The sequence below is a fragment of the Hippocampus guttulatus genome, chromosome 19, assembly GCF_054856545.1.
Source record: "Hippocampus guttulatus isolate MCC_2025c chromosome 19, RoL_Hgut_1.0, whole genome shotgun sequence".
In the NCBI taxonomy this organism is placed as follows: domain Eukaryota; kingdom Metazoa; phylum Chordata; class Actinopteri; order Syngnathiformes; family Syngnathidae; genus Hippocampus; species Hippocampus guttulatus.
The window spans coordinates 12,839,661-13,120,640 of NC_141279.1; the positions used below are offsets into that span (position 1 = coordinate 12,839,661).

General features: G+C 44.9%; 4 protein-coding genes, 2 long non-coding RNA genes, 64 other non-coding genes and 4 pseudogenes across 81 annotated transcripts in view; 69 read left to right on the forward strand and 5 right to left on the reverse strand.

Moving 5' to 3' along the window:
- Positions 1–41,326: 41,326 nt before the first annotated feature.
- On the forward strand, positions 41,327–41,399 carry trnaf-gaa (transfer RNA phenylalanine (anticodon GAA)). Its single transcript has one exon. It is a non-coding gene; the product is annotated as a tRNA-Phe (tRNA).
- Positions 41,400–45,567: 4,168 nt separating this feature from the next.
- trnaf-gaa (transfer RNA phenylalanine (anticodon GAA)) lies at positions 45,568–45,640 on the forward strand. The gene has a single exon. It is a non-coding gene; the product is annotated as a tRNA-Phe (tRNA).
- Positions 45,641–48,394: 2,754 nt separating this feature from the next.
- Positions 48,395–48,467, forward strand: trnaf-gaa (transfer RNA phenylalanine (anticodon GAA)). The gene has a single exon. It is a non-coding gene; the product is annotated as a tRNA-Phe (tRNA).
- Positions 48,468–48,934: 467 nt separating this feature from the next.
- trnaf-gaa (transfer RNA phenylalanine (anticodon GAA)) lies at positions 48,935–49,007 on the forward strand. Its single transcript has one exon. It is a non-coding gene; the product is annotated as a tRNA-Phe (tRNA).
- A 944-nt stretch (positions 49,008–49,951) lies between these two features.
- trnaf-gaa (transfer RNA phenylalanine (anticodon GAA)) lies at positions 49,952–50,024 on the forward strand. The gene has a single exon. It is a non-coding gene; the product is annotated as a tRNA-Phe (tRNA).
- A 1,010-nt stretch (positions 50,025–51,034) lies between these two features.
- On the forward strand, positions 51,035–51,107 carry trnaf-gaa (transfer RNA phenylalanine (anticodon GAA)). Its single transcript has one exon. It is a non-coding gene; the product is annotated as a tRNA-Phe (tRNA).
- Positions 51,108–51,239: 132 nt separating this feature from the next.
- Positions 51,240–51,312, forward strand: trnaf-gaa (transfer RNA phenylalanine (anticodon GAA)). The gene has a single exon. It is a non-coding gene; the product is annotated as a tRNA-Phe (tRNA).
- Positions 51,313–52,796: 1,484 nt separating this feature from the next.
- trnaf-gaa (transfer RNA phenylalanine (anticodon GAA)) lies at positions 52,797–52,869 on the forward strand. The gene has a single exon. It is a non-coding gene; the product is annotated as a tRNA-Phe (tRNA).
- Positions 52,870–53,879: 1,010 nt separating this feature from the next.
- trnaf-gaa (transfer RNA phenylalanine (anticodon GAA)) lies at positions 53,880–53,952 on the forward strand. The gene has a single exon. It is a non-coding gene; the product is annotated as a tRNA-Phe (tRNA).
- A 609-nt stretch (positions 53,953–54,561) lies between these two features.
- Positions 54,562–54,634, forward strand: trnaf-gaa (transfer RNA phenylalanine (anticodon GAA)). Its single transcript has one exon. It is a non-coding gene; the product is annotated as a tRNA-Phe (tRNA).
- Positions 54,635–55,461: 827 nt separating this feature from the next.
- On the forward strand, positions 55,462–55,534 carry trnaf-gaa (transfer RNA phenylalanine (anticodon GAA)). Its single transcript has one exon. It is a non-coding gene; the product is annotated as a tRNA-Phe (tRNA).
- Positions 55,535–56,545: 1,011 nt separating this feature from the next.
- trnaf-gaa (transfer RNA phenylalanine (anticodon GAA)) lies at positions 56,546–56,618 on the forward strand. Its single transcript has one exon. It is a non-coding gene; the product is annotated as a tRNA-Phe (tRNA).
- A 944-nt stretch (positions 56,619–57,562) lies between these two features.
- On the forward strand, positions 57,563–57,635 carry trnaf-gaa (transfer RNA phenylalanine (anticodon GAA)). Its single transcript has one exon. It is a non-coding gene; the product is annotated as a tRNA-Phe (tRNA).
- Positions 57,636–58,787: 1,152 nt separating this feature from the next.
- On the forward strand, positions 58,788–58,860 carry trnaf-gaa (transfer RNA phenylalanine (anticodon GAA)). Its single transcript has one exon. It is a non-coding gene; the product is annotated as a tRNA-Phe (tRNA).
- Positions 58,861–59,469: 609 nt separating this feature from the next.
- Positions 59,470–59,542, forward strand: trnaf-gaa (transfer RNA phenylalanine (anticodon GAA)). The gene has a single exon. It is a non-coding gene; the product is annotated as a tRNA-Phe (tRNA).
- A 132-nt stretch (positions 59,543–59,674) lies between these two features.
- On the forward strand, positions 59,675–59,747 carry trnaf-gaa (transfer RNA phenylalanine (anticodon GAA)). The gene has a single exon. It is a non-coding gene; the product is annotated as a tRNA-Phe (tRNA).
- A 467-nt stretch (positions 59,748–60,214) lies between these two features.
- trnaf-gaa (transfer RNA phenylalanine (anticodon GAA)) lies at positions 60,215–60,287 on the forward strand. The gene has a single exon. It is a non-coding gene; the product is annotated as a tRNA-Phe (tRNA).
- A 467-nt stretch (positions 60,288–60,754) lies between these two features.
- On the forward strand, positions 60,755–60,827 carry trnaf-gaa (transfer RNA phenylalanine (anticodon GAA)). The gene has a single exon. It is a non-coding gene; the product is annotated as a tRNA-Phe (tRNA).
- Positions 60,828–61,294: 467 nt separating this feature from the next.
- On the forward strand, positions 61,295–61,367 carry trnaf-gaa (transfer RNA phenylalanine (anticodon GAA)). The gene has a single exon. It is a non-coding gene; the product is annotated as a tRNA-Phe (tRNA).
- A 1,006-nt stretch (positions 61,368–62,373) lies between these two features.
- Positions 62,374–62,446, forward strand: trnaf-gaa (transfer RNA phenylalanine (anticodon GAA)). The gene has a single exon. It is a non-coding gene; the product is annotated as a tRNA-Phe (tRNA).
- Positions 62,447–63,390: 944 nt separating this feature from the next.
- On the forward strand, positions 63,391–63,463 carry trnaf-gaa (transfer RNA phenylalanine (anticodon GAA)). Its single transcript has one exon. It is a non-coding gene; the product is annotated as a tRNA-Phe (tRNA).
- Positions 63,464–64,410: 947 nt separating this feature from the next.
- On the forward strand, positions 64,411–64,483 carry trnaf-gaa (transfer RNA phenylalanine (anticodon GAA)). The gene has a single exon. It is a non-coding gene; the product is annotated as a tRNA-Phe (tRNA).
- A 1,152-nt stretch (positions 64,484–65,635) lies between these two features.
- On the forward strand, positions 65,636–65,708 carry trnaf-gaa (transfer RNA phenylalanine (anticodon GAA)). The gene has a single exon. It is a non-coding gene; the product is annotated as a tRNA-Phe (tRNA).
- A 609-nt stretch (positions 65,709–66,317) lies between these two features.
- Positions 66,318–66,390, forward strand: trnaf-gaa (transfer RNA phenylalanine (anticodon GAA)). Its single transcript has one exon. It is a non-coding gene; the product is annotated as a tRNA-Phe (tRNA).
- Positions 66,391–66,522: 132 nt separating this feature from the next.
- trnaf-gaa (transfer RNA phenylalanine (anticodon GAA)) lies at positions 66,523–66,595 on the forward strand. The gene has a single exon. It is a non-coding gene; the product is annotated as a tRNA-Phe (tRNA).
- A 467-nt stretch (positions 66,596–67,062) lies between these two features.
- trnaf-gaa (transfer RNA phenylalanine (anticodon GAA)) lies at positions 67,063–67,135 on the forward strand. Its single transcript has one exon. It is a non-coding gene; the product is annotated as a tRNA-Phe (tRNA).
- Positions 67,136–68,824: 1,689 nt separating this feature from the next.
- On the forward strand, positions 68,825–68,897 carry trnaf-gaa (transfer RNA phenylalanine (anticodon GAA)). The gene has a single exon. It is a non-coding gene; the product is annotated as a tRNA-Phe (tRNA).
- A 606-nt stretch (positions 68,898–69,503) lies between these two features.
- Positions 69,504–69,576, forward strand: trnaf-gaa (transfer RNA phenylalanine (anticodon GAA)). Its single transcript has one exon. It is a non-coding gene; the product is annotated as a tRNA-Phe (tRNA).
- Positions 69,577–70,043: 467 nt separating this feature from the next.
- Positions 70,044–70,116, forward strand: trnaf-gaa (transfer RNA phenylalanine (anticodon GAA)). The gene has a single exon. It is a non-coding gene; the product is annotated as a tRNA-Phe (tRNA).
- A 467-nt stretch (positions 70,117–70,583) lies between these two features.
- trnaf-gaa (transfer RNA phenylalanine (anticodon GAA)) lies at positions 70,584–70,656 on the forward strand. The gene has a single exon. It is a non-coding gene; the product is annotated as a tRNA-Phe (tRNA).
- A 1,011-nt stretch (positions 70,657–71,667) lies between these two features.
- Positions 71,668–71,740, forward strand: trnaf-gaa (transfer RNA phenylalanine (anticodon GAA)). Its single transcript has one exon. It is a non-coding gene; the product is annotated as a tRNA-Phe (tRNA).
- A 944-nt stretch (positions 71,741–72,684) lies between these two features.
- Positions 72,685–72,757, forward strand: trnaf-gaa (transfer RNA phenylalanine (anticodon GAA)). Its single transcript has one exon. It is a non-coding gene; the product is annotated as a tRNA-Phe (tRNA).
- A 1,152-nt stretch (positions 72,758–73,909) lies between these two features.
- On the forward strand, positions 73,910–73,982 carry trnaf-gaa (transfer RNA phenylalanine (anticodon GAA)). The gene has a single exon. It is a non-coding gene; the product is annotated as a tRNA-Phe (tRNA).
- A 609-nt stretch (positions 73,983–74,591) lies between these two features.
- trnaf-gaa (transfer RNA phenylalanine (anticodon GAA)) lies at positions 74,592–74,664 on the forward strand. The gene has a single exon. It is a non-coding gene; the product is annotated as a tRNA-Phe (tRNA).
- A 132-nt stretch (positions 74,665–74,796) lies between these two features.
- trnaf-gaa (transfer RNA phenylalanine (anticodon GAA)) lies at positions 74,797–74,869 on the forward strand. Its single transcript has one exon. It is a non-coding gene; the product is annotated as a tRNA-Phe (tRNA).
- A 467-nt stretch (positions 74,870–75,336) lies between these two features.
- trnaf-gaa (transfer RNA phenylalanine (anticodon GAA)) lies at positions 75,337–75,409 on the forward strand. Its single transcript has one exon. It is a non-coding gene; the product is annotated as a tRNA-Phe (tRNA).
- A 1,011-nt stretch (positions 75,410–76,420) lies between these two features.
- Positions 76,421–76,493, forward strand: trnaf-gaa (transfer RNA phenylalanine (anticodon GAA)). The gene has a single exon. It is a non-coding gene; the product is annotated as a tRNA-Phe (tRNA).
- Positions 76,494–77,437: 944 nt separating this feature from the next.
- On the forward strand, positions 77,438–77,510 carry trnaf-gaa (transfer RNA phenylalanine (anticodon GAA)). Its single transcript has one exon. It is a non-coding gene; the product is annotated as a tRNA-Phe (tRNA).
- Positions 77,511–78,457: 947 nt separating this feature from the next.
- trnaf-gaa (transfer RNA phenylalanine (anticodon GAA)) lies at positions 78,458–78,530 on the forward strand. The gene has a single exon. It is a non-coding gene; the product is annotated as a tRNA-Phe (tRNA).
- A 1,152-nt stretch (positions 78,531–79,682) lies between these two features.
- Positions 79,683–79,755, forward strand: trnaf-gaa (transfer RNA phenylalanine (anticodon GAA)). The gene has a single exon. It is a non-coding gene; the product is annotated as a tRNA-Phe (tRNA).
- Positions 79,756–80,364: 609 nt separating this feature from the next.
- trnaf-gaa (transfer RNA phenylalanine (anticodon GAA)) lies at positions 80,365–80,437 on the forward strand. The gene has a single exon. It is a non-coding gene; the product is annotated as a tRNA-Phe (tRNA).
- Positions 80,438–80,569: 132 nt separating this feature from the next.
- On the forward strand, positions 80,570–80,642 carry trnaf-gaa (transfer RNA phenylalanine (anticodon GAA)). The gene has a single exon. It is a non-coding gene; the product is annotated as a tRNA-Phe (tRNA).
- Positions 80,643–81,109: 467 nt separating this feature from the next.
- On the forward strand, positions 81,110–81,182 carry trnaf-gaa (transfer RNA phenylalanine (anticodon GAA)). Its single transcript has one exon. It is a non-coding gene; the product is annotated as a tRNA-Phe (tRNA).
- A 1,689-nt stretch (positions 81,183–82,871) lies between these two features.
- Positions 82,872–82,944, forward strand: trnaf-gaa (transfer RNA phenylalanine (anticodon GAA)). Its single transcript has one exon. It is a non-coding gene; the product is annotated as a tRNA-Phe (tRNA).
- A 606-nt stretch (positions 82,945–83,550) lies between these two features.
- Positions 83,551–83,623, forward strand: trnaf-gaa (transfer RNA phenylalanine (anticodon GAA)). The gene has a single exon. It is a non-coding gene; the product is annotated as a tRNA-Phe (tRNA).
- Positions 83,624–84,090: 467 nt separating this feature from the next.
- trnaf-gaa (transfer RNA phenylalanine (anticodon GAA)) lies at positions 84,091–84,163 on the forward strand. Its single transcript has one exon. It is a non-coding gene; the product is annotated as a tRNA-Phe (tRNA).
- A 467-nt stretch (positions 84,164–84,630) lies between these two features.
- On the forward strand, positions 84,631–84,703 carry trnaf-gaa (transfer RNA phenylalanine (anticodon GAA)). The gene has a single exon. It is a non-coding gene; the product is annotated as a tRNA-Phe (tRNA).
- A 1,011-nt stretch (positions 84,704–85,714) lies between these two features.
- trnaf-gaa (transfer RNA phenylalanine (anticodon GAA)) lies at positions 85,715–85,787 on the forward strand. Its single transcript has one exon. It is a non-coding gene; the product is annotated as a tRNA-Phe (tRNA).
- An 802-nt stretch (positions 85,788–86,589) lies between these two features.
- trnaf-gaa (transfer RNA phenylalanine (anticodon GAA)) lies at positions 86,590–86,662 on the forward strand. Its single transcript has one exon. It is a non-coding gene; the product is annotated as a tRNA-Phe (tRNA).
- A 1,346-nt stretch (positions 86,663–88,008) lies between these two features.
- Positions 88,009–88,081, forward strand: trnaf-gaa (transfer RNA phenylalanine (anticodon GAA)). Its single transcript has one exon. It is a non-coding gene; the product is annotated as a tRNA-Phe (tRNA).
- A 1,011-nt stretch (positions 88,082–89,092) lies between these two features.
- Positions 89,093–89,165, forward strand: trnaf-gaa (transfer RNA phenylalanine (anticodon GAA)). Its single transcript has one exon. It is a non-coding gene; the product is annotated as a tRNA-Phe (tRNA).
- A 467-nt stretch (positions 89,166–89,632) lies between these two features.
- trnaf-gaa (transfer RNA phenylalanine (anticodon GAA)) lies at positions 89,633–89,705 on the forward strand. Its single transcript has one exon. It is a non-coding gene; the product is annotated as a tRNA-Phe (tRNA).
- Positions 89,706–91,528: 1,823 nt separating this feature from the next.
- trnaf-gaa (transfer RNA phenylalanine (anticodon GAA)) lies at positions 91,529–91,601 on the forward strand. Its single transcript has one exon. It is a non-coding gene; the product is annotated as a tRNA-Phe (tRNA).
- An 802-nt stretch (positions 91,602–92,403) lies between these two features.
- trnaf-gaa (transfer RNA phenylalanine (anticodon GAA)) lies at positions 92,404–92,476 on the forward strand. Its single transcript has one exon. It is a non-coding gene; the product is annotated as a tRNA-Phe (tRNA).
- A 467-nt stretch (positions 92,477–92,943) lies between these two features.
- trnaf-gaa (transfer RNA phenylalanine (anticodon GAA)) lies at positions 92,944–93,016 on the forward strand. The gene has a single exon. It is a non-coding gene; the product is annotated as a tRNA-Phe (tRNA).
- A 609-nt stretch (positions 93,017–93,625) lies between these two features.
- On the forward strand, positions 93,626–93,698 carry trnaf-gaa (transfer RNA phenylalanine (anticodon GAA)). The gene has a single exon. It is a non-coding gene; the product is annotated as a tRNA-Phe (tRNA).
- Positions 93,699–94,847: 1,149 nt separating this feature from the next.
- On the forward strand, positions 94,848–94,920 carry trnaf-gaa (transfer RNA phenylalanine (anticodon GAA)). Its single transcript has one exon. It is a non-coding gene; the product is annotated as a tRNA-Phe (tRNA).
- Positions 94,921–95,529: 609 nt separating this feature from the next.
- Positions 95,530–95,602, forward strand: trnaf-gaa (transfer RNA phenylalanine (anticodon GAA)). Its single transcript has one exon. It is a non-coding gene; the product is annotated as a tRNA-Phe (tRNA).
- A 672-nt stretch (positions 95,603–96,274) lies between these two features.
- On the forward strand, positions 96,275–96,347 carry trnaf-gaa (transfer RNA phenylalanine (anticodon GAA)). Its single transcript has one exon. It is a non-coding gene; the product is annotated as a tRNA-Phe (tRNA).
- Positions 96,348–96,956: 609 nt separating this feature from the next.
- Positions 96,957–97,029, forward strand: trnaf-gaa (transfer RNA phenylalanine (anticodon GAA)). The gene has a single exon. It is a non-coding gene; the product is annotated as a tRNA-Phe (tRNA).
- A 467-nt stretch (positions 97,030–97,496) lies between these two features.
- trnaf-gaa (transfer RNA phenylalanine (anticodon GAA)) lies at positions 97,497–97,569 on the forward strand. Its single transcript has one exon. It is a non-coding gene; the product is annotated as a tRNA-Phe (tRNA).
- A 1,011-nt stretch (positions 97,570–98,580) lies between these two features.
- On the forward strand, positions 98,581–98,653 carry trnaf-gaa (transfer RNA phenylalanine (anticodon GAA)). Its single transcript has one exon. It is a non-coding gene; the product is annotated as a tRNA-Phe (tRNA).
- A 944-nt stretch (positions 98,654–99,597) lies between these two features.
- On the forward strand, positions 99,598–99,670 carry trnaf-gaa (transfer RNA phenylalanine (anticodon GAA)). Its single transcript has one exon. It is a non-coding gene; the product is annotated as a tRNA-Phe (tRNA).
- Positions 99,671–100,680: 1,010 nt separating this feature from the next.
- On the forward strand, positions 100,681–100,753 carry trnaf-gaa (transfer RNA phenylalanine (anticodon GAA)). Its single transcript has one exon. It is a non-coding gene; the product is annotated as a tRNA-Phe (tRNA).
- A 7,590-nt stretch (positions 100,754–108,343) lies between these two features.
- On the forward strand, positions 108,344–123,798 carry LOC147190368 (stAR-related lipid transfer protein 13-like; annotated as a pseudogene).
- A 3,584-nt stretch (positions 123,799–127,382) lies between these two features.
- Positions 127,383–128,518, reverse strand: LOC147190369 (uncharacterized). Its single transcript, XR_015103891.1, has 3 exons — positions 128,420–128,518; positions 128,274–128,338; positions 127,383–128,190 (listed from the first exon to the last, which is right to left on the reverse strand). It is a non-coding gene; the product is annotated as an uncharacterized LOC147190369 (long non-coding RNA).
- A 537-nt stretch (positions 128,519–129,055) lies between these two features.
- Positions 129,056–131,179, reverse strand: LOC147190370 (uncharacterized). Its single transcript, XR_015103890.1, has 2 exons — positions 130,886–131,179; positions 129,056–129,311 (listed from the first exon to the last, which is right to left on the reverse strand). It is a non-coding gene; the product is annotated as an uncharacterized LOC147190370 (long non-coding RNA).
- A 2,524-nt stretch (positions 131,180–133,703) lies between these two features.
- Positions 133,704–142,537, forward strand: LOC147190371 (uncharacterized; annotated as a pseudogene). The gene is made up of 2 exons (XR_015103885.1): positions 133,704–134,105; positions 141,331–142,537. The product of XR_015103885.1 is annotated as an uncharacterized LOC147190371 (transcript).
- Positions 142,538–142,591: 54 nt separating this feature from the next.
- Positions 142,592–147,507, forward strand: LOC147190372 (uncharacterized; annotated as a pseudogene). The gene is made up of 2 exons (XR_015103884.1): positions 142,592–144,755; positions 145,528–147,507. The product of XR_015103884.1 is annotated as an uncharacterized LOC147190372 (transcript).
- Positions 147,508–150,986: 3,479 nt separating this feature from the next.
- Positions 150,987–168,026, forward strand: ttll12 (tubulin tyrosine ligase-like family, member 12). Of its 2 annotated transcripts, XM_086137769.1 has the most exons (15): positions 150,987–151,158; positions 151,579–151,739; positions 152,298–152,496; positions 153,705–153,864; positions 154,747–154,880; positions 155,008–155,084; positions 155,164–155,280; positions 156,337–156,525; positions 157,002–157,113; positions 157,231–157,382; positions 157,552–157,633; positions 157,718–157,786; positions 158,317–158,348; positions 162,408–162,546; positions 167,763–167,910. In XM_086137769.1, the coding sequence occupies exons 1-14, from the start codon at positions 151,015–151,017 to the stop codon at positions 162,511–162,513; spliced, it is 1,734 nt and encodes a 577-aa protein (XP_085993895.1). In that variant the 5' UTR covers positions 150,987–151,014; the 3' UTR covers positions 162,514–162,546; positions 167,763–167,910. The 2 variants fall into 2 exon arrangements, with proteins under 2 accessions (XP_085993895.1, XP_085993894.1); XM_086137768.1 differs by lacking the exon at positions 158,317–158,348 and having other exon boundaries at positions 167,763–168,026.
- A 5,013-nt stretch (positions 168,027–173,039) lies between these two features.
- Positions 173,040–184,804, forward strand: LOC147190374 (uncharacterized). Its single transcript, XM_086099283.1, has 5 exons — positions 173,040–173,057; positions 173,161–173,557; positions 173,662–174,992; positions 184,390–184,469; positions 184,747–184,804. The coding sequence occupies exons 1-3, from the start codon at positions 173,040–173,042 to the stop codon at positions 173,856–173,858; spliced, it is 612 nt and encodes a 203-aa protein (XP_085955409.1). The 3' UTR covers positions 173,859–174,992; positions 184,390–184,469; positions 184,747–184,804.
- Positions 180,941–192,515, reverse strand: LOC147190375 (uncharacterized). 4 transcript variants are annotated; one of them, XR_015103887.1, is made up of 7 exons: positions 192,385–192,494; positions 189,020–189,047; positions 187,943–188,206; positions 187,768–187,861; positions 187,587–187,662; positions 183,908–184,070; positions 180,941–182,511 (listed from the first exon to the last, which is right to left on the reverse strand). XR_015103887.1 is itself a non-coding variant. In XM_086137777.1 (5 exons), exons 3-5 carry the CDS (start codon positions 188,175–188,177, stop codon positions 187,641–187,643), a joined length of 348 nt encoding a protein of 115 aa, XP_085993903.1. In that variant the 5' UTR covers positions 188,178–188,206; positions 189,020–189,047; positions 192,385–192,494; the 3' UTR covers positions 186,966–187,640. The 4 variants fall into 4 exon arrangements, 3 of the variants coding, with proteins under 3 accessions (XP_085993903.1, XP_085993902.1, XP_085993901.1); XM_086137777.1 differs by lacking the exons at positions 180,941–182,511; positions 183,908–184,070 and having other exon boundaries at positions 186,966–187,662; positions 187,768–187,858; XM_086137775.1 differs by lacking the exons at positions 180,941–182,511; positions 183,908–184,070 and having other exon boundaries at positions 186,973–187,662.
- tmem94 (transmembrane protein 94) overlaps positions 191,293–280,980 on the reverse strand; it is a 112,346-nt gene continuing 22,658 nt past the window's right edge. For 3 of the 6 annotated variants that reach the window (XM_086137767.1, XM_086137763.1, XM_086137761.1), the window contains 26 exons: positions 270,968–271,119; positions 265,130–265,232; positions 264,957–265,043; positions 264,626–264,742; positions 259,213–259,269; positions 253,495–253,599; positions 232,698–232,871; positions 229,826–230,044; positions 229,375–229,687; positions 229,086–229,259; positions 226,338–226,440; positions 225,602–225,810; positions 218,617–218,798; positions 210,109–210,241; positions 209,885–210,003; positions 209,085–209,184; positions 205,288–205,396; positions 204,122–204,308; positions 203,945–204,022; positions 203,773–203,858; positions 203,584–203,665; positions 199,147–199,310; positions 198,670–198,764; positions 195,109–195,202; positions 193,004–193,174; positions 191,293–192,614 (listed from right to left, as the gene is read on the reverse strand). In XM_086137767.1, the coding sequence (XP_085993893.1) occupies positions 192,542–192,614; positions 193,004–193,174; positions 195,109–195,202; positions 198,670–198,764; positions 199,147–199,310; positions 203,584–203,665; positions 203,773–203,858; positions 203,945–204,022; positions 204,122–204,308; positions 205,288–205,396; positions 209,085–209,184; positions 209,885–210,003; positions 210,109–210,241; positions 218,617–218,798; positions 225,602–225,810; positions 226,338–226,440; positions 229,086–229,259; positions 229,375–229,687; positions 229,826–230,044; positions 232,698–232,871; positions 253,495–253,599; positions 259,213–259,269; positions 264,626–264,742; positions 264,957–265,043; positions 265,130–265,232; positions 270,968–271,119 (3,486 nt within the window). In that variant the 3' untranslated portion in view covers positions 191,293–192,541. The remainder of the gene's footprint in view (positions 192,615–193,003; positions 193,175–195,108; positions 195,203–198,669; positions 198,765–199,146; positions 199,311–203,583; positions 203,666–203,772; positions 203,859–203,944; positions 204,023–204,121; positions 204,309–205,287; positions 205,397–209,084; positions 209,185–209,884; positions 210,004–210,108; positions 210,242–218,616; positions 218,799–225,601; positions 225,811–226,337; positions 226,441–229,085; positions 229,260–229,374; positions 229,688–229,825; positions 230,045–232,697; positions 232,872–253,494; positions 253,600–259,212; positions 259,270–264,625; positions 264,743–264,956; positions 265,044–265,129; positions 265,233–270,967; positions 271,120–280,980) is intronic. The other 3 variants (XM_086137765.1, XM_086137762.1, XM_086137766.1) reach the window with 2 other exon arrangements.
- Positions 267,833–269,340, reverse strand: LOC147190377 (uncharacterized; annotated as a pseudogene).

Here is a 280,980-nt window from a genome sequence, read left to right on the forward strand (position 1 = left end):
AAGCCTCCGGTAATAACTGCAAGCTCAGAGTTCATTTGCTTGACTTGGTTTTTCACCGCTGCTGTGAGATGGGCACGCATGCCAAAAGCATAACCGATGGCTTGAAGTTTGAACTGAGCTTCGTAGGCGTGTCTCTTTGTAGAATTTATTTTCGGGGGTTCTTAGAAACCAAAACCGAAGTTGTTTTGCAACAATGCACATAGCCACACTCTATACAGGTGTTGGTACCTGCTTGTAGCGTCGCTTTAGCATCCACTTACACGCCCACCCTTCACTCACTGGCGGCCTGCTTCCCCGCATGCCTGTCACTCACGTCTGCCTTTTCTCTCTCATTCTCTCCATATATGTATATATACACGCCCACTCTTCACTGATTGGCCGACTTCTTTGCCGCATGCCTGTTCACAGTCACTTCCGCCTTTTCTCTATATAAACAGCGTGTCGGCTGTCAGTCAGGTTTTGGAACTCAGCGCATAGACAAGACGCTCCGCATCATAAGGCGTCCTGTCCATTTTGGAGAAAAGTTTAGACTTTTAATGGCGCCTTATAGTCGTGAAAATACGGTAAGTTGATTTTCCAAGACAGCAAGGAAACATCAGAGCACGGCTGGGCACTTACAAACTACGGTGCGTTTAAAAACGTTTGGGGACACTCACTATGTGCAGCTCAGTGAACCAATGTTAGATTCATTTACTAACATTGGTTAGTAAATGAATTTTATTTTACATTTCTTCTTGTCATTTTATTTCGTTAATATTAAATTAATGGTAACGAAATAAAATGACAAAGATACAAAAATGTGTTATTTGCTGTTGTATAGCCTATTCTCAAAATGCAAATGATCTGTTAACTTGATTTTCAAAGAATAGTTTGTTTTGTTATTGTTTGGTTGGTGTCTGATATGAAACTTCGACATTGTGCAATTTATTGGACAGACTTGTTTAAGATCACACAGCGTAATTTGGGTGGCATTTTATATCGTATTTTTAAATCATCTTTTTATTTGATGACAATATTTATTATTTGACAATATCTATAAATTTAGTTTCTTGCTCTTAATTGTGAATGCATACTTGATGGTTTTAAATGCTCCTGAAATGAAGTGCTGCTTGACGAGCCTATACTGTATTGTTGTCATGTATGTGACGTCACTGAAGGTCTAAGGTTGAAATGCACGGCCCGCCACTGAGTACCAGTAAACTAATTTACTGCACTGGATTTTTTTAAAAAGCCACTTTAGCATTATGCAGTTTTTAGATTTCATTCTCCATTTTCTTCACATACCACTAGAGGGAAAACACGCACCAGCAGTGAGACTCATACCACACATTTTGGCAGTCCCTGTTTGACATATCAATTGGGTCTTTGATAAGTTCCCACCTGTTCTAAAATTGAGTCTCTGTAACATGCTAATTTACATCACAAATGCTTCCTAAGCCAGCCAAAGCGGGGGGCGGACTCCTCATGCGTGTGGTGTGGGCCCGCGTGATCCTGGACGAGGGGCACAACATTAAGAACCACAAGGGGGAAGCGGTCCGTGGCCGCTTGCCAGTTGAGGACGGCCGCCCGCTGGGCTGTGACCGGCCTGCCCATCCAGAACAACCTGATGGACATGTACTCTCTGATCAAGTAAGAATCCCCTTCATTATTACCTTCTCCAAACACATTATCAAGACCCTCCAAAATGGTCACGTTTCATCCGGGTGCGAACAAGAATGTGCATTCAGCAGCAAACCTGGCAAGTCTCACTTACCATGTTTTATCCGGTATATATTGCAAGAAAAATGAAATGCAATATCTGAATCTAATCTGGATTGGATTGGCTCAGTAATTCATATTATATATTGTTTACATAGGACAGCAGGCTTTAATCCGGATCGAATCAAATTTTTTCAAGAATTTGAATTTTGAACAGATAATTCACATGAGAGAGCGAGCCAGAGAGAGTCAAAGCAAGAGACAATCAAACATCCTCGGTGGTACCAGGGTTGTTCAAATATCGGATCAGATCTTAAATGTACAATTTGGATCAAATCTGGATTCAACTTGGCTCAGTCTATTTTAGATTTTGTTCACATTGGACAAGATTTGACAATCTAATCTAATCTAATTTGAACAAAATTTGCTCTTTTTTTTTCTTGATCCAAAGCCAATGTCAAGAAATGTGATCCAGCTAGGGTCTGGTGTTATTTCTGGGCTGCCGGACTTACTTGTCGTCGGCAGACTCGGGACGCGTAATGTTTCCAAATAAAGTTTGCAAGCATCCATTTTGAATATCATTTTTTTTCTCGCAAAGCGTTAGTTTGTCGTTACTTCGAATATGGCAGTGGTGCCAAACTCATTTCACAAGTGGGCCGGGCCATTAAAGTTATACCATACTCTGCTATAAATGACCAAAATAATAGGTCTTTCCTTTGTTTTTGTCTCAAGAAGCACAAGAACATGAGGAAAATGTTGAAAGTTAATGAACATATCTTTTACAAAACATTTCACGAAGCACCGTGGATTTCATGAGACAAATGTGCAATTTACTTTCATCATTCACATCTCTGCATTGCAACTAATCGCAGTGATTGTACAAAGGCACAAAACTAACAATTGGGAGTGAAAAATAGAGTTACGCATTTTAAGATGAAACGAGATTTTTAAAGAAAGGATTTTTAAAAATATTTCCACATGTGCATATAAAATCTAAATGTCATCCCTGCCTACACCTTACAAACTAAGGAGAGTGCTATTAAATGTGAAAAGAAGTATTCACACGTCCTTGTCCTGCTGTGTTGGGTCCGTCTCAGCTCTTTGTCTTCTCTGCTGTTGTCTTCTTCTCTGAACAAAACAATATTGTCTTCTACTCTGATCAAAACAGTCTATCGCCTAGCGGATACCCCACAAATTGCACCTTATTAAAAATATCAATTCTGTGTCTTTTATGCAGTTTTTTTCACTTTTAAATGATCCCGCAGGCCTGATTGAACCTCCTTGGGGCCTGATTCTGGCCCGCGTGCCGTATTTTTGACACCCCTGGTATATGGGCTAAAACCAATGTCTTACTTGATGTGATCGGTCGCTATATCAGCAAATTCAGAATCACAATCAATCCGTGTTCGCCTTCCTAAATCCCTTTCTCGCGAATGCCGAATGTTATGGAGACTCGTGACGAAGCTAAAGTCTGTCAAATATATGCGGATCTGAGAAACAAGTTTCGATGGGACTGGTTGGATAGAAAGCTGATGGTGTCCCCAGGAAGAACCAGTAAAGAGGAACCACTGTCTGTGCTTGTGCTGTATTTGTGTTCGATAAAAAGAGAGTGAAAAAGACGGAGAGGACCAACAAGCTTTTAGCTCTTGCTAAAAAGCTTAAAAATGAAGAGAAAATAAACATTCTACATCATGAAACTGTACATAGTTGTATGGACTGTAAATAGACATCCACTTTATAGGATAAAATGCATTCATAAACCAGGGGTGGGCAATTATTTTCCCGGGGGGGGGGGGGGGGCCAAATGAGAAGCAGAAAATATTGTGGAGGGCCGGGCCAAAAGTTAGAAATAGGACTATTTGCTACAAAATGAGACGAGTAAGAGACCTTGTGGCTTTTCTTTCACTCACTGTCTCTAACTTTACCTTGTCTCGATCACCACACATGACAGCATTGCTCAGCTGATGTCGCGCAACGAACTTTTGAAGCCAGCCTCGGGACGCTTAGAAGTCTTCGATGCTCATGGTTAGCGCTATGGAACTCGCCTCCTCTCTTATTAGCGGTCCAGTTTGCGAAAAGTTTTTAACATGATAACAATTAAACCATTCTAGGAAATGTTCATTTACTCGAGCCACAAGCAATTCACTCTGAGCATGGAAATTGCCAGAATCTGTCACGTTCCGTATTTAAACCCAACCCAGGCCACATATTAAGCTTTGAACTACGACAACAGCTAAGCTAGCCTAGCCGAATGTAATGATGGTCAGCAGACAAGGTTTACGTTTTATGTGACTTTTAAGAACAACGTGGCAGAGTCATCAAACATGCGGTGTACTCACTCGCAGTCACTTTCTGGAACTCCCCCTTATAGGCGGGACCTCTCAATCAACTGGAGTATGACGTACAGTACAAATGTTCATAAAGCATTTCTCATATAATAATAGTCTGTGCAGTTCACGTGTCAATCACGTGATGTAATGAAGCAGCACATGCACCGACACGTGGATTGCTCTGTGAGCCTGACGCATGCGTCAACGCATCGGTGTCCTGGACCCATCACTAATTGCCACTTCCACGCTCATTGACCTGTTGTTTGCTATCGTTCTCGTTGTGTTTCTCGTTCTAGTTTCTCGGTACTATTTTCTCTGCTCGGCAGACCTTTATTTTACACATTGGATTTTTCTCGCCTGTTTTCCGATACATTGTTTTACTTTCGCATACTCGGTTCTTGCCTTTTGGATGCAAGCGTTTTTTTTGTTAGCCATTCTTATTGTAAATATTAAACTATTTTGTTTTTCACGGATATTTTGTTGACGTCTGCGATTATTGGGATCCAAAACCTGCTTCGGCTCGCACGCAAACGTGACAATATCTTCACATAAACAAAATCACAGGAGCTGACCAAGGGTGTGGTGACAGCAGTTTATTCCCTGTATGCTGACAGCAAAATGGGAAAAAGTAATGGATGATGTAAAACAAATACTCACTCAGAGATTCAAAATGAAGGACTTGGGGACATTGAAACATTTCCTAGGAATCGATTTTGAACAAATAGATGGACAAATTAAAATGTCACAGGAAAGATATGTGAAAAAGATTCTAGAAAGGTTTGAAATGCAAAACTGTAAACCAAGACAGACCCCTTGTGAACCAAAACTAGAATACACTGTGTCACGGTTTTGTTTTCGGTGTGGCCAGCAGGTGGCATGAGCGGACTTCTGTGCACACCTGCTGTCGATCTGTGATTAGTAGACTCAGTATTTAAGGACTCCTGTTGTTGGAGTATTGTTTATTGCATTGCTGTTTCTCTGCTCATTGACTAGTTGTTCTCTCCTTATCGGTGCGATTTGTACATTAAACTTTATTTTTTCCTACTGAGACCTTGTTTTCGTCTACGCTTTAGGATCCACCCTAAACTCGGTTTGTCCGAGACATAACAGAATACTCCGATTATGGATCCTGTAGACATGAACAAGATCATGACCGCCTTGACCAGCCAGGGGCAACTAGTGGGCCAGCAAAGACAAGAGCTCGCGGAGCTCCGGGAGGCAGTCACCGTCCTGGCTCAGCGGCTTGAAATTTTGAGTTCCCGGATGGAACAAACGAGCCACCGAGAAACGCCACCCTCAAGATCCCCTACGGTTACAACCGAGACACCATCTTCCCCGATCGTAGGGTGAGAGCCTAATTTCCCTCACCCCTCTCGTTATGGTGGGGAACCGGGACTCTGCAAAGAATTTTTGTTCCAATGCTCTCTAATATTCGACCAGCAACCTTCTGCTTACGAGAAGGATAGCACCAAGGTGGCTCATTATGAGCCTGTTGACTGGTCAGGCGGCGTCTTGGGCAGTGGAAATAAGCAATGCTCAACCCGGGCTTCGGTCTTCCTTCCCTGAGTTTGTCGCCGAGTTTCGTCGCGTGTTTCAACATCCGGTTATGGGAAGGGAGGCCGAAGGACGGCTATTAGCTATTCGGCAAGGAAGACAATCCGTTGCCGAATATTCCATCTCATTTCATATTCTGGCCGCCCGTAGCGGTTACGGGGACCGCGCCCTGTGTGGTTTGTTTTGCCGCGGGTTGAGTGTAGCTTTGAAGGACGAACTGGCTACCCGCGATGATAGCACCAACTTGGAGGAACTCATTAATCTGGCCCTTGTCATGGACAACCGCATGCGGGAGCGCGAGCGGGAACGCGGGCGGGGACGAACAGGGAAATACCCGTTTTCAGTCCCGACGTGCGGGTAGTCGGCCGACTGACCACGAGTCCTGACGACCGTCCGGACCCGAGCGTCATCCTTGTTCCGGCCCAGCCGACGCAGAGGGGGAGCCCATGCAGCTGGGAGGCGGACGCTTGGGACCAGAGGAGAGAGAGCATCGGATTCGGGACCGGGCCTGCTTCTACTGCGGTCAACCCGGACATCGTGTTGCCGACTGTTCCATGACACCGGCCCGCCCGTCCAGGCGCTCCGAGAACTGTGAGTTTGCACCCGGTATTGAGTCGCGGGAGTCGAGACGGGAGGGGTCCCGGCCGGGACATCCTAATAGACTGGAGCTGGACGGAACTCTCTATGGTCCCTCACGGGCCATTACGATTGGTGGACTCAGGGGCGGACAATTGTTTTTTAGACCCCAGGTTGGCTAAGGAACTGGGTTGCCCGGTGGAGGAATTAAAAGAAATAAAGCGGGTTCACGATCTGGCGGCTCTTGGCGGAAGTGAGAGAAATCACCGGGCCAGTAAGACTAAGATTATCGAACAATCACATTGAATACCGAAAGTTCTATCTAATGCGGTCTCGATCCGTACCCTTAGTTTTGGGGTTGCCGTGGCTGATTTCCTGGGAACGTCCCGCGATCGAGAATTGGAGCTCGTTCTGCTATACCCACTGTTTGCACTCGGCGGCGGAAAATAGAGGGCCGACCCGTAGCGAGCCACCAGAAGTCATTTGTTTGGATAATGTTCCGAGTATTTACCACGATATGCGTCAAGTATTTAGTAAAGACCGTGCTCAGTCCTTGCCGCCTCACCGGCCCTATGACTGCGCAATTGACTTGATTGATAACGCCCCCCCCCCTCCCGAATTCCCGACTCTATCAGGTTTCACAGCCGGAACAAGAGGCTCTGAGGGAATACATCGACAGCTCACTCTCGGCTGGCCTCATTCGGCCGTCTAAATCCCCATTGGGAGCCAGGTTCTTCTTTATCGAAAAGAAAGACAAGTCTTTGCGCCCTTGTGTCGATTATCGGGGCCTTAATGAAATCACCATCAAAAACAAATACCCACTCCCATTGTTAGATTCGGCGTTCGCCCCCCTCCAATCTGCCACCATATTTTCCAAACTCGATTTACAAAGTGCGTACCATCTGGTCCGTATTCGGGAGGGGGATGAATGGAAGACGGCATTCAAGACGCCGTTGGGGCAGTTTGAGTATTTGGTCATGCCATTTGGGTTAACCAACGCGCCCGCGGTGTTTCAGAGTCTCATCAATGACCTGTTAAGAGATTTTCTGAACATATTTTGTTTTGTCTATTTGGATGACATATTGATTTTTTCCCGGACTCTTAAAGAACACCGACACCATGTCAGGCTGGTTTTGCAGCGCCTGTTAGAGAACCGGTTATTCGTCAAGGCGGAGAAGTGTGAGTTTCACGTCGAGTCCATTCCGTTCCTAGGTTTTGTCATCGAGAAGGGTCGGCTGAGAGCTGACGTTGCCAAGGTTAAGGCAGTAGTAGACTGGCCCACCAATCCACTAGAAAACAGCTGCAACGTTTCTTGGGTTTCGCAAATTTTTATCGCCGTTTCATCCGTAACTGCAGCCAGAGAGCCCTGCCTTTGACCCGGTTTACCTCTTTCAAGGTCCCCTTTAGGTGGGACACCGACAACGCGTTTTTAGAATTGAAGAATGCCTTCATGAACCCTCCGGTTTTGCAACATCCTAACCCATCCTTTCCTTTCATTGTAGAGGTGGACGCTTCGGAATCAGGGGTCGGGGCGGTATTATCGCAGAGATCCCCAGTCGACCAAAAACTCCACCCTTGCGCCTTCTTCTCTCGTCGTCTCAGTCCAGCCGAAGCCAACTACGACGTAGCTAGCAGTCGTTTTGGCACTACAAGAATGGCGACATTGGCTTGAGGGGACTGAAGAGCCCTTCACTGTGTACACCGATCACAAGAACCGAGCACACATCCGCTCTGCCAAGAGACTAAACTCACGCCAAACAAGGTGGGCGCGCCTCCTTACTCGTTTCAACTTCACACTTACCTACTGCCCTGGCTCCAAGAACATTCGACCCGATGCTCTCTCCCGTATCCATGACCCCGCGGAAAGGAGCAGCGAACCACAGTGTATTCTTCCCGATCATTGTATTTTGGGGGCCCTGAGGTGGGCAATCGAATGTAGGGTCCAGGAGGCCCAGAACGGAATCCAAATCCCTGCTGGCTGTCCTGCAGGGAGGCTTTTTGTACCCCCACCTCTGCGCGCGGAGGTGTTACAGTGGGGGCACACATCTAAGGTGGCGTGCCATCCCGGGGTGAACCGGACCTTCTCGTCTCTCAGCGGTTTTGGTGGCCGGAGCTACGGAAAGATACGCTGGACTATATCAAGGCCTGCTCCACCTGCGCTTGCAGTAAGGCATCCCACCAACCACCGGCGGGGTTGCTGCAGCCGTTACCTGTTCCGTCTCGACCATGGTCCCACCTTTCCATGGATTTTGTCACAGGCCTGCCTCCTTCCCGGGGGAAGTCAGTCGTTCTCACCGTGGTCGATCGCTTCTCTAAATCTGTTCATTTTGTTGCCCTATCCAAGCTGCCCTCTGCCCTGGAGACCGCCGACCTTCTCGTCAAACACGTCTTCCGTCTTTATGGGATTCCGGTAGACACCGTGTCAGACCGGGGTCCTCAATTCGTTTCCAGAGTGTGGAAACGTTTCTGTCATGCCATGGGGGCCACTGCTAGTCTGTCCTCTGGTTACCACCCACAGTCCAACGGCCAAACTGAACGCACGAATCAAGACTTGGAGGCAGCCCTGCGCTGCGTTTGTCTCCTTCGCCCCTCCTCGTGGTCGACTCACCTGCCTTGGGTGGAGTACACCCACAACACCCTCGTCTCATCGGCAACCGGTCGGTCTCCGTTCATGTCTGCTTATGGTTATCAACCTCCTCTATTTCCTTCCCAGGAGGGTCAGGTGGAACTCCCGTCCATTCAGCTCCACCTGCGACGGGCCCATCGCGTATGGAGGGAGACCAGAGCTGCGCTATCACGAACTGCAACGAGGAACCGGCAGATCACTGACCGCCGCCGGCGCCCAGCACCGAGCTATCAGGTGGGGCAGAAGGTGTGGCTGTCGACTAAGGATCTGCGAATGGCTGGTACTTCTCACAAGTTGGGGCCTCGCTTCACGGGACCATTCATGGTGGAATCGGTCATCAGCCCCGTCTCCGTCAAGCTCCGACTGCCGCCCACCATGAAGGTTCACCCCGTCTTCCACGTTTCCCTGTTGAAGCCAGTGGCCACCAGTCCCCTGGCTCCTCCTCCCACGTCGCCTCCTCCTCCACGGATTGTCGACGGCGATGTACACAGTGCGAGAGATTTTGGACTCTCGGCGCAGGGGTAAGGGGTTCCAATATTTGGTCGACTGGGAGGGCTACGGCCCGGAGGATCGGCAGTGGATTCCCCGCTCCTGGATCTTGGACCCGTCCCTGCTCCGTGCTTTCCACGCTGCGCACCCATCGAAGCCGGGTGGTCCGCCGGGAGGCGTCCGTTGAGGGGGGGTACTGTCACGGTTTTGTTTTCGGTCTGGCCAGCAGGTGGCATGAGCAGACTTCTGTGCACACCTGCTGCCGATCTGTGATTAGTAGACGCAGTATTTAAGGACTCCTCCACTGTGCACCTGTTGTCGGAGTATTGTTTATTGCATTGCTGTTTCTCTGCTCATTGACTAGTTGGCTTTAGACCTCGTCGTGTTTCGCTTTGTATTCTCGGTACCCATGGTATAGTAAGTACTGGTTTTGTTTTGTGATTTGTCTTTTTTGCGTGTATTTGTGATACATTGTTTTTTGTTTGTATTTGCGGTCTTTATTTTTCTCCCTTGCCTTTTGTGCAAGCGCTTTTTGTTATTCGTTTTATTTGCCCTCTGGTCCTTATTGTTGAGCAGCCCTTTATGTTCTCTCCTTATCGGTGCGATGTGTACATTAAACTTTATTTTTTCCTACGGAGACCTTGTTTTCGTCTACGCTTTAGGATCCACCCTAAACTCGGTTTGTCCGAGACATAACACACTGAAAATGCAGAAAAGCTAAAACAGCCAAGACAGTACAGGGAAGCAGTGGGAAGTTTCATATACTTATCTACATGTACAAGACCTGAAATCAATTATGTTGTCAGCAAACTATCTCAGCATTTCAGTGAACCAACTGTGGAGCATTGGAATACAGTAAAACACGTATTCAGATATTTAAAAGAACAACAAAACCAGCGACAAAACAAGGGTTGAGGGAATTTGCGATGCGGATCTTTGGAGGATGTTGAAATGTGAATATGCTGTGTTATGCAATTTTGTTGTTTTGCCCAGTGAGCTAACAGCGTTGGGAGTGTTGGAGATTCATGTTATGTGTAGCGCTCTTGCTCACTGCATTTGTTGTGGAGAGGCATGCCGAATGTAGATATGAACAAAACTTCCGCTTTCAGTTAGCAGACGCTATGCTCATGGCCACGGTTCGTGTTAATAATAATCCATCCATCCATTTTCCGAACCGCTTGATCCTCATTAGGGTCGCGGGGGGTGCTGGAGCCTATCCCAGCCGTCTTCGGGCAGTAGGCGGGGGACACCCTGAATCAGTTGCCAGCCAATCGCAGGTGTTAATAATAATATACATTTTATTTATAAGCACCTTTCTGGACAACCAAGGACACTTTACAATAACAAAAAACACAAAACAATACGGGTTGAGCAGCGGCAGCCAAAACGCGCCAGCGTTCACTCAACCCAGAAGTCAGAAAGAAACCACAAGGGAGGGAGAGGGGGAGAAAAAAAACACGCTCGAACTATCCTCATTTTGAGGATAATTTGAGTTAGGCAAAAAACTCCTGCACAAGCATATGACAGTTACAACAGGTCACAAGACATAAACAATGAAGACGGTGAAACAAGGGAATGTATGAAGGAGGGGGTGATGGTCGGGGACTAGCTTCCGTGCATACTTTCATCAGGGGAAGGTCGAGATAGCAGATGTTGTTTTGGTCGCAGGCTGCCCAAGAATTTAAGACAGCCTTGAGTCCGTGGCTTATGTCTCTTGAGTGGCGTCGATCAGCCAAATCCGTGATTTCAGTCAATATTTGAGCACGGATTCCAGTTTCTCCAAATTCTTGACCATCTTGGAGAGACGCTCCAAAACCACAACAGTTTGTGGTTGAGCACAGTCTGAGTCTGAGTGTTGGACATCCGCACTATGCCATCCTTAGACCGGCAGCCTCTTCACTTCCAATAGAGCCGCTCCCATCGGTTGTGTTACACCGTACTGCCAAGTTGTTTTGGCAATAGAATAAATATGCCTGAACTGATCATCTAAACGTGTCTTATTATTACACGAGTTTACCGGCCATTCTTCGTGATTCGCACCTCCTTAACAGAACACATAGAAGCGCCCGACTCATGTCTGCACTCGCCGTCTGCATGAACGCTGACTTGTCGCTGAGGGGGGGGGGGGCGTTCTGAAGCAGTGACATCGCACACGCACAATGAAAGTCGTGCATTGCTCTGAGATTGACGCCCTGCGTCGCAGCACCGCACTGTGGTTTGTCATTATCTTGATTTGAATCCAACCAATTGACATAGAATAAAGTAAATACGTATTTAATCAGTACAACATTGTTAATCGCATTTTATTGACATTTGTGTGGAATAAATAAACTGAATTTAAAAGTAACATTTGAGTCCACACCGTTTAATTGAAGAACTCAAGCTGAAATAACTGCTTTGGAATACAATAAAACAAAATCACCGCACATTTAAGGTTAACTCAACAAACAAAACTGTTAATTTCACCCAAATAAAACAGCCGTCCATCCATCCATTTCCGATTCGCTTTTTCTCACAAGGGCCACATTTTTTATTACTTTTTTTGAAACAAGCGCAAAGGTAAAAATTCTGATTTTAGAGGCCTTTTATTTTGAAATACAATAGAAAACAATACATGCTGATTCATATAGCGCTTTCACAACAGTGGCAGCTGTAACAAAGCGCTTAACAAAACAGTTAACATCAAGTAAAATAATAAACACAACACACAACATAAAACACGGACAGTCGTGCAGTCCTAACCACTTTTCCGTCACACGCTTTGTTGTTTGAAGCAGCTTGAGATGAAAGAGGAGAGAATCAAAGTGTCCTTTAACCAGTGGATCAGAGACGTCATGCTCAAAATGTGCACACGTCGGCTACAAGCTAAGTTTCAAAGTCAACAAGAAGCTGTCGCATCCATTGACGAAAAAAGAGATTGGTTGACTTCTCCTGTCCCATGGAAATCCATTTCAATTCCAAGCGGCGACTCTCGGTTCCAAATACGCATCGGCGCTCTGCGCCGACGCTCCTCATCCTCAACTTCAGCAGCCATCCATCCATCCGCACCAACGCCGACTGTCTAACAGCGCCGACATCTCCACTAAACAAAACAGGGTTGTGAAAAATGCTGCCCATTACAGGAGCAAAAAACACACGCGCCCCAGGTCTGTTCAGCACCGACAGTCAATGGCGCCGACATTCCTCCCAATCAAAATCTGCGCTGGTACAGGCGTGCTGCCGAGAAGGTGCAACCACCAAGCACAGATACTTCACCTTTGACGAATGTCGTGGCCAAAAAACGCTGAAAACAGTCCATATCTGGTCCACACGATGAAACAACAAACAACATGTGACAAAACAAAATGACAAAAAACGAACAAAAAAGCAAGGCTCTTGAAGAGCACTTGCCAAAGGCTGCCTACTCGGGCGCCATCTTGGAAAAAAAAAGTAACATCAGATCATCATGAAAGTACTGTACTGGCTGACATAGTGTGCCCTAAATGTGGTCTGGCTGCGGGAAAACAAAATTAATTAATTCGTCAATTTGTTTATTTATTTTGAATGAGGTGACATTTGAGTGATTGATGGAGAGTTCACATTGACTTTATTTTCTGTTTCAACGTTAGAACACTTCTTGGTGCTATTCTGAGAGAGCTTTCATACTCTCAGGGTGAACTCATCGTTACCTTTTAAACATTTTTATTTTACAAGACTGTATATATTAAAACTTGCCAAATCGTGTAGCCACCCTAGGTGCAGCTACTAGTGGCACCCTTCTATTAAGTTGTCAAGGGAAAGTGTGTCAATTTATCAAATCTATTTGAATTAGGGTGCACTACTTCAGGTCACAGTGAGATTGGCAACAGCAGACACTAGTTAGAGTCAAGGGGAAACCCCCAACAGGAAGAAAACACACTGACTGAGTTTTTTACAAAAAATATATATTGAGTAAATATTTACAATAGGAGTAGATGGGAAACTGAACTAAATACTCCTCTGAACCAGAAGAAAAAAAGATGAACAAGGAAAAAAAAACATACCGTATTTTCACGACCATTTGGCGCACCGTATGGTTGGGCGCAGTCTCATTAATGGGTGCTATTTCTGTATTTTACACATAGACAAAACGCACTGTATTATTGGGCGCAATTTTAAAGTGGTAAAACATACACCAGCTTAAACATGCGCCCACGCTAAAACACGTTAGCTTGTAGCATACGGTAGCATGCCAAGACATACAGATACAAGCTAAAAACACGTTTTTAAAAAGGCAACGGAAGCAAAACTGAGTTCCGTTGTATTTTATTTAGCCATTGTACAATGCACTCACGTTTTTCGATCAATCATCACCCAGAAATCCATCAAAGTCCTCATCCTCTGTATCAGAATTGAACAATTGTGCAAGTACCGGTAATCCATCAAAAACGCCGTGTTCCCTCTCGTTGTCAGTCACTCTCATTGCCATGTGGCTCCACAGAAATGATGCCGGCTTTGCCAAAAACTCGAACAACAGTGCAAGCAGACACGTTCGTCCAAGCAGCCACAATCCATTCGCAAATGGTGGCGTAACTCGCCCGGCGCTGCCTCTCACTCTTTGTAAAGTTGTGTTTGCCATCGATCATTCATTGTTCCCATGCCGTTCGCAACTTTACTTTGAACGCCCGGTTGATGCCGATGTCCAGCGGTTGGAGTTCTTTAGTCAAGCCTCCGGGAATAACGGCAAGCTTAGAGTTCATTTGCTTGACTTGGTTTTTCACCGCTGCCGTGAGATGGGCACGCATGCCAAAAGCATAACCGATGGCTTGAAGTTTGAACTGAGCTTCGTAGGCGTGTCTCTTTGTAGAATTTATTTTCGGGGGTTCTTAGAAACCGAAACCGAAGTTGTTTTGCAACAATGCACATAGCCACACTCTATACAGGTGTTGGTACCTGCTTGTAGCGTCCCTTTAGCGTCCACTTACACGCCCACCCTTTTCCGACTGACGACCATTGTTTCGGATTTGGAGGTGCTGATTTTCATCCCAACCGCTTCACACTCGGCTGCGAAATGCTCCAGTGAGAGTTGGAGAGCCCTACTTGAAGGAGCCAACAGTACCACATCATCTGCAAAAAGCAGAGATGCAATACTGAGGCCACCAAAACAGCTGTGCCTAGAAATTCTGTCCATAAAGGTTATAAACAGAATCGGCGACAAAGGGCAGCCTTGGCGGAGTCCTCCCCTCACTGGAAACGATTCTGACTTACTGCCGGCAATGCGAACCAAACTCTGACATCGGTGGTATCGTGACCGAACAGCCCGTATCAGGGGGTTTGGTACCCCATACCCACGAAGCACCCCCCACAGAACTCCCTGAAGACACGGTCAAACGCCTTCTCCAAGTTTACAAAACACATGTAGACTGGTTGGGCGAATTCCCACATACCCTCGAGGACCCTGCTAAGAGTGTAGAGCTGGTCCACTGTTCCACGGCCAGGACGAAAACCTCACTGCTCCTCCTCAATCTGAGGCTCGACTTACCGACGGACCCTCCTCTCCAGCAACCCTTGAATAGACCTTACCAGGGAGGCTGAGGAGTGTGATCCCTCTGTAGTTGGAACACACCCTCCGGTCCCCCTTTTTAAAAAGAGGGACCACCACCCCGGTCTGCCAATCCAGAGGCACTCTCCCCGCTGTCCACGCGATGTTGCAGAGGCGTGTCAACCAGGACAGCCCCACAACATCCAGAGCCTTGAGGAACTCCGGACGCATCTCATCCACCCCTGGGGCCTTGCCACCGAGGAGCTTTTTAACCACTTCGGTGACTTCAACCACAGAGATAGGAGAGCCCACCTCAGGGTCCTCAGACTCTGCTTCCTCCAAGGAAGGCGTGTTGGTAGAGTTGAGGAGGTCTTCGAAGTACTCTGCCCACCGGTTCACAACGTCCTGAGTCGAAGTCAGCAGCGCTCCATCCCCACTGTACACAGTGTGAGTGGTGCACTGCTTCCCTCTCCTGAGACGTCGGATGGTGGACCAGAATTTCCTCGAAGCCGTCCGGAAGTCGGTTTCCATGCCCTCACCGAACTCTTCCCACGCCCGTGTTTTTGCCTCGGCGACCACCGAAGCTGCGTTCCGCTTAGCTAGTCGATACCCGTCAGCTGCCTCTGGGGTCCCACTGGCCATCAAGGCCCGATAGGACTCCTTCAGCTTGACGGCATCCCTTACTGCTGGTGTCCACCAGCGAGTACGGGGATTGCCGCCACGACAGGCACCAACCACCTTACGGCCACAACTCAGATTGGCCGCCTCAACAATAGAGGCACGGAACATGGTCCATTCGGACTCAATGTCCCCCGCATCCCCTGGGACATGGGAAAAGCTCTGCCGGAGGTGGGAGTTGAAACTCTTTCTGACAGGGGATTCCACCAGACGCTCCCAACAAACCCTCACAATACGTTTAGGTCTGCCAAGACTAACCGGCATCTTCCCCCACCATCGGAGCCTTCTCACCACCAGGTGTTGATCAGTTGACAGCAACGCCCCTCACTTCACCCGAGTGTCCAAAACATGCGGCCGCAAATCCGATGATACAACCACAAAGTCAATCATTGAACTGCGGCCAAGGGTGTCCTGGTGCCAAGTGCACATGTGGACACCCTTATGTTTGAACAAGGTGTTCGTTATGGACAATCCGTGACGAGCACAGAAGTCCAATAACAAAACACCACTCGAGTTCTGAACGGGGGGGCCGTTCCTCCCAATCACGTCCTTCCAGGTGTCACTGTCATTGCCCACGTGAGCATTGAAGTCCCCCAGCAGGAGTACTCTCCAGCACACCCTCCAAGGACTCCAAAAAGGGTGGGTACGCTGAGCTGCTGTTTGGTGCATATGCACAAACAACAGTCAGGACCCGTCCCCCCACCTGAAGGCGGAGGAAGGCAACCCTCTCGTCTACCGGTGTGAACCCCAATGTACAGGCACTGAGCCGGGGGGCAATGAGTATGCCCACACTTGCTCTGCGCCTCTCACCGTGAGCAACTCCAGAGTGGAAGAGAGTCCAACCCCTCTCGAGAGAACTGGTACCAGAACCCAGGCTGTGTGTGGAGGCAAGTCCGACTATATCTAGTCGGAACTTCTCTGCCTCACACACCAGCTCGGGCTCCTTCCCTACCAGAGAGGTGACATTCCATGTCCCAAGAGCTAGCTTCTGCACCCGAGGATCGGACCGCCAGTGTCCCCGCCTTTGGCTGCCGCCCAGCTCACACTGCACCCGACCCCTTTGGCCCCTCTCATGGGTGGTGAGACCATGAGAAGGGGGACCCACGTTGCCTCTTCGGGCTGAGCCCGGCCGGGCCCCATGGGTGTAGGCTTTTTGGGCTGAATTAAAAATGCAAAAACAGGTTGGGTGGACCTGAAACAATTGATCTCAAAATGGGCCACAAAAGGCAAGTCAGTCGCGAGCAGACGCTCTTGTACCCACCAGGTCCAACCATGCTTGTTGGACTGGAGTTCTTCTCCATCATGGCAGTGAGGCCTAGCAAGGAGAACTTGTGCAGCAGGCTGAGCTGAATGGCCGACTGGCTGCTAATGTGAAGTGACGAAATTTTCAATTATATTTATTGTAGATCTCCATAATACAATGTCTGGTTAATGTCTAATCATCATTCTACTTAGTGGCATTACTGTGTTCAGAGTTGTATTCCGGAAATGAAAGCATTCGAGTAGACGAGCACCGTTCTGGGCAAAAGCAAACGGAACTACCTGTCGGGGGCGGGGGGGGGGGGGGGGGAACAACAAACGGAAATTTTCAGAATCCGTATGATTTGTGCGATACGGCCATATACGTAAGATTCGCCACAAAATCCTTATAAACTATGGCTAAACCGTATGACCCAACAGGTATGTTATCTCCGCGAAATTACGCAACTCAAGCTTTCTCTTTCCTTTATTTCGCTTCGCACGTAACACAAAGTTTGACCCAATGGACTTGCTGTAGTGTACATTCGTCGCTCAAGCGCTTTTAATCGACCGAAGCACGCACTTCCACAGGCCACATTGTATTTTCCTATATTTGTCTCAAATTTTACTTTCACCTTCACATGAAACCGTACACAACAATATTGTGGACACATTTCGTCTGTTCTTCTATCGTTTTAAAATATACACGGGGACAGAATTGTCTTACCCCTCATGAATGAAAGAAAATACCACAGTGGTCACAGAAATACAGTAACTTAAATCTTACGATTTTAAGTCATACGAAACAAAAAACATAAAAGCAATGATGAAAATTAAGTTTTCAAAATCAGACAATATTTTCAAATGCTATTCAATCATGATATTTTACAAAATCATGAAACCGGCCTGGAAAAAAATGACGGTACCCTGAACTTAATATTTGTTTGCAGAGGCAATCGCATCAATCAACGGATTGTTTTCAACTTCCAGTGACACTTCTGCACCTCTCCGTAGCTATTTTGGCTAACACTGTGGGCTTTGCTTTCATTAACAGGGTGATACCAACAACTTTGTCCCGGTGTAAATCACACGGTGTTGTTGTGTTGTGGCACGTAAAGATCATTCAGTAATTTTTTAACTAAATGATATTATGGCATTCCCATTCTGTGCTGGAGAGTACTCCTGCTGGGGACTCCCTTGTTCTGCTGGGGGACTTCAATGCTCACGTGGGCAATGACAGTGAGACCTGGAGGGGCGTGATTGGGAGGAACGGCCCCCCCGATCAGAACTCGAGTGGTGTTTTGTTATTGGACTTCTGTGCTCGTCACGGACTGTCCATAACGAACACCTTGTTCAAACATAAGGGTGTCCATATGTGCACTTGGCACCAGGACACCCTGGGCCGTAGTTCGATGATCGACCTTGTGGTTGTATCATCGGATTTGCGGCCGCATGTTTTGGACACTCGGGTGAAGAGAGGGGCGGAGCTGTCAACTGATCACCACCTGGTGGTGAGTAGGCTCCGATGGTGGGGGAAAATGCCGGTCCGTCCTGGCAGACCCAAACGTATTGTGAGGGTTTGTTGGGAGCGTCTGGCGGAATCCCCTGTCAGAAGGAGTTTCAACTCCCACCTCCGACAGAGCTTTTCCCATGTTCCGGGGGAGACGGGGGACATTGAGTCCGAGTGGACCATGTTCCGTGCCTCTATTGTTGAGGCGGCCAATCTGAGTTGTGGCCGTAAGGTGGTTGGTGCCTGTCGTGGCGGCAACCCTCGTACTCGCTGGTGGACACCAGCAGTAAGGGATGCCGTCAAGCTGAAGAAGGAGTCCTATCGAGCCTTTATGGCCTGTGGGACCCCAGAGGCAGCTGACGGGTATCGACTGGCCAAGCGGAACGCAGCTTCGGTGGTCGCCGAGGCAAAAACCAGAGCGTGGGAAGAGTTCGGTGAGGCCATGGAAGCCGACTTCCGGACGGCTTCGAGGAAATTCTGGTCCACCATCCGACGTCTCAGGAGGGGGAAGCAGTGCACCACTAACACTGTGTACAGTGGGGATGGGGCACTGCTGACTTCGACTCGGGACGTTGTGAACCGGTGGGCAGAGTACTTCGAAGACCTCCTCAATTCCACCAACACGTCTTCCTTGGAGGAAGCAGAGTCTGAGGACCCTGAGGTGGGCTCTCCTATCTCTGTGGTTGAAGTCACCGATGTGGTTAAAAAGCTCCTCGGTGACAGGGCCCCAGGGGTGGATGAGATCCGCCCGGAGTTCCTCAAGGCTCTGGATGTTGTGGGGCTGTCCTGGTTGACACGCCTCTGCAACATCGCATGGTCAACGGGGAGAGTGCCTCTGGATTGGCAGACCGGGGTGGTAGTCCCTCTTTTTAAAAAGGGGGACCGGAGGGTGTGTTCCAACTACAGAGGGATCACACTCCTCAGCCTCCCTGGTAAGGTCTATTCAGGGGTGCTGGAGAGGAGGGTCCGTCAGGAAGTCGAGCCTCAGATTGAGGAGGAGCAGTGTGGTTTTCGTCCCGGCCGTGGAACAGTGGACCAGCTCTACACCCTTAGCAGGGTCCTCGAGGGTATGTGGGAATTCGCCCAACCAGTCTACATGTGTTTTGTGGACTTGGAGAAGGCGTTTGACCGTGTCCCTCGGGGAGTTCTGTGGGGGGTGCTTCGTGGGTATGGGGTACCGAACCCCCTGATACGGGCTATTCGGTCACTATACCACCGATGTCAGAGTTTGGTTCGCATTGCCGGCAGTAAGTCGGAATCGTTTCCAGTGAGGGTAGGACTCCGCCAAGGCTGCCCTTTGTCGCCGATTCTGTTCATAATCTTTATGGACAGAATTTCTAGGCGCAGCCGAAGCGTTGAGGGCGTCCGTTTTGGTGGCCTCAGTATTGCATCCCTGCTTTTTGCAGATGATGTGGTGCTGTTGGCTCCTTCAAACGGGTCTCTCCAACTCTCACTGGAGCGTTTCGCAGCCGAGTGTGAAGCGGTTGGGATGAAAATCAGCACCTCCAAATCTGAAACCATGGTCCTCAGTCGGAAAAGGGTGGAGTGCCCCCTCCGAGTCGGGGGAGAGATCTTGCCCCAAGTGGAGGAGTTTAAGTATCTTGGGGTCTTGTTCACGAGTGAGGGCAGGAGGGAGCGAGAGATCGACAGGCGGATCGGTGCAGCGTCTGCTGTGATGCGGACGTTGTATCGGTCTGTCGTGGTGAAGAAGGAGCTGAGCCAAAGGGCGAAGCTCTCAATTTACCGGTCGATCTACGTTCCAACCCTCATCTATGGTCACGAGCTATGGGTCGTGACCGAAAGAACGAGATCCCGGATACAAGCGGCCAAAATGAGTTTTCTCCGCAGGGTGTCCGGGCTCTCCCTTAGAGATAAGGTGAGAAGCTCGGTCATCCGGGAGGGGCTCAGAGTCGAGCCGCTTCTCCTCCACATCGAGAGGAGCCAGATGAGGTGGCTTGGGCATCTGATTCGGATGCCTCCTGAATGCCTCCCTGGTGAGGTGTTCCGGGCATGTCCCACCGGGAGGAGACCCAGAGGAAGACCCAGGACACGCTGGAGTGACTATGTCACCCAGCTGGCCTGGGAACGTCTCGGGATCCCCCGGGGAGAGCTGGAAGAAGTAGCTAGGGAGAGGGAAGTCTGGGCTTCCCTGCTAAAGCTGTTGCCCCCGCGACCCGGCCCTGGATAAGCGGTAGAAGATGGATGGATGGATGGATGGCATTCTGGAAAGCAATTGTACTACGATTCTGCATCATCTCCACAGGAAGAAAAAAAAAAGATTTTCAAGACGTGGAGTGGGAAATGATTCACCTTGAGAAGGCGTGATGCAATTACTTTTTTGTTACCGTTCACACACATTTGAATGAACATGTCAGGACTACAAATATGCCATTTCCTTCTAAAATAGCTCTACAGCAATACATGATTAAAACATATCGATTCTATTTGGGGCGGGCCGGTAGTCCAGTGGTTAGCACGTCGACTTCACAGTGAAGAGGTACCGGGTTCAATTCCAGCTCCGGTCTCCCTGTGTGGAGTTTGCATGTTCTCCCCGGGCCACGTTATTTCAAATTGGGAGTGCAGAAATGTGCAGAAGCAGGATGCTGCGTGATCACCTCAGACCTCTTTAATACATTTTGAGTTACCATTTTAAGCTAGATTTTCGTACCAAACTTTTACAAGACAAGGGCCATTCGAAATATGATATCAATATTGTGCTTTACTCTTTTAAGGCGGTTTTATTTTAGTTTTTTTTATTTTTCTCCAAGGCTGTAGAGTGTTGCCTTTAAGTTTGTCCCTAAGGCTTTGCCGTATATGATTGTTCGAAAGCTGAAGTTGGACCTCCGCACGCCACACCAAAAGACGGCTTCAGTTTAAAAAACGAAAAATAACCAACATTTCTTCTCGAATTACAGTTAAACGCACCTTAGCCTCGACGCAGGACACCCATCGTTGCTTTATTGGACTATAACATAATTGTCTCAATCTTCGGGGCCTAGTTTAGCTTATTAGCTTAGTTTACTTGGCCGAGCTAGCGAGCCGCTGCCTTGCAAAGCAGAGATCGAGTGTGAACAAAAAGTGTTTCCCCTAAATATGTACACAAGAGGAAGGGCGGAGAACGATGAGCAACGTTGTGGAGCAAAAGGGGACAGCGGGGCTATTTTTAACCAGTCTCATTCTCGATTTGGCTCACGCGGAGCAGGTTTGGTCATTACTCGTTCTTTCACCATAGGTCACGACCTACTTTTCTTCGTGTCAATATTAACAATTTTACGCAACTTTTCTGTCAAAAGCGGTCAAGAGAGACGAATTGACTTTTTTTCTTTTCTCCCAGTTCTTTCCTTCACTTAAGTGCTGCGTTCTTACTTTTTGGAAACTATTTTATTTTTTTCTGGGAAGGGGGTGGGCGGGCGTTAATTTGACGGACACGCCAACCGTTGGGTGCTCTTTTCCTCATGGTTCTCTGTGCCTTGCCATGTCTTTTTTTCATATAGTTCATCAGGGTGTGTGTGTGCGAGTGGGTGTGTGTGCGCACATAGGCATCTTGTGATGTGTCTGTGTTAGTTGGGGAGGGAGGAGATGGGTCCACTTTTTATGTTGTAATTTTTAATTTTGATGTTTTAATTGCTCTTTTGAGTTGCACTTTTATGTTTGAAAAGTGCTATCAAAATTCACTTTGATTGATTGATCTGGCTCTTCTAAGAACCTTCGTTCTAAATCTAAACCATAATTCCACACGTGCTTGTCTTCTTGTGTCTTTCAGACATCAGCAAAGATGTTTGTCCTGAGCGGCTGGATACAGAGCCTTATCACATGAAAGAAGACGTGGAGAAAAAAGAGGTCTCCCACTTGAAGGAGCAAGTGGAGCACCAGGCCCAACATATTAAAGAGGAGGAACTAGAGCACCCTTGCACAAAAGTGGAGGTGGATGAGTCTTTTGACATCAAAGAAGAAGAAGAAGAGGAGGAGGAGGAGGAGGAAGTTATGTGCAAGGTGCCATTTCCTGGTGTCCTTCTGAACAATATAAATGAGGCGGACAGAGAGGCTCCAAGCAGTAGCTCACATCAATACATGACAACAAAATGTGTTGGAGACCACCAGGAAGAATCAAAAGCAGATAGCCTCTTAGCTCCACTATCGGATAGTGACAACACGTCGTCAAATGCAGATGATGAAGAGGATGAAGATGAGTCTGAAGGTGATCTGATTTGTAACACTGACAACAAACCCTGGAAATGTTCTCACTGTGGGAAAATGTCTGCTTATAAAAATGCTTGGGAATTACACATCAGAACACACACTGGTGAGAAACCTTTTGAATGCACCGACTGTGGGAAAAGATTTTCTTGCAAGGGAAACTTAAAAAGTCACATAAAAACCCACACTGGTGAGAAACCTTTTTTCCTGCTTAGTTTGTGGCCAAAGATTGTGTTGGAGGGAAAGCTTAAAAAAAGCACATAAGAACCCACACTGGTGAGAAACTTTTGCCTGCTCAGATTGTGGCCAAATATTCTCTGAGCAGGCAAACTTAAAGAAGCACGGAAGGACCCAGACTGGTGAGATACCTTTTACCTACTTAGTTTGTGGCCGAACATTCTCTCTGAACGAAAGCTTAACAATTCACACAAGTGCCCACACTGGTGAGAAACCTTTCACCTGTTCAGACTGTGGCCGGAAATTCTCTTGTAAGGGAACCTTAAACAGGTCACATAAGAACCCACACTGGTGAGAAACCTTTTTCCTGCTTAGTTTGTGCCCAAAGATTCTGTTAAGAGGTGAAGCTTAAAAAAGCACATAAGAACCCACACTGGTGAGGTGGCTGTGCTATTTACAGTGGTTACAGGTTTCCACGTATGTTTATTCAGCAGCCTGACAGCAGTCGGTAGGAATCAGCGGCGGTATCTCTCCTTCTTGCAGCGCGGGTGTAACAGTCTCTGGCTGAAGGAGCTACCTAGTGCTGTCAGGGCGGGCTGGAGAGGGTGGGAGGGACTGTCCATCATAGCTTTTAGCTTAGCTAGCATCCTCCTGTTACCCACCTCCTCCAGAGTGTCAAGGGAGCAGCCCAGGAAAGAACTGGCTCTCCTGACCAGTTCAGTTTCCTGAGTAGGAAGAGTCGGCTCTGTCCCTTCCTAATCAGGGCGTCCGTGTTGGTTGACCAGTCCAGTTTATTGTTTAGAAGAACACCCAGGTACTTGTACGGGGTCCGTACCCTGGATGTTCATCAGTGCAGGTTCCTGCAGAAATCCACAACCAACTTTTCCCGGGGTTGATCTGGAGGTGATTCTGCTGGCACCAGTCCACAAAGTCCTCATGTGTTTGTCTTGTGTCTTTCAGACATCAGCGAAGATGTTTGTCCTGAGCGGCTGGGTGCTGAGCCTTCTCACATTAAAGAGGAAGAGGAGAAAAAAGAGGTATCCCACTTGAAAGAGGAAGAGGAGCAGCAGGACCATTATATTAAACAGGAGGAACGAGAGCACCCTTGCACAAAATCTAGAGATCTAAGATCTAAAGCCCGAGCCCGACCTGAATTTAGGGCCTAAAACGTCCATCATTGCTTCAGGTCGGGTCGGGCCGGGCTTCTCTCTCGCTGACTTTAAAAAAATATATACATCACTGTGATGTTGCTTCCCAAACATCACAGTGTGCTGAGGCGCTTCGAGGCCGTGAACAGTTTTGGCCATGAGAGACTGTTTTGCAAAAAAACAGAAGTCACCTCATCACGACACGTACTGTACTCTTTCTTACAGTGGCAAGTCAAAAAACTCCTTCCTGTCTCTGTCTATGATCCACCCATCATTATTCTTTTTTGTCTCTCTGCTTCTCTCTCCAAGTGCCGCGCTAGATTCTTAAGGACGTACTGCTGCTGTGGTTAACGGCCCAATTTTCAACCCGTCAAAATGACGGACGGCCTTAGATTTTTCCCGTCAACTTTAAAAAAAAAATCCGTCAATGATGGAAAATTGTCGGTTAATGTACCCTCTTCAGAAACAGAAATATAAAAGATGTAAATGTTTATACCGTCTTATTTAACTTCGATTTCGTTACAAAAGACAGGCTTTAATTTGTTCTCATGAATCACCCCTCCTCCTCACGAGTCCTCACAAATAAAACGAAAATGAAATTTCGGGTTTGCTTCGGGCTTGGGCCTGCAAATCAAGTTAATTGGTCGGGCTCGGGCCGGGTCGGGCTGGATTTTTTTGGGCCCGATCTTACGTCTAGATGAGCCCCCTGACATCATAGAAGAGGAGGAGGAGGAGGTTATCTGCAAGGTGGCCATTACTGGGATGCCTCCACGTGGCGCGAGGGGGAACGCCGGGGGTCTCGAGCCCCTGCTGCGGCTAAAGACCTACCAGCTGACGGGGAAGGAGAAGGGACCTCACCGGAAGGAGAGACACCCGATGCTCGCCCCGCCGGAACGGAGGGAAGTGGGAGTAGCCGCCCCACAACCCTCCTTAAACAAAAGTCAGGCGAGGGCCCTTTCAGGACCCGCACGTGGTGCGACGAGGGGGGATAAAGGTTCCCCAGGGGGTGAGATGGGGATGGTGAGAAGGAAGCGTAAGCAGGGCGGGATGGACGAAAGACATGTGGGAGGATGGGTGAAAGACAGACTGGTGGGGATTCACCCCCATCCAGGCCCTGGCAGGAAGAGGGGAGCGAGGAGCAGGGACGATAAAAGAAGGGAGAGGAATGAAAGGAGGGGAGACAGGAGGAAGGGAAGGGTGGGACGGGAAAGGGGCAACAGACTGGAAGTTCGGGGTAAGAATGAAGAACGAGTGATAGTCACATGGAATGTGAGGCGACTGAGTGTGAGAGAGACATTTAGAAAGAGGTTGAGGAGAGTGGCAGAAAGAGTCAACAAGGAAAAATGGGAAGTGGTACTGATGACGGAACTAAAGGCAGAAGAAGCCGGGGTGGTGTGGTTGGGTGAGGAGGAGGAACAGGTAGCGCTTGTTCATGGGAGGAAAGCCGGAGTGATGTTGAGGGGAACGGCATTGAGGATGTGGATAGAGGAAGGACAACAGAAGTGGCTGGGGGAGAGAGTGGTGGCGGTGGTGCTGGGAGGGCTCAGGCTGGTATCAGTCTACCAACCGAGCTGGGGAACGGATGAACGAGAAATGGAGAGATGCCGACGAGATATGGGGAGTCAGGTGGCGATGGGAGGGAGTGAAAGACTGGTGATTGGAGGAGACTTCAATGCAAGTGTGGGAACGAATGTGAAGATAGGAGGAGTGTGTGGGGGGCATGGGTTGGGGAGGATGAATGAAGCTGGAAGGGGCCTAATAGAATGGTGCCAGGAGCACGGTCTGGCATATGTGAATAGCTATAGGAGGTTTAGAAGGAGGGGGACGTGGCGACACATGGCGAGTGGAAAATGGTATGAGTTGGATGGATTTCTGGTGAAAGGGAATGAGAGACACCGCATGGTGAAAAGGATGTGGACTATGAGTGAGTATGAACTGTCAGATCACAGGCCGGTGTGTATGCAGGTGAATGGGAAGTGGAAGAGATGGAGGACAGAAGAGAGGATCCAGAGGAGAGTGGTGCAGGCGAAGTGGGAGGGGTTGAAAGTGGAGGAGAAGAAAAGAGAATATGAGAAGAGGACAAGAGAGAAATTGGGGGAGTTGAATAAGGAAGGACTGGTAAAGGAGGGCGGGTGGACGGAGCTGGCGAAAATAATGGTGGAAACAGCAGTGGAGGTATGTGGAAGGGAGAGAAGAGAAATATCCAACCCGTGGACGGTAGGGAGAGAGGAGGAGATAGAAGAGATAAAGAAGAGGGTATGGGAGAGGGTAGACAGAAGGAATAAGATAATGGAGACACTGAATGCGAGGAGAAGGCTAAGAGTGAGGGGAGGAGGGAGAGGAGTGGGGGAGATGGAAGGAGAGCTCACCAGACTAAAAGCGGAAGTGAAGGAAGCGCGAAAGGAATTGAAGAAGTTGCTGAGGAGGCTGGAAAGAGACTGGTGGGAAGGAGTGATTGAGGACTGTCAGGAAGCATGTTCTAGAGGGAGGATTGGCGAAATGTATAAATGTTTGAGGAAGATAGGAAAGAGGGATAAACCGGCCGCTCGGAGCACGACTGTGACGGCAAATGAGTTTAGGGAGCATTTTGAAAGTGTGTCGAGAGAAAGGTACGAGGACGAACCAAGAGTGATTGAGGAGGCGGTTCGAGGAGCCGTAGATCTCAGGGACGATTGTAGGGCGAGCGAAGCAAATAAGAGCATGAATGAGGTGCCAGATAGGGAGGAGATCATGGAGGCTATGTGGGAGATACGAGAGTCGGCACCGGGAGAGGATGGGGTGAGAATAGGATATTTACGGAATGCGTGTGAGGAAGTGTTAGGGAGGGGGATTAAGATAGTGAGGAGGATGTTTGAGCAGAGGGCGGACCAGTGGGATAGAAGTGTAAAAGTGGGACTGATGGTACCGTTACATAAGAAGGGGGACAGGAATGACAGAAACAACTACAGGGGAGTGTGCCTGCTGAGTATGTGCAGCAGGGTGTTAGGAAGAGTGTTAGCGAAGAGACTGAGTTGGTGGGCCGAACACCTGAGGCTCCTTGATGAAAACCAAGCGGGCTTTAGGAAAGGGAGGTCCACAGCAGATGTGACGCAGATGATGGTACGCATACAGGAGGATGTAAAAGATTGTAAGAGAAGAGTGACTCAGGAAGGGGTGAAGGATGTGAAGGATGGCGACTGGCCATGTGCAAGACTTTTAGATCTGAAAAAGGCGTATCCGAGAGTGAGTAAACCAGCGTTGTGGTTGTTGCTGGAACGGTATGGGCTAAAGGGAAAATGTCTGGACACCATTATGGACCTGCATGAGACGACAGAGTACAAGGTTAGGGGAAGGGAGGGAGTGAGTGGAGGATGGATGCCAGCAAGAGGGCTGCGAGAAGGATGCTCTACATCGCCGATCCTCTTTAATATCTACCATCAGGCGGTGATGAGGCAGGCACTGGCGGCGAGGAACCGAGATGGCAGGGAGGAGAAAATGGTGGTGTGGAGGTGGATACCAGGAGGGTCGTTCGCAGGGGAACATGGCTGGGAGAGAGGGAGCTCGGAAACGAAAGCAGTGCGGGTATCGAGCGCCTTGTTTGCAGATGACACTACTATAGTGGGAACGAAAGGAGAGATACACGAGAGTGTAAGGAGGGTGAAAAGTGTGATGACGCAGTGGGAAGAGAGGAACAATGAGGAGAAGGAGGAGGTGCTGGAGTTTGGAACGCAAGAGGGGGAGGAGATTAGAGTGTTAGGAAGCTGGATTGGGACTCAGATAGACGTGAAGAACAGGATCAAAAGGGCGGGACAGCTATGGGGGAGTGTGAAAGGGTGGCTGAAAGGGACACGACTATCAAAGCGGTGGCAAGGGAGAGTAGTGGAGGCGTGTGTGGAGAGCAGCTTGTTGTATGACTGTCAGGTAAGAACGTGGTTGAAGAGGGATGTGGGGAAACTACAGAAGTGGATGGATAGGTGCTATAGGTATGTGTGGAGTGATAGAAATGGAGAACCACTGAGGCAAATGCAAGAAAGGGGAGTGAATATGTATGATGTGAGGAAAATGTTGGGAGTAAAATCCGTTGAATGGAAAATTGAGAGGAGAGTGTTGCAGAGAATCGGACATGTGATGCGTATGGGGAATGAAAGATTAACAAAAGCTATGGTATTGGGATGGTGGGAGGAATTGGAAGGAAGAGGGAAGAAGATGGGGCACAAAAGGAAGACGGTGTTGTATTGGAAGAGAGTGATGAGGAATGCAGGAATGGACTGGACGGAGGTGGAAAGATTGACGAGTGATAGGGAAGGATGGAAGCGGAGAGTGAGCGAGCGAATGGATCACCTGTATAAATGGGAAAATCAGAAGGGTCACAAATATGAGGGGGGTAGGAACGAGGAAAGACTGGGAAGGAATGTTAGGAGAGTGAATGATGGGTTGGTATGTAGGTATGAGGGGTGCGGAAAAGTATGCAGGAGTAGAGCTGGTCTAACCATGCACGAAAAACGCATACACCGCAGGAACGAGGAACAGGTGGAGTTTGAGTGTGGGAGGTGTGGGAGGAGGTTTGGGTCGAAAGGGAATAAAATAAGTCACGAAAGGAGTTGCACGGGAGGGGCGTATGAGGAGAAGGGAGAAAGGAGACAGTGCAGAGGGTGTGAAAGGTGGGTGACGAAAGCAAACTATGCCAGACACGTGAGAGGCTGTGAAAGAGTGGACGGAGAGAATGAGGGGGAGAAGGGAGGAGGGAGAAGGGAGGGAGCGGGTGGGGCGTGTGGAGGGGGGGCTGGGGGGAAACGAAGGGCGAATGGGGGTCGCGGAGGGAGAAGGGTGGCTTGCGGGAGGTGTGGGAAGGAAATGTTGGCGGGGAACCTTGCAAGACACCAACGGGATTCGTGCCGGGTGTGGGACCCGGGAGGGGGGGCAAGTCCCTGACGGGGGCCGATTGCCCAGGATAGGATAGCCATTACTGGTGGGATGCCTCCACGTGGCGCGAGGGGGAACGCCGGGGGTCTCGAGCCCCTGCTGCGGCTAAAGACCTACCAGCTGACGGGGAAGGAGAAGGGACCTCACCGGAAGGAGAGACACCCGATGCTCGCCCCGCCGGAACGGAGGGAAGTGGGAGTAGCCGCCCCACAACCCTCCTTAAACAAAAGTCAGGCGAGGGCCCTTTCAGGACCCGCACGTGGTGCGACGAGGGGGGAAAAAGGTTCCCCAGGGGGTGAGATGGGGATGGTGAGAAGGAAGCGTAAGCAGGGCGGGATGGACGAAAGACATGTGGGAGGATGGGTGAAAGACAGACTGGTGGGGATTCACCCCCATCCAGGCCCTGGCAGGAAGAGGGGAGCGAGGAGCAGGGACGATAAAAGAAGGGAGAGGAATGAAAGGAGGGGAGACAGGAGGAAGGGAAGGGTGGGACGGGAAAGGGGCAATAGACTGGAAGTTCGGGGTAAGAATGAAGAACGAGTGATAGTCACATGGAATGTGAGGCGACTGAGTGTGAGAGAGACATTTAGAAAGAGGTTGAGGAGAGTGGCAGAAAGAGTCAACAAGGAAAAATGGGAAGTGGTACTGATGACGGAATTAAAGGCAGAAGAAGCTGGGGTGGTGTGGTTGGGTGAGGAGGAGGAACAGGTTCATGGGAGGAAAGCCGGAGTGATGTTGAGGGGAACGGCATTGAGGATGTGGATAGAGGAAGGACAACAGAAGTGGCTGGGAGAGAGAGTGGTGGCGGTGGTGCTGGGAGGGCTCAGGCTGGTATCAGTCTACCAACCGAGCTGGGGAACGGATGAACGAGAAATGGAGAGATGCCGACGAGATATGGGGAGTCAGGTGGCGATGGGAGGGAGTGAAAGACTGGTGATTGGAGGAGACTTCAATGCAAGTGTGGGAACGAATGTGAAGATAGGAGGAGTGTGTGGGGGGCATGGGTTGGGGAGGATGAATGAAGCCGGAAGGGGCCTAATAGAATGGTGCCAGGAGCACGATCTGGCATATGTGAATAGCTATAGGAGGTTTAGAAGGAGGGGGACGTGGCGACACATGGCGAGTGGAAAATGGTATGAGTTGGATGGATTTCTGGTGAAAGGGAATGAGAGACACCGCATGGTGAAAAGGATGTGGACTATGAGTGAGTATGAACTGTCAGATCACAGGCCGGTGTGTATGCAGGTGAATGGGAAGTGGAAGAGATGGAGGACAGAAGAGAGGATCCAGAGGAGAGTGCTGCAAGCGAAGTGGGAGGGGTTGAAAGTGGAGGAGAAGAAAAGAGAATATGAGAAGAGGACAAGAGAGAAATTGGGGGAGTTGAATAAGGAAGGACTGGTAAAGGAGGGCGGGTGGACGGAGCTGGCGAAGATAATGGTGGAAACAGCAGTGGAGGTATGTGGAAGGGAGAGAAGAGAAATATCCAACCCGTGGACGGTAGGGAGAGAGGAGGAGATAGAAGAGATAAAGAAGAGGGTATGGGAGAGGGTAGACAGAAGGAATAAGATAATGGAGACACTGAATGCGAGGAGAAGGCTAAGAGTGAGGGGAGGAGGGAGAGGAGTGGGGGAGATGGAAGAAGAGCTCACCAGACTAAAAGCGGAAGTGAAGGAAGCGCGAAAGGAATCGAAGAAGTTGCTGAGGAGGCTGGAAAGAGACTGGTGGGAAGGAGTGATTGAGGACTGTCAGGAAGCATGTTCTAGAGGGAGGATTGGCGAAATGTACAAATGTTTGAGGAAGATAGGAAAGAGGGATAGACCGGCCGCTCGGAGCACGACTGTGACGGCAAATGAGTTTAGGGAGCATTTTGAAAGTGTGTCGAGAGAGAGGTACGAGGAAGAACCAAGAGTGATTGAGGAGGCGGTTCGAGGAGCCGTAGATCTCAGGGACGATTGTAGGGCGAGCGAAGCAAATAAGATCATGAATGAGGTGCCAGATAGGGAGGAAATCATGGAGGCTATGTGGGAGATACGAGAGTCGGCACCGGGAGAGGATGGGGTGAGAATAGGATATTTACGGAATGCGTGTGAGGAAGTGTTAGGAAGGGGGATTAAGATAGTGAGGGAGATGTTTGAGCAGAGGGCGGACCAGTGGGATAGAAGTGTAAAAGTGGGACTGATGGTACCGTTACATAAGAAGGGGGACAGGAATGACAGAAACAACTACAGGGGAGTGTGCCTGCTGAGTATGTGCAGCAGGGTGTTAGGAAGAGTGTTAGCGAAGAGACTGAGTTGGTGGGCCGAACACCTGAGGCTCCTTGATGAAAACCAAGCGGGCTTTAGGAAAGGGAGGTCCACAGCAGATGTGACGCAGATGATGGTACGCATACAGGAGGATGTAAAAGATTGTAAGAGAAGAGTGACTCAGGAAGGGGTGAAGGATGTGAAGGATGACGACTGGCCATGTGCAAGACTGTTAGATCTGAAAAAGGCGTATCCGAGAGTGAGTAAACCAGCGTTGTGGTTGTTGCTGGAACGGTATGGGCTAAAGGGCAAATGTCTGGATACCATTATGGACCTGCATGAGACGACAGAGTACAAGGTGAGGGGAAGGGAGGGAGTGAGTGGAGGATGGATGCCAGCAAGAGGGCTGCGAGAAGGATGCTCTACATCGCCGATCCTCTTTAATATCTACCATCAGGCGGTGATGAGGCAGGCACTGGCGGCGAGGAACCGAGATGGCAGGGAGGAGAAAATGGTGGTGTGGAGGTGGATACCAGGAGGGTCGTTCGCAGGGGAACATGGCTGGGAGAGAGGGAGCTCGGAAACAAAAGAAGTGCGGGTATCGAGCGCCTTGTTTGCAGATGACACTACTATAGTGGGAACGAAAGGAGAGATACACGAGAGTGTAAGGAGGGTGAAAAGGGTGATGACGCAGTGGGAAGAGAGGAACAATGAGGAGAAGGAGGAGGTGCTGGAGTTTGGAACGCAAGAGGGGGAGGAGATTAGAGTGTTAGGAAGCTGGATTGGGACTCAGATAGACGTGAAGAACAGGATCAAAAGGGCGGGACAGCTATGGGGGAGTGTGAAAGGGTGGCTGAAAGGGACACGACTATCAAAGCGGTGGCAAGGGAGAGTAGTGGAGGCGTGTGTGGAGAGCAGCTTGTTGTATGACTGTCAGGTAAGAACGTGGTTGAAGAGGGATGGGGGGAAACTACAGAAGTGGATGGATAGGTGCTATAGGTATGTGTGGAGTGATAGAAATGGAGAACCACTGAGGCAAATGCAAGAAAGGGGAGTGAATATGTATGATGTGAGGAAAATGTTGGGAGTAAAATCCGTTGAATGGAAAATTGAGAGGAGAGTGTTGCAGAGAATCGGACATGTGATGCGTATGGGGAATGAAAGACTAACAAAAGCTATGGTATTGGGATGGTGGGAGGAATTGGAAGGAAGAGGGAAGAAGATGGGGCACAAAAGGAAGACGGTGTTGTATTGGAAGCCTCGTGTGGTGGGATGCCTCCAAGTGGCGCGAGGGGGGAACGCCGGGGCTCTTGGGCCCCAGTTGCGGCTAAATGCCCACCAGCCGGCGGGGGAGGAGGTGGGGCCTCACCGGAAGGTGAGGCGCCCAGGGCTCACCCCGCTGGAACGGAGGGAAGTGGGAGTAGCCGCCCCACAACCCTCCTTAAACAAAAATCAGGCGAGGGCCCTTCCGCGGCCCGCACTGAGTGTGAACCTCGCGGGGCACCAGCGAGAGTCGTACCGGGTGTGGGACCCGGGAGGGGGGGCAAGTCCCTGACGGGGGCCGATTGCCCAGGAAGGAAGGAAGGTTGTATTGGAAGAGAGTGATGAGGAATGCAGGAATGGACTGGACGGAGGTGGAAAGATTGACGAGTGATAGGGAAGGATGGAAGCGGAGAGTGAGCGAGCGAATGGATCACCTGTATAAATGGGAAAATCAGAAGGGTCACAGATATGAGGTGGGTAGGAACGAGGAGAGACTGGGAAGGAATGTTAGGAGAGTGAATGATGGGTTGGTATGTAGGTATGAGGGGTGCGGAAAAGTATGCAGGAGTAGAGCTGGTCTAACCATGCACGAAAAACGCATACACCGCAGGAACGAGGAACAGGTGGAGTTTGAGTGTGGGAGGTGTGGGAGGAGGTTTGGGTCGAAAGGGAATAAAATAAGTCACGAAAGGAGTTGCACGGGAGGGGCGTATGAGGAGAAGGGAGAAAGGAGACAGTGCGGAGGGTGTGAAAGGTGGGTGACGAAAGCAAACTATGCCAGACACGTGAGAGGCTGTGAAAGAGTGGACGGAGAGAATGAGGGGGAGAAGGGAGGAGGGAGAAGGGAGGGAGCGGGTGGGGCGTGTGGAGGGGGGGCTGGGGGGAAACGAAGGGCGAATGGGGGTCGCGGAGGGAGAAGGCTGGCTTGCGGGAGGTGTGGGAAGGAAATGTTGGCGGGGAACCTTGCAAGACACCAACGGGATTCGTGCCGGGTGTGGGACCCGGGAGGGGGGGCAAGTCCCTGACGGGGGCCGATTGCCCAGGATCGGATCTGACATTTCACACTGACAATAAACCCTGGAAATGTTCTCAGTGTGGGAAGATGTGTACTTGTCAGAGTGCTTTGAAAAGACATGAGAATCCACACTGGTGAGAAGCCTTTTGCCTGCTTAGTTTGTGGCCAATGATTCTCTAAAACGGGAACCTTAAAAATACATACCAGAACACACACTGGCGAGAAACCCTATTCATGCTCAGTTTGTGGTAAAAGATTCCCCAAGAAGGAAAACTTAAAAGTACATACAAGAACCCACACTGGTGAGAAACCTTTTGCCTGTTCGGATTGTGGCCAAAAATTCTCTGACAAGAGAACCTTAAAAAACACACACACTGGTGAGAAACCTTTTGCCTGTTCACATTGTGGCCAAAGATTCTCTCAGAAGAGATACTTATAAAATCACACGAGAACCCACACTGGTGAGAAGCCTTTTGCCTGTTCAGATTGTGAACAAAAATTCTCTGACAAGAGAAACTTAAAAAGACACACCAGAACACACACTGGTGAGAAACCTTTTGTCTGTTCAGATTGTGGCAAAAGATTCTCTCAGAACGGACACTTAAAAAATCACACGAGAACCCACACTGGTGAGAAGCCTTTTGCCTGTTCAGATTGTGGCCAAAAATTCTCTGACAAGAGAACCCTAAAAAGACACACCAGAACACACACTGGTGAGAAACCTTTTGCCTGTTCATATTGTGGCCAAAGATTCTCTGAGAAGAGACACTTAAAAAAATCACACAAGAACCCACACTGGTGAGAAACTTTTTCGTGCTCAGTTTGTGGCCAAAAATCCTCTGACAAGAGAACCTTAAAAAACAGACCAGAAATCACACTGGTGAGAAATCTTTTGCCTGTTCAGATTGTGGCAAAAGATTCCGTCAGAAGACACACCGAGAGGACACCCAGGAACCCACAATGGTGAGAAACATTTTTCCTGCTCAGATTGTGGCCAAATATTCTCGGGGGAGTCTCAGATTAAGAATCACAAGTGTGATGACGAGATAAACAGTTATCAATGAAATTTCCCACTCCCATCTAATCAGGCTTCATCAGGCAAATTGTATCTACCTTGTTATTTAGATCCTGAAGTTTTCTTTTCCTTGAGTGGATTGAAAAGTGTTTTATTTTGTTTTGTTTTTGGTTGTTGTAATGAATTAGAAAATGTGCCCTGTTAATTATGTTATAATACTTATGGATTCTTCATTATATACAGTATATATATAAAATTCTCGTCTCACCCCTCGGGTGGTGTCCGTCCCCCATTCAGCTCGGGTCCTCTACCAGAGGCCAGGAAGCTTGAGGGTTCTGCACAGTATCCTTGCTGTTCCCAGCACTGCACATTTCTGGACTGAGATGTCCGATGTTGTTCCCGGGATCTGTTGCAACCACTCATCTAGTTTGGGGGTCACTGCCCCGAGTGCTCCGACCAACACAGGCACGACTGTCACCTTTACCTTCCGGGCTCTCTCCAGCTCCTCTCTGAGCCCTTGGTATTTCTCGAGTTTCTCGTGTTCCTTCTTTCTGATGCTTCCATCACTTGGGACTGCTACATCCACTACAACGGCTTTCCTCTGCCCTTTATCTATGATCACGAGATCCCGTTGGGTCGCCATTACCATCTTGTCAGTCTGGATCTGGACGTCCCACAGGATCTTCGCTTGGTCATTCTCCACCAAGTTTCATGGAAAGTGTGAATGTGTATATATATAAATTAGAGCTGTCAGTTTAGCGCCTTCTTATCGGCATTAATTTAAATGAATTTTAACGGGATTAATTTTTTTCTCGCGAGATTAACACGGCAGACGTCACAGCGGGTGTTACGTTGCTCTATAAATAAACTCGAAACAAAACAATAAGCGCGCTGCACAGCTCTACGCACGTTTGTTTTGCCAGCCACGGCAGCGCGAGACACCGAAAATGGATACTTTGTGAGTTTATGAATGGAAAGTTTACTTTTAAAAAGTTGCCAGATTGTTCCACTGACAAGACAAAAGTTACCTGTATGTTTTGCAGTCGTAAACTGAGCTATCATCATCGCACGTCGAGTCTGAAATACCACTTAATGGCCAAGCACACAGCTGATGTGAGTACTTCGCCCCCTCGTCTCAGACAGACAGCTATGGATCATTTCAAAGCGAAGAGAATGGATAACACGACGAAGAACAAATTTGCTGAAGCCAGAGCTAAATGTATGGATTGCATGCAAGCCTGTCAACATTGTCCACAGCCAGACTCAAGCTGAAATCATTTGCATTCATCTAACGACTCCACTACGGATTGCAAGCAAGAGCCTCCATTACAAGCTAAGAACAGAAAATCTACGTAGCAGTGAAGGCTAAGTTACACCAAGCGGAAGAAGATACTGTTTCAGGAGAGAAATAAGAGACTATAGGGATGTTCACACGGCACACATTTGCTCCGGCGCTACACCGATGTATTTTGTTGTGATATATTTTACACCGGAGCAAATTTTGTGGAGCAGTCACTCGAATAAAGCCGCTGAGTGTGTCAGCACCGGCGCAGCGTCGGTGCAGCTCCACTTGCAGTCACACGGCAGCGGAGCAAAACAACAGAGAACGAATGAGCTGTCGTGTTGGTTCTTTTTAAAACTTTTACACAACTCAAGCAACTACTGTACAGGCACGTACTTCTCCTTCTCGGTCTCAGTGCCTTCAGCTCGAGAGTGACCGCCCCCGAAAACGTAAATCAACGATGACTTCAATGACACTCAGAAAAGCAAACATGTAATGCGCCAAACAGAAAATCAAGAGAGGAAATCACAAAATAAATTCTAGGGTGTGCGGGGGGTTGTGAACGCACAATAAAGGAACAAACTACACAAACAACTCCGAGACAGTCCAGTCTCCTACAAAAGGAAAGATGACGTTTGGGGACCACCCCCCCCCCCCCCACCTGTTCTAGTTGAGATGGTATAACCCAAGAGGTGCTTGCTCCTGTTACCAGCCAAGTCTTGTGTCGTTATTAAACAAACACATGACGGAAGTCTGACAGAGCACGAAAGCAACGCATTCTCGCCGTACGTAATCACCTCTTCCCGAGCATTTGCTCTGGAGCAAAATGGAGAGCTCACACGTGCAAATTTACATCGGTGCTGCTCTGCAAACAAGCATTTGCTCTGGAGCAAATTTTTAAACCACCTCCCTGAGGTCGATCAAATTTGCTCCGGTGTAAGCTGTTTTCCGTAGCTACCCTGGAGCAAATTTGCACGTGTGACCGTTCCACTGGCGCAGCGCCGGCGTAGCACCGGAGCAAATGTTGCCGTATGAACAAGCCTTAGGTTGATGAGCCTCTGGTGAATAAAGAGCAGGCATTCTGTTGCGTTCGATGTATGCCACTGATGCGATTGTTTCTTGTTTGGAACTATTTTGTGTGGAAGGTTACAGTTTTCCGTGGCCATATAAATAAAGCGGGTGGAGCTTCTCTGTGTTCGTCTGACAGCGACGGTGCGCCACTGAGGCACGTCAAGAGTTCAGCGGTGCAGTGGTAGCGACCTAGCTGAAAATAAAACGTCTCCAGTGTTGTCATCTAACCAAGTGGAGTCATCCGAAATAATGTCTACACAACATTTCAGTAAATATTTGCATTTTGCACAGAGAAAACTGATTCATGATTCCATGTTGATGAGAGCATTAAAATGGGGAAAAATAGGATAAAAATATATAAAAGGAAATTCAGAAATGATAAATGCGTGAATAATCACGATTAAATTTTTGTTCATTTGAGTTAATTATGACAGTTGCGTTTTTAATTAGATTAAATATTTTAATCGTTTGACAGCTCTACTATGTTTGGCTCTGAGTTGCGTTTTTTTAAATATAATTTGTTTTAACTCATTTTCAGAGGTTTGGTTGGTTGATTTCGTTCTTCGTGTTTTGTTTCCTTTTTTTTTTTTTAACTGTCCCATCCTTGACTGTGCAGCACCCCACATGTTGCGATATGTGTTTAATTGTCTTTTATTGGATGCAATCCTGAATAAAATGGACATTTTCCATTTTTTCATGAAATGTGTGATGGAGCCGTATGAATTGTTGTTTGATTCTGTGTGTTACTTGCTGGTGAATAAAGTTTTCTTTGCTCAAAAAGCTTGGATCAGCCAATTCTTCTTCAATATCCCTACCTCAATATCGGAGAGATTCATGATTGGTGAGGCACTATTTTCCTTGAGTGAGATCTTAAAATAGGAGCCCAAAAACAGAAGGTTGCTTGTATTTAAATGTTGACCATTATTGTAACATGTCTCAAATAAGGTCAGACTGGAATTCCTGAACGCCCTTTGGGCTGGGAAGTCCGAGCCGCGAAGTCAGCAAAAAAAAGTTCCCAAATTCACTCAAAAGAGAGAATCCCAATGGAGACGAAGACTGTGAATGGCAAAACATCCTCCAACCAAATATTTTCTGATCTGCTTCATCCTCACAAGGGTCGCGGGTGTGCTGGAGCCTATTGTTAAATGTAATTCTGTTATCCCATATTTACTCTCAGTATTACTACAAAACCTTTGTTCTAGAGTTTGACTTCGCAATTGCCTCATTTGCAATGCGGTAGGTTTATTATGGGAGACTTGTCGGCCTGGGAGAGCTCAGCCGGCTCCTGTTTTGGCTCGTAAATTAACATCCTTTTGTTCAGTTTACGGCTTCTGATCAAATTAACTGTTGCTTGTGAGAAGATAACATCAACCCCAGGACACCATGTGAGGGTGTCAGAGATTTTCTCGGACAAAGTTAAAGAAATGACTCGGCACACAGGAAAATTGTCTTCAATATCGGCGGAAGCGGATCTCTAAGAGCGAACGACGGTTAGTTGCTCCGCGATCACACTCAAAGTCCCGCCACCGCAAGTTTGACATTTTATTGTAACATATGCAAAATACAAGAAAAACACTGCCCTCGATATTTGCATGCCGGTCCGGCTCCTCAGTAGTGATTGGTTACCTGTTTTTCAAACTTGAACCACCAGTACATTGGCGCCTTTTCTGGCTGGTCTTCATTAAATGACGGGTGTTCTCAACTCGTCTTTTGTTGCTCAACCGCTGTTCCCGAATTATTCATTCCCCTTTTGTGACCGAGTTTCGCCCTCTCCCCCGTGATCGCCCACCTGTATTGACGTGCTAATTGTGGACTTCAACAGCCCTCTGGCTTTGTGCACAGGAATTTGGGGGTGCTGGATACGCACCCAAACGTTTAGATGTGCCCAGATTAAATGAAACTTTAAACATGATACCATTTTGCTCATAGATTCCTCTAACAGAGGGACATCCACAGCTGTGTTCGCGGACCACCGAACTCCAGCAGGAGCCACCTGAGACCACAGGAATGAACTGTGTGTTCTCAATAAAAGTCTCCTCTACTGAAACTGTTGTGAATTGTGCAAATACTCCCCACACCCATTAGAAGATCGTGTATCAGGGACATCCTTTCAACAAATGCAAGGAGACAAGTTAAATTCACATTTAACTTGGTGTTACCAGCTGGCCGTAAGTAATAGTCCTGGGTACCGTGAAATAGTACAGGGTCAGACAAGATAAGATAAGATAAGATATCCTTTATTTGTCCCACACTGGGGACATTAAGACATTAAGGCAATTAGTTTTTCACACTGTTTTCTTGCCTCGCCTAACTGCTCACAGCACCACAACAATTTTCAGATCATACAAGATTTTGTTTCAAAGTAAGAATTCTTCAATTTCAACATATTTATTAATACAATTTGTACTGGCTTACCAAGCCAACATCTGGAATGCCCAGGGTGGCCCAACACAATGCATCATGGTCCAGGTCCATTGGTCCACCGTCAATGTTGGACCCTGTATTGTTTCTCGCCCTGCACCGCCGTCCGTCGTCGTGATCCACCGACACTCACACCAGTGCACACCAGCCTTTAATTGGGTCAGAATGACGTGAATATGGAAATAGCTTAGGTGGGGGAGACTGAAGATCTAAAGGTCCCTGGTTCAAACCCGGGGTTCGGCATGTGAGGCACAGAATTCATTTCTATGTTGCGATTACTGTATGACGCTGTGTCCATTGATAATAATAATAATAATGCATTTTATTTAAAAGCGCCTTTCATGCCACCCAAGGACACTGTACAGACAATAAGAAAATACAATGTAAAAATTAGTAAACGAGATATTATATAAAAACAGGACATAAAATCATAAAAACATAGGAAATGGAAGAGCTATGTGTTGTAGGCAATCCTGAACAGGTGTGTTTTTAGACGGGACTTGAAAGTGGAAAGAGGTGTGCAGTTTTGGAGGTCCGGAGGTAGGTTGTTCCAGAGCTTTGGAGCAGCGTGACTGAAGGCTCTGGCTCCCATGGTGCTCAGTCGGGCAGGGGGCACTGACAGGCGGAGGGAGGACGAGGATCTGAGGGAGCGAGAGGGGATATGCACCTGGAGAAGGTCGGATAGGTAAGGAGGGGCCAGGTTGTGGATGGCCATATATGTATATAGAAGCAGTTTGTAATTGATGCGATGTTGAACAGGGAGCCAGTGAAGCTGTTGGAGAACGGGGGTGATGTGCTGCTGGGAAGATGTTTTTGTGATGATGCGAGCAGAGGCGTTTTGGACCAGCTGGATTTTATGAAGGGACTTTTGAGGTAGGCCGAAGAGGAGAGCGTTGCAGTAATCAAGGCGGGATGTGACAAGACTGTGGACAAGAATAGCAGTGGTGCGGGGGGTGAGGGAAGGGCGAAGTCTGGTAATATTGCGGAGGTGGAAATAAGCAGTGCGGGTGATGGTGTTGATATGCGAGTGGAAGGTGAGCATGCTATCCAGGATGACACCCAGACTCTTAACCTGGGGGGAGGGGGACACTAGGGAGCTGTCAATGTTGAAGGAAAAACTGTTTACTTTGGATAAAGTGGATTTGGTGCCAAGAAGGAGGACTTCCGTTTTATTAGTATTTAATTTAAGAAAGTTTGTTGTGAACCATGTTTTGAGTTCGGAGAGGCAAGAGGTGAGGGAGGGGGGTGGGAGTATGGAGTTTGGCTTGCAGGAGAGGTAGAGCTGGGTGTCATCAGCAAAGCAGTGAAAGTGGATATTAAATTTGCGGAGGATATGGCCAAGAGGCAGGAGGTAGATGATGAAGAGAAGGGGACCTAGGACAGATCCCTGTGGTACACCTGTGGTGACTGGGGAGGGCTTTGAGGTGAAGGATTTGAGCTGGACAAACTGAGTGCGGCCAGTGAGGTAGGAGTGGAACCAACTGAGGGGAGTGTGGGAGAGACCAATGGAGGAGAGTCTATTGAGGAGGATAGGGTGAGAGATTGTGTCAAAGGCAGCGCTCAAGTCTAAGAGGATGAGGATGGATACTAAACCGGAATCAGATGCTATGAGGAGATCATTCACAATACGGATTAGGGCAGTCTCTGTGCTGTGGCGGGGGCGGAAACCGGACTGAAAGGGTTCATAGAGAGAGTGAAGGGACAGGTGGGAGTGGAGTTGAGCAGCAACAGTTTTTTCAAGGATTTTCGAGATAAATGGAAGGTTGGAGATGGGGCGGAGGTTATCAAAGTTGTTGGGGTCAGAGCCATGTTTTTTCAGTGTGGGGATGATAGCAGCAGTTTTGAGGAGTGATGGGACAATACCAGAAGAGAGTGAGGAGTGGATAATAGCAGATATGAGAGGAAGCACAGAAGGAAGGCAGGATTTAACAAGGGATGAAGGGAGGGGATCAAGCTGGCAAGTGGTGGGCTTGGATTTGAGTATGAGGTTGGATAATTCCCATTAATTGACTGGTGAAAAGGGCTGAAGAAACTCCACAAGAGGCTAAAATAGCTCAGTTGTGAGACCGTTAGTCTGAGAATCTTAAGGTTTCTGGTTTCTGGTTTCTGGTTCAACCGTGGTTTTCGGCATGTAGAGCACAGAAACTTTTTCTTTCATGCAATTACTGGACTTCAATGTGTCATTTGACTCACTTTTGTGATTTTGGCCGATAAGATCCCATTAATTGACTGGTTAAGAGGGCCTAGTTAAAGCTATAAGGAGGAGGAATCGGAATTGATTCTTTGTTGCAATGACTGTATGACACTGTGTCCTTTATCTTGCTGTTGTGATTTTGGCCAATAAGATCCCATTAATCGACTGGTGAAAAGGCCTGAGGACACTCCACAAGAGGGTGAAATAGCTCAGTTGGGAGAGCGTTAGACTGAAGATCTAAAGGTCCCTGGTTCAAACCCGGGTTTCGGCATGTGAGGCCATCCATCCATCCATCCATCATCTACCGCTTATCCGGGGCCAGGTCGCGGGGGCAACAGCTTTAGCAGGGAAGCCCAGACTTCCCTCTCCCTAGCTACTTCTTCCAGCTCTCCCCGGGGGATCCTGAGACGTTCCCAGGCCAGCTGGGTGACATAGTCTCTCCAGCGTGTCCTGGGTCTTCCTCGGGGTCTCCTCCCGGTGGGACATGCCCGGAACACCTCACCAGGGAGGCGCTCAGGAGGCATTCGAATCAGATGCCCAAGCCACCTCATCTGGCTCCTCTCGATGTGGAGGAGAAGCGGCTCGACTCTGAGCCCCTTCCGGATGACCGAGCTTCTCACCTTATCTCTAAGGGAGAGCCCGGACACCCTGCAGAGAAAACTCATTTCCCGCTTGTAGCCGGGATCTCGTTCTTTCGGTCACGACCCATAGCTCGTGACCATAGATGAGGGTTGGAACGTAGATCGACCGGTAAATTGAGAGCTTCGCCCTTTGGTTCAGCTCCTTCTTCACCACGACAGACCGATACAACGTCCGCATCACAGCAGACGCTGCACCGATCCGCCTGTCGATCTCTCGCTCCCTCCTGCCCCCACTCGTGAACAAGACCCAAAGATACTTGAACTCCTCCCCGACCCGGAGGGGGCACTCCACCCCCAAAACGGACCCCCTCAACGCTTCGGCTGCGCCTAGAAATTCTGTCCATAAAGGTTATGAACAGAATCGGCGACAAAGGGCAGCCTTGGCGGAGTCCTACCCCCACTGGAAACGATTCCGACTTACTGCCGGCAATGCGAACCAAACTCTGACATCGGTGGTATAGTGACCGAACCGCCCGTATTAGGGGGTTCGGTACCCCATACCCACGAAGCACCTCCCACAGAACTCCCCGAGGGACACGGTCAAACGCCTTCTCCAAGTCCACAAAACACATGTAGACTGGTTGGGCGAATTCCCACATACCCTCGAGGACCCTGCTAAGGGTGTAGAGCTGGTCCACTGTTCCACGGCCGGGACAAAAACCACACTGCTCCTCCTCAATCTGAGGCTCGACTTCCTGACGGACCCTCCTCTCCAGCACCCGTGAATAGACCTTACCAGGGAGGCTGAGGAGTGTGATCCCTCTGTAGTTGGAACACACCCTCCGGTCCCCCTTTTTAAAAAGAGGGACTACCACCCCGGTCTGCCAATCCAGAGGCACTCTCCCTGTTGACCACGCGATGTTGCAGAGGCGTGTCAACCAGGACAGCCCCACAACATCCAGAGCCTTGAGGAACTCCGGGCGGATCTCATCCACCCCTGGGGCCTTGCCACCGAGGAGCTTTTTAACCACATCGGTGACTTCAACCACAGAGATAGGAGAGCCCACCTCAAAGTCCCCAGGCTCTGCTTCCTCCAAGGAAGGCGTGTTGGTGGAGTTGAGGAGGTCTTCGAAGTACTCTGCCCACCGGTTCACAACGTCCCGAGTCGAAGTCAGCAGCGCCCCATCCCCACTGTACACAGTGTTAGTGGTGCACTGCTTCCCCCTCCTGAGACGTCGGATGGTGGACCAGAATATCCTCGAAGCCGTCCGGAAGTCGGCTTCCATGGCCTCACCCAACTCTTCCCATGCTCGGGTTTTTGCCTCGGCGACCACCGAAGCTGCGTTCCGCTTGGCCAGTCGATACCCGTCAGCTGCCTCTGGGGTCCCACAGGCCATAAAGGCTCGATAGGACTCCTTCTTCGGCTTGACGGCATCCCTTACTGCTGGTGTCCACCAGCGAGTACGGGGGTTGCCGCCACGACAGGCACCAACCACCTTACGGCCACAACTCAGATTGGCCGCCTCAACAATAGAGGCACGGAACATGGTCCATGTCCCCCGCCTCCCCAGGAACATGGGAAAAGCTCTGTCGGAGGTGGGAGTTGAAACTCCTTCTGACAGGGGATTCCGCCAGACGCTCCCAACAAACCCTCACAATACGTTTGGGTCTGCCAGGACGGACCGGCATCTTCCCCCACCATCGGAGCCTACTCACCACCAGGTGGTGATCAGTTGACAGCTCCGCCCCTCTCTTCACCCGAGTGTCCAGAACATGCGGCCGCAAATCCGATGATACAACTACAAAGTCGATCATCGAACTGTGGCCTAGGGTGTCCTGGTGCCAAGTGCACATATGGACACCCTTATGTTTGAACAAGGTGTTCGTTATGGACAATCCGTGGCGAGCACAGAAGTCCAATAACAAAACACCACTCGAGTTCTGATCGGGGGGGCCGTTCCTACCAATCACACCCCTCCAGGTCTCACTGTCATTGCCCACGTGAGCATTGAAGTCCCCCAGCAGAACAAGGGAGTCCCCAGCAGGAGTACTCTCCACCACACCCTCCAAGGACTCCAAAAAGGGTGGGTATGCTGGGCTGCTGTTTGGTGCATATGCACAAACAACAGTCAGGACCCGTCCACCCACCCGAAGGCGGAGGGAGGCAACCCTCTCGTCTACCGGTGTGAACCCCAATGTACAGGCACTGAGCCGGGGGGCAATGAGTATGCCTACACCTGCTCTGCGCCTCTCACCGTGAGCAACTCCAGAGTGGAAGAGAGTCCAACCCCTCTCGAGAGAACTGGTACCAGAACCCAGGCTGTGTGTGGAGGCAAGTCCGACTATATCCAGTCGGAAATTCTCTGCCTCACCCACCAGCTCGGGGCCTTCCCTGCCAGAGAGGTGACATTCCATGTCCCAAGAGCTAGCTTCAGCAGCCGAGGATCGGACCGCCAGGATCCCCACCTTTGGCTGCCGCCCAGCTCACATTGCACCCGACCCCTTTGGCTCCTCTCATGGGTGGTGAGCCCATGGGAAGGGGGACCCACGTTGCCTCTTCGGGCTGTGCCCTGCCGGGCCCCATGGGTGTAGGCCCGGCAACCAGGCGCTTGCCAACGAGCCCCACCTCCAGGCCTGGCTCCAGAGGGGGGCCCCGGTGACCCGCGTCCGGGCAAGGGAAACCTTGGTCCATATATTTTTCTCATCATAAGGGTCTTTGAGCCGTGCATTGTCTGGCCCCTCACCTAGAACCTGTTTGCCATGGGTGACCCTGCCAGGGGCATAAAGCCCCAGACAACTTAGCTCCTAGGATCATTGGGACACACAAACCCCTCCACCACGGTAAGGTGACGACTCATGGAGGGGGGCATGTGAGGCACAGATTTCAATTCTATATTGCGATGACTGTATGACGCTGTGTCCATTGACTCACTGCTGTTTTGTCCGATAAGATCCCATTAATTGACTGGTGAAAATGGCTGAAGAAACTCCACAAGAGGCTAAAATAGCTCAGTTGTGAGACCGTTAGTCTGAGAATCTTAAGGTTTCTGGTTCAACCGTGGTTTTCGGCATGTGGAGCACAGAAACATTTTCTTTCATGCAATTACTGGACTTCAATGTGTCATTTGACTCACTTCTGTGATTTTGGCCGATAAGATCCCATTAATTGAGTGGTTAAGAGGGCCTAGTTAAAGCTATAAGGAGGAGGAATCGGAATTGATTCTTTGTTGCGATGACTGTATGACGCTGTGTCCTTTGTCTTGCTCTTGTGATTTTGGCCAATAAGATCTCATTAATCGACTGGTGAAAAGGCCTGAGGAAACTCCACAAGAGGCCGAAATAGCTCATTTGGGAAAGCATTAGACTGAAGATCTAAAGGTCCCTGGTTCAAACCCGGTTTCGGCATGAGAGGGACAGAATACATTTCTATGTTGCGATTACTGTATGACGCTGTGTCAATTGACTCACTGTTGTTGTTTTGTCCGATAAGATCCCATTAATTGACTGGTGAAAAGGGCTGAAGAAACTCCACAAGAGGCTGAAATAGCTCAGTTGTGAGACAGTTCGTCTGAAGATTTTAAGGTTTCTGGTTTTCGGCATGTCGAGCACAGAAACTTTTCCTTTCATGCACTTACTGGACTTCAATGTGTCATTTGACTCACTTTTGTGATTTTGGCCGATAAGATCCCATTAATTGAGTGGTTAAGAGGGCCTAGTTAAAGCTATAAGGAGGAGGAATCGGAATTGATTCTTTGTTGCAATGACTGGATGACACTGTGTCCTTTATCTTGCTGCTGTGATTTTGGCCAATATGTCATTAATCGACTGGTGAAAAGGCCTGAGGAAACTCCGCCAGAGGCCGAAATAGCTCAATTGGGAGAGTGTTAGACTGAATATCTAAAGGTCCCTGGTTCAAACCCGGGTTTCGGCATGTGAGGCACAGAATTAATTTCTATGTTGCGATTAATGTATGACGCTGTTTCCGTTGACTCACTGTTGTTGTTTTGTCCGATAAGATCTCATTAATTGACTGGTGAAAAGGGCTGAAGAAACTCCACAAGAGGCTAAAATAGCTCAGTTGTGAGACCGTTCGTCTCAGAATCATAAGGTTTCTGCTTCAACCGTGGTTTTCGGCATGTAGAGCACAGAAACCTTTTCTTCCATAAAATTACTGGACTTCAATGTGTCATTTGACTCACTTTTGTGATTTTGGCCGATAAGATCCTATAAATTAACTGGTGAAGAGGGTCTAGTTAAAGCTATAAGGAGGAGGAATCGGAATTGATTCTTTGTTGCGATGACTGTATGACGCTGTGTCCTTTGTCTTGCTGTTGTTATTTTGGCCAATAAGATCTCATTAATCGACTGGTGAAAAGCCCTGAGGAAAGTCCCTAAGAGGCCGAAATAGCTCATTTGGGAAAGCATTAGACTGAAGATCTAAACGTCCCTGGTTCAAACCCGGCTTCGGCATGTGAGGCACAGAATACATTTATATGTTGCGATTACTGTATGAAGCTGTGTCCATTGACTCACTGTTGTTGTTTTGTCCGATAAGATCCCATTAATTGACTGGTGAAAAGGGCTGAAGAAACTCCACAAGAGGCTGAAATAGCTCGGTTGTGAGACAGTTCGTCTGAAGATTTTAAGGTTTCTGCTTCAACCGGGGTTTTCGGCATGTAGAGCAGAGAAACTTTTTCTTTCATGCAATTACTGGACTTCAATGTGTCATTTGACTCACTTTTGTGATTTTGGCCGATAAGATCCCATTAATTGACTGGTTAAGAGGCCCTAGTTAAAGCTATAAGGAGGAGGAATAGGAATTGATTCTTTGTTGCAATGACTGTATGACGCTGTGTCCTTTATCTTGCTGTTGTGATTTTGGCCGATAAGATCTCATTAATCGACTGGTGAAAAGGCCTGAGGAAACCCCACAAGAGGCTGAAATAGCTCAGTTGTGAGAGTGTTAGACTGAACATCTACAGGTCCCTGGTTCAAACCCGGGTTTCGGCATGTAAGGCACAGAATTCATTTCAATGTTGCGATTGCTGTACGACGCTGTGTCCATTGACTCACTGTTGTTGTTTTGTCTGATAACATCCCATTAATTGACTGGTGAAAAGGGCTGAGGAAACTCCACAAGAGGCTAAAAAGGCTCAGTTGTGAGACCGTTAGTCTGAGAATCTTAAGGTTTCTGGTTCAACCGTGGTTTTCGGCATGTGGAGCACAGAAACGTTTTCTTTCATGCAATTACTGGACTTCAATGTGTCATTTGACTCACTTTTGTGATTTTGGCCGATAAGATCCCATTAATTGAGTGGTTAAGAGGGCCTAGTTAAAGCTATAAGGAGGAGGAATCGGAATTGATTCTTTGTTGCGATGACTGTATGAAACTGTGTCCTTTGTCTTGCTGTTGTGATTTTGGCCAATAAGACCTCATTAATCGACTGGTGAAAAGGCCTGAGGAAACTCCGCAAGAGGCCGAAATAGCTCATTTGGGAGAGCGTTAGACTGAAGATCTAAAGATCCCTGGTTCAAACCTGGGTTTCGGCATGTGAGGCACAGAATACATTTCTATGTTGTGATTACTGTATGACGCTGTGTCCATTTACTCACTGTTGTTGTTTTGTCCGATAAGATCCCATTAATTGACTGGTGAAAAGGGCTGAAGAAACTCCACAACAGGCTGAAATAGCTCAGTTGTGAGACAGTTCGTCTGAAGATTTTAAGGTTTCTGCTTCAACCGGGGTTTTCGGCATGTAGAGCACAGAAACTTTTTCTTTCATGCAATTACTGGACTTCAATGTGTCATTTGACTCACTTTTGTGATTTTGGCCGATAAGATCCCATTAATTGACTGGTTAAGAGGCCCTAGTTAAAGCTATAAGGAGGAGGAATAGGAATTGATTCTTTGTTGCGATGACTGTATGAAACTGTGTCCTTTATCTTGCTGTTGTGATTTTGGCCAATAAGATCTCATTAATCGACTGGTGAAAAGGCCTGAGGACACTCCACAAGAGGCTGAAATAGCTCAGTTGGGAGAGCGTTAGACTGAAGATTTAAAGGTCCCTGCTTCAAACCCGGGTTTCGGCATGTGAGGCACAGAATTCATTTCTATGTTGCGATTACTGTATGACGCGGTGTTCATTGACTCACTGTTGTTTCGTCCGATAAGATCCCATTAATTGACTGGTGAAAAGGGCTGAAGAAACTCCACAACAGGCTGAAATAGCTCAGTTGTGAGACCGTTTGTCTGAAGATTTTAAGGTTCCTGGTTTTCGGCATGACGAGCACAGAAACTTTTTCTTTCATGCAATTACTGGACTTCAATGTGTCATTTGACTCACTTTTGTGATTTTGGCCGATAAGATCCCATTAATTGACTGGTTAAGAGGGCCTAGTTAAAGCTATAAGGAGGAGGAATCGGAATTGACTGCGATTGGCTGGCAACTGATTCAGGGTGTCCCCCGCCTACTGCCCGGAGACGGCTGGGATAGAATCCAGCACCCCCCGCGACCCTAGTGAGGATCAAGCGGTTCGGAAAATGGATGGATGGATGGATGAATCGGAATTGATTCTTTGTTGCAATGACTGGATGACACTGTGTCCTTTATCTTGCTGCTGTGATTTTGGCCAATAATATGTCATTAATCGACTGGTGAAAAGGCCTGAGGAAACTCAGCAAGAGGCCGAAATAGCTCAGTTGGGAGAGCGTTAGACTGAAGATCTAAAGGTCCCTGGTTCAAACCCGGGTTTCGGCATGTGAGGCACAGAATTCATTTCTAAGTTGCGATTAATGTATGACGCTGTGTCCCTTGACTCACTGTTATTGTTTTGTCCGATAAGATCTCATTAATTGACTGGTGAAAAGGGCTGAAGAAACTCCACAAGAGGCTAAAATAGCTCAGTTGTGAGACCGTTCGTCTGAGAATCATAAGGTTTCTGCTTCAACCCTGGTTTTCGGCATGTAGAGCACAGAAACTTTTTCTTTCATGCAATTACTGGACGTCAATGTGTCATTTGACTCACTTTTGTGATTTTGGCCGATAAGATCCTATTAATTAACTGGTGAAGAGGGCCTAGTTAAAGCTATAAGGAGGAGGAATCGGAATTGATTCTTTGTTGCGATGACTGTATGACGCTGTGTTCTTTGTCTTGCTGTTGTGATTTTGGCCAATAAGATCTCATTAATCGACTGGTGAAAAGGCCTGAGGAAACTCCACAAGAGGCCGAAATAGCTCAGTTGGGAGAGCGTTAGACTGAAGATTTAAAAGTCCCTGGTTCAAACCCGGGTTTCGGCATGTGAGGCACAGAATTCATTTCTATGTTGCGATTACTGTATGATGCAGTGTTCATTGCCTCACTGTTGTTGTTTTGTCCGATAAGATCCCATTAATTGACTGGTGAAAAGGGATGAAGAAACTCCACAAGAGGCTAAAATAGCTCAGTTGTGAGACCGTTCGTCTGAGAATCGTAAGGTTTCTTCTTCAACCGTGGTTTTCGGCATGTAGAGCACAGAAACTTTTTCTTTCATGCAATTACTGGACTTCAATGTGTCATTTGACTCACTTTTGTGATTTTGGCCGATAAGATCCCATTAATTGACTGGTTAAGAGGCCCTAGTTAAAGCTATAAGGAGGAGGAATAGGAATTGATTCTTTGTTGCGATGACTGTATGAAACTGTGTCCTTTATCTTGCTGTTGTGATTTTGGCCAATAAGATCTCATTAATCGACTGGTGAAAAGGGCTGAAGAACCTCCACAACAGGCTGAAATAGCTCAGTTGTGAGACCGTTTGTCAGAACATTTTAAGGTTTCTGGTTCAACCCTGGTTTTCGGCATGACGAGCACAGAAACTTTTTCTTTCATGCAATTACTGGACTTCAATGTGTCATTTGACTCACTTTTGTGATTTTGGCTGATAAGATCCCATTAATTGACTGGTTAAGAGGGCCTAGTTAAAGCTATAAGGAGGAGGAATCGGAATTGACTGCGATTGGCTGGCAACTGATTCAGGGTGTCCCCCGCCTACTGCCCGGAGACGGCTGGGATAGGCTCCAGCACCCCCCGCGACCCTAGTGAGGATCAAGCGGTTCGGAAAATGGATGGGTGGATGGATGAATCGGAATTGATTCTTTGTTGCAATGACTGGATGACACTGTGTCCTTTATCTTGTTGTTGTGATTTTGGCCAATAATATGTCATTAATCGACTGGTGAAAAGGCCTGAGGAAACTCCGCAAGAGGCCGAAATAGCTCAGTTGGGAGAGCGTTAGACTGAAGATCTAAAGGTCCCTGGTTCAAACCCGGGTTTCGGCATGTGAGGCACAGAATTCATTTCTATGTTGCGATTAATGTATGACGCTGTGTCCGTTGACTCACTGTTGTTGTCGTTTTGTCCGATAAGATCTCATTAATTGACTGGTGAAAAGGGCTGAAGAAACTCCACAAGAGGCTAAAATAGCTCAGTTGTGAGACCGTTAGTCTGAGAATCTTAAGGTTTCTGGTTCAACCGTGGTTTTCGGCACGTAGAGCACAGAAACTTTTTCTTTCATGCAATTACTGGACTTCAATGTGTCATTTGACTCACTTTTGTGATTTTGGCCGATAAGATCCCATTAATTGAGTGGTTAAGAGGGCCTAGTTAAAGCTATAAGGCGGAGGAATCGGAATTGATTCTTTGTTGCGATGACTGTATGACGCTGTGTCCTTTGACTTGCTGTTGTGATTTTGGCCAATAAGATCCCATTAATCGACTGGTGAAAAGGCCTGAGGAACCTCCACATGAGGCTGAAATAGCTCAGTTGGGAGAGCGTTAGACTGAAGATCGAAAGGTCCCTTGTTCAAACCCGGGTTTCGGCATGTGAGGCACAGAATTCATTTCTATGTTGCGATTACTGTATGACGCTGTGTCCATTGACTCACTGTTTTTGTTTTGTCCGATAAGATCCCATTAATTGACTGGTGAAAAGGGCTGAAGAAACTCCACAACAGGCTGAAATAGCTCAGTTGTGAGACAGTTCGTCTGAAGATTTTAAGGTTTCTGCTTCAACCGGGGTTTTCGGCATGTAGAGCAGAGAAACTTTTTCTTTCATGCAATTACTGGACTTCAATGTGTCATTTGACTCACTTTTGTGATTTTGGCCGATAAGATCCCATTAATTGACTGGTTAAGAGGCCCTAGTTAAAGCTATAAGGAGGAGGAATAGGAATTGATTCTTTGTTGCGATGACTGTATGAAACTGTGTCCTTTATCTTGCTGTTGTGACTTTGGCCAATAAGATCTCATTAATCGACTGGTGAAAAGGCCTGAGGACACTCCACAAAAGGCTGAAATAGCTCAGTTGGGAGAGCGTTAGACTGAAGATCTAAAGGTCCCTGGTTCAAACCCGGGTTTCGGCATGTGAGGCACAGTATTCATTTCTATGTTGCGATTACTGTATGACGCACTGTTCATTGACTCACTGTTGTTGTTTTGTCCGATAAGATCCCATTAATTGACTGGTGAAAAGGGCTGAAGAACCTCCACATGAGGCTGAAATAGCTCAGTTGGGAGAGCGTTAGACTGAAGATCTAAAGGTCCCTGGTTCAAACCCGGGTTTCGGCATGTGAGGCACAGAATTCATTTCTAAGTTGCGATTAATGTATGACGCTGCGTCCCTTGACTCACTGTTGTTGTTTTGTCCGATAAGATCTCATTAATTGACTGGTGAAAAGGGCTGAAGAAACTCCACAAGAGGCTAAAATAGCTCAGTTGTGAGACCGTTCGTCTGAGAATCATAAGGTTTCTGCTTCAACCCTGGTTTTCGGCATGTAGAGCACAGAAACTTTTTCTTTCATGCAATTACTGGACGTCAATGTGTCATTTGACTCACTTTTGTGATTTTGGCCGATAAGATCCTATTAATTAACTGGTGAAGAGGGCCTAGTTAAAGCTATAGGGAGGAGGAATCGGAATTGATTCTTTGTTGCGATGACTGTATGACGCTGTGTTCTTTGTCTTGCTGTTGTGATTTTGGCCAATAAGATCTCATTAATCGACTGGTGAAAAGGCCTGAGGAAACTCCACAAGAGGCCGAAATAGCTCAGTTGGGAGAGCGTTAGACTGAAGATTTAAAAGTCCCTGGTTCAAACCCGGGTTTCGTCATGTGAGGCACAGAATTCATTTCTATGTTCCGATTACTGTATGATGCAGTGTTCATTGCCTCACTGTTGTTGTTTTGTCCGATAAGATCCCATTAATTGACTGGTGAAAAGGGATGAAGAAACTCCACAAGAGGCTAAAATAGCTCAGTTGTGAGACCGTTCGTCTGAGAATCGTAAGGTTTCTTCTTCAACCGTGGTTTTCGGCATGTAGAGCACAGAAACTTTTTCTTTCATGCAATTATTGGACTTCAATGTGTCATTTGACTCACTTTTGTGATTTTGGCCGATAAGATCCCATTAATTGACTGGTTAAGAGGCCCTAGTTAAAGCTATAAGGAGGAGGAATAGGAATTGATTCTTTGTTGCGATGACTGTATGAAACTGTGTCCTTTATCTTGCTGTTGTGATTTTGGCCAATAAGATCTCATTAATCGACTGGTGAAAAGGGCTGAAGAACCTCCACAACAGGCTGAAATAGCTCAGTTGTGAGACCGTTTGTCAGAACATTTTAAGGTTTCTGGTTCAACCCTGGTTTTCGGCATGACGAGCACAGAAACTTTTTCTTTCATGCAATTACTGGACTTCAATGTGTCATTTGACTCACTTTTGTGATTTTGGCTGATAAGATCCCATTAATTGACTGGTTAAGAGGGCCTAGTTAAAGCTATAAGGAGGAGGAATCGGAATTGACTGCGATTGGCTGGCAACTGATTCAGGGTGTCCCCCGCCTACTGCCCGGAGACGGCTAGGATAGAATCCAGCACCCCCCGCGACCCTAGTGAGGATCAAGCGGTTCGGAAAATGGATGGGTGGATGGATGAATCGGAATTGATTCTTTGTTGCAATGACTGGATGACACTGTGTCCTTTATCTTGCTGTTGTGATTTTGGCCAATAATATGTCATTAATCGACTGGTGAAAAGGCCTGAGGAAACTCCGCAAGAGGCCGAAATAGCTCAGTTGGGAGAGCGTTAGACTGAAGATCTAAAGGTCCCTGGTTCAAACCCGGGTTTCGGCATGTGAGGCACAGAATTCATTTCTATGTTGCGATTAATGTATGACGCTGTGTCCGTTGACTCACTGTTGTTGTCGTTTTGTCCGATAAGATCTCATTAATTGACTGGTGAAAAGGGCTGAAGAAACTCCACAAGAGGCTAAAATAGCTCAGTTGTGAGACCGTTAGTCTGAGAATCTTAAGGTTTCTGGTTCAACCGTGGTTTTCGGCACGTAGAGCACAGAAACTTTTTCTTTCATGCAATTACTGGACTTCAATGTGTCATTTGACTCACTTTTGTGATTTTGGCCGATAAGATCCCATTAATTGAGTGGTTAAGAGGGCCTAGTTAAAGCTATAAGGCGGAGGAATCGGAATTGATTCTTTGTTGCGATGACTGTATGACGCTGTGTCCTTTGACTTGCTGTTGTGATTTTGGCCAATAAGATCCCATTAATCGACTGGTGAAAAGGCCTGAGGACCCTCCACATGAGGCTGAAATAGCTCAGTTGGGAGAGCGTTAGACTGAAGATTGAAAGGTCCCTTGTTCAAACCCGGGTTTCGGCATGTGAGGCACAGAATTCATTTCTATGTTGCGATTACTGTATGACGCTGTGTCCATTGACTCACTGTTTTTGTTTTGTCCGATAAGATCCCATTAATTGACTGGTGAAAAGGGCTGAAGAAACTCCACAACAGGCTGAAATAGCTCAGTTGTGAGACAGTTCGTCTGAAGATTTTAAGGTTTCTGCTTCAACCGGGGTTTTCGGCATGTAGAGCAGAGAAACTTTTTCTTTCATGCAATTACTGGACTTCAATGTGTCATTTGACTCACTTTTGTGATTTTGGCCGATAAGATCCCATTAATTGACTGGTTAAGAGGCCCTAGTTAAAGCTATAAGGAGGAGGAATAGGAATTGATTCTTTGTTGCGATGACTGTATGAAACTGTGTCCTTTATCTTGCTGTTGTGACTTTGGCCAATAAGATCTCATTAATCGACTGGTGAAAAGGCCTGAGGACACTCCACAAAAGGCTGAAATAGCTCAGTTGGGAGAGCGTTAGACTGAAGATCTAAAGGTCCCTGGTTCAAACCCGGGTTTCGGCATGTGAGGCACAGTATTCATTTCTATGTTGCGATTACTGTATGACGCACTGTTCATTGACTCACTGTTGTTGTTTTGTCCGATAAGATCCCATTAATTGACTGGTGAAAAGGGCTGAAGAACCTCCACAACAGGCTGAAATAGCTCAGTTGTGAGACCGTTTGTCTGAAGATTTTAAGGTTTCTGGTTCAACCCTGGTTTTCGGCATGACGAGCACAGAAACTTTTTCTTTCATGCAATTACTGGACTTCAATGTGTCATTTGACTCACTTTTTTGATTTTGGCTGATAAGATCCCATTAATTGACTGGTTAAGAGGGCCTAGTTAAAGCTATAAGGAGGAGGAATCGGAATTGACTGCGATTGGCTGGCAACTGATTCAGGGTGTCCCCCGCCTACTGCCCGGAGACGGCTGGGATAGGCTCCAGCACCCCCCGCGACCCTAGTGAGGATCAAGCGGTTCGGAAAATGGATGGATGGATGGATGAATCGGAATTGATTCTTTGTTGCAATGACTGGATGACACTGTGTCCTTTATCTTGCTGTTGTGATTTTGGCCAATAATATGTCATTAATCGACTGGTGAAAAGGCCTGAGGAAACTCCGCAAGAGGCCGAAATAGCTCAGTTGGGAGAGCGTTAGACTGAAGATCTAAAGGTCCCTGGTTCAAACCCGGGTTTCGGCATGTGAGGCACGGAATTCATTTCTAAGTTGCGATTAATGTATGACGCTGTGTCCGTTGACTCACTGTTGTTGTTTTGTCCGATAAGATCTCATTAATTGACTGGTGAAAAGGGCTGAAGAAACTCCACAAGAGGCTAAAATAGCTCAGTTGTGAGACCGTTCGTCTGAGAATCATAAGGTTTCTGCTTCAACCGTGGTTTTCGGCATGTAGAGCACAGAAACTTTTTCTTTCATGCAATTACTGGACTTCAGTGGTTAGCACGTCGGCTTCACAGTGCAGAGGTACCGGGTTCGATTCCAGCTCCGGCCTCCCTGTGTGGAGTTTGCATGTTCTCCCCGGGCCTGCGTGGGTTTTCTCCGGGTGCTCCGGTTTCCTCCCACGTTCCAAAAACATGCATGGCAGGCTGATTGGTCGCTCTAAATTGTCCCTAGGTGTGAGTGTGGGCGTGGATGGTTGTTCGTCTCTGTGTGCCCTGCGATTGGCTGGCAACTGATTCAGGGTGTCCCCCGCCTACTGCCCGGAGATGGCTGGGATAGGCTCCAGCACCCCCCGCGACCCTAGTGAGGATCAAGCGGTTCGGAAAATGGATGGATGGAATTACTGGACTTCAATGTGTCATTTGACTCACTTTTGTGATTTTGGCCGATAAGATCCTATTAATTAACTGGTGAAGAGGGCCTAGTTAAAGCTATAAGGAGGAGGAATCGGAATTGATTCTTTGTTGCGATTACTGTATGACGCTGTGTTCTTTGTCTTGCTGTTGTGATTTTGGCCAATAAGATCTCATTAATCGACTGGTGAAAAGGCCTGAGGAAACTCCACAAGAGGCCGAAATAGCTCAGTTGGGAGAGCGTTAGACTGAAGATCTAAAGGTCCCTGGTTCAAACCCGGGTTTTGACATGTGAGGCACAGAATTCATTTCTATGTTGCGATTAAGATAAGATAAGAAAACCTTTTTCTAGTCTCGCAATGGAGAAATTCCCAATTCACAGCAGCAAAGTTATGAAAGGAAGAAGTAGAACAACAAAATATAGGAGCTGCTGGAAAGGCAGCCACTCACGCGGCGCCATTTTGAAGTCAAAATAACAAAAATAACACAACACAACACATAGGACACAGACAGTCATGCAATCTTCGCCACTTTTCTGCATACACTTTGTCTGAAGCAGTTGTAGATGAAAGAGGAGAATATCAAAGTGTCCTTTCACCAGTGGATCAGAGACGTCATGCTGAAAATGTGCACACGTCTGCTACAAGCTAAGTTTTGAAAGCAAACACGAAGCTGTAGCGTCCATTGACGAAAAGAGATGAGTTCACTTCTCCTGTCCCACGTAATCCGCTTCAAACTCCAAGCCGCGACTCCCAGTTCCAAATCCGCATCCGCGCTCCGCGCTAACGCTCCTTTCTTCTCATCGTTGGCTCCTCAAGACTTACATCCATCCAGCCGCAGACCGTTCAACAGCACCAATCTCTCCGCTGAACAAAGCGGGGCTGTGAAAAATGCTGCCCATTACAGGCGCAAGACACAAGCGCCCCGGACTGTCCAGCAACGACAGTCAAATGGCGCCGACATTCCTCTCAGTCAAAAACAGTGCTGGTATACCCATGCTGCCGAGAAGGCGCAACCACCGAGCACAGTCTCCTCCTTGATGAATGTCGTGGCCAACAAATGCTGGAAAAAGTCCACATCAGGTCCACACGACGTAAACAACACAAAGTGACAAAACAAACACAAAAACAACAAAAAAAGCAAGGCTCATGAGAGCACTTGCTGACGGCTGCCTACTCGGGTGCCATCTTGACTTCAAAGACTACTGTATGACGCTGTGTCCATTGACTCACTGTTGTTTTTTTGTCCGATAAGATCCCATTAATTGACTGGTGAAAAGGCCTGAGGAAACTCAGCAAGAGGCTGAAATAGCTCAGTTGGGAGAGCGTTAGACTGAAGATCTAAAGGTCCCTGGTTCAAACCCGGGTTTCGGCATGTGAGGCACAGAATTCATTTCTATGTTGCGATTAATGTATGACGCTGTGTCCGTTGACTCACTGTTGTTGTTTTGTCCGATAAGATCTCATTAATTGACTGGTGAAAAGGGCTGAAGAAACTCCACAAGAGGCTAAAATAGCTCAGTTGTGAGACCGTTCGTCTGAGAATCATAAGGTTTCTGCTTCAACCGTGGTTTTCGGCATGTAGAGCACAGAAACTTTTTCTTTCATGCAATTACTGGACTTCAATGTGTCATTTGACTCACTTTTGTGATTTTGGCCGATAAGATCCCATTAATTGACTGGTTAAGAGGCCCTAGTTAAAGCTATAAGGAGGAGGAATAGGAATTGATTCTTTGTTGCGATGACTGTATGAAACTGTGTCCTTTATCTTGCTGTTGTGATTTTGGCCAATAAGATCTCATTAATCGACTGGTGAAAAGGGCTGAAGAACCTCCACAACAGGCTGAAATAGCTCAGTTGTGAGACCGTTTGTCAGAACATTTTAAGGTTTCTGGTTCAACCCTGGTTTTCGGCATGACGAGCACAGAAACTTTTTCTTTCATGCAATTACTGGACTTCAATGTGTCATTTGACTCACTTTTGTGATTTTGGCTGATAAGATCCCATTAATTGACTGGTTAAGAGGGCCTAGTGAAAGCTATAAGGAGGAGGAATCGGAATTGACTGCGATTGGCTGGCAACTGATTCAGGGTGTCCCCCGCCTACTGCCCGGAGACGGCTGGGATAGGCTCCAGCACCCCCCGCGACCCTAGTGAGGATCAAGCGGTTCGGAAAATGGATGGGTGGATGGATGAATCGGAATTGATTCTTTGTTGCAATGACTGGATGACACTGTATCCTTTATCTTGCTGTTGTGATTTTGGCCAATAATATGTCATTAATCGACTGGTGAAAAGGCCTGAGGAAACTCCGCACGAGGCCGAAATAGCTCAGTTGGGAGAGCGTTAGACTGAAGATCTAAAGGTCCCTGGTTCAAACCCGGGTTTCGGCATGTGAGGCACAGAGTTCATTTCTATGTTGCGATTAATGTATGACGCTGTGTCCGTTGACTCACTGTTGTTGTCCTTTTGTCCGATAAGATCTCATTAATTGACTGGTGAAAAGGGCTGAAGAAACTCCACAAGAGGCTAAAATAGCTCAGTTGTGAGACCGTTAGTCTGAGAATCTTAAGGTTTCTGGTTCAACCGTGGTTTTCGGCACGTAGAGCACAGAAACTTTTTCTTTCATGCAATTACTGGACTTCAATGTGTCATTTGACTCACTTTTGTGATTTTGGCCGATAAGATCCCATTAATTGAGTGGTTAAGAGGGCCTAGTTAAAGCTATAAGGCGGAGGAATCGGAATTGATTCTTTGTTGCGATGACTGTATGACGCTGTGTCCTTTGACTTGCTGTTGTGATTTTGGCCAATAAGATCCCATTAATCGACTGGTGAAAAGGCCTGAGGAACCTCCACATGAGGCTGAAATAGCTCAGTTGGGAGAGCGTTAGACTGAAGATCGAAAGGTCCCTTGTTCAAACCCGGGTTTCGGCATGTGAGGCACAGAATTCATTTCTATGTTGCGATTACTGTATGACGCTGTGTCCAATGACTCACTGTTTTTGTTTTGTCCGATAAGATCCCATTAATTGACTGGTGAAAAGGGCTGAAGAAACTCCACAACAGGCTGAAATAGCTCAGTTGTGAGACAGTTCGTCTGAAGATTTTAAGGTTTCTGCTTCAACCGGGGTTTTCGGCATGTAGAGCAGAGAAACTTTTTCTTTCATGCAATTACTGGACTTCAATGTGTCATTTGACTCACTTTTGTGATTTTGGCCGATAAGATCCCATTAATTGACTGGTTAAGAGGGCCTAGTTAAAGCTATAAGGAGGAGGAATCGGAATTGACTGCGATTGGCTGGCAACTGATTCAGGGCGTCCCCCGCCTACTGCCCAGAGACGGCTGGGATAGGCTCCAGCACCCCCCGCGACCCTAGTGAGGATCAAGCGGTTCGGAAAATGGATGGATGGATGGATGAATCGGTATTGATTCTTTGTTGCAATGACTGGATGACACTGTGTCCTTTATCTTGCTGTTGTGATTTTGGCCAATAATATGTCATTAATCGACTGGTGAAAAGGCCTGAGGAAACTCTGCAAGAGGCCGAAATAGCTCAGTTGGGAGAGCGTTAGACTGAAGATCTAAAGGTCCCTGGTTCAAACCCAGGTTTCGGCATGTGAGGCACAGAATTCATTTCTATGTTGCGATTACTGTATGACGCAGTGTTCATTGACTCACTGTTGTTGTTTTGTCCGATAAGATCCCATTAATTGACTGGTGAAAAGGGCTGAAGAACCTCCACAACAGGCTGAAATAGCTCAGTTGTGAGACCGTTTGTCTGAAGATTTTAAGGTTTCTGGTTCAACCCTGGTTTTCGGCATGACGAGCACAGAAACCTTTTCTTTCATGCAATTACTGGACTTCAATGTGTCATTTGACTCACTTTTGTGATTTTGGCTGATAAGATCCCATTAATTGACTGGTTAAGAGGGCCTAGTTAAAGCTATAAGGAGGAGGAATCGGAATTGACTGCGATTGGCTGGCAACTGATTCAGGGTGTCCCCCGCCTACTGCCCGGAGACGGCTGGGATAGGCTCCAGCACCCCCCGCGACCCTAGTGAGGATCAAGCGGTTCGGAAAATGGATGGATGGATGGATGAATCGGAATTGATTCTTTGTTGCAATGACTGGATGGCACTGTGTCCTTTATCTTGCTGCTGTGATTTTGGCCAATAATATGTCATTAATCGACTGGTGTAAAGGCCTGAGGAAACTCCTCAAGAGGCCGAAATAGCTCAGTTGGGAGAGCATTAGACTGAAGATCTAAAGGTCCCTGGTTCAAACCCGGGTTTCGGCATGTAAGGCACAGAATTCATTTCTATGTTGTGATTACTGTATGACGCTGTGTCCATTGACTCACTGCTGTTGTTTTGTCCGATAAGATCCCATTAATTGACTGGTGAAAAGGGCTGAAGAAACTCCACAAGAGGCTGAAATAGCTCAGTTGGGAGAGCGTTAGACTGAAGATCTAAAGGTCCCTGGTTCAAACCCGGGTTTCGGCATGTGAGGCACAGAATTCATTTCTATGTTGCGACTACTGTCTGACACGGTGTTCATTGACTCACTGTTGTTGTTTTGTCCGATAAGATCCCATTAATTGACTGGTGAAAAGGGATGAAGAAACTCCACAAGAGGCTAAAATAGCTCAGTTGTGAGACCGTTCGTCTGAGAATCGTAAGGTTTCTTCTTCAACCGTGGTTTTCGGCATGTAGAGCACAGAAACTTTTTCTTTCATGCAATTACTGGACTTCAATGTGTCATTTGACTCACTTTTGTGATTTTGGCCGATAAGATCCTATTAATTAACTGGTGAAGAGGGCCTAGTTAAAGCTATAAGGAGGAGCAATCGGAATTGATTCTTTGTTGCGATGACTGTATGACGCTGTGTTCCTTGTCTTGCTGTTGTGATTTTGGCCAATAAGATCTCATTAATCGACTGGTGAAAAGGCCTGAGGAAACTCCGCAAGAGGCCGAAATAGCTCAGTTGGGAGAACGTTAGACTGAAGATCTAAAGTTCCCTGGTTCAAACCCGGGTTTCGGCATGTGAGGCACAGAATTCATTTCAATGTTGCGATTACTGTATGACGCAGTGTTCATTGCCTCACTGTTGTTGTTTTGTCCGATAAGATCCCATTAATTGACTGGTGAAAAGGGCTGAAGAAACTCCACAACAGGCTGAAATAGCTCAGTTGTGAGACCGTTTGTCTGAACATTTTAAGGTTTCTGGTTCAACCCTGGTTTTCGGCATGAAGAGCACAGAAACTTTTTCTTTCATGCAATTACTGGACTTCAATGTGTCATTTGACTCACTTTTGTGATTTTGGCCGATAAGATCCTATTAATTAACTGGTGAAGAGGGCCTAGTTAAAGCTATAAGGAGGAGCAATCGGAATTGATTCTTTGTTGCGATGACTGTATGACGCTGTGTTCCTTGTCTTGCTGTTGTGATTTTGGCCAATAATATGTCATTAATCGACTGGTGAAAAGGCCTGAGGAAACTCCGCAAGAGGCCGAAATAGCTCAGTTGGGAGAGCGTTAGACTGAAGATCTAAAGGTCCCTGGTTCAAACCCGGGTTTCGGCATGTGAGGCACGGAATTCATTTCTAAGTTGCGATTAATGTATGACGCTGTGTCCGTTGACTCACTGTTGTTGTTTTGTCCGATAAGATCTCATTAATTGACTGGTGAAAAGGGCTGAAGAAACTCCACAAGAGGCTAAAATAGCTCAGTTGTGAGACCGTTCGTCTGAGAATCATAAGGTTTCTGCTTCAACCGTGGTTTTCGGCATGTAGAGCACAGAAACTTTTTCTTTCATGCAATTACTGGACTTCAATGTGTCATTTGACTCACTTTTGTGATTTTGGCCGATAAGATCCTATTAATTAACTGGTGAAGAGGGCCTAGTTAAAGCTATAAGGAGGAGGAATCGGAATTGATTCTTTGTTGCGATTACTGTATGACGCTGTGTTCTTTGTCTTGCTGTTGTGATTTTGGCCAATAAGATCTCATTAATCGACTGGTGAAAAGGCCTGAGGAAACTCCACAAGAGGCCGAAATAGCTCAGTTGGGAGAGCGTTAGACTGAAGATCTAAAGGTCCCTGGTTCAAACCCGGGTTTTGACATGTGAGGCACAGAATTCATTTCTATGTTGCGATTAAGATAAGAAAACCTTTTTCTAGTCTCGCAATGGAGAAATTCCCAATTCACAGCAGCAAAGTTATGAAAGGAAGAAGTAGAACAACAAAATATAGGAGCTGCTGGAAAGGCAGCCACTCACGCGGCGCCATTTTGAAGTCAAAATAACAAAAATAACACAACACAACACATAGGACACAGACAGTCATGCAATCTTCGCCACTTTTCTGCATACACTTTGTCTGAAGCAGTTGTAGATGAAAGAGGAGAATATCAAAGTGTCCTTTCACCAGTGGATCAGAGACGTCATGCTGAAAATGTGCACACGTCTGCTACAAGCTAAGTTTTGAAAGCAAACACGAAGCTGTAGCGTCCATTGACGAAAAGAGATGAGTTCACTTCTCCTGTCCCACGTAATCCGCTTCAAACTCCAAGCCGCGACTCCCAGTTCCAAATCCGCATCCGCGCTCCGCGCTAACGCTCCTTTCTTCTCATCGTTGGCTCCTCAAGACTTACATCCATCCAGCCGCAGACCGTTCAACAGCACCAATCTCTCCGCTGAACAAAGCGGGGCTGTGAAAAATGCTGCCCATTACAGGCGCAAGACACAAGCGCCCCGGACTGTCCAGCAACGACAGTCAAATGGCGCCGACATTCCTCTCAGTCAAAAACAGTGCTGGTATACCCATGCTGCCGAGAAGGCGCAACCACCGAGCACAGTCTCCTCCTTGATGAATGTCGTGGCCAACAAATGCTGGAAAAAGTCCACATCAGGTCCACACGACGTAAACAACACAAAGTGACAAAACAAACACAAAAACAACAAAAAAAGCAAGGCTCATGAGAGCACTTGCTGACGGCTGCCTACTCGGGTGCCATCTTGACTTCAAAGACTACTGTATGACGCTGTGTCCATTGACTCACTGCTGTTTTTTTGTCCGATAAGATCCCATTAATTGACTGGTGAAAAGGCCTGAGGAAACTCCGCAAGAGGCTGAAATAGCTCAGTTGGGAGAGCGTTAGACTGAAGATCTAAAGGTCCCTGGTTCAAACCCGGGTTTCGGCATGTGAGGCACAGAATTCATTTCTATGTTGCGATTAATGTATGACGCTGTGTCCGTTGACTCACTGTTGTTGTTTTGTCCGATAAGATCTCATTAATTGACTGGTGAAAAGGGCTGAAGAAACTCCACAAGAGGCTAAAATAGCTCAGTTGTGAGACCGTTCGTCTGAGAATCATAAGGTTTCTGCTTCAACCGTGGTTTTCGGCATGTAGAGCACAGAAACTTTTTCTTTCATGCAATTACTGGACTTCAATGTGTCATTTGACTCACTTTTGTGATTTTGGCCGATAAGATCCCATTAATTGACTGGTTAAGAGGCCCTAGTTAAAGCTATAAGGAGGAGGAATAGGAATTGATTCTTTGTTGCGATGACTGTATGAAACTGTGTCCTTTATCTTGCTGTTGTGATTTTGGCCAATAAGATCTCATTAATCGACTGGTGAAAAGGGCTGAAGAACCTCCACAACAGGCTGAAATAGCTCAGTTGTGAGACCGTTTGTCAGAACATTTTAAGGTTTCTGGTTCAACCCTGGTTTTCGGCATGACGAGCACAGAAACTTTTTCTTTCATGCAATTACTGGACTTCAATGTGTCATTTGACTCACTTTTGTGATTTTGGCTGATAAGATCCCATTAATTGACTGGTTAAGAGGGCCTAGTGAAAGCTATAAGGAGGAGGAATCGGAATTGACTGCGATTGGCTGGCAACTGATTCAGGGTGTCCCCCGCCTACTGCCCGGAGACGGCTGGGATAGGCTCCAGCACCCCCCGCGACCCTAGTGAGGATCAAGCGGTTCGGAAAATGGATGGGTGGATGGATGAATCGGAATTGATTCTTTGTTGCAATGACTGGATGACACTGTGTCCTTTATCTTGCTGTTGTGATTTTGGCCAATAATATGTCATTAATCGACTGGTGAAAAGGCCTGAGGAAACTCCGCACGAGGCCGAAATAGCTCAGTTGGGAGAGCGTTAGACTGAAGATCTAAAGGTCCCTGGTTCAAACCCGGGTTTCGGCATGTGAGGCACAGAGTTCATTTCTATGTTGCGATTAATGTATGACGCTGTGTCCGTTGACTCACTGTTGTTGTCGTTTCGTCCGATAAGATCTCATTAATTGACTGGTGAAAAGGGCTGAAGAAACTCCACAAGAGGCTAAAATAGCTCAGTTGTGAGACCGTTAGTCTGAGAATCATAAGGTTTCTGCTTCAACCGTGGTTTTCGGCATGTAGAGCACAGAAACTTTTTCTTTCATGCAATTACTGGACTTCAATGTGTCATTTGACTCACTTTTGTGATTTTGGCCGATAAGATCCCATTAATTGACTGGTTAAGAGGCCCTAGTTAAAGCTATAAGGAGGAGGAATAGGAATTGATTCTTTGTTGCGATGACTGTATGAAACTGAGTCCTTTATCTTGCTGTTGTGATTTTGGCCAATAAGATCTCATTAATCGACTGGTGAAAAGGGCTGAAGAACCTCCACAACAGGCTGAAATAGCTCAGTTGTGAGACCGTTTGTCAGAACATTTTAAGGTTTCTGGTTCAACCCTGGTTTTCGGCATGACGAGCACAGAAACTTTTTCTTTCATGCAATTACTGGACTTCAATGTGTCATTTGACTCACTTTTGTGATTTTGGCTGATAAGATCCCATTAATTGACTGGTTAAGAGGGCCTAGTGAAAGCTATAAGGAGGAGGAATCGGAATTGACTGCGATTGGCTGGCAACTGATTCAGGGTGTCCCCCGCCTACTGCCCGGAGACGGCTGGGATAGGCTCCAGCACCCCCCGCGACCCTAGTGAGGATCAAGCGGTTCGGAAAATGGATGGGTGGATGGATGAATCGGAATTGATTCTTTGTTGCAATGACTGGATGACACTGTGTCCTTTATCTTGCTGTTGTGATTTTGGCCAATAATATGTCATTAATCGACTGGTGAAAAGGCCTGAGGAAACTCCGCACGAGGCCGAAATAGCTCAGTTGGGAGAGCGTTAGACTGAAGATCTAAAGGTCCCTGGTTCAAACCCGGGTTTCGGCATGTGAGGCACAGAGTTCATTTCTATGTTGCGATTAATGTATGACGCTGTGTCCGTTGACTCACTGTTGTTGTCGTTTTGTCCGATAAGATCTCATTAATTGACTGGTGAAAAGGGCTGAAGAAACTCCACAAGAGGCTAAAATAGCTCAGTTGTGAGACCGTTAGTCTGAGAATCTTAAGGTTTCTGGTTCAACCGTGGTTTTCGGCACGTAGAGCACAGAAACTTTTTCTTTCATGCAATTACTGGACTTCAATGTGTCATTTGACTCACTTTTGTGATTTTGGCCGATAAGATCCCATTAATTGAGTGGTTAAGAGGGCCTAGTTAAAGCTATAAGGCGGAGGAATCGGAATTGATTCTTTGTTGCGATGACTGTATGACGCTGTGTCCTTTGACTTGCTGTTGTGATTTTGGCCAATAAGATCCCATTAATCGACTGGTGAAAAGGCCTGAGGAACCTCCACATGAGGCTGAAATAGCTCAGTTGGGAGAGCGTTAGACTGAAGATCGAAAGGTCCCTTGTTCAAACCCGGGTTTCGGCATGTGAGGCACAGAATTCATTTCTATGTTGCGATTACTGTATGACGCTGTGTCCAATGACTCACTGTTTTTGTTTTGTCCGATAAGATCCCATTAATTGACTGGTGAAAAGGGCTGAAGAAACTCCACAACAGGCTGAAATAGCTCAGTTGTGAGACAGTTCGTCTGAAGATTTTAAGGTTTCTGCTTCAACCGGGGTTTTCGGCATGTAGAGCAGAGAAACTTTTTCTTTCATGCAATTACTGGACTTCAATGTGTCATTTGACTCACTTTTGTGATTTTGGCCGATAAGATCCCATTAATTGACTGGTTAAGAGGGCCTAGTTAAAGCTATAAGGAGGAGGAATCGGAATTGACTGCGATTGGCTGGCAACTGATTCAGGGCGTCCCCCGCCTACTGCCCAGAGACGGCTGGGATAGGCTCCAGCACCCCCCGCGACCCTAGTGAGGATCAAGCGGTTCGGAAAATGGATGGATGGATGGATGAATCGGTATTGATTCTTTGTTGCAATGACTGGATGACACTGTGTCCTTTATCTTGCTGTTGTGATTTTGGCCAATAATATGTCATTAATCGACTGGTGAAAAGGCCTGAGGAAACTCTGCAAGAGGCCGAAATAGCTCAGTTGGGAGAGCGTTAGACTGAAGATCTAAAGGTCCCTGGTTCAAACCCAGGTTTCGGCATGTGAGGCACAGAATTCATTTCTATGTTGCGATTACTGTATGACGCAGTGTTCATTGACTCACTGTTGTTGTTTTGTCCGATAAGATCCCATTAATTGACTGGTGAAAAGGGCTGAAGAACCTCCACAACAGGCTGAAATAGCTCAGTTGTGAGACCGTTTGTCTGAAGATTTTAAGGTTTCTGGTTCAACCCTGGTTTTCGGCATGACGAGCACAGAAACCTTTTCTTTCATGCAATTACTGGACTTCAATGTGTCATTTGACTCACTTTTGTGATTTTGGCTGATAAGATCCCATTAATTGACTGGTTAAGAGGGCCTAGTTAAAGCTATAAGGAGGAGGAATCGGAATTGACTGCGATTGGCTGGCAACTGATTCAGGGTGTCCCCCGCCTACTGCCCGGAGACGGCTGGGATAGGCTCCAGCACCCCCCGCGACCCTAGTGAGGATCAAGCGGTTCGGAAAATGGATGGATGGATGGATGAATCGGAATTGATTCTTTGTTGCAATGACTGGATGGCACTGTGTCCTTTATCTTGCTGCTGTGATTTTGGCCAATAATATGTCATTAATCGACTGGTGTAAAGGCCTGAGGAAACTCCTCAAGAGGCCGAAATAGCTCAGTTGGGAGAGCATTAGACTGAAGATCTAAAGGTCCCTGGTTCAAACCCGGGTTTCGGCATGTAAGGCACAGAATTCATTTCTATGTTGTGATTACTGTATGACGCTGTGTCCATTGACTCACTGCTGTTGTTTTGTCCGATAAGATCCCATTAATTGACTGGTGAAAAGGGCTGAAGAAACTCCACAAGAGGCTGAAATAGCTCAGTTGGGAGAGCGTTAGACTGAAGATCTAAAGGTCCCTGGTTCAAACCCGGGTTTCGGCATGTGAGGCACAGAATTCATTTCTATGTTGCGACTACTGTCTGACACGGTGTTCATTGACTCACTGTTGTTGTTTTGTCCGATAAGATCCCATTAATTGACTGGTGAAAAGGGATGAAGAAACTCCACAAGAGGCTAAAATAGCTCAGTTGTGAGACCGTTCGTCTGAGAATCGTAAGGTTTCTTCTTCAACCGTGGTTTTCGGCATGTAGAGCACAGAAACTTTTTCTTTCATGCAATTACTGGACTTCAATGTGTCATTTGACTCACTTTTGTGATTTTGGCCGATAAGATCCTATTAATTAACTGGTGAAGAGGGCCTAGTTAAAGCTATAAGGAGGAGCAATCGGAATTGATTCTTTGTTGCGATGACTGTATGACGCTGTGTTCCTTGTCTTGCTGTTGTGATTTTGGCCAATAAGATCTCATTAATCGACTGGTGAAAAGGCCTGAGGAAACTCCGCAAGAGGCCGAAATAGCTCAGTTGGGAGAACGTTAGACTGAAGATCTAAAGTTCCCTGGTTCAAACCCGGGTTTCGGCATGTGAGGCACAGAATTCATTTCAATGTTGCGATTACTGTATGACGCAGTGTTCATTGCCTCACTGTTGTTGTTTTGTCCGATAAGATCCCATTAATTGACTGGTGAAAAGGGCTGAAGAAACTCCACAACAGGCTGAAATAGCTCAGTTGTGAGACCGTTTGTCTGAACATTTTAAGGTTTCTGGTTCAACCCTGGTTTTCGGCATGAAGAGCACAGAAACTTTTTCTTTCATGCAATTACTGGACTTCAATGTGTCATTTGACTCACTTTTGTGATTTTGGCCGATAAGATCCCATTAATTGACTGGTTAAGAGGGCCTAGTTAAAGCTATAAGGAGGAGGAATCGGAATTGACTGCGATTGGCTGGCAACTGATTCAGGGTGTCCCCCGCCTACTGCCCGGAGACGGCTGGGATAGGCTCCAGCACCCCCCGCGACCCTAGTGAGGATCAAGCGGTTCGGAAAATGGATGGATGGATGGATGAATCGGTATTGATTCTTTGTTGCAATGACTGGATGACACTGTGTCCTTTATCTTGCTGTTGTGATTTTGGCCAATAATATGTCATTAATCGACTGGTGAAAAGGCCTGAGGAAACTCCGCAAGAGGCCGAAATAGCTCAGTTGGGAGAGCGTTAGAATGAAGATCTAAAGATCCCTGGTTCAAACCTGGGTTTCGGCATGTGAGGCACAGAATACATTTCTATGTTGTGATTACTGTATGACGCTGTGTCCATTGACTCACTGTTGTTGTTTTGTCCGATAAGATCCCATTAATTGACTGGTGAAAAGGGCTGAAGAAACTCCACAAGAGGCTAAAAAAGCTCAGTTGTGAGACCGTTAGTCTGAGAATCTTAAGGTTTCTGGTTCAACCGTGGTTTTCGGCACGTAGAGCACAGAAACTTTTTCTTTCATGCAATTACTGGACTTCAATGTGTCATTTGACTCACTTTTGTGATTTTGGCCGATAAGATCCCATTAATTGAGTGGTTAAGAGGGCCTAGTTAAAGCTATAAGGCGGAGGAATCGGAATTGATTCTTTGTTGCGATGACTGTATGACGCTGTGTCCTTTGACTTGCTGTTGTGATTTTGGCCAATAAGATCCCATTAATCGACTGGTGAAAAGGCCTGAGGAACCTCCACATGAGGCTGAAATAGCTCAGTTGGGAGAGCGTTAGACTGAAGATCGAAAGGTCCCTTGTTCAAACCCGGGTTTCGGCATGTGAGGCACAGAATTCATTTCTATGTTGCAATTACTGTATGACGCTGTGTCCATTGACTCACTGTTTTTGTTTTGTCCGATAAGATCCCATTAATTGACTGGTGAAAAGGGCTGAAGAAACTCCACAACAGGCTGAAATAGCTCAGTTGTGAGACAGTTCGTCTGAAGATTTTAAGGTTTCTGCTTCAACCGGGGTTTTCGGCATGTAGAGCAGAGAAACTTTTTCTTTCATGCAATTACTGGACTTCAATGTGTCATTTGACTCACTTTTGTGATTTTGGCCGATAAGATCCCATTAATTGACTGGTTAAGAGGCCCTAGTTAAAGCTATAAGGAGGAGGAATAGGAATTGATTCTTTGTTGCGATGACTGTATGAAACTGTGTCCTTTATCTTGCTGTTGTGACTTTGGCCAATAAGATCTCATTAATCGACTGGTGAAAAGGCCTGAGGACACTCCACAAAAGGCTGAAATAGCTCAGTTGGGAGAGCGTTAGACTGAAGATCTAAAGGTCCCTGGTTCAAACCCGGGTTTCGGCATGTGAGGCATAGTATTCATTTCTATGTTGCGATTACTGTATGACGCACTGTTCATTGACTCACTGTTGTTGTTTTGTCCGATAAGATCCCATTAATTGACTGGTGAAAAGGGCTGAAGAAACTCCACAACAGGCTGAAGTAGCTCAGTTGTGAGACCGTTTGTCTGAAGATTTTAAGGTTTCTGCTTCAACCGGGGTTTTCGGCATGTAGAGCAGAGAAACTTTTTCTTTCATGCAATTACTGGACTTCAATGTGTCATTTGACTCACTTTTGTGATTTTGGCCGATAAGATCCCATTAATTGATTGGTTAAGAGGGCCTAGTTAAAGCTATAAGGAGGAGGAATCGGAATTGACTGCGATTGGCTGGCAACTGATTCAGGGCGTCCCCCGCCTACTGCCCGGAGACGGCTGGGATAGGCTCCAGCACCCCCCGCGACCCTAGTGAGGATCAAGCGGTTCGGAAAATGGATGGATGGATGGATGAATCGGAATTGATTCTTTGTTGCAATGACTGGATGACACTGTGTCCTTTATCTTGCTGCTGTGATTTTGGCCAATATGTCATTAATCGACTGGTGAAAAGGCCTGAGGAAACTCAGCAAGAGGCCGAAATAGCTCAGTTGGGAGAGCGTTAGACTGAAGATCTAAAGGTCCCTGGTTCAAACCCGGGTTTCGGCATGTGAGGCACAGAGTTCATTTCTATGTTGCGATTACTGTATGACGCAGTGTTCATTGACTCACTGTTGTTGTTTTGTCCGATAAGATCTCATTAATTGACTGGTGAAAAGGGCTGAAGAAACTCCACAAGAGGCTAAAATAGCTCAGTTGTGAGACCGTTCGTCTGAGAATCATAAGGTTTCTGCTTCAACCGTGGTTTTCGGCATGTAGAGCACAGAAACGTTTTCTTTCATGCAATTACTGGACTTCAATGTGTCATTTGACTCACTTTTGTGATTTTGGCCGATAACATCCTATTAATTAACTGGTGAAGAGGGCCTAGTTAAAGCTATAAGGAGGAGGAATCGGAATTGATTCTTTGTTGCGATGACTGTGTGACGCTGTGTTCCTTGTCTTGCTGTTGTGATGTTGGCCAATAATATGTCATTAATCGACTGGTGAAAAGGCCTGAGGAAACTCCGCAAGAGGCCGAAATAGCTCAGTTGGGAGAGCGTTAGACTGAAGATCTAAAGGTCCCTGGTTCAAACCCGGGTTTCGGCATGTGAGGCACAGAATTCATTTCTAAGTTGCGATTAATGTATGACGCTGTGTCCGTTGACTCACTGTTGTTGTTTTGTCCGATAAGATCTCATTAATTGACTGGTGAAAAGGGCTGAAGAAACTCCACAAGAGGCTAAAATAGCTCAGTTGTGAGACCGTTCGTCTGAGAATCATAAGGTTTCTGCTTCAACCGTGGTTTTCGGCATGTAGAGCACAGAAACTTTTTCTTTCATGCAATTACTGGACTTCAATGTGTCATTTGACTCACTTTTGTGATTTTGGCCGATAAGATCCTATTAATTAACTGGTGAAGAGGGCCTAGTTAAAGCTATAAGGAGGAGGAATCGGAATTGATTCTTTGTTGCGATTACTGTATGACGCTGTGTTCTTTGTCTTGCTGTTGTGATTTTGGCCAATAAGATCTCATTAATCGACTGGTGAAAAGGCCTGAGGAAACTCCACAAGAGGCCGAAATAGCTCAGTTGGGAGAGCGTTAGACTGAAGATCTAAAGGTCCCTGGTTCAAACCCGGGTTTTGACATGTGAGGCACAGAATTCATTTCTATGTTGCGATTAAGATAAGATAAGAAAACCTTTTTCTAGTCTCGCAATGGAGAAATTCCCAATTCACAGCAGCAAAGTTATGAAAGGAAGAAGTAGAACAACAAAATATAGGAGCTGCTGGAAAGGCAGCCACTCACGCGGCGCCATTTTGAAGTCAAAATAACAAAAATAACACAACACAACACATAGGACACAGACAGTCATGCAATCTTCGCCACTTTTCTGCATACACTTTGTCTGAAGCAGTTGTAGATGAAAGAGGAGAATATCAAAGTGTCCTTTCACCAGTGGATCAGAGACGTCATGCTGAAAATGTGCACACGTCTGCTACAAGCTAAGTTTTGAAAGCAAACACGAAGCTGTAGCGTCCATTGACGAAAAGAGATGAGTTCACTTCTCCTGTCCCACGTAATCCGCTTCAAACTCCAAGCCGCGACTCCCAGTTCCAAATCCGCATCCGCGCTCCGCGCTAACGCTCCTTTCTTCTCATCGTTGGCTCCTCAAGACTTACATCCATCCAGCCGCAGACCGTTCAACAGCACCAATCTCTCCGCTGAACAAAGCGGGGCTGTGAAAAATGCTGCCCATTACAGGCGCAAGACACAAGCGCCCCGGACTGTCCAGCAACGACAGTCAAATGGCGCCGACATTCCTCTCAGTCAAAAACAGTGCTGGTATACCCATGCTGCCGAGAAGGCGCAACCACCGAGCACAGTCTCCTCCTTGATGAATGTCGTGGCCAACAAATGCTGGAAAAAGTCCACATCAGGTCCACACGACGTAAACAACACAAAGTGACAAAACAAACACAAAAACAACAAAAAAAGCAAGGCTCATGAGAGCACTTGCTGACGGCTGCCTACTCGGGTGCCATCTTGACTTCAAAGACTACTGTATGACGCTGTGTCCATTGACTCACTGTTGTTTTTTTGTCCGATAAGATCCCATTAATTGACTGGTGAAAAGGCCTGAGGAAACTCCGCAAGAGGCTGAAATAGCTCAGTTGGGAGAGCGTTAGACTGAAGATCTAAAGGTCCCTGGTTCAAACCCGGGTTTCGGCATGTGAGGCACAGAATTCATTTCTATGTTGCGATTAATGTATGACGCTGTGTCCGTTGACTCACTGTTGTTGTTTTGTCCGATAAGATCTCATTAATTGACTGGTGAAAAGGGCTGAAGAAACTCCACAAGAGGCTAAAATAGCTCAGTTGTGAGACCGTTCGTCTGAGAATCATAAGGTTTCTGCTTCAACCGTGGTTTTCGGCATGTAGAGCACAGAAACTTTTTCTTTCATGCAATTACTGGACTTCAATGTGTCATTTGACTCACTTTTGTGATTTTGGCCGATAAGATCCCATTAATTGACTGGTTAAGAGGCCCTAGTTAAAGCTATAAGGAGGAGGAATAGGAATTGATTCTTTGTTGCGATGACTGTATGAAACTGTGTCCTTTATCTTGCTGTTGTGATTTTGGCCAATAAGATCTCATTAATCGACTGGTGAAAAGGGCTGAAGAACCTCCACAACAGGCTGAAATAGCTCAGTTGTGAGACCGTTTGTCAGAACATTTTAAGGTTTCTGGTTCAACCCTGGTTTTCGGCATGACGAGCACAGAAACTTTTTCTTTCATGCAATTACTGGACTTCAATGTGTCATTTGACTCACTTTTGTGATTTTGGCTGATAAGATCCCATTAATTGACTGGTTAAGAGGGCCTAGTGAAAGCTATAAGGAGGAGGAATCGGAATTGACTGCGATTGGCTGGCAACTGATTCAGGGTGTCCCCCGCCTACTGCCCGGAGACGGCTGGGATAGGCTCCAGCACCCCCCGCGACCCTAGTGAGGATCAAGCGGTTCGGAAAATGGATGGGTGGATGGATGAATCGGAATTGATTCTTTGTTGCAATGACTGGATGACACTGTATCCTTTATCTTGCTGTTGTGATTTTGGCCAATAATATGTCATTAATCGACTGGTGAAAAGGCCTGAGGAAACTCCGCACGAGGCCGAAATAGCTCAGTTGGGAGAGCGTTAGACTGAAGATCTAAAGGTCCCTGGTTCAAACCCGGGTTTCGGCATGTGAGGCACAGAGTTCATTTCTATGTTGCGATTAATGTATGACGCTGTGTCCGTTGACTCACTGTTGTTGTCCTTTTGTCCGATAAGATCTCATTAATTGACTGGTGAAAAGGGCTGAAGAAACTCCACAAGAGGCTAAAATAGCTCAGTTGTGAGACCGTTAGTCTGAGAATCTTAAGGTTTCTGGTTCAACCGTGGTTTTCGGCACGTAGAGCACAGAAACTTTTTCTTTCATGCAATTACTGGACTTCAATGTGTCATTTGACTCACTTTTGTGATTTTGGCCGATAAGATCCCATTAATTGAGTGGTTAAGAGGGCCTAGTTAAAGCTATAAGGCGGAGGAATCGGAATTGATTCTTTGTTGCGATGACTGTATGACGCTGTGTCCTTTGACTTGCTGTTGTGATTTTGGCCAATAAGATCCCATTAATCGACTGGTGAAAAGGCCTGAGGAACCTCCACATGAGGCTGAAATAGCTCAGTTGGGAGAGCGTTAGACTGAAGATCGAAAGGTCCCTTGTTCAAACCCGGGTTTCGGCATGTGAGGCACAGAATTCATTTCTATGTTGCGATTACTGTATGACGCTGTGTCCAATGACTCACTGTTTTTGTTTTGTCCGATAAGATCCCATTAATTGACTGGTGAAAAGGGCTGAAGAAACTCCACAACAGGCTGAAATAGCTCAGTTGTGAGACAGTTCGTCTGAAGATTTTAAGGTTTCTGCTTCAACCGGGGTTTTCGGCATGTAGAGCAGAGAAACTTTTTCTTTCATGCAATTACTGGACTTCAATGTGTCATTTGACTCACTTTTGTGATTTTGGCCGATAAGATCCCATTAATTGACTGGTTAAGAGGGCCTAGTTAAAGCTATAAGGAGGAGGAATCGGAATTGACTGCGATTGGCTGGCAACTGATTCAGGGCGTCCCCCGCCTACTGCCCAGAGACGGCTGGGATAGGCTCCAGCACCCCCCGCGACCCTAGTGAGGATCAAGCGGTTCGGAAAATGGATGGATGGATGGATGAATCGGTATTGATTCTTTGTTGCAATGACTGGATGACACTGTGTCCTTTATCTTGCTGTTGTGATTTTGGCCAATAATATGTCATTAATCGACTGGTGAAAAGGCCTGAGGAAACTCTGCAAGAGGCCGAAATAGCTCAGTTGGGAGAGCGTTAGACTGAAGATCTAAAGGTCCCTGGTTCAAACCCAGGTTTCGGCATGTGAGGCACAGAATTCATTTCTATGTTGCGATTACTGTATGACGCAGTGTTCATTGACTCACTGTTGTTGTTTTGTCCGATAAGATCCCGTTAATTGACTGGTGAAAAGGGCTGAAGAACCTCCACAACAGGCTGAAATAGCTCAGTTGTGAGACCGTTTGTCTGAAGATTTTAAGGTTTCTGGTTCAACCCTGGTTTTCGGCATGACGAGCACAGAAACCTTTTCTTTCATGCAATTACTGGACTTCAATGTGTCATTTGACTCACTTTTGTGATTTTGGCTGATAAGATCCCATTAATTGACTGGTTAAGAGGGCCTAGTTAAAGCTATAAGGAGGAGGAATCGGAATTGACTGCGATTGGCTGGCAACTGATTCAGGGTGTCCCCCGCCTACTGCCCGGAGACGGCTGGGATAGGCTCCAGCACCCCCCGCGACCCTAGTGAGGATCAAGCGGTTCGGAAAATGGATGGATGGATGGATGAATCGGAATTGATTCTTTGTTGCAATGACTGGATGGCACTGTGTCCTTTATCTTGCTGCTGTGATTTTGGCCAATAATATGTCATTAATCGACTGGTGTAAAGGCCTGAGGAAACTCCTCAAGAGGCCGAAATAGCTCAGTTGGGAGAGCATTAGACTGAAGATCTAAAGGTCCCTGGTTCAAACCCGGGTTTCGGCATGTAAGGCACAGAATTCATTTCTATGTTGTGATTACTGTATGACGCTGTGTCCATTGACTCACTGCTGTTGTTTTGTCCGATAAGATCCCATTAATTGACTGGTGAAAAGGGCTGAAGAAACTCCACAAGAGGCTGAAATAGCTCAGTTGGGAGAGCGTTAGACTGAAGATCTAAAGGTCCCTGGTTCAAACCCGGGTTTCGGCATGTGAGGCACGGAATTCATTTCTAAGTTGCGATTAATGTATGACGCTGTGTCCGTTGACTCACTGTTGTTGTTTTGTCCGATAAGATCTCATTAATTGACTGGTGAAAAGGGCTGAAGAAACTCCACAAGAGGCTAAAATAGCTCAGTTGTGAGACCGTTCGTCTGAGAATCATAAGGTTTCTGCTTCAACCGTGGTTTTCGGCATGTAGAGCACAGAAACTTTTTCTTTCATGCAATTACTGGACTTCAATGTGTCATTTGACTCACTTTTGTGATTTTGGCCGATAAGATCCTATTAATTAACTGGTGAAGAGGGCCTAGTTAAAGCTATAAGGAGGAGGAATCGGAATTGATTCTTTGTTGCGATTACTGTATGACGCTGTGTTCTTTGTCTTGCTGTTGTGATTTTGGCCAATAAGATCTCATTAATCGACTGGTGAAAAGGCCTGAGGAAACTCCACAAGAGGCCGAAATAGCTCAGTTGGGAGAGCGTTAGACTGAAGATCTAAAGGTCCCTGGTTCAAACCCGGGTTTTGACATGTGAGGCACAGAATTCATTTCTATGTTGCGATTAAGATAAGATAAGAAAACCTTTTTCTAGTCTCGCAATGGAGAAATTCCCAATTCACAGCAGCAAAGTTATGAAAGGAAGAAGTAGAACAACAAAATATAGGAGCTGCTGGAAAGGCAGCCACTCACGCGGCGCCATTTTGAAGTCAAAATAACAAAAATAACACAACACAACACATAGGACACAGACAGTCATGCAATCTTCGCCACTTTTCTGCATACACTTTGTCTGAAGCAGTTGTAGATGAAAGAGGAGAATATCAAAGTGTCCTTTCACCAGTGGATCAGAGACGTCATGCTGAAAATGTGCACACGTCTGCTACAAGCTAAGTTTTGAAAGCAAACACGAAGCTGTAGCGTCCATTGACGAAAAGAGATGAGTTCACTTCTCCTGTCCCACGTAATCCGCTTCAAACTCCAAGCCGCGACTCCCAGTTCCAAATCCGCATCCGCGCTCCGCGCTAACGCTCCTTTCTTCTCATCGTTGGCTCCTCAAGACTTACATCCATCCAGCCGCAGACCGTTCAACAGCACCAATCTCTCCGCTGAACAAAGCGGGGCTGTGAAAAATGCTGCCCATTACAGGCGCAAGACACAAGCGCCCCGGACTGTCCAGCAACGACAGTCAAATGGCGCCGACATTCCTCTCAGTCAAAAACAGTGCTGGTATACCCATGCTGCCGAGAAGGCGCAACCACCGAGCACAGTCTCCTCCTTGATGAATGTCGTGGCCAACAAATGCTGGAAAAAGTCCACATCAGGTCCACACGACGTAAACAACACAAAGTGACAAAACAAACACAAAAACAACAAAAAAAGCAAGGCTCATGAGAGCACTTGCTGACGGCTGCCTACTCGGGTGCCATCTTGACTTCAAAGACTACTGTATGACGCTGTGTCCATTGACTCACTGTTGTTTTTTTGTCCGATAAGATCCCATTAATTGACTGGTGAAAAGGCCTGAGGAAACTCCGCAAGAGGCTGAAATAGCTCAGTTGGGAGAGCGTTAGACTGAAGATCTAAAGGTCCCTGGTTCAAACCCGGGTTTCGGCATGTGAGGCACAGAATTCATTTCTATGTTGCGATTAATGTATGACGCTGTGTCCGTTGACTCACTGTTGTTGTTTTGTCCGATAAGATCTCATTAATTGACTGGTGAAAAGGGCTGAAGAAACTCCACAAGAGGCTAAAATAGCTCAGTTGTGAGACCGTTCGTCTGAGAATCATAAGGTTTCTGCTTCAACCGTGGTTTTCGGCATGTAGAGCACAGAAACTTTTTCTTTCATGCAATTACTGGACTTCAATGTGTCATTTGACTCACTTTTGTGATTTTGGCCGATAAGATCCCATTAATTGACTGGTTAAGAGGCCCTAGTTAAAGCTATAAGGAGGAGGAATAGGAATTGATTCTTTGTTGCGATGACTGTATGAAACTGTGTCCTTTATCTTGCTGTTGTGATTTTGGCCAATAAGATCTCATTAATCGACTGGTGAAAAGGGCTGAAGAACCTCCACAACAGGCTGAAATAGCTCAGTTGTGAGACCGTTTGTCAGAACATTTTAAGGTTTCTGGTTCAACCCTGGTTTTCGGCATGACGAGCACAGAAACTTTTTCTTTCATGCAATTACTGGACTTCAATGTGTCATTTGACTCACTTTTGTGATTTTGGCTGATAAGATCCCATTAATTGACTGGTTAAGAGGGCCTAGTGAAAGCTATAAGGAGGAGGAATCGGAATTGACTGCGATTGGCTGGCAACTGATTCAGGGTGTCCCCCGCCTACTGCCCGGAGACGGCTGGGATAGGCTCCAGCACCCCCCGCGACCCTAGTGAGGATCAAGCGGTTCGGAAAATGGATGGGTGGATGGATGAATCGGAATTGATTCTTTGTTGCAATGACTGGATGACACTGTGTCCTTTATCTTGCTGTTGTGATTTTGGCCAATAATATGTCATTAATCGACTGGTGAAAAGGCCTGAGGAAACTCCGCACGAGGCCGAAATAGCTCAGTTGGGAGAGCGTTAGACTGAAGATCTAAAGGTCCCTGGTTCAAACCCGGGTTTCGGCATGTGAGGCACAGAGTTCATTTCTATGTTGCGATTAATGTATGACGCTGTGTCCGTTGACTCACTGTTGTTGTCGTTTTGTCCGATAAGATCTCATTAATTGACTGGTGAAAAGGGCTGAAGAAACTCCACAAGAGGCTAAAATAGCTCAGTTGTGAGACCGTTAGTCTGAGAATCATAAGGTTTCTGCTTCAACCGTGGTTTTCGGCATGTAGAGCACAGAAACTTTTTCTTTCATGCAATTACTGGACTTCAATGTGTCATTTGACTCACTTTTGTGATTTTGGCCGATAAGATCCCATTAATTGACTGGTTAAGAGGCCCTAGTTAAAGCTATAAGGAGGAGGAATAGGAATTGATTCTTTGTTGCGATGACTGTATGAAACTGTGTCCTTTATCTTGCTGTTGTGATTTTGGCCAATAAGATCTCATTAATCGACTGGTGAAAAGGGCTGAAGAACCTCCACAACAGGCTGAAATAGCTCAGTTGTGAGACCGTTTGTCAGAACATTTTAAGGTTTCTGGTTCAACCCTGGTTTTCGGCATGACGAGCACAGAAACTTTTTCTTTCATGCAATTACTGGACTTCAATGTGTCATTTGACTCACTTTTGTGATTTTGGCTGATAAGATCCCATTAATTGACTGGTTAAGAGGGCCTAGTGAAAGCTATAAGGAGGAGGAATCGGAATTGACTGCGATTGGCTGGCAACTGATTCAGGGTGTCCCCCGCCTACTGCCCGGAGACGGCTGGGATAGGCTCCAGCACCCCCCGCGACCCTAGTGAGGATCAAGCGGTTCGGAAAATGGATGGGTGGATGGATGAATCGGAATTGATTCTTTGTTGCAATGACTGGATGACACTGTGTCCTTTATCTTGCTGTTGTGATTTTGGCCAATAATATGTCATTAATCGACTGGTGAAAAGGCCTGAGGAAACTCCGCACGAGGCCGAAATAGCTCAGTTGGGAGAGCGTTAGACTGAAGATCTAAAGGTCCCTGGTTCAAACCCGGGTTTCGGCATGTGAGGCACAGAGTTCATTTCTATGTTGCGATTAATGTATGACGCTGTGTCCGTTGACTCACTGTTGTTGTCGTTTTGTCCGATAAGATCTCATTAATTGACTGGTGAAAAGGGCTGAAGAAACTCCACAAGAGGCTAAAATAGCTCAGTTGTGAGACCGTTAGTCTGAGAATCTTAAGGTTTCTGGTTCAACCGTGGTTTTCGGCACGTAGAGCACAGAAACTTTTTCTTTCATGCAATTACTGGACTTCAATGTGTCATTTGACTCACTTTTGTGATTTTGGCCGATAAGATCCCATTAATTGAGTGGTTAAGAGGGCCTAGTTAAAGCTATAAGGCGGAGGAATCGGAATTGATTCTTTGTTGCGATGACTGTATGACGCTGTGTCCTTTGACTTGCTGTTGTGATTTTGGCCAATAAGATCCCATTAATCGACTGGTGAAAAGGCCTGAGGAACCTCCACATGAGGCTGAAATAGCTCAGTTGGGAGAGCGTTAGACTGAAGATCGAAAGGTCCCTTGTTCAAACCCGGGTTTCGGCATGTGAGGCACAGAATTCATTTCTATGTTGCGATTACTGTATGACGCTGTGTCCAATGACTCACTGTTTTTGTTTTGTCCGATAAGATCCCATTAATTGACTGGTGAAAAGGGCTGAAGAAACTCCACAACAGGCTGAAATAGCTCAGTTGTGAGACAGTTCGTCTGAAGATTTTAAGGTTTCTGCTTCAACCGGGGTTTTCGGCATGTAGAGCAGAGAAACTTTTTCTTTCATGCAATTACTGGACTTCAATGTGTCATTTGACTCACTTTTGTGATTTTGGCCGATAAGATCCCATTAATTGACTGGTTAAGAGGGCCTAGTTAAAGCTATAAGGAGGAGGAATCGGAATTGACTGCGATTGGCTGGCAACTGATTCAGAGCGTCCCCCGCCTACTGCCCAGAGACGGCTGGGATAGGCTCCAGCACCCCCCGCGACCCTAGTGAGGATCAAGCGGTTCGGAAAATGGATGGATGGATGGATGAATCGGTATTGATTCTTTGTTGCAATGACTGGATGACACTGTGTCCTTTATCTTGCTGTTGTGATTTTGGCCAATAATATGTCATTAATCGACTGGTGAAAAGGCCTGAGGAAACTCTGCAAGAGGCCGAAATAGCTCAGTTGGGAGAGCGTTAGACTGAAGATCTAAAGGTCCCTGGTTCAAACCCAGGTTTCGGCATGTGAGGCACAGAATTCATTTCTATGTTGCGATTACTGTATGACGCAGTGTTCATTGACTCACTGTTGTTGTTTTGTCCGATAAGATCCCATTAATTGACTGGTGAAAAGGGCTGAAGAACCTCCACAACAGGCTGAAATAGCTCAGTTGTGAGACCGTTTGTCTGAAGATTTTAAGGTTTCTGGTTCAACCCTGGTTTTCGGCATGACGAGCACAGAAACCTTTTCTTTCATGCAATTACTGGACTTCAATGTGTCATTTGACTCACTTTTGTGATTTTGGCTGATAAGATCCCATTAATTGACTGGTTAAGAGGGCCTAGTTAAAGCTATAAGGAGGAGGAATCGGAATTGACTGCGATTGGCTGGCAACTGATTCAGGGTGTCCCCCGCCTACTGCCCGGAGACGGCTGGGATAGGCTCCAGCACCCCCCGCGACCCTAGTGAGGATCAAGCGGTTCGGAAAATGGATGGATGGATGGATGAATCGGAATTGATTCTTTGTTGCAATGACTGGATGGCACTGTGTCCTTTATCTTGCTGCTGTGATTTTGGCCAATAATATGTCATTAATCGACTGGTGTAAAGGCCTGAGGAAACTCCTCAAGAGGCCGAAATAGCTCAGTTGGGAGAGCATTAGACTGAAGATCTAAAGGTCCCTGGTTCAAACCCGGGTTTCGGCATGTAAGGCACAGAATTCATTTCTATGTTGTGATTACTGTATGACGCTGTGTCCATTGACTCACTGCTGTTGTTTTGTCCGATAAGATCCCATTAATTGACTGGTGAAAAGGGCTGAAGAAACTCCACAAGAGGCTGAAATAGCTCAGTTGGGAGAGCGTTAGACTGAAGATCTAAAGGTCCCTGGTTCAAACCCGGGTTTCGGCATGTGAGGCACAGAATTCATTTCTATGTTGCGACTACTGTCTGACACGGTGTTCATTGACTCACTGTTGTTGTTTTGTCCGATAAGATCCCATTAATTGACTGGTGAAAAGGGATGAAGAAACTCCACAAGAGGCTAAAATAGCTCAGTTGTGAGACCGTTCGTCTGAGAATCGTAAGGTTTCTTCTTCAACCGTGGTTTTCGGCATGTAGAGCACAGAAACTTTTTCTTTCATGCAATTACTGGACTTCAATGTGTCATTTGACTCACTTTTGTGATTTTGGCCGATAAGATCCTATTAATTAACTGGTGAAGAGGGCCTAGTTAAAGCTATAAGGAGGAGCAATCGGAATTGATTCTTTGTTGCGATGACTGTATGACGCTGTGTTCCTTGTCTTGCTGTTGTGATTTTGGCCAATAAGATCTCATTAATCGACTGGTGAAAAGGCCTGAGGAAACTCCGCAAGAGGCCGAAATAGCTCAGTTGGGAGAACGTTAGACTGAAGATCTAAAGTTCCCTGGTTCAAACCCGGGTTTCGGCATGTGAGGCACAGAATTCATTTCAATGTTGCGATTACTGTATGACGCAGTGTTCATTGCCTCACTGTTGTTGTTTTGTCCGATAAGATCCCATTAATTGACTGGTGAAAAGGGCTGAAGAAACTCCACAACAGGCTGAAATAGCTCAGTTGTGAGACCGTTTGTCTGAACATTTTAAGGTTTCTGGTTCAACCCTGGTTTTCGGCATGAAGAGCACAGAAACTTTTTCTTTCATGCAATTACTGGACTTCAATGTGTCATTTGACTCACTTTTGTGATTTTGGCCGATAAGATCCCATTAATTGACTGGTTAAGAGGGCCTAGTTAAAGCTATAAGGAGGAGGAATCGGAATTGACTGCGATTGGCTGGCAACTGATTCAGGGTGTCCCCCGCCTACTGCCCGGAGACGGCTGGGATAGGCTCCAGCACCCCCCGCGACCCTAGTGAGGATCAAGCGGTTCGGAAAATGGATGGATGGATGGATGAATCGGTATTGATTCTTTGTTGCAATGACTGGATGACACTGTGTCCTTTATCTTGCTGTTGTGATTTTGGCCAATAATATGTCATTAATCGACTGGTGAAAAGGCCTGAGGAAACTCCGCAAGAGGCCGAAATAGCTCAGTTGGGAGAGCGTTAGAATGAAGATCTAAAGATCCCTGGTTCAAACCTGGGTTTCGGCATGTGAGGCACAGAATACATTTCTATGTTGTGATTACTGTATGACGCTGTGTCCATTGACTCACTGTTGTTGTTTTGTCCGATAAGATCCCATTAATTGACTGGTGAAAAGGGCTGAAGAAACTCCACAAGAGGCTAAAAAAGCTCAGTTGTGAGACCGTTAGTCTGAGAATCTTAAGGTTTCTGGTTCAACCGTGGTTTTCGGCACGTAGAGCACAGAAACTTTTTCTTTCATGCAATTACTGGACTTCAATGTGTCATTTGACTCACTTTTGTGATTTTGGCCGATAAGATACCATTAATTGAGTGGTTAAGAGGGCCTAGTTAAAGCTATAAGGCGGAGGAATCGGAATTGATTCTTTGTTGCGATGACTGTATGACGCTGTGTCCTTTGACTTGCTGTTGTGATTTTGGCCAATAAGATCCCATTAATCGACTGGTGAAAAGGCCTGAGGAACCTCCACATGAGGCTGAAATAGCTCAGTTGGGAGAGCGTTAGACTGAAGATCGAAAGGTCCCTTGTTCAAACCCGGGTTTCGGCATGTGAGGCACAGAATTCATTTCTATGTTGCAATTACTGTATGACGCTGTGTCCATTGACTCACTGTTTTTGTTTTGTCCGATAAGATCCCATTAATTGACTGGTGAAAAGGGCTGAAGAAACTCCACAACAGGCTGAAATAGCTCAGTTGTGAGACAGTTCGTCTGAAGATTTTAAGGTTTCTGCTTCAACCGGGGTTTTCGGCATGTAGAGCAGAGAAACTTTTTCTTTCATGCAATTACTGGACTTCAATGTGTCATTTGACTCACTTTTGTGATTTTGGCCGATAAGATCCCATTAATTGACTGGTTAAGAGGCCCTAGTTAAAGCTATAAGGAGGAGGAATAGGAATTGATTCTTTGTTGCGATGACTGTATGAAACTGTGTCCTTTATCTTGCTGTTGTGACTTTGGCCAATAAGATCTCATTAATCGACTGGTGAAAAGGCCTGAGGACACTCCACAAAAGGCTGAAATAGCTCAGTTGGGAGAGCGTTAGACTGAAGATCTAAAGGTCCCTGGTTCAAACCCGGGTTTCGGCATGTGAGGCATAGTATTCATTTCTATGTTGCGATTACTGTATGACGCACTGTTCATTGACTCACTGTTGTTGTTTTGTCCGATAAGATCCCATTAATTGACTGGTGAAAAGGGCTGAAGAAACTCCACAACAGGCTGAAGTAGCTCAGTTGTGAGACCGTTTGTCTGAAGATTTTAAGGTTTCTGCTTCAACCGGGGTTTTCGGCATGTAGAGCAGAGAAACTTTTTCTTTCATGCAATTACTGGACTTCAATGTGTCATTTGACTCACTTTTGTGATTTTGGCCGATAAGATCCCATTAATTGATTGGTTAAGAGGGCCTAGTTAAAGCTATAAGGAGGAGGAATCGGAATTGACTGCGATTGGCTGGCAACTGATTCAGGGCGTCCCCCGCCTACTGCCCGGAGACGGCTGGGATAGGCTCCAGCACCCCCCGCGACCCTAGTGAGGATCAAGCGGTTCGGAAAATGGATGGATGGATGGATGAATCGGAATTGATTCTTTGTTGCAATGACTGGATGACACTGTGTCCTTTATCTTGCTGCTGTGATTTTGGCCAATATGTCATTAATCGACTGGTGAAAAGGCCTGAGGAAACTCAGCAAGAGGCCGAAATAGCTCAGTTGGGAGAGCGTTAGACTGAAGATCTAAAGGTCCCTGGTTCAAACCCGGGTTTCGGCATGTGAGGCACAGAGTTCATTTCTATGTTGCGATTACTGTATGACGCAGTGTTCATTGACTCACTGTTGTTGTTTTGTCCGATAAGATCTCATTAATTGACTGGTGAAAAGGGCTGAAGAAACTCCACAAGAGGCTAAAATAGCTCAGTTGTGAGACCGTTCGTCTGAGAATCATAAGGTTTCTGCTTCAACCGTGGTTTTCGGCAAGTAGAGCACAGAAACGTTTTCTTTCATGCAATTACTGGACTTCAATGTGTCATTTGACTCACTTTTGTGATTTTGGCCGATAACATCCTATTAATTAACTGGTGAAGAGGGCCTAGTTAAAGCTATAAGGAGGAGGAATCGGAATTGATTCTTTGTTGCGATGACTGTGTGACGCTGTGTTCCTTGTCTTGCTGTTGTGATGTTGGCCAATAATATGTCATTAATCGACTGGTGAAAAGGCCTGAGGAAACTCCGCAAGAGGCCGAAATAGCTCAGTTGGGAGAGCGTTAGACTGAAGATCTAAAGGTCCCTGGTTCAAACCCGGGTTTCGGCATGTGAGGCACAGAATTCATTTCTAAGTTGCGATTAATGTATGACGCTGTGTCCGTTGACTCACTGTTGTTGTTTTGTCCGATAAGATCTCATTAATTGACTGGTGAAAAGGGCTGAAGAAACTCCACAAGAGGCTAAAATAGCTCAGTTGTGAGACCGTTCGTCTGAGAATCATAAGGTTTCTGCTTCAACCGTGGTTTTCGGCATGTAGAGCACAGAAACTTTTTCTTTCATGCAATTACTGGACTTCAATGTGTCATTTGACTCACTTTTGTGATTTTGGCCGATAAGATCCTATTAATTAACTGGTGAAGAGGGCCTAGTTAAAGCTATAAGGAGGAGGAATCGGAATTGATTCTTTGTTGCGATTACTGTATGACGCTGTGTTCTTTGTCTTGCTGTTGTGATTTTGGCCAATAAGATCTCATTAATCGACTGGTGAAAAGGCCTGAGGAAACTCCACAAGAGGCCGAAATAGCTCAGTTGGGAGAGCGTTAGACTGAAGATCTAAAGGTCCCTGGTTCAAACCCGGGTTTTGACATGTGAGGCACAGAATTCATTTCTATGTTGCGATTAAGATAAGATAAGAAAACCTTTTTCTAGTCTCGCAATGGAGAAATTCCCAATTCACAGCAGCAAAGTTATGAAAGGAAGAAGTAGAACAACAAAATATAGGAGCTGCTGGAAAGGCAGCCACTCACGCGGCGCCATTTTGAAGTCAAAATAACAAAAATAACACAACACAACACATAGGACACAGACAGTCATGCAATCTTCGCCACTTTTCTGCATACACTTTGTCTGAAGCAGTTGTAGATGAAAGAGGAGAATATCAAAGTGTCCTTTCACCAGTGGATCAGAGACGTCATGCTGAAAATGTGCACACGTCTGCTACAAGCTAAGTTTTGAAAGCAAACACGAAGCTGTAGCGTCCATTGACGAAAAGAGATGAGTTCACTTCTCCTGTCCCACGTAATCCGCTTCAAACTCCAAGCCGCGACTCCCAGTTCCAAATCCGCATCCGCGCTCCGCGCTAACGCTCCTTTCTTCTCATCGTTGGCTCCTCAAGACTTACATCCATCCAGCCGCAGACCGTTCAACAGCACCAATCTCTCCGCTGAACAAAGCGGGGCTGTGAAAAATGCTGCCCATTACAGGCGCAAGACACAAGCGCCCCGGACTGTCCAGCAACGACAGTCAAATGGCGCCGACATTCCTCTCAGTCAAAAACAGTGCTGGTATACCCATGCTGCCGAGAAGGCGCAACCACCGAGCACAGTCTCCTCCTTGATGAATGTCGTGGCCAACAAATGCTGGAAAAAGTCCACATCAGGTCCACACGACGTAAACAACACAAAGTGACAAAACAAACACAAAAACAACAAAAAAAGCAAGGCTCATGAGAGCACTTGCTGACGGCTGCCTACTCGGGTGCCATCTTGACTTCAAAGACTACTGTATGACGCTGTGTCCATTGACTCACTGTTGTTTTTTTGTCCGATAAGATCCCATTAATTGACTGGTGAAAAGGCCTGAGGAAACTCCGCAAGAGGCTGAAATAGCTCAGTTGGGAGAGCGTTAGACTGAAGATCTAAAGGTCCCTGGTTCAAACCCGGGTTTCGGCATGTGAGGCACAGAATTCATTTCTATGTTGCGATTAATGTATGACGCTGTGTCCGTTGACTCACTGTTGTTGTTTTGTCCGATAAGATCTCATTAATTGACTGGTGAAAAGGGCTGAAGAAACTCCACAAGAGGCTAAAATAGCTCAGTTGTGAGACCGTTCGTCTGAGAATCATAAGGTTTCTGCTTCAACCGTGGTTTTCGGCATGTAGAGCACAGAAACTTTTTCTTTCATGCAATTACTGGACTTCAATGTGTCATTTGACTCACTTTTGTGATTTTGGCCGATAAGATCCCATTAATTGACTGGTTAAGAGGCCCTAGTTAAAGCTATAAGGAGGAGGAATAGGAATTGATTCTTTGTTGCGATGACTGTATGAAACTGTGTCCTTTATCTTGCTGTTGTGATTTTGGCCAATAAGATCTCATTAATCGACTGGTGAAAAGGGCTGAAGAACCTCCACAACAGGCTGAAATAGCTCAGTTGTGAGACCGTTTGTCAGAACATTTTAAGGTTTCTGGTTCAACCCTGGTTTTCGGCATGACGAGCACAGAAACTTTTTCTTTCATGCAATTACTGGACTTCAATGTGTCATTTGACTCACTTTTGTGATTTTGGCTGATAAGATCCCATTAATTGACTGGTTAAGAGGGCCTAGTGAAAGCTATAAGGAGGAGGAATCGGAATTGATTCTTTGTTGCGATTACTGTATGACGCTGTGTTCTTTGTCTTGCTGTTGTGATTTTGGCCAATAAGATCTCATTAATCGACTGGTGAAAAGGCCTGAGGAAACTCCACAAGAGGCCGAAATAGCTCAGTTGGGAGAGCGTTAGACTGAAGATCTAAAGGTCCCTGGTTCAAACCCGGGTTTTGACATGTGAGGCACAGAATTCATTTCTATGTTGCGATTAAGATAAGATAAGAAAACCTTTTTCTAGTCTCGCAATGGAGAAATTCCCAATTCACAGCAGCAAAGTTATGAAAGGAAGAAGTAGAACAACAAAATATAGGAGCTGCTGGAAAGGCAGCCACTCACGCGGCGCCATTTTGAAGTCAAAATAACAAAAATAACACAACACAACACATAGGACACAGACAGTCATGCAATCTTCGCCACTTTTCTGCATACACTTTGTCTGAAGCAGTTGTAGATGAAAGAGGAGAATATCAAAGTGTCCTTTCACCAGTGGATCAGAGACGTCATGCTGAAAATGTGCACACGTCTGCTACAAGCTAAGTTTTGAAAGCAAACACGAAGCTGTAGCGTCCATTGACGAAAAGAGATGAGTTCACTTCTCCTGTCCCACGTAATCCGCTTCAAACTCCAAGCCGCGACTCCCAGTTCCAAATCCGCATCCGCGCTCCGCGCTAACGCTCCTTTCTTCTCATCGTTGGCTCCTCAAGACTTACATCCATCCAGCCGCAGACCGTTCAACAGCACCAATCTCTCCGCTGAACAAAGCGGGGCTGTGAAAAATGCTGCCCATTACAGGCGCAAGACACAAGCGCCCCGGACTGTCCAGCAACGACAGTCAAATGGCGCCGACATTCCTCTCAGTCAAAAACAGTGCTGGTATACCCATGCTGCCGAGAAGGCGCAACCACCGAGCACAGTCTCCTCCTTGATGAATGTCGTGGCCAAAAAATGCTGGAAAAAGTCCACATCAGGTCCACACGACGTAAACAACACAAAGTGACAAAACAAACACAAAAACAACAAAAAAAGCAAGGCTCATGAGAGCACCTGCTGACGGCTGCCTACTCGGGTGCCATCTTGACTTCAAAGACTACTGTATGACGCTGTGTCCATTGACTCACTGTTGTTTTTTTGTCCGATAAGATCTCATTAATTGACTGGTGAAAAGGGCTGAAGAAACTCCACAAGAGGCTAAAATAGCTCAGTTGTGAGACCGTTCGTCTGAGAATCATAAGGTTTCTGCTTCAACCGTGGTTTTCGGCATGTAGAGCACAGAAACTTTTTCTTTCATGCAATTACTGGACTTCAATGTGTCATTTGACTCACTTTTGTGATTTTGGCCGATAAGATCCTATTAATTAACTGGTGAAGAGGGCCTAGTTAAAGCTATAAGGAGGAGGAATCGGAATTGATTCTTTGTTGCGATTACTGTATGACGCTGTGTTCTTTGTCTTGCTGTTGTGATTTTGGCCAATAAGATCTCATTAATCGACTGGTGAAAAGGCCTGAGGAAACTCCACAAGAGGCCGAAATAGCTCAGTTGGGAGAGCGTTAGACTGAAGATCTAAAGGTCCCTGGTTCAAACCCGGGTTTTGACATGTGAGGCACAGAATTCATTTCTATGTTGCGATTAAGATAAGATAAGAAAACCTTTTTCTAGTCTCGCAATGGAGAAATTCCCAATTCACAGCAGCAAAGTTATGAAAGGAAGAAGTAGAACAACAAAATATAGGAGCTGCTGGAAAGGCAGCCACTCACGCGGCGCCATTTTGAAGTCAAAATAACAAAAATAACACAACACAACACATAGGACACAGACAGTCATGCAATCTTCGCCACTTTTCTGCATACACTTTGTCTGAAGCAGTTGTAGATGAAAGAGGAGAATATCAAAGTGTCCTTTCACCAGTGGATCAGAGACGTCATGCTGAAAATGTGCACACGTCTGCTACAAGCTAAGTTTTGAAAGCAAACACGAAGCTGTAGCGTCCATTGACGAAAAGAGATGAGTTCACTTCTCCTGTCCCACGTAATCCGCTTCAAACTCCAAGCCGCGACTCCCAGTTCCAAATCCGCATCCGCGCTCCGCGCTAACGCTCCTTTCTTCTCATCGTTGGCTCCTCAAGACTTACATCCATCCAGCCGCAGACCGTTCAACAGCACCAATCTCTCCGCTGAACAAAGCGGGGCTGTGAAAAATGCTGCCCATTACAGGCGCAAGACACAAGCGCCCCGGACTGTCCAGCAACGACAGTCAAATGGCGCCGACATTCCTCTCAGTCAAAAACAGTGCTGGTATACCCATGCTGCCGAGAAGGCGCAACCACCGAGCACAGTCTCCTCCTTGATGAATGTCGTGGCCAACAAATGCTGGAAAAAGTCCACATCAGGTCCACACGACGTAAACAACACAAAGTGACAAAACAAACACAAAAACAACAAAAAAAGCAAGGCTCATGAGAGCACTTGCTGACGGCTGCCTACTCGGGTGCCATCTTGACTTCAAAGACTACTGTATGACGCTGTGTCCATTGACTCACTGTTGTTTTTTTGTCCGATAAGATCCCATTAATTGACTGGTGAAAAGGCCTGAGGAAACTCCGCAAGAGGCTGAAATAGCTCAGTTGGGAGAGCGTTAGACTGAAGATCTAAAGGTCCCTGGTTCAAACCCGGGTTTCGGCATGTGAGGCACAGAATTCATTTCTATGTTGCGATTAATGTATGACGCTGTGTCCGTTGACTCACTGTTGTTGTTTTGTCCGATAAGATCTCATTAATTGACTGGTGAAAAGGGCTGAAGAAACTCCACAAGAGGCTAAAATAGCTCAGTTGTGAGACCGTTCGTCTGAGAATCATAAGGTTTCTGCTTCAACCGTGGTTTTCGGCATGTAGAGCACAGAAACTTTTTCTTTCATGCAATTACTGGACTTCAATGTGTCATTTGACTCACTTTTGTGATTTTGGCCGATAAGATCCTATTAATTAACTGGTGAAGAGGGCCTAGTTAAAGCTATAAGGAGGAGGAATCGGAATTGATTCTTTGTTGCGATTACTGTATGACGCTGTGTTCTTTGTCTTGCTGTTGTGATTTTGGCCAATAAGATCTCATTAATCGACTGGTGAAAAGGCCTGAGGAAACTCCACAAGAGGCCGAAATAGCTCAGTTGGGAGAGCGTTAGACTGAAGATCTAAAGGTCCCTGGTTCAAACCCGGGTTTTGACATGTGAGGCACAGAATTCATTTCTATGTTGCGATTAAGATAAGATAAGAAAACCTTTTTCTAGTCTCGCAATGGAGAAATTCCCAATTCACAGCAGCAAAGTTATGAAAGGAAGAAGTAGAACAACAAAATATAGGAGCTGCTGGAAAGGCAGCCACTCACGCGGCGCCATTTTGAAGTCAAAATAACAAAAATAACACAACACAACACATAGGACACAGACAGTCATGCAATCTTCGCCACTTTTCTGCATACACTTTGTCTGAAGCAGTTGTAGATGAAAGAGGAGAATATCAAAGTGTCCTTTCACCAGTGGATCAGAGACGTCATGCTGAAAATGTGCACACGTCTGCTACAAGCTAAGTTTTGAAAGCAAACACGAAGCTGTAGCGTCCATTGACGAAAAGAGATGAGTTCACTTCTCCTGTCCCACGTAATCCGCTTCAAACTCCAAGCCGCGACTCCCAGTTCCAAATCCGCATCCGCGCTCCGCGCTAACGCTCCTTTCTTCTCATCGTTGGCTCCTCAAGACTTACATCCATCCAGCCGCAGACCGTTCAACAGCACCAATCTCTCCGCTGAACAAAGCGGGGCTGTGAAAAATGCTGCCCATTACAGGCGCAAGACACAAGCGCCCCGGACTGTCCAGCAACGACAGTCAAATGGCGCCGACATTCCTCTCAGTCAAAAACAGTGCTGGTATACCCATGCTGCCGAGAAGGCGCAACCACCGAGCACAGTCTCCTCCTTGATGAATGTCGTGGCCAAAAAATGCTGGAAAAAGTCCACATCAGGTCCACACGACGTAAACAACACAAAGTGACAAAACAAACACAAAAACAACAAAAAAAGCAAGGCTCATGAGAGCACTTGCTGACGGCTGCCTACTCGGGTGCCATCTTGACTTCAAAGACTACTGTATGACGCTGTGTCCATTGACTCACTGTTGTTTTTTTGTCCGATAAGATCTCATTTATTGACTGGTGAAAAGGGCTGAAGAAACTCCACAAGAGGCTAAAATAGCTCAGTTGTGAGACCGTTCGTCTGAGAATCATAAGGTTTCTGCTTCAACCGTGGTTTTCGGCATGTAGAGCACAGAAACTTTTTCTTTCATGCAATTACTGGACTTCAATGTGTCATTTGACTCACTTTTGTGATTTTGGCCGATAAGATCCCATTAATTGACTGGTTAAGAGGCCCTAGTTAAAGCTATAAGGAGGAGGAATAGGAATTGATTCTTTGTTGCGATGACTGTATGAAACTGTGTCCTTTATCTTGCTGTTGTGATTTTGGCCAATAAGACCTCATTAATCGACTGGTGAAAAGGGCTGAAGAACCTCCACAACAGGCTGAAATAGCTCAGTTGTGAGACCGTTTGTCTGAAGATTTTAAGGTTTCTGGTTCAACCCTGGTTTTCGGCATGACGAGCACAGAAACTTTTTCTTTCATGCAATTACTGGACTTCAATGTGTCATTTGACTCACTTTTGTGATTTTGGCTGATAAGATCCCATTAATTGACTGGTTAAGAGGGCCTAGTTAAAGCTATAAGGAGGAGGAATCGGAATTGACTGCGATTGGCTGGCAACTGATTCAGGGTGTCCCCCGCCTACTGCCCGGTGACGGCTGGGATAGGCTCCAGCACCCCCCGCGACCCTAGTGAGGATCAAGCGGTTCGGAAAATGGATGGATGGATGGATGAATCGGAATTGATTCTTTGTTGCAATGACTGGATGACACTGTGTCCTTTATCTTGCTGCTGTGATTTTGGCCAATAATATGTCATTAATCGACTGGTGGAAAGGCCTGAGGAAACTCAGCAAGAGGCCGAAATAGCTCAGTTGGGAGAGCGTTAGACTGAAGATCTAAAGGTCCCTGGTTCAAACCCGGGTTTCGGCATGTGAGGCACAGAGTTCATTTCTATGTTGCGATTACTGTATGACGCAGTGTTCATTGACTCACTGTTGTTGTTTTGTCCGATAAGATCTCATTAATTGACTGGTGAAAAGGGCTGAAGAAACTCCACAAGAGGCTAAAATAGCTCAGTTGTGAGACCGTTCGTCTGAGAATCATAAGGTTTCTGCTTCAACCGTGGTTTTCGGCATGTAGAGCACAGAAACTTTTTCTTTCATGCAATTACTGGACTTCAATGTGTCATTTGACTCACTTTTGTGATTTTGGCCGATAAGATCCTATTAATTAACTGGTGAAGAGGGCCTAGTTAAAGCTATAAGGAGGAGGAATCGGAATTGATTCTTTGTTGCGATTACTGTATGACGCAGTGTTCATTGACTCACTGTTGTTGTTTTGTCCGATAAGATCTCATTAATTGACTGGTGAAAAGGGCTGAAGAAACTCCACAAGAGGCTAAAATAGCTCAGTTGTGAGACCGTTCGTCTGAGAATCATAAGGTTTCTGCTTCAACCGTGGTTTTCGGCATGTAGAGCACAGAAACTTTTTCTTTCATGCAATTACTGGACTTCAATGTGTCATTTGACTCACTTTTGTGATTTTGGCCGATAAGATCCTATTAATTAACTGGTGAAGAGGGCCTAGTTAAAGCTATAAGGAGGAGGAATCGGAATTGATTCTTTGTTGCGATGACTGTGTGACGCTGTGTTCCTTGTCTTGCTGTTGTGATTTTGGCCAATAAGATCTCATTAATCGACTGGTGAAAAGGCCTGAGGAAACTCCGCAAGAGGCCGAAATAGCTCAGTTGGGAGAACGTTAGACTGAAGATCTCAAGGTCCCTGGTTCAAACCCGGGTTTCGGCATGTGAGGCACAGAATTCATTTCAATGTTGCGATTACTGTATGACGCAGTGTTCATTGTCTCACTGTTGTTGTTTTGTCCGATAAGATCCCATTAATTGACTGGTGAAAAGGGCTGAAGAAACTCCACAACAGGCTGAAATAGCTCAGTTGTGAGACCGTTCGTCTGAGAATCATAAGGTTTCTGCTTCAACCGTGGTTTTCGGCATGTAGAGCACAGAAACTTTTTCTTTCATGCAATTACTGGACTTCAATGTGTCATTTGACTCACTTTTGTGATTTTGGCCGATAAGATCCTATTAATTAACTGGTGAAGAGGGCCTAGTTAAAGCTATAAGGAGGAGGAATCGGAATTGATTCTTTGTTGCGATGACTGTGTGACGCTGTGTTCCTTGTCTTGCTGTTGTGATTTTGGCCAATAAGATCTCATTAATCGACTGGTGAAAAGGCCTGAGGACACTCCACAAAAGGCTGAAATAGCTCAGCTGGGAGAGCGTTAGACTGAAGATCTAAAGGTCCCTGGTTCAAACCCGGGTTTCGGCATGTGAGGCAGAGTATTCATTTGTATTTTGCGATTACTGTATGACGCACTGTTCATTGACTCACTGTTGTTGTTTTGTCCGATAAGATCCCATTAATTGACTGGTGAAAAGGGCTGAAGAAACTCCACAACAGGCTGAAGTAGCTCAGTTGTGAGACCGTTTGTCTGAAGATTTTAAGGTTTCTGCTTCAACCGGGGTTTTCGGCATGTAGAGCAGAGAAACTTTTTCTTTCATGCAATTACTGGACTTCAATGTGTCATTTGACTCACTTTTGTGATTTTGGCCGATAAGATCCCATTAATTGATTGGTTAAGAGGGCCTAGTTAAAGCTATAAGGAGGAGGAATCGGAATTGACTGCGATTGGCTGGCAACTGATTCAGGGCGTCCCCCGCCTACTGCCCAGAGACGGCTGGGATAGGCTCCAGCACCCCCCGCGACCCTAGTGAGGATCAAGCGGTTCGGAAAATGGATGGATGGATGGATGAATCGGTATTGATTCTTTGTTGCAATGACTGGATGACACTGTGTCCTTTATCTTGCTGTTGTGATTTTGGCCAATAATATGTCATTAATCGACTGGTGAAAAGGCCTGAGGAAACTCCACAAGAGGCTGAAATAGCTCAGTTGGGAGAGCGTAAGACTGAAGATCTAAAGGTCCCTGGTTCAAACCCGGGTTTCGGCATGTGAGGCACAGAGTTCATTTCTATGTTGCGATTACTGTATGACGCAGTGTTCATTGACTCACTGTTGTTGTTTTGTCCGATAAGATCCCATTAATTGACTGGTGAAAAGGGCTGAAGAACCTCCACAACAGGCTGAAATAGCTCAGTTGTGAGACCGTTTGTCTGAACATTTTAAGGTTTCTGGTTCAACCCTGGTTTTCGGCATGACGAGCACAGAAACTTTTTCTTTCATGCAATTACTGGACTTCAATGTGTCATTTGACTCACTTTTGTGATTTTGGCTGATAAGATCCCATTAATTGACTGGTTAAGAGGGCCTAGTTAAAGCTATAAGGAGGAGGAATCGGAATTGACTGCGATTGGCTGGCAACTGATTCAGGGTGTCCCCCGCCTACTGCCCTGTGACGGCTGGGATAGGCTCCAGCACCCCCCGCGACCCTAGTGAGGATCAAGCGGTTCGGAAAATGGATGGATGGATGGATGAATCGGAATTGATTCTTTGTTGCAATGACTGGATGACACTGTGTCCTTTATCTTGCTGCTGTGATTTTGGCCAATAATATGTCATTAATCGACTGGTGAAAAGGCCTGAGGAAACTCAGCAAGAGGCCGAAATAGCTCAGTTGGGAGAGCGTTAGACTGAGAATCATAAGGTTTCTGCTTCAACCGTGGTTTTCGGCATGTGAGGCACAGAGTTCATTTCTATGTTGCGATTACTGTATGACGCAGTGTTCATTGACTCACTGTTGTTGTTTTGTCCGATAAGATCTCATTAATTGACTGGTGAAAAGGGCTGAAGAAACTCCACAAGAGGCTAAAATAGCTCATTTGTGAGACCGTTCGTCTGAGAATCATAAGGTTTCTGCTTCAACCGTGGTTTTCGGCATGTAGAGCACAGAAACTTTTTCTTTCATGCAATTACTGGACTTCAATGTGTCATTTGACTCACTTTTGTGATTTTGGCCGATAAGATCCTATTAATTAACTGGTGAAGAGGGCCTAGTTAAAGCTATAAGGAGGAGGAATCGGAATTGATTCTTTGTTGCGATGACTGTGTGACGCTGTGTTCCTTGTCTTGCTGTTGTGATTTTGGCCAATAAGATCTCATTAATCGACTGGTGAAAAGGCCTGAGGAAACTCCGCAAGAGGCCGAAATAGCTCAGTTGGGAGAACGTTAGACTGAAGATCTCAAGGTCCCTGGTTCAAACCCGGGTTTCGGCATGTGAGGCACAGAATTCATTTCAATGTTGCGATTACTGTATGACGCAGTGTTCATTGCCTCACTGTTGTTGTTTTGTCCGATAAGATCCCATTAATTGACTGGTGAAAAGGGCTGAAGAAACTCCACAACAGGCTGAAATAGCTCAGTTGTGAGACCGTTTGTCTGAACATTTTAAGGTTTCTGGTTCAACCCTGGTTTTCGGCATGACGAGCACAGAAACTTTTTCTTTCATGCAATTACTGGACTTCAATGTGTCATTTGACTCACTTTTGTGATTTTGGCCGATAAGATCCCATTAATTGACTGGTTAAGAGGGCCTAGTTAAAGCTATAAGGAGGAGGAATCGGAATTGACTGCGATTGGCTGGCAACTGATTCAGGGTGTCCCCCGCCTACTGCCCGGAGACGGCTGGGATAGGCTCCAGCACCCCCCGCGACCCTAGTGAGGATCAAGCGGTTCGGAAAATGGATGGATGGATGGATGAATCGGTATTGATTCTTTGTTGCAATGACTGGATGACACTGTGTCCTTTATCTTGCTGTTGTGATTTTGGCCAATAATATGTCATTAATCGACTGGTGAAAAGGCCTGAGGAAACTCCGCAAGAGGCCGAAATAGCTCAGTTGGGAGAGCGTTAGAATGAAGATCTAAAGATCCCTGGTTCAAACCCGGGTTTCGGCATGTGAGGCACAGAATACATTTCTATGTTGGGATTACTGTATGACGCTGTGTCCATTGACTCACTGTTGTTGTTTTGTCCGATAAGATCCCATTAATCGACTGGTGAAAAGGCCTGAGGAACCTCCACATGAGGCTGAAATAGCTCAGTTGGGAGAGCGTTAGACTGAAGATCGAAAGGTCCCTTGTTCAAACCCGGGTTTCGGCATGTGAGGCACAGAATTCATTTCTATGTTGCGATTACTGTATGACGCTGTGTCCATTGACTCACTGTTTTTGTTTTGTCCGATAAGATCCCATTAATTGACTGGTGAAAAGGGCTGAAGAAACTCCACAACAGGCTGAAATAGCTCAGTTGTGAGACAGTTCGTCTGAAGATTTTAAGGTTTCTGCTTCAACCGGGGTTTTCGGCATGTAGAGCAGAGAAACTTTTTCTTTCATGCAATTACTGGACTTCAATGTGTCATTTGACTCACTTTTGTGATTTTGGCCGATAAGATCCCATTAATTGACTGGTTAAGAGGCCCTAGTTAAAGCTATAAGGAGGAGGAATAGGAATTGATTCTTTGTTGCGATGACTGTATGAAACTGTGTCCTTTATCTTGCTGTTGTGACTTTGGCCAATAAGATCTCATTAATCGACTGGTGAAAAGGCCTGAGGACACTCCACAAAAGGCTGAAATAGCTCAGTTGGGAGAACGTTAGACTGAAGATCTAAAGGTCCCTGGTTCAAACCCGGGTTTCGGCATGTGAGGCACAGAATTCATTTCAATGTTGCGATTACTGTATGACGCAGTGTTCATTGCCTCACTGTTGTTGTTTTGTCCGATAAGATCCCATTAATTGACTGGTGAAAAGGGCTGAAGAAACTCCACAACAGGCTGAAATAGCTCAATTGTGAGACCGTTTGTCTGAACATTTTAAGGTTTCTGGTTCAACCCTGGTTTTCGGCATGAAGAGCACAGAAACTTTTTCTTTCATGCAATTACTGGACTTCAATGTGTCATTTGACTCACTTTTTTGATTTTGGCTGATAAGATCCCATTAATTGACTGGTTAAGAGGGCCTAGTTAAAGCTATAAGGAGGAGGAATCGGAATTGACTGCGATTGGCTGGCAACTGATTCAGGGTGTCCCCCGCCTACTGCCCGGAGACGGCTGGGCTAGGCTCCAGCACCCCCCGCGACCCTAGTGAGGATCAAGCGGTTCGGAAAATGGATGGATGGATGGATGAATCGGAATTGATTCTTTGTTGCAATGACTGGATGACACTGTGTCCTTTATCTTGCTGTTGTGATTTTGGCCAATAATATGTCATTAATCGACTGGTGAAAAGGCCTGAGGAAACTCCGCAAGAGGCCGAAATAGCTCAGTTGGGAGAGCGTTAGACTGAAGATCTAAAGGTCCCTGGTTCAAACCCGGGTTTCGGCATGTGAGGCACAGAATTCATTTCTAAGTTGCGATTAATGTATGACGCTGTGTCCGTTGACTCACTGTTGTTGTTTTGTCCGATAAGATCTCATTAATTGACTGGTGAAAAGGGCTGAAGAAACTCCACAAGAGGCTAAAATAGCTCAGTTGTGAGACCGTTCGTCTGAGAATCATAAGGTTTCTGCTTCAACCGTGGTTTTCGGCATGTAGAGCACAGAAACTTTTTCTTTCATGCAATTACTGGACTTCAATGTGTCATTTGACTCACTTTTGTGATTTTGGCCGATAAGATCCTATTAATTAACTGGTGAAGAGGGCCTAGTTAAAGCTATAAGGAGGAGGAATCGGAATTGATTCTTTGTTGCGATTACTGTATGACGCTGTGTTCTTTGTCTTGCTGTTGTGATTTTGGCCAATAAGATCTCATTAATCGACTGGTGAAAAGGCCTGAGGAAACTCCACAAGAGGCCGAAATAGCTCAGTTGGGAGAGCGTTAGACTGAAGATCTAAAGGTCCCTGGTTCAAACCCGGGTTTTGACATGTGAGGCACAGAATTCATTTCTATGTTGCGATTAAGATAAGATAAGAAAACCTTTTTCTAGTCTCGCAATGGAGAAATTCCCAATTCACAGCAGCAAAGTTATGAAAGGAAGAAGTAGAACAACAAAATATAGGAGCTGCTGGAAAGGCAGCCACTCACGCGGCGCCATTTTGAAGTCAAAATAACAAAAATAACACAACACAACACATAGGACACAGACAGTCATGCAATCTTCGCCACTTTTCTGCATACACCTTGTCTGAAGCAGTTGTAGATGAAAGAGGAGAATATCAAAGTGTCCTTTCACCAGTGGATCAGAGACGTCATGCTGAAAATGTGCACACGTCTGCTACAAGCTAAGTTTTGAAAGCAAACACGAAGCTGTAGCGTCCATTGACGAAAAGAGATGAGTTCACTTCTCCTGTCCCACGTAATCCGCTTCAAACTCCAAGCCGCGACTCCCAGTTCCAAATCCGCATCCGCGCTCCGCGCTAACGCTCCTTTCTTCTCATCGTTGGCTCCTCAAGACTTACATCCATCCAGCCGCAGACCGTTCAACAGCACCAATCTCTCCGCTGAACAAAGCGGGGCTGTGAAAAATGCTGCCCATTACAGGCGCAAGACACAAGCGCCCCGGACTGTCCAGCAACGACAGTCAAATGGCGCCGACATTCCTCTCAGTCAAAAACAGTGCTGGTATACCCATGCTGCCGAGAAGGCGCAACCACCGAGCACAGTCTCCTCCTTGATGAATGTCGTGGCCAACAAATGCTGGAAAAAGTCCACATCAGGTCCACACGACGTAAACAACACAAAGTGACAAAACAAACACAAAAACAACAAAAAAAGCAAGGCTCATGAGAGCACTTGCTGACGGCTGCCTACTCGGGTGCCATCTTGACTTCAAAGACTACTGTATGACGCTGTGTCCATTGACTCACTGTTGTTTTTTTGTCCGATAAGATCCCATTAATTGACTGGTGAAAAGGCCTGAGGAAACTCCGCAAGAGGCTGAAATAGCTCAGTTGGGAGAGCGTTAGACTGAAGATCTAAAGGTCCCTGGTTCAAACCCGGGTTTCGGCATGTGAGGCACAGAATTCATTTCTATGTTGCGATTAATGTATGACGCTGTGTCCGTTGACTCACTGTTGTTTTTTTGTCCGATAAGATCTCATTAATTGACTGGTGAAAAGGGCTGAAGAAACTCCACAAGAGGCTAAAATAGCTCAGTTGTGAGACCGTTCGTCTGAGAATCATAAGGTTTCTGCTTCAACCGTGGTTTTCGGCATGTAGAGCACAGAAACTTTTTCTTTCATGCAATTACTGGACTTCAATGTGTCATTTGACTCACTTTTGTGATTTTGGCCGATAAGATCCCATTAATTGACTGGTTAAGAGGCCCTAGTTAAAGCTATAAGGAGGAGGAATAGGAATTGATTCTTTGTTGCGATGACTGTATGAAACTGTGTTCTTTATCTTGCTGTTGTGATTTTGGCCAATAAGATCTCATTAATCGACTGGTGAAAAGGGCTGAAGAACCTCCACAACAGGCTGAAATAGCTCAGTTGTGAGACCGTTTGTCAGAACATTTTAAGGTTTCTGGTTCAACCCTGGTTTTCGGCATGACGAGCACAGAAACTTTTTCTTTCATGCAATTACTGGACTTCAATGTGTCATTTGACTCACTTTTGTGATTTTGGCTGATAAGATCCCATTAATTGACTGGTTAAGAGGGCCTAGTGAAAGCTATAAGGAGGAGGAATCGGAATTGACTGCGATTGGCTGGCAACTGATTCAGGGTGTCCCCCGCCTACTGCCCGGAGACGGCTGGGATAGGCTCCAGCACCCCCCGCGACCCTAGTGAGGATCAAGCGGTTCGGAAAATGGATGGGTGGATGGATGAATCGGAATTGATTCTTTGTTGCAATGACTGGATGACACTGTGTCCTTTATCTTGCTGTTGTGATTTTGGCCAATAATATGTCATTAATCGACTGGTGAAAAGGCCTGAGGAAACTCCGCAAGAGGCCGAAATAGCTCAGTTGGGAGAGCGTTAGACTGAAGATCTAAAGGTCCCTGGTTCAAACCCGGGTTTCGGCATGTGAGGCACAGAATTCATTTCTATGTTGCGATTAATGTATGACGCTGTGTCCGTTGACTCACTGTTGTTGTCGTTTTGTCCGATAAGATCTCATTAATTGACTGGTGAAAAGGGCTGAAGAAACTCCACAAGAGGCTAAAATAGCTCAGTTGTGAGACCGTTAGTCTGAGAATCTTAAGGTTTCTGGTTCAACCGTGGTTTTCGGCACGTAGAGCACAGAGACTTTTTCTTTCATGCAATTACTGGACTTCAATGTGTCATTTGACTCACTTTTGTGATTTTGGCCGATAAGATCCCATTAATTGAGTGGTTAAGAGGGCCTAGTTAAAGCTATAAGGCGGAGGAATCGGAATTGATTCTTTGTTGCGATGACTGTATGACGCTGTGTCCTTTGACTTGCTGTTGTGATTTTGGCCAATAAGATCCCATTAATCGACTGGTGAAAAGGCCTGAGGAACCTCCACATGAGGCTGAAATAGCTCAGTTGGGAGAGCGTTAGACTGAAGATCGAAAGGTCCCTTGTTCAAACCCGGGTTTCGGCATGTGAGGCACAGAATTCATTTCTATGTTGCGATTACTGTATGACGCTGTGTCCATTGACTCACTGTTTTTGTTTTGTCCGATAAGATCCCATTAATTGACTGGTGAAAAGGGCTGAAGAAACTCCACAACAGGCTGAAATAGCTCAGTTGTGAGACAGTTCGTCTGAAGATTTTAAGGTTTCTGCTTCAACCGGGGTTTTCGGCATGTAGAGCAGAGAAACTTTTTCTTTCATGCAATTACTGGACTTCAATGTGTCATTTGACTCACTTTTGTGATTTTGGCCGATAAGATCCCATTAATTGACTGGTTAAGAGGCCCTAGTTAAAGCTATAAGGAGGAGGAATAGGAATTGATTCTTTGTTGCGATGACTGTATGAAACTGTGTCCTTTATCTTGCTGTTGTGACTTTGGCCAATAAGATCTCATTAATCGACTGGTGAAAAGGCCTGAGGACACTCCACAAGAGGCTGAAATAGCTCAGTTGGGAGAGCGTTAGACTGAAAATCTAAAGGTCCCTGGTTCAAACCCGGGTTTCGGCATGTGAGGCACAGTATTCATTTCTATGTTGCGATTACTGTATGACGCAGTGTTCATTGACTCACTGTTGTTGTTTTGTCCGATAAGATCCCATTAATTGACTGGTGAAAAGGGCTGAAGAAACTCCACAACAGGCTGAAGTAGCTCAGTTGTGAGACCGTTTGTCTGAAGATTTTAAGGTTTCTGGTTCAACCCTGGTTTTCGGCATGACGAGCACAGAAACTTTTTCTTTCATGCAATTACTGGACTTCAATGTGTCATTTGACTCACTTTTGTGATTTTGGCCGATAAGATCCCATTAATTGACTGGTTAAGAGGGCCTAGTTAAAGCTATAAGGAGGAGGAATCGGAATTGACTGCGATTGGCTGGCAACTGATTCAGGGCGTCCCCCGCCTACTGCCCAGAGACGACTGTACCGTAGCGTCAAACCAGTGATTGTTAATACTTTGCATGACGGAAATCTGACAACAGCGAGTGCCGTTTACCACCTTCAAAATAAAAGCTTGCCCACACCGTCAGCGGTTTGGAATTAACACAATGTTCATTTATTCATTCATTCATCTTTCGAACCGCTTTATCCTCACTAGGGTCGCGGGGAGAGCTGGAACCCATCCCAGCTCCCTTCGGGCAGTAGGCGGGGGACACCCCGAATTGGTTGCCAGCCAATCGCAGGGCACACAGAGACAAGCAACCATGCATGCCCACACTCACACCTAGGGACAATTCAGAGTGTTCAATCAGCCTGCCACGCATGTTTTTGGAATGTGGGAGGAAACCGGAGGACCCGGAGAAAACCCACGCAGGCCCGGGGAGAACATGCAAACTCCACACAGGGAGACCGGAGCTGGAATCGAACCCGGTACCCCTGCACTGTGAAGTCGACGGGCTAACCACTGGACTACCGGGCCGCCCCTAACATGATGTTATAAAATAATTTCTTGGCGGTTAGGCAACAGAGAGAATGAAAATTCTCTCAGAATAGCACCAAGAAGCATGATGAAGTTGAGACAGAAAATAAAGTCAATGTTGCCTCTCAACCAATCACTAAAATCTCACCTCATTTAAAAAAAAAAATACAATAAAATAACTGAATTTTTCTTTTCCTGCTACCAGACCAAGTCTCGGGCACACAATGCCACCCCAGTTATCTAACCACAGTACTTTCATTATGATCTGATGTTACATTTCAAAATAAAGCATTCTAAAATCAGCAATTTTTACCCTTGCGCCTGTTTAAAGAATAAAATTAAAAATGCGGAACTTGTGAGGATAAGCGGATCGGAAAATGGATGGCTGGCTGGATGGATATAGCGAGCCTTAAGTAGTTATTTTGTGCGTGTTGAGTTAAATTGCTGCTATTAAGTTAGTCGAATGAATCTTCGACATGTTTTTGTTCAAATTTCAAAACGTTCCTTGTGGAAATGGCTGATGTTTACGCTGTAAAATCTTTCAATTGAAACAGTGCCATTTGACACTCATCCCCATTTTAGTGACAGCATACAGGGAATAAACTGCTGCCACCACAACAATGGTCACTGATGTCACACATATATAGGCCGTTGTATTTGTAAATTAGTGATCACATATAGTGAGCAAAATAAAAAGGAAAGTGTTGGATTTTAATTTATTTTGGTGGTGGAGCATTTGTTACCCGAATGTACAGTATTTTTATCGCCCAAGCGGGAATGCTGCGAATATTTGTCATTATTAGTAGTAGTAGTGTTGGAGGTATGATTATTATTGAAATCAGAATTCAACAGCAGTTTCTGATTTTCATTAATTTTTTAAATACTTCTCTTGTTTTTGTTTATTTGTTGTATTATTCTTTCTTTCTGTAAGAGAGGGTACCAACAATTTTCTACACCTGTACCTTTCATTCATTCCTTCATTCATTTTCCGATCCACTTATCCTCACAAGGGTTCTGGGGGCTGCTGGAGCCTATCCCAGCTGTCTTCAGGCTGTAGGCGGGGGACACCCTGAACCGGTTGCCAGCCAATTGCAGGGCACACAGAGACGAACAACTCTCTGCACTCACACTCACAACGAGGGACAATTTGGAGTGTTCAATCAGCCTGCCATGCGTGGTTTTGGAATGTGGGAGGAAACCGGAGTACCGGAGAACACCCACGCAGGCCCGGGAAGAACATGCAAAGTCCACACAGGGAAGCCGGAGCTGGCATTGAACCTGGTACCTCTGCACTGTGAAGTCGACGTGCTAACCACTCGACTACCGGGCGCTGCGCTGATGATATTCAATAAATATTTTTTGTACCGATTTTGTTTGTGTCTACATTTGTGGGATCCGATCGCCATTCAGTTTGTTGCTGAACTGTGACAGATGTATTTGCAAATACGTTCAAATCAGAGGGGATTGCTCTCAGACTGCACAGGAAGCTCAGCTTCCCCTAAAATGTCAAAAAATAAATGAACAAATAAATGTGTGCACGTACATGTCATTGACTAAATATGCGCTACAAGGCGCTCGCTCAACTTCTGTTCCGAATCACAGCTTCTTAAGACTGGTTACGACACGAATCTCTTCTCATTCATTCCCGCGGCTTCACTGTGCTTGAAACTGTGTGGACGCTGAGCGTCTACAGCGCGGACGCTAGGCGTCGAGAGTTCAGGGTAGGTTGTCCCAATGCACTGAAACAAGACCAGTCATTGGATAAATGCTGGTTTTGTCCCGCCCAGCGGACGCTCAGCGTCTCTGAGAGTCTATGGACAGTGGGCGTTTCTGGCCTGGCTGGGCGGCGCTCAGCTTTTCTGCATGATGATTGGATGATCTGTCTGAGGCAAATCTATTTTTGATTGACAGCGAAATGAGCCAGTCACCGATCTTTTGGTGTCGGCATCCGTGGGAGCATTTTTCAATTCTCATTCTGTTCTGAGTTGAACTGGAGACTTCTCCTAATCATTTTAGCGACATTCTCCTTGTAGAAAATGATGAGCGACAGATTAATCTTTTATTTCTGGTGTGTTTTATTGTCGTTGCTTGTGTTCGCAGACTGACTTGTATCACCCCAGTATGGTATGACAGGGTCACAGATCTTTTTCTTGAAAAGGAACGGAGAATAGAATTCACATCTAAATAAACGGACACATTTTATGATGTAGCCCGAAATTGAGCTTCCCCTCCTTGACAGACGAGCATCCGCCACTGGTTCAAATGTATTTGGCAAATCATTTAAGACTGAAATGAATAATGAAATATTGAAATTTACTGTGAAATATGTTTGAAAATTTGTCAAATAAATCTAGTAGTTGAATGGTCATGAAGAGTTAAATATTTAAATCAACGTTGCGATACGTTTTGAATGAAAGGGGAAAAAATTAAATCAATATTGAAATAGTGATTGAAATTATGACACAAATAACTCCTGAAATAAGCACTGAAATAAGTCAAGACATGAAAAAATAAATTGTGTAATAATTAAGTATTCAAATCAAAAAATGTTAAAAAAACAAACATTTTGATAATTGAATGATCATGAATAATAATAATAATAATAACAATAATAATACATTTAATTTATAAGTGCCTTTCACAACACTCAAGGACACTTTACAATCAAGAACAAAAACAATAAAACCACAGACAAAATTATAAATAAAACGAGATTAATTTAAATTGAATATGTGATTTTGAATAGGTGGGGTTTGAGATGGGATGTGAATGTGGGAAGAGAATGAATATTCAAAAAGAATAAAGAGGGAAAAAATAGTGAAATATCAAAACATCTATTGAAGTAATTCTTACAATAACTGGATACGTATTTAAATTAATAATTTAATTAAACATATTTTAATCAATGTTGAAATAATGAGATAACCATGAATGTTGTCAAGCGATTACAAATTGTGAGATTATAATAATAATAATAATACATTTTATTTGTGGGCGCCTTTCTAGAAACTCAAGGACACCTTACAACAAGCAGTTAAAATCACAAACACAATGTTAAAAACAGCATCAAATAAAATAAGAAAAAAATACAACAAAAAATAAATAAATAAAAATAATGGCTTTATGGTCCGAGTGAGTAGGCTTGTCTAAACAGATGTGTTTTGAGGCTGGATTTGAAATGTGTTAATGAGTCCGTATTACGAAGGTCAGCGGGGAGTGTGTTCCAGAGTTGGGGAGCAGAGCGACTGAAGGCTCTGTTTCCCATGGTGACGAGGCGAGCAGGGGGGACAGAGAGGAGGAAGAACGAAGAGAGCGGACAGGTGTAGGAATATGGATGAGGTCAGATAGGTATGGAGGGGCTAGGTTATGGATAGATTTGAATGTGAGGAGCAGGATTTTATATTGAATGCGGTGTAAAATGGGGAGCCAGTGGAGATGTTGGAGGACAGGTGTAATATGGTTTATGTATGGTGTGAATGTGATAATGCGGGCGGCTGAATTTTGGACCAGCTGAAGCTTATGGAGGGTTTTTTGAGGGAGACCGAGCAGGAGGGAATTACAGTAATCGAGTCGCGAGGTGACGAGTGTATGAACAAGTATAGCAGTGGACTGAGGAGTGAGAGAAGAGCGGAGCCGGTGAATGTTTCTAAGATGATAATATGCAGAACGAGTGATGTGGTTGATATGTGAGGTGAAGGAGAGGGTGCTATCAAGGATGACACCCAGACTCTTGACCTGAGGAGAGGGGGAGATGGAAGAGCTGTCAAAGGGAATGGAGAAATTGTTTATTTTGTTTAGGGTGGATTTGGTGCCAATGAGGAGGAGTTCAGTTTTATTGCTATTCAATTTGAGGAAGTTTGAGGTGAACCAAGATTTTAATTCCTGCAGGCAGTTGGTTAGGGAGGATGGTGGGAGTATGGTATTAGGTTTGGTAGAGATGTAGAGCTGGGTGTCATCCGCGTAGCAGTGAAAGTGAATGTGATGTTTCCTGAAGATATTACCAAGGGGGAGAAGATAGATTAGAAACAGCAAGGGACCAAGGACAGAACCCTGAGGAACACCTGAGGTGAGGGGAAAGGGGTGAGATCTAAAACATTTGAGCTGGATAAACTGGGTGCGGTCAGAAAGATAGGAGCGGAACCAGGAGAGGGGGATGCTGGTGATGCCAATGGAGGAGAGTCTGTCGAGGAGGATGGAGTGAGAGATGGTGTCAAAGGCTGCACTGAGGTCAAGCAGGAGGAGGATGGCGAGTGAACCGGAGTCGACAGAGAGAAGAAGGTCATTGCATATTTTGAGGAGGGCAGTTTCGGTACTATGGAGGGGACGGAAGCCAGATTGAAATTGTTCGTAGAGGTTATTGGAGGAAAGATGGGTGTGAAGTTGAGCAGCTACTGTTTTTTCTAGAAGTTTGGAGATGAACGGGAGGTTTGATATGGGACGAAAGTTATTCAAGTCGGAGGGATCAGAGCCAGGTTTCTTCAGTATGGGAGTGACAGCAGCAGTTTTGAGATGGGAGGGTACAATGCCAGTAGAGAGGGAAGTTTGAATAATGTTAGTGATGAGAGGGGAGAGGGCCGGGATAGAAGCTTTGACTAGAACAGTAGGGAGAGGGTCAAGTTGACAAGTAGAGGATTTGGACTTCTGGATTAAGATGGAGATTTGGTGGACAGATGGGGAGGTGAATGCAGAGAACAGGTGTGTAGGAACCGGGGAGAATGGAGAAGGAGGGTTGGGAGCAGATGAAGGGGTGAGCTGCTGGTGGATAAGTTGGATTTTGGATGTAAAAAATGAGGCCAGAGTATTACAAAAATCAGTGGAATGGAGATGTGAGGGAAGAGTGTCAGCAGGTTTGGTGAGTTTAGAAATGAGTGAAAAGAGTGATCTGGGGTTACCTTCATTGGAACTGATTAAACCAGAGTAGAAGATTGATTTGGCTTTGGATATTGAGTCCTTGTAATGGAGGAAGTGGGTAGTGTACATTTCTTTATGAATAGTGAGACCAGTTTTTCTGTATAATCTTTCAAGTTGACGGCCTTTTGATTTAAGTTGTCTGAGGGTAGGGGTAAACCAGGGTGCTGTTTGGTTGAAGGAGGCAGTTCGGGTTTTGAGTGGGGCCAAGGTATTGAGAATGTTATGGAGGTTTGTATTGTAGTGTGTCAAAAACTCATCTGTTGTAAAAAGACAATCAGTACTGGGGAGGTTGTTGATAAGTGATTCTAAGTTGTCCGGGTTAATGTCCTTGATTTTACGGAAATGTATAATGCGTTGTGGGTTGGATTTGACAAAGGACAGGTTAACATTGAATGAAAGCAATAGATGATCTGTGTATGGGAGGAGATCGGTTTTTAGATTAATTAATTAGGGTCTGTAATTAATTGATCTAATAAAAATCTATATTTTAATCTCATCTAAAATTATTGAGAAACCCCTATTTTCATTTTAAATTCATTACATTATTGAGGCAGATCAAAAGATAAAAGAAAAAGTGCATTATAAAGTATTTTACTGTTTTTCAGCAGACTTGGACAGATGCAGTCCTCGCCATTTACTTTCTGCTGTATTTGAAACTAGTCAAAGTCCTACCTGCAACCTGTAGTTTCGACCATGAGGGGGAATATCACTGTTTTGCTTGTTTTTGAAAATCTACAAAGAATTACAAAATAAAAATAAAATAGAACATCAGGTCCTTAAAAAGTGCTTAGGTTAACATATCAAAAACAGTAAGAACAATTTTCTGCGCAATACAAGTACTCAACACTGAACTTGCTTCAGATAATAAACAATAAATAAAACAGTCGTTGAAATAATTCCATAAATATTCAAATATGTACTGTGTAAATCAAAGGAAGTCAACAAAGGACATAAATTAAAAACTAATTTTAAGCAGTGGTACATTTCATGAGTCATTTATTAGGACATCTTGACGTTAAGCTCTTTTTTTCACCATCTAAATCAATAATATTTATTTTTTTCCCACCGAAGACTCTGTTGTCAAACTGAAGGTCCGGGGGCCAGATCCGGCCCGCCACATCATTTTATGTGGCCCGCGAAAGCAAATTATGTGTGTCAACTTCCATGATCCTTGCTAAAATCTGAACTGAAATATCAAATTGTCATTTGTAATAAATAATGGGAAATAATAAATAAAATAAAAAATAAATAAAATAAATAAATAATTGAGAATTTGTAACAATTTTGTTACCCTACTCACTCAAAGAATAATTGAACAAACTATTGTCGTTGATTTAACTGATTTCAAAACTGGTGATCCATCCGTTTGCTGTGTAAAAGTAATAACATATAAACATTTATGTAGTTTCACTGTTGTAACGGCCCTCCGAGGGAAGACGTAACCCCAAATTTGTAAATTTCCCCATTGCGGGACAAATAAAGGATATCTTAAATTGGCCCGTGACAAAATGAGTTTGACACCCCCAAAATATCCATTTGGTAGAAAAAAATCTCTCATGCAAATCATCACCAGATCGGATTTGGAATTTTGGAGCAGAAACATCTTGTACAAATTGTATGAATGAAATACAGAGAGAACTAAATCTAAAACGAAGGAAAGTCATAAGAACAAAATAAATCCAAAGTATCAAACAAAAACTATAGCTGAAGCTAAAAACTAACAGTGACTAAAACATGACCAAAACATGACAGAACAAACAATGACAGGAACAATGACCCGAAACCAGGTGGTCGTGCCGGGAGTCCTTTTATACAACTAATGACACAATGACCAACAGGTGTGCAGCTGCAGGTGGAGCCCTACAGTGCCACCTGTTGGTCACAAACAGAACCATGACAGAACAATGACAAAACATCCCCCGCTGAGGTCGGCAACTGCGGCAACGACTTTGACGACGACTGCGCAGACGTTTCCAGGATGAACGTGAGCCCCATTCGTGATCCCACACCTCCACGAGCACGGACAGCCAGCAAATGAAGCAGCAAATATCTGGAAGACATGGAGCTCCCCTTGCAGGGCAAGAGGCCCAATGCAGAGAGGACCTGGGAAAGAGGCCCGATGCACAGAGGACCCAGTTCCGCTCACATGAAAACCTCCTCATTCATGTCGCCAAAGACCACAAGCCAGAAACCTTTTTTTCAACCATTTCGACCAGTCGTCTGTCCCTTCCCCCAACCACCAACTGCAACCAGTCTCACTGAGGACTTCTTCTCCTCCCCCTCCTCTTTCGACCAGCTCTCATCTACCCAGTCTGTCACCTGGTTCCTGCCTGTCCGTCACAACAGAGCAGGTGAGGAACCAACTGAGGAAGATGAATGTGAGGAAGGCAGCAGGTCCAGACAAGATCAGTTTCCGGCTCCTCAGGACCTGCTCTGACCAGCTGTGTGACATTGTCCAGCACATGTTCAACCTGAGCCTGAAGCTGGGCAGAGCTCCACAGCTGTGGAAAACTTCGTGCCTGGTCCCAGTGCCCAAGACCCCCCAGGAGCTGAACAGCTACAGACCGGTGGCGCTGACGTCTCATCTGATGAAGACGCTGGAGAGACTCGTCCTCGCCCACCTTCGACCGCTGGTGAGCCCGGCACTGGACCCGCTGCAGTTTGCCTATCAGCCTGGCATCGGCGTGGAAGACGCCATTATCTACCTCCTCCACTCAGTGCTGTCACACTTGGAGAAGGCTGGGAGCACTGTGAGAATCATGTTCTTTGATTTCTCCAGTGCCTTCAACACCATCCAGCCCAACTTACTGGGTGGCAAACTGCAGAACGCCGGAGTGGACCACCATCTCACAGCATGGATCATAGACTACCTCACAAATCGGCCGCAGTACGTGAGGTTGCAGAGCTGTGAGTCGGACAGGCTTCTCTGCAGCACTGGAGCGCCGCAGGGGACTGTTCTGGCTCCATTCCTGTTCATCCTCTACACCTCGGACTTCAGACACGGCACTCCAAACTGCCACCTTCAGAAGTTCTCAGATGACTCTGCGATTGTTGGCCTCATTACAGAGGGGGACGATCGGGAGTACAGGGGACTGACGAAGGACTTTGTGGACTGGTGCCAGCAGAATCTCCTCCAGATCAACCCTAGGAAAACTAAGGAGTTGGTTGTGGATTTCTGCAGCAAACAGTCCTCACCAGCACCGATGAACATCCAGGGTATGGACATAGAGAGGGTGACCTCCTACAAGTACCTAGGTGTTCTTCTGAACAACAAACTGGACTGGTCTAGAAACACGGACACCCTGATTAGGAAGGGACAGAGCCGACTCTTCCTACTCAGGAAACTGAGGTCTTTTGGGGTTCGGGGGTCGCTCCTTAAGACTTTCTATAACTCGGTGGTGGCCTCGGCCATCCATTATGGCATTGTCTGCTGGTCAGGCAGCATCTCAGCCCGGGACAGAAAGAGACTGGAGCGACTGGTCAGGAAGGCCAGTTCTGTCCTGGGCTGCTCCCTTGACACTCTGGAGGAGGTGGGCAACAGAAGGATGCTAACTAAGCTAAAGGCTATGATGGGCAGTCACTCCCACCCTCTCCAGCCTGCCCTGACAGCACTAGGTAGCTCCTTCAGCCAGAGACTGTTACACCCGCGCTGCAAGAAGGAGAGATACAGACGCTCGTTCGTACCGACTGCTGTCAGGCTGCTGAATGAAAATAACAACAATAATAATAATAATAATTACATGATGTGAAAAACAATTGTGAATAGCACTGCGATTTATCCCTGTTGTATTTATATTGCACTTAATTGAACGGTGTTTGTTTGTTTTTTCTTCTTTCTTCTTTCTACCCACATTCTTGCTGCTGGAGGCTGTAAATTTCCCCAGTGTGGGACAAATAAAGGATATCTTATCTTATCTTTCCCAAAGTGCTGTCCATCGAGAGCCTGGCGCCTGGGAGAAGCTCCGCTGACCTCAATGTCTCACGCCCATCCAAAAGCAAGAACCTGGACAACAACTGGTCTTGCCGTCCACTGTCTAAGCCCCCGTGCCCAAAAGCTCAGAGGGGCAGCCGGGTGAGCGCATACGACAATGTCCTCGTTCCCACCTATAAGCCAGCACAGGAGACATCCTCGACTTGGAGAAAGAGGACAACCTGTTCCCGCACTTGGATGACATTATTCAGCATATCAGTGGCCTGCATCAGATCGTGGTTCACTGGAGCCGCGGCGTACTTGCGGACAGCGAGGATGGTGAAGATGGTGAGGGCAGAACCACACCCGTCTCCCAGAATTATACAGACACCATCGGGACCAGTCGGGACAAAAGGGATTCTCCGGTGTTGGGGCCTCCTTGACAAGACCGCGGTAATAAATACATCTAGACGAGGGGTGCCAAACTTATTTGCATTGCAGGGCAGATCATAGCACAGTCAGACCTCGGTTTTTGAACGTCTCGGTTCTCGACCAATTTGATTTTCGACCAAATATTTCGAGGTTTTTATGCCTCGGATGATGAACAAATTTCAGTTCTCGAACAAACTGAGCGCACTTGAATGCACCATTTGACTCCTCTCGCCTTCCTTACACGAGGAAGTGACGCTTCCTCGGGTAGACAAGGAAGTGACGCCTCCTCGTGTTGCTTTCTATTGTGAGCAGACGTGTTCAAAAAACATTTTTATTTTAAAAAGAGCGTGGTTTCGGTTTTCAAACAATTCGGTTTTTGAACAGCCTTCTGGAACGAATTATGGACGAAAACCGAGGTTTAACTGTAGAATCAAGGTCATTTTTCCATTTCCATCCATTATCTGAGCCGCTTACCCTTTGCAGGGTGCACTGGCCCAGTTTCGGGACGTCTCACCATCTCAACCAGTCGTTTTCGTCACTTCACATTAGCAGCCAGTCAGCCATGCAGCTCAGCCTGCTGCACAAGTTCTCCTTGCTAGGCCTCACTGCCAGGATGGAGAAATACTCCATGTCCAACAAGCATGGATATCTCTTTCGATGTAATATTTAGAGCTGGAGCTGGTGTCTCTTGATCGAAATTGAAGAGCACGGGAGGCATTGGTTGGTTGAGAACCTCCCTGAAGTGTTCCAGCCATCTTGCTTCTTGCTCCTCGTCGCTTAGAAGTGTCCTGCCATCCTTGCTCCTGATTGGCACGCTAGAGCTGCTCCTGGAGTTGGTTAGCTCCCGCACGATCTTGTATAGGGTCGTCGTGTTGTTGTTCTCGGCTGCTTCCTGTGCCTCTCTTGCTTTCTCTTCTAGCCACTGTCTTTTATCCTTCCTGCAACTCTTCTTCACTGCCCTGTCCAAGCGCCTGTACTCCTCGTCTTCCATCCTCCAGCTCCGGAGCCTCCTCTTTTGTTCTCTTTTTATCTTGGCCACTTTCCTTTCATCAATCAACTTCCAGGTGTTGTCTGTTATCCATCTCTCTTTGTTGGTACCCCTCTTTGTGCCGATAACTGCTTCTGCAGAGAGATATCCGAAGAGATATCCGAGACTGAGGTTGCCAGAGCAATCAAGGGCCTTAAGAACAACAAGGCACCGGGACTCGATGAGGTAGCTGCCGAGATGTTGAAACACGGCCAAGACGCTGTTGTGGAGAGCCTTACCCACCTGTTCAACCTGATTTGGCATGCTGAAGAGGTTCCTGCTGACTGGAGACGTGGGGTCATTGTCACGCTTCCTAAGAAGGGAAACCTCGCAGACTGCAATAACTGGCGGGGCATTACACTGCTGTCAATCCCCAGCAAGGTATTCTGCAGTGTCCTGCTACATCGCCTTAAAGATGAAGTGGATAACATCTTGAGGGAAGAGCAAGCCGGTTTCAGGAAAGGAAGGTCTTGCGCCGAACAGATCTTTACCCTTCGAAACATCATAGAGCAGTGCCAAGAACTTCAGACACCACTCATGATCAACTATATCGATTTCAAGAAAGCCTTCGACAGCATCCACCGGGAGTCACTGTGGCAGATCGTCCAGCTGTATGGTGTACCCCTCAAGTACATCAACATCTTCAGGTCATTGTACCACAACTCAACCTGTTGTGTCAAAACCAACAGTGGCACAACTGATGATTTTGACATTGTCACTGGTGTAAGACAGGGTTGCATTCTGTCACCCCTACTCTTCATCATCATAATTGACTTTGTGATGAGGAAGTCCATCACAGGGGAAGAAGTTGGTATCAAGTGGGGAGGGAGCAGACTAGCTGACCTGGAATTTGCAGATGATTTGGCTCTGTTAAGTCACACCCAGCCCGCACTCCAGGAGTTGACCAACAATCTGCATGAGCACGGAGTTAAGGTCGGTTTACGAATTAGCCAGGAAAAGACCAAGGCCATGGCCGTCGGACAGCACCAACACCTTCAACCACTCACTCTACACCAACATGACATAGAGTACATTGACAGCTTCACATATCTTGGGAGTAACATCTCAAATACAGGTGGTGTGGAGAAAGACGTCAACAGTAGACTTGGTAAAGCTGCGGGAGTGTTCCAACGCCTCCGCAACATCTGGTCATCGAAAGCCATCACTACGACCACCAAGCTACGCCTCTATATGTCAGTGGTTATCCCAACAGCGATTTACGCCTGTGAGACATGGATGAAGACAGCCAACATAACCAACAAGTTAGATGTCTTTCATCGGCGTTGCCTGAGATCCATCCTGAGGATCTCATGGAGAGACCACATCACCAACGAGGAGGTGATGAAGAGGGCAGGAGTGGCTGAACTGTCAGACATTGTCTCTGAAAGGAGAAGGAAAATGATCGGCCACGTACTCCGGCTGCCAAGAGAGAGACCGGCAAGTGTGGCCATGGACTGGATGCCAGAGGGTGGAAAGAGGAAGAGAGGTAGGCCAAAGAAGACGTGGAGACAGACTGCCAAAGAAGACCTCAGTGAGATGGGTGTCAGCTGGCATGGAGCAAGAAAGGTCGCCAGTGACCGGAACAAATGGAGGAGGCTCGTCGCCCAATGTTCCAAATAGGAGCGGGCGGAACTAACTAACTAACTAACAACAAGCATGGTTGGACCTGGTGGGCAAAAGAGCGTCTGCTCGCTACTGACTTGCCTTTTGCGGCCCATTTTCGGATCAATTGTTTCAGGTCCACCCAACCTGTTTTTGCATTTTTAATTCAGCCCTAAAAGCCAGTTTCGTTTTGCAGCATGGCAAGCACAGAAAGGCAGCCATTTTGTTTTGAAGTGGCCATTATTTGTCATGGGTCCCTCAGAAACAAATTCTTTGAATGTTGATTGCGATCAACATTTTCCTTGTGTGTAAAAACATCACAATTGAAGACTCATCCTGTTTCCTTGCAGGTCTGTACCAAAATTCACGAAGCGCATAAAGCAGGGGTGTCCAAAGTCGGTCCTCAAGGGCCGCTGTCCTGCCTGTTTTCCAGCTCTCTAAGGAGCAACACACCTGATTCAATTAATCAGGATCATTCTTATGTTACTTCAGTGCTGGCTGATGAGCTGATCGTCTCAATCTGGTGTGTTGCAGCTGGGAGAGCTGGAAAACAGGCAGAACAGTGGCCCTCCAGGCCCGGAGTTGGACATGCCTGGCATAAAGTCTCCCGACTCCAAGGACAAGCGCGTGTTTGGGCTCCTGCTCCTCATGCACATCCGACGTTGCGGCTTCCCGCTGCCCCTTTGCCTTCAGCAGGCTCTTGCCCACCTCACGCGCCATAGTCTGGACCAAGTACTTTTGCGGCAAGCAGATCTTAACAATAAAAATAAAACACAAGATTTTGCCACAAAAGACAACATTTGACCAATTATGGAGTTCTCAAGGAACGCTTTACTGTCTTCTCATCTTGTACGGGTTTCCCTCCCGGTGGGCCTGTTCCGCAAGTATAGTGCAAAGTCTTGCATCCAAGCACTGCGTCATCGGTGTGATACCTCTCTGGATGGCATGGACTACATGGAGCAGTCGGCCTAGGATGTGGCCGACATGGTCAAGCAGTTCTTCCGGGACTTTCTGGAGCCCCTACTGAACAACAAACTGGGAGAAACCTTCTTTCACATCTACCAGTGTAGGTCGCCAGGCCTTCTGATAAAATACCTTTGTGGATTTTCAGATGGTCCATGCTGAGAGTCCAGGGATTATTATTATTACCATAACGTCTCGATATTTTGTCGACTCACACCCCAGACGTACCCAAGGAGCAGTATATGCAGGCCATGCGGGCAGCCATCTTGTTGATGGCGGACGAAAACCGCCAGGCGTTGCAGATGCTGCTCTATTTCCTGCGCGATGTGGCTGTACAGGTTGACGAAAACCAGATGACGGCCGCCAAACTCGCCGTCTGCCTGGCGCCGTCCCTCTTCCACCTCAGCCGAACAAAGAGCAACACGCTCTTGCCAAGGGACGTCGTTGCTGTGCAGTCCAATACGCAATATTTATAATATACTGCAGCAACAAAAAGTATTGGGTGTAGGACTTGTTCAGCATACTCCAGGTGGATTGTTGATCATGAACTGATTGATGTTCACTGTTGTCCTTCAGATGACGGTGAAGGTCCATCCAGAGAAAGTATGGCAGTGGCCGACCAGATCAGAAGGACTTGAACGAGATCTTGTCTGCGACTCAAGGCCTGGCTCACGTGATCACAGAGTGTCCACGCCTTCTTCAGGTTTTTTTTTTATTTGTTTGTTCATTTATTTATTTGTTTCGTTATTTATTAATTATTATTATTATTATTATTTGCATTTCTGATTCTATTCATAACTGGAAAGTGAGAACCACTTTAAGTATTCTCAATGCTCATTGACTGCCACACAGCATGAGATTAACCCCCAATTTTGTTGTAAAAAAATTCATGTTAATGAAGGCCTTTTCACCAGTCAATCAATGGGATCTTTTCGGACAGAGTCACAATATAGTACAGTCATCGCAACAAAAACAATTCCTGTGCCTCACATGCCAAAACCCGGGTTTGAACCTAGTACCTTTAGATCTTCAGTCTAACACTCACCCAACTGAGATATTTCAGGCTCTTGAGGTGTTAACTTCGGCCTTTTCACCAGTCGATTAATGGGATCTTAGCCAAAATCACACCAGCAAGTCAAAGGACACAGCGTCATACAGGAATCGCAACAAAGAAATGAATTCTGTGCCTCACATGCCAAAACCCGGGTTTGAAACAGGGACCGTTAGATCTTCAGTCAAACGCTCTCCCAACAGAGCTATTTCGGCCGCTTGTGGAGTATCCTCAGGCCTTTTCACAAGTCAGTTAATGGGATCATATCAGCCGAAATCTCATCAGTGAGTCACAGGACACATCGGAGTACGATAATCGCAACAAAGAAACAATTCCTGTTCCTCACATGACGAAACCTGGGTTTGAACCAGAAACCTTTAGATCTTCAGTCTAACACTCGCCCAACTGAGCTATTTCGACCTCTTGTGGAGTATCGTCAGCCCTTTTCACCAATAAATTCATGGGATCTTATCAGCAAAAATCACGACGGCGAGTCACAGGACACATCAAAGTAAAGTAATCGCAACAAAGAAATGAATTCAAGAAATTTTATCTGTGCTGTATGTTGCATATACAGTTTTTATATTTTTTTTCAATTTGTTCTTGAGTTGATTTCTGGTTCTTATATGCCTAAACCCCGGGTTGAACCAGGGACCTTTAGATTTTCAGTACAATGCTCCCCCAACTGAGCTATTTTGGCCTCTTACGGAGTTTCTTCAGCCTTTTTCACCAGTCAATTAAAGGGATCTTATCGGCCGAAAAGCAGCAGCGAGTCACAGGACACATCGCCGAACAGTCATCGCATCAAAGAAATAAATTCTGTGGTTTATTTTCCGAAACCCAGGATCAAACCAAGGACCTTTAGATCTTTTGTCTAACGCTCTCCCAACTGAGCTATATCGTCCTCTTCTGGCAATAAAGTTGTACTTGTCTGCCTTACATGCCGATACCCAGGGTTGAACCAGTGACCTTCAGATCTTCAGTCAAACGCTCTCCAAACTGAGCTTATTTCGGCCTCTCGTGGTTTTAAATAAGCCCTTTTCACCAGTCAATTGGGATCTTGTCGCCCAAAATCATAACAGCGTGTCACATGACACATCGTAGTACAGTAATCGCAACAAAGAAATGAATTCTGTGCCTTCCATGCTGAATCCCGGGGTTGGACCAGGGACACTTAGATCTTCAGTCTAATGTTCTCCCAACTGAGCTTTTTCAGCCCCTTATAGATTGAACTAGGCCCTCTTAACCAGTCAATTAATGGGATCTTATCGGCCAAAATCACAACAGTGAGTCAAAGGACACATTGTAGTCCGGGAATTGCATGAAAAAAAAAGTTTCTGTGCCTTACATGCCGAAAAGCAGGCCTCTTCTGGTATTAACTAAGCCCTTTTCACCAGTCTATTAATGGGATCTCATCGGCCAAAATCACAGCGAGTCAGAGGACACATCGTAATACAGTAATCGCAACAATGAAATGAATTCTGTGCCTTACATGCCGAAACAAAGGGTTGAAGCAGGGACCTTTAGATCTTCAGACTCATGCTCTCACAACTGAGGTATTTGGGCCTCTTTGGCTTTAACCAAGCCCTTTTCACCAGTCAATCAATGGGATCTTATCGGTCAAAATCACAACCGAGTTACAAGACACATTGTCTACGTTCGGAGCGAATGCTGGCGGATTTTTGGACGCCGCTACTCCCCGTGATTTTTTGATTTTTAAGTCAATTTTTAAGTCAATTTTTTGATCTTTTAAAGTCGACATATTTTTGTCGACCTGCTTTTATGGTCACTGAGTGAACAACGATCAATCCACACTCGATCGGTCGAACTGTCATTACCTGTCATCGAGTGTTGAGTTGCTGTCGAGTTGCGGCTAGCGGCTAGCTTACCTGCTACCTGTCGCTGCTTCCCGACTTCATTACTCCAGTCCAGCTATGTCGATCAGCTGTGAGTGGCTTGCTTTCTGCTGGTTCGTCCTGTCTGTTCTCCACCACCCATTGGAAGCGCTTCACCAGTATGCTGCCACTGAGCTCAAACTCTATTTTAATCCACACGGTCCACCACCGCCTGCTCTGCTCCAACACCCGGACATCCTTTACGTGCCCCGGCGAAGGTGCACTCACCGGGGCTCACGTCGAAACTATCAATACGACAACTCCAGCTCCATCAGGTCGTTCTGGTCCACCGCTCGCAGCCCACGGAAGAACACCGGATGCCCTGCGGATGCCTCTGTGTTGACACGCGTCCCGAGGTCGGATAGCATCGCGGTCGCTCGCAGCTGCACTGCTGTCAACGTCGGCCTACTGAACATCCGCTCCCTTACGAGCAAGGGCCAGTTCGTCCACGACCTCCTGACAGACCGTGAGTTTGACATTCTGTGTCTGACTGAGACCTGGCAGCAACCAAATGATTATGGTACTCTTAATGAAGCTACTCCACCGGGCTTTGCTTATCATGCTGTGCCTCGCACGACTGGGAGGGGAGGTGGCCTCGCGATGATTCTGCGCGAGGATTGGAAATTTTCACCCGTGTGCCTGCTTTTTTATCTTTTGAAGCTACAGTTATACAGTTCTCTGGATCAACTCCCACACTGATTGCCACTATTTACCGTCCACCAAAACCAAACAAGAACTTTATCACTGACATTACTACACCCCTCACTCATCTGTATACACTATCACCAAATGTGATTCTCTTAGGAGATTTTAATATACACATAGACAATATCAATAACTCACTCACCAAAGACTTTACCTCCTGTCTGGACAGTTTTGGTTTTCAACAGTTTGTCAACTTTCCCACACATAGTAAAGGACATATTCTGGACTTGATCTGCTGTATAGGATTATCACCAACAAACTGTAAAACCGATCTCCTCCCATACACAGATCATCTATTGCTTTCATTCAATGTTAACCTATCCTTTGTCAAATCCAACCCACAACACATTATACATTTCCGTAAAATCAAGGACATTAACCCGGACAATTTAGAATCACTTATCAACAACCTCCCCAGTACTGATTGTCTTTCTACAACAGATGAGTTTTTGACACACTACAATACAAACCTCCATAACATTCTCAATACCTTGGCCCCACTCAAAACCCGAACTGTCTCCTTCAACCAAACAGCACCCTGGTTTACACCTACCCTCAGACAACTTAAATCAAAAGGCCGTCAACTTGAAAGATTATACAGAAAAACTGGTCTCACTATTCATAAAGAAATGTACACTACCCACTTCCTCCATTACAAGGACTCAATATCCAAAGCCAAATCAATCTTCTACTCTGGTTTAATCAGTTCCAATGAAGGTAACCCCAGATCACTCTTTTCACTCATTTCTAAACTCACCAAACCTGCTGACACTCTTCCCTCACATCTCCATTCCACTGATTTTTGTAATACTCTGGCCTCATTTTTTACATCCAAAATCCAACTTATCCACCAGCAGCTCACCCCTTCATCTGCTCCCAACCCTCCTTCTCCATTCTCCCCGGTTCCTACACACCTGTTCTCTGCATTCAAGTCCAAATCCTCTACTTGTCAACTTGACCCTCTCCCTACTGTTCTAGTCAAAGCTTCTATCCCGGCCCTCTCCCCTCTCATCACTAACATTATTCAAACTTCCCTCTCTACTGGCATTGTACACTCCCATCTCAAAACTGCTGCTGTCACTCCCATACTGAAGAAACCTGGCTCTGATCCCTCCGACTTGAATAACTTTCGTCCCATATCAAACCTCCCGTTCATCTCCAAACTTCTAGAAAAAACAGTAGCTGCTCAAATTCACACCCATCTTTCCTCCAATAACCTCTACGAACAATTTCAATCTGGCTTCCGTCCCCTCCATAGTACCGAAACTGCCCTCCTCAAAATATGCAATGACCTTCTTCTCTCTGTTGACTCCGGTTCACTCGCCATCCTCCTCCTGCTTGACCTCAGTGCAGCCTTTGACACCATTTCTCACTCCATCCTCCTCGACAGACTCTCCTCCATTGGCATCACCAGCATCCCCCTCTCCTGGTTCCGCTCCTATCTTTCTGACCGCACCCAGTTTATCCAGCTCAAATGTTTTAGATCTCACCCCTTTCCCCTCACTTCAGGTGTTCCTCAGGGTTCTGTCCTTGGCCCCTTGCTGTTTCTAATCTATCTTCTCCCCCTTGGTAATATCTTCAGGAAACATCACATTCACTTTCACTGCTACGCGGATGACACCCAGCTCTACATCTCTACCAAACCTAATACCATACTCCCACCATCCTCCCTAACCAACTGCCTGCAGGAATTAAAATCTTGGTTCACCTCAAACTTCCTCAAATTGAATAGCAATAAAACTGAACTCCTCCTCATTGGCACCAAATCCACCCTAAACAAAATAAACAATTTCTCCATTCCCTTTGACAGCTCTTCCATCTCCCCCTCCCCTCAGGTCAAGAGTCTGGGTGTCATCCTTGATAGCACCCTCTCCTTCACCTCACATATCAACCACATCACTCGTTCTGCATATTATCATCTTAGAAACATCCACCGGCTCCACTCTTCTCTCACTCCTCAGTCCACTGCTATACTTGTTCATACCCTCGTCACCTCGCGACTCGATTACTGTAATTCCCTCCTGCTCGGTCTCCCTCAAAAAACCCTCCATAAGCTTCGGCTGGTCCAAAATTCAGCCGCCCGCATTATCATACTCACACCATACATAAACCATATTACACCTGTCCTCCAACATCTCCACTGGCTCCCCATTTTACACCGCATTCAATATAAAATCCTGCTCCTCACATTCAAATCCATCCATAACCTAGCCCCTCCATACCTATCTGACCTCATCCATATTCCTACACCTGTCCGCTCTCTTCGTTCTTCCTCCTCTCTCCTCCTCTCTGTCCCCCCTGCTCACCTCGTCACCATGGGAAACAGAGCCTTCAGTCGCTCTGCTCCCCAGCTCTGGAACACACTCCCCGCTGACCTTCGTAATACAGACTCATTAACACATTTCAAATCCAGCCTCAAAGACACATCTGTTTAGACAAGCCTACTCACTCGGACCATAAAGCCATTATTTTTATTTATTTATTTATTTATTTGTATTTTTTCTTATTTTATTTGATGCTGTTTTTAACATTGTGTTTGTGATTTTAACTGCTTGTTGTAAGGTGTCCTTGAGTTTCTAGAAAGGCGCCCACAAATAAAATGTATTATTATTATTATTATTGTCTTACAGTAATCGCATCAAAGAAATGAATTCTGTGCCTTACATGCCGAAACCCGGCATCGAGCCAGGGACCTTTAGATCTCCAGTCGAATGCTCTCCCAACGGAGCTTTTTCAGCCTCATTTGAGGTTAACTAAGGCTTTTTCACCAGTCAATTAATGGGATCTTATTCACTGCCCTGTGTCAACCGTCGAGACCTTCAAGTTCCTGGGAATCAGTCTCCCAGGACATGAAGTGGGAAGTCAACACCATCTCCATCCTGAAAAGGGTCCAGCCCTACCCACTCTTGAGGACTTGCACACTGCAAGAATCAAGACAAGGGCACGGAAAATCCTCCTGGATCCCCCGCACCCTGCCCACCACCTTTTCCAGCTACTCCCCTCAGGCAGGCGCTACAGATCCATGCGCACCAAATCCAGTAGACACTTAAACAGCTTCTTCCCTCTAGCCATTAACTCCCTAAACAGTCACTGACGTAGTCACTCTTCTTGTACTGCAAATACTGCTACTGGTCACTCTAAAATGGTTCAATGATTTTCTGCACCAACTGTACAAACTGTCATCGTATTGTATTCTACCACTGTTCACTTTAGCTCTGCTTGATACTGTGCACATTGTCTCACAGTTGTCACTGGGTGGTACCACCGCACTACGGTTCACTTACATTTCGAAATGTCCTTGCATACCTATTTGTCATGTCCTTGTTTACGATGATACTAATGCAGCGTGTTATACCGGAGACAAATTCCTTGTGTGTTCTACATACTTGGCCAATAAAGATGACTCTGATTCTGATTCTGACCAAAACGACAACAGCAAGTCAAAGGACAAGACACATCATCGTACAGTAATCGCAACAAAGAATCAATTCCTGTGCCTCACATGCCAAAGCCTAGGTTTGAAGCAGGGACCTTTGGATCTTCAGTCTAATGCTCTTCCAACGGAGCTACTTCAGCCTCTTGCGGAGTTTCTTCAGCCCTTTTCACCAGTCAATTAATGAGATCTTATCAGCCAAAATAAGATCAGCGAGTCACAGGACACATCGTAGTACAGTAATTGCAATAAAGAAATGAATTCAAGAAATTTCATCTGTGCTGTACGTTGCATATACAGCACATTTGACAATAAAGTTGTTCTTGAGTTGATTTCTGCGTCTCACATGGACCCAGGGTTGAACCAGGGACCGTTAGGTCTGCAGCCAAACACTCTCCCAACTGAGCTATATTTGCCTCTGTTGGAATTGACGAAGCCCTTTTCACCAGTCAATTAATGGGATCTTATCGGGCAAAATCACAGCAGGTCAGAGGACACATCGTGGAACAGATTGATATAAAAATGATTTATTAGATATAAACACATAACGGGGTAGGACTAGATAAGTTTTTTACTTCTTCCTACTCCCTTGAACATAATAACTGTGTTGAATGAAGACTGATTTCTTTCTTTTTACTATTTTATCTACCTTATTTTCTGTCAAATTATTACTGTATATGTTTTATGTTTAAAAACAACAACAAACAGTAATCGCAAGAAATAAATGAATTCTGTGCCTTACATGCCGAAACCTGGGGTTGAACGAGGGACCTTTAGATGCTCAGTCAAACGCTCTCCCAACTGAGGTATTTCAGCCTCTTGTGGCTTTCACTAAGCCCCTTTTCACGAGTCAATTTATGGGATCTTATCAGCCAAAATCACAACAGCGAGTGACAGGACACATCGTCGTACAGTAATCGCAGAAAAGATATGAATTCTGTGCCTTACATGCCAAAACCCGGGGTTGCACCAGTGACCTTTATATCTTTAGTCTAACCCTCTCCTAACTGAGCTCTTTCAGCCTCTCGTGGTTTTAAATAAGCCCTTTTCACCAGTCAATTAATGGGATCGTATTGGCCAAAATCACAACAGCGAGTCACATGACACATCGTAGTACAGTTGAGTAATCACAACAACTGTAATGCTGAAACCCGGGGTTGAACCAGTGACCTTTAGGTCTTCAGGTTCATGCTCTCCTTCTTGTGGCTTTAACTAAGCCATTTTAAACAGTCAATTAATGGGATCTTATTGGCCAAAATAACAACAGCGAGTCACAGGAGACATCGTCGTACAGTAATTGCAACAAAGAAATGAATTTGGTGCCTTCCATGCCAAAACCCGGGGTTGAACCCGGGACTTTTAGATTTTCAGGCTAACACTCTCCCAAATGAGGTATTTCGGCCTCATTTGAAGTTAGCTCAGGCCTTTTCACCAATCAATTAATAGGATCTTGTCAACCAAAATGACTACAGCAAGTCAAAGAACATATCGTAGTACAGCAATTGCATGAAAGAAACAATTTCTGTGCCTTAAATGCCCAAACGCGGGTTGCACCAGTGATTTTGAGTGTAACGCTCTCCCAAGTTAGCTATTTCAGCCTGTTGTTTGTTGGATGTAGGCCTTTTCACCAGTCGATTCGTGGGAAGTTATCAGTAAAATGACAACAGTGAGTCACAAGACGCATCGTCGTGCAGTCATCAGAACAACAAAATAATCTCTGTGCCTTACATGCAGGGTTGAACCACAGACCTTAATAGTTTGAGTGTAACACTCTCCTACCTGAGCTATTTCTGTCTGTTGATGGGTGGGCTCAGGATGGTCCACAGTTGGTCAAAAGACACAGTTACGAGCCCATAATGGTCCTCTCACAGTTCCCTGAGGAGATGGTCATCCAATCCTGTAACTCTTACATGGAAGCTGAGCTTGCAGCGCCTCCTCTGGGTGAGCTGGGTAAGATACGCCAGTCTGACATAGAGGAAGTGGACGAAGAAGACAAGGAGATCGATGAAGGATCCAACCATGCTTACGTGGAGAAGCTGATCCACAACCTGCTGAAGGAGACCAAAGACAAAAGCAAATGTAGATGTGTCGACCGGCAAGAGACCACATGGAACTGGCCTACAAAAAGGTTCTCACTTCATCCATACTTGTGGCGCACACTGGACTAGAAAGTGTGCTGTTGATGCAAACGAATCACAGCTTTCAATGAAAAATGATCAACATCAATCGACAAAGGACTTGTGTGGAGGAAACACACATATGTGTGTGTTTAATACTGAAACCCAGGAGCAAACCATGTTTTCCCAGCTGATTGATTTCAGCCTGAGCCAGGTTCTGTGGTCACAGTGATGCTTCCCGTCATGTCCTGGCATTCTGACCCAATTAAAGGCTGGTGTGCACTGGTGTGAGTGTCGGTGGATCATGACGACGGACCGCGGACGGCGGTGCAGGATGTGAAATAGTACAGGGTTCAACATTGACGGTGTACCAATGGACCTGGACCACGATGCATTGTGTTGGGCCACCCTGGGCATTCCAGATGTTGGCTTGGTAGGTCCAGAACAAATTTTCATAATTTTCATAAATATGTTGAAACTGAAGAATTCTTGCTTTTAAACAAAATACTGTATGATCTGAAAATTGTTGTGGAGTTGTGAGCAGTTAGGTGAGGCAAGAGAACAGTGTGAAAAACAAATTGCCTTAATGTCGGATCCTATACTATTTCACGGTACCCAGGACTCTTACTTACGTCCACCTGGTAACACCAAGTTAAATGTGAATATTGTCAGGTTCATGCTGGTAATCTGACACAAAGAATACATCAGGAACAGGAAGACTCAGGAGGCAGGCATGGTTGTCTTTCTTGCAAGAGAGAGTGCGCTAAAACATGTCTCGGTTCACAATCTGGGAGCAGCTCTCCAGCTGGCTTTGCAATGTAAACCATTACAGGTTCCGGGGCAAATCTGAAGAGGCCGCGTTTGTCTCCTTGCATTTATTGAAAGGATGTCCCTGATACACGATCTTCTCATGGGTGTGGGGAGTATTTGCACATTTCACAACAGTTTCAGTCGAGGCGACTTTCAATGAGAACACACAGTTCATATCTGTGGTCTCAGGTGGCTCCTGCTAGAGTTCGGTGGTCCGCGAACACAGCTGTGTATGTCCCTCACATGGTGTCCTGGGGTAGATGTTATCTTCTCACAAGCAACAGTTAATTTGATCAGAAGCCGTTAACTGAACAAAAGGATGTTAACTTAAGAGCCAAAACAGGAGCCGGCTGAGCTCTCCATTGGGATCCTCTCTTTTGAGTGAATGGACATGGCAAGGCACAGAGAACCATGAGGAAAAGAGCACCCAATGGGAGCTAGCTGGCGTGTCCATCAAATGAACCCCAGACCCCACCCAGAAAAAAATACAGTAAAATAGTTTCCAAAAAGTAAGAAAAAGAGAAATATTCGCGGAATAAAAATCCAGAAGTTTGCGAAAAAGAGAAATATTCTTAGATAAAGAGTCCAGAAGTTCGCGGGAAAAAAAAGGTATCTTGGATCGGATTCTTCTGTGTAAGAGGAGGTTCAAACATTCAAATTTAAAAAAATTACCAAACCAGAAAATACAAAAAAAAATACAAAAAAAATGCAGGGAGAGTTTATTTGGGAAAGTGAATGGTTCGATCCGAGACAAATACCAAACCATTCTGAATGAGTGTTATTGAGTGAACAAGTGAGAAATGCATGTGACATGTGTGTGTGTGGGGGGGGGGGGGGGTTTACCGGAAAAAGAACGAGCGAGTGAGAAAGAACGACTGACAGATTGGATGAGGAAGTGTTGTGAGGATGGATGGTTTCCTCCAATGTTTTCAACTGCATGTTTGGTGACATTGATGAAAGAAACAGAAAAGTCCTGTGCCATAAAAATGGCGACTTTAGAGTTGGAAGTCGAAAAAAACTAACAGATTGTCTACAAAAGGCAAAAAGGTGCGGAAGGATGTTAAGAAAGTTGTTGAAATGAAAGCAAGAGCAAGGAAGATGGCAATGGTTTGTGCATTAAAGTTGTCCAGTGTGGCCATCAGGCAGGGAAGTGTTGGTCTGGTACCGCCAATGCCCAAAAGGCCCTGTGCGCCGCCATCTTACTCGGAGGAGAAACAACTTGCAACATAGTCTCCAACTGGCCCATCCATGCATGCCGTCACCTTGCCGTGAAATTAGGAAAGCGCTGAGTCAAGTTCAGGCTCCAATATTGAATGTAACTCCAGGCCGACTTGAAGTAGATGGAGACGATCCAGCGTCTCTCATTCGCTCACAACAGACAACATCAAACATGAATAAAGTTGCAGAAACTTTGACTGATGGGGTGACCACCGCCATTAGAGAATTAGAAGATCAATTCGAAAAAGTTGCAGACTTGAAGGCCGACCCATTCGCGCGTCTGACTCAGATAAGACTATACATGACAGAATGAAACAGACACCAAGAGGTTCCGCAAAATATTAGGGATCGACTTCAGAAAATCGCCACTGAACATGAAGACAGAGCAAACACTGAGGCAGAGGAGCAGAATCGTGGCCTTCGCGCTGAACGAGATGCTGCCCAACTGAAAATGGAACAGGAAGCTGCTCTCTATGCTGCAGAACACGCAACTATGTGTTCCTTCTTCAAATGAAGAAGGAACCTCCTTCAAATGAAGAGATGGACAACAGGTTCCACGTTGCTCAATTACAGAATCAATTCAGAAAATTAAGTTGTCACGTCCAGACTCTTTCAGATGCACACCCTGACCCCATTTTGGACCGAACCAGATTCTTGCAGACCCAGAAGAATCTTGCGAAAATCTTTCTCTTCAAACAGTGCAGAGAGCGGTTCCAGGACAAATTTTAACAGCAGATGAAATCCGCGTTCTCCTAACACAAGCATTCTGCTTTCACAATTAAATACTTTGTTGCAAAACTCACGCTTCTCTTCTCTCCCCGACAATAAGGCCCTTACACAAGAAAATGACATGACCTTGTCCACAGCTTTAAAAGCTTTGTTTCCCCTCCCTGAGTGTGTTATCTCAGATTTGGTGTTCACTCCCAAAGGAGATGAGGAGGCTGCAGCCTTTTTTGACCGGGCCCTCACTGGTGGTTACACTCTGAAAACAGGACACGCACCGCCTGCGCCTTGCATTCGCAAGTGTTCCGACTAGCCATTTTGAAGGGTGTTCCCAAGTCTGTGACGCGGCGGTTGTCACATTTTTAACATCATCTGAGGAGATGTGACGGGTGTCACAACGGTGACTGGCTTGAGCTCCACGTCGCTGCCGCCTCAATAACACCAGACATGTGGAGGTACCATGCAGGTACACATCATGTACACCTGACATGCATTGTGTTGCTAAAAAAAAAAAAAAAATGCATGCCATGCATGGGTTTTAAATACTGTACTGCAACACAGTATGACAGGAGGGCTAGATGAAGTCGCATTGGGGTCTCGGTCTCGGACATAACATGCGACTTCCTTGTCAGCTCTCCCTGAACAAAGCATCATCCGTAACAAAATAAAATACACAACAAAACCAAAATACATAACATGGGTGATCGTATCGTGATTATTTACAGAAAAAGGAGAAAAAGAACACATTCACTATTATTGCAACAGACAAGCACGATTAATAACTCAACAAATAAAACCTTCCATTTGACAAAACGAAAATTAAATGTAGCCGGGTCTTTGGAAAGACTGGACTGAACACAAAATAATTGTTGTGTGGGCTTTAATCCCGATTGAACAATACAACATTGTACAGCGTTAAGATGAAAGACTGAGATGTTAACTGAATTTTAAGGGTTGGAAAAAATGGATCTAAAAGATCAAAGAAAATTATCTACCAGATTAAAGAAAATTACACAGTAATAAACAACAGCAGTGGCTTGCTTGATAGGGAAAGAGAAATAAAATTACATTATTTCCAAGCCACAACATTCCATGAAACTTAAAAGTGCAGACCGACTAATCATTACAATCCAATGTGTTTGTCACGTTCCGTATTTGACAGCAGGGGGCAGGCGTTCTTGCTTGCCGCCTGCACACCTGCCACCCATTTGTTGACGATTGCACCTGCTATATCTAGGCACTCCGACAGTCAACTCACTGCCGGAGTATTCCACGCCGTGCCATTTGCTATCGTCTATTCCTTCTCGGTTAAAACTCTGACTTACATGACTATATTGCGTGCCTTGATATTCCTCTCGTGTTTGATTAGTATTTTACTTAAGAACTTTCTCCTTGCCGTTTTTGTTTCGCAAGCGTTTTCTGTTATTTCCTGGTCCTCTTTTTTGACCAGCGTTTTCTGTTGCTTCGTTATTATTTCCTGGCCCTCTTTTGGCCAGCGTTTTCTGTTGTCCGTTTAGACGGGGATTTTGTGTTATAATAAATTTCATTTTTTATGACAAAATTCTTTTTCTGTGTCTGCTGTTTCGGGGATCCTCTTACCTCTAGTAGTTGTGCACGAAGCGATTATTCTGTCGCTTCGGGCTCAACGTGACAGTGTTGAGAGGACACACTCGACATTTTCCGGCGTGTTGGGTGCACACAAAACACGTGGAAAAACACAAATGATCTCCCCTCTAAAGAACAGATAAGACAGTTCATATAATTTCACAGTTTAAAAAAAAAACAATTCACATCTTGTAACGTTGCGAACACTTACGCTGTGCAGCTGTTCACACGACTCACGAGCGGCAGATTTCAAACTCCAAACCGCGATATTTTACTCTACAAATACCATTCAAATAATTAATCAGCCGTCCAAATATAACACCTAACATGCTACATGGTAAAATTGCTACCAATTACCTGAATATCGCCAGGGTTAAACTGACGATTATGGGTGGATCAAGTTTGGACGAGCGGCATACACAGTTCAGTGACTATCTTCCTTCCATGCATGTCATCCTCCGAGTGATGTGTCGCGAACCAGCCGGTACAAAGAGCCGGCTCTTTGAAGTGAGCCAATGAGAAACGGCCCCCTCCCTCGGGAGCCGGCTCTGTCATTTTCCACCCCCTCTCTAATTATGTCACTCTCTTTTTCAGGTGTCTGAAGCGAGGTTTGGCAGTGGCTCAGCTGCCGTGCTCAGAGAGGGAGACGGGAAGAGAAGGGGGGGGGGGGGGGGGGGCCGAGGGACTTGGTACCCAGTCAGCAAAATTGGTCCGGCCCAGCTCTGGGGCAGACACGGCACGTGCACTCGGCCCACATACCTCAATGAATGACGGTCCTGGCATCCATGATGTGGGCCGCATTAGGTCCAGATCTGAGCCACATTGTAGAACCATATCTGGCCCTGGTTCCTGATATCAGCCTTAATTCAACCTTAACTAAGCCACATTTTTCATAGCCACATTTGACACACATTTTTAAAAAAAGTCTCAAAAACGACTGTTATAAAAATATATTGTCATAATTTGTGAATCTCACATATAACTGGCTGCATATACACTGGAAAAATGCACTTTCTTTATTTAACAGTGAACACAAAGTCCAAATTGGGACGCAGCTTGCTCTTGAACGGCATTTTTCTATCCATCAAATCGTTGCGCTCTCCATGCCCTCTTTTCTTCTCACGCTCTCCTTCCTGTCACCACCCCGATCAGGATCCAAATGTAGCCATCTTTTGATTGTGACATCAATTTCCTGGTCTGAGGCCCAAGATGTTAGTTCGCCTGTCAGGTCTCACAGCGTCTGGAAGAACTGTAAGAAAACAAGGATGGACAGTGTGTTCGGAAAACAAGCATGTCATGACCAATGAATGGTCAGCCAAAATAACCCTTGAAATTTCTTGAATTAGTTGTGACACTGTGGGGCGGAATATTTGCCACCAAAAACTAAACATGAATAACTTTTAAATAGTTTATACCTAATTTAAAATACATGGGTTGAAGTTAAGTGGTTTGTATATTTTACGCTGAATCATATTGAAGAACTGAATCTGAATTGTACAATTTGAATTTGAAGGGATGAGATTTTTTCTCTTTGAAACTGTATTTGATCCTCACTGAAAATTAAATGGTTTATTTTCATATTCAGTCTTACGAATACAAAACTTTTCATTTTAACGTCAGATTTTGTTTTTGAATTGAGGTAATACGTTTTAAACTAACTTTCTGGTCAAGGATGAAGTATCCAGTTTGTATCGCAGCAAACTGAATCAAAATTAATCTCATTGTATTTCAGTGCAGAAAGGGTTCTTTTTTGGCAGCACCTCGGCTCTGACTGTTCAATCACCGACATTTTCACTAAACTCAAATGCACACGGAAACTGTGACGCAGGAGGTTCAGGCCCGGCCTGCCTGTGACGTACTGAACAGTTTATTTTCCAAATTTGCGCGCTTAGGTCTCGTTTCAGATACTTCAGGTGACAATTTTAGAGAGCACAATATATTTTTAATATTTCCCTATGCCACCATAAAGAAGTCATATCTGTGCTTGGAGCACATAATCCACCCCCCCGCCCAATCGCGGGATAATGCTAATCGTCATTATTAGCGCCCTTCAGAATTCAGGCTAAACTCTAGACAGAATTGTCTTCGTATTGTAACTGTTGGGGACGCGAGAGGACCGATTCGTTTTCAGGATATAACTGTAGACCAGATGGTGTGCCGGTCAGAGCACAGGTAGGAAGAGACAGGAATTCCAGGGGGTGTTTCAATATTCTTTACTGTGATCTTAAGGTGAATACAGGGAAATACAAGCGATACAGGGTGATGTTGGTTGAGGAGGGACGCTTAGGAGGGCTGAAAGAGGGAAGATGAAGGATGAGTCGGAATGAATGAGTGTGGATTGAGGTTGAGGATGGATTGAAGGCTTGAGGGGGGAGGATTGATTGAGGGATCGAGTAGGGAGATTGATCGAAGATGAGGGATTTAGGAATGAAGAGGGATCGAGTCTACAAATGTGAGAAAGGAAACTTCAATGTTATAACATAACATTCATCATACTTCTGGATGCTACAAAGGAATAACAAATCAAATGCAAGGTAATGGCACCATCCAGGGGCCACATGAATTAACTACACTTACATTTAATGAAACGAAGGCCGACACACATTTGTAAACAAAATACACACGGTCGTCGTCAGAACTGGAAGGAGCTACAGGCGTCGCACCATTAACACAACTTTACCTATAATTACAAACGATGCCTCTGTATTAACTGGTAATCGCCACGAAACGCGGCGGCCCGATGCTAACGTGCTAATGTGGCTAACACTCGCGAACACCAGTCGCAACAAATTAAACAGCAGAAATACACCTCATGGTACTCACGTTTTGGTCATGTACTCGAGGGCTTAGGGAATCGCCGATGATGTAAACGGCACAAAGGAATTGAAAGGACAAAGGCTGAAATAGATCGGAACGGAATGAACTTGGTTAGGACGCAAACCCGGAATTGGCAGGTGCTGAAATAACGCGATACTTGCGTCAACACGAATGTCTCGCAATAAACAAAGGAACGAGCTGAGCCTTTTCTGCAATATTCATTTTTTTAACGAAAATAGAATTTGGCACAAGACACAAATGGAAATAAGGGGTTCTTTTTCGATTCCCGGAAGTTGTCACCGACAGCATTCCTCCTACTGACCAGGAGGGGGCGACAACGTAACGCCTGAAGACGAAATCGTGACCTGTTCTGTCAAGATTCATTTCTATCCTGAATTCCACACACGAGCTACAGGTGTAGAAAATTGTTGGTAACCTCTCTTACAGAAACAAAGAATAATGAAACAAACAAACGAAAACAAGAAAAGTAGTCCAAAAAATGAATGAAAATCAGAAATTGCTGTTGAATTCTGGTTTAAATAATAATCATACCTCTACCACTACGACTACGAGTAATAATAACAAATATTCTAAGCATTCCCGCTTGGGCGACAAAATAAACTTGGGTGACAAATGCTCCACCACCAAAATAAAACAAAAACCAAACACTTTCCTTGTTTTTTTGCTCACAAGGTGTGATGACTAATTTACAAATACTGTACAACGGCCTATGGATATGTGAAATCAGTGATGTCTTCACAGAAATAAAATCACAGGAGCTGACCAAGGTTGTGGTGACGGCAGTTTATTCCCATTTATGCTGACAGCAAAATGGAGATGAGTGTCATCGACGAGAGCAAATGGCATTCTTTCGATTGAAAGATGGTACAGCGTACCTGTTGCACCTCAACAGATCCAGCTGTCAAACTCATAAAGTTCGCAGACGACACCACGGTCATCGGTCTTATCAAAGACGGCGACGAGTCTGCGTACCGCCAACAAGTGGAGCAGCTGGAGCTCTGGTGCAGCCGACACAACCTCGGGCTGAACACGCTCAAGACTGTAGAGATGATCGTGGACCTCAGGAAACATTCTTCTCTACAGTTGCCCCTCACACTATCCAACTGCTCTGTGTCAACCGTCGAGGCCTTCAAGTTCCTGGGAATCACAGTCTCCCAGGACATGAAGTGGGAAGTCAACACCATCTCCATCCCGAAAAGGGCCCGGCAGAGGATGTACTTCCTGAGGCTCCTGAGGAAGCATGGCCTGCCACAGGAGGTGCTACGACAGTTCTACACGGCAGTCATCGAATCAATCCTGTGTTCTTCCATCACGGTTTGGTTTGGGGCCGCCACAAAAAAGGACAAAATCCGACTTCAACGGACAGTTAGGACGGCGGAAAAAATCATTGGCACCGCCCTACCCACTCTTGAGGACTTGCACACTGCAAGAATCAAAGACAAGGGCACGGAAAATCCTCCTGGATCCCCCGCACCCTGCCCACCACCTTTTCCAGCTACTCCCCTCGAGCAGACGCAACAGATCCATGCGCACCAAATCCAGTAGACACTTAAACAGCTTCTTCCCTCTAGCCATTAACTCCTTAAACAGTCACTGACGTAGTCACTCTTCTTGTACTACAAATACTGCTACTGGTTACTCTAAAATGGTTCAATGATTTGTTGTTAATGATGATACTAATGCAGCGTGTTATACCGGAGACAAATTCCTTGTGTGTTCTACATACTTGGCCAATAAAGATGATTCTGATTCTGATTCTGATTCTGATTCTGGTAAACATGAGCCACTTCCACAAGGAACTTTAAAAAATTTGAACAAAACATGTCAAACATTCATTCGACTAATTAAGAGCACCGAATTAACTCAACACACACAAAATAACTACTTGAGGCTTGCTACATCCATCCTTCCATTTTCCGATCCGCTTATCCTCACAAGAGTGACGCGCCATGACTCTTGAAGAGTAATGGGGGGGTGCTGGAGCCTATGCCAGCCATCTTTGGACAGTAGGTGGGGTACACCCTGAACTGGGTGACAGGCAATCTCACAGCAGAGAGAGACGAACAACCGTCCGTGCTCACACCTGCAGCGAGGGACAATTTTAGAGTGTTCAATCAGCCTGCCATGCATTGTTTTGGAATTTGATTCAAGTGATGAGCTCATCAGCAAGCTCTGTCGAGGCCTAAACAATTGAATCAGGTGTGTTGGAGTAGGGAGGCACCTAAAACAGACAGGATTTGGCTCTCGAGGAACCGGATCTCCAAATCTACCCCTGCCTTAGACCTGGTCTGATTGCGGGAAAACAAAAATTCATTCATTAAAAAAAATCTCTTTTTTAATGAGGTGAAATTGTCGTCATTGATGGAGAGTTAACATTGACTTAATTTTCTGTCGCAATTTAAGAACTCTTCTTGGTGGTTTTCATTCTCTCTGGGAGAACTCGTCGTTGCCTGACCACCAAGAAATTATTTTAAAACATTATTTTAACCCTGGAGAACCCAAGAACCGTTTTCTTCTTTGGAAAATTATGAATTATACATGAAATGACTACTATATGTTCACTGAACACCAAAATATATCTTTTTTCAAATATTCAATGCTTTAATCCTAATTTAGGATTCGGGCCAAATCTGACCCTTTCGGATACAAGGGCATCATTTGAGTAGCAGAATTTATAGGGGCCAAATTTGACCCCGTGGTTTCTCCAGGGTTAAATTCAAACCGCTCGCGGTTGAAAAGCTTTTATTTTGAAGGGCTCGCTGCCGGCATATTTCCGTCATGCAGAGTATATACAATTGGTGGCTTGACAGCAGTATGGAACTGGGGCGCTTGAGGGACAGACAACCCTTGACGAAATTCTCCTGAATTTGTCTTCAACGTACTCAAACCTCCACAATCATCTCGCTGGACTAAAACATCTTTCGCTGAAGCTTCGTGTCCGATTCAAGTCGTCTCGGTGGACATTGGTGTTTCTCGGCCTAGTTTAGCTTTGGTTAGCTTGCTAGCCGCTAACAAAGAGGCCCTCGTGCTCAACACATCGCTGTACTAAGCGTGAAGTGTTGTTGCAATTTTCGCACCATGTGCACAAGAAGGACATCAGAATACGAGGAGGAACTTTGTAAAGAAGAAGAGGACCACAAGGGACAACGTCAACTGCTGGACGCCATTCGCAGGATGCAGCCAAGAATTGTTCTTCACAGATTAGGTTGGGTTTCGCTTGTTTCGTACTCTTTCTGAACAACCTTCATATGCTGTCTTTCTATTACGCAGTGTGTGTGTCTGTGTGTGTGCGTGTTAATGTGTGTATGTACATATCAAGTACAAGTTTCTTGTCAAATTCATCCATCCATTTTCCAATCCGCTTCATCCTCCCAAGGGTCGCGGGGGGGGGGGGGGGGGGTGCTGGAGCCGTTCCCAGCTGTCTTCGGGCAGTAGGCGGGGGACACCCTGAAGTGGTTGCCAGCCAATCGCAGGGCACACATAGATGAACAACCATTCGCGCTCACAGTCACACCTCGAGACAATTTAGAGCAGGGGTTGGGAACCTTTTGACTTGGGAGCCATGGAAGCAAAATATTTGGAAATGTATTTCAGTGAGAGCCATACAATATAGTGTATTTTTAAAGTGAATTCAACAAAATGTCACTATAATAAGCCTCTGAATGTATTCTTTTAAATCATTGTGTTAGGCGGAGAAAAAAAAATCGTGTGTTTCCGGTAACGCGACCGACCGAGAATTTCTACGTCGAAAATGCCGACCGTAAAGTTTTGTTTTTTTCAAACAACCCTCTACATTGTTGTGTAGGGTTTACATCGGTGCAAACTCTCGCGATATTCACGTTGAGCGCGTGCGTCCTTTGCCCTGTCGACTGTCAACAACATTGAATCGGGATGGCAATTTTCCGCGGAAATGCGCCGTTTTATTTCTTAAATTGATCATTTTTGTGAATCATCTAAATCCGTTGAGAAAATTTTAGGGGGGGGTCAGGAGTTTTCACGAGCTCTCCCGATCACTCTTTCCATCTTCCGATTGTAAACAGCCCTGCGATTGGACGTGTATGATGTCTTACTTGTTGTGATTGGTCGCTATATCGGCAAATGCAAATCACAACCAATCCGTGTTCGCCTTCCTAAACCCCTTTCTCGCGAATGCCGAACGTGATCGAGACTCGCGACGAAGCTAAAGTGCGTCAGATAGATGCGGATCTGAAAAACACGTTTTGATGGGACTGGTTGGATAGAAAGCTGACGGTGTCCCCAGTAGGAAACGGTAAAGAGGAACCATTGTGCTTGTGTCGGATTTCGTGAAAAAGCTCGATGTTGCCGGTAAAGCTCTGTGTCCAGTGTGTGACGATGTCATTCTATATGGATCGAGAGGATGCAAAGCTTTACAGAGTCACGCAACCTCGGCGAAACACCGAAAACAGACGTTTCCAACGAATCGCTGACGTGTGCCCTGCGTCGGCCATGCGAAACAATGCGGCCTCTTTGCCGTCATCGCTGGAAGTCGCTGGGGAGACGATTTGTGGGCGATGTGCCCCACGGGAGGCACAAAATGCTCTGCCAAGCGATGGTCGTTGACGTGGAGCAAGTTCTTCTTCATCAGATGAACTCGAAACTCGGCGTGAGCTATGCGGGCCGCGTATAGCACGCCATGTTTGTGCAGGCCGACGTTCGTTTGACGGGTGCCGCTTTCGATTACGTGACCGAAGCATCATTTTCTCTTCCACACAAACACCATCTCCTTTGTTGTTTTGTTTCGAGGACGCTTTTATACCGAATAAAAATCCTTTTTAGTTAGTTATTTCCTTTTCTCCATCGTTGCTAGTTGCTAATGTTCCAATCCACTATCCACATACGCCCCTCCTCCACTATACGCCCTTTCTACTACTTCTGCGGCGTGATCCTGGTGGATTTTTGCACCACTGCCACCCGATGGCCATTTTTTTGCTATTTAACATTGCCGTCAAGCCTAATCCTTTGGTGAGAAGTTGCATCGGACTCTCTTGCACCCTCCCCCATGAAAACGTGATTGACGTATTAATACGTCATGGGGAGGGAGCGGCTATGCGCTAATTGACGTATTTATACGTCAAAGGATGTAAATGAGTTAATTGCAGGCATAGTCAATTAATGATTGCAGGCATAAGCGTTCTTCTTTGCAAGCATAATCAATCAATCAATATCAATATAACATTAATAATCAGCGAATGTATGAAAACTAAAAATAATCAACCTATCAAATATACATTGATAATTGGTTTCTTTCTTATAAACAAATGCTGCAAAAATTTTAATCATTCAGGCATACAAGATTATTATTGCAAAAAACTATCCAACATTAGCTGCTTCGTCTGTGATATCTCCGCAATAAACATTTGCAACACTTGTTTTAACGTTCCACGACTTGGCAATCGTCTGCTGTCCACTCGGTGAAGGCCAATCTCGCCAATATTGTCTTGCTAGAACGGAAATCTCGTCACGCGAGATTACTTAACGCAATATCAAAACAAATCAAACTGCTGGGAAAAAAATATTTACCATAGTTTTGTCTTTTTCTTTTTGTTGATTTTTTTTGTCTTGGACTGAGAAATTTCCTTGCGTCTCAAAAACGCACATTATTTGGAACCAATGGCGTTCCGTCAGGGCCAGCAAGGCCTTCTCTGCTGGCCTAAACATTCTCAGAAAAGTAAATTTTATAAATGTACTTTTCTGAGAATAACATAAATTTAATTTGTGTTATTTTATTTTCATAAATCTGTAAACAAAATTATTCTCTGCATTCTTTACGTCATATTATTTCCAAATAACTTGTTTATAATGGTAGAGTTTTTAACCAATCATATTTGAGCTAGCTTGTGTTGCCAGGTAAATTAAACTTGCTCGGGGCCTTCAGGTCCCTGTGCGCTGTAAGTGAACGGGCACAGTCAGGTTGCAATAGCCAATCAGATCTGAGTCTCGTGATCTGAGTTGTCTGCGTACTAGGGCCAGCTAGAAGGGCTTACGTCGAGACTGGCCGTGCGCGTTCGGTGATTGGATTAGCGCCCGCTAGAGCTATCACCGCATTTTAACCCAAAATGGCCGAAGGAGAAGACGTTGATCTGGTTGCGGAACCTGGCCCAGCAACGGGTTGTCCGTCATTTTCAGACGAGCAATTATGAACGGTACCCGTGGCTCACAGCCTCTGAGAAACGCTGCAAATTGTACTGCTGGGAATGCCTATTGCTTGCAACTGACCGATTTGGTGTTTGGAGCCACACTGGATTTACCAATTTAAGTCGTTTTACCAAGGCAGCAAGGAAACATCAGAGCACGGCTGGGCACTTACAAGCTACGGTGTGTTTAAAAATGTTTGGAGACACTCAGTAGATCTGCAGCTCAGGCACTACATTGGTGAGTAAATGAATTTTATTTTACATTTCTTCTTGTCATTTTATTTCGTTAGTATTAAATTAATGGTAACGAAATAAAATGACAAAGATACAAAAATGTACCAAATAAATTTGCTCACCTGCAATTTATAATGGCGCATTGTAGTCACCTTTGTGCACGAAAGTTCGTTCAATCTCAGCTGATCAACATTTTCAGTTATTTGTTGTTGTATCGCCGATTCTCAAAATGCAAATGATCTGTTTACTTTATTTTCAAAGAATAGTTTGTTTTGTCATTGTTTGGTTGGTGTCTTATATGAAACTGCGACATTGGCAATTTATTGGACACACTTGTTTAAGATATCCTTTATTTGTCCCACACTGGGGAAATTCACAGCCTCCAGCAGCAAGAATGTAGGCAGAAAGAAGAAGAAAAAAACAAACAAACACCGTTCAATTAAGTGCAATATAAATACAAAATGGATAAATCGCAGTGCTATTTACAGTTGTTTTCCACATCATTTAATTATTATTAATATTATTGTTGCTATTTTTTATTCAGCAGCCTGACAGCAGTTGGTAGGAACGAGCGTCGGTATCTCTCCTTCTTGCAGCGCGGGTGTAACAGTCTCTGGCTGAAGGAGCTACCGAGTGCTGACAGGGCGGGCTGGAGAGGGTGGGAGCGACTGCCCATCATAGCCTTTAGCTTAGTTAGCATCCTTCTGTTGCCCACCTCCTCCAGAGTGTCAAGGGAGCAGCCCAGGACAGAACTGGCCTTCCTGACCAGTCGCTCCAGTCTCTTTCTGTCCCGGGCTGAGATGCTGCCTGACCAGCAGACAATGCCATAATGGATGGCCGAGGCCACCACCGAGTTATAGAAAGTCTTAAGCAGCGACCCCTGAACCCCAAAAGACCTCAGTTTCCTGAGTAGGAAGAGTTTGGCTCTGTCCTTTCCTAATCAGGGTGTCCGTGTTTGTAGACCAGTCCAGTTTGTTGTTCAGAAGAACACCTAGGTACTTGTAGGAGGTCACCCTCTCTATGTCCATACCCTGGATGTTCATCGGTGCTGGTGAGGACTGTTTCCTGCAGAAATCCACAACCAACTCCTTAGTTTTCCTAGGGTTGATCTGGAGGAGATTCCGCTGGCACCAGTCCACAAAGTCCTTCGTCAATCCCCTGTACTCCCGATCGTCCCCCTCTGTAATGAGGCCAACAATCGCAGAGTCATCAGAGAACTTCTGAAGGTGGCAGTTTGGAGTGGCGTGTCTGAAGTCCGAGGTGTAGAGGATGAACAGGAATGGAGCCAGAACAGTCCCCTGCGGCGCTCCAGTGCTGCAGAGAAGCCTGTCCGACTCACAGCTCTGCAACCTCACATACTGCGGCCGATTTGTGAGGTAGTCTGTGATCCATGCTGTGAGATGGTGGTCCACTCCGGCGTTCTGCAGTTTGCCTCCCAGCAAGTTGGGCTGGATGGTGTTGAAGGCACTGGAGAAATCAAAGAACATGATTCTCACAGTGCTCCCAGCCTTCTCCAAGTGTGACAGCACTGAGTGGAGGAGGTAGATAATGGCGTCTTCCACGCCGATGCCAGGCTGATAGGCAAACTGCAGCGGGTCCAGTGCCGGGCTCACCAGCGGTCGAAGGTGGGCGAGGACGAGTCTCTCCAGCGTCTTCATCAGATGAGACGTCAGCGCCACCGGTCTGTAGCTGTTCAGCTCCTGGGGGGTCTTGGGCACTGGGACCAGGCACGAAGTTTTCCACAGCTGGTCAGAGCAGGTCCTGAGGAGCCGGGAACTGATCTTGTCTGGACCTGCTGCCTTCCTCACATTCATCTTCCTCAGTTGGTTCCTCACCTGCTCTGTTGTGACGGACAGGCAGGAACCAGGTGACAGACTGGGTAGATGAGAGCTGGTCGAAAGAGGAGGGGGAGGAGAAGAAGTCCTCAGTGAGAGTGGTTGCAGTTGGGGGAAGGGACAGACGACTGGTCGAAACGGTTGAAAAAACGGTTCAGTCCATCTGCCCAGTTCTTGTCCTTCTCAGTCAATGTCTTTGGGCTGTCATGGCCTGAGATGGCTTTCAGGCCCCTCCAGACACCAGCGACATTGTTGGCCTGCAACTGGTCCTCCAATTTCATCCTGTATATCTTCTTCCCCTCCCTGATCTTTCTTCTTAGCCGAATCTGCACGGCCTTCAGCTCCTCTGTCTCTCGACATAAAAGCTCTCTTCTTCTCCTTCAGGAGGGCCTTTATGTCAGGATTAATCCATGGTTTGCTGTTGGAAAAACACCGCACAGTTCTGGTGGGTACGGTGTTCTCCTCACAGAAGTTTATGTAGTCCGTGATGGTGTCAGTGAGTGCATCAATGTCCTCCCCGTGAACCTCGCTGAAGAGTTCCCACCTGGTCGTGTCGAAGTAGTCCCGCAGAGCATCTTCAGCTTCAGTGGACCATTTCCTGACCATTCTGGTCACAGTTGGCTGCCTGTGCACCAGTGGTTTGTACACAGGCTCGAGAAATACCAAGTTGTGGTCTGCTCTTCCAAGAGGGGGGAGGGGAGGGGTTTATATGCCTCCTTGGTATTGGCATAAAACAAGTCCAAAATTTTATTGTCTCTAGTGGCACAGGTTACATATTGCGTGAAGGTTGAAAGGGAGGACGACAGAGAGACATGGTTGAAGTCCCCAGAGACGATCAGCAGGGCGTTGGGGGACTGTGTTTGCAGCCTGCTCACGACAGTCATCAGGGCATCACACGCTGCATCACCATTAGCCGACGGGGGGACGTACACTGTCACAGCTATGATGTGTGAGAATTCCCTCGGGAGATAATGGGGCCTGAGGCTAATGGCTAGCAGCTCAATGTCCCGGCTGCAGAGTTTGTCTTTGATCGTGATATGCCCCGGATTGCACCATTTGTCATTCACCAAAAACAGCCAGTCCCCCACCTTTTCTCTTTCCACTCCCTTCATTCCTGTCTGCACGTATGAGTTGGAAGCCGTCCAACTCGGCATGTGTGTCCGGAGTGATCGCTGTTAGCCACGACTCCGTGAGTAGCATCAGGCTAGCCTCGCGGTACTCCCTTTGATGTCGCGTTAGCGCCGCCAGCTCATCCATCTTGTTAGGGAGCGATCTTACATTCCCCATGATGACAGACGGGAGGACATGTCTGTACTTTCTCCTCCTTGTGCGGCGGTCCTTCCCGGCTCGACACCTTCGTCTCCTCCTCTTCAACTCGCGTGGGATATCCGGTCTGTCACCGGCCAGTAGCCCGCTGTTGGGTTACAGACACACATCGCAGATTTTCCTCTTTTGCAGGGGGTTCTGGTCCCCATTAACCTCGATAAACGAGGCATCACAGTGTGTGTATGTGCGTGTGTGTGATATTTGGATATATATACGCACGCGCGCGCACACACACACACACACGGCTGCGCACGGATCAAATAGAAGAGACAGTATGCCAGAGAATCAACAGCGTGACGTGACGTGACACAAGACTTCCGGAGTTTCTCATCATGCTGGGTGGGGCTGTGAGGATGCGCAACCAATCAGCTCACAGGATAAATCCACTCGTGCTGTCATTGGTGGACATTGCACCGGAAACCAATCATGCGCCTTAAATGAGTGCTCGTTGCTGATACAGTCCAAGCATGGACAAAAACTCAGTCGTTCTGCCTTTTTTTTTCTGAATACATTAGTTTGGGGGGGAAAAAACCATGATGTACTGAAACCTATCGCGAGGGATCACTGAATAATCGCTTTTTTCGCGGTTCACAAACGCCGCGCGAAAGATGAAAAGCACGAGGTAGAATTTGCGCTCTGGACTTTTCCACCACTCAAAAATGTGCAATGTCACACTCTGTACAAGTCTTTTCACAAATAACCAAGGATAAAAAAAATAATTTAACAAACCACCACTGTAGATGAAAAATAATCCAAATTAAAATATGAAATTCACCACTAACATGTGATGCTTTTAATATCACATATTGAGTAAATCTGAACTCATCTTGCTCTCTGAGTTGCAGAATTCCAAGTGTGTTTGTCTCCTTGTGTCTTGCAGACATCAGCAAAGATGCTTGTCCTGAGCGGCTGGTTGCAGAGCCCTCTCACTTGAAAGAGGAAGAGAACAAAGAAGTCTCCCACTTAAAGGAGGAAGAGGAGGAGCAGCTCCTACACATTAAAAAAGAGGAGGAGCCAGAGCACCCTTGCACAAAAGACAGTGACATGTCATCAAATGTTGAGAATGATGTTAATAATGATGAGGAGGAGGATGAAGAGTCTGATGGTGTTCTGACATGTCACACTGACAACAAACCCTGGAACTGTTCTCGGTGTGGGAAGATGTTTTCTTCTCAGAGTGATTTGAAAAGACACGTGAGAACCCACACTGGTGAGAACTCTTTTGCCTGTTCAGATTGTGGCCAACGATTCTCTCATAAGGGAAACTTAAAAAGCCACATAAGTACACACACTGGCGAGAAACCTTTTTCCTGCACAGTTTGTGGTCAAAGATTCTCTCAGAAGGCAACCTTAACAAAGCATGTAAGAACCCACACTGGTGAGAAACATTTTGCCTGTTCAGATTGTGGCCAAAGATTCTCTCAGAGAGGAATATTAAAAAGCCACATGAGAATACACACTGTCGAGAAACCTTTTGCCTGTTTAGATTGTGGCCAAAGATTCTCTCAGAGAGGACACTTAAAAAGCCACATGAGAATACACACTGGCGAGAAACCTTTTGCCTGTTTAGATTGTGGCCAAAGATTCTCTCAGAAGCAAACCTTAAATTATCACAAAAGAATCCACACTGGTGAGAAACCCTTTTCTTGCCTAGTTTGTGGCCAAACATTCTCTAGGAAGAAAAGCTTAAAAACACACACCAGAAAACGCTCTGGTGAGAAACCTTTTGCCTGTTCAGATTGTGGCCAAAGATTCTCAAGGAAGGAACATTTAAAAAGGCACACAAGAACACACTCTGGTGAGAAACCTTTTTCCTGTTCAAAATGTGGCCAAAGTTTCTCAAGGAAGGGACACTTAAAAAGGCACACAAGTACACACACTGGCGAGAAACCTTCTTCCTGCAAAGTTTGTGGTCAAAAATTCTCTACGAAGGCAACCTTAACAAAGCACGTAAGAACCCACACTGGTGAGAAACCTTTTTCCTGTCAGATTGTGGCCAAAGATTCTCAAGGAAGGGACACTTAAAAAGGCACACAAGTATTCCTGTTGGATTGATTATTATTATTTCATTTAATAATGCGAATTAAATGCGCTTAATGAATGACTGTGTAACTGTGTGAGTGGAGGTTTGTTACCTCATCTGAACAGGACATTTGTTGTGGCAACTGTCTGAGGAAGCAGATGCAAGAATTTCCCGCCACCTTGGTGGTAGAAGGTTGGAAATTACCTCAGTCTGAGAAATTGCCACCCTGTTCAAGGGAAAAGTCAGCCTAGTTACCCTAGGTAAACCGCTGACTCTCAAATTTGCGAAATGGGGGATGCCAAATGGATAAAATGGATCCTAAAATGAAGTTAACATGTACGGACTGGAAATTCGTAGAGAGCCAATGTCCTTCTAAGATAAAACATCTAAATTTGTGGATAGAAAATGTATAATTTTGCTGACCGGCTGAACACACAAACATTACTGCACCTGCAGGATAATATTAGAACTATGCGAAAATGACAGAGAAAAAATGGATATGGATGGGTTCGAAGACATTGAGTTCTGGATGTTCTTGGCTGAAAAGAAGCAGAAAGTGAATGAGGAAGAGGGAATAAAGAAGGGAACGCGCCAGTGAGATGGAATTTAACCATGACAAGAGCGATGGAAACGTTATGTTTCACAGGAGAGAGGACTCATGGAGTCTTGTTTGTTTTATTTTCTGGCTTTTGCAGTGTAGAAGGTTTGTATGGCATCTATTATAATTACTTGTAATTGTAACTTTTTATTATAATTCCTAACGCCACTTAAGCTTCATTATTTCAACCGGCGCTACATGAAGTATGTGTAAATCAGGTAAAGAAAGAAAATGGTTGAGTATGGGTGTGGAGACACAGAGAGTTTTGGATACTTATAGTGGGTGAAAGGCAAGTGGAAATGTTGATGGTGAGACGTAAGGTGATGATGGAAGTTGAGTATGTTGAGAATAAAGAAAGGAACAGGCAGGTGAGGTTTGACACAGTGATGCTACGAATGAGGAGGTCACCGTGTGTTTAGGTTGAAAAGGGCCGGAAGGTCACGAGATGGTTAGAAAGTTGTTTGTAAGTCGTAGACACAATTTTTTTTTTTGTGTTGAGTGGTCGTCAGTGGACGTAAATGGGACCTTGTTAAGTTTCTGGGAGGAGGTAGAATGTGTAAGTATACAGTGAAGGCCTTGATTTGGATGATTTGTAACTGTTATCTGTCTGTGGGTTTCAATTATCTTATAACTGCTTCTGTTATGCTGCTAATTGCCAGAATGTTCCGATTATGTTCCAATGTTTTTTAGATTACGTTCATAAGATGCACATTTCTCTTGAAACATGAGAAGAGCCATCACGGCTCCTGATGTGAGAGAAATGATGGTCTTGTGTCATGAAATTTTGTAAATTCAGTTACAACTTTGCTATCCTTGGATTGTGTTGTGCCTTCCCTCATTATGAAATTTAACGGCTAGAGTTGAAGCTATCGTCGAACATACAAATTCTTGTTGGTTTGAGTCATAAAAAAACGTCAGATTTTAAGACATGTCTCATTTGTGCATACACGAGCTGGATTTCTAATTTCGTCCGTCACAAGAGCAAAATCTTCCAGCTTAATCAATGTTTATGTTCCAGGGTCGCGTGTGGATATTTTTAAATTGGCTTCGTTAACTTAGAATGACTGCACGTTTTAAGGTCAGCAGTGGCATTTTGGAAAATCACACACCCTAGGTGGTGTTTACCAAAGACAGTTGCGGCACAGATAAGCCACTTGGCAGCCTTGAGCAGTGTATGGTGTGAGCTCTGCATGCTGGAAGAGTGCTAGGAAAAAAAAAAAAAGGGATGAGCTGTTGCACACTAGCATGACGTTTTTTTGTCGCCTGCTTGGCATTTATTTTGCATGGCTATGTTGTAATGTCGATCCCATTTAACACTGGAAAAATGCACAGTGCTTAACCCTGCTACTTTATCGCTTCCTGATGGGTGTTTGTTTGTTTGTTTGTTGGGAATGTAAACAGGTAATAGTGATTTGAGAGGTTGTAGGAGGAAGTACAACAAACTCGTCTCATCTTATCTCCCGTTTTGTGTGTGTGTTGATTTGTTTAATATTAATATTGCAATAACATGCATGGCGGGCTGATTGGAAACTCTAAATTGTCCCTAGGTGTGAGCATGGGCTTGGGTGGTTGTGCTTGTGTCTGTGTGCCCTGTAATTGGTTGGCGACCGGTTCAGGGTGTCCCCCTCCTACTGCCCGGAGATGACTGGAATAAGCTCCACCCACCCCCGCGAACCTCGTGAGGGTAAGGCGGATCGGAGAATGGATGATTGAATGAATTGCTTAATATAGTACTGGGTCGTTTTTTGTGTATATCTCGGTTTAACGGGCGAAGGGAGGAATCTAGATATAAACAAACGCGTTTTGCGCGCGCACACACACACACACGGCTGCGCACGGATCAAATAGAAGAGACAGTATGCCAGAGAATCAACAGCGTGACGTGACACAGGACTTCCGGAGTTTCTCATCATGCTGGGTGGGGCTGTGAGGATGCGCAACCAATCAGCTCACAGGATAAATCCACTCGTGCTGTCATTGGTGGACATTGCACCGGAAACCAATCATGCGCCTTGAATGAGTGCTCGTTGCTGGTACAGTCCAAGCATGGACAAAAACTCAGTCGTTCTGCCTTTTTTTTCTGAATACATTAGTTTGGGGGGGAAAAAACCATGATGTACTGAAACCTATCGCGAGGGATCACTGAATAATCGCTTTTTTCGCGGTTCACAAACGCCGCGCGAAAGATGAAAAGCACGAGGTAGAATTTGCGCTCTGGACTTTTCCACCACTCAAAAATGTGCAATGTCACACTCTGTACAAGTCTTTTCACAAATAACCAAGGATAAAAAAAATAATTTAACAAACCACCACTGTAGATGAAAAATAATCCAAATTAAAATATGAAATTCACCACTAACGTGATGCTTTTAATATCACATATTGAGTAAATCTGAACTCATCTTGCTCTCTGAGTTGCAGAATTCCAAGTGTGTTTGTCTCCTTGTGTCTTGCAGACATCAGCAAAGATGCTTGTCCTGAGCGGCTGGTTGCAGAGCCCTCTCACTTGAAAGAGGAAGAGAACAAAGAAGTCTCCCACTTAAAGGAGGAAGAGGAGGAGCAGCTCCTACACATTAAAAAAGAGGAGGAGCCAGAGCACCCTTGCACAAAAGACAGTGACATGTCATCAAATGTTGAGAATGATGTTAATAATGATGAGGAGGAGGATGAAGAGTCTGATGGTGATCTGACATGTCACACTGACAACAAACCCTGGAACTGTTCTCGGTGTGGGAAGATGTTTTCTTCTCAGAGTGATTTGAAAAGACACGTGAGAACCCACACTGGTGAGAACTCTTTTGCCTGTTCAGATTGTGGTCAACGATTCTCTCATAAGGGAAACTTAAAAAGCCACACAAGTACACACACTGGCGAGAAACCTTTTTCCTGCACAGTTTGTGGTCAAAGATTCTCTCAGAAGGCAACCTTAACAAAGCATGTAAGAACCCACACTGGTGAGAAACATTTTGCCTGTTCAGATTGTGGCCAAAGATTCTCTCAGAGAGGAATATTAAAAAGCCACATGAGAATACACACTGGCGAGAAACCTTTTGCCTGTTTAGATTGTGGCCAAAGATTCTGTCAGAAGCAAACCTTAAATTATCACAAAAGAATCCACACTGGTGAGAAACCTTTTTCTTGCCTAGTTTGTGGCCAAACATTCTCTAGGAAGAAAAGCTTAAAAACACACACCAGAAAACACTCTGGTGAGAAACCTTTTGCCTGTTCAGATTGTGGCCAAAGATTCTCAAGGAAGGAACATTTAAAAAGGCACACAAGTACACACACTGGCGAGAAACCTTTTTCCTGTACAGTTTGTGGTCAAAAATTCTCAAGTAAGGAACATTTAAAAAGGCACACAAGTACACACACTGGCGAGAAACCTTTTTCCTGCACAGTTTGTGGTCAAAAATTCTCAAGTAAGGAACATTTAAAAAGGCACACCAGAACACACTCTGGTGAGAAACCTTTTGCCTGTTCAGATTGTGGCCAAAGATTCTCAAGTAAGGAACATTTAAAAAGGCACACAAGAACACACTCTGGTGAGAAACCTTTTTCCTGTTCAAATTGTGGCCAAAGATTCTCAAGGAAGGGACACTTAAAAAGGCACACAAGTACACACACTGGCGAGAAACCTTTTTCCTGCACAGTTTGTGGTCAAAAATTCTCTACGAAGGCAACCTTAACAAAGCACGTAAGAACCCACACTGGTGAGAAACCCTTTGCCTGTTCAGATTGTGGCCAAAGATTCTCAAGGAAGGAATATTTAAAAAGGCACACAAGAACACACACCGGTGAGAAACCTTTTTCCTGTCAGATTGTGGCCAAAGATTCTCAAGGAAGGGACACTTAAAAAGGCACGCAAGTACAGTATTTATTCCTGTTGGATTGATTATTTTTAGTCATCATATATTCGCTTATGACATGATAAATTGATTATGCTTGCAAAGAAGAACACTTATGCTTGCAATCATTAATTGACTATGCCTGCAATGAAGAACGCTTCTGCTTTTAATAGAGATACATTCTTTATTATGTACTCACATTTTATCCATTATATACTCACTTTTATAATCAAGAATGCTTGGTGCACTGTGTGGAAGTTTAGGGACGCAACCACCTTTCCGAGGACGTGGTTGGGAAGAGATAAGTGTGAAGACTAAACAGTGAGCAAGGGTGAACAGTGAATGGAGCCATCAACACCAGCTGTGGCGTGATGTTTTTGTGACAATTGCACACATGTACGTAATTTGCACTCACATACACACACATAGTCAAACAAGTTCAGTGTGTGTTCAACAGCCCCCACCCTTTAGGTTGGACACACCTATGTAGTAGCTTTCTCAATAAATGAGGAGGTGAAGGGGGAGATCGTTAGGGTGACGTGCCGAGAACTGAAACTGAATGCTTCTCCTCGTTCCCTCCTGGTACCAGAATCGAGTCTCCTGTCTCCTCCTTTTGTTTATTCCTGAGTGTCAAATTGGACAAACCTGACAAAAGGCATATTGAAAGAAAGCACACTAAAAGGCAAAAGGATGTGACAGCAATGCACCACCTCGAGAATGAGTGCATTGATCCCATTAATGGAATATATGCCGTTTCAAAGTCTCACTGTGGTACTTGTAGTGGTATTTTGCAAATGCCCTTTTTTTTTAACCTTAACTGAAGATTTACATTGTATATTGAGGAATGTTATTAGCTACCAACAGAAAAATATGTGACTTGTTTATCAAGCTTGATCATTTCTAAATGGTTTAAAAGGAACTGGCATTTGATGCCTATTTGAATTCACAAAATGACCACACAGGCCACTTATGCAATTTCCACAAAATTGTCAATAGGATGTACTCAACGGCAAGCCAAGATATTTTAAACATGAGTGCCTGAAGGTGCCTGTCTACTTGGACACAGAGGAACACCGGGATGTCCTTTTTAGACATCTGAGGGGCATCGTGGATCGAGAAGGAACTCCCAACAACATTGTGAATGAGGTGGACTTTTTGATGGATGTTCTATTCCCAGAGGTAATGTTATCCCTAGTTGCTCCACACCTTCCAAATAGATACAAAAATATAGATTTTTTTTTGTATTTGTAGATTGAAATATTTTAGAAAATATTCACACAATGTACAAATCCTTTTCTCTTAATAGGCTCTTTATGGTCTCACTGTGACCCACAAGGTCTCAGTGACACATGCCGAATACTTACTGTATTTATTGTTGGACAAACGGTACACACAAGGCAAGAGTAAACTGTCAAATTCTCTTTCAACTAAAATGCAATTAAATCCATACTCCTTTTCTCATGTCCCAAATAATACATTTAAAAACATTTCAGTTTCTGTTGCATTTCATGTTTGACAACCTTATTTCAGTGAAAGAGAGGAATTTGAGCAGAGGATCGAAAAGGAGTTGTGACAGCAAGGGAAGTGAGTGCGTGAGCAATAAAGTGCTTTTTCAAAAATACTTTTTGTGTTTTATTTTTGAATCCTACAGTGCTTTAGAAATGGACATGGATCATTTTGGGAATATAGGTATACATTTTGGCGGGGATACACAATCTGGTTTTATTTTATCTATTTTTTGTTAAACTTAAGAACAGTTCCATCAAGCTTCATACATGCTGGTTTGAAGTTGTGTGATATTGATATTTTCAGAATTTGTTTTATTTATTATAATGCATAAAAAGCCAGGTGTTTTGTAATTATTGTACTATATTAAAACCTTATGAATTATTGATTCTACTCGTCAAACCTGTTATGTTAACCACGGAGTCTAAGAGCTACTAATTTTAGTTGTATTGCAAAGTAGGTCATCAAGTAAGTCAAAGTAATTCTATCTCAAATTAGTTTGATAAAAAAAATATTAATCTTGAATTATTTTTTAAAGAAAGATAAAATCATTTAAATTCCCTATTACAATTAATGAACATTTCACTTTCATTTGCAGTCGTATATACCTTGGGACTTTATTTTGAAAATCCATTTGTCTAAACTTACCACAGCCACTTCCGGCGTTTGTCTACCATTGCCTGAAGCTACCTCCTCCGAGTCTGCAGCTGGATACTATTGGAATCAATGCGTGATTGATGACGTACTTGGTGACGTTGGAGGCCCGTGAAGCGGAAACCACGTGACTGATCCAGGAAATTATTCGATTGGTTTGAGTGTATTTCGACATAAAAGCGACAAAGAATTATTTAACTTCCTTATTTCACATTTTCACTTGTTGCACAAGCACAAACATAGACAAAGTAACACAGAACAATTCATGTTAAAACACTCTTCAAATATATATATTTTTTGGATTCAGAGCATGATTCACACCCCACCATTTTTGTGCATGCACCAAGCATGTTATGCATTTTTCTGTCCACATGACGGCGTAGTCGAGGAAATGGATTATCTTGAAGCCCTTTGTGTATGAAGTACAGTACAGGTACTGTATTTCCCTGCAGGGTTTGACTGCTTTCATTTTGCCATCACTATCTGAACGGGAGATGTTACTCAGCCACTTCGCTTGCCGTTTTTTTTTTAGTTTTTTACATTTCTTCTGCCTCTTCGTAACCAGAAAGAAATATCGATCTTGTTCTGTCTTGGCATTGTTATAACATGTAACGTCTGTGGCACAAAACCTAATAAGTACTGTAAATGAAGATTTTTTTTTCTCTGAATGTTGGAGTAACTGGAAACTGTCGACCACTACTTATGACAGCAGAAATGTGCTGATATCACCCATTATGTTGAAGTAAGAGACATTTAAATCACAAAATAGTCAGCAAAAACAATTAAAAGCACATTTTCGCATTCTGATTGCTGTTCTAGTTAACATAGGCAATCTTCTAATTACGGCAGCTCAACGTGTCATTATAGCTGTCATTTTGGAGATTCAATGGGGGGGACAACAACATTGCCATATATTGACAAGAATATTCACCCAAAATCTATTAAATCACCTGTTCTTTTCAACTTCTATCGTAAACAAAATGGGAAAATGTGATTTACTGATTTTTGTTGAATACTTTTGTCAATTTGTGACAATTTTTGTCACGAAAAGGTTTCCTACTTCACCATTATGACAGATGTGATGAAACTGAACTGTAGTAGTTGACTACAATTGCCAACAACTAAAGCAACCGGAATATCTATCTATCTATCTATCTATCTATCTATCTATCTATCTATCTATCTATCTATCTATCTATCTATCTATCTATCTATCTATCATTCATTCATTCATTCATTCATTCTATTTATTTATTTGTTTGTTGTGGGTGAATATTTCGTCACTGAAATGTCTCCGAATCCTTCAAAAGAGAGATACCGTATCAGTATATTTTTTGGATGTGGTCAGTTGTCAGCCTGGAAAATGTCATTTCTGGACGGTCCCACGTCGCCATTTTTCCCCACCGGCAAAATGACGTCATTTGAAAGCGACTTAACGGCCATGCAGCGAAAGAATCTTCTAATAGGGAACAGTCCACTTTCCATGCTAACGCTGCGGCCATATTGGCAAGGACGACTCTCCCCTATCAACGACATGGACATCGAGAACATACATCGTAACTCGGTCATTGTCCCAACCAGTTTTCACGAGGTTTACTTGTTTAACAATGCCGAAACGGCCACTATGCTTACAGAACAACAAAAAGACACATTTATTATTATTATTATTATTATTGTTTTAATTATTATTACGATATTGGTGTGTGCTTTTTCAAGCGTTTTTACAGTAGCCGTCAAGCATTGTACACAAGCGTATGCAGTACAATCTGCCGGGATCCTTGTTCTCATCATTGTTTCGCTGACGCTGGCCCCTTCTTGCTTAGCGTCACTGTAGGCATGTATCTTGAGAGCGCTCTCAGGTGAAAACTATAGCCATGAGTGGAATTAATTCTACCTACTTCCGGGTTCACGTAAAGTGAACAAGTTCAACGATCTAAAATGTCAACGATTGCTGGAGAATCCTTACAAATGGACGAAGAGGAGGAATTTAAGAAATTTGTAATTTTATACCGCAACGCATTACAAGGGTCGGTAATACCTGAAACATACTGGAGGAGCCTCCATTATAAGCTCACCAACGAGGTCAGTGACCATTTTTTTCGCTGGACCACACGTGGCATCGTCACCAATCAATAATTCACTGCACCGCTGGACTTTGTAGGCGTTTGGCAACCGCTCAAAGGGAAAATGTGGAATTTGTTTTGCGTGTTAGAATCAAATATAAGCGTGAATGAAGAAAGACTGATACACGTTACGTGTGTTGGTCCACACCTGCAGCCTGGTTTATGTGCAAAGCTTTCTCACATGCGGACTCGTCCCCAGAACTCAGACTTTTGAGGAGCACGTGAAAAGCATGTGGAGGGAGGGAGGGGGGCATCTTGCCGAGGACCACCTGGCTCCTATGATCAATGGGACGCACAAATCCCCCAGGATCATAGGGGTCTTTTTTTTAAGTTTTTAAAATTTACTTTACAGTAATACCATCCATTCTTTTCCTGACAGATTTATGATGCTGGGGAGGTGTTTACAATCATCCAAATTCAAGAAAATTATGACGATAGTGGAAAGACTGGTGAGTGCACAGACAAGGACAAGCCTGGAACGATTCGCTCTGAAGTGGTTGTTTCCTGCCAGAGTGGACTGCAAGCTTCACAGCCAACAAGGTATGGCCGAGAAGTCTTGTTAGTTTACATACTGTATACCATGCCCCAAGTTACTATGCAGTGAGATCAGCGGTATAATAATTCTTGATTTTTTTTCCCATTATGGTTAGTTTTCATTTCTTTTTTTTTAAAATTCAGTTTGTTCTAATCGGTTCTCAGAGTGGATCTGTCAGTCGCTATTTGTAAATTGTCCATTTCAAATAATGTTCTTTTTTTGCCAGGATGGAAATTAAAACTGTTTTAATCGGTTGATCATCAAAATAAAAAAAAAGAAGAACTGAATAAGAGAAACAAATATTGGTAAACGTGGTCAAATTTGCAGATGATTTATTTTTTTATTTTTACCAATATGACAGCATCTAGTATGTCTGTTTTTTTTTGTTTTTTTTTTATTAATCGTGTAGTCCTACCCTAATATTTGTCGGGGGGGATTTTAGGGGCAAAATCATTTTTGTCCACGGCCATATATTTTTACATTTTTTATTTGTTTAATTTTATTTGTCGAGAATTTTCGAGTTTTTAATGAGATTTTAATGAAAACACGTTTTGTGTCTGCAGTATTTTCCTGGTGGACCACGCTTGGACGTATCGTGTTGATCACGCTCGTCAGCAGCTGCAGCAGATTCCTGGCTTGCTGTCCAGAATGGCGTCCCTCATGGGGCTGGACTTGAGTGAGAAGAAGAATGATGCTGATGGAGTTGACTTGGTGATGGAGCACATGTGGCTCTACAACCAGACATATCAACTTTCGCAAGGGGTACATCGAAAATCACCCGCATTATAGGTCCCCAATCTTTTTTGCCCCCACGGACCGTAAATCCGTATTTTAAGTAGAACTCCTTATACTGTCTTATTAAAAGTTGCCTTATTTTTCTTGGAAGTCATAGGCTCCTCTTCTGTCTCCTGGCTGGGCCTTTTCCTCTTCCCAAAGAAACTTTCCAAAGTCGTTTGGGTTTTTTTTAAAACGAATTTTGCTAGCTCCTGGGTTTCATTTTAGCCGTAACTGATCACGTGACCGAGAAACACCTCCTTGAACTGCGTCAAGAGTGACATACTGTAGACCAGAGATGTCATGGAAGTTGACATATTTGAGCTGCCTTCGCCAGCCAATTAAAATGATGTGGCGGGCCAGATCTGGCCCCCGGGCCTTGAGTTTGACACATGTGCTGTAGACGGATATCGCAGAGAATCCGGTAATTTTTCAAAATAAAACAATTCAGATTCCGAAATAAATAAAACAGAACTAATTTAAGTTCGTTCTGTGCGGCCCGGTACCAAATGACCCGGTGCCGGTCTGCAGGCCGGGGTTGGGGACCACTGGTGTAACGGACGTCACTTGTGGTTACCGGTATTCTTTTCCATGTGTCCCATTTTAAATTCAGTACCTGCAATTTGCACTCTTTTGTGTTTGAATGCTCTAAATTGTCCCTAGGTGTGAATGTGAGCGTGGATGGTTGTTCGTCTCTGTGTGCCCTGCGATTGGCTGGCAACCGATTCAGGGTGTCCCCTGCCTACTGCCCGAAGACAGCTGGGATAGGCTCCAGCACCCCCCGCGACCCTAGTGAGGATCAAGCGGTTCGGAAAATGGATGGATGGATGGATGTGTTTTCACCTTAACTCTTGAAAAAAATGGGGGGAAAAGTGCCTAGGATTGAATATGTGGAGTCTGAAAAGACGTGTAAATATGTCTTAGGGAGTGAATGAGTTTGAAGTGTAGTAGTACAACTAAATAATTCTTTCTTTTAGAAATAAAAGTTACTACTTGGATCTAGATGAAAACCTCGAACACTGAAGACAAACCATGATTTTGTTTGTACAAAAAGAGCGATCAGTCACTGCTTCCAAAACTGTCACTCATGTCAATATACGAAGGAATGCTGTCGATACGGTGCTGAGAATGTTCACTGTACTCTACGGGTTGAATGACATGCTTCTTTTCTAATCCTAATATGCTGTGACGTTCAGTGTGCGGAGGAGAAGATTCCAGTGTGGTACATCTTGGATGAGTTTGGTTCCCAAGTGCGTCACTCGGACCAACCCAGCTGTGGCATGGCTCCCTTTTTCTTTGCCGAGGCCCAAGCGGCCTTCACTGTCCTCTGGCCTCTCAGAGACCTGCAAAAGGGAGGTGATGGCAAACGCATATCCGGGACGCATCACAGATTAGGGATGAAAAATATGGAACATTCCAGATGATCGCAACTGCTGGTGCCAAATGATTTGTGGTTAGATCACATCCATTTGGGCAAAAATAAAGAAATAAAGACCGACCCATGAATAGCAAAATTCAACGTTTAACAGATGCCCATTGAAATGCATTAGGAGAAAAAATATTTTATGCAATTCTAGATTTATTTATTTTATTTTTTTTAGGTAATCGACTGAATTGGTAATCTGCATTTTTTTTCATTCCTCCCCCTCCATGCAAAGCTAGTCTTTCCAGAGCTCGCGACTGTGACCAAAATGGTCGCACATTCCACATTTTTTTTTTTTTAGTGTGCGCAAGAATGAACTTCATCTGGTTGCGTTTGTGTGAGTGGCTAACAACACAGTCAGGCGCACCAAAAAAATAAATAAAAAATCAAGCTCGTAAAAAAATCATAATAATAGGAATTATAATCATAACAGTATCTAATATTTATTATTTATTATTTTTGTGAAAGTTTTTCAAACATTTATATTGCCCAGTTATTTTGTCAAATCAAGCAAAACTGAACAATACTCAGGTATTGTTCATTTTTGTTCGGGGTGGTGTGGGGTTTGTGGTCACCGAAGGTTTGTGACCAACCTTCAGTTGGCCCTGAACACGGTCATTGTATTAGACGTTGCGGTTGAAAGTCATCCTCTGCTTCAGCTTTCAATTTGAACCCCAATTTCTCCATTTTGTAATCCAAAGATGCGTTCATTTCTGAAAATCACACCATCCAAAAGCCAAAAGTCAAATTCGCCCAGAATATTCATGCACTTGTATTTTCTCGAAACCAATTACTGAACGATTTTAATTTTACAGATGAAATAACCCGTGACTTTGCATACAGCGAGGCGGACCCGCTGGTTCGACAGTGCCGTTTGTTCCCGTGGATATCGGCTGACCTTCAAGGGGTGTGTCCAAAAATCACAGAGCCAGCAGATTCGTACTATGAGGTGAGGACCATGACTGTATTCAGACAGCATTCATCTTTTTTTTTTTAGATTTTGGGAAAATCTTTTTTCCAAGTCCCATTCTGCAGAATTCTGGGTTCCTCACTGTTGCGTCTGTGCCATAATCTAGGCTGTTTTACGGGAGAATAAAGAGCAACTTCCTGTGGAAATTCATCCCCCCGCACCACCCGAGGGCCAAATCCTAAAGTTTGTATTTTCATATGAGAACACGGTTTGATTTTTGTTCCCCCCCACCCTTGTTTTTTACGCGGTTGTTTGTCTCCAGGGTGTACTCTGAAATGTCGCAAGTGATTAACCACTTGACGCATGCTGGTTTTGAACTGACAGAGAATGAGGAGGAGGCGGATGTCATTTGGAGCTACAACCACATCAAAGACTACAGGTGAGGAGAGTAGTTCCCCCGATTTCATTGGGTACCCCAAAGATAGAAACTGTGGTCTACATTCTGGCAATTGGAGGCATTTTTTTAAGTCGACAAATTTGTGACACCAGTAGCATGAATGGCACAGCAAAATACAATATCCTAGTTGTCAATGACGATTATGTCAAAGTGATACTTTCGAGAAGCTTGACGTGGAAGTCAGCCGAAGTCATAGTCGAAAGGCTGATGAACCCTCAGATTCCGACATGATACACACATGGACAAAATCATTGGTACCGCTCCACTTCATGAAAGAACAATCCATCGTGGTCACCGTAATCGCTTGAATCTGACTAAAGTAGTCCTATAACTGTAATGAAAATTAGCCACCCGACATTGCTTTTGAATTGGGGTTCAACAGGAAAAAAAAAATCAACTGAATGAAACAGACCTGGGGAAAAAATGATGGCCCCCTCAACTTAATATTTTGTTGCACAACCGTTCGAAGCAATCCTTAATGAGCATTGCAGTTTCTCCGAAGGAATTGATTTGGCATATCACTTTTACACACAACCACAGTCACGGTTTGTTTAAATAAAGTGGTAAATAGATAAATAAAGTTCCAGGTTGGGCCAAAATGTAAGGTTATAATGAACAAATGGTTTTACTTTTTAGTTTGAAATGGTTTACATAAACTCGAATCTCGCAGCGCATTGTGGCCAAAGCTTGAATCCTGGTCGGTTCTTGCATCTTTTGCTGGCTGTAATTTGGAATTTTCAAAACATTCCTCAGTAGCACCCTTTAACTTTTTGACAAGTCCGAGTCAGCCAGCTGTGATCCCCAAGGTGTCCGTACACACACATTTTAGTGCCGGGGCTGCGAGGGCCCTTTTATTGCTTTTTACTGATGTCAGATTCAAGTTTTTCAGTGATCATTGTGCTTTTTCTTTGGGTGTTAATAATATGTCGTGGGTTATTAAAGGGAAACTTTGGACATACTCTGGGACTGTTAGAGCGATACATTTTCTATTGAAGGGCTTCCACAAAGGGCCTTACCAATAATATTATTTCCTGACAGAAAGTTCAGCATGGAGCGACCTCATGTGATGCTGAATCAGTTCCCCTGTGAGAACCTCATCACTGTGAAGGACTGCCTTGCTGCCTTAGCCCGGAGAGTGACGAGCGCTTCTGATGTGATACCGATAACCTTCAACCTCCATACAGAGCTTCCACAATTCATAAGGCACTATCAAGAGAGACAACAAAGGTTTTTTGTTATTTTTTAAATAGCAATCAAATACCAACCCAAAAAATGCAGTGTTTAAACGTCAGAATCTTCAACAAACATCTATAATTTTGAAAAGTAAGGCCAAGTAAACCTAACTAGCTTAATGCTAACATATAACGTGAAACGCTATTGACGGACGAAGGGAAATTAGTGTTGATGTTACAGCGATGATACCCTTCAAAGAATACTCACAGGCATGTAGAACTGCATTGTCTCCCTTTGGGCGCGACAAGTTTTATTGCCGGTTAGTTGCGGACCTTCTCTGACTCGCCTTCTTGTGGTTATTTATTTGTGCTTCGACTCTGCCTAGGAGACTTAAGTGGAAGTAGAATATTTCATTTACAAGACTCTTCCCAGCCGCTGGCGAATAACAAAAAGGCGCTGATATTTTATTTCTTTCTTTATTTGTTTATTGGTATTATTAAAACCAATCTGAGATTTGTTTTTGACATTAGGGGCCAAGATAACCACTGGATATGTAAGCCGTGGAATCTGGCCCGTGGAATGGACATACACATCACCAACAACCTGAACTACATAATCCGACAGCGAGAGAGTACACCAAAGGTATTGTTTGGCCCCAAAATCTTATAATACAGAATATATTTCAGCAGACCGTTATTGTTCTATTTATCCTTCACGTTGCAACCTTATGCTAAACTCATGAACCCCTTTCTGCTTCAGGTTGTGTGTAAATACATCGAGGACCCGGTGCTGTTCAAGAGGGAGGACGTTGGACTGGTCAAGTTTGACATCCGCTACATGTTGATGCTACGCTCTGTCAACCCGCTGCGTCTCTACGCCTACAATGTCTTCTGGTTGCGCTTTGCAAATAGGTATTGCGCCGCCATCATAAAAATATCTATATATTTTTTCTAAAGCATACAAGTTAGAGAGCCACATACTGAATCTGACAGATTTGAAGCAAGAAGGACGATTGTATAGATCTCATCTATCTGCATTTTGTCAAGCCATCACACATGCATTTTTCCTCACTCTCTTCAGACCTTTCTCGCTTGATCATTTTGATGACTACCAGAAACATTTTACGGTCATGAACTATACGGAGGGTGTGCAGCTAAAGCAGGTACTTTTGATTGCAGTTTCACCGTCTTGATGGCCGGTTTGTATGATTGGTTGGTATCAAAACTGAACCGATCTCTGTCACCAGATTCACTTTGATGAGTTCATCTTGTTGTTTGAAAAACAGTACCCCCAATATACCTGGAAGGAAGTGGAAGTAAGTGACTTCGATCTACTTGACTCAATTATGATGGGATGTGGAAATAATTTTTTTCTCAATTTAACACTTAAAGTTCCTCCCTGCATAGCTGGCTGCAAACCATATTGAGCGAATGACAAGGATGTTTTCCCACTCAGTGACGATAGATGTGAAATGTGTTTGCACCTATCTTTGCCCTTAGCCTTCCATTGTTAGTTTGGGTTCATATGCCAACCCTTAGCCTCAAACGATCTTTTTTGTCCAGCGATTTAAGATGAAATTTGTGCATTTGTGGCAGCTTTGAAGATCATGCTTAGACTCGATAAACGGTCAGTGAGTACTTTCATCCCCACCGTTGGTCAATGGTGACCGTAGTTTTCAACCAGTTTCGCTCAAACTGTAAACACCTGTGTGTGTCACACTCCGAAACCTGTTGACCAACTTTGGTACAAAGGGGTGTTGACTGAGTGAAAATAAAGCAAAATGAAAAGAATGAACTTTTTTTGATAAACGCAATGCTATTTTTCTTCACATTCATCTGCAAAAAGACTGAACCATGTCTTCATGTCAATCATGAGAGGTGAGAGGACGCAGCCACTTTTCACTCCGAGCTCTATTAAATTCAGATCTTCCTTCTGATTTTTCTTTTGCCCTTCTGCTTGGACTGTGGGTACGTGATTGATACAACTTGAATCATCACTCGTCCGATCAATCCAACCCCATCGTGGCTTAGTCCACGGGCTAACGCCGGTAGCTTGTGCTAGCTTATGCTAACGAGCTGTCACCACTTTTCCTCCCCCCGACATGGGGCGCAAAAACCTCCTCGCCCCACCTGCTCTTAAGTCCATACTCCCGACGTTCTGCCATCATCCAGTGGCAGGACTGCTCCAGTATTCTGTCGCTCAAGCTTCTCCGGATCCGGTGGATTGCACCGGAGCCTCCGCCACCAGAGCTGCACCATCTTCCGGACATCACTCGCCTGCCTCAACGTCGCTACATCCACCGCGGGTCGCACAGACATGTCGAGCACAAAAACTCCGGCTCAATCAACTCGACCTGGTCCACTTCTCGACACCCTCCCAGAAAGTCCGGCCGCAACATCAACCATCATGCATTAGCCTGCCTGGCTAGGTCGGCGAGCAGCACTGCTGCCGTCAAAGACGACACCTCCGCCATCAACTTTGGTCTGCTCAACATCCGCTCACTCACGAGCAAAGGACACCTCATCCAAGATGTCCTCGCCGACCACCACCTCGAGTTTCTCGTTTTAACAGAAACCTGGCAACAGACGAACGACTTTTCTGCTTTGAATGAATCAACTGCTCCCGGCTTTGTTTACATCTGCCGTCCCCGTTGCAACGGCCGTGGACAAAAAAAGGACTGCTTCATTCTCCACATCTGCCCCCTGGTTTACACCTGCTCTTAGGTCCATCAAATCAAAAAGCCGCCAACTTGAGCGTCTCTACAAGAAAACCGGTCTCACCATCCATAAGGACATGTACACCACCCATATCACTCAATATAAGGACCTAATTGCACAAAGCAAATCCAACTATTACTCCAGCCTCATCCTCTCCAATGAAGGAAACTCAAGAACTCTCTTCTCTGTCATGAACAAAATCCTCCAGCCACCAAATCCACCCCCCCCCCCCCCACCTGTACTCCACAGCAACTTGCAATTCCATAATGGAGTACTTCAATGACAAAATCCTCAAGATTCATCATCACCTCCATCAAAACCTGCCAGCTCCCTCCCCACCTGAACCTCCTTCTCCTTGCCATCCCTTTTCCAGTTTAATTGCACCCACGACTGCTGAAATATCCAACCTCATCCACAAATCCAAGCCCACCACATGCCAGCTTGATCCCCTCCCTTCATCCCTCGTCAAATCCTGTCTCCCTTCCCTGCTTCCCCTCATATCTGCCATTATTCACTCCTCACTTTCTTCTGGAATTGTCCCATCACATTTCAAAACCGCTGCTGTTACCCCCATACTAAAAACACATGGTTCAGACCCCAATAACTTCGATAACCTCCATCCCATCTCCAACTTTCCATTTATCTCTAAAATCATATATGGCCATCCACAATCTGGCCCCTCCCTACCTGTCCGACCTACTCCAGGTGCATACCCCCACTCGCTCCCTCAGATCCTCGTCCTCCCTCCGCCTGTCAGTGCCTCCTGCCCGCCTCAGCACCATGGGAGCCAGAGCCTTCAGTCGCGCTGTTCCAAAGCTCTGGAAAATCTGCCTCCGGACCTCCAAAACTGTACACCTCTCTCCACTTTCAAGTCCCGTCTAAAAACACACTTGTTAAGGACTGCCTACAATACATAACTCTTCCAATTCCTTTGTTTTGTGATTTTTTGTCCTGTTTTTATACAATATTTCTTTTATTTATTTTTACATTGTATTGTCTGTACAGTGTCCTTGGGTGGCATGAAAGGCACTTTTAAATGAAATGTATTATTATTATGATTTTCTTTTCTTTTCTCCTTGGCTCTTGACGAAGGCGGACACTTTTTGCACAGCTCCCCTGCCCTCCCACCTTTTTTTCCCTGCTCGCCACTTAGTCTTTTGTGCAGTCTTTGTCTAACTTTTTTCCCTAGCCTCCTACAGTGTTTTCATCCGAAGAACTAACCATGGAATTAGTTGGCTGGTCTCTCGATGTAATTGACAACATTTTTTCGACGGAAAGAGCGGGCAGTGGGGAGCCTGCTTGTCCTCCGGGGACACTTGCTGCCGGATACGCCCTGGATCCATGGAGAAAGTGGAGACCGGTGCGCCTGACAGTACTGTCCGTGGAGGATGTGGAAGACATCTACATTATTGGCCTTTTGATAACAGGTATGCTGCTGTTTGGTGTTGGCAGCTTGCTGTACTATCGCAAAATTCAACCGACGGGAGCGGCTCTATTGGAAGTGCAGAAGCTGCCGGTCACTCCGGATGGCTTGGCGCGGATGTCCAACACTCAGACTCAAGCGGTGACTGAGCTCAACCACAATATTGTTGCGGTTTTGGAGCGACTCCGCGCGATCGATAATACCATGGAGACGTTGGAATCCACGCTGCGGAAAGAATTTTCGGATCAGAATGATTGTCGCCAGTGAGGAGATACAGACCAAGGACTCAAGGCTGTCTGGAATTGTTGGCGGCCGTCTCTCCAAAACAAACAACGCTATCTGGCCTTTCCCCTGGATGGAAATACGCATGGAGTCTAGGGCCCCCACCACGACCCCCCTCCTTCTCGGCCATGGACTGAGAAGCCGGGACTGTCTTCATGATGAGCAGGCCTCGACGAAGCAGCTATGACCTGTACACGCATACACATACACAACTGGACAACCACACGCGCATACACATCCTTGTTATCACCGTCTTCATCGCTCCGATTCTTTTTCCCCCGTGACGTGGTTCGATAATGCGGAGCGCAACGGTGACCGTGCAGCTGGTCATTTTTGGCCGCGGCGCGGTTACCCCCCCCCCCCCCCCCCCTTCCCATTCATCCCCCGCCTTATACATGTTATGTCTCGTGACTTGTTGTAACTGTCTAATGCTTATTCATGTGCTAGGGTCTTTTTTATCCTGGACTTAAATTATCCTCGGAAGAGGATAGTTCGAGCGTGGGTTTTTTTCCCTCTCCCTACCCAGCGTTTTTCCTTTCTGAATTCTGATTGTAATTTTCCCATTGCGGGACAAATAAAGGATATCTTAATCTTAATCTTAATTATAACAACAGTGGTCCACAGCTTGACCTTTCTGGCACGCCATTTACTTTTATCACTTTTATTATTAACTTTTAGATGCACAAGAGTCATTCTTTACTAGTTTACAAAGAGTAAGAGACCTGAAAAGTGGGACTTGCACCAATTCAATGCATTCCCCGAAATACTTGTACCCTATTTTCCGCTTTGGAGTATAAGGCGCACCTTCAATGAACATCCTATTTTAACTGTTCCTATATAGCTCACACCGCATTGTAAGGCGCATGGAATAGAAGCTACAGTAGTGGCTGCAGTTGTATTATGCATCCACTAGAGGGAGCTACATTAAAGGAATACAGTCAAACCTCGTTTTTCGAACGTCTCGGTTTTCAACCAATTCGTTTTTCGACCAAAAATTTCTAGTTTTTTGTGCTTCGCATAACGAAGAAGTTTCGGTTCTCGAACAAACTGAGCGCATTTGAATGCACCATTTGACTCCTTTCGCCTTCCTTACACAAGGAAGTGACGCTTCCTCGGGTAGACGAGGAAGTGACGCTTCCTTGTGTTGCTTTCCATTGTGAGCCGACGTGTTCAGTTAGTCGGCTTTTGAGAAAATGGAATGCTTATAGGTGTGCCTTATTAGTGCGGAAAATACGGTAATATAACTCTGCGTCAAATGCCGATCAGTAGATTCCAAAAGCAGCTCAACGCAATGGTGATGAACGAAGGGCAATAACACCGCGTCTTTCTCAAATAAGATCACACAAATATTTGGCAACTGCTTTCTTGAGCATCTTTTATCGCCACTTTAAATGACAGTGCAACATCACCTGTCAATCAAGACCTCTTAATCATTTTTAATGCAACGCTAGCCGACAGTTGTAGGGCAGTCTTAAGTATGATTTTTATCCACCATGCTTCTTTTCCTCTCTCAGGCCCAATTGTTCGAAGCATTCAAGAGGCTCTTCCTGGCCGCTTCATCTCGACCTGCCCCGTATGGCATTTGTCCATACCCGTCTTCCCGTGCAATCTACGCGGTAGACCTCATGCTGAAGTGGAGAACAGAAGACAATGGCAAGTATTCCATCCATTCTGATGTCTTGTTGCTCCTTGGACTGATCCATGAGTTGGCCATTTGGCTTCATCTATATAGTCCATTCTCTATGAGTACCGGGTTTTCCGCACAATGAGGTGCTTTGGAGTGTAAGGCGCACTTTCACTGAATGGCCCATTTTAAAACTGTTTTCGTATACAGTAAACATTCTCTAGTACGGACTCGTGTTCGCGCTGTCCAATCTGTCCTGATAACAGAAATTCCTCATTTGGGAAATGAGCATGGTACATGTCCTTTATGAACCTGCAAGTACTGTATGTTGACAAAATGCATGTGTAACAACACAATCAATAAAATGCAAAAATATACTGTCCAAAAAACGTTTATATAACAAAAACTGCTATACAGGCGTATCCCAAAAAATCACAACAGTACAATACGTACAGTATTTTAATGTTTATTTTTTTCTGTCTTGGGGAAAAATGTGTCTATTTTGGATTGTTTTGTTGGATGCATTCTTTGGTTTATGACAATGTTTGCCTGTGTGTCATAGTTTTCTTTCTAGTTGCAAGTAACTGTTCCATTGATCACTGATGTCTGGTGATTCTTGTGCATACTGAAGGATTTTTGTTGCCATTTGCATTGCTTCCTTGCTGGATGGTGGCTTGTCATCAGGAGTTGAATCGATGCCTTGTTTTTTAAAGTTTTGTAGAATTGCATCTTTCCGACTCCAAGTGTCTGCTGGATGCTTTTTACTTTGTGTCCAGCCTCGTTCAAACGGATGCATTTCACTCACTCCGCTAATCATTACAGTTCTTCTAACGTTCCGATGTTATGATCTAGAGGACGCAAGTGAATAAAGTTAAAATCTTTCGCAATTACAGTAAAACGCACGGCAATAAAAAGTCACTTACCCGTCGTCGTTTCGGATCTGATGATAGAAAAAGGCGAAGTGAAACCGTGTCTTCTGTCGCATCGGGTGGGCGTTCCATGTATTTAAGCTCCCGCGGCCTTCCGTCTCCATCCGGGTTTCGACTCGTAGAATTTCCGCTTACGTAAGTTCCGATAACATGTAATATCGTAATCAAAATGTTAATGCATAGGTTTTTATTCCGGGTGAAGGAAATTCCTTTTCGTAGAATTCCAGGGATGGGAATGTTTACTGTATAGGGCGCACCACATTATAAGGTGCTTTGAATAGATGTTACAGTAGTGGCTGCATTTGTGTTATGCATACAGCTTTTTATATATATAAGATAAGATATCCTTTATTTGTCCCACACTGGGGAAATTTACAGCCTCCAGCAGCAAGAATGTAGGCAGAAAGAAGAAGAAAAAACAAACAAACACCGTTCAATTAATCGCAATATAAATACAAAATGGATAAATCGCAGTGCTATTTACAGTTGTTTTCCACATCATTTAATCATTATTAATATTATTGTTGCTATTTTTTATTCAGCAGCCTGACAGCAGTTGGTAGGAACGAGCGTCGGTATCTCTCCTTCTTGCAGCGCGGGTGTAACAGTCTCTGGCTGAAGGAGCTACCTAGTGCTGTCAGGGCGGGCTGGAGAGGGTGGGAGGGACTGTCCATCATAGCTTTTAGCTTAGTTAGCATCCTTCTGTTGCCCACCTCCTCCAGAGTGTCAAGGGAGCAGCCCAGGACAGAACTGGCCTTCCTGACCAGTCGCTCCAGTCTCTTTCTGTCCCGGGCTGAGATGCTGCCTTTGTATATACTGTATGTATATATATATATATATATATACACAGTGATCCCTTGCTATTTCGCGGTTCGTTTATCGCGGATTTTTTCAAACATATTCATTAAAAAAAATTTAAAAAACAAATTTCCATCTATGTGACTTGCTGTTGTTTTGCAGCTTCTCCCGGACTGTTTGCGGACTTTAAAAAAAAAAATATATATATATATATATATATATATATATATATTCGCGGCTGGATAGCTCAGTTGTTAAGGCATCGGTTTGGCGTATGGGAGACGGTGGTTCCAATCCTCCTTGGGGCAAAAAAATGAGCACATAACACCATCCAGTGTGGGTCCTTGGGCAAGATCCTTCACGCTAATGCCTACCTCATACAATGATGAGAGACAATAAATGACATGCCAGCTCAGACGTCGCCCGGCCAAACAAGGTCTGCGTCAGGTGCTGGGGAACCAGAGCACCTTGATGAAAAATGGGCTACTGGAACAAAGCGGAGATGGTCGAGATGCGATAACATGGCTCTGTTGGAATGCTACTACTCAAGCAACCCTAGTCAGAGGGGTTACATGCAGAGAATGTGGGCTAAATGGTTACTTCCAAATCCACAGTCACGGTTGACCACGAAACAACTAGTAGCTCAGTGTTCCAACATCCACAAACGGCAACTGCTGTCACAACTTGAGATTGATGAGGTACAACGCAGGTTCCATGGTGAAGGGCCCCAGGCTGCCAGATCAGAGGAGGAGGTCATACCAGAGATTGGGAGGCAAGCCCCAATGAATGCAGATGATGAGATTGGGAGGCCAGCCCCAATGAATGAAATGCTGAGCGAGGCAGCAACTGACCTGAAAGCTAAGATCATGGCGAGAATGAAAGCTGGGCAACCTAGAAACCGATTACAACGGCTATGTGAAGTACCACCTGAAAGCCTCATGGAAAGTGTGAATGCAGCGCTGAGGGCGATCCCTACCGTAACGATCACGGAAACCAATGAGCTGATATACGCTTCAGCATCAGTGATCCTAGAGATGCTTGGCTATAAGAGCAACCATGGAAGCCATGACATACGTTACCCACCATGGAAAAGACGGTTGGAGGCTAAGATCAAGGCGGCTCGGAAAGATGTGAGTCAATTGACGGAGGCCCAGAGAGGTGTGATGAAGTGGCAGGGTCCTAACAACAACAGAGCTGACCCACCAAGACTGGAAACTGAAAGGTACTGGAAAGGCATATGGGAGAAGGAGGTTGCACATAACAGCAGTGCACAATGGTTGGTGACCCTGAGAGAGGAGCACAGACACCTCCCTGAACAGAACTCAGTTACCATAACAGTGGCAGACATACAGGAAAGAGTCTCAGATATGAAGAACTGGACAGCACCAGGCCCGTACATGGTCCACACCTAGTGGCTAAAGAAACTCACAGCACTCCATGAGCGCCTAGCAGCACAAATGAACCAGCTGCTGAGGGATGGGACTCACCCAGGATGGCTAACCGAAGGGAGAACGATCCTGATCATGAAGGATCCCTCAAAGGGTGCAGTCCCATCCAACTATCGGCCAATAACCTGTCTCCCCACAACATGGAAGCTCATGTCGGGCATCATTGCGGCTAAGATAAGTGGATACATGAGCGAAGCACAGAAGGGCATTGGTAGACATACCAGAGGAGCCAAACATCAGCTCCTGGTTGACAGAACAGTCGCACAAGACTGCAGGTCCCGACGTACCAACCTGTGCACAGCCTGGATTGATTACAAGAAAGCCTATGACTCGATGCCACATACATGGATCACTGAATGCTTGGAGTTGTACAAGGTGAACAGGACCCTAAGAGCCTTCGTTGCGAACTCGATGAGGATGTAGAAAACCACACTTGAAGCCAATGGCAAGCCACTTACCCAAGTGTCCATCAAATGTGGCATATACCAAGGTGATGCACTCTCCCCACTGCTGTTCTGCATAGGACTGAACTCCCTAAGCCAAGTAATCACCAAGACAGGCTATGGATAGGAGGAGAAGGCTCCAACGGATGACTTACTCAGAGAATGTCTCAGACAATGGGGAACAGAGGATGAGGCGCTGGAAGAGGGACCATCATGGGAGGACAAGCCCCTACACTGGATGTACCACCGGACCATAACTGAAGTGGCTGATCTCAAGAAGTCCTATCAGTGGCTAGAGAGGGCTGGCCTGAAGGACGGCACAGAGGCACTCATCCTGGCTGCTCAGGAGCAGGCCCTGAGCACCAGAGCCATTGAGGCCCAGATATACCACACCAGACAAGACCCAAGGTGTAGGTTGTGCAAAGAGGCACCTGAGACGATCCAACACATAACTGCAGGGTGTAAGATGCTGGCAGGGAAAGCCTACATGGAACGCCATAACCAGGTGGCTGGCATAGTCTACCGAAACATCTGTGCGGAGTATGGACTGGAAACCCCAAGGTCAAAATGGGAAACACCTCCGAAGGTGGTGGAGAATGACGGAGCGAAAATCCTGTGGGACTTCCAGATCCAGACTGACAAGATGGTAATGGCGAACCAACCGGATATCGTGCTCATAGATAAAGGGCAGGGAAAGCCGTTGTAGTAGATGTAGCGGTCCCAAGTGATGGAAACATCAGAAAGAAGGAACACGAGAAACTGGAGAAATACCAAGGGCTCAGAGAGGAGCTGGAGAGAGCCTGGAAGGTAAAGGTGACAGTCGTGCCTGTGGTGGTCAGAGCACTCGGGGCAGTGACCCCCAAACTAGATGAGTGGTTGCAACAGATCCCGGGAACAACATCGGACATCTCAGTCCAGAAATGTGCAGTGCTGGGAACAGCAAGGATACTGCGCAGAACCCTCAAGCTTCCTGGCCTCTGGTAGAGGACCCGAGCTGAATGAGGGACGGACACCACCCGAGGGGTGAGATGAGGTTTTTATTTATATAAATAGTGGCGTTATGCATCCACTAGATGGAGCTAAGCTAAAGGAAATGGAATATAATACAGCTTTATTTATAATAGCGCATTCATAACCGCTGCAGTAAAGCGCTTTCCAAAACATTTCAAATACTATGTCTACGAAATCAGAATATTGATCCATATATAAAATTAGGTTATAAGGCACAACTGTCAGCTTTTGAGAAAATTGAATGCTTTTAGGTGCTCCTTATCGTGCTGAAAATAAGGTACAGTATATATGCAGTAAATTCCCTTTTGAGGATCTGGCTCAGGGTGTTGCCTCTGTGGGACAAAGTCAGACTGCACTAAAGGCTGTTAGCTCATACTGAGTGACAAAGTCATACTGAGTGACTTTGTCACTCAGTATGAGTAAGAGTCACTTTTATTTCATGAGCACCTTTGAGAAGTTTCATCGTTAAATGCATTCGTACGATCCAAAAGAGAAGCCTGATGACTGGATTTGTTCTTCCCACTTGTTGTATTTATGATGACATCTAAATCCAGTGAGAGAAAAGTACGTGCAACATTATGTAACAAATACTTGTCTTGTTTTGAAATCATGGCAGGTCAGAGAGTCATGATTCCTCAAATTCTTGAGTTCAACTTCAGCCCCGACTGCACCCGGGCGTGCCTCTACCACCCAGATTTTTACAATCACATGTTCCAGACGCTCTTCTTGGACCGGCCTGAAGATTGCCCTGTCACACAGATTGCATGATCACGTTGTTCACCTGACAGGCAATATTTCTCCTTCTCCACGACTTCCTTTGTTTGTAAAGCTGGAGAAAGTTTGTTTCTTTGTGCTTTTGGGAAGTAAAAATACAAATGAGGGTTCGGGTTATTTGTGCTTCTCAAGTCAATCTTTGTGAATTTAATCAAGATGTACATGCACATGTAGCCACCCTAGGTGCAGCTACTAGTGGCACCCTTCTATTAAGTTGTCAGTCAAGGGGAAGTGTGTCAATCTATCAAATCTATTTGAGTTAGGGTGCACTACTTAAGGTCACAGCGAGATTGGCAACAGCAGACTCTAGTTAGAGTCAAGGGGAAACCTCCAACAGGAAGAAGACACACTGACTGAGGTTTTTATAAAAAAATATATTGAGTGAATATTTACAATAGGAGTAGATGGGAAACTGAACCAGAATGCATAAAGATGAACAAGGAAAAAAACATACAGTAAGTTAAATTGTTATCAGTTCTTATCAATTGTTTTTTTGGTATCAGATCTGACCCATAAAAAAAACGACTGAGATCTCAGATTCAACAAAAAAAGAGGGAAATCCTTTCAAATGTCCTACCACCCTCCAGCGGACGGGTGGCTTTGAAGTCCAAGATGTCCTTCACCAACGTCCCACGTGGCATCCAATCTCCAGACTACGTAGTCCAATCTTCTGATGGTCTATGAGTCCCAAAAAAAAACCCAGCCTGCACAAAGTGCGCAAGGCATTCACTAAACGTGGCAATAATCGGCTAGGGAAAATAACGATTTTCTAAAATTGGCTCGAACGAAGGCCACAGCGCTATTCGCCGTGAGCACGTTAGCTTAGCTCGATGCTAATACACTTGCTATGGAGCGCACGTGTCGGTACAATGGTTTATCCCTTTTTCTTTCTTTTATAACGGCACAGTTATATCTTATATCAACAGAACAACAATCTCCATTTTCACCAACTTCATTCCTGACTGTTTTTTTATGTTACAAATCGAATGCTAGAAATGCTAATCGTACATATTCAACAAAAAACACTCACCAGGAACGTTATCTCTTCTAAACCCTTCTCTTGCCTTGAGAAGAAAAAAAAGAAAGATTGCCACAGGATTTAACTTTACTATCTTGTACAGGTAGAGGTTCAAGGACTAGTTTTCATTTATCGTTCTTTCGTTTCGACCCGCCTGGGAAAAGTGCGAGAATGTTCTGTCTCTCTCGCTAACGGGTCCTCGCTCCGAGCGCTGCGGTGCGTTCATTGTCCCTCGGAAACAGCAGTATCACAAACAAATATCACCCTCCAGGACTAACAATAAAATAACAGTCTTAACAAGGCTGGGTTACACACAGCATGCGCAACAGCAGATTCAGAGAGCGACAGATGAAATGTTTAGAACAGGGGTGCCCAACCTTTTTTGTTCCAAGGGCTCCTTTCAAGGAGCCAACCTACCAGTCCAGTGTCAACATCTGACCCCTCACACACACACACACACGCACATTAAAACACTAAAAGCCCCAGGGCCAAGCCATTTGGCATTCCTACATAGAACCAAATATGAACCAAACAGAAAAAAACAGCTACCAAACAGGTCGACGTTGTAGTTCTCCTTGCATGTGAGGGAAGTTACACAGGTTACCAAGCTGCAGCCGGTTGGACATCAGCTTTAGCTTGCTTTTAAATGTGCTCACTGGACTCATCATGTTGACTTCATCTTTACCTTTACCCTGCAGCTCTAAATTCAATTCTTTGAGCTGGCCAGTGAGATCAGTGAGGAAAGATAAATCTAAAAGCCGCTGTTTTGTCCCGCTAACAAATCCCATGAAAACATTAAAAATATCCTCACCCCTGGTGTGTACTTTTAATGGCAAAATGGTGAGTAGCTCTTCATTGGTACTTCATTGGTGGAAAATTGTAGTTCTTGGATCATTTCCTCTCAGCAAGGGGTGACGTACGATGTATTGGGCACCCGCGCCTTGACAGCAGAGGTAATTCGCTGACTAGCTTAGCGTTTAGCGCCCTTGTTTGTGCATGAGTGGTGATTCAGTCATCTGGTTGCCCTCTGTGTCAATCAAGTAACGGGATTGATGATTGGCTGATGTAGTACGCCCTGTGTATTTAGCGCCGTTGTTTGAATGGCATTCCCACCGCCGAGTCATTTTCAACGCTTGTCGTATGAAAGCCCGGGAGCCGCATTGAACCAGCCAAAGAACCGCTGTAATCGCAAGCTGCTTGCTACTGTTAACAGCGGTAAGCAGCGTTTCCAACTCATCGGTAAGGAAAGTAGCTATTGACTGTCTTAAACGTCGCTCATCAGTGCGTGTGATTGACTTTGGGGGATGTTTTTTTTTCTTATTTTCTTTTGTAATTTTTATTTGTTGATTTTTTTTTTTTTTTTAATTTCAGACAAAGAAAAGTTTTACATTTACATCCAGCCCAGATTGTAAACCTGGCGCGATCAGCCAGCAGCAGCTTCATTTGGGGGTGGGGCCATTGAGAACAACGTGCTTTCACCACACAAACTCCAAAAGCCTCCAATAACACCAGAAAAAGTCGCTAGATTGTTACTCGTCACTTTTATGAAAAAACAGTCGCTCGAAAGGATCTGAATACTCACTCAACATAGTGTCAAAGTCGCTAAGCTTGGCAACACTGGCTTCCTGTCATGTAATTAAAAAAAAAAAAGACTTTTTTTTCCAACACACCTCGCGGTTGACTTGGGACCAGTCCACGGTCCACCGTCGACTGGTTGGGCACCCCTGGTTTAGAATGACTCATTCTGTTTTACGGGTTGATGCTCTGATCAGTGTTTTCAGGACGCTTTACTGTTATGTTTTTCAGCATAGTAAAATACAGACACAGACTCCATTCTTTTTTTCTTTCGTATTTATTTGTAAAAAATTGTACCAGACCTACCGGCCACGCGTCATACTGTCTAGGGCCAACATGCCACCGTTAATGTCGCACCCTGTACCTTTTTCAAGACGCCATTATCTACATTGATTGAACATGACCAGTATTGGTAAGCCATTCCTACCACTCCTCAAGAGAAAAAAAACCGAGGCCTGCTCGATATTTCAGCACGAGAACTTACTGCCACCTGGTGACCTGAAGCTAGAGCTGCAAGTGGCTTTGAACTGGAACTTGGCACAGAGCCAACATGATACCATAAGTCGAAGAAAATAATGAGGCCAGGGGTGGTGGGCGTGGCCAGTGAGGTTTTCGGTTTGTGTCACAGTGTGTGTTGTTGTGTGGATGCTGCTGTGGGTTACATCATCTTCAGGGATGGGACAAGCTTGACAGTGGAAAACAGTAGGTTCTTTTTGGATATACTGTCGCTCGTATTTTCCGTCACTTATGCTGACGTCATTGCCTGCAAATGAACTAGCCTTTCTTTCGTCGCTCCATTCGTATTCTTGGATGATTGAGCTGCTTTCTTGTGTCGCTCGTTTTCCTGCTAACGCCTCAGTGCCATTGCACCACATTGAGTGTGTTGACAAAAATCTACCAAGCGTTCACGGTATCATATGCACACGGGAAAGGGGCGTCCACTCGACATGGGCGTCATGTAAGTCAAGCGGGACGAGGAATGGTACCCTGAGGAAATCCACTGTTAGGACAGGTGACATCTAAGGGGGGAAATGAATTTTAGATTGAGTGCAGCACCTGGAAATAGAACTCAATTGGTGCACAGATGACAAGGTGCTTTCACACACTGTACTCATTCACCTGCTGACGATGCAGGAGCAATTGCGGGGTTATCCTGCTCAAAGGACACTCGGGCTTAGAGATTTAGGATTGGACCCCCAGCCCATATGATAAACTACACAAAGATTATGCAAAAGGAGGTTTGTGGAAAGGAAACAACAGAAGTGTGACCTGTAATTACAACAGGCTAATTTTTGGAAGTGGGACTAGAGTGCCAGTGGAGGCCTGGAAATGAAAACAAATATATTAAAAAAAAAAGACAATTACTTTGTCATCATTAAAAGGCATACTTTATGTTTGGAGGTGGAACTAGAGTGAGTGTGCGCTCAATTTGATAGAATCGCAGATGCTTTTACCACAAGTCAGATCATGAAGGGGCTGTGTTTTGCATGTGGCATCAACTTAAATGTTTGGTGTTCTTTCTCACTAATTTTCATTTGAAAGTTATTTTAGTACAGTTCAAGCCAGACCTGCATCACTCAGTGAAAAGTTTAGAAATTTAATAATATGCTGTTCGATTGTTCTATTGTCAAATACATTTGTTTAATTTGAAGAAAAATCCAACATGGGAAATTAAAACCTGGCATGCGGATGCAAAGCGTAAAATTTTATTCACGGCAACTTGAGTGAGAACCACAAGTCGACGTGTTTGCAGACGAGGTGAGAGCACTTTCGTTTGTATAATTCTTTGTTTTTGTACGAAGGCAACACTTTTTTCCCTGGGTTCTTCGAGAAGTTAGTTCGGTTCTCGTTGGAAGCTCCAAAAAGCTTTCATGCTACACAACTCAAATCACACCGCACAATGAAAACATTGGAAAGGTGTCAGCAGAGTTATATTTCGACACAAGTTGTTCCGTGTTGAGTGGGCATCCGGCTCACCTGTTTTTATTAATTAGAGACACTGCGCACCCGTGGGCAAGTCCCTGATTGTGGTCATGTGACATGCACCGTCGACCGTCACAAAACAAAGAAAAATTTCATATCATATTTAACAAAATGAAATGAGAGCATAGCAACAAAATGGGAGGGGGTGGGGGGTAATATACAAAACAGTTATTTTGTTGTTTGACTTGGAGAAAATTTGACTGCCGTTAAGTCGGATAAATCATTCAGGACGACTTTGGCTGTGTCTTGGTGCTATGCGAGATGTCTCTTTTTTGTGGGAAGAGACTGAATCGCAGTGGTAAAGAAGAAACTTGGCTCACCGTCAGCTTTTCGGCTAACCAGAGAGCTCTTGAAAACTGAATGACTTTAGAACTAGTCCCAACCTCCGTGGGCACTACACCGGTGCCGGTCCGTGGCTCATTTGGTACCGGGGCGCACAGAAAGAATAAATAACTTACATTCCTTCCGTTTTATTTATTTTGGACTCTGAAAGGTGTTTTATTTTGAAAAATTACCGGATCCTGTGTTACATCCGTCTACAGTATGCCACTCTTGACTCAGGTGAAGGCGGCGCTTCTCGGTCACGTGATCGGTTACCGCTGAAATGAAACCCAAGAGCTAGCAAAATGAGTAAAAATACAAACGTCTTTGGAAAGTTCTTTAGGGAAGGGAAAAAAGCCCAGCCAGAAGACAGAAGAGAACCCTTCGACTTCCAAGAAAAATAAGGCTACATTTAAAAAGGCAGTATCAGGAGTCCTACTTTAGATACGGATTTATCTCCACGGGAGATTCCCACACACCAAGCCTGCTCTGCATTACATGCGGCTATGGTGAGTCCTATTTGGTGTTGCTCGGGGAGGACTTTGAGCCATCCTTCTACAAACTTGAGGCCAGCGACCTGATGGCGTGTCTCGCCACCGGCTTCAGCCGACACAACGGCACGGAGAGGGCGGGAAAAGGGCACATGTTTGAGGAGTCTCGCGCCGTGCGAATATCGGACGGCTCGCTCTACCACCAGGTGGCACTGATAACAGCCGCACATGACTACACGTGCAAGGAAGGTGAGGAAGGGAGGGTGAGGTTCTAGTCATCTTAATGGAGTCACTGCCTCTTGTCTGCTTCCTGTTTGGTCGCCACAGGTGAAAGTGGACCAGGGCGGTGCCAGGACGCATTGGTGCCAGGTTAGTATCGAACATGCGAGAGGCGCAGTCTGTCGGGCTGAGTTCAATGTGCATGTCACCGGTAGACGAGAAGGTGAACCTCCTGTCCCTCATCGTCCTCACCCTCCGCCTCATCTTCGCGAAGACGCTCGCCATCAACTGTTTCATGACACTGGGCCTGTGGTTCAGCGCATCAGAGTAGCCAGCGCGCCATTCTCACCACCTTCCTGTTTTCAAATACCTAAATGGAGGAGTAACAGCCGCAATTAGTTTGGATGGATTTGTTTGTTTGTGTTTGAACTTGCATGCCGTATTCATGTCAATGAGCGACCAAATCGATCATTAAATCAATTTGAAAAATCTGACAGCATAAACAAGTTTGGTTGGTTAATTACTGTAGTGGTGTTGAGACAGGGGCCACCATGCTACGAAATACTTTGAAATAAAACGACCGTATTTTCACGACTATAAGGCGCCATTAAAAGTCTAAAATTTTCTCCAAAATGGACAGGACGCCTTATGATGCGGAGCGTCTTGTCTATGCGCTGAGTTCCAAAACCTGACTGACAGCCGACACGCTGTTTATATAGAGAAAAGGCGGAAGTGACTGTGGACAGGCATGCGGCAAAGAAGTCGGCCAATCAGTGAAGGGTGGGCGTGTGTATATACATATATGGAGAGAAAGAGAGAGAAAAGGCAGACGTGAGTGACAGGCATGCGGGGAAGAAGTCCGCCAATGAGTGAAGGGTGGGCGTGTAAGTGGACGCTAAAGGGACGCTACAAGCAGGTACCAACACCTGTATAGAGTGTGGCTATGTGCATTGTTGCAAAACAACTTCGGTTTTGGTTTCTAAGAACCCCCGAAAATAAATTCTACAAAGAGACACGCCTACGAAGCTCAGTTCAAACTTCAAGCCATCGGTTATGCTTTTGGCATGCGTGCCCATCTCACAGCAGCGGTGAAAAACCAAGTCAAGCAAATGAACTCCAACCGCTGGACATCGGCATCAACCGGGCGTTCAAAGTAAAGTTGCGAATGGCATGGGAACAATGAATGATCGATGGCAAACACAACTTTACAAAGAGTGAGAGGCCACGAGTTACGCCACAATTTGCGAATGGATTGTGGCTGCTTGGACGAACGTGTCTGCTTGCACTGTTGTTCGAGTTTTTGGCAAAGCCGGCATCATTTCTGTGGAGCCACATGGCAATGAGAGTGACTGACAACGAGAGGGAACACAGCGTTTTTGATGGATTGCCGGTACTTGCATTGTTGAATTCTGATACAGAGGATGAGGACTTTGATGGATTTCTGGGTGATGATTGATCGAAAAATGTGAGTACATTGTACGATGGCTAAATAAAATACAACGGAACTCAGTTTTCCGTTGCCTTTTTAAAAACGTGTTTTTAGCTTGTATCTGTATGTCTTGGCATGCTACCGTATGCTACAAGCTAATGTGTTTTTAGCGTGCGCGCATGCATGCCGTATGTTTAAGCTGGCGTATGTTTTACCACTTTAAAATTGCGCCCAATAATACAGTGTGTTTTGTCTATGTGTAAAATACAGAAATAGCACCCATTAATGAGACTGCGCCCAACCATACGGTGCGTCGAATGGTCGTGAAAATACGGTAATAGAAAACGAATAAAGGTGATTCATTTCTGTTTACAATGGTGAAAGGGGACGTCAAAAAGAAAGTTGTTTTTGTATTGTCATGTTCGCACCCACCAAAATGCATGATACATGCAAGTTCATATGTGTGTGCATCACAATGGATGTATGAGCGTTTGTTTAAGAGCAAAGAAGCAAAGGTCTACTACTTTGCAATGTGTGCGTGCATCTGTTGCACTGTCTTTACTTTTGCTGCTCTTTGCACAGGAAGTGGTCACCTTGGCACCTGTGTCACAGATGACAGCATTTCGGTTCCGGTAAAACAGGTCACACCACCTCCTTCAAAGGCTCAAATAACTGGAGTTCCCCTAATGTCATTCTGATATAATGCCTAAAATACTGATTCCAAGTTTTCATGTCTGTTTCAAGTGAACGATTCAAGGAACAGTGGCAAATGACGCACTCGCACGTTCATTCACAGCAGGTTCCCTTGCTGATCTTTTGTCTAACATGTTGAATGAAGGTTGTTTGTGACGCCTATTGGATATCCATCCATCCATTTTCTAATCCGCCTATCCTCACAAGGGTCGCGGTGCATGCTGGGGTCTATCCCAGCTGTCTTTGGGTAGTAGGTGGGGGACACCCTGAACAGCAAGGTACACAAAGACGTACAGACATCCGCGCTCACACTCACACCTCGGGACAATTTAGAGTGTTCCATTAACCTGCCATGCATGTTTTTGGAATGTGGGAGGAAACTGTACCCGGAAAGAATCCACGCAGGCACAGAGAGAACATGCAATATCCACACAGGAAGGCTGGAGCCGGAATCGAACCTTGCACCTCTGCACTGTGAGGCCAGCACGCAAACTAGTCTCTCCGTGTTCTCCATGTGCCTGCGTGGGTTTTCTCCAGGTACTCCGGTATTAACTTTGTCTTTTACAGAACCAAGAAATTCAGATCTGACAAAAAGCTATCCTTTTCAAAAAGGTCATTTTTGAACTTTACTTTCTTTAATGACCTTTGATAAATTATTCCACATTTTCAGTCCAAAAACGTTTGTACAGTATACCAGTATTCCGATTTCGCACAAAAGCCAGGTTGTTTAAAATTACCTCTCCCTCTTCTTCCTCATCAGGAAAAAAAAGTCACATATGTGATGAATAATTCCGGGCTTAAAATTGACGCTTGCGGTACCCCACATGCAATATCTGCACGTGTTCATTTGAATACAATGGATTGTACAAACTGCTATTTTCACTGAAGCTTTTTACCCAATTCAACCCTATCTGCCTGATCACATATTTCTCTTATTATGGTAGTTAAAAGACATGACATCAAAAGCTTTTCTGAAATCTATAAACAGGCCAATTGCATTCTCCTTCACATCCTTCCGTCCATCCATTCATCCAAGCATTTACAGTAAAAATCCCAGTGCTTCATTTGTTAAATGAAACGTGACCTCTTCCCGAATTTTCAAGGAGTATTCTCAACACAAATTTGTCCCATTTTGGACAGACCTAACTTCAGATCAGAAAGAAGGAGAGGACATTGAAGAAGGAATCCATATGGAGTCTCAAATCAGATTAGCAAAGGAGCACATCTGAGACTCATGACAGAGTGAGCGGCAAGAAAAATTGAAAAATCTGTGAGTTACAAAGTACATTTTTAGGCCCGCTGGCCCACAACGGGACAAGACAATATAATTTTGAGTACGAACACAGCCTGTTGTCAGGCTGAGTTCCAGCTCTGCAACAGTGTGACCCATCTCTTCCTGTGAGGCCACGCCCCCGATGTATGTGACGAGATGCGGTGGTTGCAACAGTTTTTGTGCAGGCACGCTAGTGGATGTGTCAGCATGGGCTGCAAAGCGCAGTAGGAGACTCACGAGTCTCTAGGCTTTATGCGCTCGATACGCAGAGGAGCTTGCCGAGCACTGGCGTCCATGCTGCAGCGATACCTGTCAGCATACTTTTCTGCCGTCTTGCCTTGACCGATCTTAAATCGGCTCAGGAGGAATTCAGGTAGTGCGTTGTCTTCTTGTTTGTACCAGATGTAGTCGTTGCTCACCGATGTGACATAGCTACAGTCCAGCGTCACTGTGTTTCTTGTGTCTTGTCTAAATGTCATCTTTTGTCTTGTCTGCGTCTTCTTTTTGAGAATACTGGCCGAGAAGCGGCCAGTGGTGGGGGGGCCAGTGGTGGAGGGGAAAAGCAGGCTTCTTCTGGTACACAAACAGGCAATGAAAAGTTTCCCTCAAAATCACAATGTGGTCTTTTGCTTTGAAAATCCTACTGTGTTGGCAGAAATTGCTTTGTGACCTGATTCCGTTCCGTTCATTCTCTCAATTGAAAATCATGCTCCATTTTAATAACATGCACACTTTAAATATATATATTTTTTCCTCAAACGTCACAGTGATTTGTGATTGAATGATCATGAATACAGAGGTGGGAGTTTCACCCACAAATGCAACAGCTCCCACCACCGCGGTATCAAAAATAGTCTGGAAATAGTGGTCATTGGTGACCAGGGACCAGACATAGCACAGCTCACAAAAAACCCTTATGACGAACAAAATAAATGGAACCCAGTTTCCCTTGCCCGGACGTGGGTCACCGGGGCCCCCCTCTGGAGCCAGGCCTTGGGGTGGGGCTCATTGGCGAGCACCCATGGGGCCCGGCCGGGCTCAGCCCAAAGAGGCATCATGGGTCCCCCTTCTCATGGGCTCACCACCCATGGGAGGGGCCAAAGGGGTCGGGTGCAGTGTGAGCTGGGCGGCAGCTAAAAGTGGGGACCCTGGCAGTCCGATCCTCGGCTGCAGAAGCTAGCTCTAGGGACATGGAATGTCACCTCTCTTGCAGGGAAGGAGCTTGAGCTGGTGTGCGAGGTAGAAAAGTTCCGACTGGATATAGTCGGACTTACCTCCACACACAGCCTGGGTTCTGGTACCAGTTCTCTCGAGAGGGGTTGGACTCTATTCCACTCTGGAGTTGCCCACAGTGAGAGGCGCAGAGCAGGTGTGGGCATACTCATTGCCCCCCGGCTCAGTGCCTGCACATTGGGGTTCACACCCGTAGACGCCTCCCTAGTTGCCTCCGTCCGCCTTCGGGTGGGGGGACGGGTCCTGACTGTTGTTTGTTGCATACGCACCCAACAGCAGTTCAGGGTACCCACCCGTTTTGGAGTCCTTGGAGGGTGTGCTGGAGAGTACTCCTGCTGGGGACTCCCTTGTTCTGCTGGGGGACTTCAATGCTCGCGTGGGCAATGACAGTTCGATGATTGACTTTGTGGTTGTATCATCGGATTTGCGGACGCATGTTTTGGACACTTGGGTGAAGAGAGGGGCGGAGCTGTCAACTGATCACCACCTGGTGGTGAGTAGGCTCCGATGGTGGGGGAAGATGTCGGTCCAACCTGGCAGACCCAAACGTATTGTGAGGGTTTGTAGGGAGCGTCTGGCGGAATCCCCTGTCAGAAGGAGTTTCAACTCCCACCTCCGACAGAGCTTTTCCCGTGTTCCTGGGGAGGCGGGGGACATTGAGTGGGCCATGTTCCATGCCTCTATTGTTGAGGCGGCCAATCTGAATTGTGGCCGTAAGGTGGTTGGTGCCTGTCGTGGCGGCAACCCCCGTACTCGCTGGTGGACACCAGCAGTAAGGGATGCCGTCAAGCTGAAGAAGGAGTCCTGTCGGGCCTTTATGGCCTGTGGAACCCCAGAGGCAGCTTACGGGTATCAACTGGCCAAGCGGAATGCAGCTTCGGTGATCGCAGAGGCAAAAACTCGGGCGTGGGAGGAGTTCGGTGAGGCCATGGAAGCCGACTTCCGGACGGCTTCGAGGAAATTCTGGTCCACCATCCGACGTCTCAGGAGGGGGAAACAGTGCACCACTAACACTGTGTACAGTGGGGATGGGGCGCTGTTGACCTCGACTCGTGATGTTGTGAGCCGGTGGGCGGAGTACTTCGAAGACCCCCTCAACTCCACCAGCACGTCTTCCTTGGAGGCGGGCTCTCCTATCTCTGTGGTTGAAGTCACCGATGTGGTTAAGAAGCTCCTCGGTGGCAAGGCCCCAGGGGTGGATGAGATCCGCCCGGAGTTCCTCAAGGCTCTGGATGTTGTGGGGCTGTCCTGGCTGACACGCCTCTGCAACATCGCGTGGTCAGCGGGGAGAGTGCCTCTGGATTGGCAGACCGAGGTGGTGGTCCCTCTTTTTAAAAAGGGGGTGTGTTCCAACTACAGAGAGATCACACTCCTCAGCCTCCCTGGTAAGGTCTATTCAGGGTTGTTGGAGAGGACGGTCCGTCAGGAAGTCGAACCTTATATTGAGGAGGAGCAGTGTGGTTTTCGTCCCGGCCGTGGAGCAGTGGACCAGCTCTACACCCTGAGCAGGGTCCTCGAGGGTATGTGGGAATTCGCCCAACCAGTCTACATGTGTTTTGTGGACTTGGAGAAGACATTTGACCGTGTCCCTCGGGGATTTCTGTGGGGGGTGCTTCGTGGGTATGGGGTACCGAACCCCCGATACGGGCTCTTCGGTCACTATACCACTGATGTCAGAGTTCGGTTCGCATTGCCGGCAGTAAGTCGGAATCGTTTCCAGTGAGGGTAGGACTCCGCCAAGGCTGCCTTTTGTCACCGATTCTGTTCATAACCTTTATGGACAGAATTTCTAGGCACAACCGAAGCGTTGAGGGGGTCCGTTTTGGTGGCCTCAGTATTGCATCTCTGCTTTTTGCAGATGATGTGGTACTGTTGGCTCCTTCAAGCAGGGCTCTCCAACTCTCACTGGAGCGTTTCACAGCCGAGTGTGAAGTGGTTGGGATGAAGATCAGCACCTCCAAATCTGAAACCATGGTCCTCAGTCGGAAAAGGGTGGATTGTCCTCTCCGGGTCAGGGAGGAGATCTTGCCCCAAGTGTATGAGTTTAAGTATCTTGGGGTCTTGTTCACGAGTGAGGGCAGGGGGGAGCGAGAGATCGACAGGCGGATCGGTGCAGCGTCTGCTGTGATGCAGACGTTGTATCGGTCTGTCGTGGTAAAGAAGGAGCTGAGCCAAAGGGCTCTCAATTTACCGGTCGATCTACATCTCAACCCTCATCTATGGTCACGAGCTATGGGTCGTGACCGAAAGAACGAGATCCCGGATACAAGCGGCCGAAATGAGTTTTCCCCGCAGGGTGTCCGGGATCTCCCTTAAAGATAAGGTGAGAAGCTTGGTCATCCGAGAGGGGCTCAGAGTAGAGCCGCTTCTCCTCCACATCGAGAGGAGCCAGATGAGGTGGCTCGGGCATCTGATTCGGATGCCTTCTGGACACCTCCCTGGTGAGGTGTTCCGGGCATGTCCCGCTGGCAGGAGACCCCGGGGACGACCCAGGACACGCTGGAGAGACTATGTCACCCAGCTGGCCTGGGAACGCCTCGGGATCCGCCAGGAAGAGCTCGAAGAAGTGGCTGGGGAGAGGGAAGTCTGGGCTTCCCTCCTAAAGCTGCTTCCCCTGCGACCCGCGGTGGATAAGCGGTGGAAAATGGATGGATGGATGGATGGATGGATGGAATGTGAACGCATCAGCAGCCCCCCCTCCAAAAACAAAACAAAACACTTGTGTTGTCAAAAAATAATGACACAGAGAGCAGAGCAGTGAGGGAGATGAAACAGAACCACTGAATTAGTCGAAGTTATCTTGGTTTATTGATGATTTATTCAGATGTGGGTCACTATCACACAACGGAATGTCTACAAAATCATTTGTTGCGAAATATTTGAACTAAAAAATTGAATTTATAGCATTGGCAACGTTCGTGGTGGCCCGCCACAGTGCCACACTGGGCCAGGGCCATTAGGCCACCGTGAATATCGGACCCTGTGCCCATTGTAAAGGCATTACTTACGGCCACCTGGTCACATCAAGTTCAATGCGGTCTATCTTTTGAGTACAACGGAGCCAATGTGATGTCATCAGTCAAAGAACAGAATGAGGCCAGAGGTGGGTGGGCGTGGCCAATGTGGTTGCACCTTTCTGTCACAGCATGTGTTGTTGCAAGAAGGCTGCTCCAGGCTACAAGATTTTCTTCGGGGGCGGGACAAGCATGGCATTGGGAATGGATATAACAAGATGAAATATGTTCTCAATGTGATCATGCAAACAATGTGATGATATAATTTACATGTAAGGTTCAAAACAGATCACATGCAGTTCCTGTTAAGGAAGCAACTAATGTGTGACAGAATGCAACAGGTTGCTTTTCGGAAGTGGAACCAGATTGACAGTGGAAACTTGGAAGTGGGATTTTTTTTTGTTTTTGAAAGAGTATACTTTTTTTTTTTAAATTAAAATCTGAAACAGAAATTTAGCTACTGCATCGTTTTTTTGTTTTTGTTTGAGCCTCAAATTGTGTGAAGTTGTTCTTCAATTGCCCTCGGAACATTAGTGGCCCTAATATATCATCCAAAAGGGGAGAGCTTGCACTTTAGCAATATTAAAAGGTTTCTCACCAGTGTGTGTACTTGTGTGACGTTTTAAGCTTCCCTTCTGAGAGAAACGTTGGCCACAAACTGAGTAGAAAAAATGTTTCTCACCAGTGTGGGTTCTGGTGTGAGTTATCAAATTTCCCTCTTGAGAGAATAATTGCCCACAATCTGAACAGGCAAAGGGTTTCTCACCAGTATGTGTCCTTGTGTGACGCTTTAAGCTTCCCTTTTTAGAGAATCTTTGGCCACAAACTAAGCAGGCAAAACAGTGTGTTTTTGTGTGTATTTTGAAGATTTCCTTCCGAGAGAATATTTGGCCACAATCTGAACAGGAAAAAGATTTCTCCCCAGTATGGATTCTTGTGTGACTCATTAAGGTTCCTTTACGAGAGAATTTCCGGCCCCAGTCTGAACAGGTGAATGGTTTGTCACCAGTGTGTGTTCTCATATGTCTTTTCAAAGTCGTCCTACAAGTAAATGTCTTCCCACACCGAGAACAGTTCCAGGGTTTGTTGTCAGTGTGACATGTCAGATCACCATCAGACTCTTCATCCACATCATCATTCTCATTATCATTGTCAATGTTTGATGATGTGCTGTCACCATCTTTCGTGCAAGGGTGCTCTGGCTCCTCCCGTCTTTTAATGTCAGGGGCCGGCACCTCCTCTTCTTCTTCTTTGAAGTGGGAGACCTCTTTGTTTTCCTCTTCCTCTTTCATGTGAGAGGGCTCTGCATACAGACGCTCAGGACAAACATCTTCGCTGATGTCTGAAAGACACAAGGAGGCAAACACCCATGGAAAAAAAAATTAATGCCACAACAATAAACACGATTGATCACCTGAAACTTTCACTTGGCCTTGAGTTCCTCGTACACATTGAAGCACTGATCCTGTATTCAGAAATACAAGACAAAATATCCAGGGATTCTACAGTGAAATATAGTTTTGAACCGGGGTACAAACATTTTCTAAATTATGGTATTATGTATGCCTGTACATAACGTATTTACGTATCATATATTTACAACGCAGGTACATGAAATTTTCAGGATTAATATTGCACCAAAATTATTGTATGATCTGAACATTGTGGTGGTGTTTTTAGCAGTCTTTTGGTCTCTTATCAGTCATGGTGGTTTTGATCTGGTTTCACAGAGAATCTTCAGTGAAAGATTCTTTGTTCAAAAGCAGGTGGCCACAATAAACAACAAAAACATATTATGCTGTGTTGCATTAAAAATGTATTAAGAAACAGTTACTGGTTCCCTCTGATAAAATGTATTTTGTAACGTAATCCCCGTACCAGGATATCAAAGTAATGGAACTTGAATACTTTAATTTTGAGATAAAATAATTTTGAGATTACGGCATATCAAGTTAGGTCAACTTTATTGCCAAATGTGCTTGATGTGCAATATGAAATTGATGATGACATTTCTTTTCTCTCAACCCCAGGAGAGCGAGGGGCCGTTGTGGGTACCCGTGCCGCCAACAACAGAACAGTTAACATAAAATGACAAAATAATACAACACAACACATACAACACAGACAGTCATGCAATCTGAACCACTTTTCTGCATACACTTTGTTGTTTGAAGCAGTTGTAGATGAAAGAGGAGGGCATGAAAGTGTCCTTTCACCAATGGATCAAAGACGTCATGCTGATAATAAAATGTTATAACGATTTCAAACAAATAAAACGATTCTGAATACGAAATATATTGCTTCATATTTGTCGGGTCTTTTCTGTCCTATAGTCGTTTTGTATGGATGGTTTTGGAATGTCGGAGGAAGCCTTAGCAGCTGCAATTCAAATCACAATTCAAAGCACAAGAATTGTGAGGCAGACATGCTAACCACTTGTGCACCATGCTGCTAAAATGTTGGATTGCTCCTCTGCTCTTATTTTCTGACGTAAATTTCAATTTACTCCCCCTTTCCTTTAACTTAAAAGTTAAGCGTTAATAGTTTTTTTTTTTAATATTAATGGTTGAAGGTACATTGTCATCCATTTGTTGACGTTCCATAATCTGCCCATCTTTACATGAATCCTCATTCCCGTGCCCATGACATGCAGTGGGATTCTCTTTAATATAAACAGTGCAATATTATTTTCAACAGCGCAGTTCTGTACTAAGCGAGTGAGTAAGAAGTTAACAAACCTGTTCTGCGTACGTGGCTGCTGACAAAGAACTTCCAAGAGTTGACGACGACGTTTGTTTTCCTCTTTTGGGCCACAGAGTTCCTCCGCGTACTTTGTTATGTTCCTTGCGTACATTTTCACACGAGAACCACAAGCGTCTCCCACTGGATCTTACGGGGCCCCTAAGGGGACATGGAAGCAAAAAAAAAAACTTTGCGAGATCTCATAAAGTATTTCAAAGTATTGCGAGATCTCGCAAAGTAATGCGAGATCTCGCAAAGTATTCCAAAGTATTGCGAGATCTCGCAAAGAATGTGAGATCTCGCAAAGTATTCCAAAGTATTGCAAGATCTCGCAATCTTAATTTATTTATTTTTAATGCTCGTTGACGTGCTTCAGGGTCATCGTACGTGTAACCAAAAACAACAATTATGGAGCGTGTTCAACCGTTCGTGAGTTGAATAGAATTTTACTTTGAAAAAGTTTTATCCCTCTTCACAGACCTCAGAGACAATGGCTTCTTTGATGGTGGATTTCTGGACAAAAACATCCTACAATTTTGTTGCTTGGGACTTATTCAGGTGAGTTCATACATTCTGATAGACTCATTAATTAAATGTGTATTTTTGTATGTGAGAGTGAGTTGATGGGAAAGTGGACAGGAACGCGAAAGAAGGAAAGAAGATCATGGTGCGTTGTCACAGGGTGAAGGAAAAGTGGGGAGTGGTGAGCTGTGGCACACATGAGAGGGGGGGGAGTGAGACAAAAAAAGCAGCTTCATGCTAAAATTTCTTGCTCATAAAAGCTGATATGGCTGTGCAACTCTTATTTAATCTGTCTGTATATTATTTTCAACAGGATGAGTTGGATGACACGGCCCTAGTTTGGAACAGCCATCTCATCAGGCCCTCAAAGAACATGAATGTCCCCAGTGGTCGGCCCAACGTGATGTATACGTTACCTGAACTTTATGGAACAAGGGACTTCCTCTCCCCAGTTGACAATGAACAAGTTCAACTGTGCAAAAGCCAGTGTCTTTCGTTTGACCATGCCTTGTGATCCGGATGTATTTGCATTGTGTGCCCAGTCCGATCTAATGCCACCAAAAGATCCATTTCAGGCTGTGAACTTGTATTTGCACCTCAGAGAGGCCCTCACCGCTACTCTTTAAGATAAGAAAACCTTTATTAGTCTCGCAATGGAGAAATTCCCAGCACACAGCAGCAAAGTTATGAAAGGAAGAAGTAGAACAACAAAATATAGGAGCTGCTGGAAAGGCAGCCACTCTCGCGGCGCCATTTTGAAGTCAAAATAACACAACACATAGGACACAGACAGTCGTGCAATCTTCACCAATTTTCTGCATCCACTTTGTTGTCTGAAGCAGTTCTAGATGAAAGAGGAGAGGATCAAAGTGTCCTTTCACCAGTGGATCAGAGACGTCATGCTGAAAATGTGCACACGTCGGCTACAAGCTAAGTTTTGAAAGCAAACACGAAGCTGTAGCGTCCATTGACGAAAAGAGATTAGTTCACTTCTGTCCTACGTAAATTAGAAGGATTATGTTTTCAGGGGTCAGAGACATGTAACTGTTGGTGAAAGTAGTTTTCCTTTCGAACACCAATCATATTAGAATGGTATTTATATTCTATTATTTTATATTCAAATGTAAATATAAATTACAGCCATCTAGGTTTTGCTTGGTGTTTGGGCCAAACTATATTATGGCTCCTCAACTGGTGTGAGAAGTAACATTTATTGAAGCCTGAATTTGACGATTGTCATTTCTTTTATCACTTCACTTTCAATGGATAATTGAAACACTTTTGACGACGAATAATATATAGCCATCATAATTATAAGCATTTTTTATCTGTTGTTTTTCTTCCTGTATAAGGACAACATATTTGATCTACAATATAAAATGTTTGTTTGTCAAAGCATTATTGGTGTAAATAAACATTCTTTCTTGGTTGCTGACTTTATCCACAAATACTTAACCAACGTGGATGCTGAAGAGTATTCCTGCATAATTGTACATCATCCCAATTGAATTTTCACCTGCCTGTAAATGATGACTACGTAATTGTCACTCCTCACTTTCGTCAGCAGGTGGTTTCTTGTGTTTAAAAAAAACTGTTAAGAATGATTTGGAACAAATTTTATTCACATTGACAAATTCTTACATACATCAATCTCAAAATTGTGAGTCTTTTCAGCAGAAACATTTTTAAGTCTTGCCATTCTCTCATCATGGTTTTGGAGCACACTTGGAGATCCACCCAGTACACCTTTTTTCCTCGATCTTATTTTGTCTCTCAATCTTTGGAGGCCTTTAACGTGACCATTTTCAGTCCCAAGATCAGCTCGAACGATTCGAGGACAACCCCCCCAAACGGTGCACAACGTCGATGTAGTAACCTCCAATCAACTTCGGGTCACTACTTGTGTAGGCATTGAGCCACATTATTTTCCTTGAAAAAGCATCAATAGCCCCATTGATACAAATTCCAAATGGTTTCAGTTTGTCATAGGAGTCCGTGTGCCATATAAAATTTGGCCCTTTGGAGAAGTAGTCTCTCGGATCCAACTCTTTCAGGACCAGACGAACGTCCTCTTTCCTGACAAGAAGTCCATATTCTCTGCACTTAGTGTACATCCACCTGTAACCGTGTAGTTGTCCGGAATGCTGCAATCGGTTGCGAATGAAGTCAACCAGGACTCCCAAGTCATTGAACGTTTTCCGACGAAATAGTCCTCTTTGGTTCAGCACTCGCTTCAAATGTGTTTCGCTTATTTGGAAACCATACTTAACATCAAGAACAGATTTAATGTCTTTGTATTTCAAGCCAATTTCAAAGTAAAATTCTATTAAACTCACGAACGGCTGAACACGCTCCATAATTGTTGTTTTCGGTTACACGTACGATGACCCGGAAGCACGTACGATGACCCGGAAGCACGTCAAAGCATTAAAAATAAATAAAGTATTGCGAGATCTCGCAATACTTTGGAAGACTTTGCGAGATCTCGCAATACCTTGGAAGACTTTGCGAGATCTCGCATTAATTTGCGAGATCTCGCAAAGTTTTTTTTTTTCCTTCCATGTCCCCTTAGGGGCTCCGTAATACGGCAATGGCTGAGGGAGCAAAACACGATGTGAAATTGTTGGGGGGGGGGGCAGTCACACGCATGAAGGAAGTATATTTGCTCAAGCAAGGTACTCTCAGCTGAATGGATCTTGCAAAGATGTAAAAGAAATCCTCACGCTCTTTTGCCTTTAAAATTAATTTCAGGTAGTCACTGTATTACACAGTAAGGTACCACCTCATATGGGTGACCTGACCTCAGAATTTTTCAAGATATAAGTCATTGTTTAACCGACTTATTTTTTTGCTTTACCAGTGAGCGCAGACTAAAAATACGAGCGCGAGCGAGCACGGTGTCAGTGAGAAAGCAATTCGGATGTCTCAATGACTATTATACTGCCCTCCGGTGGCCAAGGCCAGTGATGCAGTGAGGAAAATAAAACCTGTTGAATTAAAAAAAATAATCTTGCTTCATGTCATTACTGCGTGTTTTTAAAATGACAGTACTGTTGAGTGCTGTTTTTCTTCTTTAAATGATACATGACAACAATTTGTTGTCGTTTTGGATGATCCCCATTCACACTTTGGGAACAGAGCTCTAATTCAGACCTTCGTAGAACTGCCTTGTTGAATGTGGCTCCAAGGAAACAGAAAATGCTTTACTTATACGATCGAGGGTGTATGGCTGAAAGGAAAGACAAACAATGTTACATTCACTTTTTGTCAAAAAGGCGCAAGGCAAATCTTCCCTTTGGCTCCTCCTGAGCGACTAAGCATTTGTGTCACTCACCTTATCTGGTGATGGAACCCGGCAACCACCACCACCACCACCAGAGCGAGGATCACCGACGTGAAAGCAATGGCCATCATCTTTCTGACTTCTTCTTCACATGGCAACAAAGAGCGTGTGATGAAGAGAAACACGTCAATGGCTTTTCACAAATGAAGTCAACGCGTGTCATCACCTTGGATACGCGCGTTGCTCAGGATGATTCTTCTGTCCAGCTTGGTGACGACGTCTTCCTCGACGCCGGCAAGCTGGAACACACATTCATACTTGCCCTCCGCGCCGGCCGTCACTTCCACTTTCCGGTGGGCTGTGGGCTGTGGTGGGCTGTGGTCGCTGTCCTTCCTCCAAAAAAGGGCCGACGCACTGGGGTAGAAACCCGTTGCGTGGCAGGTGACGGGAGAGGGGGGCATCTTCTGGAAGAGAGACACCGTGGGAAGCTCTGCAAACCAAGGCAAAGATGGAGAGAACAATTGAGGACAAAAGAGGATGAGAATGAGCGAGGGGGGGAAAGATTGAGAGAACGTGCGAGAGGACTAAGGATGGAGAGAAAGTGTGAGAAGAATTTACGGAATAGAAATGTGGGAGGATAAATTATGTCGAGGTGTGAGAGGACAAAATAGGGAAAGGATGAACAAGCGGATGAAAGTCAGAGAATGTGTGAGGGCAAAAGATGGAGAAAATGCACAGTCGCTTGAAAGATGGAGAAAATGTGAGACAACAAAACCTTATCTATATCTGTATTTATATTGCACTTAATTGAACGCTATACATTGAAACTGTAACATTTATTTTGTGAATGCAAACACTTAGTTTTTCTTCTTTCTACCCACGATCTTGCTGCTGTAGACTGTAAATTTCCCCAGTGTGGGACAAATAAAGGATATCTTATCTTAAAATAGGGAATGTGTAGGAGGATAAGATAAGATTGAGATTGAGAAGATAATTCTCAACCATGGCCTGAACATGTGAGGAGAAAAGATGATACGTGTGAATGACAGATGGAGGGAATAGTAAGAGGATGAACGAAATAGCATCCGAGGACAATTGAAAGAACAATAAAAATGTGGGAGAGGACAAACAATGGAGAACATGTTTGAGAGGATGAAAGATGGAAAGATCATGTGAGGGGGTGTCAGTACCAGGCTTGGACACAGGACACAGTTGCAGGGTTCAGATTAAAAGGGGAAACGTATTTGAGGGCTGGTGAGTAAAGAGACAAACTATGAAATAAATGAATTTTAAAAAACCTCACCGAGCAGGTGAGAACTCTATAGGCAAGGCTGCGGAAACAAGGCAAGGGCTCGTCAGATCTGTGGTGAGAGGCTGAGGTGCACGCACAAGGAAGAAACACACTGACACAGGACTACGTGAGAGGACCATTTAGACCAGGTGTGCCCAACCAGTCGATCATGATCGACCGGGAGCTCACTGACTGGTCCCGAGTCGATCGCGAGAGGTGTAGGGAGAAATGGAGAAAAAAAATGTGCGTGTGTTATGAACATACATTTGTTTTAGGGCACACTGCACCCTTAGCATCCTGTCAGATTTACAAAAAATGTATTTCCGTATTTTCCGCACTATAAGGCGCGCCGAAAAGTCTTCCATTTTCTTAAAAGCTCATTTAAAGCATTAAATATTTGAAAAAACATACAGTATATTTTGGTGTTCAGTGAACATATAGCAGACATTGAATGTATAATTCATAATTTTTCAAAGAAGAAAAGGGGTCTTGGGTTCTCCAGGGTTAAAATGGACCGGAGAATAACCAGAATGGCAAAGGCTCAGCCAATGATCAGCTCCAGGATGATCAAACACAGTCTGCAGTTACCTGTAAGTGCTGTGACAATTAGAAGATGTCTGTGTGAAGCAAATTTATTTTCAAGAATTCCACGCAAAGTCCCTCTGTTACAAAAAAGGCATGTGCTGAAGAGATTACAATTCGCCAAAGAACACGTCAACTGGCCTAAAGAAAAACGGAGGAACATTTTGTGGACCGATGAAAGTAAAATGGTCCTTTTTGGGTCCGGGAGCCACAGACCGTGTGTGAGACGACCCCCAAACTCTGAATTCAAACCTCAGTACACATTGAAGACAGTGCAGCATGGTGGTGCAAGTATCATGGTCTGGGCACGTTTCTCCTACTCTGGTGTTGGGCCCCTTTATCGCATACCAGGGATCACGGATCAGTTTGTGTATGTCAAGATACTTGAAGAGGTGATGTTGCCTTATGCTGAAGAGGACATGCCCTTGAAATGGGTGTTTCAACAAGACAATGATCCCAAACGCACCAGTAGACGAGCAAAGTCTTGGTTCCAAACCAATAAAATTGTTATGGAGTGGCCAGCCCAATACCCAGATCTCAATCCAATCGAGAACTTGTGGGGTGATATCAAAAATGCTGTTTGTGAAGCAAAACCAAGAAATGTAAATGAATTGTGGAATGTTGCTAAGCAATCATGGAGTGAAATAACAACTGAAAGGTGACACAAGTTGGTTGACTTTATGCCACACAGATGTGAGGCAGTTATAAAAAACGGTGGTCATGCAACTAAATATTAGGATTGCTGAATCCGACCTTTTTTTTTGGAAATACAAAATAGTTTTGAGTTTGTACAGTCAACAGCAGACACTGCTATTTTTTTTAACAAACCCCTTTGAACTATTTGCCCAATTGCACAGCCTTCGGAGCGTGCATATTATGAATGCTGGGTCTTGTTTGTTTTCTGAGAATCTACTGCACCTACTGGTAACTTGTCTGGCATGTAACAAAAAAAATATACTGAAAACCAGGGATATTCTGGTTAGTCACATCGCACTGCTATTATTTTGAACAGCACTGTATATATAATTTGCCAACAAAGAATTTTATAGAAGGGGTTTGACGGCAGGTACTTTCAGAGGTTGAGGAAAACTCGCCTGACTGAAGAGAGCAGTTAATTATTTGCTGCAATATGGTTTGAACAGATTTCACAATCGTTTTGAAAAAAAAATCAGATGGTATTGAGTCACGTCAGTGATGTCAAGACTATTGAACCAAATCTGTTGACGTTTTTTGATCCTCTGTAGCAAATTCTATCATGGTAATGACATTATTCCTGGGTTATTTTTAGTGTTGCATCATTTTGTAATTTTGCTGGTTCACGTTGATGTTTAACCTGATGAATTCTGCTTTTTCACAAAAGAAGCAGGCAAATTCATTGCATTTACCTGTTGAGAGGAGTTCTGGCAGTATTTTTTGGGGGGATTTGTAAGCTTGTCGACCACAGCAAATAGAGTGCATGTGTCGTTTCGGTTCTTAATAGTGATTTCAGAAAAGCATTGTTTAGCTTTGACAAACGCTTTGTTAAAATAAAAACGACATTGTCTGTACAGGTCAAACCGAACTTGGAGTTTAGTTTTTCTCTCCTCATGCTCCGCGTTTCTGCACTTTGATTTTAAGTCAATATGTTGGTAGTGGACCTCAAAGGTGTTTTAGGTCGACAAGAAACGGTCTTGATTTCAATAGGAATACCAGCATCCAGGACATTTGAGCTTTTCCAGGTGAATTTATCCACAAGTTCATCAACAGACTGCGCACATTCACAGTTGGAGCCACAGCCGTGATTTTCGTAAACACAAATTGCTTGTGCTGTCGTTTACACATATATTTTTTAATAAACACAGTGGTTGCCTGAGATCTGTCGTTTAAAAAACACAGAAATGATTTAGATGAAACGTCAACACCTTTAGAGGTAATGAGATCAACAAGGTGACCTTGAGAATGTGTTGAACTTTTTACATGTGGTGACAGACCAAAAGTACCATGATTAGATAGTCATAGTATAGGACACAGCATTTGTTCAAATGCAAAAAGAGGATGCCTCAGCAAACACGTCAGTTTCAAACTCTCTCTAAACTCAGCGGTGAATGTAAAAATCATTTTCTCAGTGCTGGCAAATCGGATGACTGTATACATGATTGGAAACGGATATCTCCAAAATCGGGGGATCCTAGACATCCGGCGGTCCTGATTCAGTTGATTCATGAAGCTCGGTTGAGGAAAGGCAATCTGACATTAGTCTGGATGGACCTGGCCAATGCCTTGGGATCAATTCCCCATGACCCAATAAGTACAGAGTTGAAGTACGACCACATTCCAGACCGCATCACACAATAATCAGCACTTACTTAGGATGCATCAAAATCTCTACTCTATCATTCTTTACATTAGATTTGAAACCCCCCAAAATAAATCCCCCACTTGCCCACAGGAATAAAGAAGTTCAGAAGTGTGTTATCAAACCAGTAGACCATCACATTAATCAGTACCGTAGAAGTAGCACTCAGATTCAAAAAAAGCTTCCGACCCCTGATTTAGATGACGTTCATGTTTGCTCGTAGCTTTAATAATCATTGCATTTCATGCCTACTGTAATTTGTGTCCGATTATAAGACATCCGGGAATGATCAACTGATATCTAACAATCTGATGGGCAATCAATAATAGCCCTGTGTCGTCTCAGAATTCCTCAGGACAACAAGTGACTCGGAAAAAAGGGACCACATTGGAATATTCAAGTCCACCACAAAAGACAGTGTCTTGAAGTTTTTAAAAACAATTCAAATCCAATGACAAACCTGTTATGCTGCACGGGTCCTCAGCAAAAGTGAAAAAAAGACCACAAAGAGATGTCGTTCAACTGATAGTCGCGTTATTAAAAAGGGGTCAGTGCCCTTCTTTGGCTTTTCATGATTTGGAGTAGTACAACTGGTTTTAAGTCCCAAAAGTCACTGATCAGAATGGCGAGTTCATTCCGAGCTTTGTTTCAAACTGGAGCTTCTGTCTCTTCTGGTAGCGAACTCGCACCCTGAAATTGAAAAAAAGACAAAGCAAAAAGCCTTAGACATTCAGTGGCAATGATGGCCAATTTTTAAGCAACTCTGATTGAATGAAATGAACTTTGCATTGCTCGTGGTTAATCTAAGTGGTTTAATGGGCCGCTTTCTCGTCATGCCTTCATTTTTGTGTCACGTTTTGTCTCATGGCCCCCGATATTGTAACACATTAGTGGACTCGGTAACTGCAATCCTATTACAACAATAAAATGAGTGACGTGTGATGTTACTTCGTTACTGCCTAAACGTCATATATTACACTGGAAACAACAAACACAAAACCTCCCTTTAAAAACGGAAATGCAAAAATTCTTGTTCAAATCAGATATGCAGCACTCGGATGACAGTGTGTACTTCTTACCTTATCTCATGTAGCTTCACCACCTCATTGACTACCACCACCAGCAGAAGAGACAGCGAGACGAGCAGCCACCCAACCAGAGGTATGTCACGGAGACCAAAATTCAGGAGGCTGTCCTGGTCATGCCACAACTGGTAATCCACAGTGGCTTGGACAATCTGACTGAGCAGACTAAAGGAGGGTGGCAATCAGTTACATCACGAAACCCAAAATGCAGGGTTGTTGACCATCTCATTTTTTAAATGATAATGTGTGTAAAATGTTCCAAAAATCTACCAAACAAGTTGTGAAACAACACTTTCTTCCTTTTAACATACAAGTATAGAAAAATATTAAGAGACTGGCATGTTTTCTTCAATTTGTTGTTCATTTTAAAGGTCGAGTGTGAAGTCATTTCTGAAAATCCCAAATGAAATATTTTAATGTCACTTGGAATCAAACAAAATACATTAAATAAAGCTGAAAAAAGTATTTCTATTTCATAAATTCGACAACATAATCGTTTTTCTGAAGTGAGATCCTGCCGAGCGATTAAGTGACAAAATGTGACGCCATTTCAGAGATAATAATAGCTGGGCTCAATATGGAACGTGTACAAAGCCAGTTAGAAATCGATTTAGAAAGCGATGTTTGAAATTTATCTGAGCGGATCTGGGTGTTTGGAGAGTTGGACGAAGAGGAGGTTGTTGTCAAGATGTATGCGCCAGATGCTCGGGATGCAGAAAATGTTGTGCCCGAACATCCGGATGTGGAGTGAAGACATTACCCATCGGGATTGGAAGTATGGTAGGCTATTGAGGCTGCGATTATTTATTAGCCTAGCATTATTGTTTGCAATTTGATCCTGTGCCGTGCTGTAAATTGTGCATGATGAGATCGCCCACTTGGTCCAAGAACAGTATTCTGTATTCCCGCCAGCACTGGGAGCACACGTCATAGTGGGTTGGTGTCCTACATTGTCATTGCTAAATTCTGTTGCGTTGTAGGCCACTCCACACATTTATATCCCTCCGTGCACTCATGTAGTTTGAATGCTTAAATGTAGTTTGAACCCTTTGGACATCTAAAATGAAGATTGATTTTGTTTTCCTTTTTATTTATGCAGCAGTCACCCATTGAACCAGGCGACCTGTTGGAAGCTGCTGTATTTGTCACAGCATCTACCATTTTGGATGTGTCCATCGTATTGGCTATATAATTGCCTGTAATACTTGTAAAATTGAGTTAGAATGACATAATACAATCAAAAGGAAAGGTTTGGTATGAATAATGAATTCTGACTTGATGACCCTGAGCAAAAAGTAGTTTATTCAAATATAATAAAAGTAAACATTTTTGGACTAAATTGGAGGTAGTATACTTTCAGTGTCCTTTTTAAAAACTATATTTTTATAAACTTCACAGAAGTATGCTTAAAACTCATTAAGTACCAGCCAATTCTAGACCAAGTCTGAAAAGACGTTTAAAAACGTCTTTGGGAGTGAATGAGTTAAGTATACTTGAGTTGTACTGAAAAGTATACAGACAGATCCTTGTATACTTTCAAACTGAATGTGTTCCAATTCAGTACAATTTATTCAAGCATATTTAATGACTTAAACTTCATATATACTACTTTTTCGTCAGAGGATATACCTCAAAGGAGTGGATGAATGAGTCATCTTGGAAAATTGCTTCACTTTGTCACATCCAATATGGCTGCGGTGTCGATGTACTCAAGTTGCGTCAATGTAGATGTACAAGAAATTTTGTCTATGGAATACTTGCCAGCAGCTGTCGTACAGGGCGGCAATGAAGATTATGGGGAGGGGGTTTGAGTGGCAGTGCTGCACAAATAGAGTATGCTGGCATCTAATACATGGAGCAATATAAGTACTATGTGCCACGTATGAATAAATATTGCCCCCCCCCTCACACCCCCAATGCATTTCACGTGCCTCACTTATGTCTGCGGTCTGTTAAAGTCATAATCAATGTGTGACAAGCGTTCCAATTGCAGGAATGTAAAGGAAGTAAAGAAATTGATGTGCGATTTTACAAAGTAGATCAACATTTCATAACTGAGTGTCATTTTCACGAATGAGGCAAAGAAGACTATGACTTACACCACAGGTACAGTGAGACACCACCAGAAATTGCTAAAAGGACTCTTTCGCCACAGAGACTGGGAACGGTGGACATAGCTGAGCGAGATGACCACTGAAAGGAGAGGGAGAAAAAGACCAAACGATTGCTGATGCCACTTCCAAACACGACTGTAAAAACACAGAGTCTTGGCCGAATAATTGTTTTATATGTTTTACCTGATAAAACATACAGTAAGTCATAACAATAAGTCAGGTATGGCAATAATAATGAGCAATATAATGATTTCATGAGGAGATCCTTGTCAAAGGATAAGTATAGTTTGTCGAGTTTTCATTTTACACCTCTGTGTGTGACTTACAACAAATTTTGCACCAATTGCTACACCTAGAAATATATTATATATATATATACACACACACACAGTGTATATATGAGAAGTTGCATATTATATTCTATAATGCTTTTTATGAAGGAGATATTGAGATTGAAGTCAGTGGACCTTTTCTGTTTTTACAACATCTAAGGAACATTGGAAGACTTGTCCTTCAATGTATGCTTTTATGAAATATTCCGTCTGATTTATTTTTAAGTCCAAATTGGTTGCTTTGAGTGAAGCACAGTGTCAGGTATGCTGTGTGAGAGCAAGGATGAAGGGGAAGTTTAGAAGACTGACAAGGCTTAGACTGGTGAAAGAAAATAAGTTGTGGGGAACTGCCGTCATAACAAAAGGACAAATAATAAATTTGCTGAAATTCATTTGGCTTTGTTGGATTAATTCAAAGGATGATGAGTTCTAATAAGGTCAATTGTTAAACCGGACAGATTAATTACTAGGAAAAAGAAACCCATCTGCTAGCAGGTATAAAAATCACAGACGATATAAAATAGTTTGACAATTAATTGGTGAATGCAGCTCAATTTAACAAAGCCGGGCATGTAGCCAAGGCTGCTAGCATCGGAATCGTATGATAATAATGATAGCAATAATGATTAAATAGTTTCAAGTTATAAAAGGACATGTCAGCAAAGACAATATACGGTGATGAAAGGAGTTGAAAACCAGATCAACGTGGAAACTACTTGTTGGGTGTCTCGAAGGATTTCGGAAGAACAGGGATCCCACAAGCGCAGGCAGAGATAAGAGGCTTTTGAACAAAATAACGAAAGACCGACAAAGTACAACAAAGGACGCCGGTAACCAGGAAAAGGCGAGAACAAATCAAGTGCACTTGCAAAAGGCAAGGAGCAAGAAAAACGTAACTCGCTTGTCAACTCAAAGGACAAGAGAATCGTAGACACAAAGAACATAAAGCAAAAATAATAACAAAAATACGTACAGAAGAAAAATACTATGATTTACTAAGCAAAAGCTATGAGGAAAAAAATACCGAGAATGAAATACAAGACATGGTCATGACACTACTACTTGAGGATAAAATGAATACATGACATCTTGGAATAGGTACATCCATCCATCCATTTTCCGAACCGCCTGATCCTCACTAGGGTCGCGGGGGGGTGCTGGAGCCTATCCCAGCCATCTCCGGGCAGTAGGCGGGGGACACCCTGAATTAGTTGCCAGCCAATCGCAGGGCACACAGAGACGAACAACCATCCACGCCCACACTCACACCTAGGGACAATGTAGAGCGTCCAATCAGCCTGACATGCATGTTTTTTTTGGAATGTGGGAGGAAACCGGAGCACCCGGAGAAAACCCACGCAGGCCCGGGGAGAACATGCAAACTCCACACAGGGAGGCCGGAGCTGGAATCGAACCCGGTACCTCTGCACTGTGAAGCCGACGTGCTAACCACTGGACTACCGGGCCGCCGGAATAGGTACAAAGACATTTTTTTATTATCAGAAAATCTTTTAAGAAAGGTGGTGAAGAAGAAAATCTGTTGCGGTTAATCTATAACAGCTATTTGGAAGTTAAACCAACAGTAAGGTAAGGAATGCCATGGATCATTTAAAATAACTGTTAAATACTACAGTGATCCTCGCTATAATTACTATATCGTGCTTCATTTTTCGCGGCTTCACTACATCGCAATTTTTATTTTCCAAAGTACAGTCATACCTCGGTTTTCGACCATAATCAGTTCCAGAAAGCTGTTCGAAAAGCGAAACTATTTTATTAGCCCATGATTAGGGGCTAATACACTCTGCAGATTTGCGGAAATCACAACAAACTCGTCTTCTCACAATGAACGCTACACGAGGAAGCATCACTTCCTCGTGGAAGCTGAGAGGAGTCAAGTGGCATATTCGGGTTTGCTCAGTTTGGTTGAAAAACGGTTTTCGGTCGTAATCTGAGGCGAAAAATCTCAAATTTTCTGGTCGAAAACCGATTTGGTCGAGAACGGAGATGTTCGAAAACCGAGGTTTGACTGTACTGTATTCAGAAAAAAATGCCGAATGACTCAAGAGGTGGGCGGCCCGGTGGTCCAGTGGTTAGCGCCTCGACCTCACAGTGCAGCTCCGGCCTTGCTATGTGAAGTTTGCATGTTCTCCCTGGGCCTGCGCGGGTTTTCTCCGGATACTCTGGTTTCCTCCCACATTCCAAAAACATTGTCCCTAGGTGTGAGTGTGAGCGCGGGTGGTTGTTCGTCTGTGTGTGTGCCCTGCGATTGGCTGGCAACCGGTTTAGGGTGTCCCCCGCCTACTGCCCGAAGACAGCTGGGATAGGCTCCAGCACCCGCCACGACCCTTGTGAGGATAATGTCAATTGGAAAATGGATGGATGGAGTCAAGAGGTTTTGTACATGGCTGTATGCATGACTGGTTCGCAGCGCAACGTCGACCAATGACAGCACGAGTGGATTTATTTCCTGAGCTGATTGGCTGTGCATCTTCACAGCCCCGCCCAGCACCTTCTCTTGTGTCTCATCACATGGTTATTTCTCTGATCAGTGTCTCATCACGTGGTTGACTCTTTGATCATTGTTTGTCAGCTGTGGACTCTCTAATCAGTGTCTCGTCGCACTGTTGTGCACAGGCTAGAGAGAGAGCATGTGTGAGAGCGAAAGGAAGTCAGTGCGAGTGAGCGAGCGAGAGAGAGAGAAAGAAAGGGGGTGATTGGGCTTGTCTGAAAAAAGCAGCACTTTTCTCTTTGTCTCTTCCTCATCAATACGGATTAATTGTCTTATCATAAAAACATCGGCTGCGCGGGGATAGCTGGCCAGCAGCGAGCTGTCAGAGCAGCGTAAAGTGATAGTAACACATTGCATTGAGTGATGTTAAATGGTTAATCGATTAAATTTAGGATGCCAAAGGCCTTTCGTTGACTCTTCGAGCTTTGATGAGCAGTTCGGACGTGTGTTCACGATTACGAGAGAAACAAGGGGAAAAAAGTAGGAACATGCATGACATCTGGAATTTGACTCCTTAGCATGACAAGTCATTGCCCAATGTCATTGTAAGGAGGTTCTAACTTTGTTCGTAGGTATACAAATATGAATGTATGAATGAATCACAGATTTGTACATCAAACATTAATACTTGATGACTTGGAACTGAAAGAAAGTGTGATGTGATGTTAATGCTGTTGCCACACTGAAAGTGTGAGGACCAACCTTTATGTAAGACCAGAAACCCAGTCATGACTTTTTGTGTCAGCAGCAGGCCATTTGACAGATCACTGAACCAATGTGGAGCATGGTTTGAAGAGCTAAAGGAATCCAAACAACCAATGAATTTAATATATTTGCAATAGATAAGAACGCACTGGCTAGTACATTTTATTTTGGTGTCAATTGATGCAGATATGATACCCTTTATATTTGTATTTATGACAATTTGTCATTCAAAAACTTGTGATTACACGGTCTCAATTGAATGTCTGCTCAGGGTAGATGGACTTAGCATATTCTTTTTATCATCACAGTCAAATGATTTACAGTATTTTTACACTTTTAAAGGAGTACTCAATCCGTTGGCAATGTAAATATCGTTGCAATACACCATGGAGAACAAGAACAGTGACAAATTATAATTGATTCATTTGGTTGGTTAATAAATTGGTTAATAATTGAATTTTTGACAACTCTTACCTGGCTATGAGTATATGCAGGCATTTTCCAGTGCCGTTGTCAAACGTGGTTAAGTTTGCACTTCTCAGACAGACCTCTTGGAGTGTGAATCCAAAGGCCAACAAATAGGCACACACCGTCACGCCAAATTTCAAAACAAAGCATCCAAGGAAGTAGTTTTGAGTCTAACAAAAAGGAGACAATAGGAAAAGTCAGACCAACGTTGTTTTTCGGGTTCTTGGCACTCGACCGCAACAAGGAATTGTCTGTTGAAATGCAAGGAAAAACGACTTAAAAGTATTTTTTCCACCAGTGAAAAGAGCTCACAGGTCAAGTATCTTGAACATGTTTGAGGGATGCACTTCTGAGAAACAATCCAAAAACATTTTTTACAGCAAAAAATGGATGCATGGCTTGAGGAGCCAACGATGAGAAAAAAGGAGCGTCAGCGCAGTGCGCCGATGCATATGTTGAACTGGGCATCGCGGAATTGAAGTGGATTACGTGGGACAGGAGATGTGAGCCAATCTCTCTTTCGTCAATGGATTCTCCCTTTCATAACTTTGCTGCTGTGAATTGGGAATGTTAGACTAAGACTAATAAATGTTTTCTCATCTTTTTTTTTTTCTGCTTGGCTCTCGACGAAGGCGGACGCTTCTGCTCTGCTCCCTGCCCCCCCACCTTTTTTTTTTTTTTTTCCCCTGCTCGCCACTTAGTCTTCTTGTGCTGTCTTTTGTCCAACTTTTTTCCCTAGCCTCCTACCGTGTTTTCATCCGAAGAACTAACCATGGAATTAGTTGGCTGGTCTCTCGATGTAATCGACAAAATTTTTTCGACGGAAAGAGCGGGCAGTGGGGAGCCTGCTTGCCCTCCGGGGACACTTGCTGCCGGATACGCCCTGGATCCATGGAGAAAGTGGAGACCGGTGTGCCTGACAGTACTGTCCGTGGAGGACGTGGAAGACATCTACATTATTGGCCTTTTGATAACAGGTATGCTGCTGTTTGGTGTTGGCAGCTTGCTGTTCTATCGCAAAATTCAACCGACGGGAGCAGCTCTATTGGAAGTGAAGAAGCTGCCGGTCATTCTGCATGGCTTGGCGCGAATGTCCAACACTCAGACTCAAGCGGTGACTGAGCTCAACCGCAATATTGTTGCGGTTTGGAGCGACTCCGCGCGATCGATAATACCATGGAGACGTTGGAATTTTCGCTTCGAAAAGGAATTGAGGATTGGCTGATCGGCGCCAGTGAGAGATACAGACCAAGGACTCAAGGCTGTCTGGAATTGTTGGCGGCCGTCTCTCCAAAACAAACAACGCTATCTGGCCTTTCCCCTGGATGGAAATACGCATGGAATCTAGGGCCCCCACTATCACCCCCCTCCTTCTCGGCCATGGACTGATAAGCCGGGACTGTCTTCATGATGAGCAGACCTCGACGAAGCAGCTATGACCTGTACACGCATACACATACACAACTGGACAACCACACGCGCATACACATCCTTGTTATCACCGTCTTCATCGCTCCGATTCTTTTTCCCCCGTGACGTGGTTCGATGATGCGGAGCGCAACGGTGACCGTGCGGCTGGTCATTGTCGGCCGCGTCGCGGTTACCCCCCCCCCCCCCTTCCCATTCATCCCCCCCTTATACATGTTATGTCTTGTGACTTGTTGTAACTGTCTAATGCTTATTCATGTGCTAGGGTCTTTTTTATCCTGGCCTTAAATTATCCTCGGAAGAGGATAGTTCGAGCGTGTTTTTTTTTCCCTCTCCCTACCCCGTTTTTCCTTTCTGAATTCTGATTGTAATTTCCCCATGGCGGGACAAATAAAGGATATCTTATCTTACCTTATCTTATCTTAAACGTTGTTTTGCTGCTTCCTGTTGCATTATGGCACCACTTTCTTATATAGTTTGAGTCTTTTTTCTGGTGGACCAGTCCAAGTAATTTTTTAATTACTCAACCAAATTATTGGATCAGTATTGCTCAGCGAGCACCGTAGCTAACTGCTCAGCTGGTTACATTACATTACAGCATTACATAAATTATTTTATATGTACAGTATTTTTATCCCTCAAAACATTACATACCACCATCTTCCTGAGCCTTATAATGGTGGAGGGTTTTTTTGCGTCCCAATGCTCTGAGGAGCCAAGTTGTCGAAGGCTTTTGACCGTGACAGGGTCAATCATGGTAAAAAGGTACTAGGTGAAGGACCAGACAAAGCAGAGCCCTGGCTCAGTGACCCCAAATGGATGATTAAAAACATTGGTCCACGTTTTCCCATGCCCGAATACGAGTCATCGGGGACTCTTTCTGGAACCTGGGCTGGAGGTGGGGTGTGCTGGCGAGTGCAGAATGGCCCTGGAGCCCGCCCGCGCAGAGCCTGAAAAGGCAACGTGGGTCCCCCTTCCCATGAGCTCACCAAAAGTGGGAGGAGCCAAAGGGGTTGGGTGCCCTATGAGTGGGCCGGTGAAAAAAATGTGTTGACCTTGGCGATCTGATCCCTAGCAACATAAGTTAGCTCGAGGGACATGGAATGGTACCTCACTGGTAGGGAAGGAACTCCAGCTGATGTGTGAGGGAGAGAAATTCTGACTAGACAGTCTGGTTCGTCTCCGGAACAGATTGGGGTTGGACTTTCTTCTCTAAGTTTAGACTCTCCAGCACCGATGAAAGGTTCCCTGTGCTCTTTACATTATATAACAACGATTGTATAGAAGTCCACCCTAATAATTACATCATCACATTTTCAGTGACACTGCACTCCTGGGCTTGCTGCACAAAGATGACAGTTCAGCAGTTTACCATTCTGAGATCAGTACTTTTGTTCAGTGGTGTGACTATCTGACGCTTAATGTAAAGAACACTGAAGGTGATGGTGTTCGATTTTAAAGCTGTGGACGACTTGAGGGCGGTGGTCATCCACAATGAACCCATCATGCAGGTCCGTACTTATAAGTACATATTGATGATACACTCAGCTGCAAGGACTCATATTGAGTGTCTCTGCTCCAGACTGCAACATAGACTTTACTTTCGGCGCAAACAGTTTTTGGTATGGGCAGAAGTTCAATACGTTCTATCAAACCACACTGGAGACTATTACTATTGCTAGTACTATAAGCTACAAAATCACAACCTGGTACGGCAACCTATCTGTCCAGTTGAAGACACAGATTAATCGTCTGGTACAACATGCCATGAACAATCAACCTTCTCTCAAAACTATTGAAGAACAATCTATTATGAGACAGGCTCGAAAAGTACTGTCTGACTAAACTCACATTCTCAGCTTCTTCCTTCTGAAAGGAGAGTTAGAGTCCCTCGGAGTGGGCTGAATCGTTATAAAGATTCTTTTATTCCTCCATCTATTAAGATCATGAATGCAAATATGTAGGTAAGTGTGCAATGGACTAAAACTATAGTTACCAGGGATTTTTTTTTTAATCACCCTTGATTTATGTGCAATCAGTTTCTTGTGTGGTGTGTGTGGCCCCGGTGGGTATATTAAGCTGCTGATTGTAACCTGCAGAAGCAGTTGAGTGTCCATGACAAATTTCCAATTGGGGACAATAAAGTACAGTGGTAGCTCTACTTATGAACGTCTTTTAATTCAAAATTTAGTTACAAAATGTCTCAACAGGAAAATATTGCCTCTTGTTACGAAAGAAAGTTCAAAATACAAAAAATATGGTATGGTCTGTTACTCGCAGCTCCATGTTTCCTGAACGCAACATACTTATAACTGCTTTGCCATTGGCTATTACCGAGGATCATGCTGGCATCCGATTGGCTAAGAGGGACTTCTACCGTATGTGTCTGTGCAGCGTCCTCGTCATTCACTCCTCAGGCCACGAGGTGTTCCGATAGTTTGACGTCAATGTGAATCACCCAGAAAAAGTGTTCACCAGTCAGGCGAAGGACGCAGTTAAAAGTTAAATGACCATCATTTTTATTCTTTATTCTTTGTTTTTTGCATTATGCACAACTCTCATTTATTTTGCAATAATCTAATTGTAACATGTATTTGTTACATATTTTGATGCATTTTTATGCTGTAGGAAACACTTATGTCTGAATTTTTTTTTTTTGGGGGGGAGGCTTGGAACGAATTAGGACATTTACATGGAAAATGCGTCTCTACTTACAAAATTTTCTCGTTAAGAAATTTCTTCCAGAACCAATTAATTTCGGAAGTAGAGGTACCACTGTACATTAAATGAAAATGAAATCAAATAATCTTTAAACACAGAAAATCAATTTCATTTCCTGCAGTAGGAGTGACACCATATATTTTCCGTTTGACTTGCAACAGCATTTACTAGGCCAGCAGCACACACTGGAAGCTATTGGTAATTTGTCTAACAGTTTGAACCAACTCTGTGGTCAGCGTGAGACAAAAATCCCCAAAATGTTACAATTGCTCATCCCCCACTTTGAGAGCCTACCTTCTTTGGAATGGCATCAAGATTCTTCCCTGTGGCAACGGTCATGACTGAACTATCTCGAGGCTTTCCCAGAAGTGACAAGCTGTCAAAAGAAGATCAACTGATAATGCTGGGTTTTTTTTGGTTTTTTTTTTTTTTTTTAATAGACATGTCAAAATAGTAATCTGAAGTCTTGTCAGGGGGTTCTACCTTAGCAGTGGGAAACTGAAGCATGAGAGCCAGAGGATGTCCGTGATGTTCATGGGAGGAGGGAGCTGAGCTAAACAGGCTAAAAACTGCAGAAGAAAAACAACAGCTAATTTAAAGTGAACCCATATTTATTGTTTCGCAAAACAAAAGTATGTCAGGTCTCTCCGCTGACCTGTATGATTACCAGACTGAGCTGGCACTGCAGCAGAAAAAGGAAACACTTGCGAATGCCATATGTTGTATGCCGTGCCTGCAACAAATTCAAACCAAAGCCAAAACAGTCCAAATAAATGTAAAGCACTTGTCGAACCTTATTGTGTGTGCATGTGTGTGTGTGTGTGAGATGCACCTGTTCTATGAGCTTGGTCATGCTGACACTCTCTCCTTGGTGAAAGGCCACAGAGCAGCCAAGACTATTGAGTTGCCCTGACAGTCTCAGAGGAGACAGACCTTCAGAGCTCCTGTTGAATGCACTCCTGGTGAGACTGAAGGTTTCCCATGAACACTGGGATGGGTAAAGTGGATCCAGAGCAATACTATCAGAGGGACAGCACACATTATACCGTTAACATGATAACAGTACTGTTTAACACATGTCAGAAAGTTGCATTGTTACGATCAACCCTCCTATTATCAAAGCTTTATATAGTTATGCCTGTTTTGACACAATATAAACACTCTCAATACTTGTTTCATAGTTTTAAACTAATTTTTAGAGTTAATATGTGCTGTTAAGTGGCATGCAAGGTATTTTTATGTCAGGGATGGGCAAGTTAAATGTGAGAGGGATCTAGAATTTTTCAGCAAGGATACCTGGGTGCCACGGAGGACCATGGACTTCCTACCCAGTGATGACTTAAAAGCCATTTTAAATATAGACTAATACAGCTATGCTTACAAAATACATGCTGATAATACATTTTTCAATTCATGTATAAATGAACAACTGTCCGAACCCAACAGCAATGGGTTTGAGCAAAGGCAAAATAATAAAATAAGCACATACCGTCCTTTTTTTTTTCCTGTGCAAAGGGCTCCCTTGCATAAAGTTACCATTCAAGGATGGCACAAAATTGCTGAACAAGAAACCAACATTACACTATTACTGAGATACTATGTTTGTTCTGCATATCATTCCAGATTCGCAAAAAAAAAAACAAAAAAACAACAACAACAATTATTTAGCCCACTCACATTGCAATCAAGGCAATGTACGCGCAACTGAGAAACATGATTACATAATATACTGACTATATAAAAAAAAACATGGACAGTTCACCGCTGCATATGTGCAGTTTCCGGGATTTTTTTGTCCCAATTGCCCCATGTTTCTCATGGAAAAGGTATTTTGAATGTTTATCAGTGGACCACCAGTTGCCTCTCCCTGTTTCGTGTATGCATGGACGTGAGGAAGTTGAAGGACAACTAAATCTTTCTCCCTCCCCACATGAACTTGGAAACACAATTATTTGTAGCATTTCGTGAAGCCAAGCATCAACCCTTGTGTTCTCATACCTGAGGTCACTCTGCAGAAAAAGACGGCTGTTGCGGAAATTGGCAGCGCTTCCCAAACAGCATGTGACCTCCCGGTTCTCCTGCATGATTTTTATCATTTCGCACATAGCTGGAAAGAAATCACAAACGTAATGGCAACGAGTTAATATTCATTGTTTTGTTGGAATTTATTTTGGGTGAACAATGATTCTTCAACTAATAACAGGACAAAATTCACACGACCCAATGTTTATGGAACAACAAATAATCATGTATTAGTATCTACAAAACGTTTTATCTACTAATTGTTGGTCGGCACAAAGACCCTCTGGCTACATTATCGTAATCTACATGTTTTCACTATGATGGTGAAACAACTTTTATCTTATAGTTCACCATCACGGTGAACAAGAAGGTGAGCGTGTCACCAACGTTGTGCCTACAGGCGCCAGGCAGACCACAAGCGCAGCACACGGGCCTGCTATTAAAAAAAACAAAAAAACCCAATCAGCCACCATGTGATGTGATTTTCTGGGAATGTTGCAGCCGAATAACTTTATTACCGATAATTTTATTTTGGAAATGTGGATCAAACAGCTAGCCATATGCATTAATCAGTGCTCGAGTAGCTTACAATTTCTAAAATAAGCAATGTGCAATATGTGACCAGCCCAACACATGAACAAGGACATATTTTAGACCTAGTTCTTGCTTATGGTCTACCGGTGTCAAACTTGGAAGTCTTTGAAAATGGGAATTCTCATCACAGGGCAGTTTTATTTGATGTCGTTTTATCGCGTGCTGCTGTTAAATCTGAGTGCAAATGCCGACTGCTAGTCGGTTCTCTGATGCCTTTAATAACGTTGCGTACTGTACCTTCATCTAACACAGAGGAACTCATCTCTTGGACTCATCGTGCCGTCCTATACTGGATTCGGTGGCTCCTTTAAAAACTGTGCTGTCAAAACCTAAACCCAACCCTTGGTTGAACGACAGAACTCGCGCAGCTAAGCAGGGGTGTCGTAAAGCTGAACTGATGTAGAAAAAAGAAAAGTTGCTGGTCTCTTATCAAATCTCGAAAGACAGCCGGCGTAACTACCAGATTACAGTTACGAGGCCAAAAGGGAATATTTATCAAACCTAATAAAATTTACTATTTAAAACTATCGATTCGGTACTCCCTCAGCCTACTTGCTCAGAATCTTCACCTGAAATGTGCAACAGACTCCTTCAGTTTTTGACAGATAAGGTTTCTTTAGCGAGAACTCTTTTTTCAAATACCACATTTGACCCCTCTGTCCATGTTCCGTGTTCAGCAATGTTAAATTATTTTGAAGTTGTGTCCTTGACGTTTTTATAGGATGTGGTTCGCCAGACTAAGCCTCTGGCTCCCCTTGTGTCTCTCTTCCTCCACATTTCTTAAAGGAGGTACTCCTGAGTATTGGTACATCGATCGTGGCCATTATCTTCTGGTATAGTTTCCCAACAGTTTAAACATGCTGTGGTCCAATCCTTGATCAAGAAACCTGGCCTTGATTAAGATGTGCTGTCAAATTTTAGGCCCATTTCCAAACTGCCTTTCATTTTAAAAATTCTGGAAAAAATGGTGCACATGCAGTTAAAATCGTTCTTGGATTTACGTAACATCTTGGAAGTCTTTCAGTCAGGTTTCAAGATGATGTATAGCACAGAGTCAGCCCTGTTACATGTTATTAATGACACCCTCCTGCCAAATGACACAGGAGACGATGTGTGTCTGGTTTTATTGGATTTAAGTGCAGCATTTGATACTGTGGATCACAGTATTCTGTTGACTCGTTCGCAGCACTTGGTGGGCATTGGCGGTTGTGCCCTTGAGTGGTTTAGGTTTGATTTAACTGACAGAACCTTTTGTGTTAGCCTTGGCTGCTCTGAGTCACGTACTGCCCAACTGTCGTGTGGTGTTCCACAGGGCTGAATTCTGGGGTCTCCGCTGTTCTCACAGTATCTGCCCCTATTAGGTTCCATCTTAAGCAGGGGTCTCAAACTCAGGTCCTGGAGGGCCGCTGTCCTGCGTGTTTTCCAAGTCTCCCTGGTGGAACACACCTGATTCAAATGATCAGATCATTCCGCAAGCTCTGCGGAAGCCTGACATTGAACCTGTTCATTTGAATCAGGTGTGTTGCAACAGGGAGACTTGGAAAACATGCAGGACAGCGGTCCTCCAGGACCTGAGTTTGAGACCCCTGATCTTAAGGAAACATGAAATTTCCTTCCACTGCTATGCGGATGACTGTCAGATCTATGTCCCACTGAGCAAAAAAGACACTTTCTCCATTGAGGCCACTTTTATCCTGCCTTGAGGAAATCAAGACCTAGATGGCACTAAATCTCTAGAATTTCAATGAAAAGAAGACAGAAGTGATTGTGTTTGGTCAAAGTGGCCGTGTACATCGCATCCTAGAGACTTGGGCCCTATGGCTCCTGATCTTAAGCCAACAGTCTCAAACCTGGGTCTTAAACTGGACAGTAATTTAAATTGGACCGGAAAATTTGTGCCGTTGTTAAATCCAGCTTCTTCCATCTTAGGCAGCGGGCTAAAGTAAAACCTCTCCTTTCTCATGAGCACTTTGAAACAGTAATTAATGCCATTGTCACATCCTGGCTGGATTACTGGAATGAACTTTACTTTGGAGTCAACCAATTCTCCATAAAGGGTCTCCAGTTGGTCCAGAATGCTGCTGCTCACCTCTTGACTGGTACTCGTAAGAGGGACCACATAACTCCAACTATGGCATCCCTTCACTGGCTCCCTATAAATTTTAGAGTTCTTTTTAAGATCCTTTTATTTGTTTTCAAATCTTTAAATGGCCTTGCTCCACCTTACCTCTCCGAACTCCTCCACCCCTACACACCTGCCTGGTGCCTCAGGTCTGCGGACCAGAGATTATAAGAGGTACCAAGAACTAAGCGGAGGCTCATCGGGGATCGAGCCTTTTCCGTTGCTGGTCCCTCACTTTGGAATGACCTCTCACTGAACATATGGCAAGCCCGCTTGCTGTCCATCTTTAAAACTCGTCGTTGAGTTAACTGAGGCCAGCCAGGTCTGGAGTTCTTTGGGTGTTGTTTTCAGTTCTTTTGCAACCTCCTGGATGAGTTTTCATCACACTCTTGGAGTAATTTTAGCTGGTCGACCACTCCTAGGAATGGTGCCCAGTGTTCCCAGTTTTATCCATTTGTGGATTATGATCCTGACAGTGGTTTGCTTCAGCCCCAGAGTCTTGAAAATGTCTTTGTAACCTTTTCCAGATGGATAGAGTTCAATGACCTTTTTTCTCATTTCTTTTTGAAATTCTTTGGATCATGGCATGATGCGTTTTTTTGAGATCATGTCGCCTACTCCACAGATTCTATTAATGTGATTTCTTGACTCAACAAATGTGGTGCTAGTGTGTTGCCTGTGAAATTGAACTGAGCTTTCCCAAAATTGTCATTGGTCAGTTACTTTGGAACTTAACCGTGGGGGGCAATTACCTCTTTACATAGGGAAAGGTAGTTTTGGATTTGTGTGTGTGTGTGGTATTTAGAAACTGCATTTTTTTATTTCCTTGGGTAGTCTCTGTGTGATATCAAAATTGGTTTGATGAACTGAAAGCTTTGTATGTGATAAATATGAATGGATCACAGAAATCATGAAGGGGACACATACAAATTCACAGTACAGTACATAACGAAAAAAGAGAAACAGAAAATGAGAAGATAATGTACCTCGACTGAAGTACAGAAGTTCATGTTTGTTTTATTTTCTAGAGCTACCCAATCATTGGAAGATGACTTACTGTCAGGGGTGCAGTCAGTAAAGAGTGGCACCAATAGAGGCACGTTGTCTATGTTCTTCAAATGAGGTCGAACCTGGTGAATGCCACGTGGAAGCTTTGCCTAAAGACAAGTCACGAATGAGAAACGGGACAGCAAAAATAATTATGTAATAACTATTAACAACTACCGTATTTTCCGCAGTAAAAGGAGCGCCTAAAAGCCTTCCATTTTCTTAAAAGCTCACGGCGCGCCTTAAAATCCGATGCGCCTTGTGTATGGTCATTACGGTCATAGGTCGACCCTAAAATGGCTCCTTGTTAGAGACATGCTTACAACGCAGAATTCAAACTTAAGGCGATCGGGTTCGCAGTTGAAGACGGAAATAGAGCAGCGGCAAGAGAGTTCAACGTTAACGAGTCAATGTTATAACTTGCTGTTGGTTAAGTGAACTGTGTCGCTATATAAATCAGGTTGTAGTGTCATGTTCTGTTGGCATTTCCTTGAGGGTGTAGTGTAGTGTTCTGTTGGCATTTCCTTGAGCATAACTCCATCTAGTGGATGGATTGTACATTGCGTCTTATAATGCAGTGCGTCCAAAAGATGCAAAAAAATTCAAAAATCGTCCATTCATTGAAGGTGTGCCTCATAATCCAGTGCGCCTTTTAGTGTGGAAAATACGGTATTTAATAAAAATGGGTCAGATGGAATTCATTCTTTGTCCATTTGATTGGATAAGCCGCAGAAACTGTAGTTATTAGTGACGGTTTGAAAATATATTTTTTTGTACTTGTTAATTGTCTTAATTAAAGATGATTGTTACCCGATTGCAATCTTCCAGAAAGCTGGGCACATCGCTGTCTGTGGGCTGGAAACTTGCCAGGTCCGCATGGACCTCCTCCTCTGCCAACAATGGACCTTCTGCTTCATCTCGCGAATCTGCTTTATATTTATTCATTATGTATTTTAAAGTGACACTCAGAAATACCCTTGAGGAAATCGACAAGATAAACACATTTTCCACATGCATAACAACCAAATTGGCACCTTGGTTCAAGTCTTCATGGAGGGAGACATGACAGGGGCTGGAGGGAGCCCCATCACATGGACCATCGCCATTCGAAGTCAGTGAGATATGACAGTTCCAACCTGTCTCCAATCCCATCTTCTCTGCAAAGACCTGCACACACCAAATTGCATGAAGAATCACACTGCGTGAATTTTTTTTGTTATTAAACTTTTACTAATTTTTTTTAAACAGAAAAAAGGAAAACATGGTCACGTGTTTAAATACATAGAACATCATCAGTTACGGGCATCAAAATAGAACATACATCACATAAACATCCCAGTGAAACGGGTTACAACTCCTGCACTCCCACATATGCAATGTCCTGAACACTGTGCCATATGAGTACGAAAATACTGAAATAAAATAAAATAAAATAATAATAATAAACAAAAATAAACCAAATTGAGTGGAATGGGGCCAATAGGGTAACTTAACTATCTGTTCGAGCACTTCCTTAGGTTTCCGTAAACTTTATCCAGGTATCCCATAATGTCTCAAATTTCTCTCGCTCGCCTCAAATAATAAATGTCAGCTACTCCATTTCAAAAATTTCCCCAACCACCTTAATCCAGTCCTTGACTGTTGGGGGATCTTTTGTCAGCCATCTTCTTGTGATTGCTTTTTTGCTTGCTAACAACAAGATGTTGTAGGTGTATTTCTGGGCAAAGTTAATGGTAAAGTCAGGTTCCAGTCCCAAGTACAGGGCTTCAAAGGTTGGAGGGACCACTGTTCCCATAATCCTACCCATAGTCATCCTCGTCTCTTCCCAGTATTTGGAGATGACCCTGATGGTTAAAAGCAATTCCGGGAAAGAGGTAGCTGGTTTTCCCAGAAATATTAATATATCGTCCGCAAATAGGGCTAACTTGTGAGTATCCTGTCCAACGGATATCCCCTCGATCACGTCTTTCTGCCTTATCCATTAGGGGCTCTATAAAGATGGCAAATAAGAGTGGGGAAATAGGGCAGCCCTGTCGGCATCCCCTTTCTAGACCAAAAAAGTCAGTCAATCCTCCATTTATCCTTACTTTTGCTATTGGCATATCGTATATAGCCTATATAGTTCTTATAAAATTGTCTTTAAATTTAAATCTCCGTCGTACTTTATATAGATATGACCAGTTGACACAGTCAAAGGGCTTTTCCGCATCCAAAACCAGCAAAACGGCTTCTAAATCATGTGCCTTTATATGAGCAATTATGTGTAAGGTTCTTCTGACGTTATCCATAGTCTGTCTTTGCCTAATAAAGCCGGTCTGATCTAAGTGTACGATATCTGGAAGTATCGATTCCAGACGCCTTGCTAAAATTGATGTAAAAAGTTGGTTCAAGATACGAAATTGGATGGAAATTTGCACAGTCTGTTTTGTCCTTCCCATCTTTTGGTATCAAAGCAATGATTGCCTCTCTCCAAGAAGGGGGGATGGCTCCATTTGCTAGGACCCAATGGCATGTTCTCAGTAGTAGTGGAGATAAAATATCACTGTAAGTCTTGTACCACTCAGAGGGGAAGCCATCTGTGCCTGGGCATTTATTCGGCTTTAGTCGAGAAATAGCCTTCTGTAATTCACTCATAAACACTTCAGCCATGAGAACTTCATTTTGATCTCCTGAGACTGTTGGGAGGTTGAGTGACTCCAAAATAGCAGCAGGAGCCTTTGAGAATAGAGATCTTTATAATACTGTATCTTTCAAAGCAACTTTGGATATCCTTGAAGTCATGTTTCATTTGTCTGGTACATTAGTCCTTAATTTTATGTACCACCCTCTCTGCTTGTTGTTTCCTTAATTTATATGCCAGGATTCTCGTCGCTTTCCAGCCCGCCTCATAGTAATTCTGTTTTAAGAAAATACGTTTTTTTCTGAATGTCTATATCATAGATATCTTTTATCTGATTTTTAACTGCCTTAATTTCTTGGACCACCTCCGATTGAGCATTTTTTTTGTGTTGTCTCTCTAATTGCTGCAAAGATTTTTTCTGTCTGGATTTCTTTTGCGAAGCCAATTTTGAAATAATTTTCCCTCTCAAAACTGCCTTGCCTGCATCCCACACCATAATTGGGGACACTGCTCTGTTATCATTTTCTGACAAAAATAGTGAGATTTCCTCTTTTATTTCCTCCCTCCTCTTTCCCTTAAGTGCATTTAAGTTAAGCCTCCATGCACAAGGACCTTTATTATATTTTACTTGCAAATCCAAATAAACTGGGCTATGATCCGATAGGTCCATTATTCCAATTTTACATGTTTTTATAAGGCCGAGATCTTTACTGTACATGAAAAAGTAATCAATCCTTGAATAAGTATTATGTGGCGCTGAGTAAAAAGTGTAATCTCTCGTAGTTGGGTTAAGCTCTCTCCATACATCACATATGCCCATCTCCATTATCATCTTTCCCACTTTATCAACCACTGGGTTATTATCCTGCTGTGATGTTCGTGACATGTCCATTTTAATATCCAATCTCATATTAAAGTCACCACCACATATGACCAATCCTTGGGCCTTAGTAATCATCCATCCATCCATTTTCCGAACCGCTTAATCCTCACTAGGGTCGCGGGGGGTGCTGGAGCCTATCCCAGCCGTCTTCGGGCAGTAGGCGGGGGACACCCTGAACCGGTTGCCAGCCAATCGCAGGGCACACAGAGACGAACATCCATGCGCGCTCACACTCACACCTAGGGACAATTTAGTGTGTTCAACCAGCCTGCCATGCATGTTTTTGGAAGGTGGGAGGAAACCGGAGCACCCGGAGAAAACCCACGCAGGCCCGGGGAGAACATGCAAACTCCACACAGGGAGGCCGGAGCTGGAATTGAACCATCAATCTCTGCACTGTGAAGTCGACGTGCTAACCACTGGACTGCCGGGCTGCCCTTAGTAATCATTAAATCAAAAATATGTCGGTAAAACATCCATGATGCCCCAGGAGGAGCATAAACATTATAAAGGTCACGACAGAGCCTTCCATTTTACCCACTACCATATTGTACCTCCCTATCTGGTCTTTAATTTCTTACTCGAATATTACTTTTGTAGAAATAACAGTAGACACCCCCCTATGTCCTTTCTTGTAGGAGGCTGAAAACACCTGCTTAAATCCATGTCTTCTGAGTTTCAAATGTTCCAAGTACATTATCTTTCGCCATTTTGCCCAGAAATTTGCTTCTCTTGATAGGATTTAGGATATCTTTCACATTGTATTGGGGCGAACCTAAGTGGTATTTTGTGACTTTCCATCAAAAAGTAAATAACGCCCATTGCTTAAACGACCCGTTTTCCACTCGAACTCTAACATGTTAATGAAGAAGAAAACAACAATAGAACAGAATCTGAGAAGAACAAACTCAGTAACTTGCGAAAGTACCGCCGGGAAAGCACTCAGCTGTGAGGTTTCAGATATGACCCCAAAAGAGCCAGGATCTTCTGCTGGCTCGGAGGGGAAGCCTCCACTAAAGTTTCCTTGTAGAGGGCCCTCCGTTAGTTGTCCCCCCCCAGACACATTTGTGCATAAGAGTCCCAGCGTCCTCGAGCATAACTATGTATACATACTGTACATGCATACATAAGTACACACACGAACAGGCATACATACTCATTGACTTACGTATACTCTAAAACAGGGGTGGGTAATTCTTTTCCCGGGGGGGCCAAATGAGAAGCAGAAAATATTGTGGAGGGCCGGGCCAAAAGTTAGAAATAGAAATAGAAAATAAAGAAGCGAGCACAATGTCTTTGTATGCCAGTAATAATGTAACATTCTCCTCCACCATCACACTCAGCACCGGTTCTCCTCAAGGATGTGTACTGAGCCCCCTGTTGTTCACGCTCTACACATTTGACTGCTCTCCGACTCTTATTAGCGGTCCAGTGTGCGGAAAGTTTTTAACATGATAACAATCAAACCATTCTAGGAAATGTTCATTTACTCGAGCCACAAGCAATTCCCTCTGAGCATGGAAATTGCCAGAATCGGACTGAGTAAGAATCGCTTCCTTGTTTTTCAAAGTCTCGTAGATTTGAGTCTTTCCGACTCCAGGCGTCTCCTGAATGTTTCGTACTTTGTTACCCGCTTCGTTTAATCAGATACATATCACTTTCCCTTCCATGGTCATTACTCTCTCCCTCTTTCTTCGTCTTCCCCTCCCTCCCTGTGCTCTGCAACTTGAATTAACTGCGCCACCTGGTGTTGAAATACCTGTCATTACAAGTCCAAACGAAATGAATGCAATTAAACCTTAATTGTGCACCAATCTTCCGCGGGCCGGATTAAAAAAAACAACGGCAAATACCGACATCCGGCCCGCAGGCCGTAGTTTGCCCACCCCTGCTCTGAAACATAAACACCTAATTGCATTTCACATACACACACATCTACATATATCATACACCCACACACATACTCGCACATACCTATTCCCCTACATACCTTTCCACATGCTCATGCTTCCTAATACACTTAACACATACACCCCTGTGCATTCATACATAACTGTCCACACGCGCATTCATACCCCGACAAACTCAATCATACACCTGTTCGTGCATACACTCACACACGCATGCTTACACCCATGCCCAAGCATACTCACACAAAAACCCAAATACTCTTCAGTTCCACTAACCCTTGGTTGTCCCACAGTGGTAAATCTCGTCACCTTGCCAGGCTTCAACAATTGTCATTGTCCACTCTCCTGTATGCGGCCAGTTTTTTTTTTTTTTTTTAAACCCTCACGTGGAGCGTTCAGCTGTTGTTCCTCACCGCTTGCAGAGCGATGCCAAAGTCTGTTCTTAATTCTGTTAATCCAGGTCGTAGGAGGTTTGAAGACAGCCATGGGAAAACCCCTCTTCAGCATGTCGGAAGTGGCCTCCTGCGCTGAGTCATAAAGGCACGTTTCTCCCTCGTAGAAACTCTCATCCTCGCTGGAAACGGAGTCTGAAATCGTATCCCTTTCTCCTGCAACACCTTCTTTGCCTCTGTGTATTACCAGCGTTTCCTCAGGGTCTCTGGTGCATCGCCGTGGTCGACAAAAACTCTCTTCTCTTTGTACAGAAATCCCTTCTTGTGCCAAACTTTACGCAGGACCTCCTCCTTAATTTTATTGCTGGCGAATTTTACTATTATAGACCTCGGGGGAGAATCGGCGGGAGGTTTACGGAACTAGAGCGCGATGCGCCCGCTCAATCTTAAAATCGGAGGAGAGAGAAAGCTCGAGCTTTTCTTTAAAGAGATGTTCCACAAACACTATCATCGTTGCAGAGTTGGTCTCAGCCCCCTCCTCAATACCATAAATTCTTATATTGTCCCGTCTTGCTCGTTCCTCTTGATCCGTTATCTTGTTTTCCATATTAGCTTGGAGCTTTAGCAGCTCCTTTGTAGCTTCTTCCAGCCCCAGCACTCTTTCCTCCGTCTCTGAGATCCTCGTTTCGATGTCATCTATTCTGTTGTTAGTCGTCTTAATTTTGTCCTTGATTTCGGTGAGCGTTTTGGCGCTTTCACGCCGGAACTCCCTTAATTCTTGCAGGATCGTTGATAGGTTAGGTGTAGCCTCATTAGCCCGTAGCTCCCCGGGTTCGTGTCGGCCGTCGATGTCGCTTGCGGCGAGATCCTCTCCATCCGAGTGGGTTATTTCAATCCGTGAAACCGACTTTTTGTTTGCTTTAGGCATTTCGTCAACACCTTTAAATACAAATATAACTCGTCAAAATACTAATAAAGTACGGCGTTGCTCGAATTGATCGAGGAGCTCTGCAGACGTGCTTCTTACTCCATGGCTGCCCAAACCGGAAGACACTGTGTGAATTTTAACATGCATTTCTATTATCCACTGCTGGCCATGGTTCTCCGATATTCCACTCCCAATATGTGAAACATCTGAAAGGGAGTTATCAGACTGCAACCAAAAATTCACAAAAAGTTGCAGACAGAAATAAATGTTGCTTTCATAAGACAATGAGAGTCGATAAAAGTACTAGTGAAAATTTTGAGTTTTTCAGGGCAAACACAATCTTGCTAACAGGCGGGAATCCACAATATACAGTGTTGTCGAAGATGGGAGACCTACATGTATACAAAGTGCTATCCATCAGTGGGGACAGTCCCATCAAACCTTAACCAAGGGACTTGATACTTTGTACTTTTTATTGGGACCTATCCGAAGTGGAGGAAGCTGAACCAAAGGGTTGGCGGGCAAAAACAAGGAGTTGCCTTCAAATTCAACGTTCAGAGGAAATCGAGCCTTTTCCGTTGCCTTCCGTTAAATGTTAGGCAAGCTCCCTCCGTCTATTTTTAAAACTTGTCTTAAAACACATTTTTATTCTATGATTGACTCACCAATGTTTTACTGTTTCATGGTGTCTTCTGTATTTGTACTATTAAATTAGATTTCACTGTCTTTGTAATATACAATGCAATACATCCTGATTTATATAGCGCTTTCACAACAGCTGCAGCTGTAACAAAGCGCTTAACAAAACAGTTAACAAAGTAAAATAATAAACACAACACATAACATAAACACAGACAGTCTTGTGATCCGAACCACTTTTCTCTCATATGCTTTGTTGTTTAAAAGCTTTTTGAGATGAAAGAGGAGAGAATCAAAGTGTCCGTTCACCAGTGGATCAGAGACGTCATGCTCTAAATTTGCACACGTCGGCTACAAGCTAAGTTTCAAAGTCAACAAGAAGCTGTAGCATCTATTGACAAAAAAAAAAGGATTGGTTCAATTCTCCTGTCCCATGTAAATCCGTTTCAATTCCAAGCGGCGACTCTCAGTTCCAAATACCGTATTTTCCGCACTAAAAGACGCACTGGATTATGAGGCGCACCTTCAATGAATGGCTATTTTGTAAAAAATGTTCATACATTATAAGGCACAATCTACAATGCCTCCACTAGATGGTGCTACGCTCCTTCGATTCAACTCGAGAGGCGTCCGTTCAACTTGAGAGGCGTTCATGACCGCCTCTGAAAAATGTAAACTATTACTGTACTTAAATGAAACTATGAAAATTGAAAATAATGCATCAAAACAAAATCAAGCGAGTAAATCACAAAATAAATTCTATATCCCCCCTACAGAATTTATTTTATCATTTCCTCACTTTATTTTCTTCGTGGTTTCATTGAAGTAATATTTCATTTGTTTTTCAGAGGCGGCCATGAACGCCTCTCGAGTGGAAGGAAGAAGGCACGGAGACGGACAAAGACGTACAGTACCTGTATTTGTTGAGACTGTGAAAACCATTAATAAAGTCTGCGTTTAAAAAAAAACCCACAGCGTTCCTTTTTTCAACAAATACAGGTGAGTCTTTGTCCGTCTCCGTGCCTTCTCTTATTCCGTTCAACTCGAGAGGCGTTCATGACTGCCTCCGAAAAACGCATTGGCATTTCCTTGATCGTAGCGCCACAAACTACTACGATCAGATATGTCAGTAGTAGTTATTTATTCCCTTGTTGTGTACTCACAAATGATGAAATCACAATATAAATTCTGTAGGGGTGGCTAGAGAATTTATTTTGTGATATCCTCGCTTGCTTTTCAGTTATGATGTATTATTTTCAATTTTCATAGTTTCATTGAGGTAATCATTAGTTTACATTTTTCGGAGGCGGTCTTGAACGCCTCTCGAGTCGAACGGAAGAAGGCACGTAGACAGACAAAGACGGACCTGTATTTCTTGAGACCGTTTTAAAAAATGAACACCACAGCTCTCCTTTTTTTGGAGCTGCAACACAAACTTATTTAGTTAATAAAGCAGCGACACAGTTCACTGAACCAACAGCAAGTTATAACATTGGAAGCATGTCTCCAGGAAGGAGCCATCTTGGAGTCGATGTATTACCGTAATGACCATACAAAAGGCGCTCGGTGAGCTTTTAAGAAAATTTAAGACTTTTTGGTGCGCCCTAAAGTGCGAAAAATACGGTACGCATCTGCGCTCCGCACAGACGCTCCTCTTTCCTGATCCTCGGCTCCTCGAGCCATCCATCCAACCGCACCAGCGAAGACTGTCCAACAGCGCCGACATCTCTGCTCAACAAATCAGGGCTGTGAAAAATGCTGGCCTTTAACAGGTGCAAAAAAATCACAAGCGCCCCGGGGCTGTCCAGCACCAACAGTCAAAGAGCGCCGACATTCCTCTCAATCAAAATCAGTGCTGGTACATGCGTGCTGCCGAGAAAGTGCAACCACATAGCACAGATTCTTCTCCTTTGACGAATGTCGTGGCCAAAAATGCTAAAAAAATCCACATCAGGTCCACACGACGAACAACAACACCATGTAACAAAAAAAAAAAGACAAATACAACAAAAAACGCAAGGCTCTTGAAGGGCACTTGCTGACAGCTGCCAACTCGGGCGCCATCTTGGGGGGGGGGGGGACCAAGGATAACAACACCTGTTGATAACAAACATTCCAAGAGCTGTCAAGAAAGACCCTTAGACATGAAGTGAGCTTGAGTTCTTTTTACCTTGCTACGAAGTTCGTCCTCCATGGAAAAGTACACAAATCGAATGCATGCCGTTATCAGAGCATCAATGAGCCGGATAGTGTCCAGCCGGGCCTGGAACTGGGATGACACCATGCCCATGAAGATCTGTCCACTCAAGGCTTGCACGCCATCGTCACATTCCATTCCTTCACCTATCCCTTCTATTTAAAAAAAGGGAAAATGGTATTACACAGGGTACATAATTATTCGGCATATACAGGGGTACCTCAACTTACGAATGTCTCTTCATATGAAATGTTCTAGTTACGAAATGTCTCAACAGGAGAATATTGCCTATTATTATGAAATAAATTTCATGATATGAAAAGTAAGAATACAGTATGGCCTGCCGCTCACAGCTCTGAGTTTCCTGAATGAAACATACTTATAGCTGCTCTGCCATTAGCTATTACCGAGCATCATCCTGGCATCCCATTGGCTAAGAGGGACTTCTCCCGTATGTGTCTATGTGTGTAGATAGAGAGATACGTGTCCATGCAGGTGTTCCGATAGTTTTACGTAAATGTGAATCATCCAGGAAAAGTGTTCACCAGTCGCGCGATCGCTCACTATGCTGATGTTTGCCTTGGACATTTGTCGAAGGATTGTTAAAAGCAAACATCCTTGGATCAGTTCCTTACAAAACGCCAGGCAAAAACCACTTCTGAGAGAGAACATGGACTAAAGAGGGCAAAAAACGGAAATGACCATCATTTTAATTCTTTATTCTCTGTTTTTTACATTACAATTCTCATTTATTGTGCAAAAATGTAATTGTAATATGTATTTGTTACATATTTTGATGCATTTTTATGCTTTAGGAAACATTTATGTCTGAATTTTGGGGGAGCTCGGAACAAATTAGGGCATTTACATGGAAAACGCATCTCGACTTACATTTTCGAGTTAAGAAATTTCTTCCAGAACCAATAAATTTTGTAAGTACAGGTACATCTGAAAATTCACTCAGTTGACTTGACCAATGTCAAAACAAGCAATCCACTAATTTGTTGTGTACAAGTCGTAATGCGATAAGATGATTAAACATTTTTGTGGTTTCACTGTCATAACAACTCTCTAAGGGAAGAGGTAACTCCAAAGTGGCCAGTAACAAAAATGAGTTTAACACCCCTGGACAGGCCTTCATGATGTGAGACCACAAAATTTGTAAATTTTCACGAAACCCATTCAGGCCTGGCAAAATTTTAAATATTTTATTCTTTATCTATTTCTTTATTATTCTATTGTGTAAGTTTTGGAAAATGCCTCATTAGTACCCCCTAAAAATAATTAACAAAGCAGCCACGTTTGTACTTTTGAACTAGATCTACGAAATCTTGCTGGTGCATATAACAGTCCAAGACCTACAAAAAGGTTTCTTGGAACCCTATGCTAAACCTAGCAGGAAGTCCGCCATTGACTTAAACATCCATTATTGCCATGACTGCAACCAAGCTGCTGTAACTTGACCCACATCATCATATTTTGTCAAAATGTTAAATGTATGGTCGGAATGACGACATCCACATCTAACTTATTTTTTATCATCATAGTACCACAACCTCCTGGCTGAAGGAAATATGTTTTATCCTTTGCTGTTTATCTCCGAGCAGGTTAATGAGATCTACCTCATACATTTTCGAAGAGTGTTTTGGCCTTCATTATGTATTTCCGCGAAAAAATGTGTCCATGGCAACACCTTCTTCACCAAGAAAACAACACTTCTTTTGAAGGCCTAAACATGCACAAAAGTCATAACATTTTGCAAACACATCAGGCCCAGCAACAGCATCAATAAATTATTGGGTTAATTTGCGATATTTAAAATATAGCTCGACAATACCCCCCACGAATTTTTAGCGAAGCAGCTCTGGTTGTACGTGTCACTGAGATCGACAAGATTTTGGAGTTGAATTTTGGACTTTACACGTTTTTCACGGTGAAAATAGCTCCGATTGAACGTTTCACCAAGATCGACAAAAAGTTAGAGGCAGATGTAACAGCCCAAGACCGAAAAAAACCCCCCCTCCAAACAAAATTCAACAATGATTTAATTAATATCAATTCAGTTATGTAATTCAAATCCGTTCTTTTTGTCCCCAATGCAGTTATTCAAGTTCAGCGATTCATATTCAAATGAATTTTTCAGATTCGGCTCCTGGTGACAAATATTTCAGCCCATATAGGTTTGTTTTACTACTGTACCTTTGTATTTTAAACTATTTGGATCTGATTACATACGGTTGAGTCAAGAGAAGGTTTATAGAGCTAAAACATATTTTCCGTCCACATAGTTCACCACATAACCCGGATTCCTCATCCAAATAGAAAGGACAGATAGGTGGACCACATGCATTTTTTTTACAGCATGTTTATTGTTATAACAAATGGTCATTTTATTCGTGCACATTTGGTCCTAACTCCTATCTCTCAGTTGCTTTCTTATCTTCGTTCCCTTTCTTCTTCACCCCGGCGCAAATATGGTGGAGAATCGTCATGAAGGTACGCATCGAGACACTATCCTTACTTCGAATACCCAAAGCAGTAACAACATATGTGGGAATTCATACAAACAGTCTATAAAATGCCCGAAGTCCAAAGTTACCACTTTTCAGGATAGTCAAATTTACCACTTTATTTGTTGGTCAAATATGTGCTTTCGAAGTTGATCATACAGCTTGTAGGGTTTGCAGGTTGTTCGCTCCCCTTAATGTTACTTAATCAGTACTTTTTGTGAATTGATCCTGCTACTTGTTAGTTTCGGTGCACTGTTGCTGTTAATTGTTTTGTCTGACACTAATCTGAATTTCTTGTTCTTGAGTTAAAAGTTTGTTTGCAACGGCCTTCACCCTGGGCGGGTTGAACCGGCTTCTTCCTTGGCACGCACGACATCCCTGATCATGGCGGCCCAAGCGCGGCGATCCTGTGCCAGGTCAACCGACAGCTTCAGCCAGTCCTGGTTCCATCGTCTCAGACCCACCACCTGGGGGCCGGAAAGGTACGCGAGGTCTTCTTTCATCGTGGTGGCCCAGGTCTTGACTTGTCCACCATGCCGCTTGCGCCAGGCTGGCAAAGGAGCAGGAAGGAGAACATCCCTGATCAACTCGCCCTCCTGGTGGCGTGCCGCATGCCCGAACCAACGGAGTCGGCGTTGCAGGAGACACGCCGGTAAGAGGCAAAGGTGCAGGCAGCGACGAAGGTCAGCAGTGGGGACCCGGTCTGATCGGCGGCGGCGGAGAATACGGCGGGCGCAATCGTTATCAAAGACTTCCAGCTTGCGCTGGTCAGCCACTCTCATAGGCCAGGTCTCACAGCCATAAAGCAGGATGGTCCGCACGATCGCCTGGTAGACACGCCCCTTTGTCACCGCCGAGATCTCGCGCCGACCCCACAGATGGCGTTATAGGCGCACGAAGGCGGATCTGGCGGCCCCGATGCGATGCACGACTTCTGCTTCTCCTTGCCCCGACGGAACCACAGAGCAGCCGAGATATGTGAAGAAATCAACGTTTTCCAGGGTCACGCCCTCCAGTGACAGCGACCGTTGGTCAGCTGGGTTGGTGAGGGAGGACATGATCTTGGTCTTCGAGGCATTGATGCGCATTCCAACGGTCAGGGCCGTTCGATGGATTTTCATCAGCGCGTTTTCAACTTCCTCGAACGTGTTTCCAAGTAGAGCGATGCCATCTGCGTATGCCAGGTCCGACACTGCGACATCTCGGCCGACCCTTAAACCCTCAAAGCCATGGAGAGCAGTGTTGAGGATGTGATCGATGGCATAGTTGAATAAGGTTGGCGAGAGCGCGCAGCCTTGTCGGACGCCCGACCGCACCTCGAAGGTTTCTGATTCGCTGCCGTAGGCCCGCACTCGGACTCGGGTTGACCGGTAGTATCCCTGGATGAGCCGAAGCAGTTTGACAGGGATCCCGTCAGCCTTCATGATCATCCACAACACACCCCGGTCAACTGAATCAAATGCCGCGGCAAAGTCGATGAAGCACATGACTGTTGGTTGTTGGTAGGCCCATCGTTGCTCCAGGGTGCGACGCAGGCTAAATATCTGGTCTACACATCCCCTTCCGGGGCGAAAGCCACCCTAAGTTGGGCGAGTCCGGTGGTCACGGGCCATCTGGAAGCGTTTCAGCAGAAGGACGACGAATGCTTTTGCAGCCACATCGAGAAGGCTAATGCCTCTGTAGTTGGCGCACAGCTTCTTGTCTCCCTTCTTGAAAAGGGGTATTAACACTGCTTCGCTCCAGTCATCCGGGATGGTCTCGGACGTCCACACGGCGTTGTAGACGCGATGAAGCCACGCTGCGAAGACGTCAATGTCGCATTTGTAAACTTCCGCCGGGATGCCGTGGGGCTTTATTATTCCTGAGCTGACGCAGGACGCCTCGAATTTCGTCTACCGTCGGGGGGTCAGAGCTGCAGTCGTACTCCTCATCAATTGCAGGAAGCACAGGCGCCAACACTGGTGGTGGGTGATTGAGTAGGACTTCGAAGTGTTCGCGCCAACGTTGCAGCCGTTCCTCTAGGGAGGTTATCACAGAACCGTTCACTGTGCAGATTGTTTCGCTGACTCCAGCGGATTTCCTGCTCGCCTTCTTTACCAACTGATAAAGCTTGCGGGTATCTCCCACAGCGGCGGCCCTCTCAGTTTCTTTGGCAAAGTCGCACCAATAGGCATTTCGATCTGCCCGAATCGCCCGAGTGGTAAGTCGCCGTAGTTCGCGGAAGTTGGCTGCTCCCGTTACTCGCGCAAGCCTGGATCGTTCTGCAAGGGCCAGAGTGTTTGCAGTGATCCAGTCGCGGTTCTGGCGTTTGGTGGAGCTGAGGTGTGCGAGTGCAGCTGCAACGATGGTAGATTTGAGTTCCCGCCACTCCTGCTCCGGCTCATTGGAAGCCGGTTGTAGTTGAGCGAAGCGGTTTTGGACCTCCACTTGAAAATTCTTCCCTCCATCCAGCTTCAGTTTCGCGACATCAATCCGCGTGGTGCGTTTTGGAGGGCGATTAACTTTAAGTCTGATGCGAAGGCTAGCACGCACAAGCAGTGGTCGGAGCCGCTCTTGCCTCCCGTGTCTGCTCCACGGTACGCCCGCGTGTCGAGGACTGAACTCGCCCAACGTGACCGAACAAGTATGTAGTCAATCTGGTTAGTCGTCCGCCCATCGTTCAAGTACCAGGTGACTAGCTGATGTTGGGGGTGTTGGAAGCGTGTATTCATCACGACTAGGCGATTTGAGGCGGTGAAGTTAACGAGCCGTTCACCATTGTCGCAGCGTCTTCCCAGAGCAAAACGCCCCAGTACTCGTCGCGTGGTGTCAGTCGCCGGTCCGGTGCGCGCATTCCAGTCTCCTGCCGTGTCATTGGAGGGGATGCCATCGACAGTCGTCTGGAGCTTATGATAGAACTGCTCCTTGTCCACGTCAGCAGCGTTCAATGTGGGCACGACAGAGATGTTGGCAATGGCACCCCTCAAGCGCACCTTGGCAAGGCGGGGGGAGATGGGTTCCCACCCCAGCAGTGCAGCCTGTGCCTCGGGAGCAAGGGCGATTGCAACGCCGTGCCGGCCGCTGTTGTCCGTCACTCCACTATGGTAGAGGTTGTAGACCACATTGACACCAGGGACCTTCAGCTCTCGCTGCCCGGCATCAGTGATTTCTTGCGAAATATATGCGTTGAGTGACCAACTGTAGCCTATATTTAGGGTTTGCAGTTTAACAGTTTTATCTGTAATGGTCATCTAATGCAATCAATACTTACTGTACTGTAATTAGATTTACAGAATTCATTTTAGAATTAAATGTGTGTATTGGTAATGTGGCCTAGCATTTGGATAGTTGACTAAAAAAATTTTTTAAAAACATGTTCAGTAGTTGAAACAAACCAGAATTGCAGAAAATTTGACCCAGCATTTGAAGACATTTGACAAACGCATTTAGTTGAAAGAAACCCAGCATTGTAGTTGATTTGACCAAGCTTCTTGGGGACAATATATAACATATACATGTACCGTGTTTTCCGGACTATAAGTCGCAGTTTTTTTTCATAGTTTGGGGTGCGACTCATACTCTGGAGCGACTTATGTGTGAAATTATTAACACATGATTATGTCATTTCACATGTTATTCTCATATTAAACCACAAGAGGGCGCTCTCGGCCTGTGTTGATAAATTGACGATGAGTCTGACGTAAGCGACGTAGAAGAGGAAGCGGCGCATCGTCTACCTCCTGAGTTGGGGGAGTTGTTTAAAAGTGACACCGAGGATGAAGATTTTATTGGATTTGGTGATTTGGAGTGAAACTGATAGTTTTGTAAATGTGTTAGCATGTTCTTTATGCTAGAGTTATCTGAATAACATTACCAAGCATGTCAGTCATGTAACGTTAGTATACCGTACACTTATTCAGCCTGTTGTTTTCTATTTTATTTTTATTTTAAATTGCCTTTCAAGGTGACGTATGTTTTTGGTGTTGGATTTTATCAAATAAATTTCCCCCAAAAATGCGACTTATATCCTAGTGCGACTTATGTGTGTTTTTTCCTTCTTAATTATGCATTTTTTGGCTGGTGCGATTTATAATCGGGAGCGACGTATAATCCGAAAAATACGGTAGTTGAAACAACCCAGCAATGTAACTGATTTGGCTCTTCATTTTAATCCCCTAAACACCTCTTTATACTCCTGTGTACCCGTGTGCGACAAGGTCCGCATTAGAACACGTGACCAACGCATTGTGCTGCGTAGCATGTCTCTGACATGTCTGCAACACATCCAGCATGTAAACTTAAAGACCATAAGAGTGACCGACACTCTCATGGTGACCGACACCATGAGAATGACCAGTAACTCATGAAGTGAGTTACTGGTAACTCATAATGTACTTCGCATCCCTGCTAGAACTCATCAGTTCTAACGCAACTTGCCCAACTGGTTTTGGGGTGCCCAAGATACATACCGTCTGAGCTCCAACTGTTCCTGCTGGAAGGATGCTTGCTAGGGGTGGATGAGGACAGCTCCAGGCCTGAAAATAAACAGGGACCAGATGCCAACTCCACACACTTGCCATTCAACTGGCTGGACAATGAACCTTGCATGGGTTTATATGCAAAGGCTGAGCAGTAACCAGACAGACAGGCACGCTGGTAGAAGTCCAGAATCTTTTTTCTAGAAAGCAGAAATGGGACAAAATTGGATGGATAAATCAGGATTTAATGCTCTAAATTCATCTACCTGTATTTTACCTGCCTCCAAGTAACATTGGCTGGCTTAAAAATATACAACCGCAGCTATTTAGTGTTTAGGAAATTGTTCTCAAAAGAATAAGCACAGGGGTAGGGAAGTACGGTTCCTCGAGAGCCATATCCTGCATGTTTTAGATCCCTCCTTACTCCGGTCCACCTGATTCAAACAATCAGTTCTTTAGATGCCTGATCAATTGAATCAGGTGTGTTGGAGTCGGGAGTCTTCTAAAACCGGCAGGATATGACTCTCGAGGTGCCGGAGTTCCCCACCCTGGAATAAGCAGGATATTAAACTAAAATGAGTCCCATGTATTGATCTTTCAAAATCACCTCACCTTAAAAAGACAAACACATAAGTCAAATAAAGCAAAAAACAAACAAACAAAAAACTACACGGCTTTCTCAGTGCGCTTTTTAATACTTATACACAGAAAAAAATTCAACGTGTACCTGTCAGAACCTAAAAGAGGATAAATATCAGCACCATCCCAAAAGTCAGTGCTGGCCTCCAAGATGAGATCAGCTGAGCCATGTGACAACATCTGGACACTCTCTGAAAACCAAGAGGATCGAACAACATCGGCATTTGCAAATATACATAGTCAGGCAAGTCTTCTTTTTAATGAAATCCGAACAATTTTAGTGCCCGATGATGAGCCCATTGGCGGTTGAGGAGAAAATATTGCGACAATTAATAGCATATTTTGACCCCAGGTATCACATGGCATGACAGTGCTACAGTTTTCTCCCCGCTACATATGATCTCATGGGTGCACATACTATACAGCAGCGGACCCCAACCATTTTTCATGTCAGACATTTTCAGGGACCGGCCTTTAAGGCTGGACAAATAAAATAATATGATATGACCTGTGTGAAAACTCTGCACTGCGTCGACCTGACAGTGCAGAGGTTGTGGGTTCGATCGGACAGTTAGGACGGCGGAAAAAATCGTTGGCACCGCCCTACCCACTCTTGAGGACTTGCACACTGCAAGAATCAAGACAAGGGCACGGAAAATCCTCCTGGATCCCCCGCACCCTGCCCACCACCTTTTCCAGCTACTCCCCTCAGGCAGACGCTACAGATCCATTCGCACCAAATCCAGTAGACACTTAAACAGCTTCCCTCTAGCCATTAACTCCTTAAACAGTCACTGACGTAGTCACTCTTCTTGTACTACAAATACTGCTACTGGTTACTCTAAAATGGTTCAATGATTTGTTGTTTACGATGATACTAATACAGCGTGTTATACCGGAGACAAATTCCTTGTGTGTTCTACATACTTGGCCAATAAAGATGATTCTGATTCTGATTCTGATCCCAGCTCCGACCTTCCTGTGTGGAGTTTGCATGTTCTCCCCGTGCCTGCGTGGGTTTTCTCCGGGTAATCCGGCTTCCTCCCATTCCAAAAACATGCATAGCAGGCTGATTGAACACTTGAAATTGTCCCTAGGTGTGAGTGTGAGCGTGGATGGTTGTTCGTGTCTGTGTACCCTGCCATTAGCTGGTGTTAAGGATTTTATTCCTCACTGTGATTTTCTAGCCCCTCTCTGTTGTTGAATCTGTTCAAACACTTGATTGAACACTTGAATTACTGTGATTACAATCACCTTTTGTGCCCCTTGACCCTCACCACTTTTAGGACCCGTCCAGAGGACATGTTTAACATCAAAAGAGGAACTGTTATCTCAAGTATCTGTGTTGCAGCCATCACATCAAAGCTCAGACCGAAGACAATAGTCCCAACTTTGGCCAGCCACGCCGGATCAGATGACATGTTAATTTCTTTGTTTCTGGGATTTGCATGAAGGCGTAACTGCCCGCCTCTCATCATATTGTCTCTATATATTGGATTGGATTGGATTGGATTGGATAAACTTTATTGTCAAATGTACTGTATGTGGGACATACAGCACAGATGAAATTTCTTCCCTCTCAACACAAAACAAGAGGAGTTACTGCGGGTGTCCGCGCCGCCATCAAGGAAAAACTTTCACAAAAAAAAAGGACAAAATAATACAAAACAACACATGAGACACAGACAATCGTGCACTCTTAACCACTTTCCTGCATACACTTTGTTGACTGAAGCAGTTATAGATGAAAGAGGAGCGAATCAAAGTGTCCTTTGACCAGTGGATCAGACGTCATGCTGCAATGTGCACACGTCTGCTACAAGCTAAGCTTGAAAGCAACAAGAAGCTGTAGCATCAATTAACGAAATATGCTTGTGACTGTATTTTTTTCTACGCTTTTCTGACGAAATCTGAAACTTTCAGGAGCCCGAATCGATTTGTATTGTGATGTGATAAAATACAGAAAAGATGGAATGGTGTTGGGTCTTTGTTCCACCTTGTAGAGAAATAAAAGAACCTGTGTCCAAGGACGGCCATAAGGAGATGGACAAATCCCCTCCTCAATACTGGCAACCGGTTCATGGTGTCCCCCGCCTACTGCCCAAAGACAGCTGGGATAGGCTCCAGCACCACCCGCGAGCCTTGTGAGGATAAAGCGGATCAGAAAATGGTCAGATGGATGGATGGACCTGCGTGAAGACTGGTATTTTCGAAACATGATAATAGACACGAAACATGACACGAAGAATGTCCTAACTGGCCGCAACACTCTCTGGTTGCTATAGTAATATTTAAACGTGCCTTCAAAATGAGATACAACGCAGATACAAAGTGCATGAAAAATACGACTCACCATCGCCGCATATTATGCAGAGTGGGCTCAGTGTGTGGGAATCTCCCGTTGAGATAAATCCGTATTGTACTCCTGATACTGTCTATTAAATGTAGCCTTCTTTTTCTTGCAAGTCGTAGGCTCCTCTTCTATCTCCTGGCTGGGCCTTTTCCCCTTCCCAAAGACGTTTCTTTTTTACTCATTTTGCTTGGTCCTGGGTTTCATTTTAGCAGTAACCTATCACGTAACCGAGAAGGGTGCCTTGACCTGCGTCATGAGTGACATAGAGACGGATGTAACAGAGAAGCCGCTAATTTTTCAAAATAAAACATCTTTCAGATTCCGAAATGTATGAAACGGAAGGAATGTAAGTTCTTTATTCTTTTTGTGCGGCCCGGTACCAAATGACCCATGGACCGTTAATGGCCTGCGGCCCGCGGGTTGAGGACCTCTGCTGTACAGTATTCATAATCTGATTGAAAGCTGTTAAAAAGAAGCACTCACCTGAGGAAGAGTCTCGTACAAAAAGAGATATCAGGTGGGAGATAGGGGGCTGACGTTTGGTGATGTAATGCAAACGGCGCGAAGGCACATCTTTTGTAAGTTCGCCAGTCGGCAATTGGTAAAGAGCCAAGTGGCTCTCCTGTTCAAACATCTCCCTTGCACCAGGAGTGAAACCTGACACACACAAAACAGTGTACATACAGTATTATGCCAAAATTTGACATTTTTTGTTCAGATGTATGGATTTTCAAAGCAGATTCAAAGTTGGGGAGGGGGGGGTAATGTTTACCTATGAGCCTGGAAAGCTCACAGAGCCCCCAAGGAACACAAACAGGCTGCACACTGCCATGGCTCTCTTGCAGTGCCAAGTTAGACAAATGATCTGAGAAGCAGCAGAGCTGTTGAGTGACATTATTGTTGCAGAGGTTGAGCATGATGTTGAGGCCTAGCGGCTTCAGCGAAGGCAAGTGACACTGCCACGAAAGGTCATCAAACTGAATGCTTGCTGGATTTTGCTGGTCTTGAGAAAGACTCAACATTTCCAGGTGGTAGTCACACACATAATCGTCTGCCTCAGTTTCTCGGCAATCCAAAAGAAATTCCTGGAGAAGGTGAAACAGAAGGCGCATATACACTATGACCATGATGATGACTAATTTGGTGTTTGAGTGCCACAATATATTTTAGCTAACCATCTTGAATATATATAAAACAGTGGAGTTTTGATTATAAAATTTCACCTGGGTTTGGTCCTCGGCTCCCTCTGTATGACGACTGAAGCTCACATTAGACCCAGAGTTGTGTTTGATCCGACTATTTACAGGTTGGCAGGAACGCTCGTACATTAGTGTGTCTGTTGAATGAGCCATATCATATGTCGTCTCTCTGGGCTCAGATATTTCCCCAATTTGGGTGGTGGGGTCCTCCGGTAAACACAGGAGAGCATCCACCTCTTGGTTCTGTTCAGCAGTTAAACACAGGAATAAATTCAACCTTTTCAACAATTACAGGAAGTATCACGCCTACTTCATTTAATCATTGTTTTTCTTGCCTTTTTTCTTCCAGGGGAAAAATGTTTATTATTAGGGCAGGAGGATAGAAATGACAACACCACTGAATATTTTCTTCTCCCTATACACTTAACTTGCAGCTTATATTACAAACAACACTGCACAATTTCCCTGGAAGTCATTACGCTGACGTGCATCACAGATCATCTGACACAGCTAACGGCTAACAAAATGGAGGAATCGGATGAAACCATGTTGCGTGGAGTGATGGAAGGAAAATCTGAGTCAGAACTACTACATGCAAGCCTTGACAAAAATGTGTTTTTGTGGAAATCGTAAGAAGAGTAATTTGCATTCTACCTAAATGCTTCACCCATAGGCCCGTCCAGCATATTTTTGGGGATGCTCAAGCACCCCTAAAGATATATAGCATCCCTGAAATATCTTTATATATATATATATATATATATATATATATATTTTTTTTTTTTAAACTGCATGTTGTTTATAACAAACTAGAAAGTAGTGAAAACACACACGTACATGCACACACACTAACAAAAATACAATACACCCCTTCTGCTTCAAAAAATGGTTTGATCCACTTCACCCCTCCCACCTCTGCTTTAGAGGTCCAAGTGCCAAGCACCAGCCATGCCAACACATTATCATCCTTACTAGGTTGCTTTCTGTTTGCTGCGTTTACCATTTGAACAAGTTGCTAGGTAGGTTGCTAACTTTTTTTGTTTGTTTGTTTTCGAGCTAGGAACCACTGCAGGTGTTGGAACAGCAGATCTACCACTTTTTAATGTGATGCCATTTGCCACTTTTTGATTGGAATGAGATAAACATATTTAAATGTTCAGATATTAAGATTTGAATGAGGCAAAATAACATGCTTTTTCTCTCAAATATATTATTATAATCATTTGTTTCAGATGTGCTGTAATTATTTTCTGTATAAAAATAATTTGGTGTTTAATTTTGGTGTTTTCAAACTTGAGTCTTGAAAAAGAGGGGGGTCGTCTTATAATTAGGGCCATCTTATATTCGGGCCAATATGGTATATGAATATTTTTTTCGCAAAAAAAGTGCCAAGTTAAGGTGAGAGTAGGCCTATAAGTTTAGTATAAATGTTCTGTCCTTGGGAGCATCTGGTGGAATCCCCTGTCCGAAGGAGTTTAAACTCTGACCTCTGGCAGAACTTTTCTCACGTCCCGAGGGAGGCAGGGGACATTGAGTCCGAGTGGACCATGTTCCATGCTTCTATTGTTGATGCGGCCAACCTGAGTTGTGGCCGTAAGGTGGTTGGTGCCTGTCGTGGCGGCAACCCCCTTACTTGCTAGTGGACACCGGCAGTAAGGCATGCCGTCAAGCTGAAGAAGGAGTCTTATCGGGCCTTTATGGCCTGTGGGAGCCCAGAGGCAGCTGATGGGTATCGACTGGCTAAGCGGAACGTAGTTTCAGCGGTCGCCAAGGCAAAAACTCGGGTGTGGGAAGAGTTCGGTGAGGCCACGAAATTCTGGTCCACCGTCCGACGTCCCTCTCTCTGGAATGACCACTCACTGAACATTCGGCAAGCCCCCTCGCTGCCCATCTTTAAAACGCGCCTCAAAACTTTTCTTCAGCATGACTCAGATTTGATCTAAAGTTTTACTGTTTGGTGCTTTCTACCATCTTTGTTGCTGATTTATTGCTTTACTGTTGTATGTTAGTTGCTCCATGTACAGCACTTTGTATGCAGCGATGGCTGTTTGAAAGTGCCTCTGGATTGGCAGACCAGGGTAGTGGTCCTTCTTTTTAAAAAGGGGGACCGGAGGGTATGCTCCGACTCCAGAGGTTTCCAATGCTTTGTAATGGTGTTCTTTTTTGGGGTATTTTTTTTTAACACCAACGTTTAAGATTATAAATTCCATCACATCAGTGAAACATGCCACAAAGCGCACTTGCTGTTTTGCCACATGAGGCTGAAAGCTTTTTAAACAATGCCTGCAAGTTTTAAGGCATACAGTTAGACATACACTTCTATATTGTCATATAAAGCCACTTGTTGTTGATTCTCATGCATGCAGAAGACCTCTGCAGGTGCCTTATGAAAGCCCTTCGTAAAGGTAAACTGATATTCGTAAGGTACACTAACTTTACCTTCATGGTAAGGAAGCCATGTCAGATTAAAGTACCGATAAGTAAAATTAACCAAATTGGTCTTTGAAAAAGGTAGGCGTGACAATGATGACGCAACACAGTGCGTCTGAAATGCTCCTATACTTTCAACATGCCTTTTTTGACACATTCTCTTCCCGCTTGGTCAATCACAGATGCCAAATAAACTTTTGAATGTATGGACAAAGTGAAGAAGAAAATGCAAAATGCCAGTCGAGCTCAGGTTAAAATGTTTTTCATTCATTTGCCGTGCGCAATTGAGCATGCACAAAACTTAGAGGTAGAACAATTGTTATGATGGATTATTCATAAAGATTTACATGCGCTTGTGTTTAGGGTAGGGGTCTGGGTTCAAAAACATGTTTTTGCCCTGGGGTTTATAACCATGATGTTCCACCTCTGGACGGTCGTGCTCATCTCTCGGTCATTCGGAAAGTACCTTATCCCTGTCTTCATCTGTCTCCACTTTGCAGTAGGAGTTCACTGACAGGCCATCCATTAGATCCTCCTGGCTGGTTTGAGGTGGCTCCACTCTTCCACTGAAGAACAGTACAGTCTCAGGGCTTGGATTCGGCCATGACAGGATTCCCTGTTTATCCACACAGCACAATACCTGCACACAGAAATGTCGGCAAAAAAAAAGTATGTGAACCGTTTGAAATTACTTTACCTTTATTTCTGCATGAAATGGTCAGAACGTGATCTTTGATTCTATTAAACGGGAGCTCAAATTCCAGTAGAATGATATCAAATACAGAGTGAGGGATGAAGCAAATCACAGGGCCCAAAATAAAGGACTATCAACATCAAGAGGCACTCAGGAATCAATCTGGTGTCCGATGGTTGAGTTGTTACTTTGGCTACTAATTGCTAACTTGATTGACTCTTCAATAGTTGTCAACAAGTCAAGGAAGTCATGAGATACGCCAAATTCCTCGCTCCTCATTCTTGGCGGAGAATCAAATTTTTCACTTGAAACGTTTCGTCTGCTCATGACTGCGGCAACTGCATTGACTATACAGTCAAACCTCGGTTTTCGAACGTCTCTTTTCTCGACCAAATCGATTTTCGACCAAAAATTTTGAGTTTTTTATGCCTCGGATGACGACCGAATTTCGGTTCTAGAACAAACTGAGCGCACTTGAATGCGTCACTTGACTCCTCTCGCCTTCCTTACACGAGGAAGTGATGCTTCCTCGGGTAGACGAGGAAGTGACGCTTCCTCGTGTAGCGTTCCATTGTGAACAGACGTGTTCAATAAACATTTTTTTTTTAAAGCGTGGTTTCAGTTTTCGAACAGCCTTCTGGAACGGCTTATGGTCGAAAACCGAGGTATGACTGTAAATGGAAACGGGCAGCACGTTTGGTCTCACAGCAGCATTCCTGCAAATTCAGCCACGTCAATACTTAAATTCTGCGCCTGTGTGTTATCATCCATGCAGACCCTTCTGCAGGTGACTGTGCCCAATCCAATTATTGAGCCTGTGCAGGCTGAACGCATATAAAGCACGTCAGCCACACCTACACCCAGAGCAACATTACAGCCATCGTGTGTTTGATGTTGTATATGAGGGGTGCATACGACTGTTTGCATACGACAGTTTGTCAGACTTTGAGGCTGATGTCTGAAAGTACTTTTATGATGCCTGTCCTCCTTGATGCCTCTCACTTCGTGCACCGGTATGTTGAAATCTCAGTCCTTTCTCGTATCAGTGGTTGGACATGATGTCTGTTATACTTTTTATTCCTCTTCGGTCAAATGCAACAGACAAAAAACGTTTTCATTTTGCGTTCGCTTTCTGTGCAATGTGGATGTGCAATGTCCATAGCTGTTAATGTTAGTTCGACTGGTTCACATGTGTGCCTCGCAGTGTAGAGGTGCAGGGTTCGATTTCAGGCTCCAAACTTCCTTTGTGGAGTTGGCGTGTACTCAAATTGTCCTCAGGTGTGTTTGTGAGCATGAATGGTTGTTTGTTTACTGGGTTGGAAGGCTGTGCCAGAGGACAGAGTCCCAGTGCAGCTGCACAAAAAGCTTGGCACTTCACACACACACACACACACACGCACACACACACAGTCTAACTGCGCTACAACGTACCTAGAGGGAGATAAAAAATCTGTAAGTTATAACGGTCGTCCTTTCTCCAGTTCAGGATGTGTCGGGCCCCAAAGCCATTTATGTTCATGTTTCAATATGTTGGCCTCGACCTCCGCCATGATTTTGTTGCCATTACGGATGATTGTCAAAATTAATTGATTTTGCCAGTTAATAGTCTCGGCCAGAAGTTCAATAATGGGTGAGTTGATCAGGAGCGTTGCTAAGCAACGGAGGGGAATTCTGCATTGTATAAGCAATGACGCGGTGGCTGTTGTCACAAAGGCCTTTTCACTATTTTGTGGGAAAAATCTGGTCATTCTAAGGAAGTTCACATGATAAAGGTGTTCATTGTCAGCAAATTCGGCAAATGGAAAATGAAATATGTGAATTAAGGACTTTGAAATGAAAACATTACGGGGTGAAAAAATAAACGGGGATGTTGAAAAGAGGTTCGGGTATACATGCTTATCACGTGAGACTCCTCTGACCAGACCTTCGTGCCAACTTTGCAGCCTAGTATTGCTTCAGTTTGTCTCAATAGCTCAATAGCTCAATAGCTCTAGTTAATAAGCAATGTCCATGTACAGAAGTCAAGCGTGAATTTTGTGTGTGTTTGGGTCAGTATTAACCTCTATTTTGGTCAAAGAACTCACATTTTATGTTATTGTAGACCCCCCTTCATGTATTTAGACTTATTGAACATTTTTTTTATCATAAACCCTCTAAACCAGGGGTGTCAAACTCATTTATGCTGCGGGCCACATTTTAGTTACCGTTTCACTTGGAGGTCTATTATGACTGAAACCATATAAAGAAGTAAAGAATAACTGATGATTCAACTATTGTTGAAGTTACTATCATGAGGGGTTTGGTCACAAGAACATGTTTAGAATATAGCTCTTATCTATTTCACATGAGAATTTAAAATTTTGGTTGACATTTTAGAAAGGATCATGGAGTTGACATGTTTGAGCTGCTTTCATGGGCCACATAGAATGATGTGGCGGACCAGATCTAGCCCCCGGGTCTAGAGTTTGACACCTGTGCTCTAAACAATCCAAAATTCGACGTGGTAACCCTTGAAGTGAGTGGGAGTAATGTGGGCATTTCTTACGGTCGCTACTAAATACCTAGACTCTTACAAATGACCCCTACTCTAACTACAGAATGTGGCGTCGCCAGTTTAAGGCCAAATGACGTTGTTCTTTGATCCAAACACAGAATTCAATGCTTTAAGGGTGATTTTCATGCAGCTTGTCAGTCATTTGGTGAGAAAAAGATGAAATTGCGTCAATTAAAGTGGCAGCTTCCACTTCATTTCAACATAGATGCGTATTCCATGCCGCCATTTTGTGTTTCAGTGAGAGAGTGCACACATTGCGTATCGAGCCATCCTGAAATGAGAGCATAATGGTTGTTACCACAGCAACGATACAAAAAGCCAGGCACTGGTTTCAGAGCACCGTGGCTCGTATTTTGAGGATGTGTTGTGGACAGTTATGGTTTCAGTATTTGGTGACATCACATGTTGAAAAGGTTAGTGAATGATCGTCACTTATTTATACATGCATGTCTTTGCACGGGGTTCCCTCTATGACATGTTATTTGCCTTGGCTCGAGTCTCTCAAACATTCCACGAAATCTGGTCATTAGAAGAAGCACCCAGACCCCTTTAATCACATTTCTAGATTAGTTAACAGACAAGACAGATAAGAGCCGTTCAGTCTTTGGGACATTCCCTCCATGCACGGAATTTGTGCCAGAGAAGATATGAGTCACTGTACACTTGGTGCAAATAGTTGTTACACACACAGTAGCAGCGGGCCTGCGCTGAATGAGCACACTGATGCTAATCTGTTAGCTGTTTGTGTGGCTTTTGGCCTGTCCCAGCTACGTAGCCATGCCGGGAAGCTTGCCCGCAGTGGAAGCACACATCCTTTGTGCTCAGAGTCAGTCGTACTTGGCCTAGCCGTCGAGCTATTTCGCTACTAAATAACGAGTTCTTACTTGTTGCTTGGTACCTGATGTGCTCTGAAGTGAAATCACTTGGTTGCTGTGTTTCTCGCTAAAATACGTCATCATTGGGAAAATGATGATAAAAATGTATCCACTTGCTTTGAAAACTCATTTTTGGTCCAATTTTTGGTCTTATTAACCCCATTTGAAATAAGAAATAACTGCTCAATTTGGCTGCGTTGTAAACTGGTCTAGTAGCAGATGAATTTTCAACCCCCACAAATTCAAAACAATAATACGCACCAAAAACACAGAAAACACAAGCACACTGGTGAAGTGTGTCTCACGCAACAGTCCTACCCATGACAGACCCAAGTATCAAAATAGTTGTCCTTGCAAGGCCCAGCCCCTGGCTGACAATTCAGATTGTGAGCTTGGATCCGCGGCACAAAACTTCTTAACATTCTCCATTACTTGGCAAAAGACAAGTCAAATTACCTGCTGGAATCCCAACATCCCGTCCGACAGCAAAAGATTTGATGCCCGACGAGTTCATTCTTGCACTCCAACTGTACCAGGACTTGCCCTCTGAACTTCGTGGACCTTCTTTGACTTATGTTCCATCTCCGGTGCAAAAACCTCTCGGGTGAACTCACCGTGAAATAATTCAAATAAGTTCTACCTGAGAACTAATCTTGAACAAATACTGGATTCGGCCATGACAGGATCCACATTTGTTGACCCCGGTGCAGAAACCACAATCATGTCCAGCACGCTGCTCGACCAACAGGCCAAGTTGCAAACAAACAGTCCCTCCGCCTCCAGTGTTGCTCTGTGAGTATTCAGGCGTTATAGTTAACCAACATCCATTTGAACACTTTTGAAGTGGACTATTAGAATGGTTCACCAGTCAATGTGTCTCCTGTAAAAGCAGGGCTCATTGGCCAGGACCTGCCGGACTGCTTCAGAACCCCGATCGATTAGTTTATGCAAAATTTGTGCACGGGTCCAGCGGCACTGCCCACTTGCATCACAGCCCAAATCAACCTCCTATAGCTATACTCTAGGCCTGCCAGATGCATCAGTTGTCCAAGTTCTGAATGCACATGATCATCATCATGTCGATGACCTGTAAGAAGTGGGGACTGATGTTGCTGTACCTCAAGTGCCCACAACAGGTCACCTGCCTCCCTTCTGCCAAGGGGAACTAACCACGTAGGGCAGGGGTGTCAAACCCAGGTCCTGGAGGGCCGCTGTCCTGCATGTTTTCCAAGTCTCCCTCTTGCAACACACCTGATTGAAATGATCAGATCATCAGCAAACTCTGCGGAAACCTGACATTGAACCTGTTCATTTGAATCAGGTGTGTTGCAACAGGGAGACTTGGAAACCATGCAGGACAGCGGCCCTCCAGGACCTGAGTTTGACACCTATGACGTAGGGTGTCCAACATTGCCCCCTTGCTGATAACAACCGTTTGCTAAATCATTTGTAAACTGGGAATGCTGTCCTCGCTTCGTGCTCTAACATGACGTCTGATGAGCAATCAGACACATTGGTGAATCTTTTCAATACTGAAGGCTTTCTGTGCTTGCTTATTAACAACATTCTTGCCATCCAGTCTCTCCGTCGGGCACCCATGCATAGCCGGTGACTTTCCGCATACCTTAAAGTGCCCCTTTGCAAACACGTGCTCTCTCTTGCTGGTTGAACTTTGTCATGAAATGTGGTATGGCCTTATCACCTGGTTAATTCCTCATCCATTGACCTCCGTCTTCTTGTGGTTGACACTATCCGCCACTCCCTTTCTGCTGCCTGTCTGCGTGCTTCACTTCCTTGCCGTCGTCTACAGTCACGTCTATATCGACAGCATCTAGTCATGATCTGTCTTCTTTGTGTCTCCGTGGATCACACTGCGCCAATGATTGCGGCTCCACGTAGCCAAAGCGGGGACCACAACATCAAATGGCCCTGACACACAAGGCGCATGCCAAAGAGAGGCTGAAACATGACAGAAACTGGACCAACTGGGACTATTAACGTCGAACTGTTGCGCACACAAAAACACAGTGTTTGTCAGACTTAAATCCCAATATTCAATCATCCAAAAAAATGCCCAACACTAAACACATGCTCAGACAAGTGGAAAAAGGTTACAGTGACTCAATATGACCCCATCCGACCCCCCTGCCCCCGAATGTCCAAAGTGATTTGTGGGAGACCTGCTCTTAGCTGCTGCACGTATCAGGACCCGACTCAGCACAGGAACCTCCCCCCATAACGGCATCATTGTAAACAAGGGAGAAGGTGGGCAACCTATGTAACATGACCAACTAAATCCTTAATCTATGACCGTCTTCCTCAACTGGCGGACCGCGATCCACGACCGGACCGGCGACCTCCTCTGTCCGGACCCTCGGCAAATTGTATAAAATAATAAATTATAAAGTGATTTTTACGTTATACATTTTATATTTTTGGACTATAATCTGCGCATTACCGCGATCGCTTGTTAGAATTATCTGTTTTATTATTTGCGTGCACGAACAGATGTATTGCAGAGGACGCAGCAGCGCGACTGTGTGTGTATAATGTTTGACGAACTGGATACCCTGGCTGAGCAGGGCATGTCGGCGATAACGATGCGCTGATTGGCTCCTCTGAACTTAAGGTCTGCCCATACATAAGATGATGGTGTCAGGAAACAGATGCAAGCGCGACGCCACAGTGTGCTCACAGCTTCAGCACAGGAGAGCCGCACACAGACAATCAGACAAGACGAATCGCGGGAGGTTTCGATTGTGTGCAGTTTTGCTCCCGTCTACCCGGGGATCTTTGCAGCTGTTTAACAGCAGAACACCGCAACATGGTAAATGAACATCCCAATGGTGTCCTCAAATAATATTTGCATGCCTCAGACATTGCATTCACCTTTAGTGGAAGAACAGCACTGCTTATTTCTGTGCTCCCTTGTGTCAAAATTTAAAATGGTTCTTAACTCCTCTTCTGATATATTTTTCAGTGATTTCAGAGGGCATGTGAAAAGGGGAATTGTACAAATGAAAAGGATATTTTTGTTTTCATGTGTAGTATTTATTTTGGTAAAATGAGTATTTTGTTTTGCTTTTGTTAAATTAAGGGAAAAAAAGACAACTACTGTTTAACAAAGTTAAAGTAAAAATGTCTTATTTCCCTAAAAGGGCTATTTCTATTATTAAGCAGGCACAACTTAACAAAATAAAAGAGTTCCTCTGCCTCAACACAATACCTCTCATTATTTGCTGTGTACTGACAAAGTGAATAATTGTTATTTTCATGCACCCCATTATTGGTTGGTTGTGAGGAGTGTTGATTTGTATAAGCTTGGCTTGACCATACTAAATTGGCATATAGCCCTGCTCCCCATGACCGCCGTGCATGGGACCGAACCTTGGTCTTATAAAAAAAAAAAAAAAAAGTGGACCGACAGCCTTTCTAGTTGAGGACCACTGATCTATGATTTCACAGCAAACGTTTAGAGGCACCATTCCAGTTCTCAATATATGTATAGAGCTAAATGCTGAGCCAAATGAGAAAAAACAATTTGGCACTGCTGGACCCAGGTTGACTTTAATTATTTTCTGTTAGAAGAAAACAATTCTTGGCCCCCCGCCCCCCACCACCACTCTCTGCCACCACAATTATTATCATTTGTCTTTAAAATTGTTATAACTCAAGACTCGGACTCAAGGCTGTCTGAAATTGTTGGGCAGCCTGCTACCAAAAACAACATCTGCTACAGTGAAACCCCTCTAGAACGAAACCTACATGGGCGAAAATACCCCCTTATGTGAAAAAATCTTCATGCATTAACACAATTCCCATTCTCCTCCCAAGGCAACAGCAACCACCACACTGGTTTACATAGTGAACGATGTTTATTTCGGTCACAGCTGCGAGTTTCCTGGACTCAACATACTCATAGCTGCTCTGCCATTGGCTTACCGAGCATAATCCTGGCCTTCGATTGGCCAAGAGGGACCTCACTGTCTATGTGTGTAGATACTGAAGCTAGATCCGTATCATCCGATTAGCTGCTCAGAGTAAATTGCTTATGGCTCGACGGACATTCAAATAAACGAACGTTTCCTCAAATGCTTTACTTGTTATCATGCTAAAAACACCCACGGGACGCTTCGTAGTCCTCGATGGCCATAGTGAGCTCTCGAAGGCTAAAAACCTTACGCTAACTCGAGCGCTAATGAAAGAGAAGCGCTCCAGTTAGCGTAAGGTTTTTAGCCTTCGAGAGCTAACTATGGCCATCGAGGACTACGAAGCGTCCCGTGGCTGGCTTAAAAGTTCATTGCATGCCAGGAAGTATTTGTTATTGTTAGATTCAGACGACAATAGACGTTGCATTGCTAAAATGGCTACAAAACAGACCTTTGGATGTCAAGCAGCTAAGACAAGAAGAGCTCTGATGCTGGAAGAGAGGGTAAAAGCGATCAAAATGAAAGACGGAGCAAGCAAAATAAGACATTATCCAAGAAATTGATGTAAGTGAAAGTGAATGCTGATCGTAAATTTCACAATTTCTTTCCCTTTTTTCTTTCTACACTGACAATATGAAGTGTCAAATAAATGTGTGCTCATACTTATGCACTATTGGAATAAAAATAGAGTACACATACGTTTGTGTGTGCGTGTAGACATACGTTTGTGTGCGTGGGTGTGTGGGTGTGTGGGTGTGTGTGTGCTTACATCTGAGATCAAATTTGCTACAGTGAAAAACCCCCTGTTGTGAGAAATTTCTTGCTGCAAACATGATTTCGTTGTAGAGGAGTTTCACTGTATCTCGACCTTCCCCTGATGAAAGTACGCATGGAAGCTAGTGTCCTACCATCACCCCCTCCTTCTCGGCCATAGACGATAAGCCAGGACTGTCTCCATGAGAAGACCTTGACGTACCACCTGCGGCCTGACGCGCACACACAACCAGACAATCACTCGCGCATACACTCCCTTGTATCACCACCTTCATTGTTCATGTCTTGTGCCCTGTTGTTGTCACAGTTCTGTTTTCGGTCTAGCCAGCAGGTGGCATGAGCAGACTTCTGTGCACACCTACTGCCAATCTATGATTAGTACACTCTGTATTTAAGGACCCCTGTGCTGTGCACCTGTTGTTGGAGTATTGCCTTTGCCTTGCTGCTTCCTTGCTCATAGACTGCTTTTGCTATAGACCTCGTCGTGTTTCGCTTTTGAACTCTCGGTACCAAGTATTTTGTAAGTATGGTTTTTATTTTGTGATTTGGCTTTCGCTTGCGTGTATTTGCTACATTGTTTTTTGTTTGCCTTCGCGGTTCTTATTTTCCTCCCTTGCCTTTTGTGCAAGCGCTTTTTGTTATTCGTTTTTGTGCCCTCTGGTCCTTGTTTTGACCAGCACTTTATGTTACTTCTTTGGCATTGCGATTTTTGTATATTAAACCCTTTTTGCTATGGAGACCTTGTCTGGTGTCTACACTTCTGGGATCCCAACTTTATTCGGCTTGCCCGAAACGTGACAGTTGTAACTGGCATACACTTAGGCAAAAAAAAAAACTGCACAACTCAAATTATCCTCAAAATGAGGATAGTTCGAGCGTGTGTTTTTTTTCTCCCCCTCTCCCTCCCTTGTGGTTTCTTTCTGACTTCCGGGTTGAGTGAACGCTGCTGCGTTTGGCTGCCACTGCTCAACTCGTATTGTTTTTTTATTGTAAAGTGTCCTTGGGTGTCTTGAAAGGCGCTTATAAATAAAATGTATTATTCTTATTATTATAAGTACATTACATTGTATCTTTATTTCATTTTTCTTTTCTTTAATGTTCATAAAGAATAACTTTATTAACATTGTTTTGTAGCGCTTTTGCTAAATTAAGGATCGAGTACTTTTGTTTGAACTGTATCAAGTACTTCTGAGAAAATTAAGGATGGAGCACTTTTGAAAGAATCGAGTACGCTGATCTTCGATGATGATCGGGGATTAGGTACTTTTGTAAAAAAGTATCGAGTGCTTCTGCTAAATTAAGGATAGAGTACTTTTGTTTGGAATCATATCAAGTACTTTTGAAAAGGATCGAGCACTTTTGAAAGAATCGAGTACACTGATCTACGATCGGGATCAGGTACTTCTGTGAAAGAGTATCGAGTGCTTCTGCTAAATTAAGGATCAGGTATTTTTGTTTAAGTATCAAATACCTTTGAGAAAATAAAAGTTCAAACATATTACCAAAATGGAGGGAGAGTTTGTTCGGGAAAGTGAATGGATCAATTTGCAACAAATACCAAACCATTCTGAATGAGTGTTACTGAGTGAACAAGTGAGAAGATGTGTGTGCATGTGTGTGTGGGGGGGGGGGGGGGGGCAAGAGTGTGTAGGCCTGAGAGAGAACAGTGACAAAGAGTGTATGAGTAACTGTGAATGGAGGTTTGCTACCTCATCTGAAAATTTACAAAACGGGGATACAAATCAGTAAAAAGGTAGAACTTCGGATGAAAAGGGTCTTGATAAGAAATTAACGTGTATGGACAGGAAGTTCGTAAAGAGCCAATGTCCTTCCAATATATGACGTCTAAATATGTGGATAATATAATATGATTTTGCTGGCCAGCTAAAAAGACGTAAAATAGTGCACCTGCTGGATTACATAGGAACTGTATAAGACTATATTGTAAGTATATTGGACATTTTCTTGTTGCTTCCTGTTGCAAGGACGTTTTATTTTGAAGGGATGCAGAAAGAGAGAGCAACTTGTTTTACAGTGAATTGATGGTGTATGTGTGTGAGTATGCAGGTGCAAAACATGTCCTGTGTGGGAGAGAGACATAGACAGGAGACTTGGGAAAGAAAGGGTGGGGGTGCGATTGTCGACATGTAGACGTTCGGTTTACTGTGCTGTGTTGGCCTGAACCCCCTTATGTGCTAGTGTGTGAGTGCATTCTTAGATGAAATTAAGTGGTTTGGCTGATGACGGGATTAAAAGTTTGGAAATAGGAGGATAATTTAAGTCCAGGATAAAAAAGACCCTAGCACATGAATAAGCATTAGACAGTTACAACAAGTCATGAGACATAACATGTATAAGGGGGGGGGGGGGGGGGGGGTAACCGCGACGCGGCCGAAAATGACCAGCCGCACGGTTATGTCTGCGATGAGAATGTGTGCTTTATTAATCTTTCCATGTGTGTAGATAAGCGCGACTCTTTTAATGTATTGTGCTCCTGAATTAATGTAGCTGAACTGAATGTGAATTTATCATTTATTGATTTGTTTAATTTTGTTTTCAGAATGGTGAAATAGTTCAAACAGTGCATTAATTTGATTTACAAAAATAAAATATATATATACGCAATTTTTTATTGTTCACTTAAACTAGAGGGAGGATGCAGAGAACAGGGAAAGATGGAAATTAATGACTCGCTGTGGCAACCCCTGAAAAGGGACAAGCCGAAAGGAGAAGAAGAAGATTGTATTGTTGTGTTTAGGTTATTTTCTGTTGCGGTCTAAAAATCTATGTTGATATGGTTATTCTTCGCTGCGAGTGTTACTATATTTCTTTCTTTTGTTCTTTAATGTTAATCAGGTTTCAATTTAATACAGAAGTATATTTCTAACAATTTTATAGGCAAATAATTATCGCGGCAGAGTTTTTCTTTTTCTTTTTAATAAACATAAAAAGAAAAAGAGGGGGAATTATAGTTAGCACAGAAAATAATTGGAAAACAATTGAGAAGCTACTTTTACGAATGACTATGCTTCCGTCCACAGCAGGGGATATTTGAGATTCCATCTATATTAGTGCAATTGGAGTTCCTCGTGGCGTACTAAGTGGGTATAAATTGGTTAACCAGGTTGCTGACGGGATTGACTTCCTCCACTACAGTGTCCAGAAGCTTGCAAATTACACAGAGGAAGCCTTTTTGGCTATTGGAAGTAAAACAATTGACAGTCACCTCTCCGATGGAGTTCGGGACCGCACAGCGGTGGATGTGCTCTTGGCTGAGGCCAATGGCGCGTGTGCGATATGTGGTGAACGGTGCTGTTCACCCACGCCCTGAGGGCCCCGCACACTGAACCGGACCATTTGGACGTGACCCCGCCCTTGTCGTCAGAATTAGTGGGTAAGACCTTGGTGACGTTTAAAAAAAAAAAGAGAATGGTGTGTTAATTTCTCTTGCATTTATTTTCCCCGGCTATCTTGACATTGTGTGGAATTGCTGCGGTCCCTGTATCAAAAGCTCTGCTGATCCAATTTATCGCTACGGTTGTGGCACCCGTGACGTCTAAAGTGAATGGAATTCTGCTGTTACTTTTGGATGGTAAAGGTTCTGATCTAAAAAAATGGCTCGGCTAATGGAGACATGATTTCACTTCAATATCTAAATATCGTAGATGATTTTTCACCATATTTTCCTGCATTCTTTTCTTGATTCTTTTAAAACCGGTGATAACCTATTTTTTCCAGCCCCTGAGTATAACTATGACATGACTCCACTGAATAAAGTTTGACAGGAAGGTTATATGTGATAATATGAGCAAATGTAGTATAAAAAGGGAAATGTTATGTTGATTGTTTTTAGTTATCCTACATTTGCATATCATTAGTGATGCATTGTTAATGCTTGCAATGAAGAATGCTTATGCCTGTATTCATTAATTGATTATGCTGCAAAGAAGAACGTTTTTAATAGAGATATGATTATGCAAACAAGAAAAAGATATGCTCGCATTTTTACTAAGGAGTCTTTATTGGAGTAATTATTGCACACAAGTACACCTTGATATCACCGATCCCACCACCTGACAACTACCAAAAAACAAATCGACGGATCCAGCCCCTGCTGCCCCCTATTGGTGACACCACTCAACAGAGGTTGATTTCACGGTATGCGGGCAAAATAACCCTGGTGAAAATCAACCTGGGACCAAGTAGTCTACCCTAAGGTCCTGAAGAAAACGACTGCTGTCGTTCAATTCATTGTTTATGTCTTGTGACCTGTTGTAACTGTCATATGCTTGTGCAGGAGTTTTTTGCCTCACTCAAATTATCCTCAAAATGAGGATAGTTCGAGCATGTTTTTTTTTTTCTCCCCCTCTCCCTCCCTTGTGGTTACTTTGACTTCCGGGTTGAGTGAACGCTAGCGCGTTTGGCTGCCGCTGCTCAACCCGTATTGTATTGTTTTGTGTTTTTTTGTTATTGTAAAGTGTCCTTGGGTGTCTTGAAAGGCGCTTATAAATAAAATGTATTATTATAATTCATCACTGACGAGCCACAACCCCCACCCCTCTCACCATGACTTTCCCGCTCAGACTTCCAACTGCCCCTCTCATGGTCATTCATCCAACTCCCCAACACAACGCTTTCGTCGATTCATTCATGACCCTGCCCCGGAGGACATCTGACACACCATGGACAGGGACATCCATTAACAATCAACGTGATCATTGTTGCATGCATTTGCGTCTTGTTCTACTAATAAGATGTTGACATCCGATCTTTCCATACAACCCTTGTTTGACGTTGCGCCAGCCGCCTGCGACGATGATGCCGCTGATACCTTTGTTTAAACCATTTCAGGTGTCGGACTCTTACGAGTCCAAGAGGGGGAATGAAGTCTGTAATATGCTCATATTTAGTCATGCTGTATAACTTTCCCATGCCCGCAGTGTAGCTTGGCGTCCTTGTAACAATCATCACCGAGAATTGGAATACTCCCTGCTGAAGACGCACAAACTTTGGAATGCGCCAAGCTGAGAATCGGTTTAGGAGAAACGAAAGTTATGATATCACACTTTGCATCTCGGTACCACCCTTCTGATGGTATAAAAATGATGTGAATCTCTTCCTGCTTCGCACTCGTGACCATCGCAGCCATTGTCTGTAACCGCGGGTGCCCGGAATATTCCGTTATTAAAAGCTTCGAAGGAACTGTTCATCGACTCCAGCCTTTTTTGGATTACCAACATTCTCCTCGTCCGAAATTCAACGAACACGCGGGGGAGACGGGGGAGACCCCAACATCTACAACTGAAAAGATTCTGAATGCATCAATTGGCCTGAAATAGATATATTTTTTTCCCAAGATGGCCCAGAGTAGGCAGCCGTCAGCAAGTGCTCTTCAAGAGCCTTGCGTTTTTTGGGGGGGGGCTTTTGGTTGTTTTTTGTTGTTTTTGTCTTTTGTTTTGTCACATTGTGTGTGTTGTTGTTATGTCGTGTGGAGCTGATGCGGACTGTTTTCAGCATGTTTGGCCACGACATTCGTCAAAGAAGAAGAATCTGTGCTTGGTGGTTGCGCCTTCTCGGCAGCACGCGTGTACCAGCACTGATTTTGACTGGGAGGAATGTTGGCACCATTTGACTGTCGTTACTGGACAGCCCCGGGGCGCTTGTGCCTGTAATAGGCACCATTTTCACAGCCCCACTTTATTCAGCAGAAAGGTCGGTGCTGATGGACAGTCTGCGGCTGGATGGATGCATGGCTTGAGGAGCCGACGATGAGAAGAAAGGAGTGTCAGCGCAGAGTGCCAATGCGTATGTGGAACTGGGAGTCGCGGCTTGGAATTGAAGCGGATTTACATGGGACAGGAGAAGAGAGCCAATCTCTTTGTCGTGAATGGCTGCTACAGCTTCTTGTTGTTTTCAAACTTAGCTTGTAGCAGACGTGTGCACATTTCAGCATGACGTCTTTGATCCACTGGTGAAAAAGACACTTTGATTCGCTCCTCTTTCATCTATAACTGCTTCAAACAACAAAGTGTATGCAGGAAAAGTGGTTAAGATTGCACGATTGTCAAAAAAAAGCATGTTACCCAGAGTCAACATGCGCCTCCCCTGGCATCACATCACCACCCCCTGGGGGACCGCGCCCCCACTATTTGAGAAGGACTGCCTGAAAGGATGGATATGGGAACTCTCTCATGGTTGAGCTATTCCTGTTCATCCTCTACACCTCGGACTTCAGACACGCCACTCCAAACTGCCACCTTCAGAAGTTCTCTGATGACTCTGCGATTGTTGGCCTCATTACAGAGGGGGACGATCGGGAGTACAGGGGAATGACGAAGGACTTTGTGGACTGGTGCCAGCAGAATCTCCTCCAGATCAACCCTAGGAAAACTAAGGAGTTGGTTGTGGATTTCTGCAGGAAACAGTCCTCACCAGCACCGATGAACATCCAGGGTATGGACATAGAGAGGGTGACCTCCTACAAGTACCTAGGTGTTCTTCTGAACAACAAACTGGACTGGTCTACAAACAGACACCCTGATTAGGAAAGGACAGAGCCGACTCTTCCTACTCAGGAAACTGAGGTCTTTTGGGGTTCAGGGGTCGCTCCTTAAGACTTTCTATAACTCGGTGGTGGCCTCGGCCATCCATTATGGCATTGTCTGCTGGTCAGGCAGCATCTCAGCCCGGGACAGAAAGAGACTGGAGCGACTGGTCAGGAAGGCCAGTTCTGTCCTGGGCTGCTCCCTTGACACTCTGGAGGAGGTGGGCAACAGAAGGATGCTAACTAAGCTAAAAGCTATGATGGACAGTCCCTCCCACCCTCTCCAGCCCGCCCTGACAGCACTAGGTAGCTCCTTCAGCCAGAGACTGTTACACCCGCGCTGCAAGAAGGAGAGATACAGACGCTCGTTCCTACCAACTGCTGTCAGGCTGCTGAATAAAAAATAGCAACAATAATATTTCATAATTAAATGATGTGGAAAACAACTGTAAATAGCACTGCGATTTATCCATTTTGTATTTTTATTGCACTTAATTGGACGGTGTTTGTTAGTTTTTTCTTCTTCTTTCTGCCTACATTCTTGCTGCTGGAGGCTGTAAATTTCCCCAGTGTGGGACTAATAAAGGATATCTTATCTATACCCATGTTGACAATTACAGGCCTCTCTAATCTTTTCAAGTAGAAGAACTTGCACAATTGGTGGTTGACTAAATACTTATTTGCCCCACTGTGTGTGTGTGTGTGTGTGTGTGTGTGTGTGTGAAAAAAATATATACATATATATATATATGTGTGTGTGTGTGTGTGTGTGTACTGTATATATATTACACTAAAACGTAAAAAATAAAAATTTTTGTCATCACCAAGTGGTGCGATATTTAAAGCAGAATATTATCATATAGATGTCTTCTGGACGTGACTATTTATATACAGTCATCCCTCGTTTATCGCGGTTAATGGGGACCAAAACAACCCGCGATAAACGAAAATCCGCGAAGTACCGACCAATTAACATATACATTAAAAAAACATTGCTCCATGTGGGCCTTTGCGCTTGAGCAGAGCGAACTAACACACACACACACACACACAAAGGCAACTGGATACCAGGGGGGGGGGGGGGGGGGGTACCAGCTGCCCACTGGTGTCGTTGAATGCGTCTCTCGGTTCGTCTGGCTTGGTTAATTTGGTGTATTTGAGAGATTGCAGTGGCACAAGTCATCTGCCAGGTTGGTCTGTTGAGTGCAAGTGTTTCAAGCTGCGTGGGGTTGATGTTGGCTCGCTTTAGGAGGTCCCTGCTGTAGTCCTTGAGGCGCCGCTTTTGCCCCCCAGCAGAACGCTTTGCAACTCTCAGTTGGCCAGAGAGGACCTGGCGGGGCAGGCGGTTGTCGGGCATGCTAATGGGGTGTCCGATCCACCGAATATGTTTCTTCGCCACGGCCGCTTGCATGCGAATGGGGTGTCCGATCCACCGAATATGTTTCTTCGCCACGGCCGCTTCCATGCAGATGGAGTTAGTGCTTTTAAGGATGCCTGTATGGGGAACTCGATCTTCCCAGGACAGGCCAAGGATCTTTTGCAGGCGGCGGATGTGGAAGGCTTCCAAGGTAGAAATGTGCCGGCGGTATGGAGTCCACGACTCTGACCCGTAGAGCAGAGTGGAGAGACATACTGCATTGTACACGGCAATGTTGGTACAGGTCTTCAGGTTTCGGTTTTCGAAAACCCTGCTGCGTAGGCGACCATAGGATGATGATGCTTGATTGATACGGGTGTGGACTTCAGTGTCAAGGGAGCAGTTTGAGGATAAAGTGGAGCCAAGGTAGGTGAAATGGTCCACTACGTTTAGTGGAGTGCCATTAATGTGAAAGCTGGGGGATGTGGAAGTTGGGGTAGCGAGTTGGAACATGACCTCAGTTTTTTTAATGTTGATCTGAAGACCAAAGGATTGGTCTTTTTTTCCCTCTCCCTACCCAGCGTTTTCCTTTCTGAAGTCTGATTGTAATTTCCCCATTGCGGGACAAATAAAGGATATCTTAAATGGTGTCCAGGGCGTGTTGCATAGAATTTGAACTGTGAGCTAGTATAGCGCAGTCATCAGCATACTGAAGCTCACAGATCTGACAGATTGTTGTCTTTGTGTGAGCCTGGAGCCGTCTGATGTTGAAGAGGCTTCCGGCTAGGCGGTACTCCATATGGACACCGTCGTCATCCCATGCCACGGTGGAAGAGGCACGTGGCGGCAGAGAGGAGGATGTTAAAAAGCACTGGAGCCAAGGCACAGCCCTGCTTCACCCCAACTTTCACCTTGAAGAGCTCTGACTGGAGTCCTCCGATGAGCACTCTGGCTTGCATCCCATCATGCAGCTGCTGGAGGATGCAGAGAAACTTAGGTGGCACCCCAAGTTTGGAGAGGTGTTTCCAGAGCAACTCACGGTTGATGGTGTCAAAGGCTTTGCTGAGATCGATGAAGGCTATGTACAGGTCCTTGTGATGTTCTCTGCTTTTCTCCATTAGCTGTCTTAAAACAAAGATCATGTCAATGGTGGATCTCGTCTTCCGGTAGCCACACTGAGTTTCTGGAAGCACACCTTCTGAGATGTGCTTGACCAGCCTGCTGAGCATGATTTTGGCCAAGATCTTTCCTGCGGTGGAGAGGAGAGAGATTCCTCGGCTATTCCCACAGGCTGCTCTGTCCCCTTTCTGCTTATAAATAACAACGATGTTAGCATCCTTCCAATCCTGCGGGACGGTCCCTTGTTCCCAGATGTTTTGAATCAGGAGGTGCAGTCGGCGCGTGAGGAGATAACCTCTGTCTTTGAAAACCTCTGCGGGGATGCCATCAGGTCCAGCGCTTTTGTTATTCTTTAGGCCCGCAATGGCTTGCTGGGTTTCAGAATAGGATGGTGGGGTGTCGAGGCTCATGATTGTTGGCAGGTCTGGAAGATTGTCCAGAATGTGTGGGTTGACAGGGTTGGTGTGGTTGAGAATATTTTCAAAGTGGTTTGCCCAACGGGCAAGGATCTCATGGTGGTCCTTGAGGAGTGCAGAGCCATCAGCTGATCGGACTGGAGCAATTGCCCGCTTCTTGGGACCATACAGTGCTTTGATGGCATTGTAGAAGCCCTGGGTGTTGTTACAGTCTGCCAGGTTTTGGATCTCATTTGCCTTCTGCACCCACCAGGTGTCCTCCATGACACGGAGTGCTCGCTGGGTCACTGTTCTAACTGCAGAAAAGGTGGCTTTACGGGTGAGAGATGTAGGGCAGGACAGGAGAGCTTTATGGGCCTCATGCTTTGCTTTCAGAAGTGTATGTATCTCGGTTGAGTTGCAGTCAAACCAATCCTGGTGGCGTCTCCTTGACTGGCCAAGTACCTCAGAGGCTGTGCTCTGGATAGCCTGGTGCAGAGCTGGCCAGTCACCTGATTCCTCCGGGATCTTGTCAAGGTTTTCAGCAAGGAGTCGCCGGAGGTTGGCTTTGGTGGTGGGGTTGTTCAATGCTGCACAGTTGAGCCTTTTGTTGGGAGCTGTCCTTGGATGACGGGGTTGAATGCTCATGAGGAGTTTGGATCTGACCATTAGATGGTCAGTCCAACACTCAGCTCCACGCATGACACGGGTGATGAGGACATCCCGTATGTCCTTTTGACGGACAATCACATAGTCCAGTGCCAGTGTTTGGAGCGGGGGTGCTGCCAGATGGTCTTAAACCTGTTCTTCATTTGGAAAATGGTGTTAGTGATGACCAACTGATGTTCTGCACAGAGGGAGAGGAGCCGAAGGCCGTTGTTGTTCATTTTTCCCCACTCCATGCTGGCCAATAACTTCACTCCATACTAGATGTTCCGTGCCCACCCTAGCATTGAAATCTCCCATGACTATGAGCTTGTCCGTAGCCGGTGTTTGCTGCCGGATGGTGTCCAGAGCTCTGTAGAAATCCTCCTTTATATTGTGCTCGGCATTCAGAGTTGGTGCGTAAGCACTGATGAGTGTGGCGTCCCTTTGCCAGGGGAATGCGCCATGTCATCAGCCTTTCACTGATGCCGGTACGGGATTCTGGGATGCGCTTCAGCAGTTGGGACTTCACAGCAAAGCCAACTCCATGGTTTCGACGAGTGCCTTCAGGGACCCCTTTCCAGAAGAAGGTATACCCTGCACCAACTTCTGTCAGGGAGTCCTCTCCATATATTCTGGTCTCGCTGAGAGCTGCGATATCGATGTTATACCTCGCGAGCTCTGTGGCCACAAGTGCTGTCCTCCGGTGGGGCTTGTCAGGAGTTTCAGCCAGGTCCAACAGTGTGCGGACGTTCCACGAAGCTATGCATAGATTTTTTCTATTTCGTTTATTGTCCTTTCGACCACAAGGGGGATGCTCCGACGATTGCGGTTGACCGTCCGGAGTGTGGAGAGCAGACAATTGTTATACCATTTTTCTAGGTCCCTCCCCATCACATTGTGGAGCTGCTCAGTCACAATGGAAGCTGCCGAAGAGATGCGCTGCTCCATCCCATCCCGCAGTGTCAACGACCATCACTCCATTGCCGCCTGTGTGCATGGTTTGGGTAGGCACTCCCAGCCACATCCTTGGCCTGTGCCCACCGCCATTCCACATCGCCACAGGACTTTGGAGGATTAGGGGGATGCAGGGTGGGGGATTGGGTGTGGGGTTGGGGCAAGAAGCTTGCGCAGAGGTTCGGATTAAAGTGAGGGTGTGGGTGCACAGTCCTCACTCCCACCATCTTCACTCCTACCAGGTGGTTTCCGGTGGCATGAGGGTACCCATGACGACCTTCTTCTGGCAAGAGTTGAAGGGGGCTGCTGGTAGTCCGGTCTGTTGGACTCCGCCTGTGCCTGCCCCCAGGTGCCGGTTTGGGATCACTCTTTGTCTTGCCTCTACCCTTCGACCTGTTCGGCTTGGGTGACCCTGCAAGGAGTACGGGACTCCTGCCGACATAGCTCTAGGGGTCATGGAGACGCGCAAAGTGCCTCACCACGATAAGGTGGTGATCCCATCGAGGCACAGCCCCCCCCACACACACACACTAGCAGCATCGTAAAAAACACTTAGACACTGATTAAAGATCAAAGAGTAACCCACCGTGATAAGACAGAAAGAAGATGCACAGCCAATCAAAATGGCTTTACATCTTCTCAGCCCCCCCCCCCTCACCCCACATGTACTGTATATGTTGCTCTATGTGACTCACTGTTGTTTTGCTGACTTTCACTGCTTCTCGCGGACCGTTTGCGGACTTCCAAAAAAAAATTTTTTTTTTTTATGAATGTTTGAAAAAATCCGCAATGCACCGAAGCCGCGATAAACGAACCGCGAAATAGCGAGAGATTACTGTACATGTCAATTTTGTGATTTTTTTGGGGGGAGGAACATGTGTAGCAGAGTTATTTGGCATTTCCCCCTTTGTGGCCAAAGAAATATAAAACAAAAACTTTGATGCCCTGCCCCAGTATATTATTTTAAAAGTAAATACATTTCCATGTTATTGTCCCAGGTCTTAAGATGGCAAGGCAAGGTTTGAAGTCAATCAGATGAATCCCATCAGACAAGGGTGAAAAAGTTTGACCCCTGTAAATGGTCAAAAATGGGTTATTTGAAAATACATATTTGACTTCTGTTCGTTTGATCACATTACTGCAATTGGCTTTTTGGGGGCAATTCGGTGAGCAATATTGTGCCTCCAAATTTCAGTAGGCCTAGATCAAATACACCGGGATTTGTCGTTTTGTTTTTCCACTCTACGTAGCGCTACAGAGACACTTTGTTTTTATGATTAATGACGACTTCAAAATATTTTTTTCATCAGACGGATGAGTGTGCAAAGTTTGGTGAGATTTAAGAGAAGAGTGTGTGTGTGTGTGTGTGTGTGTATAGAGGGGTATAGTATATACAGGTACATAGTCAAATAGTACTTACAGTGACAGACCCAAGCGTGTGTAAAAGGCTGGAGGTGTAGCAAAGAGTCTGAGACTCTCCCTTCAGTACACCAATGAGGTGTCTCCACACACAAAGCATCATGTCCTGCACACATGAACACACATGTAAATAATGTGCAAATAACTGGTGTCATCTCAATGTAAGCGCAGGTCCTTATGAACAGCCTGATCAGCCAGATCTGCAACAGCATCACTGATTTGGACTTTCAGTGACAGTTGTCAGCATGTCTATGTTTAAAACTGAGCTTTTTGGATCAAATAATTTGAAATAAGTGACATTTTCTGCTTGGCTCTTGACGAAGGCGGACGCTTTTTGCCCAGCTCCTGCCCTCACCCCCACCCTCTCCCTGCTCACCACTTAGTCTTTGTGCTGTCTTTGTCTAACTTTTTCCTAGCCTCCTACCGTATTTTCATCCGAAGAACTAACCATGGAATTAGTTGGCTGGTCTCTCGATGCAATCGACAACATTTTTTAGACGGAAAGAGCGGGCAGTGGGGAGCCTGCTTGCCCTCCGGGGACATTTGCTGCCGGATACGCCCTGGATCCATGGAGAAAGTGGAAGACATCTACATTATTGGCCTTTTGATAACAGGTATGCTGCTGTTTGGTGTTGGCAGCTTTCTGTTCTATCGCAAAATTCAACCGACGGGAGCGGCTTTATTGGAAGTGAAGAAGCTGCCGGTCATTCTGGATGGTTTGGCGCGATGTCCAACACTCAGACTCAAGTGGGGACTGAGCTCAACCGCAATATCGATGCGGTTTTGGAGCGACTCCGCGCGATCGACAACAACATGGAGAAGTTGGAATCCGCGCTGCGGAAAGAGTTTTTGGATTCGGCTGATCGGCGCCAGTGAAGAGATACAGACCACGGACTCATGGCTGTCTGAAATTGTTGGCGGCCGTCCCTCCAAAACAAACAACGCTATCTGGCCCTTTCCCCTGGATGGAAGTACGCATGGAATCTAGGGCCCCCACCATCACCCCCCTCCTTCTTGGCCATGGACTGATAAGCCGGGACTGTCTTCATGATGAGCAGACCTCGACGAAGCAGCTATGACTTGTACACGCATACACATACACAACTGGACAACCACACGCGCATACACATCCTTCTTATCACCGTCTTCATCGCTCCGATTCTTTTTCCCCCGTGACATGGTTCGACATGCAGAGCACCCGTGTGTCCGTGAAGCTGGCCATTTCGGCCAACTGATACTAGTGTATCTACACTAGTAACTCATCAAAGTTCCTGTAAACTGGGTTTTTCTGTTTTGGCACACTGCAGACAACAGTGTTGGTTAACAAGCCAGCTAATAAAAAAATAAAAACATTCATAAAAAAAAAAATGTCAAGTTTATAAAATGAGGCTACAAAATTTGAGACTTACTCCCAGTTGTCGGATGCTATGGCTGTGTCCTCTGAATGTGCCAAAAAAGCATCCTGCTCACCCTTACCAGTCAAACAAATGTTTGACTAATATTGAGTCACAGCCCCTATGTTAAATAGAGTTAACATTCCCTCGAATGTGGATCCACACCAAAACAGAGCAAAGTGATGACTGGAAAGTTTATTTCCTTGCCACTTGTCCATTTACAAGCTAGCGAGCTCGCTCGGTCTTTCGCCCATGGGCTGATAAATAGTTAACTTTCCTTGAAATGCCTCAGTTGTACAGACCCATGAATTGGATGACTCCGCTAGCTCACAGACCAATTCGTCACTGGCTTGCTACGCGTGTGGATCCACACAACAGAGACATCCATCCATCCATTATATAAACTGTTTTATCAGTGTATCTGTAGCCCATATAACACAACACATCATGCTTCAACAAAGTGACACTTTTTAGCATAGTTTGCTGCCCACATGCTGTAGAGTTAGAAATGGGATTGTACTCATAATTGGCACGAAGGTGCTTTGCATTAATGTAGGCTGCAAAATGCGGTGTGGGGGTGACTCAAAACCAGAAAGCCCAAGCGCGTACCATGCCCCAAAAAGCTGGACAACTAAAATCGTAAATAAGAGTTTAATGCTAAATCTCCAAAATTCTGGACTAAGTAAAGTAGCAGTGACAAGACTTTTTTCTTACATAAAAAGAAAAATAACTTGTTTGTGAAATGAATACCCAGATTATCCTCATCTTTTTTTTTTTTTTTAACAATTCACAGTACATGTCATTTAAAATTGAGAAATTCGTCAATTACTGTGCACTGGTATTTCTAACAGCGTACAACTACAGTCTCCTCAACAAGAGTAATGAACTGAGAGAGAAAACTATGAGCAAAATTGTATCATGTTTCAAGTTTCATTTAATTTGGGCACGACTAGACGTTTGGGTGCGTATCCAGCGCACCCGTCTGGGCGGAGGACTTTTGAAGTCCACAATTCTCACATCAATGCAAGGGGGCGAACAGAGGGAAGAAGGCTCGACTCGGTCACAAAGTGGGAATGAACAATTCGGGAACAAAGCGTTGTGGAACAACAAAAGACGATTTGAGAACGCCTGACGCGCCCGGGCGACATTTGTCGTCTGCCAAGTCTGCAACTTGTTGATTCATTGTAGACCAGACAGAAAGTACTGGTGGTTCAAAGCTTAAATCAAGGTAACCAATCACTACCGAGGGGCCGGACTGGGGGGGTATGCAAATATCAGGGGCAGTATTTTTCTTGTATTTTGCAAATGTAACAACAAAAGTTCAAACTGGCGGACAAGGAACTCTGAGAGTGATTACCGAGGCAACAACCGTCGTTCGCCCTCAGAGATCCCTCCCGCCGTTTATGAAGACATTTTTCCCTGTGTGCCGAGTCATTTCTTTAACTTTGTCCGAGAAAAATTCTGACATGAACACAGTATGTGGCCGGTCTAAGATCTGGTTTAATAATAATACATTTTAAAAAATTATATTATCGGCATTTAAAACAAGTTTCAGTTCATACAGTGCGTTTTGTATGACCAAAAATGTATTTTGGATATATTTAACCACCTGTGCAAGAGATGTAGCATGGCAGCACACAGTGGTGCAATCCACATAAAGGTGAAGTCCTGCCTTTGCCACATTTTGATGACGATTGTTCAGTGGTAAGTGGTAAATAAAAGTGGCCCTAACACTGAATGCAGCAGCACACCCCTGTGAACAGATACAATGTCAGAGCATACACCGTCATATGTGATGCATTGTGACCGACTGCAAAGATAATTTGAAAACCAAGCAGTAGCTTATTCTGAGAGCAGAGAGCTCAGAAGTCTATGTGGTAAAACAACATGATCGACTGTATCAAAGGTTTTGGACCAGTGGTTCTTAACCTTGTTCGAGGTATCGAACCTAACCAATTCATATGCTGGTTCCCTGAACCCTTCATTAGTGAAAAATAAAAATATGATTTTTTTACAAATTCAAGACATTAAAAAAACACATTTATTAAAAACAAATAAAATGAAATAAAATTACATGGCATAAGTATAGGGTTGTTTTTTTTTTTATTGTATCACGTTCTATCATGGCAGTCACGCGGTGACTATTGAGTGAACTAAATTTCCCGCAGCACTGATTGGACAAACAATGTGAACATCTGCAGCCAGCGATGGCCAAGCAAGCGTGTCAAAACTAATGGACATTTTAAGTCAGGTGTGTCTCCATGGCAGAGGCTCCATCGAACCCCTGAGACCGATTCACCAAACCCCTAGGGTTCGATAAAACCAAGGTTAAGAACCACTGTTTTGGACAAATCTATAAAAAGAGCAGCCCAATGTTGTTTCCTGTCAAATGCTACAGAAAGGTCATTTACCACTTTTAGCGCAGCTGTGACAGTGCTATGACATTTTATGAAAACTGATGATAAAATATCATTGATGTATAAAAAATCCATGGGCTGATCACTTCTGAGAGATTTGTCTCTAATTGCAGTGAGTCAGTATTGGGAGAACAAAAGCACACTTCCAAATTTTGGGAATTTCCTTAGTGAACAATGTTAGGTTAAAAGTATATGCAAGTGGCTCTGCTATAAAATCAGCAACTAGCTTTAAGAAACCCCTTGCTGTGCAAGATGTTTGTCAGGCCTTAAATCTTGCACAGCAACGGGAACAAAACTGAATGACTGACCAGTATATCAATGGTCCCCAAGCTCCGGTCGTGGACCAGTACTGGTTCGTGGGTCATTTGGTACCGGGCCACACAGGAAGAATAAATAATTTACATGACTTCCGTTTTATTCATTACGGAATCTGAAAGATGATTTATTTTGAAAAATTACCGGATCCTCTATTACATCTGTCTACAGCATGTCACTCTTGACGCGGGTGAAGACGCGCTTCTCGGTCACATGATAGGTTACTGCTAAAATGAATTCCAGGAGCTAGCAAAATGAGTAAAAAACTAAAGTCTTTGGAAAGTTTCTTTGGGAAAGGGGAAAGGCCCAGCCAGGAGACAGAAAATAAATAACATTAGCATTTAGCTTCGTTGCACTAATGCTCAACGCAGATAAAAACATTTTATCGCCGTGAAGAGTTTTCACAAGGGGCGCTGTCTTGGCCTGGACTGGATATTTGGCGTTGGTCCGTGTTGTATTCAAAATTATCAGTCTTGTATTTCCTTTTTTATTGAGTTTACATACAGCTTAGCACACAGTATTACAGCATTAGATGTGAGCTTTTCTTCCCTTTTTGATTTTATCATGTGTTCTCTACCAAATTTTAATAACAAATGGAAAAAAAACAAGAATAGAACATCACCATTTATTTCATGCAATTGAAAGAAAAATGCTCTATTGGGAATTACATGGGACCATTTTTTTTTAACAATGTATTTACAGTTGTTCCCGACTATTCTCAGGGAATAGCAACCTGGCACGCAGATAAATGGCAAAAATCTGTGTCCAATTGATGCCCAATTGTTTTTAAGTTATGCACCGTGATTTTATTGGTGGGCGGCCCGGTAGTCCAGTGGTTAGCACGTCGGCTTCACAGTGCAGAGGTACCGGGTTCGATTCCAGCTCCGGCCTCCCTGTGTGGAGTTTGCATGTTCTCCCCGGGCCTGCGTGGGTTTTCTCCGGGTGCTCCGGTTTCCTCCCACATTCCAAAAACATGCATGGCAGGCTGATTGGATGCTCTAAATTGTCCCTAGGTGTGAGTGTGGGCGTGGATGGTTGTTCGTCTCTGTGTGCCCTGCGATTGGCTGGCAACTGATTCAGGGTGTCCCCCGCCTACTGCCCGGAGATGGCTGGGATAGGCTCCAGCACCCCCCGCGACCCTAGTGAGGATCAAGCGGTTCGGAAAATGGATGGATGGATGGATGGATTTTATTGGTCCGGCGTACTTGGTAATCGATTTTCCTCCAATGTGGCCCCTCAGTCAAAAAATTGTGTATCAGAACCGGACGTACGTATTGTCATATTCACATTTTAATGTTGTTGATAAAATCTAAATATTGATATTTACAGCCAAAAAAATGCATTGGTCTCACTTTTGCCATACTTTTGGAGACAAGTTTGCATTTTATTTATTGATCCATTTATTTGTTTTAGTTTTACATGATTATTGGGGAGGATTCACATCCAAACAATTGTTCAAAAGAGACCATCTATAGAAAAAAAATTGTTAAACAAAGCACAGGGCAAGGTCAGTGAGCACAATGACAGGTAGGTTAGGGTGACATTTGGAGCCAGGTGATGGAGGTTAGTTTCAGAAAACAAGAGGTTATATACCTGGGAGGAAACCACTTCAGTGAAGCTGCTTAGAGTGTCCTCAGAGAATTTGGCAAGCTAGGGATAAAAAGGAAAGCAGAGTTAAAACCCTGGAGTAAGCATATTCTAAGGAAACGTGTTTACCTTGTATTTCCAGTGTCCTGTCTGTAACCCAGTCTGAGTTTATAACACTAAAACATACTAATGACAATCAAACATCATGTGCCTAATTATGTAAATTCCCAAACAGAAATGTAACATGTGACATTTAAATCAAACTAAACATTTAAATAAAACCTGAAGGTTGAGCCCATAGCGAACCAAAAAGAAAGATAATAATACATTGTCACATTAGTAAGATGACGATCATTTTTATCAACCCAAATTTCGCGATATGCATTCAATTCCGGATACCCGTGAAAGGGGAACTATCTATCCATTCTTTGTATCATCGATGAGATGGAGCCTATCCAGGTTTCAGGTCAGTTAAGTTTATTTATTCAGACACAGTATTTTACACAAGGCCATTTACTCAAAAATCATAGTGGATGCAATGTTGTCTGAAATGGAAAGAAGCATGAGCTTATTACGACTGTCCCTGTCCATACAGTAATAATATCATTTAAGTGCTGCTAAATCGGAAATGGGCTGTCACTCTTAGAGCACTTTTCTACCCTGCGTACTCAAATCACTTCACATGGCTATCTTATACACCTACTGATGACGCAGCATCAGGAGCAACTTGGGGTTCACTTCCTTGCTTGAAACATCAACCTTTGGGTTGGGAAACAACCACTGTACCACTGAGGCATGCCACCCCTGCTCTGTCGAAGAACAACAACTCTAAATTGTGTCTGCATTGTCTACATTATCAAATTTAAATATGCAGCAGAAAAATCAATTGTTGCCAACAAGTCATGGTCACTATGTCATGTTAGCATATATTGTGTCATAAAATCATCGTGTGTCTCCTTGGACCGGGGGAAAGGCCACAATTCAACACTGACGAGACTCTGCCAGTCATTGTGTGCTGTTGCCAAGAGCAAGGCCTGACTGCACAATTTGTCGGGGAAGTGGGACAGCAGGCAGTAGGGAAACAATTTATGGGCACACATGCAGGACCGTGACACACAGGTGAGGATGCTTGTTGTTCCTGCGGAGTCAAGCTCCTCAACTTTCTCGTTAAGAAATTTCTTCCAGAACATATTCATTTCATAAGTAGAGGTGCCACTGTACAGGGCTTGTCATGGTTCTGTTTGTGGCCAACAGGTGGCACTGTAGGGTTCCGCCTGCAGCTGCACACCTGTTGGTCATGGTGCCTTTAGTTTGTTTGCTTAACTCATTCAGTACCAGCCAATTCTGGACCAAGTCTAAAAAGACGTTTAAAAACATCTTTGGGAGTGAATGAGTTAAAATGACTCCCGGCGTGACCACTCAGTGTCGGGTCATTGTTGCTGTTTGTTTGTTGCTGTGTGCACGTGTCATGTTTTGTTTTCTGTATTGTTTTTTTTTTTTTTTTTGAGTTAGCTTCTCCAGTGTATTCCTGTTTGCATTTTTTGTTCAACACATTTTGGTCAGCCACCCTGCTCCTCCCTGCCTCCCTGCTTCTTGGGGTCTTCTGCACTACCACCATGCAAAACATGACAGGGCTCATGTTATGTTATTAAGGTACACTAACGTATTGTACTGATTTGTTAATTTTCACCATGTTTTGAGTCCTACATGGGTTCACATTGTGCGCCTTCAAGGGAAAGTAAGGTCCTTGTTACAATGATGACATCCACGGTGGTTGGCTTGGGTTTTTTTTTTTTTATCTGGAATGCTCCCACCTTGCTGTCATCTTCCAGGGCGTCAACCAAATAATCCTTCTTCCGCTGACGATGTCCTCTGCGTCTGTGACTGAAGCGTGCCGTGCTTGCTCGCAGTTTTGTTTTCTATAGGTCCATATGAGGCGCAACTTCCAAATTTTGACCACTTACAGTAGAGCCTCGCTTGTGATGCCAGTTAGAGGACAAAACCTTCAATGAACATGTCCCTGTAGTGTCATTATTTTCAGTCTTTACTCCGGGTATAACCATTTTTGTGTCGCTTTTTTTTTAAATTCTGTTGATTCGGTTTAAATTCAAAAGCAATGTCTAATTTCATAAAAAATTCCTTCATTGTTACCTTTGTCAGAGTTATTTCTGTGACCACTGTGGATTTTTCTTTCATTTAGACACGTGTATCAACAATTTTGTCCATGCGTGTTCATAGTTTTAAAGTGACTTATTCTTATGCAATATTTTAATTCCTCGTCCAATTTATTCCATACTCCAACAACAAAAAAGAAATGCATTGCTCCTATATGTTGGACACATGGACAGCTCCATTCAGGAAGTCCAAACATGGGCATAGTATACGATGATACTCTTTCGAGCGTTTCAGAGGTCAGGTAACCATAAGATTCTTGCTTGGCTCTCGACGAAGGCGGACGCTTTTGCTTTCTGCTCCTGTCCCCCACCCCACCCGACCCTTCCCTGCTCGCCACTCAGTCCTTGTGCTGTCTTTGTCTGACCTTTCCTAGCCTCCTGTCGTATTTTCATCCTAAAAACAAACATGGAATTGGTTGGCTGGTCTCTCGATGCCATCGACAACATTTTCTCGATGAGAAGAGCAGGCAGTGGGGAGCCTACTTGCCCCTCTGGGACTTTTGCTGCTGGGTACACCCTAGATCCTTGGAGGAAGCGGAGAATGGTGTGCCTGTCAACACTGTCCGTTGAGGATTTGGACGACATCTACATTTTCGGCCTTCCGATAACAGGTATGCTGCTGTTTGGTGTGAGCAGTTTCCTGATCTATCGAAAATTCAACCGACGGGAGCGGCTCTATTGGACAAGGCTGCCGGTCTAAGGATGGCATAACGCGCATGTCCAACACTCAGACTCAGACTGTGCTCAACCACAAACTGTTGCGGTTTTGCAGTGTCACTGCAGGATGGACAACAACTCGGAGAAAACTGGAATCCGTGCTCAAATACTGACTGAAATCATGGATTTGGCTGATCGACGCCACTAAAGAGACATAAGCCACGGACTCAAGGCTGTCTTAAATTTTTGGGCAGCCTGCTACCAAAACAACATCTGCTATCTCGACCTTCCCCTGATGAAAATATGCACGGAAGCTAGTCCCCCACCATCACCCCCTCCCTCATACATTCCCTTGATTCACCGTCTTCGTTGTTTATGTCTTGTGACCTGTTGTAACTGTCATATGCTTGTGCAGGAGTTTTTTTGCCTCACTCAAATTATCCTCAAAATGAGGGTAGTTCGAGCGTGGGGTTTTTTCTCCCTCTCTCCCTCCCCTGTGGTTTCTTTCTGACCTTCGGGTTGAGTGAACGCTGGTGCGTTTTGGCTGCTGCTAATCAACCCGTATTGTTTTGTGTTTTTGTTATTGTAAAGTGTCCTTGGGTGTCTTGAAAGGCGCTTATAAATAAAATGTATTATTATTTCTTCCTTTCATAACTTTGCTGCTGTGAATTGGGAATTTCTCCATTGCGAGACTAATAAAGGTTTTCTTATCTTATCTTATATTATTATGAGATTTTATGTTTTTTTTATCAAATTGCATGTTTTCCATTATTTATGAGTGGGCATTTGTATACAGTTTGTACTTGAGACTTAATTAAATATGCTAAAAAACAAACAAACAAAAATAAACTAGGGCTGATTTTATTCATGTGACAAATCTTTTTTTTGTTTGGCGGGGGGGGGGGGGGGGTAATTTAGCTACGTCATGTAACTTTTTATGTCCTCAGGTTTTGGACACGGGTGGCACTAGACTGGCCGCCACGTGCATGTCTGATATTGCCAGTGGCGGGCGGTGAGTTTCGGACCTGGGCCTTAAGTAGGTATTTAGTGATGTCATCCACCTCTGAGCACCACTCGAACGTCGCAAGCCATGAAATTCAAAGTAAATGATTAATTGCCCAAAAAAAGTCACGTTTGTCAGTTTAAAAATGAAAAATCTTGTCTTTGTCGTGTAGTCAATTAAATATTGGTTGAACATGGTTTGCAAGTGCAGCTATGGTCATAGCTTTAATCAACTGTTTTTATTTTGGTCCTTGAAAACGTTTGGACTAAAATAATAGGGAGCCTGCATTTATTAAAAAACGCATGCGCAGATGAATGTGTGCAAAGTGCATTGTTGAAGGTTCACTGCTAAAGCAAAAAAAATAAAAAAATTAGTGACTCATTCTTTGAAGCAATAATATTAAATATGTACACAGTAAAACACTCTCACCAGAAATCCTGTTGAAATGTTCCTGACAGACTTAAAATGTGGAAAATTAAGACACATTTTTCACAAAAGGATGTCAGAAAATGGAAATAAGACAATTTTACTCAGCCACTACAAATACTGTTTGTGGTTTGTGTTGTGTTAATATTCGTTGAATTTTGTTGGAAAAAAATTAAAATAACAGAGCCCAAGTCTTTTTTATTTAATTTGTATTGATGTAACCAAGAAATTCATTGTTCTACATTTCAATTCAAATGTTCTATATCAAACTCATTTTAGTCATGGGCCAATTTGGAGTTATGTCTTCCCTCGGAGGGCCGTTATGACTAATGACAATATCATTATTTGGACGCAACAAATTAATAGATTACTAGTTTTGAAATCAGTCAAGTCAATTATAATAGTTGTTCAATTATTGTTCAAGTGAATTAAAACAAAATTATTGCACAATCTCAACGTTATTTACTACACATGGCAAATTTGACATGTCAGAACAGATTTTAGGAAGTTGACACATGATTTGCTTTCGCGGGCCACATGAAATGACCTGGCGGGCCGGATCTGGCCCCCGGGCCTTGAGTTTGATAGAAAGACAGAGAGAGAGAGAGAAGACAAATAAAGTGAATAAAGTGTTGAAAATGAAATATCCATTATGAAAAATGAACATGTTTTCAAGTGGAAACCCTGGAAATGTAACATTCATGGCACTTAATTTTCCACACAATGTCATTTTTCCAAAGTTATGATGACTATTTATTTATTTTTACAATACCGCACTAATACGGCATCATTTCTAGTGTTTGTGTTTATTTGTCTATATGTGCCCTTTGATTGCCTGGTGACCAGTTCTGGCCTCTCGCCCAAACTCAGCTGAGATAAGCCCCAGCACACCTGTGGCCTTTATGAGGAAGTGGGACAAAGAAGGGATAGATGGGTCGAGCAGAGGGCTGTGGCTTGACAAAATGGGGGCATGAACTATTCGCACATCATTTCAAAAATGCAGGCATGCTTGCAGAGCTTGCAGTGTATTTGCATTACGCGTTTATCTTTGAATTAAAATAAAGGCAACAGTATATGTGCTGTTAATTAAAAAGACTGGTGGGAAGGAAAGATTTAGACCAACTTCATAAGTGTTCGTGAAAGTTTGTGAATTCCTCACCAATCCTGCTGGAGAGACGTGGCTGAACTCAGCAAGGACCCTGGCTTCTCCAAAGGCGTTGACCAGCACCCACATGACAGGGAATAGCAGGGGTAAGACGGGCAGAACACCCATCAACTGAAAATACGCAAATTATTACGCAAATAAAATTCATCAATATGACATGGAAGATATTATTAAATTGCTTCATTTTAATGACTTGATTCATTTTGAATATGAATATTTTTAAATACCAATGTATGTACATAACAAAGCAAGTTGAGAAGGGAAGTAATGAAAACCAAAGGGATTTCCAGGAATAGGTTGGAAACGTTTTAATTTTGAAAATTACCTGAAGCTGCAAAAAATTGTAGCTGACAGGGGTGAGGTTGGGTGCATCACAAAAGTAGCGGATGGTGTTCACCAGCAGGAATGTAACCTATAAGAAGAAAGGAAAAAAAATACCTTCAAATGCTTTTAGAAATGGATATTAAATGTTTTCAAAGAACTGTTGATTTTACTCACCAGCACAATAGGACAGACAAGCTTGGTAATGACGGACTGCACTGTAAACCTTTCATTGTCCAACACTGTAATTGGTCGGGATTCTGAAAAGTCCAAACTATTCCTTTTGAAATGGAAAATGGGAGGGAACAAATCAATTTAAAACAATTGAAATCCCTGCGTCTTTCGCCAACCCGAATGAGAATGTGTGTGTGCGTGGGTGTGTGTGCGTGTATATATATATATATATATATATATATATATATATATATATACACACACACATATAAATTCCTCGTCTCACCCCTCGAGTGGTGTTCGTCCTACATTCAGCCCGGGTCCTCTACCAGAGGCCAGGAAGCTTGAGGGTTCTGCGCAGTATCCTTGCTGTTCCCAGCACTGCACATTTCTGGACTGAGATGTCTGATGTTGTTCCCGGATCTCTTGCAACCACTCATCTAGTTTGGGGGTCACTGCCCTGAGTGCTCCGACCACCACAGGCACGACTGTCACCTTTACCTCCCAGGCTCTCTCCAGCTCCTCTCTGAGCCCTTGGTATTTCTCGAGTTTCTCGTGTTCCTTCTTTCTGATATTTCCATCACTTGGGACCGCTACATCCACAACAACGGCTTTCTTCTGCCCTTTATCTATGATCATGATATCCGGTTGGTTCGCCATTACCATCTTGTCAGTCTAGATCTGGAAGTCCCACAGGTTCGTCGCTCGGTCATTTTCCACGACCTTCGGAGTTGTTTCCCATTTTGACCTTGGGGTTTCTAGTCCATACTCCGCACAGATGTTTCGGTAGACTATGCCAGCCACCTGGTTATGGCGTTCCATGTAGGCTTTCCCTGCCAGCATCTTACACCCTGCAGTTATGTGTTGGATCATCTCATGTGCCTCTTTGCACAACCTACACCTTGGGTCTTGTCTGGTGTGGTATATCTGGGCCTCTATGGCTCTGGTGCTCAGGGCCTGCTCCTGAGCAGCCAGGATGAGTGCCTCTGTGCTGTCCTTCAGGCCAGCCCTCTCTAGCCACTGATAGGACTTCTTGAGATCAGCCACTTCAGTAATGGTCCGGTGCTACATCCCGTGTAGGGGCTTGTCCTCCTATGATGGTCCCTCTTCCAGCACCTCATCCTCTGTTCCCCATTGTCTGAGACATTCTCTGAGTACGTCATCCGTTGGAGCCTTCTCCTTGATGTGTTCATGGAGCTTGGATATTTCATCCTGGACAGTGGCTCTCACACTCACTAATCCCCGGCCTCCTTCCTTTCGGCTTGCGTACAGTCTCAGGGTGCTGGATATGGGATGGAACCCTCCATGCATGGTTAGGAGCTTTCGGGTCTTAACGTCCGTGGTCTGAATCTCTTCCTTTGGCCACCTTATTATTCCTGCAGGGTATCTGATCACTGGCAGGGCATAGCTGTTTATTGCCTGGGTCTTATTCTTGCCATTGAGCTGGCTTCTTAGGACTTGCCTCACTCGCTGGAGGTATTTGGCCGTAGCCGCTTTCCTTGTTGGCAGTTCGAGGTTGCCATTGGCTTGTGGTATACCGAGGTACTTGTAGCTGTCCTCAATGTCTGCATTGTTCCTTCAGCAACAATACATGAGACACAGACAATCGTGCACTCTTAACCACTTTCCTGCATACACTTTGTTGTCTGAAGCAGTTACAGATGAAAGAGGAGCGAATCAGTGTCCTTTTCACCAGTGGATAAAAGACGTCATAGTGCAATGTGCACACGTCTGCGACAAGCTAAGCTTGAAGGCAACAAGAAGCTGTAGCATCCATTAACGAAAAAGAGAGATTGGCTTTCTTCTCCTGTCCCATGTAAGTCCGCTTCAATTCCAAGCCGCGACTCCCAGTTCCACATACGCATCAGCGCTCTGCGCTGATGCTCCTTTCTTCTCATCGTCGGCTCCTCAATCCATGCAACCATCCAGCCGCAGACTGTCCATCAGCACCGACCTTTTCGCTGAACAGAGCGGGGCTGTGAAATTGCTGCCTACTTCAGGCGCAAGACACAAGCGCCCCGGGTATGTCCAGCAACGACAGTCAAATGGCGCTGACATTCCTCCCAATCAAGAAATCAGTGCAACCACTAAGCACAGATTCTTCTTCCTTGACGAATGCCATGGCCAAAAATGCTGAAAACAGTTTTGTGGATCAGGGAGTCTAATTCCCTTTCGCTCTTAGCATACAGCTTTATGTCATCCATGTAGAGGAGGTGACTGATCGTAGCTCCATTTCTGAGGCGGTATCCATAGCCTGTCTTGGCGATTACTTAGCTTAGGGGGTTCAGTCCTATGCAGAAGAGCATTGGGGAGAGTGCATCACCTTGGTATATGCCACATTTGATGGACACTTGGGTAAGTGGCTTGCCATTGGCTTCAAGTGTGCTTTTCCACATCCTCATCGAGTTCACAACAAGGGCTCTTAGGGTCCTGTTCACCTGATACAACTCCAAGCATTCAGGGATCCATGTATGTGGCATCAAGTCGTAGGCTTTCTTGTAATCAATCCAGGCTGTGCACAGGTTGGTATGTCAGGACCTGCAGTCTTGTGCGACTGTTCTGTCAACCAGGAGCTGATGTTTGGCTCCTCTGGTATCTCTACCAATGCCCTTCTGTGCTTCGCTCATGTATTGATCTATTTGTCCACTTATCTTATGATGCCTGACATTAGCTTCCATGTTGTGGAGAGACAGGTTATTGGCCGATAGTTGGATGGGATTGCACCCTTTGAGGGATCCTTCAAGATCAGGATCGTTCGCCCTTTGGTTAGCCATCCTGGGTGAGTCCCATCTCTCAGCAACTGGTTCATTTGTGCTGCTAGGCGCTCATGGAGTGCTGTTTCTTTAGCCAGTAGGTGTGGACCATGTCCGGGCCTGGTGCTGTCCAGTTTTTCATATCTGAGACTCTTTCCTGTATGTCTGACTGTTATGGTAACTGGGTTCTGTTCAGGGAAGTCGCTGTGCTCCTCTCTCAGGGTCACCAGCCATTGTGCACTGCTGTTATGTGCAACCTCCTTCTCCCATATGCCTTTCCAGTACCTTTCAGTTTCCAGTCCTGGTGGGTCAGCTCTGTTGTTAGGACCCTGCCACTGAGCGTACACTTTCGCAGGTTGTGTTGCGAACAGCCTGTTTATTCGTCTGGCCTCATTCTCTTTCGTGTACCTCTTTAGGCGACTGGACAAGGCTTGGAGCCTTTGTTTGGCAATTTTGAGTGCTTCAGGTATGGTCATCTGGATGTACCCCTCAGGTATTGGCCTTTTCATCACACATCTCTGGGCCTCCGTCAATTGACTCACATCTTTCCGAGCCACCTTGATCTTCGCCTCCAACCATCTTTTCCATGGTGAGTAGTGTGTCTCATGGCTCCCATAGTTGCTCTTATAGCCAAGCATCTCTAGGATCACTGATGCTGAAGCGTATATCAGCTCATTGGTTTCCGTGATAAGTGCTGCATTCACACTTTCCATGAGACTTTCAGGTGGTACTTCACATAGCCATTGTAATCGGTTTCTAGGTTGCCCAGCTTTCATTCTCGCCATGATCTTAGCTTTCAGGTCAGTTGCTGCCTCGCTCAGCATTTCATTCATTGGGGCTGGCCTCCCAATCTCATTAACTGCATTCATTGCCTTGCATGCCTGACCTCCTCCTCTGATCTGGCAGCCTGGGGCCCTTCACCATGGAATCTGCGTTGTACCTCATCAATATCAAGTTGTGACGGCAATTGTTGTTTGTGGATGTTGGAACACTGAGCTACTAGTTGTTTTGTGGTCAACCGTGACTGTGGGTTTTAAAGTAACCATTCAGCCCGCATTCTCTGCATGTGACCCCTCTGACTAGAGTTGCTTGAGTAGTGGCATTCCAACAGAGCCATGTTATCACATCTCGCCCATCTCCGCTTTGTTCCAGTAGCCCATCTTTCGTCAAGGTGCTCTGGATCCCCAGCACCTGACGCAGACCTTGTTTGGCCGGGCGACGTCGATTTATTGTCTCTCACGAATTGTATGAGGTAGGCACTAGCGTGAAGGGTCTTGCCCAAGGACCCACACTGGATGGTGTTATGTGCTCATTTTTTGCCCCAAGCGGGATTCGAACCCCCGTCTCCCGTACGCCTAACTGGGTGTGCTGGAGCCTCTCTCAGCCGTCTTCGGCAGTAGTCGACCCTGAACCGGTTGCCAGCCTTACCAACTAACTGATATCTCTCTCTCTCTCTCTCTCTCTCTCGCTCTCTCTCTCTCTCTCTCTCTCTCCCCCTCCCTCCCTCCCTCTCTCTCTCCTCTATTTACATATATATTTTGCAAGTGCATATTTTTCATGTGCACCACTTTTCCAGAATTTTAAAAGCAGGTAGCTTGGAAATGGGTCTAAAATCTAACATTATGTCTTAATAAAGGCCTGACTTCTTGAACAAGGGTTGCACCACAGCATGTTTAAAAGGAACTACACCAGAAGACAGATCACTGTTGATAATGTCCAAGACCGATCTACCAATACTCGGGAGAACATTCTTAAAGAAAGGTGGAGGAACAGTCATAACGACATAATTTACAAATTGGAAACCAAAAGAAAAACTGTGGAGGATTTTTTTTTTGTGCTGAGAGACTGATCTTCACTATGAATTAATTTTACATGTTCATTAACTTTGGAGTTGTTGATGGTGTCGTGGTACACTCGATTGACTTGTGTGTGGGCAGGCTGGGGATTGACTCCCACTATATATGGGTGTGAATGGATCTTCGTCTCGATATGTGCCATGTGACTGGTTGGAGATGCTCAGTACACAAGTTTACATAAAATGTTACAACCTGCCAGGGTAGGAGGCACACTTCCAGAATTTTTTCTCTTCCGGTGCTAACAGAAGGCCTGACTGAGAAAGTAAATATACTTTAGAATGATAAATAAAATGGTAGAGTGGCTGAACTGGCCTTAAACAGATTTCTGATGGGGACATAGCATCTCTTGGTTCTAACGTAGCCCCATCACTGACAGAAACTAGCCAACAGCTATAATTTATCAATACCTTTGAAATAAATACATCAATAAATAAATAATATACACGGCAAGCAAGTTATTTAAATAGACAAATTCCTTCGAAATGTGACTGATTCAGCAATCGGTTATTATTACAATTTTTTTTTTTACTTGCTGATCAGCCCCAAAAACCTAATCGTGTAAAGCCTAAAAACAAATCCTATGTGTGGAAATTTACCAGCTACCCTGTATAATATGCTGGCGTCAAACAGATTCCTGGTACCTCCAAAATCATCACTTTTCAGGAGACCCCAAAAACGGTATGTTTTTTTTTGTCAAAAAGATCAAATAATTTTCAACACTTAAGATTCGTCAACTGGCAACAGGTTAGCAAGTCGGCCTCACAGTGCAGAGGTGCAGGGTTTGAATCTGGCTCCGGCGTCCGTGTGGAGTTTGCATGACCTCCCCATGCCTGCGGGGTTTTTCGCCGGGTACTCCGGTTTCCACCCACGTTTCAAAAACATGCATGGCAGGGTAATGGAACACTCTAAATTGTCCCTAGGTGTGAGTGCGGATGGTTGTTCATCGATGTGTGACCTGCGATTGGCTGGCAAGCAGTTCAGGGTGTACCCCACCTTCTGCCTTCAGACTTTCTCCAGTGTTTGGTGCAGGAACATGATGGTACTGAATATTTTGTTTGGGATAAAGATCAGGATTCTGTTTTGGTACCAGTATTCCGTGCAACACTTGGGATTTGGCCGGTTATTTAAGCATAACACTTTATATGACGTGACACAATGGACATCCAGGGATACAAATAGATTTTTTTCATAGATGTAAAACAATCAAATGTATGAGAGATCAAGGTTCCTACCTGACTATGTCTAAAACTGGAGTCCTGACTACTCTGAAGAGACGATGTTGTTGTGGGTTCTGGGGTCTGACTTTCTCATTTGCCCGTGTGGAAGGAGAAGGAGAGGATGGGGGGAACAAATCTCCAGGTTCCAAAACGATGTGTTCATCATCCTAAACAGAAAAAAATGTCTGATCAAAATACTGGTTACATTTTGAAAGAAATTCTGTGGAGTGGTACAGATTGAGAGAATAAGGCAGATTTTTTAGTCCACATGTGCCTTGAGAATATACACGTTTAATATGTTCTGGTACCATGCTTGATGAAATAGAGTTAGAAGAATTCAAGAGTTTGTGCATCATGATTTCACACTTTCATAAAATTTATTGTGGTGCTCCTTCTGGTGTACCTTCTTTGGCCACTGGGGGGGGCAGTATCACACAGTCATGCAGGGACTAACGAATAAGAAAATCTTCACAATCACTGACTCAGTAAGCTGATATAATATCAGTTGTTCGCAGGGGCTAAAAAGTATTGTATAGAGTACAGTCTGTCTATATGTGTTACTTCATTGTTTGTGTTCAAATGGCAGTTGCATCAAGGGCTTTTTATGGCACACCAATCAATGTGTTTTGTGTTCAGACAGTTGAAAACTGGTAAAATGGTAACTATGACGAATGTTACTTGAATCACTCTTCTTTCATGGTACGACTTACAATACATTTTCTGAATGAAATTAAAAATGGATTTATTAATTTCACAGTCGTACTCCAGCGGGATTGGTAACACTCTAAATTGTCCCTATGTGGTTGTTTTTGCGCGAATGTTTTTTTGTCTATGTAATAATAATAATAATAATGCATTTTATTTAAAAGCGCCTTTCATGCCACCCAAGGACACTGTACAGACAATAAGAAAATACAATGTAAAAATTAGTAAACGAGATATTATATAAAAACAGGACATAAAATCATAAAAACATAGGAAATGGAAGAGCTATGTGTTGTAGGCAATCCTGAACAGGTGTGTTTTTAGACGGGACTTGAAAGTGGAAAGAGGTGTGCAGTTTTGGAGGTCCGGAGGTAGGTTGTTCCAGAGCTTTGGAGCAGCGTGACTGAAGGCTCTGGCTCCCATGGTGCTCAGTCGGGCAGGGGGCACTGACAGGCGGAGGGAGGACGAGGATCTGAGGGAGCGAGAGGGGATATGCACCTGGAGAAGGTCGGATAGGTAAGGAGGGGCCAGGTTGTGGATGGCCATATATGTATATAGAAGCAGTTTGTAATTGATGCGATGTTGAACAGGGAGCCAGTGGAGCTGTTGGAGAACGGGGGTGATGTGCTGCTGGGAAGATGTTTTTGTGATGATGCGAGCAGAGGCGTTTTGAACCAGCTGGATTTTATGAAGGGACTTTTGAGGTAGGCCGAAGAGGAGAGCGTTGCAGTAATCAAGGCGGGATGTGACAAGACTGTGGACAAGAATAGCAGTGGTGCGGGGGGTGAGGGAAGGGCGAAGTCTGGTAATATTGCGGAGGTGGAAATAGCAGTGCGGGTGATGGTGTTGATATGTGAGTGGAAGGTGAGCATGCTATCCAGGATGACACCCAGACTCTTAACCTGGGGGGAGGGGGACACTAGGGAGCTGTCAATGTTGAAGGAAAAACTGTTTACTTTGGATAAAGTGGATTTGGTGCCAAGAAGGAGGACTTCAGTTTTATTAGTATTTAATTTAAGAAAGTTTGTTGTGAACCATGTTTTGAGTTCGGAGAGGCAAGAGGTGAGGGAGGGGGGTGGGAGTATGGAGTTTGGCTTGCAGGAGAGGTAGAGCTGGGTGTCATCAGCAAAGCAGTGAAAGTGGATATTAAATTTGCGGAGGATATGGCCAAGAGGCAGGAGGTAGATGATGAAGAGAAGGGGACCTAGGACACCTGTGGTGACTGGGGAGGGCTTTGAGGTGAAGGATTTGAGCTGGACAAACTGAGTGCAGCCAGTGAGGTAGGAGTGGAACCAACTGAGGGGAGTGTGGGAGAGACCAATGGAGGAGAGTCTATTGAGGAGGATAGGGTGAGAGATTGTGTCAAAGGCAGCGCTCAAGTCTAAGAGGATGAGGATGGAGACTAAACCGGAATCAGATGCTATGAGGAGATCATTTACAATACGGATTAGGGCAGTCTCTGTGCTGTGGCGGGGGCGGAAACCGGACTGAAAGGGTTCATAGAGAGAGTGAAGGGACAGGTGGGAGTGGAGTTGAGCAGCAACAGTTTTTTCAAGGATTTTCGAGATAAATGGAAGGTTGGAGATGGGGCGGAGGTTATCAAAGTTGTTGGGGTCAGAGCCATGTTTTTTCAGTGTGGGGGTGATAGCAGCAGTTTTGAGGAGTGATGGGACAATACCAGAAGAGAGTGAGGAGTGGATAATAGCAGATATGAGAGGAAGCACAGAAGGAAGGCAGGATTTAACAAGGGATGAAGGGAGGGGATCAAGCTGGCAAGTGGTGGGCTTGGATTTGAGTATGAGGTTGGATAATTCAGCAGTCGTTGGTGGAACAAAACTGGAGAAGAAATGACAAGGAGAAGAAGGTTCAGATGGGGGGGAGCAGGCAGGTTTTGATGGAGTTGGTGATGGATCTTAAGGATTTTGTGATTGAAGTGTTCCATTATGGAGTTGCAGGTTGCTGTGGAGTACAGGTGGAGGGGGAGAGAGTTTGGTGGCCGGAGGATTTTGTTCATGACGGAGAAGAGAGTTCTTGAATTTCCTTCGTTGGAGAGGATGAGGCCGGAGTAGTAGCTGGATTTGGTTTGTGCAATTTGGTCCTTGTATTTAGTGATATGGGTAGTGTACATGTCCTTATGGATGGTGAGACCGGTTTTCTTATAGAGTCGCTCAAGTTGGCGGTTTTTTGATTTCAATGATCTAAGAGCGGGTGTAAACCAGGGGGCAGATGTAGAGAATGAAGCAGTCCTGGTCTTCAGGGGGGCGAGAGAATTTAGAATATTTGTGAGGCAGGCATTGTAGTGAGCGGTGAGGTCATCCGGGTTTGAAAGGGCGTCTGGGGGCGGGGAACGGTCGATAATGGAGCAGAAGGTGTCAATGTTGATATTTTTGGTATTACGAAAAGAAATGAGGCGGGAGGTTTTGATTGTAGAGAGACGGAGTACGATGTTAAAAGTGAGGAGGAAATGATCGGTTTCAGGAAAAACATCAGCAGTGGGCTTGGAGGGGGAGAAGCCAGAGCAGCAAACCAAGTCCAATGTGTGGCCTTTGATGTGGGTGGGGAAGTCAGTAAGACAGTGTATCGCGAGGCTCTCCAGGTAGGATGTGAAGTCTCTTGTGAGTGGCAGGTCGGGGTTGTCCATGTGAATATTAAAATCTCCCAGCAAAATTAAATTTGGCGAGAGAGTGGATAAGTGTGTGATTAAACTGGAAAATTCATTGATGAAATCGCTATGTGGCTTCGGGGGGCGATAAACTGTGGCCATGATGGTTGGCGTGGGTCCAGGGAGTTTAAACACCATGCATTCAAAAGAGCTTGATGCAGGAACGGAGACTGGTAAGACTTTCCACTTCTCGCGGTGGATTACCGCGAGGCCTCCTCCACGGCCGTTGCCACGGGGACGGCAGATGTAAACAAAGCCGGGAGGAGTGGAGTCTCAGAGCAGCGAAGTCGTTTGTTTGTTGCCAGGTTTCTGTTAAAACGAGGAAGTCAAGTTTGCTTTCGGCGAGGACGTCTTGAATGAGGTGTCCCTTGTTCGTAAGTGAGCGGATGTTCAGCAGTCCAAAGTTGACAGCGGAGGTGTCATGTTTGATGGCGGCAGTGCTGTTAGCCGACCTAGCCAGGCGGGCTACTGCATAGTAGTTGGTGTTGCGGCCGCGGTTTCTGGGAGGACGTCGAGAAGTGGACCAGGTCGAGTTGATTGAGCCAGGATTTTTGTAGTCAACATGTCTACGCGACCTGCGGTGAATGTAGCGACGTCGAGGCAGGCGAGCGTTGTCAGGATGATGGTGCAGTTCCGGCGGTGGAGGCTCCGGTGCAATCCTCCGGATCCGGAGAAGATCCGCGACAGAATAGTGGAGTAGTCCTGTCACTGGATGATGGCAGAACGTCAGAAGTATCAGAAATAACCCAAAGGCGGCGAAGTTGTGCCGTCCCATGACGAGGGAGAAAGGCCGGTGCGGTGACAGCCGGTAAGTTTAAGCTACCGGCGTTAGCCCGTGGACTAAGTTACGATTTGGGGTTTGATTGATCGGGTGAAGCTATGATTTGTTACATCAATCACAGTCCAAACAGTCCAAAAACAGAAGGGCAAAAGAAAAATCAGAAGAAATATCTGAGCTTTTGAAAAGTTTTGGAAAAGTTTGGAGTGAGAAGCGGCGACATACACGCCAGCGTCCTCTCACCCCGGAAGTCAATCACCGAATCAGTTGTTGTTGGTTGCCAACATGTATGTGTGCCCTGTGATTGGCTGGCAACCAGTTCAGGGTGTCCCCCACCCACTGCCCGAAGACAGTAGGCGGTAGGATAGGCTCCAGCATGTGCTGTGACCCTTGTGAGGATAAGTGGATCAGAATGGATGGATGTTAGGATTAAGCTACCTGGGCTTTCTTATGGCAAACTTTTTTTTTTTAATACAATCCTTTTTTGTTGGTTTTTTGCGCAAGGTTTTTGGTTTCCCCTTCCTGAGTTCTCTGAGACTTGAGGTGTTTTTGTGGACACTTTCATATCAGTTGGTTCCAAGATTGCTTGTAACCAAGTTTGCCTCTGGAATGTTTGAAACCTTTTTAACTTCACTAGACGTACTTGTACGTCTTTTTAAAATTAGGCCCCACCTACCAAAGACGTACTTGTACATCTAAGTCTTTTTTTTGCGTCATAGAGAGGAGGGGGGGAAGGGGGAATGATGCAATCTGTGAATGAGAATAAGGTGTTTGCATTGTAAAACATGTAAAAAATTGACCAGTAGGTGGTAGTGGTGCCTCACGTGCTTGAAATGCATGCTTTTACAAAAAGCTCTTTTTCTCCGTTTTTGCTCAGGAATTGCCATTTTCATGAAACTTAGCCATTTTGTAATGCCGATTGCTGAAGAATGGAAAAACATAGAATTTTTTTTTCTGCTGAAAGAATATATAGCATTAAAACCAAATATTCTGTGGGCCTGGCAAGATCAGTCAAAATCCAGTGAAACGCTGGGATTGAGGGGGTTGCTCCAGTGAAATTGGCTGGGATTGAATGAGTTAATATCTGGAACCACGAGCTTCCCTCACCTTACCTTCAATCATTTCAAAAGACACTTCCCATCAGGTTTCCGCACCCTATACCAGTGGAGCCTAACCTTTTTTGTGTCACAGACCAATTGAGACACGTACATGCCGTTTGCGGACTGGCAACCATTATCCATCCATCCATCCATCCATCCATCTTCTACCGCTTATCCGGGGCCGGGTCACGGGGGCAACAGCTTGTTTTTTTATTTTTTATTGTTTTGGATTACTTTGGTTCCTTGTGGTTTCCAGGACTATGTTTGAGTACTTCAGTTGTTTTTTTTTCCAGTGTACCTCCGTTTTTGTTAAATACATCTTGGTTCAGTCCGCCCTGCTTCTCAATACCTCCCTGCCTTTTGTGGTCCTCCGCCTACCACCATACAAATCGTGACAGGCACTGTCCTGAGCAGCCTGTGCAAAGTGCTCACATTTTTATGCTTTCCACTTGATCATTTGGGTGCTACATGTTTTAATGATTCAACAGTTTTCTTGTATTGCCTTGTGTTTAACGGCATCCCATGCAACGACAGCTTCCTCCTCCATGTCGCTCTGGAGATAGCACAAGGGGAGCAACCATTCTTGTTAAAATAGCTCCATCTTCGGAAGTCATGGCTCCCCATCAGCTGTGTGTATAGCTGTACATTTGGTCAATTTCTTACTATTACTTTCTGTTTACTAAACAATGTAGCCACAAGGAGGCACAAGCCAGTGTCTTATTGTGCCGGTCCTAAGCCCGGATAAATACAGAGGGTTGTGTCAGGAAGTAAAATTTTGGCCAAAATAAACATGTGAATCAAACCTTTGAATTTCAGACCGGATCGGTCGAGGCCCGGGTTAACAATGACCGCCATCTGCGCTGTTGACCTACAAGGTGCCGGTGGAAAATGGACTACTGTTGGTCGAAGAAGGAGCGGAGGAAGGTGTGTCCGTAGGAAGAGAGAGAAGTGGAACGCCAAGAGTATAGGACTGAGAGTAGAGATTTTGAATGTTGGAACTATGAGAGGAAAAGGTAGAGAGTTGGTTGACATGATGCAGAGGAGGACAGTAGACATACTGTGTGTCCAGAAGACCAAGTAGAAAGGGAGCAAGGCTAGAAGCTTAGGATCAGGGTTCAAGTTGTTCTATCATGGTGTAGACAGGAAGAGAAATGGAGTCAGAGTTATTTTGAGGGGGAGTTTGTTAGGAATGTCTTAAAAGTAAAAAGAGTGTCAGACAGAGTGATGAGTCTGAAGCTAGAAATTGAAGGTGTGATGATCAATGTTGTTAGTGGGAATGCCCCACAGGTAGGATGTGAGTTGGAGGAGAAGGAAAATTTTTGGTTGGACCTTGATGAAGTGATACAGGACATCCCAAGAAGTGAGAGAGTTGTGATTGGTGCAGACTTCAATGGACATGTTGGTGCAGGAAACAGAGATGCTGAGGAGGTGATGGGCAGGTTAGGGTTAGGGACGAGGAACGCAGAAGGACAGATGGTCGTTGACTTTGCTAAGAGGATGGAAATGGCTACAGTGAACACTTTCTTTAAGAAGAGGCAGGAACATTGGGTGACCTATAAGAGTGGAGGCAGGACCACACAGGTAGACTACATTTTGTATAGACAGTGCCATGTGAAGGAAATCAGTGACTGCAAAGTAGTGGTAGGTGAGAATGTAGCCAGACAGCATAGGTTGGTGATGTGTAGGATGACTCTGGTGGTGAGGAAGATGAAGAAAGCAAAAGCAGAGCAGAGGACACAATGGCCTCGCATGGTGGGATGCCTCCAAGTGGCGCGAGGGGGAACGCCGGGGCTCTGGAGCCCCTGGTGCGGCTGAGTGCCCACCAGCCGACGGGGAAGGAGGAGGGACCTCCCCGGAAGGAGAGACACCCAATGCTCGCCCCGCCGGAACGGAGGTAAGTGGGAGTAGCCGTCCCACAACCCTCCTTAAACAAAAGTCAGGCAAGGGCCCTTTCAGGACCCGCACGTGGCGCGACGAGGTGGGACCGAGAAGGTTCCCCAGGGGGTAGGATAGGGATGGTGAGAAGGAAGCGCAAGCAGGTCGGGATGGACAAAAGACATGTGGGAGGATGGGTGAAAGACAGCCTGGTGGGGATTCACCCCCATCCAGGCCCCGGCAGTAGGAGGGGAGCAAGGAGCAGAAACGACAAAAGAAGAGAGAGGAATGAAAGAAGGGGAGACAGGAGGAAAGGTGTGCATGAAGGTGAATGGGAAGTGGAAGAGATGGAGGACAGAAGAGAGGAACCAGAGGAGAGTGGTGCAAGCGAAGTGGGAGGTGTTGAAAGAGGAGGAGAAGAAAAGAGAATATGAGGAGAGGACAGGAGAGAAACTGGAGGAATTGAACTGGACGGAGTTGGCGAACATAATGGTGGAGACAGCAGTGGAGGTATGTGGAAGGGAGAGAAAATAAATATCTAACCCATGGACGGTAGGGAGAAAGGAGGGGATAGAAGAGATGAAGAAGAGGATATGGGAGAGGGTAGACAGAAGGAACAAGAAAAGAAAATGGAGACACTGAATGTGAGGAGAAGGTTGAGAGTGAGGGGAGGAGGGAGAGGAGTGGGTGAGATGGAAGAAGAGCTCACCTGACTAAAAGCGGAAGTGAAGGAAACGCGGAAGGAATTGAAGAAGTTGCTGAGGAGGTTGGAAAGAGACTGGTGGGAAGGGGTAATTGAAGACTGTCAGGAAGCATGTTCTAGAGGGAGGCTTGGCGAAATGTACAAATGTTTGAGGAAGTTAGGAAAGAGGGATAAACCGGCCGCTCGGAGCACGACTGTGACAGCGAATGAGTTTGAGGAGCATTTTTAAGTGTGTCGAGGGAGAAGTACGAGGAAGAACCGAGAGTGATCGAAGAGGCGGTTCAAGGAGCCGTAGATCTAAGGGACGATAGAAGAGCGAGTGAAGCAAACAAGATTATGAATGAGGTGCCTGAGAGGGAGGAAATCATGGAGGCTATGAGTGAGATACGAGAGTCGGCACCGGGAGAAGATGGGGTGAGAATAGGATATATACGGAGTGCGTGTGAGGAAGTGATAGAAAGAGTGATTAAGATAGTGAGGAAGATGTTTGAGCAGAGAGCGGACCAGTGGGATGGAAGCGTAAAAGTGGGACTGATGGTACTGATTACAGAGGAGTGTGCCTGCTGAGTATGTGCAGCAGAGTGTTAGGAAGAATGTTAGCGAAGCGACTGAGTTGGTGGGCCGAACACCTGAGGCTCCTTGACGAAAACCAAGCGGGCTTTAGGAAAGGGAGGTCCACAGCGGATGTGACGCAAGTGATGGTATGAATACAGGAGGATGTATAAGATTGTAAGAAGAGAGTTAATCAGGAAGGGGTGAAGGATATGAATGATGATGACTGGCCATGTGCAAGACTGTGCTAGATTTGCGAAAGGCGTATCCGAGAGTGAGCAAACCAGCGTTGTGGATGTTGCTTGAACGGTATGGGCTGAAAGGCAGATGTCTGGATACCATTATGGACCTGCATGAGACGACAGAGTATAAGGTGAGGGGAAGGGAGGGAGTGAGTGGAGGATGGATGCCAGCAAGAGGGCTGCGAGAAGGATGCTCTACATCACCGATCCTCTTTAACATCTACCATCAGGCGGTGATGAGGCAGGCGCTGGCGGCGAGGAACCGAGATAACAGGGAGGAGAAAATGGTGGTGTGGAGGTGGATACCAGGAGGGTCATTCGCAGGTGAACATGGCTGGGAGAGAAGGAGCTCGGAAACAAAAGAAGTGAGTGTATCGAGCGCCTTGTTTGCAGACGACACTACTATAGTGGGAACGAAAGGAGAGATACACGAGAGTGTAAGGAGGGTGAAAAGTGTGATGACTCAGTGGGAAGAGAGGAACAATGAGGAGAAGGAGGAGGTGCTGGAGTTTGGAACGCAAGAGGGGGAGGAGATTAGAGTGTTAGGAAGCTGGATTGGTACTCAGGCAGACGTGAAAAACAGGATCAAAAGGGCAGGAAAGCTATGGGGGAGTGTGAAAGGGTGGCTGAAAGGGACACGACTATCAAAGAGGTGGCAAGGGAGAGTAGTAGAGGCGTGTGTAGAGAGCAGCTTGCTGTATGACTGTCAGGTAAGAACGTGGTTGAAGAAGGATGTGGGAAAACTACAGAAGTGGATGGATAGGTGCAATAGGTATGTGTGGAGTGATAGGAATGGAGAACCACTGAGGCAAATGCAAGAAAGAGGAGTGAATATGTATGACGTGAGGAAAATGCTGGGAGTAAAATCCATTGAGAGGAAAATCGAGAGGCGAGTGCTGCAGAGAATCGGACATGTGATGCGTATGGGAAATGAAAGACTAACAAAAGCTATGGTATTGATATGGTGGGAGGAACTGGAAGGAAGAGGGAAGAAGATGGGGCGCAAAAAGAAGACTGTGTTGTACTGGAAGAGAGTGATGAGGAATGCAGGAATGGACTGGATGGAGGTGGAAAGATTGACGAGTGACAGGGAAGGATGGAAGAGGAGAGTGAGCGAGCGAATGGATCACCTGTATAAATGAGAAAATCAGAAAGGTCACAGATATGAGGTGGGAAGGAACGAGGAAAGACTGGAAAGGAATGTTAGGAGAGTGAATGACGGGTTGGTATGTAGGTATGAGGGGTGCGGAAAAGTGTGCAGGAGTAGAGCTGGTCTAACCATGCACGAAAAACGCACACACCGCAGGAACGAGGAACAGGTAGAGTTTGAGTGTGGGAAGTGTGGGAGGAGGTTTGGGTCAAAAGGGAATAAAATAAGTCACGAAAGGAGTTGCACGGGAGGAGCGTATGA

Excerpts from the sequence above, each read along its gene's own strand:
- LOC147190375 (XM_086137776.1), bottom strand. The coding sequence starts at position 188,177 with ATGCCCCCCTCTCCCGTCACCTGCCACGCAACGGGTTTCTACCCCAGT. Across the intron at positions 187,862-187,942 it reads GAGCAACGCGCGTATCCAAG|AAGAAGTCAGAAAGATGATG; the intron begins GTGATGACACGC and ends TGCCATGTGAAG. Across the intron at positions 187,663-187,767 it reads GGGTTCCATCACCAGATAAG|CCATACACCCTCGATCGTAT; the intron begins GTGAGTGACACA and ends CTTTCCTTTCAG.
- LOC147190374 (XM_086099283.1), top strand. Across the intron at positions 173,558-173,661 it reads TGACTACACGTGCAAGGAAG|GACGCATTGGTGCCAGGTTA; the intron begins GTGAGGAAGGGA and ends GGGCGGTGCCAG.
- ttll12 (XM_086137768.1), top strand. The coding sequence starts at position 151,015 with ATGTCAACGATTGCTGGAGAATCCTTACAAATGGACGAAGAGGAGGAA. Across the intron at positions 151,159-151,578 it reads ATTATAAGCTCACCAACGAG|ATTTATGATGCTGGGGAGGT; the intron begins GTCAGTGACCAT and ends TTTTCCTGACAG. Across the intron at positions 156,526-157,001 it reads TATCAAGAGAGACAACAAAG|GGGCCAAGATAACCACTGGA; the intron begins GTTTTTTGTTAT and ends TTTTGACATTAG.